We start from the raw sequence: 243,793 nt of genomic DNA on the forward strand, positions 1-243,793 counted from the left end.
CTCCGCCCGGGAGGCCTCTGCAGGAGGCCCCGACCCGCTGGCTCCTGGACCCCTCGCCCTCTGCTCAGCCCAGCCTTTGCCTGTGAAGCTCCCAGAGCGACCCTTTACAGCCACTGCCGATGGGAAGCCCCCTCCCACCCGCCCAGGATTTTTTGGGTTCATGGTGTGCGCCCGGAGCCGCTCCTCACCGCCTGGAGCACTGGACGTTCCCTTCGTCCATTTCCACTTGTGTGTCGTCCGTCTCCCCAAATCCACGAGGCCCACAGCTGCCGAGTGTTTTCTCCACTGTTATCCCAGCACCAAGCACAATGCCGGGCACCTGATGGGTAGTAAATAAGTGTAGCGAGACAGAGAAGGACAGAGGGAGAGACAGGGGAAGGAGGAAGAGAGGGAGGGAGAAACAGAGGAAGGCGGAAGAGAGGGAGGGAGAAACAGAGGAAGGCGGAAGAGAGGGAGGGAGAAACAGAGGAAGGCGGAAGAGAGGGAGGGAGAAACAGAGGAAGGAGGAAGAGAGGGAGGGAGAGAGGAAGAGAGGGAGGGAGAGAGGAAGGAACGGAGGGAGGGATGAAGGCAAGGAGTGGGGAAGGAAACGGGAATTTTAACACTTCTAACATTTAACAATTTGTTGACAATTTATTGCATAAAGATGTGATTTTGGCAACAGGAGCCAGGAAATGCTCAGCGCTTCTTCACCTGCTGAGCCTCTGCCATTGCACATGGCCTTGCTGCCCGGGGCCGACAAGCTGTGTGTGCACGCAAGAGTGCATGTGTGTATGTCCATGAATGCGTGTGAGCGTGTGCATGTGCATGTGTGCTGTGTGCACGTGTACGTGCATGTGAGTGTATGTGCATGTGTGTGAGTGTAGCTGTCTAACCAGCAAGAGCAATAGCCTCATTCGATTCCAAGGCTGTGTGAGTCACCTCCTGCCACAGGTAATTAAAACTGGGGAAAGGCCCATGGCTTTGAATAAGGCAGATAGAATCTAGCCAGATAAAGGAAATGATTGCATCTCCAGGTGGCTGAAGGGGAGGAAGCTGGACTCAGTCCGAGTGTGACTCCAGGTTTTCAAGTGTAAAACATGAGGAGATGTCAGTCGGGTGCCACTGCTAATGAGGCAGCCCGCAACTGGTCTCGACGTGCGTCTATGCCTGTAAAAGATGAAAGTGCGGCACCCTGAGAGAAATCACACATCTTCGCCGTCCGTGCTGCGCAGAGCCCCAGCTACCTGTTCTGCATGTCTGTGGCTGGGCCGTGTGTTCGTAGTAGAATCCACTGTCAAAGCACCTACCCTCAGGGACTCCTGGGGAGGCCCGGTTCGGTCCAGCAGCATGGGAGAGAGAGTGCTGATGAAGAGGACAACACGGGGCTGTTTGCAGGGCACCTGCCACCTGCCAGGCTGTGTCCACAAGCACGGTGGCTGTTCCCACATGACAGAGCTCATGCCGCAGCTCCAGGACAGTCTGATGCCAGAGCCCTGGCTCTCCGCCAGCCCCAGGCCACTGTGCAAGGCCCTCAGTGAAGAGGGGGCCGTGGCTCTGGCTGCAGGATGCACAGGCTCAGGATCAGTTTCAGTCAATCCTTGATTTCTCATCATTGCAGCTTCTCAGAGGAGTCAGTTCACAATGAGCAGAACAGCTTCCTGGAGAATCCTCCACACAGGAGGGAACCATGGAAAAAGTGTCTACATATGGCTCTGATATGAAAAACTAAGCTCTGGACTTAGTGCAGTAGCCCATAAACCAGAGAGGTGAAGTGAAGGGACCCACCTGAGTCTGTGCAGCAGCACCCAGGCCGTCTGTGCCCTCCTCATGCTGAAGACCTTTCCAGAGCTCAAAAAACATTTCTAAAATCTCGTGAATACCATCAAAGAGGTAACAAGCCAGTGAGCACTCCAAGACCCAAGAGAGGACAGAAAGCCAAGAGATGGGCCCAGGGTTTGGAACCACTTTGCTCTGGAGGCATTTGACACCTGCAGGAGGCAGCTAAGCAGCTGAGCTGAGTTGCCCATGACCTGGAGAACAGGAACTGGGGTCTGCCCAACAAAAGTGGGTGCCCCAGGCCGCGCATGGTGGCTCACGCCTGTAATCCCAGCACGGGAGGCCGAGGCGGGCGGATCACGAGGTCAGGAGATCGAGACCATCCTGGCTAACATGGTGAAACCCCGTCTCTACTAAATATACAAAAAATTAGCCGGGCGTGGTGGCGGGTTCCTGTAGTCCCAGCTACTCAGGAGGCTGAGGCCCGAGAATGGTGTGAACCCAAGAGGCGGAGCTTGCAGTGAGCCGAGATTACACCAGTGGACTCCAGCCTGGGTGACAGAGCAAGACTCCGTCTCAAAAAAAAAAAAAAAGGTGGGTGCCCTGGGAAGCACCTCTGCCTCATGCCAGGACCCAGAAGGGTTGCACTCTAGGACCAGGGTGAGCAGAATACAAGTCAGCCTTTGCACAGCCTGCAGCCTGGCTTCTACGCATTCAGGCCAGGAAAACATCAAGCCCAGAAATGATGTTAAGGCAATCTCCAAATAGTGATGCCAGCAGGCACCTAGCAAAAGCAATTTTTAAAATCCTATCTGGAAGAAAATAACACTATCCCAGTCCTCAAACTATTTTTTATGAGTAAGTTTTCAGATAAAACGCCCAGAATATAAAGATGACCAAACATACAAGGATACACAACCACGTGAACAAAAGCCAAAACAGCAGAAAATAGACCCTCAAAGACTCCAGATGGGATACAGATGGAAACAACTGGGCAAGCTTGGAAATTCTGGCAGGAAACTAGAAATTACAAAAAGTGGAATCTGCATGTTTGAAACACTACAAACTGCCACAAACTTAGAGGCTTAAAATAACACAATTTATTCTCACACAGTTCTGGAGGTCAGAAGATCAAAATGAGTCTCCCTGGACTATTCCAACATATTTTTAACTCCAATCCCAGAAGGAAAGGGGAGAGAAAATGGGGAGAAAGGAACATTTGAACAGATACTCGCTGGCAGTTTTCCAAAACTGATAAAATGCATCAATCTGCAGATGTGAGAGACCAAGAGAAATCCAAGCTGGATAGATAAAAGGAAACACACAGCTAGACTCATCATCATGAAACTACAGAAAACTAAAGTCAAAGCATTAAAGCAGCCAAAGAAAACTGCAAATTTCCTTCCGAGGAGGCACAGGAAGCCGCACAGTGGCCGTGGAAGCCGGGAGACAGTGAGGTGGCATTTCCGGTCTCTCCCAACCTACAATCCCCCACCATGCAAATGCCCCTGGATGCAACCTCCATTCTTTGTACGGCAGCTGGGTTGGTAAAACAGAAAATTCAATATCCTGCCACCTGGGGGCACCACTCATTCTCCAAACATTTATGGGGGGACTGTTCTGTGTAATGGGTTAAATGTCCTCTGGGTGACAGAGCAAGGCTGTCTCAAAAAAAAAAAAAAAAAAAAGAATACCATCTTGACCCTCTTTGTAATAATTTCTTTGAGACCACCCCCCAGTAAAAATTCAAATTACTTGTTAATTTGCAAAATGTATTTAAGGGCTGGGCACAATGGCTCACGCCTATCATCTCAGCACTTTGGGAGGCTGACGCAGGAGGACCGCTTCAGCCCAAGAGCTTGACACCAGCCTGGGCAACATGGCAAGACCCCATCTCTACAAAAAATAGAAAAACTGGCCAGGTGTGGTGGTGCATGCCTGTAGTCCCAGCTATTTGGGAGGCTGAGAAGGGAGGACTGCCTGAGCCTGGGAGGTTGAGGCTGAGGTGAGTCATGATTATGCCACCACACTCCAGCCTGGACAAGACAGTGAGACCTTGTCTCACACACACACACACACACACACACACACACAATTTCAGAATGAACAGAACTGGAGTGATGGAGAAGTGGGAGGGTACTCCTACTGAAGTTCAGGAATGTGGGAAGGTTCTAGAAGGTCAATGGCTAGAGCACCAAAGCATGCTGGAGGGGCAGGGAGGTCTGGACACCAGGCATGACCCAGAGGGCCCCAGATCTGCTCAGCAGGGCCGCCAGACCCCACATCGAACCCTGTGGACAAACGTTTCTCCTGAGAGTCACCTGCCGCCGTTTGCCATAGTTATTACAGTTACCATGGCACTGAACGAAGGAGGACAAATGCAGAAATGAAAACTTAAAAGAAACTTTTTTTTTTTTTTTTTTTTTTTTAGACAGAGTCTCGCTCTGTCGCCCAGGCTGGAGTGCAGTGGCCGGATCTCAGCTCACTGCAAGCTCCGCCTCCCAGGTTTACGCCATTCTCCTGCCTCAGCCTCCCGAGTAGCTGGGACTACAGGCGCCCGCCACCTCGCCTGGCTAGTTTTTTGTATTTTTTAGTAGAGACGGGGTTTCACCGTGTTAGCCACGATGGTCTCGATCTCCTGACCTCGTGATCCGCCCGTCTCAGCCTCCCAAAGTGCTGGGATTACAGGCTTGAGCCACCGCGCCCGGCCAAGAAACTGTTTTAAAGAAGAGTTCCGGGGAAGAAGAGGGTTCCTTGCTTCTAGTGAGCTAGGGCCGCCGCCCTGAGCTTCTACAGCCCTTCGTATGCATTAGGTAGAAAGGGCAGGGAGGAGGGGGTGACAACTGGCCGGCTGCTCGATTAATCACAGGGTCACATTATTGCTCACAGGCTTCAGAGGTGCCTCATCACAACAAACACTGGGCTTGAGGCATGACTGCCCTCAGCATTCCTTCCGGGCCACAGACGCAGTTTGTCAGTTTGCCAACATTCTGCATTTATGAGAAGTTTGCTGTTTACTCATACAGCCTCCAGTGGTATACTGAGTTGATCACGACCCTCCTCTTTTGGCCTGCAACACTTGTCTAGCCTTAGCATGCAATGGGGCCTCTGCTTTCCTGCTCCCCTCAACAGCTGTCCAGCCATCTTAAGGACACAGTCAAGAATATGAACAATGACAGCGTCTGCAATGGTTTTCAGGGTAGCAAAGACCTGACTGCCACAGGGAAGACTGATGGGGCCTCTGAGGTGGCTCTGAAGTGGGGGGCCACCCAGAAACCTGAATGCCAACTGGAGGGAATGTGTGTAGAAGCTGAGAAAGGCTGTGAGTCTGGACTCAGGAGATGTGCAAGGCTGAATGCCGCCTGTGCCCTGCAGCCGGTCACTATTGTCCATCTGGGCCCCATCTCGGCGCCAGGGACACCCGTAGGCAGGCAGGATGAAAACGTGCCCACCTGCTTCTGACCAGGCTCCCCCCCCACCCGCCACCTCTGCCATTCCCAGCATCCTGGTACAGAGCACCGTGCTGAGTATTAAAATAGAACACGTGTCCAAAGACAGGGCACAAGACCAGGGCACCAAGAAGCAATTATCATCAGTGCTGATCCAGACGATGGATATATTTTAGCTCCAGCTTTTTGCTAACCTTCCTTTTCTGATTTTTCCAAAATGATCATAAATTGATTTTTCATTGAAAATTAAAAGGATTTTTTCAGTGTTTTGTCTATTTAAGGAGAGGCCACTGCCATGGTCCAGGTAAGAGAGAACAACCTAGAATGCAGGTGGGGTAGTTTTGAGAATTACCAGGACATGAGGCCATGTGTTCAGGCAGGGCCTGACGGGGAAGACACGGGGACCCCGGGACCTGATGGGGCAGCTGGGGGTGGTGACTGGAGCTCCAGCCGCAATGACTGGACCACTCAGACAGTTGGGACGGGGATGGTAGAGGGCGTGCACTGACATTTTCAAGGAAACCATGAGGAGACTGTGGAGGGAGGCGAGTGCTGGAAAGCAGATGCCCAGGTGGAATCCCAGAGGGCCCAGGTGGAAGAGGCCACTGAGGAGGGGCTCCCAAGGGGGAGACTGCACAGTAGAGAGCTGGGGGTGGGGGACGGGGCGGGTCACGAGAGGTGTGCAGGCGGAACCCCAAAGTCCCTGAACGCTGAAAACCAGCACAAGGCTGGGCGAAAAAGAACTCACTAGATTGGCTGGTGACGAGTGTGAGAAGCAAACTGACCTCAAGCCCTAAGGTTTGGGGACCATTTGCTTCTGCAGCATAAGCCAGGCCCACTGTGACTAACAGAAACACGCCCCCATCCGGGACCCCCACAAAACCATACACAGGCCACAGGTTATTGGCCACATGAGTGGCCAGAGCAGCCCCATGTGGTCCACAAACCCCCAGGGCCAGTTCCTGAGGCCCAGATGGTCCTGCAGCCAGGGGGCACCACCTCCCTGGCCTGCGGGGGCTCCCCCCAGTGCCACCCACTCAGCCCTCAGGGGTTGGTGGAAGAGGCCAGCCAGTGTCCGAGGCAAATCCCTCAGGCTGCACTCTCTGCCAGTGCGGAGCTCCAGGCACAATGAGTGACACCCTCAGCCACCAAGGCCCACCTGGGGTGTGAGCCGGCACCCACGGGTGACCTCCTCTACCATCTGCAGGTGGATACACCAGCAGCAGCCTGATGTGGGGGCTGCAGGGACCCCAGCTCCCCCTGCAGGGACGCTCACCTGGTAGCCAAGGCGGGCAAATCAGAGGATTCAAGTGGCTAATTTATTTATGACAAACAAGCTAAATTTAGGTTAATTACTTTGTAATCATTGTCTGGAGGGTACATGGTAATACCAGAGGCAGTCCACACACACTGAGCGCAGGCAAGTGCGCGCTGCCTCATGGGCCTGCTGCCAGTCACCCAGGGCAACAGAGGCTGGAGGTATCTGCCCCACGGCAGGTGCCCCAGGCGTGGGATGAGCCCAGGTGGAGGAACATCAGGCGTCACCTGTCCAGGGCTTGCAAGTTGGTGCCCTGGGCATTCGTGGTGCACACGTGTGTGCATGCAGAGCCTGTCTGCCCCCAGGTCCTGCAGCCCCTCATCCTCCCCTGGAGCTGTGTGCCTTTGTGGTCCCTCATAAATGTGGGGCCCATGGTGATACCTGGGGCGGCCCCTCCTCAGTCACCAGCTGGCCCCTGGGTTTCCGCCGCAGCCTCCTCCTTCCTGGACTCCATCCTTTCCCACACAACAGCACAAGTGAATGTTCCCGAAGGTCAGTCTGGATCCCGGGCTGCAGGGCCCACCATAGCCGTGCCATGCGTCCCTCACATCCCATCCCCAGGCCCAGTCCCCCCAGGCCAGCTCAGGAGCCCCTGCCTCTCCCTAAGCTCCAAAGCTCCACCCTAATTCCAGAACAAGCTACTGCCCTGAGCCCTCCCCACCATGACCTGGCTCCCTCTGCTGAGGCTCCAGCCTTCCCTGAGCCCGCTGAGGTTGAAGCCCCGCTTTGGGGCCACCTCCTTCCAATCAGCCGGCCACTTTGGCTGACAGTGTCTGGTAGGCTTCTCCAGCTCCCACAGCCATGGAAGCGAGGGACTGATCCACCCCTACAGAGGGCTCTGGTCGAGCACATAGCAAACCCTGCCACAGTGGGAGAGCCCGGCCACCAGGCCAGCACGCCCTCCTGCCGGCACTCTGTGATCTGCAACCCAGAAAAAGCCTGGAGCTGAGCGGCCCCTGCTGCCCTGTGGCCCCTCTTCTCCCCTGTGAACACCAGGCCAGCGGTGTTGCCAGATGACCATGGCCCGCCCAGGGGGACTTGCCCTCATGGGGACTTGCCCTCATGGCAGTGGATGGTGTCCTTGCACAAAGCCCACTGACATCCCCCTGTGGCCAGCTCAGGGCACCGACACTGATGGGCAGCGGCCTCTCTGAGATGGGGCTTCTGGCCTTTCCTGCTTGTTTGGATGGGCCTTAGCCAAGGTCTGTCGGAATCTCCAAACCAGGCCTCCAAACACCACGTATGGGCTCAGATGCCCGATGACCAAAGCCAAAATGAGCATCACGTAAGCTCTAAATGCTCTTTAAAGGGTGGCGAGCAGGCGTCGAACAAAACTGAATTTATGTTTGCGTCCCCTCCCTGGAGGTGCGTGGCCCTCACTCTCTCCCTGCAGCAGACTTCACGAGAAAACGCAGAAGATTTGGCTGCGCCCACTCCTGCCCCCAGAGTGCTAAACAAGAACGGTCGGCCTGAGCAGTCGGGCAGAGCTGTGCCTGCAAACGGCAGGCCACAGATTTTATCAACATTCCCATCGCTATTTCACGATTTTCAAATTTTAAAAGTGACACATATTGGCTCTAACAAGGGAATCAATACAAAATAAAGGTGAGAATTCCCTCAAGGTTCTGCCACTGACTAGGATGGGGACCTAGTCCTGGACTAGCACGTCTGCCCTGAACAAACACTGGACGGAACACACAGGCACCTGTCGACAGTCGCGGGTGGGTGAAGGCTGTGATCCGGGGAGAAGGGCACACTGCAGGTGCCACAGCTCCCTTCCCAGGGCAATTTCTACCCAGGCACAGAGGCTAGACTCCAGGCAGAGCCTGGCAGGGCCCCTGAGCCTAGGAGCTGGAGACAGGAGCAGGAGTGCACAGAGGTGGGGCCTAAAATCCATGGTGCCCCAAGGCCTCAGCTGGTGCTGCTGTATTTGCCCGAAGGGAGCACATGGCAACAGACAGAAAAGCTGCCTTGGGCTGAGGGGGGAACAGACAAGAAGTGGAGGGTGCTGGGGACACGGAGCTCTGGCCAGGCCACCATGGGAAGAGCCCCCAGATCCCTCTGAGATCCCCTGGGCATCTAGCCGAGAAACTAGAAAGGCCACAACTGAGAAGTGAGGAGGGACGCCCTCAAGTAAGGTCTACCTAGACCCTGGCCACGCCTAAAGGCAGGCCCTGGCAGGAGCCACAGGGAAGAAGGAGGCTGGACGCGGAGTCCTGCTCAGGTACAGAGACTTGGGAGGCCCCTGTGACATTTCTCAGACCCCACCCAACAAAGCATAAAACCAAACTCAGACCAATTCAGGTGGACCCACCAGTTCTCAACAGCCAAGGGGACCAAGAACAACAGTTCTCTTCTGGAGAACAGGAGAGTCCAGGGCGTCTTCCATGAACGGTTACATTGCTTTTCTCTCCATGCTCATCACTGCCTTGTTCTGAGGTGACCACAGCTGTGCTGAGCCGCACGGAGCAGGGAGACCTTCTTAGAACATTCCAGATTCCAGCTGGAGATGGTGGGGAAGGGGCCCTGGAGCTCCTGGGAAGAGGGCTGGGCAGGGCCTCTCACTCAAGCATGGACTAATGAAAGCTCTCGGCTCCCCAAAGCTGCACACACAGAGAAAAGGCCCATGCCACACAGAAAAGCTCCCAAGAGCTCTGCCGCCACCACCAGAGAGTCTGGAAACATAACATTCAAAATACTCATATAAAATTACTCAACATACAGTGAATTTAAAAATTACAATTCCCAAGAAAAAGATAATCAACAGATGCCAACCCCAAGACGCGGCCGAGGCTGGAACCTTCAGACAAGGCTCTGAGGCAGTTCCGGCAGCATCCTCCGGAGGCGAAGGTGGGCACACCCAGGTTGCGTGAGAAGACAGGCGTTCTCAACAGAGAAACAGAGAGCAGGGAACAAACCCACCCAAAGACTGTAGAACTAAAAAATACAACATACGAAATACGAATTTTACCCCACGGGCGCATAGCAGAATGGAGATGGCGGAAGAGTCAGGGACCCTGAAGATGGATGAATAGAAATGGCGCATTCTGAAGAACAGAGCAAAGGGTGTGAGTGTGTCATTGAGCGGCTGTGTGCCCGGGCATGTGTGGGCGTGGCACTGTGTGGGTGCGCAGGTATGGGGGTCTGGCACGTGATGGTGGTGCAGGGGTGTGGCCAGGTAGCTCCCTGGTCCACTCCCCACCTCACTGCCCTCCAGCACCTGGTGTTCAGCATGTCAAGGGCTCTTCCCTCCTCTGCTTCCCTGTCACCACCCACATCGTTGTCCACGGCAAACCCCGGCCCGAGGTTCCCTAACAGGAGCAGCCCAATGGAAGGTTAGGCTGACTCGGTCCAACTGAGTTCTGGGTTTGAGTCCCTGTTGGGGGGCCCCACCCCAGCCTCTGCCCGCTGGAGGCCAAGAGCACACCGCCCCTCACTGTGACAACCAGAAAGGTCTGCAGATGGAACCCAGTGTGCCCAGGAGGCCAGGCAGCCCCTGGTTAGGAACCCCTGTGGCAAACACAGAAGGGGACTGGGTTGGAGATCACACTCAACTGGAGGTTACGTTTTCACGTTTCTTGCTAGAAGCAGCCAGAATGGACAGGCGTTGGCAAGCCGATTCCAGGACCTCTGGCCAGGAAGCCGGGGCCTGCAGCTCTCTATCCAGCTCCCAGTGTGCTGAGAGTTGACCTTGACCATGCCACAACTGCCAACTTCAACCAGGAAGGGCTGCCACAGCCAGGCCTGCTAGGTACGCTTGCTAGGTAGCTACTCAGTCTCATCAGAGCCACCAGACACAGACTCTCATGACCCCACGTCATCAAGGAGGGTCACATGGCTGGTGGCGGCAGGATGAGGAGCCAACCTGTCTTCCATCCAGAGATGCAGCTCTCAGGCCCAGATGGCTCCACCCAGCCCTGAGGTCTTTGTAGGCAGGCCCAGGATTGGCCAGCTAAGGGCACGTGTTTGTCTTGTCCATGTGCCCATCAGTTCCAGGTATCAGGGTCTTGCCACATCCACCTCTCGTGCTCCAACGCTGGCTGCCAGCAGGGCTGCTCTGGGGCTGGGATGAGTGGCCTTCCCAGGCGCCCACTCTGGGCTGCTCTGGCCGTATCTCTCTCATGTACACCCCTGGAGCAGGCCAAATGCTTTGCTGGAACTGCTCCAAAGATGCCCCCACAGACACACACACTCTCATACATGTGTGTGCACACACACATGCTCGGTGACGTGGAACCTGAGGTCTGGGTGGGATCGGCCCCCCGGGACATTTGGGATTGTGCTGTGGCCCCGTCCTCTGCTTTAGGAGCTCCTTCAGGTGGGAACCAGTCCAGGAGGAGAAACCCATGAGAATCCCCATGTCTCTTCTGCCCTTAAGCTGCAAATGTTTCATGTGGTTCCAACTCATTTAGTATATTATCCAGGATTTCAAAGATCCATTAACAAAGGACAACCTTCCACGTCTCTTGTTTCCATCTGAATTGGTTCCAACGTGAGATGGTCCTCTGCCAGAAAGCCCCACACAGGCACGCAACCCGCGTGCTCGTCTGCTTTCCCGCTGCTCCTCCACCAGCCCTGAGCAAACAGGAGTGCCGCGCACAGAGGCTGGGGACATGGCAAGTGTCCAACGTGCTCCCTGCCCAGCAGGGATGTGCCTGCCATGGGACGTCCAAGAGGCAGGCACCCAGCACACCTGGGGTACCCAACACACCCGGCACACTCAGGGCACCCAGGACACTCAGCACACGACACCCACCACAACTAGTACACCCGGTGCATCCAGCGCACCCAGGGCACCCAGCACACCCGGGCACCCCACACACCTGGGCATCCAGCACATTTGGGCACCCCACACACCCGGGCACCCCACACACCTGGGCATCCAGAACACTTGGGCACCCCGCACACCCGGGCACCCCGTACACCTGGGCATCCAGCACAACCCGCACACTTGGGGCATACCCGGGACACCCAGCACACCCGGGTATCCAGCACAATCGGGCATCCAGCAGAACTGGCACACTGGGGGCACCCAGGACACCCAGCACACCTGGCACACCCAGGGCACCCATATACCCAGGCACCCAGCACACCCAGCACACGCTGCCCCAGGCCCATGGAACTCGTGCTCTGATCTGAAAGTTCTCTTCAGACTCAGACTGGAATGTTGAGGTGGTGGCCGCCTGGTAGGGACCTGGCCCTGCAGTGGAAGGGTGAGCAGCTGGCCCCAGGCCTCTCAGTGGGTAACCTCCTGGAGGGATGCCACCCAGGGTGGGGCTCCATCCACCCCACGTTGGAGGAGTTCTCCTTTGGACAGGCCTGGGCGGGAAGGCATCCAGAAGCCATGTTGCTGACTGCTGCCAAGTCTCAGGTGGCCCCGTGGCTATGCTCTGGAGGTGGCCCCACGTGACCCTTGTGAAGATGATGCCCTCTTCCCTCCTGGCACACATGTGCCCATTGCCACCTGAAGAACTGACCGGGCAAGGGGCACAGCTGAGGACAAGATGTCCTGACCACAGCTCAGATGTGCACTGGGCTGGGAGGGACAGAGACAGGAGATCCTGCCCCAAGAGACGGGCAGGGGCAGCCTCCTGGACACGCCCACCACAGAAAGGGCTGCTGTCTCCGGAGCTACTCCATGTTCTCTGAGCTTTGCACACATGGTCTTTAATCCTCACCACCACTCAGGGCTGGGGCGTGACTGCCATCAAACCCATTCCCAGACCGGAAAACAAAGACCTAGACAGGTTCCCTAGCTCGCCCAGGTCATACAGCTGCTGGGGTCTGAGGCAGGCCAAGCCCCAGCAGGCTGGCCGGAGCCACCTTCAACTGCCAGACCCACAGCTCACCTACAGCCACTGACCAGGCAGCAGTGGGGCTGCCCCATGCCAGCCTCTGCCCATAGGGCAGGACCACAGAACATACCCTGCGCACCACCCCACACCAACTCTGCCCATGCCCACTCGGCAATCCCCAGACAACAGTCCTGGCAATGTCATGAGCAGCTTTCAGGTCTGTGGCCCCCAGCCCAGCCCCACCCACAGTCACACGACAGGGTCCCACTGCAAAGCCTAAACCAGGGGTAGGGCCCTGCATCATCTCCCGACCACAGAGATGGAGCTGAACGCTTCTTGTTTTACACACCTGAAAAACCAGTTCCCATCACTTTGCCACCCTAGCCTCTCATGAAATTGCACTCAAAAAAGAAAGCGACGGCAAAAGCAAGCTACAGTGTGCATTTTTGTTATCCCTACAACAAGCAACTTAGAGCAACAGCGTTGCCAGCTACCACGATGGCCGATTGTCACCCCAGGCCCCAGGGGGTTCTCATAAGGGTGCAGGGGAGTGACTCACCTGACCAGGGCACTACTCAGCTGGGGGCACAGCCGCAGGCGGCTGCAGGGCCACACTTGTGGGAGGCGGACAACATGCGTGGCCACCGCAAGGGGAGGAAAATCTGGAGTCTGGAGCAGAAGGAAAGCGGGTGGGGCGTCCAGAGCACTTCCCTGCTGAGCTGGTGGACAGAGGAACTTACAGGCACGTAAGGGAGGGTGCTGAGGGCCGGGCCCTGGTGTCTCCTGGCCCCGAGAGGAAGGTGAGGCTTTGCCAAGTACAGCAAGTGGGCTAATGAGCCTGATGGTGGGGGGACCTACAGGACCAGACCAGGGTGCGAGAAGGGGCGTGAGGTGGCTGTGTCGCCAAGGCCAGCAGCTGAAGTGGGGGAAGGTGGAGCAGTGGAGGCTGCCCAGCAGGCCCCTGGGTCTAGGTGGACACTGCATAGGAGGCTGCAGTGGGCCTCATGCCACCAAAGCAGACAGGGCTGCTGGCAGCCAGTGCAGATCCCACCGCACCCCATGGAGGCAGAGGGGCCACAGTCCTGGAGGGTGGAGGACTTTGCAGATGCAGTGCTGCATCAGGGCATGGCGAGGACCATTTCTTGGCTAGGGCTTTGGCAAGTGACCTCACCTCCCCCACCTCAACTCCTCAGAACACGTCTTTGGACATCTCATGGCCGGGTTCATAGGGAAGCCTTCAGAGGGGAAGATGCCCGGACGTGTGAGGACTTGCCAACTTCTGGTGTCAGAGCTCAGGTCCTGGAGATCAGGTGTCAGGTTCCACCACAGCCAGCAGCGCTCGCAGTCCAGGCATGGGAACAGGGGCACAGGAGGGGCACAAAGGTGGAGAGCCCTGTCTCCCTGACGCTCCTACGGAATCCCCAAACCAGTGCACCCACCCAGTGGAGGGCAGGGCTGGGACACTCACCGGAGTGAGGCCAAGGGCAGGGGTTACAGCTGCTCACCAGGGGATGACGAAGGGCATGGGCCAGCTGCCTCGGGGGCACCAGACAGTTGACACTGCACGGTGGGTGAGTTCAGTGGGTGTTGAGGCCTGGAAGGTGTGTCCGGGATGGGGAGGGGCTGCAGGCTATGGCTGGCTGAGTGAAGCCGGGGTTTGGGGGAAGAAGCTAGTGTCTCCTGTCTCTGCAGGGGGGTTCACATTGCTTTGTCCCCTCAACAAAGTCAGGCTCTGGTGACAACGGGGCACAACCTGGACAGATCTGAGGAACTGAACACCTCCAGCTTCCACAGGGCTCAGCCAGGACCTGGGCCCAACAGCATTCCTCCCAGATGGGGCCACCGCCCCCCATCAGTACGACAAGACCTCCCCCCAGGATGCCCCCCACAGCCCAGGGTCCAGGACCCAGGCCAGCACTCAGAGTGGTTGGCCTTGTCCACAGCCCCCTGCAACCCCTCCCCACACCCCAACCGGCCCCACGGTCCCCTTCAGGGCAGGGTTTCCAGAATCTACCTGTCCTTGGTGCGTTCACTGCCCCTTGGCAGCCCCAAATCTTTGGACCTGTTCCCTGTCCCCTCCTTGTGTCCAGGTGGCATCCCCAGGGCCCTCGCCTCCAGCACAAATTCCAGCCTGCAGACACCTTGTCAGCTCAGGAGGCCATGGCGCAGGGCACGCCCAGGGGAGGGAAGCTAGGCTGCCCTGGGATGCCTTCCTGTGCAGCTGGAGCAGTTCCGTATCCAGTGAAGAAACTGATACTGAATAGCACTCCTCTCTGAAAAATTAGCAACCTCATCTACACAGAGACCGGACTGGAGAAGCCCCAGGAGGTGCAGCAATCCCAGAAGTAAGTCAGAGCTGTGGACGCTACCTTTGCTGTGGCCCAAGCAGTGAAATGGGGCTGCTAACCCCCAGGAAGGGTGAGAAGCCCAACACCCAGAAAATGAGACCCTAGAGCTTCCCTGGCAACCCCAGCAGACCTCCCCACCCTGGCAGCCCCCCACACCCCGGTGGCCCCCCCACCCCAGCGGACACCCCCACCCCAGCAGCCCTCCCCATCCCAGGAGGCAGAGAGGCGCATGGGGAAATCAAGGACGGCACTGAGCCAGACAGGCAAACAACTGCAGCAAACCAGTGCCAGCAGACGAAAACCCAGAAACACAGAGCAAATGAAATGGTAACAATCACTATCAACCCCCAAGGCTATCTGTGCAGAAAGGGTCCACAGAGTGGGCGGGGACAGCCATCCTGAGGCCCGCTGGCCGGGCTGGCCCTTGGCTGGTGTGTGGGAACTGGGATTTCCGAGGGGCTCCCCCCGCCCCACCTCACTGGGCCTGTGCTGTTTGTACAAGGTGGTTTAGGCAGAACACCCACATCCCCGCTAAGAACCTGGAATTCTGGCGCAGCCCAGGCAGAAGCTGCTCACGTGACCCGTCCCGGGTACATCACGAGGCAGGGCGTCCCAGCTGCTCGCGGGTGGGTGAGGCGCATCCTGCGTGACCCCTGCCCCAGGAGAGGCCTCCAAAGCTGACTGAGCCTGGTGCCCCCGGGCTTGGCCCCAGGAACCTTTCCCTTGGCTGATTTTGCTCGTTGTCCTCTCTGTGGGAAATCACAGCCATGAGTACCACGACCTGCGTGGCCTGTGTCCTGCTAGAGAATCACTGCCCTGGGTGGTCTTAGGGACCCCAACTCAGTATCACATCGGAGTTCTTAGCCATTAAAAAGTATGGTTAGTGAGAACACTGACAGAGGGCAGAAGCGACATGCCTGGGGGCCTGTGCTGAGGCACTCACCCAGTGCTCCCCACCACGAGCAGCCTGGGAACCAGCCCAGGGAACGAGGCGCACCAGCACCTGGGGGAGCCTGGGGACCCTGCCTCACAGGATTACAAAGGAAAGCTGACTGCAAGCTACCAGAACAGAAACAGTAAATCACTGACACAGGAATCTGCCTCTTTATTGACGTGCTAAGTAACAAGATGCAGAGGCAGGTCTGATGGCGACCGACCGTGACCACAGAGGACCACAGAGGAGTGATGACAGAGAGCTGTGCTTCGACGCAACTGCAGGAGGGAAGGGCGGTGGGAACAGCCTGCTGGCTTCTAGTGGTCAAATGTGCCACTCACACGATGGCATCTGCTGAAAAAGCTACAAAATGTCATTTACGGGACAGTGAACACATCCGTCTCACAGACCCCAACTAACCTGAGAACTCCAGAGAAAGACCACAGAATGACGGACGGGAGATCAGAAACAGAGAAGAAAACGTGCCAGAGCAAACCCAGATCTGCAGCAAAGCCCCTGCCGTGAGGAACCCCAGCTGGGATGATCTGGTGTGCTCCCCGGGGGCAGTGGCCACAGGCTCCTCTGTGGCCAGGTGACAACACAGCAAAGGGACACACACGGCAGGGGCGGGGCAAACACAGAACTTTATTTCAACAGAGTGATTAGGTTCCACCACACAACAGGGACACCATGGGATTGGTGTTTTCATTTAATAAATACAAATGAATAAAAATACTTTGTCAAGAGACTGCCTCTCCTCCCTCTCCCCATTTCACAGAAGCCTCCAGGCAATTGTGCGCCTCTCGGGGGCCCGCACCCACAGCCCCCGTCTACTTACACCAACGACTCTCCCTCACAGAGAGGGCTCCCTCTCATTTGCCTGCAAACACTCCTTAGGTACAACACCGCTCCTTTCCGCCATCTCCTTGCAAATACAAGTTCTTGCCCTGCGTTCCCAATTTTCAATGAGTCCCTTAAGAGAAGGAGAGAATCTGCTGCCCACAGAAGCCCAACGGGAAGCTACTTCAACCAGAGACTGTCACCCATGACACTCTGTGTGGGTTCAGTCACACAGACCACGATCCACTATGGAAGGGAGGGAGAAAATGACCACGTCAAATCTACTGTATGCCTCATAGACCATCCCTTATTTCAAAAATAGAAATTCCTACTGAAATGCCGCCTGTGTGCAACAGGCCTGATATTTGCTTCTGCATGTGGCAGATCTGTTATTGCTTTACACTGTGACCTCCTGGCCTGTGCTGCTCAGCGGGCCCTGTGAGAGAACATGGGAACCATCAAAATCCTCAGTCACAAAACAAGGGCTCTGTCCCCAACCTGGACCCGGGGGCCCACAGCCCACCTCCACAGCCCAGTCAAGTGTGGGGATAAGGCACTCCTCTGTGCTCTGGGCTAAAATATGGTAAGAGTCCCTTCTGACTTTGAGTTGCAAAGAATGATTTTGTGCTAATAAATTCCCAGTGCATCCAAAATGTACAAAAACCCTAGAATTTCCAGTTTTTAGATGGGGAAAAAAAAATTTCTGTAGATCCAGAAAAAAACTTCCATTGAAACTTTAAAGACCTCACCTGCACCTGCTCTAGTAATGCACTAGTTACTAATACACAACTGTAAATCTTTGATGAGTATGATCGGGAAAAAACTGTCTGTCCTTGTGATCAGCAATAAATTTCTTTTTTTTTTTTTTTTTTTGAGACTGAGTCTCACTCTGTCGCCCAGACTGGAGTGCAGTGGCGCAACCTCGGCTCACTGCTACCTCTGCCTCCCGGGTTCAAGCAATTCTCCTGCCTCAGCCTCCTGAGTAGCTGAGACTACAGGCGTGCGCCACTACGCCCAGCTAATTTTTTGTAATTTTAGTAGACATGGGGTTTCACCGTGTTAGCCAGGATGGTCTCAATCTCCTGACCTCATGATCCACCTGCCTTGGCCTCCCAAAGTGCTGGGATTACAGGCATGAACCACCGCGACCAGCCTATGAACGATAAATTTCTTTTCTATCTATCCCATTTCTTATTAATTCACACTTAAAGCATTCCCTGGAAGTATTTCTAAGTGTGATGGTTTGTAATATGTAACAAATGAAAAAGATGTAATTAGATTATAAGAAAAGCATCTGCCTGTAGAATATGAAGGAAGAAAGGAAGTAATGGACTCTTCATGGAGCCCACAGGGAACCAGAAGGGACCCAGAAAGGGTGCCAGACCCTTCCCCTGTGCTGTAGCTCCAGGGCCCCATTTCTTCAGAAGGAGCGTTCCGGGTATTCCATCGTCCCCTGGAAGTCTGGCAGGTGCGACCCCCTCAACACTCCAGGGAGGGAGGGAATCCATGGGAAGCCATGAACTGCTGGTTTCAGCGGGGAGAGGTAGTGCTGACAGCTCTGATAATCTACCTGAAGCCCTTTGTGAGGAATACTGTAAAACTGCAGTAAGCTGTCAATATTTGACATTGAGTCATCACTTCAGAAGAGAAGCCTGTTTGAAGTTGGAAAGGTTTAAAAAAAAAAAAAAGATACTGTGGTTCTTGCAAGTCTGTTTGTTTGGTGCCAGCACAGAGTATCACTGTCATTAAGTGCTCCGGAGAATGCTGAGCTGCTTGGCGGTGTGTGCGCCTGTGCGAGGCAAGGTCTCAGAGTCCCAGAGACTTCTGGACGATCTGCTTGGCAATCTTATAGAACTGCTCCCGGTCATCGCGCCACATTTTGGACGCATCCACATTAGCTCCACTTTCGTCATTGGGCTCTGAAAGAAAAGGGAACACCCTCCATGTAAAAGGGAGTCCTATATGTAAGCAGCCTGGCAAGGTCTCCCATTTACTTAAAACACTGGAGGAGGCTTTCAAGAGCTGTGTCTCAGAAACAAACAAGAACCTGAGAACTGCATGGGGCCAGCCCCACTTCCAGAGTGCTGGCCACGCGGGTCTCAAAGAGCCACTCATGACGGCTGTGTTCTGAGTGTCTGAAGACGCCAGGACAAGTTGCCATCTGTCTTGCTGTGAACACGTGACAACCACCTAAGCCCAGGCCCACACGACCTCCCACAGCTGCCTCCTGGGCCACTGCACTTCCGGCACCCGGACAAGCTACATGGGACCCACCTGCGGCTTATTTCACCTTTCTCAAGACACCCTGCAGTGTGGTTTCTCTCTCACAGAGCACCCTCTCAGCAAAACTGCCCCTCACAGCTCCCACCAAGACAATCCCAAGCAAATGTGCAGCCTAAGGTAGACACCTGACCCCAGGACACTTGACCCACCCACTAGCCAACGGCTCTGGCAGTCACTCCAGAACTGCAGTCAGGAGGCACGGAGGGAAGAGCCAGGGCCTGCCGGAAGGCAGAAAGGAGAGAGACCACCAGAAACGGACAACATGTGCTGAAGCAGCAGCTGTGCAGTGTGGCGGCAGTACTGCTCAGAACGCACGTGGGGACCGGTTCAGAGCAGAGCTGATGAGGATAAAATCCACAGCTGACATCTGAAGACAGCCTGAGCCACTGCCTCCCTCCCCACCTCCAATCTCCTGGCCTGGCTCCCTCCACTCAGCACATGAAGGGAGTTCCGCCTCAGTCCTCTCAGGATACACACTCGCATCACAGGCCCTGACCTCACATCCCTCTGGACCCCACTCCACGGCACCCAAGCGCTCTGTAGAGAACAGTTGAGTGGTCTCACTCTGGCATCCATCAACCCCCTGGCCCTCTGCTGGGTCTGCTCCTTCCTTTCAGACTCACCACCTTCCTTTCCCACACCCTTTCTCCTGCCTGCCCTGGAAGACTCCTCCCTGTTCTGCTGTAACCCTCTGTCCTACTCCATCACCTACTGCCTCATCCAGAAATGACCCCACATCTTCACTCCCATGTCTGACCCCCTTTTGTGGATGGAGGCCCCTTGTCCTGCACACCTCAAACAGTTCCCCAAATCCTGCTGTCTCCTGAATCCAGAGCAGCACCTCTGGCACACAAAGAACCAGGAGTTCTAGAGCCCGTACCTTTCAGGTCTCCCAAAACCACCCCCTCCTCTTAGTCCTGGGACCACTCAGCCCTTCTCTTTTCTCTCCAGGCTACTGCAACACCACGAAGTCTCTGTTTGTCTTCCATCACACTACTGGTAACTGCTGCAAGGATGGCCCTTCGAAGGCACAGCTCACAGGACGTCACACCTCCACTCCAATCCCCAGGGTCTGCTAGGGCTCCTCTCCCTGCAGCCTTCGCTCTAGCCTAAATGAGCTGACAGTGCCCCCATCAAGTCAGCCGCCTCCTGCCTCTGGGCCTCAGCCCAGGCTGCTTCCTTTGCCCCAAATGTCGTTCCCTCCCTCCTACCTCATCAACACCTACGTGTCCTAAACATACTCCAGACAGCCCCACCAGGAAGTAGCCCGAGAGTCCCTGCATGTATCTGATCTCAGGGTGCATCCCGCTGGCCTCTAACTGCTAGTAGGCCAGTTCCCTAGAACCATGGGAACATAGAAGTGGGGTCTTTGTCGCACAAAGCTTTATACCCCCAGTCCAGTGGGTGGCATGTAGTAGGTCCTCAATAAACACCTACTGAGGGAAAAAGAGGTTCAAGGACCAGAGACCAGTTAATTATGGCCAACAATACAATATACGACACCAGGCTGCGCTAGAAGGCGCGCTTACAACTGGACAAGTATATGGAGATAACACTAAACAGCAATAGCATGTGTAAACTAACTGCAAATGAGTAAAAGTTCTTTCTAAAGACAAGATGACCCAAGGCAGGAGAACAGCTGCAGCCTGGGTCTCCACAGCAGCTCCTGCCAGGAGGCTGGGGCCTTACCTGCCAGCATGCTCACCACCGACAGCAGGATCTTCTCCACGCTCTGCACGGGGCTCCACCGCTCCGCACTGCTCTCGTAGCCCATGGGGTCGTCGCCTGGCGCGTGGAGGATGGAAATGCAGACTCTCCCATCAGGGTAGACTGCAAGGGTCAGAGGCAGTCAGGTGAGCCCAGGAATGGTGCCCAAGGCGTCACCGCGCTGGGGCAGGCTCCACAGATAATGAGAACAAGGATTACAGACACAGCAACCAAGCTGTTTGCACAGCTGGGGCACAGCCTGGGGCCCTGAGTGTCACACTTCATGTCTGCAGGAATCCCGGTAGGGCCTGCTCACTCACTGACAGGCTCCAGGCTGACCCAGCCAGTTCTAATCAGCTGTAATAATCTAATCCACTTTCATATAAACTTTTTTCAAGCACTATACACAAAAAGAGTAAATGAAAGGTGATATCTGGCAAATATTTTATCAAAATATCTAATGTGATCAGGATTATTTACAATACTTTTCAGAGCTAGTTTCTTAGATATTTCTAATTCTACCATTAAATTCCTGACCTGGTCTGTGTAAAATATACGTTCACATGGCTATGATAAAGGCAACTGGAATTATTTAAATATCTACAAAAAGAAAGACACCAGGATTTCTCTTGGGAGCTTACTCTAATAATAAGTAAATTATCATCAGTACTACCTGGAATGGAGATCAATGTGTCTAAATCAAATCCCTTTCCACCAAATATCATCATTAAAAAGATATGCAAGGTCTGATGAAGAAAAATACATTTTTAATTCACAGCATGTTATCAGTCCTCTTTTACATATAATTGGGAAGAATTCTCAGATGGCTCTGTATATACTCAGACATCCAGTAATCCATCTAGATAGACTCAACTGTAAAATTATAAAGCCATTAAAGTTATAATAATAGAAATAGCAATTTTAAAATACTTTTATTTAACTCACCTGAATTCATGAGTTCTGAATTTCATGAAAATTTGCGAATGTTAATGGTGATCATTTACCTTCAAACAGTCTTGTCTTTCATACCTGGTCCCATGTGTTTCCTTCCACTCATCCATTCTTTCAGTGGTAAATGCTCTCTACTATCCAGGAACTGAACCACAACTTCTCATTCAAGGACAGTGGAAGAAACTAGATGCATACTTACCCTGCACATTAGGCTGTCCACCTAAGATCCACATCCACAAAATCTGGAAGTTTCCCACTTCTGCATCGCCTTCTCCAGGTGGTGGTCCCATAGGGTGACACTGTGCACCCCCAGAAGTACCAAAAGCATCTGTGTCCCTGCTACAGCCTTTCCTTCGCCAAGTCCCAGCAGTGCCACATCCTAAAACTCTCGTGGATCCACCCACATCTCTTCATCTTTAGTGCCCACATTTGGTTCCCAAGCTGCCGGTGTCTCTACCCTAGACCGCTACAGCCGAGGGCCTGCCTGGCTTCCTCCTATCTGTCCTTTGCACTATACCCAGAGCGATCCGTCAGATTATCACTCTGGTCATGCTACTCCCTTGGAACCTTTCAATGGAGTTCTGCCACTCCCAGGAGAATACATCAAAACCTTCAGTAATGACCAAAAGGCCTGAGGTAGTTCGGCCCCTTCCTTCCTCTTCCCTCACTTCCTGCTCTGGGCCTTTGCACATGTGAAGGACCCCTCCTCCCCAAATCACTCAGGTAACTCCTGCTTCACTCCCTACAGATGGTCCATCCAACCACCACCTCTGCAAGGTGCTGCCCGGACCTTCCTGATGTGACTTTGCATTTGTTTGTGTGATTCTCCCATCAATGTCCATCCCTGTCCTTGGACTATATGCTGCTGAAGGTCTGTTGTTATTTGCTCACCACTGTATCCCAGCAACTTGTAGTAAATGTGTTGGATTTTTTTAAAGTACTTACTGACTGTCTAATTTTTATGATATTGGTAGACCTACAGTTCTCAAAGATAATTTTTACAAAATCAAAATAATCCAATTACAGTAAGGCAAAAATTTAAAACTGTATTATCTGAGCATTAAAAATAATTACTAGAACACTAAAAATAATAATCAGACCACCTGTAGTACATAGTCACATAATGTAATCAGTTTATTGGTCATATTTGTCACTAATGCCACATCACAGGTATTGTTCTGAATAATGTATTTATCCTCAATACAATTTTAGTATCTTAATTACCTACAATCCTCTTCACCATTGCATTTTACAGCCAACCAACTTGAAACTGACTACTTCAATTACTCTTACCTATCAATTTTATTTTTTAACTTTTTATTATGGAGAATTCCAAAAACACACTTGAGTAGACAGCGTATGATGAACCTCCATGTTACCATTTAACTCAGGCTCATCATGGCCAGTCTACCTGAAAGAAGGCAGGCTTCTGAGCATCTCCTGTGCACACAAGACTGAAGTAGCTCTGAGACAAGAAAAGAAGTACCAAATGGTCTTTCTCAGACGGCCACCCACTACCTATGTGTACCAATATCTGCAGTAATTGAGAAGTCCTTAATGAGGGTTAGGACAGCAAGTCTAACAGCAGAGGGCATTTCCATGAGGGAAGTGGCAGAGGCGTCGCAGGGGCGGGGGCAGTCCTGAAAACCCCTATGGCAAGGAGGAGTTTGAGTGGGGCTCTGCCTAGACAGGTATAGACAAGGGGAAAGTATACCAAATGGATTCCATTTTAACCCCAGAGAGAAGTCAGAGGCTCAGAAAATTCTATAAATTCTCTCATGCTCTTTGATATGTATACAATAAGAAATTCGTTTCAAATAAATATTTCATTTTTGCAAAACAGGATACTTCATTTGCTTTTCTTCTCTATAGCTATTACGATCGTGATTATCAGCGGCAATAATAATCATTTATAAGAAACACTATTCTAAATAACATCATTGAAAATATAACTTCTATTTCCTTATTAATTCTCTTATGTATAATTCCCAAATGTAAAAGGAAGAAATAAAAACTACAGTCGTTCAGGAATTCCAATTCCTACTACTGGACACATTTTCAAATAAGCTACAGTACAATTCACTTAAATGACCTTATTTTTTTCCTCCTTGTAAAAGTAATATATATTAATTTTAGGGCAAAAAAAGATTTATAAAAAGGAAAAAATAATTTCAATCTGAAAAAAGAATCACTTAACATTTTTGTGCTTACTTTTCCAATTATAGATACATTTACATGTAAATCTATTTTTCAAGAGGAAATTACAACAGTCCTACTGCTTTTCCCAGTCAATATAACACAAATATTATTTTGTATCATTGATTCTTATTTTAGATCATTTTAAAAATCTACATCACATTCTATCTAACATATATGATATGGTTTGGCTGTGTCCCCACCCAAATCTCATCTTGACTTGTAGCTCCCATAATTCCCACGTCATGGGAGCGACCCAGTGGGAAGTACTGAACCTTTCCCGTGCTGTTCTCGTGATAGTGCATAAGTCTCACGAGATCTGATGGTTTTATAAAGAGCAGTTTCCCTGCACACACTCTCCTGCCTGCCACCACTAAGATGTGCCTTTGCTTCTCCTTTGCCTTCTGCCATGATTGTGAGGTCTCCCCAGCCATGTGTAATTCTGAGTCCATTAAATCTCTTTCCTTTATAAATTACCCAGTCTTGAATATGTCTTTATTAACAGCATGAGAACAGACTAATACAATATATAACTTAATTTATTCTTGTGTTAAAAACCCAGGTTAAGTCAAAATTTTCACCATTAAAAATAACACTATGACAAGGATTAGCATAACCCCTTTCTGAGAACACACCCACGCGTAAAATTTCCTCCCCAGTGAAGTAGGGTGGCTGGTCAAATGGCATCCAGTTTTCTTTTATCTACATTAAACTGACCTTCAAAATTGAAATCATGTGTTTAATACCACCATGCTTACCTGGCTGAATTTCAAAACCTAAGAAGTGTTTTCTAAAGATCTACATCACAGACACATAGAATATACCACATTTCAAGTGGTTGATAACATTATCTCTGTACCTATCCTGGTACCACAAAAACTACTTCCAAAAGCACTTACTGTTGGGATGAAACATCTCACAGGTAAATCTCATCTTTGGGGGACTTAACGGGTAATCAAGTGGGAAACTCAGGATGGCAGGAAAAACGCCAAACTCAAAGCACGTGTCTTCTGGGCCCCTAGAAGATATCAAATATGTAGACTGAACTTCAAAGTACATTTTTCGACATCGACCACAATTGAGAAATGGGTTAAGAACATTTTTACCACTTTAAAAATGCACATGAGGCCAGGCGCAGTGGCTCACGCCTGTAATTCCAGCACTTTGGGAGGCTGAGGTGGGCAGATCATCTGAGGTCAGGAGTTCGAGACCAGCCTGGCCAACATGGTGAAACCCGTCTCTACTAAAAATACAAAAATTAGCTGGGTGTGGTGGCGAATGCCTGTAATCCCAGCTACTAGGGAGGCTGAGGCAGGAGAATCGTCTGAGCCCGGGACATGGTGAGCCAAGATTGCGCCACTGCACTCAGGCCTGGGTGACAGAGCGAGACTCTGTCTCAAAAAATAAACAAAAATAAAGATAAATAATAATAAAAATGCACATGAAAAGATTATCTAAATGACAATAAATTGGTACTTTTTTCCTCAATTGAAAGCAATGTCTCAATCTCCTATTTCAATCTGGTCTAAATCTTAAGTACAGGTACAAAGACTGAGTTACAGGCAGTTTTCACATTTATAAAGGTTAAGAGTTGAGCAGCAAAACCTCTTGATAATTAGGGGGTCAGAGAAAACAACTCATGTCAATGCTCTAAGATCTGGGAACTTTTTCTGCAGATGTGGTACAATCACATTTTAGGATAAGGGTATGAATTACGGCACAGGATATAGCAAGATTCCATTGTATTTCAACAGATGAGGGGCTAAGAGTTGCATTTTAAAGGTAATTTTTAAACGTGCCCAAGAAGGCATCTTTACAACCTTCAAGAAGCAGATAAAGAACACATGTGATCACTGCTGCATGCTAGGTGAAAGGCTGGGCACACAGGTACCACCACTCCAGGCTGCACCTGCAGGACCACGTGCCACGCCTCATCCCACTGATGCAACACTGGAACAACTCCCCGTCATGGGCACAGACACAGGCATGTGAGTCTCTCTGGACCTATACTTTCCTCACGAGTAAATGGAAGAAATAGATGAAACCATTTCAGAAATCCTGCTTAAGGTTTAAAACCCAACAAGTATAAATTAACACTATCTTAACCAACAGTTCAAGGCATGATGGCCACAGGAGAAGAAAGGGACAGCCACCATGCCTGTACCTTCACGCCAGGGACGAACTCCTCCTCTCCAGCAAATCACATTAATAAAACACACATTCAAGGAGTTCTAAAAGATCTTGCACCATCTTTCTTTGATAAGAAAGCAGGACTGCTGAATGACAGTGACAGACACTGAAACAGTGGAAACTGCGTTGGGTGTGACTCATCAGATCAATAAATAAGTCAGTAAATCCGTTCTACTTCTATGAACTGAAAGAACAAGTCCCTTCATAAACAGCTTTGCTCCTCTAACAATAACGGCTAAGGCAGAAAGAACCGCTGCGCGAGGGCCAAGGCCTGGATGAGCAGAGGACAGTCCACACAAGACCTACTGCCTTCAGAAAGAATCCAGGATACGGCACAGGAAAAAAATAATTTTAAAAAAAATACATTTTAAATCTTCAGTTAAAAAATAGATTAAAAGTAAAAATCTGTTTTAAAAATCTTAAAATTATCTTGGTTCAGTGAAATTAGTAACAACAGATTTGGAAATATTTACCTCTACAATTAAAAGAAAAAGACAAAAATCAAAAAGAAACTGAACGAAGAGCTTTAGCTTTCACCTGGAGGCAGCACTCAGGGCTGTCGGCAGCAACAGCAGATGCCAGAACGGCTCATGGCCCTGACGGGGCTGATCTGCGGGCAACAGTCAGAAGAGAACAAGGCAGTGTTGCTTCGTGGAGACAAGATTTTTCGATCTAAAAGACAAATTTTGATTCTGAAAACTGTCTTTGCTACCTTTTGGGAAGAAGAGAGTGAATACGGCCACTCTGTTTTGGGGAGCAGGTTACGGTGTGACAGTCCCCAGAGCCTCAGCATGACCAGCACAGGGAACACCACCGAGGGAGGCATGAGCATAAGGTCCTGCTATACTGGTACAACAGCCGCGCTGGAGAGTGCAGTGCCCAGATGAGTACCCCCGGCCCTGCACTGGCCCTCAGCACCCAGCAGCTTGGGGATGCCTCAAGTCTCAAGTCTGGGTTACTCTGCTCCCCCTGCAATGGCCTGAACAAACACGTTCCTGAAGCCCCACCTTCTCAACACAGGGTGGGCACACACCATGTATCAGAGTGACGCGTGGCCACCCCGAGCCTCCTGTCCAGTACAAGAGCTCAGAGCAAACGATAACCGCCACCCATTCACTCTCCACATGCACTCTGATGAAAGGGCACCAAGGACTGTGGTTTTCATTTTACTGTCAAGCAACGCTGGAAAATTCAAGGATGAAATGACTTAGTCAAGGTCCTAGATCAATTTAGTATTAGAGTTAAGAGAACACAGTTCAAACTGTGAAATCAGAAATCAGGTACATAAAGATACTATCTTTAAAAGTAACACTGTTCATATGTCAGGAACGCTCGCCAGCACTCAATATTTCTGGCACCTCTGAGTCTAGAATAAAAAAAAGTCTGGGTAGTGTTTTTGGAATGAGCCAAATGGCATTTGCTCAATACTTTGATAACAGATCTTTGTTTCTCACAATAGGGCTTTCTTTAAAAAAAAATTTTTTTTAATCTACCAGGTCGTTCCTAGCCTCAGAAGCATGACTAAACATTTCCTGAAGTGCGCCCACATCTTAAATATCAAAGTTATTTGCAAATGCTCTGGTTTACTGCTGGTTTGAAACTGGGGTTTCTTTCTCTTTTCTAGAATGCCTGGCGCCCAGACAAGAGGGCAGGTGGGCAGTGGTGTGCAGCAGCATGCCTGACCCTATGGAACATGCCTTCCAGGCAACTCCTGAGCCAGGAGTGGGAGACGCCACAGTGCTGTTTTTGGACAACTTTTATTGCCATACTCCCAGACAACCTCATCTCTCTTTCACCAAAGATGGCCTCACCTGGAAATCTTCAAAAGAAACAACAAGAACAAGGAGGATGCAAATATATCCAAAGCAAATGTAAATTTTTCAAAGCCTACAAATTATGCTGCCTTATTGATTGAAATCATGACCTAAACTGTTTCGGAGCTGAGCTAAAGACAAGCATTAGATTAAGCATCAAAACGACCCTGCACGCTACACAGGAGGCGCACTTGCAACAACAGCTCGGGTTGGTTTGCTGTCTTACAGGTGAATTAGATACAAAAGCAATACTGAAAACACCCACGGCCTACTCCTAACTGACTAGCAATTCTCCCTCCTCACAAAGCACAACTGCCTTGTCACTGTCCTCCCCCAGAGCTGTGACCATTCCTCAGCAACAGTGTGGCTCACTTACAAAGCCAGTGAAAAGCAAAGATCAGCCTCTTCTGTCTTTCCACTCTCAAGGGAGAGACTGTTGTTCTTTGCATTGTCTTTCCAATACTTTTTACTTTCTACGTAACAGAAGCAGCAGGCAGGTCCCAGTGCCTAAGGAGCACCCAGGGCAAGTGGGTGTCCTGAGCCTCGCGGGCAAGGCGTGTTCCGGGAACTGGTGCACTCCGTCACTTCAGCTGCAGGCAGATGTTGGGAAAGCCGACTGCTTTTGCTGCTGTTCTCTTTATCAAGTTTGTCACAGCATACAGACAAAAAGTCTCCAACGCACATGTGATAAAGAATTAAAATCAGAGAATGCAAACTCATCCATCAGTATTTAAAACAATGACTAAGGGACCACGGCCCTCCAAAAGCTGGAGCCAGCTGAGCTGGAGATGGGAACAGCAGACTGCTTCACGGACACCCTCCACTCTGGGGGAAGGATCCCCACCTCCCTTACACCACAGAATCAACAGAGGGCACCCAGCAGGAAGGGCATGAGGGCACCCAGCATCCGAGCATGGGTGCGTCTCCTTCCTTCAGTCCCTGCTCTGCAGTTCAGCAAAAGCTTCTTGCCAATGCTCCCACCCGACTAATGCCCGGGACAGCGGGACCAAGGTGGGCTGCACATACAGCCCCCACACTGGGTACTTTAAAAGCCCAAGGACACCGGCTCTGCTCTGCCACGTTGTGCGTGTTGCTGTGCCAGGCAGTGAGAATTTAAAAAGAAACTGATTCCAATACGCTCATAGCAAGAGGACAAGGCTGTAAGAAGCTATGATTTGGGGGAAGTGCCTTCCTGCACTTTCCTCGGGCACTTGGTCTCCACCGGGATGACATATTCGACCCTCACCCCCACAGCAGGGCCCTGGCTCTGGTTTAAACCCAGAGACCCCCTGTCTTTCCCTTCTGTTTTGTGGTGTTCTAAGCACCCCAGGCGATGCTCAGGTAGAGAATCAATGCTAAGAATTGCTGGGAAGAAAAGGGGGAACATTTCCATTTTATGAAATCGTAGTGGGGCAAATATAGCTTTTGCTCCGTATAATTAATTTCATAGTTAAACCTGTCCAAAGGGCATCTACAGCCATACCCTAATTATTTTTTGCAATATAGATGTTTCTTAAAATTTTTAAATCAAATATATTTGAACTATAAAGTATACTAAATAAGTTCATCAATTATAAGAACTTTATAGTATACTCTAATGTAGACCTTTTACGACATAAACTTTGACCTTATTTAACTAGGAAGATATAAGAATGTTAGAAAATATTCAAATACAGAAGTATATAAAATAAAAAGCAAATACCTCCCTCACTCCCCCTCCCCAAATCACCTCCTTGAGGTAACCAGAGTTAAGTTTGGTTATTGTTCCAGCTTTTCTCTACGTGTGTATAAATTCATATACTCTAATCCACAAAACTGGATTTTAAAAAATGCAAATGTATCATGGCATTATTGAGAATTTTGAAACACCTAAATAAATGGAGCGACAGTCCATGTTCATGGATTAGAGCACTCAGTATTGATAAGATGGCGATATCCCTCAAACTTATCTAAAGATTCAATGTAGTCTCAAAATCTCACCAGGCATTTTGCAGAAATTGACAAGCTGACCCTAAAATGTATACGGAAATGCAATTAAACAATCTTGAAAAAGAACAAAGTTGGAGGACTTAAATTTCCCAATTTTAAAACTTACTATGAAGCCACAGTAGTCAAGACAGAGTAGCACTGGCCTAAGGATAGGCATAGATCAATGGAATGCAATTCAGAGTCCAAAAATAAATCCTTGCATTATAGTCAACTGATTTTTGACAAAGGTGCCAAAATTAAGCAATGGGAAAAGAATTGTCTTTTCAAAAATGGTGCTGAGATAACTGGATAACCACATACCAAAGAATGAAACAGACTCCCCACTAACTCACATGAAACTAACTCAAAATAGATCAAAGGCCTAAATGTAAAAGTGATAAAACACAAAACTTCTACAAGAAAACATAAGAGAAAATCTTCGTAACCTTGGGTTATATACAACACCAAAAGCATGCTCCATGTAAGAAAAAAATGCAAAATCGCACTTCATCAAAATTAACAACTTTTTAGTTTCAAAAGACTCTATTAAAACAAAATGGAGAGTTGCAGATTGGAAGAAAATATTTTAAAATCCTATGTCTAATGAAGGACTTGTATCAAAATATATTTTAAAAACTCTTAGGCCAGGCGCGGTGGCTCAAGCCTGTAATCCCAGCACTTTGGGAGGCCGAGACAGGCGGATCACGAGGTCAGGAGATCGAGACCATCCTGGCTGACACGGTGAAACCCCGTCTCTACTAAAAAATACAAAAAAACTAGCCGGGCGAGGTGGCGGGCGCCTGTAGTCCTAGCTACTCGGGAGGCTGAGGCAGGAGAATGGTGTGAACCCTGGAGGCGGAGCTTGCAGTGAGCTGAGATCGCGCCACTGCACTCCAGCCTGGGCGACAGAGGGAGACTCTGTCTCAAAAAAAAAAAAAAAAAAAAAAAAAAACTCTTATGTCCCACCAACAAAAAAACAACCCAATATAAAAATGGCAAAAAGTTCTGAAGTTCACCAAACAAGATACATGAATGGCCAATAAGTCCATTAAGAGATGCTCAACATCATTAGTCGTCAAGGAAATTCAAGTCAAATGTGTAAGCAGACCGCACTTTACACCCACAAGAACAGCTGTTATCAGACAACAGCAGTGTTGGTGTGGAAGTGGAGAAACTGGAACACTCATACACTGCTAGTGGGAATGCAAAATGGTGAGCTACTCTAGAAGATAGCCTGATAGCTTCTTAAAACATTGAATGCAAATTTACTCCACACCCCAGCAATTCCAGACCTCTATATCTAGAGAAATGAACCCCATGTCCACACAGACAGTGTGACATGACAAGTATTTACAGCAGCATTTGCTCAAAAGAGCCAAAAAGTAGGAAGCCCAAATGTCCATCAGTTGGGGAATGGAAAAGGAAGGAGCTGCTGATACTAGTATAACGTGGATGAATTGCAAACATGTTCTGCCAAGTAAAAGAAGCCAGGCACAGATGATTAGACAGTGAATTCCACACACAGGAAAAGTCAGAAAAGGCAAATCTATAGTCAGAGGAAAGAGTAGGGATTGCCTGTGGGTTGGAATGGGAACTGACTGCAAATAGGCTTAAGGATCTTTCTGGAAATATTCTAAAACTGGATTGTGGTGATGACTGCAAAACTCTAGAAATTTACTAAAACCACTGACTTCTATACTTAATGCAGGTAAAACGTACAGTATGTAAATTATCTCAATAAAGCTGGTTAGGCTGGGTGCCTTGGCTCCTGCCTGTAATCCCAGCACTTTGGGAGGCTAAGGCAGAAGGATCGCTTGAAGCCAGGAGTTTGAGACCAGCCTGGGAAACAGAGCAAGACCAAAGCATTTTAAAAACTAGCTGGGCGTGGTGGTGTGCGCCTGTGGTCCCAGCTACTTGGGGGGCTGAGGTGGGAGGATTGTTTGAGCCTGGGAATTGGAGGCTGCAGTGAGCTGTGATTAGGCCACTGCACTTCAGCCTGGGTGACAGACCTAGACTATGTCTCCATAAGAAAGGGAGGGGTGGGGAGGGAAAAAAGGAGGGGAGAAAGGAAGAGAGATAGGAAGGGAGAGAGGAGAGGAGAGGAAGGAAGGATGGACAGACGGTTCTAGACCTATTACTCTAGAATTTGCCTTTACCATTTATATCGTGTACATCTTTCCATGCCAGGATGAAAATTCCACCTGAACTGTTTTAGAGCTACATGGCATTACTCTATATAGATGCTTCATAAATTATGTGGAAGAGTGATGTTTCCTTTTTTATTAATGCAATGAATGTGGCAATGACTTCTTCATATAGGGAACTTTGTAACACTTTTGTTAAGAAACTGCTATGGTGAGATTACATACAATACAAATTACAAACACCTATTTTATTATCTCGGGTTTATTTCAGCAAGGCATAATACTGTCAAGAGATGCTCTGTGACAGTCTTCAGTCAACAAGAAATCTGGACATAAAGGGAGGCTGCTGTGCCCCTGACACTTGCCCCCAGTGTGAGAAGGGCTCCCGGTAGAAGTGGCAGCATGGGAACCCTCAAGCTGGCTGCCGTGAGCCAGATGGAGAACCTGGGAGCATCCATCCAAACACACCATTCAGTAAAGGAAGGTCCTTCTTATTTTACCACAGCCTCTAGAACCACTGGTCTGGGGAGGTGACAGCAGTCAGGCACGAACCATCAGGAAGGTCACTATGCCAGCTGATCTGAGAATTCTGGGGCAGGACACAGCAGACAGCAAGGGCCAAGGGACTCCATGGCTTGTCTGGCCACTGGGGTTGAACAGCTGTCTAGGGCTCCTTCCATCCTACAGAAGTACATCAGTAAAAGAGGGCACCCACCCTCTCTGCAGCTGCACCCACGTCACCATGGCTTAGTGGCAATGGGGTCACAGGCCACGGACCCCAGAGCTGGGCAAGACCTGTAACCATCTGTCTAGAAGATGCTGATGAACCTCTCTGTTTTGATCCAAAAAAGTGAAAGAGAGGCAAAGTGACTGGGCCAAGAGCAGCAGGCCATGCTAGCAACCACAGCCACAGTGGCCACATCCCCTGGTGTGCCGCCGTCCCAGCCACGCTTGATTTGACTGCAGGCTGAGACTCCTCCATGAGCTCAGCAGGGTCAGCAGAGTTATTTCCGGTGTTTAAAGATGCACCCTGAGGACTCTCATTATTTAGTCCTCTCATTCACTAATCTGTTCCATTCTCTATCCTAATCCCTCAACCCTGATCTTCCAAGGTAAAAATTTCAGTGCATCTTTGACATGTCTGTGTCCTCAGACAAGGGCCCTAATATATAAAAGGCACTTAGTATTTGTTGCTTAGATATCTAAAATGACATTTTCTTCACTGGCCCTTAAGGCAAGCACAACAGCAAAAACCAACAGCCATTAGACTTCCGTGAGGCAACCCCGGGTTTTAGAAAAACTAGGGTAGAGAGGCGGCCCTGGAAGCCATCAAAGAATAAAGAGAAAAAGAAGAAACCTATCACCAAGGAGTAAAGACTTAGCCAGATGTCTGCCAAAACAGCAGGGTGAGACAAACCGAGGGGAGGACAGTTAATTCCCTAATAGGCGTTTTAAGTGCACTTGTAAACGGCCTCTTGTTTGTGAAGGGTCTGGAACAGGACCAAAACCCACAAACTCACCAGGATCTTCAAGCAGGGGAATTCCACACTAATGCAAAAAGCCTTGTTCAAACACAAAAGTGCTCTACCTAAAAATAGTTCTAATTACTTTTTAAGACAGGTTTTCAAAATATTGGTTTAATTTTATACTGTTTATTTAAAATTGGTAATAGTTACCCTAATAGATTTTTAACAATGAACATTTTTTTAAAACCACACTGGAAGGCTCAACTGTTCCTTTAATGAGCTTCCAAATAGGCGTACTGAGGAGCCAACATCCCCCAAATACTGCAGACCTGACAGGCGTCTTTAACCTCTACACAAAAACAGGCCTCCCGCTACTCTGCACCCCTGCAGCAGGCATGCTGCCCCGCTGGCTGAGTGCAGGTGCGCCTGTGTTAACACATGAAACAAGCAGGTTACACATCAGTTCACGTACATGATCTCCTGCTTCTACAGAAATAAAAAGAGCTGCCCCGATACAAGTACACAGCCCCACAGTTCAGTAATAAGGACAGTGCAGGCTGTGGGACTCGCCATTCATCTCATAACTGCCTTGGAGGCCACATTATACACAAACACAGATTCCAGAAACCTTCAGACACAGAAAAAACACATGCCATAGGCCCAAGCAATTAGGATATTACAAATGATCAGGAAATGGCAGGCCTGCCGTACCATCTGAATAGTGTTTGATGATTTTTTAAAAACATTTTGTTTATCCAAAAAACTAATTTTCATATCAATTTAACCTCCACAGACAACACTTAGCTGTGATTTGTTTCTCAGACTAACCCATAGAGCATTAAGAATTAATGTGATCTGGCCAGGCGCGGTGGCTCAAGCCTGTAATCCCAGCACTTTGGGAGGCCGAGACGGGCGGATCATGAGGTCAGGAGATCGAGACCATCCTGGCTAATACGGTGAAACCCCGTCTCTACTAAAAAAATACAAAAACTAGCCGGGCGAGGTGGCGGGCACCTGTAGTCCCAGCTACTCGAGAGGCTGAGGCAGGAGAATGGCGTAAACCCGGGAGGCGGAGCTTGCAGTGAGCTGAGATCTGGCCACTGCACTCCAGTCTGGGCGACAGAGCGAGACTCCGCCTCAAAAAAAAAAAAAAGAATTAATGTGATCCAAGCAACTGGCAAATTCCAAAAGCATAATGGAGTTTAAGGTCACATCAAGCCAGAGCTCATACTTGTTTCACAGCCCTCACTTGCTGGTCCTTGCCCTCTAGAGCACTTCTCAATGCAACAAAATCCAACCCGAAACCTTTCTGCAAATTAAAAGACCTCACTAATGAGAAAACAGAGACTGGGCTTGGCGCTGTGGCTCAAACCTGTTATCCCAGCACTTTGGGAGGCCAAAGCAGGGGGATCACCTGAGGTCAGGAGTTCGAGACCAGTCTGGCCAACATGGGAAATCCCTGTCTCTACTAAAAATACAAAAATTAGCCGGGCATGGTGGTAGGTACCTGTAATCCCAGCTACTAGGGAGGCTGAGGCAGGATAATCGCTTTAACCCAGGGGGCAGAGGTTGCAGTGAGCCGAGGTCACGTCACTGCACTCCAGCCTGGGCACCAACAGTGAAATTACATCTCAAAAAAAAAAAAAAGAAAAAGAAAAAGAAAAGAAAGAAAACAGAGACTGATTACAAATTTCAGCTTCCTAAATTTTACTTAACCTCACTTTGCTGAAAATATACTAAGAATGGCCAAAAATTGCACATCTAAGGTAGAAAGAAGAAAAAGCAAAGTGAGTCAAGGTCATAGAACACTCTAAAATCAGGGGTCCGTGTGTTTCTCTTTCCAAGCAACATCACCCTAAGTTAAATGCCATGAATCCCAGAACCATGCTGCTCACTTACTTGGGTCAGACAGAATGCAAAGCCAATAAATCCAGACGAGGCAACAGAAAAAGGAGAAGCAGTACAGGAAGACATAAACTGGGAGGAAAGGAGAAGAAAAAGAAGTCCTGGCCCAAAGGCACGGCAGGCAAGGCTGCACTAACATGCCTGTTGTGATCAGACACACCTTCGAGGACCCTTTTCTCGTCAAAATTTCAGACCTGTAGGGACCACTTCTGGAAGCCAAAGCCACCTACACCATTTGAAGTTAATTTGATTAAAGTCATTTCTTTTGGATCAACACTCAGGTTCTTCTCTGCTTTCAGACCAGCAGCCTAGAGAAGAGCTGGGCATTATTGGAGAACTCAGTCTTTTTTTCAGGTGACGCTTTTGGGCACAGTCACACTGCTGATGTGATTCTTACATCTGACTTCCAGCAAAGACCTAAAAAGTACACATAAGATTAACTTACATGATCAATGCCTCCCATTCAAAAAAATTCTCTTCATTCATGGGGCCTGTAGGGTGAGAAAAAATTTCACAACATTTTAACTTTGAAGGAACTTTGGCAATTAAAAGTAAATTATAAGGAAGTTAACTTTGGTACCTTACCTGCTACAATTCCTTCTGGAGGATTCAGTGTTAATTCTATAAAATTAACAAGTAAAACCATTACCAAACAGAATAAATGTTACAATGTCATTTTAACAAAACACCTTTACAAAATATATAAGCCTATAAACCATAGAATATGGATATTAACAAGTGAAAATTCTGTTTGCCCAAAGTGAACACCTAGTACAATAACGGTTCTGATAAAGACCACACAAACGGTTTTTTGGTTTTTTTTTGAGACAGAGTCTCACTTACCCTGTTGCCCAGGCTGAAGTGCAGTGGCGTGATCTCGGCTCACTGCAAGCTCTGCTTCCTGGGTTCACGCCATTCTCCTGCCTCAGCCTCCTGAGTAGCTGGGACTACAGGCGCCTGCCACCACGCCCAGCTAATTTTTTGTATTTTTAGTAGAGACGGGGTTTCACCATGTTAGCCAGGATGGTCTAGATCTCCTGACTCAGCCTCCCAAAGTGCTGGGATTACAGGCATGAGCCAGCGCACCGGCCCAAACAGTTCTTTATACCAACAAAATACAGACTTTCATTTTTCTTTTTATTTTTACTAATGCAAAAGCAAACATAAGAGGTACAGTGTCTTTCCAAACTGTTCCGGCTGGTTACTTTGTTGTTTAGTTTTGAAACAGGGTCTCACTCTGGTTGCCCAGGCTGGAGTGCAGTGGGCAGAGTACCGGGGAAAATAATAAAACAGTAAGCAAACATACAGAAAAAAAAAATCAACAAAACCAAAAAGTGGTTCTTTGAAGAGACAGAAAATTAATAAATCCTTGCCAAATAAATATAAGGTATAAGGACTGAAAAAGAAAGAAAACTCATTATTCACAGATGCTACGTCCATATACACAGGAAAGCCCCAAAAAATCTAAAGATAATTAGTAAAAGTGAGTGACTCTAAGTTTCCTGAGGACTCCCTAGCCATGGGGAAGTGAGTCAATTAAACCTCTTTCCTTTATAAATTACCCAGTCTCAGGGAAGTTCTTACAGCAGTGTGAAAACAGACGAATACGGTAAATTGGTACCAGGGTGCTGCTATAAAGACAACCTGAAAATGTAGAAGCAACTTCGGAACTGGGTAGCAGACAGAGGCTGGAACAGTTTGGAGGGCTTAGAAGAAGGAAGATGTGGGAAAGTCTGGAACTTCCCAGAGACTTGCTGAATGCTTTTGACCAAAATGCTGATAGTGACACGGACAATGAAGCCCAGGCTGAGGTGGTCTGAAAAAGAGATGAGGAACTTCTTGGGAACTGGAGCAAAAGTCACTCTTCTTATGTTTTAACAAAGAGAATGGTGAGATTTTGCCCCTGCCCTAGAGATCTGTGGAACTCTGAACTTCAGATGATCTGAAATTGGAACTTGTGTTTAAAGAAAAGCAGGGAGTAAAAGTTTGAAAACTTTGCAGCATGACGACGCAATAAAAAAGAAATACCCAATTTCTGAAGAGAAATTCAAGGCAGCTGCAGAAATTCACATAAGAAGGAGCCAAATATTAATCGCCAAGACAATTGGGAAAATGTCTCCAGAGCATGTCAGAGATCTTGGCAGCAGCCCCTCCCATCACATGCAGGGAGGCCTAGGAGGGAAAAATGGTTTTGTGGGCCTGGGCCAGGCCCAGCCCCGCTGCTACTCTGTGCAGCCTCGGTACTTGGTGCCCTGTGTCCCAGCTTTTCCAGCTCCAGCCATGGCTAAAAAGGGCCAAGGTACAGCTCAGGCTCTTGCTTCATAGGGTGCAAACCCCAAGCCTTGGCAGTTTCCACGTGGTGTTGGGCCTGTGGGTGCAAATAATTCAATAACTGACATTTGGGAACCTTCACCTACATTTCAGAGGATGTATGGAAACGCCTGGATGTCCAGACAGAAATCTGCTGCAGGGGCAGGGCCCTCATGGAGAACCTCTGCTAGGGCACTGAGGAAGGGAAATGTGGGGCTGGAACTCCCAGAGTCCCCACTGGGGCACTGTCTAGTGAAGCTGTGAGAAGGGGACAACCATCCTTCAGACCCCAGAACAGCAGATCCACCAAGAGCTTTGCACTGTGCACCTGGAAAAGCCGAAGACACTCAATGCCCACCATGAAAGTACCCGAAGGGGGTGGGTGCGGGAGGGCTGTCCCCTACAAAGCCACAGGGGCGGGGCTGCCCAAGGCCATGAAAGCCACTCCTTGCATCAGTGTGCCCTGGATGCGAGACATGGGGTCACAAAGGAGGTCATTTTGAGCTTTAAGATTTAATGACTGCCCAACTGGATTTCGGACTTGCATGGGGGTCTGCAGTCCTTTGTTTTGGCCAATTTCTTCCATTGGAAATGGGAATATTTATCCAATGCCTGTATTTCCATTGTATCTTGAAAGTAACTAACTTGCTTTTGATTTGACAGGCTGCTAGACGGAAAGGACTTACCTTGTTGCAGATGAGACTCTGGACTTGGACTTTTGAGTTAATGATGAAATGAGTTAAGACTTGGGGACCTTGCTGGGAAGGCATGATTTGTTTTGAAATGGAATGGAATGGAATGGTTTTGAAACGAACGTGAGATTTGGGAGGGGTCGGGGGAGAAATGATATGGTTTGGCTTTGTGTCCCTACCTATATCTCACCTTGAATTATAATCCCCAAAGTGTTGAGGGAGGAACCTAGTAGGAGGTGACTGGACCATGGGGGCAGTTTCCCTCATGCTGTTCTCATGATAGCGAGTTCTCAGGAGAACTCATAGTTCTCTAAGTGTGTGGCAAGTTCTTCCTTGGTTTGCTCTTCTCTTCTCCTGCTCTTCTCTCTCCCATCCCCTTGACAAGAGGTCTGTTTCCCCTTCTGCCATAATTATAAATTTCCTGAGGCCCCCCAATTATGCAAAACTGTGAGTCAACTAAATCTCTTTCCTTTATAATTACCCAGTCTCAGGTAGTATCTTTATAGCAGTATAAGAATGGGCTAATATATCCGTCAACCGTTTGATGAACCCACATCCTGCTATGAACAGGGCCTACACAAAGAAAAATTATTTCACTCAAAATGCCACTAACACCTGCTGAGAAGCCCTGATCCAGGGAACAGAGGTCCTGAAGAGACCCAAGCGCTGTCACAAGGGTGTGCCAACACCCAGCAGTGAGAAGAGACAGAGTGGTAAGGAGGGGCCAGCAAGGCAGGTCAAAGTCAAGTGCTGGCCCCAAGGGCCAAGTGCATTAAACATTTCAGGGGCGGGTGGGAATTGAATGTGAATGAGATCAAGTACCAAGCAGACTAAGACCTTGGATTTAACAAGACACACCCTGATGGTCTCCCTTTGCGCCTCTTCGTATGGAACAGATCAGGAGAAATAACCACAGAACCCAATTTGCCAGGCTTCCTACACCAAGTCATCTAAAATCTAGTCCCATTCTTGTGTCTCAAGCCAAACCGCCTAATTATAAGAAAAAAAATAACAGATTAAGGCAGACAGACTGTGAACTGCTAAGCAGGTGGGGTGCGGGAGAAACACAATGTCAGTGGGCAACTAAGTAGAGGCCTGGCAGTAGAATACACAAAAGTTTTACAAATCACTTTCGTGGAACTATGAAGAAGAGCTCGTACCAAAGAGAGTTGGCTTTATTCTTCATCTGGAGTTCCCCTTTGGCGCTCCCCTGTGTGACACCCTCCCTTAGGGAGGGGAAAGGGTGGTCTAAAAACTGCAGCTCCAGACCTGCTCCTGGCGATGCAGGCTCTGCACAGAGACCTGCCCCAGGTGTGCGCTGACCTTCCCGCCAGCTTTGTTATTCAACAGTGGCCTCTACTGGTCAATAAAGAATTGCAGCAATAAAGAACTGCAGAGTTCAGAGGCTGGAGAGAATGGTTCTGGACACTTGATTTTTTCCGTTTTGTTTTTTTGCTTCCAAAGCATATACACGCACACACAAAATAATATACAGCTTCGTGTTTACTGATAAGAAACAAGTTCAAAAAAAGATACGAATCTTAGTATCAGGGCAATTTTCAGAGGCCATTCCTTGCCACTTAAAAGAGTGGCTTAACAAATAGCCACCACACAGTGAAATATAAATTTAACCTTTGACCCAGCAATTTCATTTCTAGGAATCCATCCCACAGATAACACTGGTGAAGATAAAAGATGTATACACAGGCTATTCATTTCAGGACTATTTGTAAAAACAAAAAGAAATTAAAAAGGACTCGAGTGTCTTATCAACAGAGGACCAGTCAAATTATGATACATATACCAGTGGGATACTTTGCAGGTATACATACCTCTACATGCTAATACAGAACAAACTCCAGGACATATTACATGAAAAAAACAAGGTGGAGAAAAGTGTGTGACTAGGGCCTTTAATGAAGTAATTAAAATTAATGTGGTCATTAGGGTGGACCTTAATCCAATCTGACTAATGTCCTTATAAGAAGAGATGAGGACACAGGCATAGAGGACAGGCCTCAGAAGAAACCAGCCCTGCCTGCCCTATTCCTTATCTTGGACTACCAGCCTCCAGGACTAAGAGGAAATACATTTCTGTTGTTTAAGCCATGCCCACTTTGTGTAGAGCAACCCTAGCAAACCTAGTGCTGAAACAACTGCACTGCCATTTACAAATAATTTACAAATAAACCTTGGCCTTTATCTCACACCATGTGGAAAACTTTATTATATGGATGCCAGACCTAAATATGAGAGCTGAAACTATAAAACATCTAGAAAAAATCACAGGAGAAAATCCTACTGCCACCTGACGTTTGGCAGCTATTTCTTAAATAGAACACAATAGCAAGAAATATTTTAAAAGTCAATAACTGAATTTCATTGAAATAATAAAAACCCTCCTTTTTTTTTTTGAAATGGAGTCTCTGTCACCCAGGCTGGAGTGCAGTGGCGCGATCTCAGCTCACTGCAAGCTCTGTCTCCTGGGTTCATGCCATTCTCCTGCCTCAGCCTTCTGAGTAGCTGGGACTACAGGTGCCTCACACCACGCTAGGCTAATTTTTTGTAGTTTTAGTAGAGACGGGGGTTTCACTGTGTCAGCCATGATGGTCTTGAACTCCCGACCTCGTGATCCGCCCACCTCAGCCTCCCAAAGTACTGGGATTACAGGCGTGAGCCACTGCGCCCAGCCAAAGAACTCATAAAACTTAAGAAAATTGGCTGGGCGCGGTGGCTCAAGCCTGTAATCCCAGCACTTTGGGAGGCCGAGGCGGGCGGATCACAAGGTCAGGAGATCGAGACCATCCTGGCTAACACGGTGAAACCTCGTCTCTACTAAAAAATACAAAAACAAAACTAGCCAGGCGAGGTGGCAGGCGCCTGTAGTCCCAGCTACTCGGGAGGCTGAGGCAGGAGAATGGCGTAAACCCGGGCGGCGGAGCTAGCAGTGAGCTGAGATCCGGCCACTGCACTCCAGCCTGGGCGACAGAGCGAGACTCCCTCTCAAAAAAAAAAAAAAAAAAAACTTAAGAAAATCAACACAATTTTAAAAGGAGCAAAGACTCAAGTCGCTTCATCAAAAATGACACATGGATGACAAATAAACACATGAAATGATGCTCAACATCATGAGTCTCATGGAAACGCAAATTAAAACCCCAGTAAGGGCCCGGGGCGGTGGTTCATGCCCTTAACCCCAGCACTTTGGGAGGCCAAGGCGAACTCCTGAGGTCAGGAGTTGGAGACCAGCCTAGCCAACACAAGGAAACCCTGTTTCTACTAAAAACACAAAAATTAGCCAGGTGTGGTGGCAAGCACCTGTAGCCCCAGCTACTTGGGAAGCTGAGGCAGGAGAATTACTTGAAGCCAGGAGGCAGATGTTGTAGTGAGCCGAGATCATGCCACTGCACCCCAGCCTGGATGACAGAGCGAGACAGTCTCAAAAAAAAAAAAAAAAAAACCAATAAAACCCCAGTAAGACTGCTATACACCCAATAGAATGGCTAAAATTTTTAAAACTGGATGAGCACAGTGGCTCACAGTTGTAATCCCAACACTTTGGGAGGTCAAGACGGGCAGATTGCTTGGGCCCACAAGTTCAAGACAAGCCTGGGCAACATGGTGAAACGCTATCTCTACCAAAAATACAAAAATTAGCTAAGCGAGGTGGCATGTGACTGTAATCCCAGCTTCTGGGGAGGCTGAGGTGGCAGGACTGCTTGAGCCTGGGAGGCAGAGGCTGCAGTGAGCCATGATTGCACCACTGTACTCTAGCCTGAGTGACAGACAACCTGTCTCAAAAACAAAACAAAACAAAACACAACTGGTCACGCCAAGTGTCAGCGAGGAGGTAGGGCAATGGGATCACTTAATACAGATGCTAGCGAAATGTGAACTGGAGGAAAACAGTTTGGCCATTTCTTTAAAAATTAAACATACACTTCCCATTATAACTCTGGTTATTTACACAGGTGAAATAAAAGCATATATCCACAGAAAGACATGTACACAAATGTTCATAGCAGGTTTATTTCTAATAGCCTAGACCTGGAAACAATCCAAATGTCCATCAACAGGTAAATATATAAATAAATTGTAGTCTATCCATGCAATGGACTACTACTCTGCAATAAAAAAAGAACAAAATACTGACACAGGCAACACCACAGATGAATCTCAATATAATAATGCTGAATGAAGTAAGTCTGATAAAAGTAAAGTACAAAACAACCTACATGGTAAGCGAAAGTAGATGGGTCACCACCTGAGAACTGGGGCAGAAGGGAAGAAGGGAGAGATTAATTAAAAAGGGGGCAGGAGGAAACTTTTGGGGATAATAGACACATTCATCACCTTGACTGTGGTGATAGTTTCATGGGAATACACACATATCACAACTCACCAAATTGTATGCTTCAATATGTCAGTTTACTATACGTCAAGAGTACCTCAAAGCTTTTTTTTTAAGGTGGCTGGGGAAAAAATGACAGCATAAAGGCTAAAAAGATGAAGCACAAACAGGGATAAAATAATCATAGCATATATAACCAACACAAGATTAGGGGTAGAAAAAGGGATGGGATTATATAAAGAACTCCTACAAGTCAATAAGAAAAAGACAATTCATCTAAAATTGGTTTTAAAAAAAATGAACAGACATTTCACAAAGGAAAAAACATGAATGGCCTATCTACATGAAAGGATGCTCAACTTCATTCAGAATCACAGATGTACAAATTAAAACCTCAAGATACCACATCATACTCATCAGATCGCTAAAAACGAAATACAGTACACCACTAAGGTGTCAGCAACCATGATCAGCCCTGGGAATGATCAGCTGCTGCTGAAAGCAATACATACTGGACAACCACACTGAAAAACAGTTTGGCATTACCAAGGAAAGCTGATTATGAGTGTTCTGTGACCCTGTGTTACGACCCAAATGTGTTCAGCAATACACATATTCAAAAACATTCACAGCAGCATTATTTGTAAAAATAAAAAACTGGAAATAACTCAAACGTCCAACGATTGAATGGATGAATTGTGGCTTATTCACAAAATGAACTACTACTCAACAGTGAACATAAACTAAGGCCACAGTTATGCACGACTTAATGCCATTTCAGTAGAGGACAGGCTGCATACACAAAGAGGGCCCCCTAAGATTCTAATGGAGCTGAGAGATTCTGATCACTAATGAAGTGTGTTACGTTTTGCCTGCAGTATTCAGTACAGTCACAGGCTGCACAGGTTTGCAGCCTAGGAGCAACAGGCTCTACCATATAGCCTAAGTGTGTAGTAGGCACTACCATTTGGGTTTGTGTAAGTACACTCTAGGATGTTTATACAATGATGAAATCATCTAACAACACGTTTCTCACTACCCTGGCATTAAGTGACACGACTGTAAATGCTTCAACACACATGAATTTCAAAAACAAGGCTGAGCAAAAGATTTGATTCACAGAACACATATTGTATAATTCCATTTCTACTAAGTTCAAAAACAGGTAAAAGTAAACAATATGTTAAGTGGTATATATAAAGAAAAGAAAGACTTATACAAAATTCAGAAGGGCAGTTAAGCTTTGGTGGTGGTAGGAAGGAGCACAAAGCCTTCCAAGTTGCTGCCACTGTTCCATTGAAACTGGTGCCATGGACACAGACATTCGTTTTATCATTTAATCAGAACATACACCTTTTCTATACTTCTACATATACAATATTCTTCACAACAAAAGTTTTAAAACTGGGCAAGACCCTGTCTCCACAAAAATAAAGTTTTTAAAAACTAAAAAGGGGACATCATGGGGAAACACGACAGTAATAGGAAGGGACAGACTGGGTCTGGTGGTTCAGGGAGGGCTCCTCACTGTAGCAGGGAGGGCACAAGTGATGAAACCAGCCAGGGAAGGAAAGTGTCACTGCACCCAGGAGCCCAGGAGAGGAGCATATCAAGCCCGGAGAGTTAGGGGACAGCAATTAGGCCAGGAGGGCTGGAGGAGAGGGAGCCAGGGGAGAGCATGCAGTCACACGGGGCACTGTGAGGACTCTGGTTCTGCTGCGACAAGGGTCCTGAGCACGGCGGCATGATCACTCTCTGCCACACTGAGGGCAGAAGAAAATGTGTCAAGAGCAGGAGGTAGAGGACCCAGCTGGATTCTAGGAAAGAATCTAGGCTAGAGGTGAGAGGCACTTGGACCAGCAGGGAGCAGCGAGTGAAGGTTGGGATGAAGTCTGAAGGAAGGACACCAGATTACACATGGCTATAAAAGAAAGTGAGGTGTTAAGGACATTCTAAGGATTTTAGCCCAACAATTGGAAGAACAAGGCTGCTGTAAGTGCAGAGGGGGGAAGGTTGTGTGAACAATGACAGTGGAAAACGCAGGAGCTCAGTTTTAGAGCTCAGTTTCATACACGTAAGTTTTGGGTTCTAATCCTATCTAATAGGAATTAAATCCTATCTAACAGGAATTAGATACTGTACTGGGTTAGTGTCCCCTGAAAATTCAGGTACACCCAGGCTCTGTGACTGTAACCTTATTTGGACCAGACTGGGTCTTTGAAGATGTAACTGAGTTAAAATGAGGTCATATCAATTAGGTGGGCCCTAAACCGAATTACTGGTGGTCTTGTAAGAGAGAATATGGGCACCAATGCACACAGCGGGAAGATGGCTATGTGAAGATGGAGGCAGAGGATGGAATTACACTACCTCAACCAAGAGAACACCAATAAACGCCAAGGAAGACCACCAACCACCATTAGCTGGAAGAGGCAAGTAAGGGTTCTCCCCTCGAGCCCTCAAGAGGAAGAATGACCCCATCAACACCTTTATTTCAGATGTCTGGCCTCCAGAACTATGAAAGAATAAATTTCTGTTATGCTAAGCCCTCTATGGGTAGCACTTTGTATGGCAGCCCACTTCTACCTGGGTCTATCTCTGATACTCCTAGGAAAGGCTGGATGATGAATAAAAACAGGACATCAAGACAAGACAGCAGTTTAGAACAATTGAGTTCTTTCCCGGCTCTCCTTTTCCCGTTTGTGAACCTAGGCAAAATCATCTTGTCTGTTGCTCAATTCCACAAAATCTGTAAAATTAGGGGGCCTGAACAGAATCATAGCCAAGGTCCCACCACCTCTAAATTTCTGCAGTTCTATGACTATTCCCAAATACAATAAAGTGGGCCTGAACATCTATCCGAATCTATCTAAACCCCTTCTATGTACAGATTGATTCTGTCAAGTCCACCTTTATACTGGAATGTGCTACCTTAAAATACGTTATGAGGACAAACTAGACGTTAAGACACACAAAAAATAAACACTAAATTTTATCACATTATTAAGATACAGGAAAAACAAAGCCCCCTCAATAACATACTGTATTCATCTTCTGTCACTGCTGTAACACAAACTACCACAAATTTAGTGATTTAAAACAACATTCATTGATGATCTCAGAGTTTCCAAGTGTCAGAAGTCTGGACACAGCATGGGCCAGCTAGTTCTCTGCTCAGTCTCACCAGGGCTGCCACTCCAAGTTCATTGAGGTTGCTGACAGAATTCAGTTCCACAGGGCTGTTGGCCTGGGGTCATTCTCAGCTTCTTGAGGCCGCCCACCTTCCTCAGCTCATGGCTCCTTTCATCTTCACAGCCAGCCACAGAAGGTGGAGATCCTGTCATATGTTGAATCTCTCTGACCGCCCCCATCCTGCCTTCATTGCCTGCGTTTCAGCCTTATGTTATTTGATCCTCCAGGGTAATCCAGAATAATCTCCCTCTCTTTAGATCAGCTGATTAGTAACCTTACTTACATCTCCAAAGGCCCTCCACCGCAGTACTAGAAAGTGCTTGAATAACTAGGGCATGGGAATCTTAGGGAGGTATGTTTAGAGTTCTACCTTCCACACATAGTCCAAACTTCCATGTTAACATGTGAAAACACACAATACACTTCTGTGACAAACCTTTGGAAATCAACTATTATTTAGGTTTTATTACTGCAAACTAATTGACAATTGAAATAACAGATGAAGCTTTTGTCAGGACAGTAAAAGGGAGAACACATCTTTGTTAATGCAAATATCCTTAGAAAATACAAGTTCAACAACACAAAGACTGGCCTGAAGCAGCAGCCTGAACTTAATTTCCTATGCAGGGGTTTAATGATTTTCTTCTCAGTAAAAATGAGAAAATGGCTGCTCACAGTCTAGCCTCACCCTAGAAATAGGACTAAAATAAACCTAAAACAGAGACACAAACACAAACCAGGACACCAAGAAATGGTAGGTGTTTACACATTTGACCCACCAGCCAGGTTTCCCACGAGGACACAGAAGTAACAGTTTACCATATCCAATCCTCTGTTCTAGTATGAACGTTGTCAGAATCAAAATGGAGTCACTTTCGTCAAACCCTGACAACACGGAGGGAGGTCAAGATGAAGACAGAAAAATCAGCCAGGTGTAGGGGCACGTGCCTGTAGTCTCAGCTACTCAGGAGGATTAAGTGAGAGGATAGCTTGAGCCCAGGATGTCAAGGCTTGCAATGAGCTGTCGTTGTGCCACTGCACTCCAGCCTGGGCGACAGAGTAAGACCCTGTCTCAAAAAAAAAAAACAAAAAATTATTTGCCAAAATATGCTTAATTTTTATTGCTAAAAAATGCTAACAATCATTTGAGCCTTCAGCAGATCATAATCTTTTTGCCGGTGCAGTCTTGCCCGGATATTGATGGCTGCTGACTGATCAGGGTGGTAGTTGCTGAAGGCAGGAGTGGCTGTGGTAGTTTCTGAAAATAAGACAATTAAGTTTGCCACAGGGACTGACTCTTTCACCAAAGATTGCTCTGTAGTCTGTGATGTTGTCTGACAGCATTTTACCCATAGTGGAACTTCACTCAGTATTGGAGTCGATACCTTCAAACCCTGCCGCTGCTTTATCAACTAAGTTTATGGAATAGTCTCAATCTTTTCTTGTCATTTCAACAATGTTCGCAGCATTTTCACCAGGAGTAGATTCCATCTCAACAATCACTTCTTTGCTCATCTATAAGACTCAAATCCCCATCTGTTCAAGTTTGATCATGAGATTGTAGCAACGGAGTGACATCTTCATGCTCCACCTCTAACTGCAGTTCCCTTGCTATTTCCACCACATCTGTAGTTGCTTCCTCCCCTTAAAGTCATCCATGAGCATTGAAATCAACTTTTTCAAACGCCTGTTGTTGATACGGTGACCTCCCATGAATCACAGATGTTCTTAATGCCATCTAGAATAATAAATCCTTTCCAGAAGGCTTTTGATTTTCTTTGCCCAGATCCATCAAAGAAATCAACTTTCATGGCAGCTATGGCCTTATGAAATGTATTTGTTAAATAAAAGTCAAAATTGTTCCTGGATCCATGGGCTGCAGAATGGGTGTTGTGTCAGGCATAAAAACATTTATCTCCTTATACATCTCCATCAGAGCTCTTGAGTGACCAGGTGTACTGTCAGCAATAATATTTTGAAAATAATCTTTTTTTTCCTGAGCAGTAGGTCTCAACAGTGGGCTTATATTCAGTAAACCATGCTGTACACAGATGTGCTGTCATCCAGGCTGTTGTACCATCTCTAGAGCTCACAGTAGATTTAGCATAATTTTTAAGGGCCCTAAGATTTTCTGAATGATAAATGAGCACTGGCTTCAACTCAAAGTCAACTTAAAGTGACCGACATTAGCCCCTAACAAGAGTCAGCCTGTCCTTTGAAGCCAGTCACTGACTTCTCTCTAGCTGTTTAAGTTGTATATGGCATCTCTCTTCCCAATACTGCATAAGGCTATTTTACGTACCTTGTAAATCTATTACTTAATTTAGGAGCCACTTTCATCTTGATCTTAGCTAGATCATCTGGAGAACTTGCTGCTTCACCTTGTGCTTTTATGTTATGGAGACAGGTTATTTACTTCAATCTCATGAACCAACCTCTACAAGCTTCCAATTTTTCTTCTGCAGCTTCCTCACTGCTCTCAGCCTTCATAAAACTGAAGAGTTAGGGCCTTGCTCTGGATTAGGCTTTGGCTTAAGGGAATGTTATGAGTGGTGTGATCTTCTATCCAAACCACTAAAACTTTCTTCATATAAGCAGTAAGGCTTTTTCACTTTTTCATTCATTGTGTTCAACAGAGCAGCACTTTTAATTTCCTTCAAGAACTTTTCCTTTGCATTCACAACTTGGCTAACTGGGGCAAGAGACCCAGCTTTCAGCCCATCTTGACTTTCAACATTCTTTCCTCACTAAACTTAATCATTTCTAGCTTTTGATTTGAAGTGGGTGGAGTGCAACTCTTCACTTGTACACTTCAGCCCACTGTACCGTTATTATTGGCCTATTCAATATTGTTTTGTCTCAGGGAAGAGAGAGGCCGGGAGAGAGATGGGGAAACAGCCACTCAGTGAAGCACACATAACATTTATTAGGACTAGCATCTTTTATGGGCATGGTTCGTGATGCCCCAAAATAATTACAATAGTAACATCAAAGATTACTGATCATAGATCACCATAATAGATTAAAATGTGACACAGAGACACGAAGTGCGCAAAAATGGTGCCAACAGACTTGCTCCCATGCAGGGTTGCTTGTAAAAAACTTGTAAACTTGTAAAATACGCAAGATCTGCGAAGTGAAGCTCAATAAAGCAAAGCGCGTGGGAAAGTGAGTGTGCCTCTACGTTCTGCTCTAGCAGACACTAGGTGGCGAGCGTTATTTGAACTTTTACAGCAGGCCGCGTACCTGCTGCTGCACATCCATGGATTCGACCAACCAGGAATGCAAAATATTTGAAAAAAATAACGATTTAAAAATACAAGTAAAAAAAACCAGTATAACTGCGCAGCATTTACACTGCATTAGGTACTAGAAGTAAACCTTGAGATGATTTAAAAGTTATGAGAGGCTATGCATACATTAAACGCAAATACCACGCCACTTTATAGTAGGGACTTGAGCATCTGTATCTGCAGGTGGGCCTGGAACCAATCCCCTCCAGATACCAAGGGATGAATGACCATACGTGAGTGAACCTGCATTTGCAATGTTTTTGCTTGCTTAAGCCAAACATCAACTCTCACTGTGCAGAGTCACCAATACAGCTATACGAAATCAAGCTACATGTATATTCACCACTTATTTTTGTTTTATCACATTCATTATTTTAGCTTATTTTTAACTTTCTTCCAAAATTACCCTCAATCTAATTACAAAAGCAGCGGCTAACTTTATTAAGAGTTTACACATCAGGTTTTTTGCTAAGCACTTCACCTGCAGTATCAACTTTAACCTTTTAAGATAAAGAAACTGCAGAGACTGCGAGAGAGGAACAAGGTCAAAGAGCGAAGGAGTAGAGAGGCCGGGTCTGCATTCAGGCCCTGCTCTTAGTCGGCTACTATCTTGTCTCCGCCGGCGAGTCACGTTTCTGGCGCTTTCAACACAATGGCATTCCAAGACTTCTCGCAGCAGTTCTTCCGAGCGGGAATTCGGGGTCGAACGATGGAATGCCGAGTGCTCCTAGGTTCTCATTCCTCCCTTCGCTCTCCCCAGACATTAGAAATATCTAATGTACCGGGTAGGAAAGCACTCATGAGGGTTTCTCAACACTACCTAGGAGGAGTGACAGGTGGCACTGTTCAAAAGCCCTTTTCCTTCATTAGAGTGAAAGCCAAAATCCGACCTTTCACCTAAAGCTCCACCAACGAGACTTTCCCCTTTTAACGCATACATTTTTCCCCCCAATTCCTCAGCAGCAATTCAGGCCGTCTTCCCCAAGCTCTCACTGCACGTTCTCAAGGCTGCCAAGAAAAGAATTAACAAAAAAGGGGGAAAAAAGGCCCGCAAAGACTCAACCGTGTGTGCTCTCAACTAACACGGCGCCGGCGCTGCCTTTACTGACGCTGGGAAGGCTTCTCCTCACACTTTACGCGTGACGGCGGGCAGCGGGCGCAGAGAGCGGCGCTCCGCCGAACCCACAGCGGGGCTCGCGGTGGAGGCCCCGGGCCCGGCTCCCCCGCCAGGCTCCCTGCCCCAGCCCCGCCGGACGACGTGGGTCCGGGAGCAGGAATGCGGGACGCTGCTGACCGCCCAGGTCCCCGAACTCACGTTTGTACTCGGCCATCAGTCTCTTCAGCGCCGTCCCCGCCATGGCCCCGCAACAGCTGCGCTGAACGACCTCGCCTCAGCCGCGCGCGTCCCTCCTGCCCCGACACCGGGGGCTGCTTCCGGGTCACCGTCACGGGCCCAGGAACTCTTCCGGGGCGTGGTGCGTAGCGCGCGTGCGCAATCGTCGAGGCGCGCTGTCGGGGCGGTGGGAGTTCAACGGGCGGCAGCGGTTACGGTTCTCTCGGCTCTTGCCCCGGCCTTAGTCGCTCTGCGTGGTTGGTTCCGGTCCCGGCACTTACAGAGGCCTCAGGGTCCTGGTCTTATAGAGACTTACTGAACGGTGGCGCCTGTTCTAGTGTGTGCGCTGCCTGTTCTGTGCCAGCCGCGCGCTGCCGAAGGGCGGGAGGACGGCGTTTGTAGGGGGGAGGATGGAGGTTGGGGAGGGAGGGCGGAGACGAGATGGAGGTCACGGGGAGGTCGGGGACTGCGAACAAGGCGCCTGAGGCGCGGGTCCGCAGTGAACGTTCCAACCGCCCGCGGCCGGCCGGGTTTCAGGTTTGAAAAGGTGGGAAGGTTGGCTGTCCTGGCGCGTTTTCTCCACGTGTTGTGCGGCTCCGCTGGGCAGCCTCGACCCCAGGGCACCCCCGGAGGGAGGGCGCGGTTCAGGTCCCTGCCCGAGCCCCTGGGGTGCTGAGAGACTCCCCAGTGACCCGCGTGGGCTCCCGGCCTCTCCACAGTTGAGGATCCTGTAAGGAGCGAGCCATTTTCCCATAATGGCTGTACTGAGTGGGTGTGCTTTCCCGATTGACCCGCTGTGAATAGGTGAGCGATTTGAACCCACATCCTTACTCACTTCACAGTGAGTGCTTCGTGGCTGTCCAGTGCAAGGATGTATATACACACACACCTTTGCAAAAAAAAGTCTGCATCTCTTGCCTGGCTGTTTGTTGCAATAACCTCTTCATCTGTCTTTTCCTTTCCAGCATTGCAGATGATCCCTGTAAAAGAAGTCTGATCACATTCACACGCTGCTCTACCTTGGGCCACCCCGCCTTCCTCCCAGACCCTCCCTCCCTCTCACTCCACTCCAGCTGCCCTGGCCTAGTTCAGAGTCCCTGACTTTTCCCACCCCAGAAACACTTCTGGCGGCTCTTGTCCCCGACTCTTCCCACCCTCTTTCAGTCTGTGCTCAAATGTTGCGTCTTCAGTGTGGCCTAGACCATCACCACCCGGCCTTCACCGCATACCTTTTTCTCTGCATATCCTACCCAACACACCGTACTGTAGAACTTACTAGAATGCTATACATTTATTACCCTTATCTGTTGCTTCTAACCAAAACCGTGTTCCATGAGAGCCAAGGGTCTCTGCCTACTTCTGTCTTGTTTCTGGGGCAGCCTCTGTACCTGGACACCATATACTCTTAATACGGATTTGTCAAATCAAATGAAATTTAACAATGCAAACTTCACAAGTATGCATATTGTAGGAAAATTCCCTAAAATTCAAAATTTCAGTCTACCTCTATCTTTTCAAATGACCACAGTGCTTTATAAAATTGACATCGTTCTTTGAGACTGTTTCAGAGAGTAATTTGTGCAAATGCAATGTGCAAAAAGTCACAATGGAGGTGTTTCCTCCCCCATTCAAGAGCTGTTCTCTCTGTAATCAGACAGCACCCCACACCCCAAGACGTTTCTGTCCAGTGCTACTAAAGGAAAGCAGCTCCCCTTTTCCAGTTATGGGGAATATGGGCAATAAAGCATTACTGTCAATGCCGTGACGCTCACTATAACATCATATGCTTGATATTTTCATAATTTTATCAATCTTCTCCAGACATCTTACTGTAGAACACTGTATGTTCTCCAATTACTGTTTTTCAGAAATGTGGTTTACAGCTTCTATCAGGATTAACTTCGGCTTCAAGTGACAAAAGTCCAAAATATGGGTTGCTGAAATAAGATGGCAGTCTCTCCCTCAACAGCGCTGTTACACCACCTTATCTTCAGAGAACCAGGCTCTCTGCAGCGTTTCTTTTCATGGTCATCGCTCACTTCCTTATGTGAAACTCAAGTTTAGCTGGGCATCCTGTATTTTAATCGGCTAACTCGTGCAACTCTCAACTTGGATCAAGTGGCACTGGAGCCCCAGGGGTTCTGAGCAGCCAGTGTGGAATACTGCATGGCAGCACACCCTAGCGAGGCCAACTGTACAGAATAAAATTAATGCCTTCTATCTTTAGCAACTAAAGTTCTGAAATATAAAAAGGACCTCACAGCTTAACCCATGTTACACGGTGGGGCTTTCCCACGAACATCACGCGTTTCCAGCTGGGCACTCCTGCAGCATGGCTAAGATGACAAGTTTCCTGGGAGTGGGGGTTCCTGGGATGTGAACCTTTCGGTGCAAAAACGAGAAGTTCCCGTTGGAACCCCAGGCATAGATACCAGGATAAATAGGGCATCTCTCCTCCAGGAGCATCAGTTTAACCCAAAGATTCAGTTTCTCATAATGTTCTTGAAAATAGTAATCCCAACAAAGCTATTTTTCCAAATGCACAATTCGCGTAAATCTCAGAGAAAAGACAACCTCAAGAACATGCCTTTGGTGGGCGCCGTGGCTCACGCCTGTAATCTCAACTACTTGAGAGGCTGAGGCAGGAGGATCACTTGAGGCCAGGAGTCTGAGATCAGCTTGGGCAACTAATTTATAGTTTGGATTTGTGTCCATGCCCAAACCTTATGGTTGAATTGTAATCCCCAGTGTTGGAGGAGGGGCCTGGTAGGAGGTGATTGGATCATGGAGGCAGATTTTCCCCTGCTGTTGTTACAGTGAGTTCTCACAAGATGTGCTTGTTTAAAAGTGTGTGGCATCTCCCTCCTGCTCCAACCATGTAAGACGTGCCTCCTTCCTCTTCTGCCATGAGTTTCCTGAGGCCTCCCTAGCCATGCTTCCTGTACAGCCTACAGAACTATGAGTCAATTAAACCTCTTTTCTTTATAAATTACCACAGTCTCAGGCAGTTCTTCATAATAATGTGATGATGCACTAATACAGCAATATAGTGAGACCCCCATCTCTAAAAATTTTTAAAAACATCCTGCTGGTTCTTCTGCTGTGAGGTGTTGTGGATGGAAGTTCAAGCAGCACTGCCCTAATACATCCACATATGCTCCTGGCCATTATTCTCATCTAACCTATGGTGCCTGAGACACATCCCTTTCCTCATGGATTTTGGCAGCCCCTTCGCCTCAGGCTGCCTAGGGAATCTGGTGGATGTCCCTGTCTCTGTAGTGTGCCTTAATCTGTGCACTCTTCCTGGTGCAAGTGAATCACGTATTCCATCTCCACAGATGCCCATTTTTCTTCACCTTGGGTTCACTCAACTGATGGGCTAAAACAGCTCATTTTCAACCTGGGTTTTGTTACACCATTGCGTACTGGGAAATTCTTAAAAGCCAAATCAATGTCAGTTCCATTTCAAAGCAGATAGGTAAGTTGTCCATGGCAGAAGGAAAGCTGACTTACATTCAAACACCAGAAAACGAGAGATGTCCTAGACTAACACCCAAGCTCATCTGCCTCTAAAATCCACCCTTTCTTTACATATGAAACCCAGGAGAGGAAGGGTAACCTGTCACAGTGATGGTGGCTCAGACAGCTGTCAGCCAGGTCTCTGAGGAGAGGCTACATCCCTCAGCAGGAAAAAGGCTGGACTAGCATTGTTGATGTGCCAGGGGAGGGGAAATGAGCCGCTGGGTGAATACTAACCTTCCAGCGGCTAGGTTTTCAATCAAAGTTTCTCCATGCAGTGGCCACGCGGAATGGTCAATTCAAACACTGAACTGTACCGGTACGCCCCAACCTTCAAATGCAGTGTTTAGTAGAAGCCAAGAGACAGAATACCAAACTATATTTACTGTTTACAGTAGTAAAGGACAACAAATAATGTACAAATTGGTGAATAAACACAACAGAACCAACAAACATCCCACCCGAGCCCATACAGCAAACAGGAAATGAGAACATTTCAGCAAGATTTCAAGCAAGCAAGAGATAATGGGTGGTTGTTCAGGTGACTATAAAAAGGCAGAGAATGGCCACCAAGCAGCAATGGAGCCTCAGGGAAGGACGGTAGGCAGAACTATGAAAATGTTTAATTGGTATAGATCCCAAGATATTTCACAGAACTGAAATCACCAGACTAATGCATAAATTCAATACATATTTGGAAAGCAGCACAGCACAAACCCACGAGAAGAACATGAAGTCATCATTCCATGGGTTCATTTGTAACCACACTTGGAAGTAGCTCTTTTACACGACAACGTAACTGCAAATTCAGCAATACTTAATCTTACTTTTTTATGTATAGACCATAATTATTCATCAGAAGCAAATACTGGAAGAAATCTGAGGCCACAACACCATTACCAAATGAGAAATATGGGAATTTCTTCAATATTAAGAGGAAGAGAAAAGCCAATTTTGGCTGTGCCAATCCTTGCTTGTGTACCAACGCCAGGTACTGAGCAGGGAGTGGGGTGGGAGGGGTGGCAGGGGGGTGGGTCCTGGGCCTCAGACCCCGAGATTACATGCTTGAGGGCCAGAGAGCACGTGGGGTCAAATTACCAAAGGACCCAGTTATTTTTTAACCTTTGAAGAAGCATTCCAGTATTTTCCCTTCAACTTTTCCATATACTGACAAAGCATACATTTGCAATATTTAGCATTTTAATCACCTGTGCCTATAACAGCAAGTGACAGTCTATCCTCCCTACCCACCTTGCCCCCGTTACCTGTCCAAGAGCCGCACCCCCACTGCGGGAAGCATCAATTCTCTGTGTGACTGGAGTGAGCGGGGGAGAGGCAGCAACTCAGGAGTCAAATCCCTGGCCAGACTAAAAGCGAACATTCAGGCTATAATTCTGGGGTTAAAAAATGTTTTAGGTGGGGGGAAAAACACAAATGAATACACAAAAAAACCCAAAATACCTTGCAACTCATTTTACCTGAACAAAGATAACAATTCTGATTGGCCCAATTTAAGTTACAGATTCATCCCTGCAGATATAGTTTCGAGTTGCACTTGAAGTACATCAGAGAGAGGAAAATCATTGTGGTGAATGTCCTCGAGTTTCCGCAGACGCCTTTGTGGTCGGCATGGTCATGTGCTCACCATTCAACAGCAATGCAAAGACGGACGGCCTGAGCTGGGGACAGGCCCTCTAGAAACCACGGCCTGCCAGGCTGCTCTCCGGCGCACCTCCTGTCTGCTGCTGGAACACGTCGATGGTGTCCTCGTCCTCCATCTCCAGCTGTCAGGGTTGTCACAGCAGGCACACCGAGAGAGAGGGGAGCTTGTTAGTTTTCATCAGAGAGTGGGAAGATCCCCCCAGCATGAGTGTTCCCTGACACTAGCGACATCACCTGATCCCACCTTGGCTCCTGTCCGTCCCCTCACTGCAGCTCAGCACGCATGGAAGAGGCATTGCTATGTGCTCAGCATAGCCGTTACGGTTCAGCAAGCTTCCCCTAACAAAACTCACAAAAGCAGATTCACAGCTAAAATGTTAACTGAGAGAAAAACTGAGTCTAGAAGATAAACTGAAATGTCTAAAATTCTTACTGAAAAATTACACAAAATCAGATTCTACTTAAGAACATCTGATTAGCAGCACTGAGTCCTAGGACCCGCGGGAGCCATGCGCTTTATACCAAGTGCGGGGGACCATGCCATGAAAGCCAAAGCCCCCAGCTCACAGAAGGGCCCATCAAGTGAGGGTCCACGGCTGGCTTCTCCTGCCCCTCCCCGTTCAAAGCCCAGGCAAGGTGGTGAAGCACCCCTGCTCACTTCTCTCCTCCCGACACAGTGGGCGCAAAACACCCACCCTGATCATCTTCCATCCTCTGAGCAAGAGGAAGCTTCTGCCAGTTCCTATAGAGACTCAGCAAGGCTGGAAGCAGTCATGCTCCCAAATGGAAAGAAGTCCCATCGGGGCTGTCGGCCACCCTCACCCTGCCACCGACACTACCGGCCGGAAGGAGAGCCCCCAGGCAGGGCTCCCTCTGCCTCTTGGTCCACCTGTCCACAGCCTGCCCCCTGACTCCCAGTCAAGTCCTGGAGACTCCACAAGGCCCTCCCTGCTCAGCTGCTCTCAGCAGCCTCTCCCTGGTGAACACTCCCAGAGCTGCCACTTCTTAACAGTGTGTAGATTTCGTAAAGTAGCTAGAAATGGATACTTATTGCAAAGATGTTTTCAATATTTACTAAATACTGAATATTAAATGTTTAAAATACTAAATGTTTTGCAAAAATATTTCCACATAAAACATTCCAGTGGATTCTCACAACTTTGAAAGGGAGAAAAAGCTCCATTTACAGACAGACAAAACTGAGCCTCCACAGGATGAAGTGACTCTTGGTCACAGGGCCATCAGCTGACAAATGACAAGAGCTGCAACTTGAACCAAGTTTTTAAAAAAAGTCTGTTTCAGCCAGGCACAGTGGCTCATGCCTGTAATTCCACCACTTTGGGAGGCCGAGGTGGGCGAGGTCAGGAAATCAAGACCATCCTGGCTAACATGGTGAAACCCCGTCTCTACTAAAAGTACAAAAAAATTAGCCGGGCGCAGTGGCGGGCACCTGTAGTCCTAGCTACTCGGGAGGCTGAGGCAGGAGAATGGCGTGAACCCGGGAGGCAGAGCCTGCAGTGAGCCAAGTTCGCGCCACTGCACTCCAGCCTGGGTGACAGAGCGAGACTCCATCTCAAAAAAAAAAAGTCTGTTTCCAAGTCCAAAGCTCTTTCCACGACAATATGATGCCCTGCGATGTGATATATGAAATCTCATTCATTTCGGCATGTGACAGGTACATGAGAGAAGCAACCTGTGCAGACGGATGATCGGGTGTGATGGCACATTCTGCCCACCCACGTCACTTGTGCAAGTTACTTAAAGGGCACAAGAATCCAGTCGGCCCCTGAGCTGCACACGGGCTACAACTGCAAGTGTCCAGAGGATGGGCAGGAAGGGGCCACTGAGTGGTCCTCACACCCCCGCTTCCCTTACAGTGAGGACGGGCCCAGCACTCACTCCATCTCCAAACAGCAAGAATGATGTCTGGGGCCGGGCGCAGTGGCTCAAGCCTGTAATCCCAGCACTTTGGGAGGCCAAGATGGGCAGATCACGAGGTCAGCAGATTGAGACCATCCTGGCTAACCCAGTGAAACCCCGTCCCTACTAAAAAATACAAAAAAACTAGCCGGGCGAGGTGGTGGGCACCTGTAGTCCCAGCTACTGGGGAGGCTGAGGCAGGAGAATGGCATGAACCCGGGAGGTGGAGCTTGCAGTAAGCCAAGATCCAGCCACTGCACTCCAGCCTGGGCGACAGAGCGAGACTCCATCTCAAAAAAAAAAAAAAAAAAGAATGATGTCTGCAAAGCAGTTTTCTCATTTGAAAATTTAAATCTAAAATTTGAAAAATAAATAATCTAATAATCAATATCATTAAGGAAAAAAAGGAAGGCATTCTGTATGAGCTCCCATCTACGATTCTCAAATAAGCATATCCCAAATGGCAGTTACCCAACGCAAATCGGAAGTCGCCCTGGAACCACGCAAAGCCAGCTCCATACCTGTGCTGGAGTGTCAGTTTCATTAATTGGCTGCCCGTCAAACCTGAATCTAATCTGTCTCATTGACAAACCCTGAAAAGGAAAAGCAGTCGCCATTAAACATGTCCAGATACAGCTTAATTCAAAAATCAAATATTTTAATCCAAGTATCAGCATTCTGATATGCAGATTTATGATCCAGTTCAGTATTAAAAACTCACCAGTGGGCCTACAATCTCTTTCACGCAGTGCCTGACACCACTGCTTTCAGAACCCACTTTTCTACCATCTTCTCTCTGATGGGCTAAAACAGCTCATTTTCATCCCGGGTTTTGTTACACCACTGTATCCTGGGAACTTCTTAAAGCCAACTCAGTGTCAGTTCAGTTTCAAAGCAGATAGCTAAGTTGTCCATGGCAGAAGGAAAGCAGACTTAACATTCAAACACGAGAAAACAAGAGATATCCTAGACTAACATCCAAACTCATCTGCCTCTAAAATCCACTTTCTTAACATACGAAACCCAGGTGAGGAAAGGTAACCTGTCACAGTGATGCTGGCTCAGACAGCTGTCAGCCAGGAGGTCTCTGAAGAGAGGATGCATCCCTCAGCAGGAAAAAAGCTGGACTAGCATTGGTGATGTGCCAGGGGAGGGCAAGTGAGCCACCGGGTGAATACTAATCTTCCAGCGGCTAGCTTTTCAATCAAAGTTTCTCAGTGCAGTGGCTGTGTGAAATGGTCAGTTCAAACACTGAATCTTCTCTGTCCTGGTGCCCTGACCTGTCCTGGGTCATCCCTCCCATTTCCTTCCAGAAGCGGAGTAGAAATTCTACAATGCTGGCACCACCACCTTCCCCCTTTACAAAGTTCTCAGCGAGGAACAGGTTGTGTGCCAATGAGGGACAGATAAGAAGGCTGCGTGAGGCCAGGGAGCAGTCACCACCATGACTTTGGCCTTGTGGAGGGCAGCAGGAAAGAGAGCACACAGCCTTTCTGTGTCCTGAGGGAATGGAGAAACGTGGTCGGGGCAGAAACATTTCCTCAACAAGCAGTTCTGATTTAACTGAAACAGGACAGACGGGGTTAAAATGTGCATCTCTGCTCCCTCCTGAAACCCCACTGAAATGACGTAAATGAGAAAGGCACAAACAGCAAGCAAAAAGAAAATGGGAGCAGGGATGGGCAGAGATGTCAATGCTGGGCTGGGCCAGAGGCTACTGAGGCGTGGACACTGGTGGTCTGATGGACACTGGATTAGGACCCTGGGGCGGAGGGACTGGGCACAATCAGCCTGTGTGGCAGGCAGCTGATTCTGAACAGCTGCCTGGAAGTTGACATGCAGACTTCCAGCAGGACCCCCACAACCCTGTGCCTCCCACGGCAGCACACAGGAGGTCTGCTTTCTGAAGAGGTGGGTGCAGAGCTCCAGGTGTAGGACAAAAACAGGCCCATGGAAGCACATGCCCCCAGCGCTGCGCGCCAAGTCCCCTCTCCCCTCCAGATGTGCCCCCAGGAGGCTGGCCAGAGACTGGAGGACTCAACTCTCAAACTTAGCATCTGGGTGCTTCCAAAACCCACAATCCAGACAGGTCACCCCAGGGACACACAGCCCTGGCAGCACAGCCATTCATGTACATGGCTTCTCAACAGCTTCTCAGTGCTCCATGCTTGCACAGAAGTCAGCCTGCATGACAGCAGTCAGGGTAAGGCTCACTGTGCAGCAGCCCAGAGAGGAGAGGAGGGGAGGAGCACAGAGGAGAACAGACAGGAAGGAGGCAGGAGAACGCTCCCAACACAGGCCCACACATGCACACACACCCACACATACACACACATGCACAAAGACATGGACATACACACCACACACACCTACACTCACAATTCAAGTTCTATGGGAAGTGAAAAATAATACTACCTTCAGAAAACAATCAGTTGCTACTGAGGATGGGGATGGTGGCTCACACCTGTAATCCCAGCACTGTGGGAGACACAAGCAGGAGGATCACTTGAGCCCAGGAATTCGAGACCAACCTGGACCACATAGGGAGACCCCATCTCCACAAAATAAAAAAATTAGCCAGGTGTGGTGGCGTGTACCTGTAGTCCCACCTACTCGGGAGGCTGAGGTGAGTGGATCACTTGAGCCCCGGGGTCAAGGCTGCAGTGAACCATGATCCACACATGAACCACTGTGCTCCAGCTTAGGGGACAGAGCGAGACCGTCTCAAAAAATAAATAAATAAACTGCTATTGAGAAAAAAAGAACACTCAAAGAACAGAAAGAGAAAAGAACTTTTGGAAATTAAAAATCACGACAGAGATAAGAATGTCCACAGAAAGTGGAAAGATAAAGTTGAAATGACCTCCTGGAAAGGAGACCAACAGCAATAATAAAGCCCAAAGCAAAATGGGAGACGAATTATCAAATGTAAACTAGGACAATTAGCAGCAGGAGGAACAGGAACTCCAAAAAGAGGGACCAGAGTGTGGAGAAGGACACAAATTATCAAAGAACTAACATAGGGCATATTTCTTGAATAAAAATAAATGTCCAGACCCGTAAAGTACCCAGCAGCATGCGTGATAAAATCACCCACCTCTGAGGCACATAAGGGAACACTGGAATGCCAGAATATGGTCCCAGATACTTCCAGAGAAAAACTAAGTTACAAACAAAGCACAGAGAATCAGAATCCACTGAACTTCTCACTTTTTTTTTTATTTTTTCCTTTGAGACAGGGTCTTGCTCTGTCACCCAGGCTGCAGCAGTGATACGACCTCAGCTCCCTGCAGCCTCCACCTCCTGGGCTCAAACAATCCTGCCACCTCAGCCTCCTGAGTAGCTGGGACTACAGGCTTGCGCCACCACACCTGGTTAATTTTTTTAATGTTTCGTAGAGACAGGGTCTCCCTGTGTTGCCCAGGCTGGTCTTGAACTCCTGACCTCAGATGATCCTCCCACATCAGCCTCCCAAAGTGCTGGGATTACAGGCATAAACTACCAAGCCTGGCAAACTTTTCACTTTTAACATTGGGAACTATTCTCATGGCTGATCTCTGAAAGAAAAAAAAAAAAAAGAGTTTCAACCAAGAATACTGCGTGCAGCCACATACTGAAGTGTGAAGGTTTATAAAAGCAAAAGTCACGTTCAGCCATGCAGTGTCTCAAAGACGCTACCCTTCTGTGCCTGTTCTGAGAAGACCCTGGAGGATGTACTCCACCACAAAACACAAAAGGGAGGAGGACTAATGCAGGAAACACCAAGAGAGAACCTCTAGGATTTGAACAGGGGGCCCTGGACCATGGCTGAGTAGCCAGCCTCACAAGCAGCAGTGCAGGTGGGGCAGGAGGGGAGCCCTGGAAGAGCAGGGGGAAGGGCAGAGCCCCCGCCACATGTACACGGCCCCACACACCTGCCATCCCGCAGCGCAGGGGAGAATGTGGCCACCAGCCCAGGCAGCACAAACTCCAACAAGGGCCAGGGTCCAGGACCAGGCAGAGGCTGGGTCACGGGGCCTGCATGGCGCCAGGCCACTCACTCTGCTGGGAAGACCGGAGCCTCTGTGTCTGGAAGCTCAGTCTCACCTTTCGCAGGTGAAAATAAGATCTGCCATCAGCAAACACGAAGAAAGGAAGTCAGAGGGTCTGCTTGTCAATGAAGAGTGCAAGGTGGTCGCCAGTGACTGCCCCTATGAGCAGGGTATCCAAAGTGGGAGGGAAAGAGGAGGAAATCTAACTGAAAATCCACAGGCAAAAGAGTAAAATAAAAGGGCAACAAGTTGCTGTATTTTCAGAGCAGCTGAAGAAAAGCAGCCTCTAGGTCCCACTCAGGCAAGCAGGGCTCCCTGGGGAAGAGCACCTGGCTGCAGGGCCGGGTCCCCGACACGCCAGACAGCAGCTGGCGGGCAAAGCCCATAGGAGTGGCTTAGAGAGGGACCCCCTGGCCCAGGGTGAGTCCTCCACAGCATTACCAAGAACAACAGACACACACACACACCAAGTCACACACAGCAGCCAGAAGGCATCCACCCAGCTGGGCACTGCCAGTGAGGCAGCTCATTATCCTGAAACTGAGGAAGCAGGTGAACGAATCATGAGCTTTCTCGCCCCTCCTAACAACATGGAAAACCGCACTGCAGATGAGGGCAGTGTTTCTTCAGGGCCACGCCAGCTCCTACGTGAGGACGGGGTGACAGCAGCATGGGGCACACGCCACCTGCAGCCCCAGAATGGCCAGATCTGAGCAGGGCACCCAAGAGCCTTCAGCGTCACAGACTTCACAGATGTTAGCACCCCAGGGAGAACACAGCACCCTGGGCAGCCGCCTTATCAGGAAGAAAAACGCACCACATTTCTCCGAGCCTCTAGGTCCCTCCACCTCATAAAAGGCCATGGGGGACACAGTCAGCAAGCCCAGCCTAGGCTAGGTTTACAGCACAAGCCCCCGCCTGCCCATCACGAAGAGGGCACCTCAAGCGGCTACATCCGTGCTCTGGGGATGCCTGGCGCACACAGGAGCAGCGCGCACGCGGGGAGGCCCCATGGGGGAGCGAGGCGCCGCACCTGCCTCTCGCAGTACGCCTTCATCAGCTTGCTCAGTGGCGTGTGCCTCTTGATCTTGAACTGCACCACGGAGCCGTCCTGCCCGGCTACCTTCAGGTTGATGTGGTCGTTCTCTGTCTTCACACCCTCCTGCAGAAGACACCGGAGACTGGCCTCAAAACTGTATCTCAAAATAACCACGACTTGAAAGAGCAAGTCTTTAGGTAATTGTTGGCTTTCTACAGTCATTAAAACCAACCTAATTCTTAAAATTCTCCAGCAATTCAGAGTCACTCGTGATGGTTTTATTTTTACACAGAATTTATTTTTAACTTCCACTTGTTAAGCATTCATGTGCAAAACAATGCAAGCCTACGGTCCTCTGACATTGTTAATTCAAAGAAAAAAACCTGTTTAATAAGTCTAGGGAAAAATCAGAGAAAATCCATCTTTTTTTTTTCTTTTTTTTTTTTGACACGGAGTCTCGCTCTGTCACCCAGGCTGGAGTGCAGTGGCCGGATCTCAGCTCACTGCAAGCTCCGCCTCCCGGGTTTACGCCATTCTCCTGCCTCAGCCTCCCGACTACATTAGCTGGGACTACAGGCACCCGCCACCTCGCCCGGCTAGTTTTTTGTATTTTTTAATAGAGATGGGGTTTCACCGTGTTAGCCAGGATGGTCTTGATCTCCTGACCTCGTGATCCGCCCGTCTCAGCCTCCCAAAGTGCTGGGATTACAGGCTTGAGCTACCGCGCCTGGCCTGAAAATCCATCTTTATTTTAAAGTTATTCTTGTAGGCTGGGCACGGTGGCTCACACCTGTTATCCCAGTACTTTGGGAAGCTGACATGAAAGGATGGCTTGAGCCCAGGAGTTTGAGACCAGCCTGGGCAACATAGCAAGACCCCATCTCTTTTTTAAAAAAATTCTTATGAAATCAGTAAAAACACATATCCAAAACTCACACAGCTATATAGCATTAGTGAAAGAAATCAAAATCAGAAGAAAACATTTGTGACTCAGAGAAAACCTGTGGGACATTCAAGTGGTGACTTCTGGAATCCAACTGAGGACGGCCACTTCCCACAGTAGGCAGCCAGCCTCCTTCTCGCTGCCCTGACATCAGCAAATGTGAGGGAAGCCACTTCCGTGTACTTTCTAGTTTCAAACTGTCCCATCTGAGCGGCAGCAGGTGGTACTTTTTATTTTTTAATTCATGCCATGCCTGAAGCTACTCAACAATGGCACAACTGGGATGTCTTGTTGCCTGAAAATGCATTTTGAGTTGTGGCCGGCCTGCATTGCTGGGATAAAGTCGTTTGTGAGTGAAGCAATGAGGCAGGGCCCTCCGGCTCACTCTGAAAGTCAAGTCTGGAGCATCCTGGTACCCTTTCCCCCCATGCTGAGCTGCTGCCCACAGGGAGCACTGTACGTTACATGCCTTTTCTCTCCACTTCTCCTTACCTTCCCTGGCTGGGAGAGGGACAACTGTCCCAGCGATGCCTAAATACAGGGAGTGGGATGTAGAAGGCTCACCTGAGGGTGAACCCGGGGACTGCCCCTATGCTTGGTTCCTGGAGACCCTGGGGAGCTATGGTGCTCTGTCAAGAGAGCTAGAGTGGCCGGCAAGGGGCCCTGGCAGTGAGGGGCTACAGCTGCGAACCTGAAGGTGCGGGTCCTGGGGCGGCACTCACTCCCCAACTCCAGTCTTGGGCCAGACACCCTTGCCCACTCCCGGGACGCCGGTGGCTTGGCGGCAGCCTGAGTGGTGAGCTGGCACATCCCCATCCCCCCATCCCGAATGTGGCCTCCAGCGCAGGGAAAACTGGCCTAGGAGAGAAGAGCATGCAAACAGCTCCAGGCAGGATGGAAGTGGGGACCCCTGCATGAGCCCCCTTCACTTCCCCAAGCATGAGGATGCACTGGCTTCTTTAGGGAAGGAAGATATGAGTGTGTTCAAAGGCACAGATACAGGGCCCACACGTGTCCCCACAGGGTAATGGCTGCAGCCCCGGGAGAGGCTGGGGCAGGGCAGGGTCGGCCACAGTGCCTCTGCTCCAAACAGACAGACACCAGGAATGTCGGTCTGTCCCAGACCCCTGGTAAATTCCTAATAAGCAAGTGAACTTGTGAGTTAAAGAATGAAGCCCTAAAAACATGGGCCTCAGTTTGCTAGTCAATCCTCCGCCTCAGCTATCCAGGGAAGTCAGAACGTTCTCCTGCCTGACCCAAAAGCTCTTCTTTCCAGCACCACTGGGCCCCAGAGTCCACTTCTTCCCCTTCCTCAGAGCTCCAGAGGGTAGAGCTGCTCCCACATGGGCTGAGGGGACCCACCAGGAGCAGGGCCTGTGAGGTGGCAGCCACTCGATCATTCTGGAATTAAACAAGTGTTTTCAACGGAATTGGAGCCTGAGGTTGACCACATGGCAGAGCTAAGTGTAAACACTGCTGAGAAAATGAGTATCACACGTATTTTATTACATGTACTCTTCATTAAGAGGAAGCCACCTATGAAAACATAAAGGACATTTATATCTGGCCTAGTTTTAACAAGTATTTAAATATTTAAACAACCCCTGGGTGGGAGAATGTTGACTTCACTGGAGTCAAAACGTAAAAAGCAAAGGTCACTCCAAATGCCATCTGGATAGGGGAGGTTTCCTTGGAGTCTGACCACAGCAAGCAGAGTGCAGACTTCTACAGAGGCCACAACCATGGTTCCGGACGGTTCCATCCCAGTTTCCGCCAGTGTCTGGCACTGAGCCTCCACCCTCATCTGTAAAGGGAGGGTGGTCACCTCCAGGACCAGGCCAGTATCAGAGACAGCCTCCTTCCAGAGCCTTCAGCTCTAGCCATCTTCCACTAGGATGTAACACAGAGGCCAGGAGTGCACACCAAGGGCTTCGGAAAGGTTCTCTTTTTATGAACACTGGAGACTGCGACTAAGGACCCTCCCAAGAAGGAATAGCCAGTGCACCTGAATGAAGGGTGCATACCCCAGGACTGAGACTGGAAGGATGCACACCCCAGCGTGGCAATGGGGGAAACTAAAGCACACCCAAGGCTGGATAAGGAGGGGTGGGTGCGCATGGCAGGGGAGGCGCAATGGGGAGAGGTGGGTGCACACAGTGGGGCATGATGGGGAGGGGTGGGCACACACCTTAAGGGGAGTGATGGGGAGAGGTGGGCACACACCATAGGGGGCGTGATGGGGAGGGGTGGGCGCACATCGTTGGGGGTGATGGGGAGGGGTGGGCGCACACTGGGGGTGTGATGGAGAGGGGTGGGCGCACACCAGGGGACGCGACGGGGAGGGGTGGAAACACACTGGGGGTGTGATGGGGAGGGGGACGCAATAGGGAGGGGTGGGCGCACACCAAGGACACTGATGGGGAGGAGTGGGCGCACACCGGGGAGCATGATGGGGAGGGGTGGGCGCACACCGGGAGACTGATGGGGAGGCAAGAGCGCACACCGTGGGGCATGATGGGGATGAGTGGGCACACACCATGGGAGGCGTGATGGGGGGGTGGGCGCACACCGGGGTACGCGATGGGGAGGGGTAGGCGCACACCGGGGGACGCGATGGAGAGGCGGTGGGTGCACACAAGGCGCGATGGGATGGGTAGGTGCACACTGGGGGCACGACCGGGGAGACACGAAGGAGAGGGATGGGCGCAGACTGGGGGACGCGATGGCCAGGCGACGTGTGGAGAAGTGGGTGAATACCAGGGGCGTGATGGGCGCCCTGGAAGGACGGCAGCACTGCTCACAGGGGCTAGGCCCCTCAGAGCGCGCCCCTCGGGGGTAATCCCAGACGCTTACTCCTGAGCCAACGCCGTGCACTTGACACAGGTCCCCGCACCCAGGGCGATGCCGGGGGAGAAGGCGACCCCGCCCTGCAATGACTCAGGAGAGGATCACGCAAAGACGCCTCAGGGACACTGCCGAGGCGGGATCCGAGGGCGCCGCGCTCGACAGGAGCAGCGCGGGGCCCGACACCCGGCGGTCTAGGAGGCGCTAGGCGCGCGCCTTCCCTGCTGGGGAGCAGATGGGCGTGGAGCGGGGGCGTGGCCAGGCCCGGCGAGGACTGAGCTCGCGGCACAGCGCGCTTCGGGGCGGGGCCCGTCTTGGGCCGGCCCACTTAGGGGCAGGGCGCTACAGGGGGCGGAGGGGCGGGGCGCTATAGGGGGCAAGGAGGCGGAGTCGGGTTGGGGGCGGAGTCTGGCTGGGGCGGAGTCAGACTGGGGGTGGAGTCGGGCTGGGGGCGGAGCCGGGCTGGAGGCGGGGCGCGCCGCCGAGCGCCGCCGGGCGGGGGAGGGGAGCGGCGCGGCCGGACGGGAGCGGGGGAGGGGCGGGAGCGCGGGAGGCGCCGCAGGCCTGGGCGCGGGTCCCCGTGGAAGCCGCGGTCTTCTAGGGCCGCGAGAGTGGCGCGCGGCAGCGGAGGCGCCCGGGACGCCCGCGATGGCCGCGCGTGCGGGCGGGGGCGCCGCGCTTACCTTGGGCTTCTCCTCGGACATGGCTGCGCGGGCGGCGCGGGCAAGCGGCGCGGGGGAAGCAGCGCGGAGCAGGCGAGTCACGCTCTCGGCCCCGCCGCTCTCCCGCCGCAACTGTGCGCGGGGCCGCGCTTTATCCCCCAAATCCCGGCGCGCCCGTTGGCCGGCACGGGGTCACGTGGCGGCGCGCGTGCACGAGGCGCGCTCCCCGGGGCGTCGGGCGCGCGCTGGCCGGGCCGCGGCTCCGGGCGGTTGGAGATGCGTCACGGGGCGGGTCCCGCGCGACCCCGGCGGGTGCGGACGCCCTAGGGCGGTGTGGTACGCGGGCCAGGAGCGCGTACGGGGACTCCGGGCCTTGGGGACCCCTGCCCGCCTCCCCGCCCGGGCCCCGAGTCCTTTCATGGGGGCCGCGTTCCTGGGGCGCCAGGAAGTGAGGCCGGGGGCGCGGGGACCTGGGGCGGAGGAGGGAAGCCTCTGGGGGTGATGTTCCCTCCCGGGAGCGGCGGACAGAGCGGAGAAGGCGGCCCGCGGGGTCCCGTGCGCGGAGGCCGCGCGAATCGGGCCAGCACCCTAGACGGTTGGGGGCGCCACGCGCTTCCCTGCAGCCGAGGGTTCCTGTCAGCCCCAGGCCGGGCTCCTTTGGCCAACGCTCCTACGGGGATGCCCCGGGCCCTCCACACCCGTCCTAAAGAAGACCCGTTTTTCCTGTGAAGAAACTGAGGCACTGGGAGGTCACAGCACCCCCAGGTCAGCGCTGGTGAGCGGCGCCGAGCTGGGCCAGGCAGTCCCGTCGCCGAGCACGGGCAAACCCAGGCTGGACGCCGCCACTGCCGGCGGAACGGGGACCGCGTGGACGCGGGAAACGCGCTGGAGGGCTGGGCCGGCCTGACGGCCTCCTGGGCCTTGCGGGCGCCATTCCTGGGATGCCCGGCCAGTCCCGGCCTCCTTGTCTGTGATCCCAGGGCCTCGGATGGAACGGACATGAGGGCGGACACCCCTGCGTCCCTCAGAAGTGCCAGGGTGGTGCCAGCCGGGGCGTGGCGGGGGTCTCACCTGAAGGTGAGCCCGGCAGAAGGCGGGGGAGGCCACACCTAACAGGCTCAGCTGGGAAATGGCAGGGCTTGGATTTGAACCTAAGGGTCTGAGCCGTTTCTCTCCTGCCTGGGTAAGGCCCAGCCAACTGAGCAAGGTCACAAAGCCATGGAGACAAGTGTTCATGGACCATAACTTCACAAACCGTCTTCGACTCAAAAATTCACTTTCTTGGCTAGAGCCCCCACTTAGGAGCGGGAAGGCTGCTGAAGCGTCTCAGGGAGAGGGTCAGAGAGTCAGCCCCGGTCCCAGGCAGATCATATGATGTGGTCCCTTCCTTCTGGAACCTGGAGCCCGGGGCCTCAGCAGAAGATGTGGAGGTGGGTGGCCAGCTCAGGCTGTCCTGGGAGGGGGCTCCGCAACCAGCCCCTTACCCGGGGACGCGGGGCCTCGGAGCCCTCAGATTGCTGGCGGGAAGTGCCCTAGGGCAGGCAGGGTTCAGAGAGTTACCGACTCCAAGACACCGTTACCGTTAATCATAAAACAACAGGACGTAGGTTGCACAGGCACACTAAACTCCTGCAGGCTGTGGATGAGGGCAGCCCGCTTCAGTGTTGTAGAAGTGAGAAACACGCAGCTTAGAAATCATGAGACACAGATCCCAAATGTGTTACCACTAGAAATTAAGCTAGGTGCTGTATCACGAAGTGATGCATGACTACAGTCATGGATAAGAGAAAAAGATGCTCAGATGACATTAGGTTTTAAAAAGCCAGGCTATAAAACAATGGTGGTCTGAATTCAATTCATGCTGTATCTGTCTCCCACACTCTGACCTGCCCCGAATCCTTCATGTGACAGCAAAGATGCAAAAAGGCTCCGTCGCAGCTGTGGGGACACAAAGGACACCGCTGGTGGACCGAGTGCCAAGAGGTTTCTGAAGGATACAGCCAAAGGGGATCGAATGGATGGAGGAGCCAGAGCTCAGGAAAAACCAGGGCCTACCACGAGCACAGGGTAAAGAACCCAGATGGCCAGAGCCCCTCTGGAGGGTCATCACACCTGGCAATGGTCCCAACAAGAAGACTCACGAGAAGGCAGGGAACTGGCAAATGAGTAACAGGATTGCTGACATGAAAGCTTGACTCACATGCTGACTAGGAGAGGGGTCCTGGCTGAGGACGCAAAGAACTTCGAGACAAAGTCACAGGACTCTCCCATGACGGAGAAGTTAAGAGAGGGAAGGTCGGGGCTGGGCTCGGTGGCTCACGCCTGTAATCCCAGCACTTTGGGAGGCTGAGGCTGGCAGATCACAAGGTCAGGAGTTCAAGACCAGCCTGATCAACATGGTGAAACCCCGTCTCTACTAAAAATACAAAAATTAGCCGGGTGTGGTTGTGCGTGCCTGTAATTCCAGCTCCTTGGGAGGCTGAGGCTGGAGAATCAGCTTGAACTCAGGAGGCAGAAGCTGCAGTGAGCCAAGGTCATACCACTGTACTCCAGCCTGGGTGACAGGGCAAGACCCTATCTCAAAGAGAAAATAAAAATAAGAAATTTATCTGAAAGAAATATTTGACTCCATAAATGGAAAGGGCCCCTGAGTATCAGATGACTGAGTGAGATAAGACAGACACAGATGCGTGGCATGTGAGGAGAAATCCCTGAGGCGTTCAGAGACATTTCTGCTTACAGTTAGGGAGGACTGGTTGCCTCAGACAAACCCAACAAAAATAGCCCAAAAATCAGTATAAAATATTTTTAAAATCTGTTTAAGGCTATCAGCTACCAAAACAAGTCTTTCTGTGAGGGGCAAAGACCTTCCCCCACCTCAAAAAAAAGGGAAGTGTTTTTTTCCTTTGAGGCACTTGGTGATTAGTATCCTGTATTAGCCTAGACTTCCATAAAAAAATACAGACTTGGGGCCAGATGCGGTGGCAAACTCCTGTAATCCCAGCACTTTGAAAGGCTGAACCAGGCAGATCACCTGAGGTTGGGAGTTCGAGACCAGCCTGAACAACGTGGAGAAACCCCATCTCTATTAAAAATACAAAATCAGCCGGGCGTGGTGGTGCATGCCTGTAATCCCAGCTACTCGGGAGGCTGAGACAGGAGAATCGCTTGAACCTGGGAGGTGGAGGTTGTAGTGAACTGAGATCGCACCATTGCACTCCAGCCTGGGCAACAAAAGTGAAACTCCATCTCAAAAAAAAAAAAAAAATACAGACTGGGCAGCTGAAACCATGGATAGTTATTTCCCAGCCTCCAGACAGTTTTAGAGACTGGAAGCCCAAAATCAGTGAGCCATCAGGGTTGGTGTGGTGAAGCCTCTCCTCCCAGCTTGTATGCCACCAACTTGGCGTGTTCTCACAATGGCCTTTCCACGGTGTGTGCAGAGAGGGAGAGATCTCTGGTGTATCTTCCTCCTTTTACAAGGACACCAGTCCTCTGGGATTAGGGCCCCTCCCTTATCACCTCAGTTAACCTTAATCACCTCTTTAAAGGTCCTGTCTCCAAATGAAATCACATTGGAGGTCAGGGCTTCAACATGTGAATGCTGAGGGGATACAATTCAGTCTCACATATGCAGTGGAAAGAAGTTGACACACTGAGCAGAGCTTTTGCATCTCCTAGGGTTGGGGAGACAATAACTGGTGACAGCCCACAAGATAGGGAGACTCTGATGAGTGACCCAGACCTTCAGCTGAGAGCACTGAGGGCTGCAATAGGGGAGGAAGGCTGAGGGGTGAGTAGATCCTCCCTCTCAAAGTCTGAAACCAAAGCTTCCAAAGGGCTCAATCCCAGACTAAGCTGATCTGCCCTCTTTCCCACAGCCAGCCTGAAGCAAAAGGAAATATGCAGAGGAAAATAGCATCATCCAGGGCCTCAAATTAACTAAAATATTTCCATATACAATATCCAGATTTAAAGTTTACAAAGAAAAGGAGACAAATAATCCAGAACCAAAAAATATATATAAATATAGTAGGAATAATCCCATGGGATTATTATGTTAACAGCATATTGATATTATCATACATAGACTTTAAGGTAATGTGATTAACATGTTTAAGAAAATAGATTATGAGATGGAAATGTTCAGCAGAGCAGTGGGGTGTATAAAAAAGAATTTAATGGAAATTTTAAAATAAATGGGTTTGAAATAGATTAGACACAGTGAAAGAGATGATTAATGAACTGAAAGAAAAGTCAGAAGAAAATATTCAGGTTGGATGTAGTGTAATCCCAGCATTTTGGGAGACCGAGGTGGGTGGATCACCTGAGGTCAGGAGTTCAAGACCAGCCTGGCCAACATGGTGAAACCCCATCTCTACTAAAAATACAAAAAATTAGCCGGGCATGGTGGTGGGCACCTGTAATTGCTTGAACCCAGGAGACAGAAGTTGCAGTGAGCTGAGATCATGCCATTGCACTCCAGCATGGGCAACAGAGCAAGACTTTGTCTCAAAAAAAAAAAAAAGATCAAAGGTACAAAACACAGATTACAAATATACTATCAACCTCAATCAGAATAGATTAGAAAAACAAGTGGTTATATACTAAACCTGCTGAAAACCAAAAACAGAGAGAATAGAAGCTAGACATATAAAGGAGAAACTAAAGGACTTACACCTGACTTTGCGACAAAAACATGGAAGCCAGGTGACAATGGAATTAACATCTTCAAAGTGCTGAAAGAAAACAGCTATCTACATAGAATTTTATACTGAATGAAAACATCATATAAAGGCAGAAGTGAAATAAAGGTATTTCAGAAAAAGCAAATCATAGAGAAATGTGAAAGGCAAATAAAAACTTGGGACCCCAATTCACTCTGCCAAAAGGAAAAAAAATAAGCTGAAAACTGAGTTATGCAAGAAGCTGCCTTTCCTTTGGTTCCTAAGCAGATAGCTAGAGATAAAAGGTTAAACATCTCCACAAGTAGCTGCTCTAAGTTCACCTTATCTTATGGAAAGTGCCAATTTGCTGGGGGTAAGACGAATACACAATTGACTCCTCCCCACCGACCTCTTTTCTCTTGCACCAAGTACATTCAGTCATGTGACTACACCCTTCCTCTTTCCCCTCTAGCCCATTCTTCCTCTTTAAATACTGAAGCCCTCAGAGTCATCTTTGGAGAAAGGCACAGACCACAGACTATTTCTGTGATTCCATGCTTTTTTCTCCCAGGAATTTTTCTTAACCTTGGCAAAATAAACTTCTAAATTGATTGAGACCTGTCTCAGACACTTTTTGGTTTGTAGAATTAACTGCCAGAAAGCATACACTAAAATAAATACTAAAAGGATTTATTCAGCAGAGGGAAAGTGGTCCCAGATGGAAGTATGAAGTACAGGAAGGAATGAAGAACAATTTTAAAAGGCTGCATATCTGGATAAATCTAAATGGACACTGACTGTGTAGAACAACAATAATAATGTCTTCTGGAGTTCTAAATAGATGTGGAATTAGAATAAGTGATAATGATAGCACAAGGCGGGAGGAATTAAAAGTGTTCTCGGGTTCTTGCTGTGTCTAAAAAGCGGTAAAGGGGAGGGCAGACAAGTTTTAAGATATTTTCAGAAATGCAAATACTGGGTTTTCCATCCACGGATCCTCATTGAAAGAATCATCATGGATTCATGGCAGCAAAATGCAAATGGAACTGATGATAGAGACATTCAAGCAGGATCAGTGTGTGCTGTTGAGTGGACTGTGCACTGTACAACTCCAGAAACATCTGGAACCTAACTCCAGGAACATCACTGTCTTTAAACTACAGTGTGATTGATGAGTTCTCTCAGAGTTTCCTGGCTGGAAAAAAAAAAAGTGAGCAAAGAAACCAGCAAAAGTCATTTTTAATACTAAATACTTTGTGCTGCATACTGTAAAAAAAAAAAAAAAAAAAAAATACAGTATCTGGGATTAAAATCCCAGCAGATTGTAACACAACAGATGGAAGGGGTAGATGGAGGACAGGGACACAGGAAGAAGGGAAGTACAAGCATACTACAGTTCTTGTCTGGTTCAAGGTAAAAACATAGATAAAGATATTAATATTTGTTGATAGAATAATGGGAGTTTAAACACATATAAAAATGCTCAAGTTATGTATGCACTTTTCTGTGTGTATGTTTCATTTCAATGAAAAAGTGGTTTATAAAGAAAAAATTTACCACCTAGCCAACATGGTAAAACCTTGTCTCTACTAAAAACACAAAAATTAGCCAGGCATGGTGGCGGGCGTCTGTAATCCCAGCTACTCAGGAGGGTGAGGCAGGAGAATTGCTTGAACCCAGGAGGTGGAGGTTTCAGTGAACCTAGATTGTGCCACTGTACTCCAGCCTGGGCCACCAGAGCAAGACTTTGTCTCAACAACAACAACAACCACAAAATTAGGATAATCTGAAGAAAATTAGAAGTAGCTTTCAAACCACTGGGAGAAAAGCAATACAGCAAAAATCAACCAATGTAACAAATTCATTAAAAGAGATATAAACAATACAAATAATAATGGAAGATAATACATAGCATTTATGTGAAATGCATTCCCCTATACCTTTATATGTATTAATGATAGGAGGTAGCTACTATTACTGTGCCATTTTACAGATGTGGGAGCTGAGGCAAAGTCATACAAGGGTAAGATTCTGCCTAGAATGTAGAAACCTGAGAAGAGCATTGCCACTACCCTGAAAACAGAAATACCGAATGACCTACAAAATCATCACTGTTCTTAAATCTATCAGGGAGCTGAAATTGCAGAGTAATCAACCAGCCTGAAATCCAAGGATAGACAGGGTGATTGGCTCACCCTTTACAAGGAACAGGAGGAAGATGGAGCTGCTGTAAAAGTGGATGAGAAGAATTCAGACAACCTTATTAGAAAATTGCTGAAGACCAAGTATGGGCTTCTGTGCAAATATAGAACCCCAAGAACTGGAGACACAAGGGAGGCTCACCCTGCTTATAGGCTCTTCCACACATCACAGCCTAGGCACTCACAGGAAAGGCTGGAGCAAGTAGGAGGCCAGAGGAAGCAATATGTGATGGCAGAGGCCCTGGGAGGGGAGGAACCACCACTGTGGGTGGGGGGTAGGGGAAAAACCCCACCAGACAGTTCTTCCCTATGGAACAGATGCCTGAAGATGCCAGGGAGAGAGAAGCAGAAAATCCTGTCACCTAGGGACCTATTGTGGCTGGGGAAAACAAGAAAATAATTCCACCTCTAAGGGAGGGGTTGAAACGTGTAGGCTCAGCCCTTCAGAGGTCTTCCATCTCCAGGGAAGGAACAGGATTACAGAAAAAACAACCCACTCTGAAACTTGGCCGGGCACGGTGGCTCAAGCCTGTAATCCCTGCACTTTGGGAGGCCGAGACGGGCGGATCACGAGGTCAGGAGATCGAGACCATCCTGGCTAACACGGTGAAACCCTGTTTCTACTAAAAATACAAAAACTAGCCGGGCGAGGTGGCGGGCGCCTATAGTCCCAGCTACTTGGGAGGCTGAGGCAGGAGAATGGCGTAAACCTGGGAGGTGGAGCTTGCAGTGAGCGGAGATCCAGCCACTGCATTCCAGTCCAGGCGACAGAGCGAGACTCCGCCTCAAAAAAAAAAAAAAAAAAAATCCCACTCTGAAACTCAAGGATGTGAGTCCTGCCTGAGACTGAGCTGGACCAGGGCAGAGAGAAACAAGCAAGAGCAGCCCTCCCAAGTGAGGGGCACCAACAGGCCCTGTCTCAAGGGCAGACATGCAAAGAAGACCTAAGGTAAAGGTGCAGAGCAGGCTCATTGAGAAAAGTCCTGCAGCAAACCATCCTCAACCCTAAGTTCAAGGTCATGCTACCCTCAAGGTGACCACAGCAACAGCAAAACTCAAATCCAGCTCAACTCCTAGCTTGATTGACTCAAACCCCCATAATGACAACTTAATGAGGACTGTCCATTTCCGGATAGAAATACTGTTGTCTATATACAATGTCTGACTTTCAGTAAACAATTATGAGGCACACACACAAAAAAGAAAAGAAAAAAGAAAAGAAAAACCACAACCAGCAGACAAAAATCAGTAGAGCCAGATTCAGATATGACTCAGATGCAGGGATTGTCAGATAGGAATTTATGTTAAAGGTCCTAGTGGAATGGACCTTTAACATGAATGGAAAGGTGAGGAGCTTAAGCACAGAGATTGAAATGCTAAGAAAGAGTCCAGTGAAAATGCTAAAGAGGAAGGCTACCTCCAACAGGCTCATGAGTAGACTCAACACAGCCAAGAAAAGAAGCAGTGAACTTCCAGATAAGTCCACAGAAATTATCCAAGCTAAAAAACATGAGGAAAATGTGGAAAACAAACAAATGAAAACATCAGAAGTAAAAGAGCAAGCAAAAGCCCTGGAGTAATTTCAAATGGTCTAACATATGTGTAATTGGAGTAACAGAAGAAGAAGAGAGAATGAGGGAGGATAAATAAAAAATAATGGCAAAAATTTTTTTAGGAACAATGAAAGACACCACATCACACATCCAAGTTCAGAAAACCATAGCCAGGATTAAAAATCTCTTTTAGAAATAAAACACAATATCCAGCTGCTTAAAACCAAAGATAAAGAAAACATCTTGAAGGCAAATAGAAAAAAAAAAAAAAGACACATTATACCTAGAGGAACAAGGATAAGAAGTACAACACACTTGTTAGTAGAAACTATGCAAGCGAAAAGACAATGAAGTGACATCTTTCAAGACTATAAACCCAGATTTCTATACCCAGTAAAACACTTTTCAAAAATGAAGAAGAGACTTCCAATGCTGGCCAATATGGAGCAAGTCCTCTCCAGCCTGCATTCTTACTGAAGACAATGGAAAGCTCTGGACAACACAAAAAAAACTATCTGAGGACTGGGAAAAGTAAACAGTAGGAAGTAAATTAGGGAATGAGACTGAAACACAAAGAAAAAGTTGGTGAGTGATTTTCCAAGCATTTTTCATCTTTCATCGCCCAGCTTAGACTGCAGGCTGACCTCTGTGTGGAACTGCACAATATGTGTGGACAGAAAAAATTCCAAAAGAAATTCTGGTTTTTTTCTGGCCAGAGGAAAAGAGACCCTGCAAGTCAAAAGCATGTGGATTGAATTCAGATTTTTTGTTTGGTTTGGTTTTTCACTTTTTTAATCTTTCCCAGCCCTCTCCCAAGAGCGTCCCATCATAGCACTGCACTAGGGTGGCAGAACAGACCCCAAACCTGAAGAGAAATACACATCTTCTGGCCACAGACACTAGAAGAAAGGAGCCTTATTATCCAAAGAGCATTGGAGAAGTTCCTGTTATTTTCTCGTCTCTTTTCTTTTTTTTTTTTTTTTTTGAGACGGAGTCTCGCTCTGTCGCCCGGGCTGGAGTGCAGTCTCCAGTTCTCAGCTCACTGCAAGCTCCACCTCCCGGGTTTATGCCATTCTCCTGCCTCAGCCTCCGAGTAGCTGGGACTACAGGCGCCCGCCACCTTGCCCGGCTAGCTTTTTTTTTTTTTTTTTTTTTTTTTTTGAGACGGAGTCTCGCTCTGTCACCCAGGCTGGAGTGCAGTGGCCGGATCTCAGCTCACTGCAAGCTCCGCCTCCCGGGTTTACGCCATTCTCTCGCCTCAGCCTCCCGAGTAGCTGGGACTATAGGTGCCCGCCATCTCGCCCGGCTAATTTTTTGTATTTTTTTAGTAGAGACGGGGTTTCACCGTGTTAGCCAGGATGGTCTCGATCTCCTGACCTCGTGATCCGCCCGTCTCGGCCTCCCAAAGTGCTGGGATTACAGGCGTGAGCCACCGCGTCCGGCCTGTCTCTTTTCTTTTGCTGCTTAGTCCATGGGCAACCCCCCTGAAACTGTGGTGGAGTGTGGGTGGTTAAAGTTCCCAGAGAAATCTCTTCCTTGTAACCAGAGGACTGGTAAAGGGAGCTCTTGGGAGTTGGTGAACGTGGTAGAAATCTCAGCAAGGAGAGAATTGGAGACAGGGGTCCCCTGACTCTGTGAACGAATCAACCCTGAGCTGGGCATGGTGGGGTGATTCAAAGCAACATAGCAACAGCTTTGAGAAAGAACCGAGAGTGAAATCTTGGCCCCTGGGAGGTGGGACAGAGCTTGCATTCTGAAACTCACAGGACAGGATGCTGGACAAAACAAAAAGAAAAAAAATCATCATCCTCCAAAGGATTTTAACAGGACCCAGAGTGTCACAGCATATCAAAGTGGCCAGTGTAAGATTTAGTTACTTGGTATACAAAGAACAAGGAAAATGTGATTAATTCTCAAGGGAAATGACACCAACATATGTCAACCCACAATGACGTGGGTGTTAAGATTACCAGACAAAAACTTTTGCTGGTTGCTCTTTGTTGCTGTTTAATTTTTTTAGAGATGGTGTTACCCGTGGAGGGTGTCCAGGTTCTTGGTGTTTTGAACAATGAATTGGCTGAAGCACACAAAGCAAGGAAAGAATAGAGCAACAAAAGCAGAGATTTATTGCAAATGAAAGGGTGGGAGTCGCCAGAGCACAGGGGCTCAAGATCCCTTACAGAATTCTCAGGGGTTTTGACACCCTCTAGAGATTTCCCATTGGTTACTTGGTGTCCACCCTATGCAAATGAAGTAGTGATCTGCAAACAGTCTGATTGGTTGTGGAAAGCAACCAATCAGAGGCTGAAGTGAAGTTACAACGGTTACATCCTATGCAAGTGTATGGCTGGTTGTGGAAAGCAACTAGTCAGAGGCTAAAGTGAAATTCCAAAGTTACACTTCTATGCTTACAAAGACTTGGCCTGCAATCAGTCTGATTGGTTGCCAGTCAGAGGCTGAAGTGAAGTTACAAAGTTACACTTCTATGCAAATGTCTGATTGGTTACAGGAAGCAACCAAGCAGAGATACCTTCAATTTTCCATCTGCCACACAGAAAAGGGGTGGGGGTGGGGGTGGGGGGTGCGGTGGGAGTGGGGGTGGGGTGAGGTGGGGGGTGCGGTGGGGGTGGGTTGGGGGTGGGGTGTGAGGGTAGGGGTGGGGGTGGGAAGATTTGCAAAGGGAGCCTCCAGTTCTTTTGTTACTTAGGTGTGGAAAGTTGGGGTTTTCCTTTTGATTAAGTTCTAGGAAGTCAGCATGAATCGGCCTTAGGTTCGCTGCTTCCAGACCCTATTCTCCTGCCTCAACGAGGTCTTGCTCCGTGGCCCTGGCTGGAGTGCAGTAGCAAAATCATAGCTCACTGCAGCCTCGAACTCCTGGCCTCAAAGCGATTCTCCCGCCTCAGCCTTCCAAGTCACTGGGACTACAGGCGGGTGCCACCAAGCCCAGCTCTGCTGACTGCTTATTTAAGTAAAAGTTAAACTTTCTTGAAATCGTTAGAAAGATCAAGGTTCTCAGCAGAGAAGTAGAAAATATCTTTTTTAAAGAAACTTAGAATTTAAAAATAATAGTATCAGGAACTTTTTAATCCCCTGGCTGGCCTCAAAAGCAGAATGGAGTTGTCAGAGGAAAGATTCAGTGAACCTGAAGGGGAGTCAGTAGAAATGATCCAATGTGAAGAACAGAAAATATTAAAACTAAACTGAACTGAGCCCCAGACACCTGTAGGGGAAAAACAAAAGATCTAATTTTCATGTCATTTTGGAGTCCCAGAAAGATTGGTAAAGAAAAAATGTTTGAAGAAATACTCAAAAAATAAAAAACCACAAAGTTAATGAAAAGAAAAAAATTTATAGATTCAAGAAGTTCAGCAAACCCCAGAGAAGATAAACTCTAAACCACAATCAGGAACATAACAATCGAAGATAAAGAAAAAAGTCTTGCAGTCGGCCAGAGGAGAACAGTACCTCACCTTCAGGGGAAGCAGTTCGAGCCACCGCATACTCCTCATCAGAAACCACCCAGGCCAGGAGGCAAAAATGACCTTGTGAAAGCGCCGAAGGCACTTCAGTTCAGAATTTAATATCTAGTGAAAATACTCTTCAGGAAAAGCACTGAAAAAGACATTCTCAGATGAAAGAAAAAAAAGAGAATGTAGAGCCAGCAGACTATGTTTTCTTTTTTTTTTTTTTTTTTTTTTTTGAGGCGGAGTCTCGCTCTGTCGCCCGGGCTGGAGTGCAGTGGCCGGATCTCAGCTCACTGCAAGCTCCGCCTCCCGAGTTCACGTCATTCTCCTGCCTCAGCCTCCGGAGTAGCTGGGACTACAGGCGCCGCCACCTCCTCCGGCTAGTTTTTTGTATTTTTAGTAGAGACGGGGTTTCACCGTGTTAGCCAGGATGGTCTCGATCTCCTGACCTCGTGATCCGCCCGTCTCGGCCTCCCAAAGTGCTGGGATTACAGGCTTGAGCCACCGCGCCCGGCCATGCCAGCAGACTATGTTTTAAGAAAGGGCCAGGCGTGGTGGCTCAAGCCTGTAATCCCAGCACTTTGGGAGGCCGAGACGGGCGGATCACGAGGTCAGGAGATCGAGACCATCCTGGCGAACACGGCGAAACCCCGTCTCTACTAAAAAATACAAAAACACTAGCGGGGCGAGGTGGCGGGCGCCTGTAGTCCCAGCTACTCGGGAGGCTGAGGCAGGAGAATGGCGTGAACCCGGGAGGCGGAGCTTGCAGTGAGCTGAGATCCGGCCACTGCGCTCCAGCCCGGGCGTCAGAGCGAGACTCCGTCTCAAAAAAAAAAAAAAAAAGAAATGATAAGGAAGTTCTTGAGGCAGAAGGGTATATGATAACCAGACAAGGAAACGAAGAACCCCAGAATGGTTAAAATTAAATATAAAAAACATTTGTTCCAGATTTTTAATCATGTAAAAGATAATTAACTGTTTAAAACAGGAACCTTCAAACTTCTTCTGCAAAAGAACAGATAGTAAATATGTTATGCTTTCCTAGCCAAAGGCTGGGAGAGTCCTCAACTCTTTAAACAACCGTCATCACAAAAATGGCCCAGCGCAGGGACTCACGCCTGTAATCCCAGCACTTTGGGAGGCCGAGACAGGGGGACCACTTGAGGCCAGGAGTTCAAGACCAACCTGGGCAATATAGTGAGACCCCCATCTCTACAAAGAATTAATATTATTTATTTTATTTTATTTTATTTTACTTTACTTTTGGGGTGGAGTATTGCTCTGTTGCCCAGGCTGGAGTGCAGTGGCGCAATCTCAGCTCACTGTAACCTCTGCCTCCTGGATTCAAGCGATTCTCCTGCCTCAGCCTCCTGAGTAGCTGGGACTACAGGTGTGCGCCACCATGTCTGGCTAATTTTTGTATTTTTAGTAGAGACGGGGTTTCACCATGTTAGCCAGGCTGGTCGTGAACTCCTGACCTCATAATCCACCCACCTCGGCCTCCCAAAGTGCTGGGATTACAGGCGTGAGCCACCGCGCCCGGCCCCTTTTGACATTTTACATTTAAAATGTTTTAAATGTAAAAACCATACTTAGGCCGGGCGCGGTGGCTCAAGCCTGTAATCCCAGCACTTTGGGAGGCCGAGACGGGTGGATCACGAGGTCAGGAGATCGAGACCATCCTGGCTAACACGGTGAAACCCCGTCTCTACTAAAAAAAAAAAATACAAAAAATTAGCCGGCGAGATGGCGGGCGCCTGTAGTCCCAGCTACTCGGGAGGCTGAGGCAGGAGAATGGCGTAAACCCGGAGGCGGAGCTTGCAGTGAGCCGAGATCGCGCCACTGCACTCCAGCCTGGGTGACAGAGCGAGACTCCGTCTCAAAAAAAAGAAAAAAAAAAAAAAAAAAAACCATACTTAGCTCATGGTAGACTGCACTTCATCCATGGGCCATAGTTTGCCAACCCTTGGTCTAAAACGGACAGTTGCCACATAGCGGGTTTACAGCATTTGTAAAAGTCAATCATAACTCAGCATTGTTATGGTGATGACATCGTCATTGGTTATGACATCATCTATAGATTCAGCATAACCCTATCCAAAATCTCAGCAGGACTTTTTGTAGAAATCAACACTCTGATTCTAAAAGTTCTAGGGAAAGGCAAAGGAACTAGAATACTTCAGGGAAATCAAAGGAACTAGAATAGCCAAACAGTTTTGCAAAGAACAGAAACAGAGAACTCACCACACCTGACTTGAAGTCTTAATATAAAGCCACAGTCATCAAATGAGAAGTGACAGGCACACAGATCACTATCACTGAACACTGACAGATCAGAGGTGGACGTATACACAAATGGCCTGCTGATTTTTGACAAAGGTGCAGCGACTGCACTGGAGAGAAGACGCCTTTCCGTGCAGAGAGAGACCTCCACGCCGACATCAGGAAGATGCCTTTCTGTGCACGGAGAGACCTCCATGACGACCTCAGTGGGGAGAATACGCCTTTCCGTGCACAGAGAGACCTCCAAGCCAACATCAGTGGGGAGAAGATGCCTTTCGGTGCATAGAGAGACCTCTACGCCGACATCAGGGAAGAGAAGACGCCTTTCGGTGCATAGAGAGACCTCCACGCTGACATCAGCATGAGTCCCTGATGAGCTGGTCCCTGATGACGCAGGGCCCATTTTCCTCATGATGCACCCCCACCTCCCACTGCTTCCTGACCCCAAACAAGGTCAGATCCCAACACGGAATGCTGCAGGATTGCAAGCCCTCACCGAGGTGTTCGGGCCAGGGTTGGAGAAATCTATCGAGATTCCAAGCCTGGTAGGTGAAGTAAGGCTGATCAGGCCGGAGGCACTGGCCTAGGACGCAGGGATTTTACTGTGTTGCATCAGGCACTTGGAAATCGGTGCCTCGTCTGGCTGATAGACTCTTGGGCTGCACTGTGGCCAATGAGCTTGACACGACAGCCTTCCTGGCATCCTCGTGCGTGGCCGCTGTACCAGCATCACCTACATCACTCAGGGACCGGTTCCAAATGTGGATTCTTGGGCCCCTTCCCAGGCTTGCAGAATCAGAGCCTCAGGGACCTGTTTCCTGGCGAGCCGTCCAAAGGGTTCCCATGCTGTGAGTGTAAGACGCAAATTATGTGTGAATTCTTTAGGAATCCTGCTGACACACAGCTTCTGATCCAGCAGGCCCTGGGTGGGGATGGACACTACGTGCTCCAGGTGCTGCTAGCACTGCTGCTGGAGGGGGTGCCTTCAAGGAGCCTCTGGAGCAGGGTTGTCAGTCCTGGCTAGACATTGGAGTCACCTGGAGAGTAACAAGAAACACTTGTGCCAGGCCCACCAAGGCCCCAGGCCCATGAAATCAGTGCGTTGGTGCAGGGTCTGGCGGTGCAGGTGTAAACACTCCTCGGTGATTCCTCGGTGATTCCAGCTTGCAGCCAAGGTGGAGTCGCTGCCGCAGAGGGTGAGGCGGAAGGCTCACGGAGATAGGCACTGGGGCGGTTTGTGTGAAGCCTGCCTGCTCTCTCCCTGCCTCATCCGGACACTCCCTGCACCAGGTCATTAAGGCGTGGGAAGGCACACAGCGTCCCCGTGGGACTTCTGAGGCCCAAGACATTGCAAGGGAGATGGGCTCCCAGATCTCAGGGGGTACGACTGGAACCCGGCATGCTGGATGCCAGGTGTCAGCACTGAACGTGAGAGACAGTGGGAGTGGGCATCACTGCAAGCCATGGAGGGAGAGGAACTCAGAGCTGCCTGAGCCGCAGCGATGGTGGTGGTGGCAAATGCATCACAAGGAGACAGAGGCACAGCTACCAAGCTGTTGCCTGACATCTACAGACAGGAAAACTCTAGGTCTGTTGGGCAAAAACCCAACTGGAATCACCACAGTGGGGCCTCCTAAGCGTCTTCCCCAGGTGCGTGGGACTGTGAGCGGGGAGCTTCCCATGGGTGTGGGCCCCAGAACAATCCCTGCTCCTTCCAAGGCCCCATGGCCATTTTCAAGGGTCATGGAGTTCCAGGGAAGGGCAGCTAATAACCCTCCAAGGTTATTAGGTGCTGGCTCTGCAGGGCCTGGCCAGCCAGCAAGGTCCCTGGTTGGAGTGGGGCCTCCCCTGAGTCGACCGTACAGTGGACCCAGCGGGAACACACATATTTAGCAACTGGCAGAGTCTCCACTCTTTCCCTGGCCTCAGATGGAAGCTGCCGTTGCAAGAAGGACCAAATGAGACCCCGTGCAGCTGTAGCCCCCACCCCACCCCTGACCCCACCCCAACCCTGCAGCCCCCACCCCACTCCTGAAGCCCTCACCCCACCACTGACCCCACCCCACCGCTAACCCCACCCCACCCCTGCAGCCCCCCACTCCACCCCTACAGCCCCCACCCCACCCCTGTCCCCACTCCTGTCCCAGAAAGAGGGAACTAGAGAGACTGCCACATCCCCAGAGCTGTGGAGGTCAAGGTGCCAGTCAAGGCTTGCACAACACGCAGTGCCCGCGTGCTGAGCAGAATCGTGTCTCCCTGAATTCCAGTGTTGAGATCTGAAGCCCCAGGGCCTCAGCGGGACTGTGTTTGGAGACAGGCTCTCTACAGAGGTGATTATGTTAAAGTAGGTCACTAGGCTGGTCCCTGGCCCCATCTGACTGATGTCCTTGTAAGAGCAGATGAGGACACAGACCACGTGAGGACCGGGGGAGGAGACGCCGTCTGCACACCAAGAAGAGAGGCCTCAGGAGGAACCGGCCCTGCTGCTCCAGGACCTCAGACCTGCCGTTTTCAGGGCTGAGAGGTCGCCAGCTTCTGTGTGAACCGGGACCTCAGATTTGCCGTTTTCAGGGCTGAGAGGTTGCCAGCGTCTGTGTGAGCTGCCCAGCTGTGGCGTTTGTCATGGCAGCTGCAGCACACACACCCCACGGTCCACGAACCCCCTTCACAGCTGCCGCCACAGCCAGGTGGGGCTTGGAGAAGAAGTGGATTGTCACGCACTCAGTCAGGTGGTGATGCCAGTCACGCAAGGCTCCGAGGCAGCGGGTTGCAGGGGCAGAGCCGCGCAGCCCCGGCACCCAGGATGCAGCTCCTGGCCCAGCCTCTGCTTGGCCAGTTGCTTCCAGTCGCTTCCAGTCCTAGCAGCAAAGATCCCAGGGCCTCTGTCCTCATGGGGTGTGGAGCAGAGATCTGGACAGTCCGAGATGACCTCGGCCACATGTCTGGTGTGTAGTGCCGGCCGTGGCTGGGCCCCCATCTCCAGCAGGAGAGCCTGGGCTTCTCCACCCAGCAGCATTACCGGAGGGGAGAGCAGAGACACAAGGCCTCTTGGAGCCCAGGAAAGTCACTGCCACCACATTCTGTTGGTCAAAGTGAGCCACATAGCCAGCCAACCAGCATGGGAGGGGACCAGGAGACGAGATTCCCTGACAGCCATCACACAGTCACCTACCACAGTAATAAAACAGAAAAAAGAGACTCCGTCAGTAGATCCGACTCTGCTCCTGTGAAAAGTGAATAAAATAGAAAAGTTCCCAAGTCTGAAAAAGAAAAAAGGGAAAAAGCAGTAGGAATTGTAAAAGGTGAGACTGGGTGCAGTGGGATTGCTGCACCTGTAATCCCAGCAAGGCAGGAGGATCACTTGAGCCCAGGAGTTCAAGACCAGCCTGGGCAACAGAGTGAGGCCCTATCTCTAAAAAAAAAATTAACCAGGCGTGGTGGTACACACCTGTAGACCCTGCTACTCAGGAGGCTGAAGCAGGAGGATTGCTTGAGCCTGGGAGTTCAAGATCAGAGTGAGCGATGATCCTGCCACTACACTTAGCCTGGGTGATAGAGTAAGACCCTGCCTCTGAAAAAAAAAAAAAAAAAAAAAGATGTTGGCCAGGCGCAGTGGCTCACGCCTGTAATCCCAGCACTTTGGGAGGCGAAGGTGGGCAGATCATGTCGTCAGGAGTTCGAGACCATCCTGGCTAACATGGTGAAACCCTGTCTCTAGTAAAAACACAAAAAAATTAGCTGGGCATGGTGGCAGGTGCCTGAAGTCCCAGCTACTCGAGAGGCTGAGGCAGGAGAATGGCATGAATCCAGGAGGCAGAACTTGTAGTGAGCCAAGATCATACCACTGCACTCCAGTCTGGGCGATAGAGCGAGACTCTGTCTCAAAAAAAAAAAAAAGTTAGACAACCTGAATAGACCAATAACCATGAAACAAACTGAGGCAGTATTAAAATACTCAACTCCCCTAAAAAAGACAGTGCCTCCAGATTCCTTAAAGATCTTCTACAACATAGAAAACCGTGGAAACTTTCAACTACAACTTGAGCACCACCCTGATGTCCAAACCTAGAAGGACAGCACAAAAAAAACAAAACAGATGCCAGCCTCATGACCATAGGATGCAAAACCCTTACATACAAAGTGCAAATCAAATTCACTGAAGTAGCTGGGTGCACTGGCGCGCACCTGTAGTCTCAGCTACTCGGAAGGCAGAGGCGGGAGGATCACTCGAGGCCAGAAGTTCAAGATCCACTTGGCAAACCCATAACAAAACCCATCTCTACAAAACTCTAAAAGAAAAATTACCTATGTATTAAAATAGTTGTTCATTCTGGTGCCTTCACGGCTGCAGCTCAGCAGACTGGCCGAAGGAAGGCTGACGCCCCAACTCCACCTTTTGGCTCTGTCTGGGCCCTCGATAGGTCGGATGATCCCACCCGTGCTGGGCAGAGGGTTGGCTTTCCTGGGTCCACCAAATCCAGTGCTGACCCGTCAGCACCCTCGCAGATGCAGCCAGAAACACATTTAACCAGCTAGCAGGCATCCTGCGGCCCAGTCAGTTGACATATAAAATTAACCATCACTGGGGGGTCCGCTGCACAGGCCTCACGTGGTGACTTCTGGGGGTCTCCATAAAGCAGAGCCTGGGACAAGGCCTTGGAAGTATTCTTTGGGGGGTGGTCTACCGAGGTGGGAGTGTGGGGTGGGGAGTGTGAGTCGGGCCGGGAGGAAGCGTCAGGAAGGGTGAGCACAGAGCTGTGGGCTGCAGGTGGGGCTGGGGCTCATTGCCGCTGGGACCCTCGAGGAACCAGGCCCAGAGGCTGGGACAGCCCCTCCTGTGAGGACTGAGCCCCAAGGCAGAGAGCCCTGGACAGATAGGCCCGGCTGTGGGGCCTTGCCCTGGGCACAGCCGTGGCTGCCTCTGCCGCTGATCCAGCCACAGTTAACGAGATTCCCTTCTCCCAGATGGATGCCTCTCTGAATCCAGTTACCTACAGAGAAACCGGAAGCGGCAGCTCACAGCATCCCCCAGCTGGCCCCATGCAGGGCTTCTGAGAGCTGCGTGGTTCTGTGGGATGGCTCAGGTGTCTCTGGGACAGTGTCCCCTTGCTGGTAACGTCTCCACCTGTCCCCGGCATTGAGATTATGGAGCAAGAAACAATGGCAGGGAGTAAGTACCCCAGGAAGCAGACCTGGGTCCAAGTCTCCAGCCTCCGCCCAGCGACCCTCACAAGGGCGGCAGGCATCAGCAGCGTCAGTGATGTTCTCGTTCTTGGTGCTGTTGCCTGAATTGACCAAGCTCCGATTCCACGTGTTTAATGGGCGTGGCATTCCTCCCGTACTGCTGGTCTGCAAGAGCACCTGGGGATTCAACAAGGTTACGAGTGAGGCCCTGACGTCAGCAGGCAGGCAGTAAGGGATTGCTGCCACTTTGGTTGTGCATGGCATTCCCGCCTTAAAAGTAAAGGGCTGGGGTGAGGGGCAAGAGGGGAGACTGTGGAATCTCCACCAAATTTTCTCCTGTTCCCAGATTGAACGTTTAGTTTGCGGAGGCTGTACATCATTAAACACAGTCACGAGTCGCTTAGGCACGGGGATCGAGGAGTGCAGCACTGGGTGGTTTGGTCCCTGTGCACACGTCACAGAGTGCACGCACACACACCTAGGTGGGAAAGCCTGTGTGCTCAGGGTGCCTGATGGAGGGGATCACTCTGGGCTGCAAATTTTACAGCATGTTACTGTGTGGGAACTGCAGGTAATTGGAACGCAGTAGCCAGGATTTGTGCATATGGACACAGAGAAGGTACTGTATTAGAACCTTATGGAACCACCATTGTGCATGCGGTCAGTCCATTAAAATCTTATGTGGTGCATGACTGTTTACCTCTCTAGATCATTACAGACTAGTTTCTGATTCATTTTTCCACGTGATTAATCCAAAGCCCAAACTGAGGATTTCAGTGGAATTTAATGCGCTTTCCAGATCCCTTGGGAAGCCCGGAACATTTACCGCCCACAGCTTCCCAGGGTGCAGCACAGCTCTGTCTCCCCCACACATCACGTGTAACAGACCCCAGACCTCGTTTCCTGTGTGACCAAACTTGCCCAGCCCAGCAACAGCCCCTCACCCCCGTCACGCCTGCGGTGAAATGCCAACGTCGATTCTCAGAGCAACCTGCAGGCGCCGGCGTCACGGACACAGGTGGCCTGAGAAATGTGGGTGCCTTTTCCCCTCCTGAGGCTCTCCTTTAGGGGCAGGGCCCACTGGACGCTTTTTTTTTTTTTTTTTTTTGACAGACGAGCTCTCACTATGTTGTCCAGGCTGGTCTTGAAGTCCTGGGTTCAAGTGATCCTCCCACCTTGGCCTCCCAAGGCACTAGGATTACAGGCAGGAACTGTTGTGCCAGCATTATCTTGAAAGGCAAACACTCTACTATCTCTGTACAAACCCAGAACAGGGCTGGGCAGGCAGGGGCCCACCTGCTTCTACCTTTCTGCTCTCCTTGCCCTCCATGGGCAATCTGTACCCACAAAGGGGGGCTTTGCTCTCGGTGTCTGCTCTGGGGTTTCCCGGACATTTTATTGGTGGCTTCGTCCTAGGACACGTGCCCTGGAAGCAGGCATGGTCCTGGGAACGAGCCATAGGTCAGCCTGCTCTCCATCATCAATCTGAACAGGTCCCTTCCCAATTCCTGATGGGGGAGTGAAGGAAAAACAAAGCCCTCACCTCCCAGACAGAGGCCAGCCCCACAGAGCCCCACCAGCCTTGTGGGGGAACCCCTCACCACGGCGGGCGGATCACGAGGTCAGGAGATCGAGACCATCCTGGCTAACACGATGAAACCCCATCTCTACTAAAAAAAATACAAAAAACGAGCCGGGCGAGGTGGCGGGCGCCTGTAGTCCCAGCTACTCGGGAGTCTGAGGCAGGAGAATGGCGTAAACCCGGGAGGCAGAGCTTGCAGTGAGCTAAGATCCGGTCACTGAACTCCAGCCTGGGTGACAGAGAGAGACTCCGTCTCAAAAAAAAAAAAAAAAAAAAAATTAGCCGGTGGTGGTAGCAGGCGCCTGAAGTCCCAGCTAATTGGGGGAGGCTGAGGCAGGAGAATGCCATGAACCCAGGAGGCGGAGCTTGCAGTGAGCCGAGATCGTGCCATTGCACTCCAGCCTGGATGACAGAGCGAGACTCTGTCTCAAAAAAAAAAAAAAAAGACAAGGAAACCCCCTCAGCACCCACAGGGCACAGGTGGCCTCCCACCACCGCCATCGAATCAGGCCCAGAGTCTGACCCAGGACCCTCTCCCCTGCAGCCCCTGACCTCCTCTCTGCTTCCCATTCCTCCTCCGCTGAAATCTCAGCCCCTGAACCAAGCCCTGCCTGACTCCTGCCTGGGTCAAACCCTACTCTGGCCTGGGCTCCAAACGCCGGGAGTCCCTCTGAGCACTTCCCGTCTGGAAACATCAGCAGGGTCACACTCATTCCTGGGGCGGGGGATGTACAGCCCCGGACTCTGGGCAGCTCAGTTCTCTGCACACCCCGTGCCCAGCCTGATACACAACCGTTTCTCCTTTACAGATGTGTTACAGGACCCTAACACCCAAAGGCAGTCAGGGTTTCTGCACTACAGTCCCTTCTGCGGTCGCTAGAAATATGTTACAGGAATGAGGTTTGGCTCCAGACCCCAAGAGAGGACTCTTGGCTCTCGTGCAAGAATTCAGGGCAAGTCCACAGCGCAAAGCAATAGCAAATTTATTGCAAAAGTAAAGTAGTGAAAGACTAGGTACTCCATAGAATGGCGTGAACCCGGGAGGCGGAGCTTGCAGTGAGCTGAGATCCGGCCACTGCACTTCAGCTTGGGCGACAGAGCGAGACTCCGTCTCAAAAAAAAAAAAAGAATAGGTACTCCATAGACAGAACAGGGCGTTCCAGAAAGTAAGAGGGGACACGCCCACCGTAGGTCCAACGCTGGTATATATGGGGAGGTGTGCTCGGCTGCAAGTGTTTGTGATACAGGATTAATTTTCTTTTCTTTTCTTTCTTTCTTTTCTTTTTTTTTTTTTTTGAGACAGAGTCTCGCTCTGTCGCCCAGGCTGGAATGCAGTGGTGTGATCTCAGCTCACTGCAACTTCTCTGCCTCCTGGGTTCAAGCGCTTCTGGTGTCTCAGCCTCCCGAGTAGCTGGGAATACAGGCGCCCGCCACCACGCCCAGCTAATTTTTGTATTTTTAGTAGATACGGGGTTTCGCCATGTTGGCCAGGTTGGTCTCAAACTCCTGACCTCAGGTGATCCACCCACCTCGGCCTCCCAAAGTGCTGGGATTACAGGCGTGAGCCACTGCACCCAGCCTATTTTGTTAATTACTATATTTTGAAATAATCGATATTATTGTCTTTAAAGCAAAATTAGGAATGCCTTTATTCTACAGATATCGGGCCACCTGGACACTCCCAAGTCTGAGTCTGTTTAGTAAACATCACTAATCTGTTCCCTTAACTGTAAACATCTAGAGGCCAGGAATGCTGGACTTTCTGAGAATGTGGTCCACCAAGTCCCAGACCCTACTCAAGACGGAGTCGCCCTGGTTCGAACGCCTCTGACAGACAGATGTGTCGAATGCATGGATGAAATTCTGCCAAGATTTTTTGACAAATGTGCAACCTCTCCAACCCCTTTCCTCCTGAGTCTGCATTTCATCCCCATTCTATCTGTCTTCTGTGGACGCAGGAGGGCTGTTCCCGCCTGCTCAGGAGAGAGGCTGGGAGGAGTGGGGGTGGGGAGGGGGGCCCCACCAACGCCTCTCTGGGCTCAGGGTCCCATCTGAGGTCCTCTGCGGTGCATCCAACAAGCGAAAGTGGAAACAACCGCTAGGCGCCACCTCGGGTGAGGGCGGGACCACGGACCCCAAGACTCCTCCCCGCAGAGACTCCGCAGGGTCCGCCTGCTCTTCCACACCCAGCACCCGCAAACGGAGCGGGGGCGGGGCCGGGCTTCCAAAAGTCCCTGTGGCCAGGAAGGAAGGGCGTGTCCTGGGCCGGTGCGCCGTGGCTGGGCCCTGCCTGTGGCCAGGGAGGAAGGGCGTGTCCCGGGCCGGTGCGCCGTGGCTGGGCCCCCGGGATTCTCTGCGTCCAGCAGCACAGCAGGGTTCTCCACAGCCATGCCCCGTGCTCTGGCCCTGGCAGCCCCGTGCTCTGGCCCTGGCAGCCTGCAGGCGGCGGCGGTGGCAGATAAGCTGGCAGGAGGGCAGGCGGGCGTGGCCTGGCCCCGGAGCCCTGAGCGTCCACCCGGCGCCTGCCGCGGCTCCTGCACGTGGACTTGGCCACAAGCACCTGAAGATTCCCTGCGCGTCGGGCCTGCCTGGACCCCACACCTGTCTCCTCCTGCGGCCCCGACCCCGGCCCCGGCCCCTGGTCTGGTCTGCGCCCTCCACGCGGCCAGAGGGAGAGCAGCACCGCCCTCAGCTGGGAACGCGCAGGGTCCCTCCCAGGGGCCTCCCCCGGCCCTCGCTCCTTTCCCGGGTTGGCCTGACTTGCCTGCGGAAGTCTGGAACTCCACCTCCCGGGTTCGAGCGATTCTCCTGCCTCAGCCTCCGGAGTAGCTGGGACTCCAGGCGCCCGCCACGCCCGGCTAATTTTTGTATTTTTAGTAGAGCCGGAGAGTTTCCTCCCGGCCCCGGCAGGGCCTGGTGGTCTGAGCGGGCTCGTGGTGGAGGGGAGGGCGTCCTGGGGTGAGGGGAGCGGGCCGTGTCTCCTGTGTGCAGACGGTGGCAGGCTCCCGAGGATGGCTGTGTCCACGGCCACCCCCACACCCGGCATCGGCACACACGCCCCGCTCTCCTCTGCCCGGGACACCAAGCGCAGGGCCTGGCGGGGGCCTCGCGCCACGTCTGAGAGGCGGACGACCCTTCCCAAGAGCGGCGAGTCTGAATTCCACCGCCCCTAGCGCTGAGGCCGGAGCCGCCTGCAGAGCACAGCGGCAGCTGTAATTCACCAGCACCAGTGAAAACCCTAGGGGGGAAAGACTCAGGTGTAAAGTTAAAATTCCAAAGGCAGGCCGGGCGCGGTGGCTCATGCCTGTAATCCCGGCACTTTGGGAGGCTGAGTCGGGTGGATCACCTGAGGTCAGGAGTTCAAGACCAGCCTGGCCAACATGGTGAAATCCCGTCTCTACCAAAAATACAAAAATTAGCCAGGTGTGGTGGTGGGCGCCTGTAGTCCCAGCTACTTGGGAGACTGAGGCAGGAGAATCGCTTGAAGCTGGGAGACAGAGGTTGCAGTGAGCTGAGATCGACCACTGCACTCTAGCCTGGGCGACAGAGCCTGGGTGACAAAAAAAAAAAAGTATCAATGATAAAGTTATCGATGATGAGAGTATCCACGATGAAATGATCGATGATGGGGGAACCCCAGGAACCCTCCGCCTCCACTGTAAATGCAGCCTCAAGCACAGCCCGGCTGTGTGCAGGACAGTCACACAGTCACAGCCTTTGGAAGAGCCCAGTTCTGGACAGAGCTGCCCGCTCAGGCCAGAGGGAGGCCTGCCTTGCCCCAGGAAGGCACTGGCCCCTGGCTTGGAGTTTTTCTTCGTTGTGAAGAATCATGATGACGAATTAGAATTAGTGAGTTTGGCACGAATGAAATCTTCCTCCAGGACATTACTGGAGGGCGCTGCTAGCTGGCATCCTGGCCTGGTGGCGCTGCCCCTCTCATGCTTCTCGGGAGTGAGTCCTGGCTGAGGACTGCCCCCAGGCAGGACTCCGGGCTTCAGGAGCGAGGTCCTGAGCCGCAAGGGCGTGGTGGCTGGTCTGCAACAGGCTTTCCCTCCGTGGATGTGTGGACACTCCAGAGGCCTGGAATTTCAGCAACGTCAGCCAACGGCCACAGGGACAACCACAGTAAAGCCAGCCTGCTGGGAGAAAAGCAGCAGACTTTGAGCTAAAATCACCTCCGGAACTTCCTGTCTACCTGGACACCTGTCTACAGGGCCTGAAAGAGGAACTGACACTTTCTCCTCCTTCGGGGCCGTGTCAGGAAGGAGCCTCTCTGGCAAGGACTGCCCCGGCCCACGCGGACTCCACTCAGAGCCTGGGCCCTCGGTTCCCGTGAAGCTCTGAGGGCAGGTTGGCAGCCACAGCACTGGGCCAGGACCCAAGATGAGGCAGGCCAGGCCCTCCACCAAGGGCCCAGTCCCTCTATGCAAATGCAGGTAGTGCGTGTGTGTGGCCAGGGGCCCCTGGGAGAATGCAGTGAGGAAGGGCAGGTAGATGTGCTTGGACCGAGACAGAAAGCTCCAGGGTGGCACTTGCCATGAGCCTGGGCACGACCCTCCTCTTCCTCCTTCTCCTCCTCCTCCTCCTCTTTCTTTTCCTTCTCTTCTAGGCGCTTCCCCTGCAGCTGCAGTGGGAGGAGTTTCCAGAGGCTGAAATGTGCTCCTGGGGCAGCAGCCCCCTGCCTGCTGCAGTCTCTCCTGGACTCCGCTGCTGGGCTGTGCACATAGCACCCATTTTAGGGCACAGCCAGTGGGGAGGCCCCAGAGGGGAATCCTCTTGTGGCAGTGGGGATAAAGGTCCTGTCTGCCAGCTGGGGGCAACTCCATCCCATGTGGCCTAAGGCAAAACTTGGAATCCACATTGATTTTGGGATGGTGTTCTGCACCATCCCAAACAGGCACCTCCAGAATTCCCTCCCCAGCAGGCGGGTTACTTTGAGGCTGGAACTCACTCCTGGCTTAAGATTCACTGCAAGATGGACTGCGATTGATTTGTAATCTGGGGGCGACCTGCGATGGCGCGGCCCCTTCACCAGATGTGTTTGTGGTCGAACTTATCCAAGTGACACGGCACCAAAGTGTGTGATCTGTGGCAAATCTGTACAGGTCTGCGGCAACCGCAGTTCTCGCCTCCTCAGAAGAAAGAATTCGACCAAGGAGCAGAAGGCAGAAGGAGAGACTGAGCAAGTTTTATTTATTTATTTATTTATTTATTTATTTATTTATTTTTTTGGATGGCAGGTAACTTCTTTTTATTCTATGAAGCAAAGAGAGCAAGTTTTAGAGCAGGAGTGACATTTAAGAAGCTTCAGAGCAGGAAGGACAGGACACTTGGAAGGGAGCCGAGTGGGTGACTTGAAGGACACGTGTGTAGTTTGACCTTCGACTTGGGTTTACACGTTGGCACGCGTCCGGGGTCTGACATGCCTTCTCCCCTGATTCTTCCCTTGGGCTGGGCTGTCCACATGTGCGGTGGCTGCCAGCACTCGGGAGGAGCACGCGCGGTGTGTTTACTGGAGTTGTGCACCTGCTCACCTGAGGCGTTGTTCCCTTACCTGTCAATGTCCCTAGGAGGCCATAGGCCAGTTACACTCCACAATTTTGCCTTTTAATACACATGCTTGAGCCCACTCACCCAATGCCTGAGGTCTTACAGGGAAGCTGCTGATCACCAGTTTCAGGATTTTTCTGTCTGTTGGGAGACTGCCTTTCCCTGGCGTTGGCTGTGAGCAAGGATTATTTTAGAGAGACAGTTAACAGCCACCCGACCAACCCTGATGGTCGCCTGACATTCCTGGTTGGGAGGGCCCGCTCCTGCCCTGCTCACGTCTGACCAGCTGCCTACTGTAACAGATGGAACAATAACGCAAGCGAAGCCATCAGAGCAGGTCACCTGGCGCCCCTGCCTCTCCTGCGTTCCAGACCCCTCTATGCTTCCCTCTGCAAATTGAAGAGTGGCCATTTTTGGAAAGGATTCTGGCCAATCTCCCCCTTGCTAGCACGGAGAATAAAACTCACTCACTTTCTTTCTTTTTTTTTTTTGAGGCGGAGTCTCACTCTGTCGCCCCGGCTGGAGTGCAGTGGCACGATCTTGGCTCACTGCACGCTCTGCCTCCCGGATTCATGCCATTCTCCTGCCTCAGCCTCCTGAGTAGCTGGGACTACAGGCGTCTGCCACCAGGCACAGCTAAGATTTTTGTATTTTTAGTACAGACGGGGTTTCACCCTGTTAGTCAGGATGGTCTCGGTTGCCTGACCTCGTGATCCACCCGCCTTGGCCTCCCAAAGTGCTGGGATTACAGGCATGAGCCACTGCGCCCAGCAGCTCACTCTTTCTGTCACACCCCACCCTTGTCATCGTGGCTTCTTTTTAAGCAGCGAACAGCCTGACCTTTGCCAGTTACAGCCGCAATCTTCCCTTTCAGAGTTGAGGCACAGCTGGCCAGCCCCGACATGAAAATCGGGATCCTAAGACGGGCGGAACACACTCTGTGTGGCAGTAAGACACCAAATTCCAGCCTGACTCTGGTATAGCATTGCCAGACTCTGAAGGAAATGAGAATGTTTTGCCTCAAAATATATTTCTTTGACATATTTTGAAATGGCCCCCCAGAGCTGTCCTTTCTCAGGGAAATTAGCACCTGTAAAGAATCTCCATGAATGCAGCAGGACTTCCCCTTCTAGGACTTTCCGGACCTAGGAGAGATTAACTAAGAGCCTGACATCTTTAAGGTCTGAAAAGAGACATTTGCCCTCTATTCTCTCTGAGGGATGCAACCTACAAGGCTTCATCTGCAAAACAAGGGCCCAGCAGCTGCAGTGTGACCAGGCCGCTTCCGTAGCAGAGTCCCGGCCACCCTCATGCTGGGACTGGCAGCTGCGGAAAGGCACACGGGACCCGTCTGGAGAACCTGGACACTGTGTCCCCCTTGGGGTCCCCCACATGCTGGTCCCGTCTCACTGCTGGAGGGCCAAGCACCTGGAGCTGTGCCGCCTGGCTCTCCCGATGCCCAGCTCCAAGCTTGTCTATCTACCCTGCCCTGCAAAGCCAGGTGTGCTTGACCAGCTGCTCCCTGCCAGGCAGTGCCCACAGGGGAGAAGGAGAATTCTGGAAGGGACACAGGGGAGAGAAGGGACTGATGGCAGCGGCTGCACCCAGCCTGCCACTTCTCAGATGGGCCCTGCAGCACTTCTCAGACGGGCCCAGCCAGCCACTGCACGCCGCCCTCCTCCCTCCACAGCCCTGGCGACCCGGGCCCCGGGAGTCCGAGCTCCTCCCGGCTCTGAGTGTTAAGCAGGGCAGCCTCTGCCTCTGGGTTCTGCCATTCGGTCGCCGAGTTAGCCCTTTACACCTGGCCAACCCCTCTCTCTGCTGAGTTAGCGATTCTACCAGGTTCTCTCTGCCCAAGTCGCTGGCGGCACTTCCTGCACGACTCAGGCCAGACCTCGGGGCCACACGGGCAGCCGTTCCCCAGCACCCTCCGACTCCAGTGCGTCTGAGGCCGTCTGGGTTACTGGAGATGGCCCGTGGTGCTGGAGCAGAGGGAATGGCAGTGCTGTCCTGAGGCAGGCACAGGTGGGGGCCCTGAGGAACAGAGACGCCCAGTACCCACAGTGTCAGAGGTTCATCTGCTTCACCCACAGCGTCAGAGGTTCATCTGCTTCACCCACAGCGTCAGAGGTTCATCTGCTTCACCCACAGCGTCAGAGGTTCATCTGCTTCACCCACAGCGTCAGAGGTTCATCTGCTTCATCTGGCCAACTGCGGTTCATATACAAAGGAAAACAAGAGGAACAAATCCACACAAACATGCTGGAAATGTGAGAGAAAGCCTCTGGAGAGAGGTGTAGTGATGAAAGCAGTTAAGACAGCTCGAAATACACCGAGAATGCCCATTAAAAAATTCCAGCCACCAACCAGAGAGAAACTGCGGGCCCTGGAGCTGTGGGCAGGGACCCTGAGCACCAGTCTGTTCTGCAGAGAGGGCAGCGGCTCAATGGCGCCCTCTTGGAGAAAATTCCATGAACCAGATGCCTCCGGCCAGGCCAGCCCTGCCTCACACAGGTCCCTGCAGCCTCATCAGCAAAGACCACTCTCAAAAAAATTCTTTTCATTGTTTACTAAGTGCCACTACATGGAAGCTCAGAGAAATAGGATTTGTGGAAGAGAGTACTGAAGAATACTGCTATTGGCTGTATTTTATGATTATCTCTAGTTAGAAATCGTTTCTTGGTACTCAAGGTTTAAAAGAACGAAACATCTGCAGCCTGATGGTGGGTTAAGTAACATTCTGCAGCTTTGGAGAGTGGAAAAGCATCAGACCGAGTAAGTACTGGCTGAGCTGGCAGCTCTGACATTCCTCTGTGACACAGGCTTTTTTCTGCGCCCGCGTCGGGCTCTGCCTATACTGAGAGGTTCCACTGCGTCTTCGTTAAACCGGCTTTGAGGAGGAAGTAGAGATCCTGTTGGAGCGGAGGCATCTCCATGCAGAGACGGCCCCAGAGGTGCCCCCACCCGTGTGGGAGGCGACTGCCCAGGCCCCAGGGGGTGACCAGCTGTTGCCAGTGGAATGGGTTGCGGGGACAGTCACTTCCAGCCGGGGGCTTCTCCCCATCTGCTGGAGGGATGGGCACCAAGAGCCCTGGGGAGGCAGAGCCACAGATGAGGGCCTGGAGTCTGGCTCTGGGATGAGCCACTGTGCGCATCGGAGTCCATGTGTGTGAGCAACTGAGGGTGACAGACGTGCCGCCGAAGCCCATGCAGCTCAGGGGCTGCTTCCATCCTTCCAGACGTGGCCAGCTCTGATCCAAAGGCTGTTTTGTGGGGGCTGTTCCCCAGCGAACGCATGGGACCACAGACTAAGAGGGGCAGCAGGCAGTCCACCCGGGGACCTAGGCTACCCCTGTCAAGCTCAAGCAGACACCTTTGTGTCACAATGAGGGCTCCCCCGGAAGAGGTGGCTGCCCCAGGTCACTCGGGGCTCACAGTGGACGCACGGTGGGCAGCGGCTGCACGACGGCCTTCGTGACGGACTCTGGGGCAGACAGGCTTCTGTAACATGGGCCTCGCAGAGCTGGTCCGGAATGCTGGCGGCATGCTGGTACCTACTGGGACCACCCGTCGAGTGAGCACTGAGGACTGAACTGCCACAGCCACCGCCTGTGGCCTGCACACGGCGCCATCCAGCAGAGTGGGGACTGTAGGCGTGATGCCAGGCTGGCAGTCAGGGGAGCCCCAGGACAACCTGAGCAGGACAAGAGCTGCTCCTCATCCTCCTGCTGCCTTCTTAGAAGCCGTGTCTAGCCCTGGCCCGAAGTCAGTGACAGGATGGAGTCGACATCCTGCCTGCTCTTCTGGCCTCCCTGCTTCACACCCAGGCTCAGACCTTGCCCGGCTGGGCAGGTCCACAGGACAGAGAGACGCCCCAAGACTCTGCTGCTCAGACTAAACCCTGTGTCCCAGAGGACTGAAGTGGCAGGAGCAACACAGAAGGGGGCCGGGGTGCGGGGCACTCCCTAAGAACCCAGCACAGAAGACAACCAGGGAAGGACGGGAGGGGAGCACGGAGCACGGGAGCCTCATGCAGGTGTGTGGGGCCAAGGTCACCCTTCTCGAAGGCAGCCCTGCTTTCTCCCAGCACCTCACACAGTGGGGCCAAGGTCACCCTTCTCGAAGGCAGCCCTGCTTTCTCCCAGCACCTCACACAGCAGGGCCAAGGTCACCCTTCTCGAAGGCAGCCCTGCTTTCTCCCAGCACCTCACACAGCGGGGCCAAGGTCACCCTTCTCGAAGGCAGCCCTGCTTTCTCCCAGCGCCCTCGACACCCAGTGCAAGTGGAGGGCATGCGGTGGGCAGGGCAGCTGTGGAGGGAGGAGACGGCCAAGACCTCCCCTGTGGGGCAGGCCTGTGGGTGGGGAGTTTTAGGACACAGCCTGGTCCGTTGTGACAGCCACAGGCATTTAGTCTGGAGACTGCCCAGGCATCCCGTGGTGGCTCAGAGGCCCACTTTACCCAGAAAAGCTGACTTGCCTCCCAGCATTCCAGGCAGTAATGTCAACACCACTGATAGGAAACACAGAACACACAGCATATTAGACAAATGCAGATATTAAACTGTTTTATTGGAAACTGGTTAAAAATTAAGGCACTCCAAGCTTTATGGTTTCCTTGAGGTTACAGTTTTGTGGCTGCTCTTAGCGTATTTCAGAAAAAATCAGATGGACTAAGACCAACCTTATAGACGTAGTTTCTACACTGAACGCAAGGATTCACCCACTGTGTTTAACAACCAAGCTCTACCTTCAACTCAGCAGCCTACATTCAGGACACTGATTTTGCGTACACACTACTGTATTCATACAAAGTTCGTTCAAGTCTGTTACTAAGTTTCTTTTATGAATAAACAATACAAAGTCCAATTTTGATGGCTGCTATAAAATACTTAGGAAACTCTGCAATACTTTACTACAAATACAAATGCCCAAGAGGTCAGAGAAATCAGCCTGAAGAACTGGGTGCAGGTTCTATTCTTTGTGAAACTTTCAGCATAGGAATGTTATTCCCGGTACAGATGTACACAGTCAAAAAGGCTTATCAAGCTGTTTGATGAGTTCTTAGTGTTGTGGATCACAGTGATCTGCCTGTGAACTTCAGTTCATGCTGAAGACAGTTTTCTCAGTTTTCCTGACTGTGAGGTGTGAACATGGAATGCATCATTTATCTTAGGTGCTGTCGACCTACTTTCCCAAAGCAAAACGTTTTAAAATTCAAGGCAATCTGGAACAGGGACTATTTTCAAACTTCCTTAGGCAGCACTTTTCAGTGACTTACCCGCACGCTGCTCTCCCTGCCATGAAGCGCTTGGTCGACTTACTAAAGCCACGCATCCTGATTTTATAGGAACGTGGGGCAGGTCCAGCAGTGCCACTGGAGAGCTCCCGGGGAGGCCCACTCTGAAGGCAGGGCTCAGAACACCCTCGAGCCAGAGCAGCTGGAAGCTGGACTGGTCCCGTGAGGCAGAAGGAGCACTGGCGCCTGCTGGATGGCGTGAGGAGAGCCCTTAGCTGGCTCTGGACACACCTGCTTCTGGGGCACACGGCCCAGAGCCAGGCCTGTGGATGGGCCTTTCTTTCTTCTTGGGGTGGACCCCGTCCCCACGATCCCTAAATGGCCACCCCCCAGACAGCCCAACAGGCAGGGAGAGGCTTGCAGGCACTGAGGATGCCAACAGGGCTGGAGAAAGCTGCAGCGTCCTGCCCCGTCCTCCCAACAGTGCTGGCACACGAGCAGGCAACCGGTGCTGCAGAGGCAGGCCAAACACCACATTTATAATTCAAGCTTCCAAGGGAAAAAGATTCTCACGTTCTAGTAAAGATACAAATTTTAAAAACTGGCCAAAAAGAGCCTGAATTTTTATATGAAAGTCTTCTGGTAGAATCTTTTAAGTTGGGAGGAAAATCCAATAATTTTTTTTTCTTTTTTTAAAGGTTTAGCTATTCCCCAATGCTATTTAATACAATTGAGGTTAGGAAGTAAGTCCTTATCAGACTGTGTACTGGAGCCCCGTGTCATCAGCAAAAGCCATGTGAGTCAACAGGTGTGAAGACTCGATGCTGTCCGTGGTTTTATGGGGACTGATGAGGGCTGGTCAGTTCTCCTCACGACAAAAGTCAAACCGTCTTCCCTCTGTTGGGTGTGAAGCTAGTTAGCACACAGAGGAAGGCAGGCTTCTGCTGCTGCCCCGGGAGAATGACAGCCACAGTGCTAGGTGCCGTCAGGCGGCTTTGCGTGCAGTTAGCTTCTTACAAACTGAGAAGAGTATAAAAAACCCCAAACCCCAAAGATTTCTTATTTCAAGTGACTAAATCTAGAAACAGAGATGAACAGGGAATAGAAGGTCACCAGTTTGCAGGACGAGAGGAAGACTGTCCTTCAAGGGCAGCTCTCCGGCCACCTGTCCTAGAAGGCTGGCAGGTTCACTGGTCAAGTCAGGAGACCGCGAGGGCCACGTGCTCTCCCGGCTGGGCTGTGCTGCGGAGCGTGCACCTCACAGGAAGCGTGGGGACTGCCTGACGGCTGGAGCGTGTTAGTTGTTTTCAAATCTAGCATATGGGTTTTCTTCTTTAAACAGGCCTGAAAACAAAATCAACCTGAATCATAACTTCATTCATTCAACCAGAAACAAAATCTTAAAAAGCCACCCAGACTGACTAAGTTTCATAAGGAGATTCACCGAGGGTATAGCAACAACGGGTGTTGTAAGCAGGCTCTCATGCTGTGCTGAACCTTTTTTGAAGTCAAACCACTTTAAACTTTGAAAAAAAATTTACTAGAAACAAGAATTCTAACAGATCCTAAGAGATAAGCACTTATTTCCTGATGCTCGGCAAAGAAAAGAAATTTAAGGCAAACATTTCTTTCCACAGCGGTTGGTTAGTTCCACAGTGAATGGCTAGTATTAAACACAATGACCGGCCGGGCGCGGTGGCTCAAGCCTGTAATCCCAGCACTCTGGGAGGCCGAGACGGGTGGATCACGAGGTCAGGAGATCGAGACCATCCTGGCTAACACGGTGAAACCCCGTCTTTACTAAAAAATACAAAAAAAAAGCTAGCCGGGCGAGGTGGCGGGCACATGTAGTTCCAGCTACCCGGGAGGCTGAGGCAGGAGAATGATGTGAACCCGGGAGGCAGAGCTTGCAGTGAGCTGAGATCCGGCCACTGCACTCCACCCTGGGCGACAGAGCGAGACTCCGTCTCAAAAAATAAAAAAATAAAAAAAAATAAACACAATGACCTTACTTTGTGTTTATACTTGCTCTTAAACCTTTCAAATTAAGGCTACAGAAAGAACTAACACGACCCTCAATCTAACTCTCTAAGTACTCTGACAGAACTGGGATAAAATGTGTATTGAACCGTAAGAGTAAACCCGTGGTAGTTACCCGAGGACTAGGAGTTTTCCCTTCACACTGCAGACACACATGCACATACACACACTCTCTCCCTCTTTATTTTTTATTTGAGACGGAGTTTTGCTCTTGTTGCCCAGAATAGAGTGCAATGGTGCAGTCTTGGCTCACTGCAACCTCTGCCTCCTGGGTTCAAGGAACTCTCCTGCCTTAGCTCCCGGGTAGCTGGGATTACAGGCGTCCACCACCACATTTAGCTAATTTTTGTATTTTTAGTAGAGACAGGGTTTCACCATGTTGGTCAGGCTGGTCTCGAACTCCCGACCTCAGGTGATCCACCCATCTCGGTCTCCCTGTAATCCCTCCCTGCAGCTGGGATTAAAGGCGTGAGCCACCGCCCCTGGCCTCTCTTTCCCTTTAAAAATCTGTATTGTACACTAAAATTATCTGTAGTGATTACAACAAAGCTACTCACTGCAGGTATTCTGGGGGCTGGGTGGAAGGGGAGGCAGGGAAGCAGATGGTAAGGAAGGGCCTAGCCACGTTTCCTTCTTGCCTGTCAAGGAGGGCCACAGGCATCAGGCTTTGGGAGATGAGGCTCAAAGTCGGTTTTGGGAAAGAGTTATCAGATACCAGCTGCAAAGAGACTGGTTAAGGTCTTATTGAAAAACCTGCTCCTCAGTCTACTTCCAGTTTAGAGGGAAAAACCAAAGCCAAAAGAAGGGTTTTGCATGCGTGCTGGTATTTTATGTAACTGCACCAGGTTGACTCACATGCCTTCTCCCACTCTCCCATCCAGAATTCCCCAGAATTATTCTACCTAGCCGAGGCTTTCTAAAGCACAGGCCATTCAATGGGCTTTATTACAAACTGGCACAAAAAGCGAATTTCATCAATGCAATTAAAGGGCCAAATGAACCACCAAAATGGCAGGTGCAAGTCAATCAAGGCCCTGACACAGAAGACACCGCTCCACCAAGAACCTGGCCGGCCGCCCACAGCCTCACACCCGCTGGGAGCTGGGGCACAGTAAAGGTCGAGCAACTTTAAACACAGCTTGCACTTGGCGATAGCAGGTGCTGGGCTCTGTGTGTGTGTGTGTGTGTGTGTGTGTGTGTCCCCACCTCATCTTTTATTTACATTAACATTAGTCACTAGGTGCCAAAAAGCTCGTTTTGACTCTTCCATTTCAAGGAAAGCATGCTGCCTTCAGCCAAGGCCTGCACAGACACTGCTGGGCCCACGCTCCACGAACACAGGCATGCGCTCACTGAGGAGGGCGACCCTGGTGCTGCTCCTTGTGACAGTTGCACGCAGGTACCCGGTCACCACCCACTCCAGACACACACCAGGAAACAGGTGACGGAGGGGGTGGGGCAAGGACAAGGCAGTAGCGAACCCAGAAAGTCAGTGCCCAAGCACGAAGCACTCAGGAGACTGATAGGCGGGAACATGTAGGAAAAAGCCTCCATCAGCCGCTGGCCATCTCGGGGCCAGCAGCCAAGGCAGCCTCACACCCCAAAGCCGACACTTCGAGACTGGCAGGACTCACCTGGCCTCAGGTCACAGCACAGTCACAAGGAGGTGACTTTCCAAGGAGGCCAGAACTGACAGGGAGGGGACATCCCGGTCAGTGGGCAGAGCTACCCAGCGTTTACAGCCCAGGGCACCAGCAGCATGGGGCCTCTGCAGCCCCCATGAGAGGGAACCAAGCCTCTGGGGGCTACAACGCCAACCACCCGCGCCTGACAGAGGCGCTGCTCACAGTGGCTGCTGGGCTTTGCAGTCCCGTCCCCTACCTGATGACGGAAACAACTGCAGTGATGTCACCATGCCCCCAGTGGGCGGGATCCTAAAACACCATAAATTTCTGGTATTTCCTAATACAAACAGAAGACTCAAAACATCTGCATTAGTCAGAAAAGGCTCTGAAATTTTCCAATTAGGTTTAGCCTTTAATACACTGCTTCAAGGAAAGCACCATGGGCGCAGGACGACAGATTCCTGCGGCCCACGGCTGCCGTGAACCCAGGACCTCACACCTCACACAGGCGAGGAGTCAGTTCCCACCATGTCCATGACGTCACACAACCACAAACGCAGCGCAGGAGACGCTAGACTCTTTGCGGACTTTAAAATCAGTACAGAATTGGCCGGGCGCAGTGGCTCACGCCTGTAATCCCAGCACTTTGGGAGGCCGAGGTGGGCAGATCATGAGGTCAGGAGATTGAGACCATCCTGGCTAACACAGTGAAACCCCGTCTCTACTAAAAACACAAAAAATTAGTCGGGCATCTGTAGTTCCAGCTACTTGGGTGGCTGAAGCAGGAGAATGGCGTGAACCCGGGAGGCAGAGCTTGCAGTGAGCCAAGATCGCGCCACTGCACTCTAGCCTGGGCAACAGAGCTAGACTCCGTCTCAAAAAAAGAAAAAAAAAAAATCAGTACAGAATCAACGAAGCATGGCTGGGTGATGGTGTTCAGTGTTAAGCAGTGAACATCACGTGATTTGGGGGAGCACAGATAATGTAATGCGTATTTCCAATTCACTCCAACTAAATAAAAGGTTTACACTTGGCAAATACATTCCTTCTGGCTCCTTCAAAGCTCCCCTCCAAAATCTCTCCAGATACAACCAAACGAGAACAGAACCCCCAGGCTGGGCAAGAGGGAGCAGGGCCGCTGCTGGGGAGTGCTTGGAAGGAGCGCCTGCCACACTCAGAAGATGGCAACGAGCCACGCTCCCGCGGATGAGGGGCCGCCCTGGAACGAAGACCAGGAAGCGGCAGCACCTCGGCTGCGTAGCTGCGCCCACGGGGAGCCCAGCACGACAGCAGAACAGCTGCAGACTTCCAGCCCCGAAGCCTTGTGACTCGATAAGCAAAGAGGTATCTGAGAAACCAGACTTCATGAAGACGACTGGCTGAGATAAAAATATTCTTAGGAAAGAGTTCACCACAGCACTGCTGGCGACAACCGCCAGCTGTTCCTCTCTGGAGAGACCTCCTTCTGTTCCGATGGGTGAACCCAGAGCCCAATCTCAGGCCCCACTGGCACTAACGAGGACCGAGACAGCATGCCATCGCCTCCCAACCAGTCCAATGAGGACGCAGACAGCGTGCCATCGCCTCCCAACCAGTCAAAAAGGAGGCGTGACCAGTCCTTACCGTATTTTTTTCTGATTTCATCATGTCTTGTCTTCATCTCTGCTCTCCTAAAACACAGAGGAACATGATGAGCACCAAGCGACAATGTACGGTGGAACTGCTAGGCACGCCCTTCCGTGTCCTTCAGTGGAGGCTCCAGGTTTCTTCTGGTGGCTTCCCTCCAGTTCCCAGAGTGAAACCAGGATGGGGACAAGCGTGGTCATCAGGCCACATACCCACCAGGACAGGCAAGGTGACAACGAACCCAGTCTTTGAACGTTGTTCCAATGTATTATTCTATTCTTTTCAATAAAAGCAATTCAAATGCCCAATATCGTGATTTTTAAAAAGCTTTTTTCATATGAAGAAAACACAGTAAAAATCATATACCAGGTTCTGAATGGTTAGGAAAATGCAATTGTCAGCTTTTACTTAGTAGCATGTGACCTCAAGGTGAGTACATGGAAAATATGTCCCGCGTCCACCCTCACCCGCCACCAACCTGACAGTCGGCCCCTCAGATCCTCTCCCTTGCCAGGTGTGGACGACACCACCTCCTCCCAGGGCTACCCGAGAGCCCCAGCAGACACTCAGGAGAGTGCTGTGTCACCAGGGAAAGGGTGACAGGAGAGCCGACCTGGCCACAGTCAGACGCTGTCCCCTCTGAGCCTCAGCTTGCTCTTGGCAAATGCTGGGCCGGGACGAGCCGCCTTAGCAGCCTTCACACATTGGTGACACCCAGCGCAGACTCAGTCTTATTGCACTGATGGGAGGAGACCAGCGAGGAAGCCCGTGGAAGCAAGGTTCGCAGCCACCGCTAGGTTCCCACCACGGTCTCTCCCTCTCTACCACGACCTAGAAGATCCCCTGGGCACTATACACATTCTTAATTTCTAAAAACTGAGGGAAACTCAGGATGTGTCCACATGATTTCCATGGCCTGGCAGATCTGCATCCCCTCGAAGTGACCTTTTTCCCAGCAGGCATCACTGCGACCTCACCGTTCCTCCTGCCGTATCCGCCTCTCCTCCCGCTCGCGCATGGCCTTCTCCTCGCTCCTGTCTGGCTGCCGGCTCCTCTTCCTCCTGCAGCAGCAGCAGCAGCAGATGGCAATGCCCAGGAGGAGGGCTCCTCCGACCACCGACATGGTGATGATCAACGCCTCAAAGTTCACTGGAGATTCAAGCACCTGGAGTTAGGGCCGCCCCAGACACATAACCGACCCAGCACCGCAGCCTTCCCTTGTCCCTGGGGAACAACCTCGGCACACAGGAGCATAAGTAGGAAAGCCGCCTCGGCCAGGAAGCTGGCTCCTGGGGTGTGGAAAGCCTGTGGCCCTGCCCCCACCCCCCAGGGTCCCGCCCTCTCCGAGTCTCCTTTCAGCCACATGTTCCTATCTGTGGTTTATAATATTAACCACAATGAACTGAAGTGACAGAGTAGTCTGTCTCAGTTGAGTCTGAAAAGGTATTTCAAGCCTGAGAAAAGTTAACTAAACCAAAATTCCAATACTTAGGAGAGTATTCAGATTCTCCTAAGACATTCTAAACTCATAGAAATGGAGGTTAAGCCTGATGCAGCTTTGCTTTTTGTTTAAACCACAGTCAAGAATATTACAATGATTTACAAGAGAAATACTGTAAATTTTTATTTACAATAAATTTATGTAAAGGGCACATACTGGCAGCCAGTTTCATAAGGAATGACCGTGGAGGAGCGGATGAGGCCACGGAACAAGACGGGATCATCTTCAAATCCGAATATTTTGGGGACCTTGGGGTTGAAGAACGGCTGACTAATCAGTCCCAAACCCTGTTACGATTTCCTTAACCAGCCTTCGGAGACACATGCACATTTAAAACAGATCTTACTATTCTTTTAAACATCTTTTCAAGATCTATATATTAAAATCAGCCAAGATTTTTCCATTCAGTTCAAACTAGAGTCAATCAAAAAATACTGTAACACTACTTTTGCAAACATGTTTTCAATCATGCAGTTCAAATAGCCTTCTTGGCTGGACACAGTGGCTCACACCTATAATCCCAGCACTTTGGGAGGCCAAAATGGGAGGATGGCTTGAGTCCAGGAGTTTAACACCCACCTGGCCAACAAAGTGAGACCCACCCCTGCCCATCTCTACAAAAATTTTTTAAAAACTAGCTGGGTGTGGTGCATGCACCTCTGGTCCCAGCGACATGGGAGGCTGAGGTGGGAGGATCGCTTGAGCTCGGGAGGTTGAGGCTGCAGTGAGCTATGCCTGCACTATTGCACTCCAGCTTGGGGAACACAGCAAGACACCATCCTGAAAAAAACAAAAACACCCACCCAGCCTCCTGAAGATGGCTTTATAAGCAAACTCCCCTGGGCAGTAGATGACTGCATGATTCACTGTTTTTAACTACAGTTAATAGCTGTGCCACCACCACAGGTGACAACCTCTGACCTCCAGGGGCTGGGAGTGAACACCTGCTGCACGCCTGGGCCCTGGCAAGGAGGCTGACAGCCAGGCCTCTGGGGCTCCCTCAGCCTCACCCTCCTGCTGCCCTGGACCCTGAGATCCACTTCTAGTGGGTTACTTGTTTAAGAGAATTCATTTCTTAGTTTATTAAAACAGTTTGAAAATCAGGAATAGGAGGTTACATCTGATCAAATGCCTTTTGAACTTTTAATCCTGTGTTTTTTCCTCCTCTGACCTGTTCTGGAAGTATAGAGTTGCAAAAATTATAGTAATAGGGAGAACTACAGAGGGGATCTTCATTGGCAGAAGATGTCATTTTTTGACTGGAGAACTCCAGAAAAATCAACTAAAAAACCCAATGAGATCAACAAGATGGCTGGCCCTAAAACATATCTACCCCTCAGAGAGCTTTTCTGATTAGCAGCTAAAACGAGTTAAAAACCAACAGAAATCCTGTCCCAATGGGAAGCACACTCTGGGCTCCTTCGTGCTGACTCTCCAGGGTGAAACCAAAGGACGCAGGAGGGGCCTGGCAGAGAGAGGCCTCCTGCCTCGGGACCAACGGCCAGCGCCGAGGAAAGGCCTGGCCAACAGAGGCAGCTTTGCCTCTGGACAAACGGCCAGTGCTGTAGACATCTCATTTTCCTCCAAGTGAGCGTGTTTTTCAGGTCATTACAACTAGAGCTCCAAAATAATTTTGCCTAGAACAGGATAAAAATGGTTCTAAGATTATTGGTAAGAATAAACAAGGACCTGGGGTGCGAGACCTAAAACTGGTTATCATGTGCGCCATGGCATCTGGTGAAACCAGGAGGGTCCTAAAAGCCCAGTCACAACTTCTCCTCCCCACTCTGCTCCCGTGGTCAAGGCTGGACAAGGTCTCAGCTCAGACAGCCTCTTCCTCCTTTCAACAGGGACAGGCACACTTCCTGTTTCTCCTGGAGGAGCGGGTGTCAGTTCCCTCTCAGCCTCAGAATTAACCAGACAAGCCCATCGCACCCCACCCTCCTGTCACAACACAGCTGCCTCTCCGAGCCCTGTTCCCCTGCCTGACCCTGTGTGGTGTGCAGTGCCCCCTCCCCGCTGTGACTGTGACTAGTCACCTGCTGTCACTCTTGTGTGCAGGGTGGGCACTGTGTGTCCATCCACTTCTGCAGCCTAATGTGGGAATTTCATTTCACAAGAGAATTGTCAGAAACGCCCACCATTGTAAAGGTGCTCAGCATGACCGGCCAGTCACTGCAGAAATGCAGATGAGAAGCACAAGACACCATGACATAGCCACTAGATGGACTAAACTTAGGGTGGCTGGTGACCCTAAACACTGGGAGGGATGTGGGGAAACCAAGTCCCACATTGCTTGGGGGAGGCCAAATTGGTACAGCCACTCCAAAAATGTTTGGCAGATGTACTAAGGCTAAACACAAATATGCTCTGTGACGCAGCAACTCCACTCCTACGTGCCTCCAGAAGTGAGCACCTGTGCCGGCGCCAACACAAGACCGCTCACAGCAGCACGAGAAGGACTCAGACGTCCCTGAGCGGCAGCACCAGAGGGACCCACACGTCCCTGGGCGGCAGCAAGAGAAGGACGCAGACGTCCCTGGGCGGCAGCGTGGCTGAACAGCTGTAGAACATTGCACGAGACAGACAACTGGTGCAGGCAGCTGACATGAATCTCGGGCACACGCTGAATAAAACGTCCAATACAGCACAGGATTTCCTCCACATAAAGGCTGGAACCAGCGACACTCATCTGTGGTGATGGGAAGTCCAGTCAGTGGCTCCTGTGGGGGTCCTGACAGGAACTGGGCCTTCTGAGAGTCCTGGAAGTCCTACCTACTTTGCTGTGAGTGGTGATAACCTGTATAAGTATGCAAACATGCACTGAATATACGCACGCACACGTGTGTGCACTGTGTAGGCTATAAACCACAGTCCATGCAGAGGGAGACTTGAGATGTGTGCACTTCATCAGAAGCTATGTGCCACTAAAAACACCTCCAGAACAGGTGCTCCAAAGGGCAAGGCTCCCCAGGTCCAGGAGCTATCTCTACAGTGTGGTCATTAAGGGAAGTTCCATGGAAGGGACAAGGCAAGGTGGAGGCAGGCATGACCAGGCCCTGGGCAGACATGACAGGAACACACAAGACCTGATGGGCACATGAATGTTCACACACACACACACACATGCACCACACACAGTACACACATCACACACGAATGTGCACACACACCACCACCTCCCCTGCCAGACATCCCACACTACAGCCACCAACACCACGCAAGCTTCTGAATTCTCTAGGCCTCAACACTGACAACAAGCTGTTTCGGGTGGAGTCTGAGAGATTTTGAAATGGAAATCAATTATAAGAGCGATAAATAAGACGTAAGTTGCAGAGGGACCCAAGATGCAAATAAACAAAAGGAATCATCAAAACGCCTTAAGAAAACACTGCTCCTTTACAAAGCCTGGGAACCCTACGTATTACCCCAAAACCTGAAGCCTAAAGGATGAATAAATTCAACTACATGACAATGAGTTCCAGGTAACAAAACACACCACGGACTGCTTTAAAAGGCAAACTAGGGGGCCAGGCGCAGTGGCTCACGCCTGTCATCCCAGCACTTTGGGAGGCCGAGGTGGGCAGATCACGAGGTCAGGAGATCGAGACCATCCTGGCTAACACGGTGAAACCCCATCTCTACTATAAAATACAAGAAATTAGCCGGGCGTGGTGGCGGGCGCCTGTGGTCCCAGCTACTCAGGAGGCTGAGGCAGGAGAATGGCGTGAACCCGGGAGGCAGAGCTTGCAGTGAGCCAAGATCGTGCCAGTGCACTCCAGTCTGGGTGACACAGCCAGACTCTGTCTCAAAAAAAAAAAGGCAAAAAGGCAAACTAGGAAACAATTTGAATCTTACAAGAGCTGATACCCCTAATTTAAAAATGCCCGCAAAATCAAATATACAAAGATAAGCACACAAAAAAAGAGGGCTGTGTCCACACTAAGCAGGGATTCTCAAGCTGGGAAAACTGCAGATTCTAGAGGAATTCATAGATGAGTTTCGGGGTGACACATGAACAAAACATACTGAGCAGAGAAGTCAGACACACTGCCTTCCAACTCGCCCTTCCCCCACACCTTCTGTAATGTGGTGAGATAGAGCTCAGTGCTGGGTTGACCTTGAAGGAGGTCCTCCAGGTTCCCCAGGGAGCCCCAGGGATATTTTCCCGGTCACCAGATCACCCCTGGCTTCCCAGCCTCTCCCTGGGAGTCACAGAGCTATTGGCATCACATTTTCTAGCAACTTCTGCTAACTGGGCACATAATACCATTTTCTTTTTTTGAGACGGAGTCTCACTCTGTCGCCAGGCTGGAGTGCAGTGGCACAATCTCGGTTCACTGCAACCTCCGCTTCCTGGGTTCAAGCCATTCTCCTGTCTCAGCCTCCCAAGTAGCTGGGATTACAAGTGCGCATCACCATGCCCAGCTAATTTTTGTATTTTTAATAGAGACGGGGCTTCATCATGTTGGCCAGGATGGTCTCAATGTCTTGACCTCATGATCCACCCGCTTCTGTCTCCCAAAGTGCTGGGATTACAGACGTGAGCCACCGCACCCAGCCCATACTACTATTTTCAAAGAAGCATCGATTTTGCAAGAAGCAAATGAAAAAAATGACTTACCCCAACAAACTCCCCAGCGTGCAGAGCTCAATTTACAAAGGGAAGCAGGTGGCAAGATGTTTGTAACTGGGTAGTCCAGACAAGCCTTGTTAGTGTTGCACCAAAGACACTGAAAGAGAACAACATTAAATAAGCGTTAGAAATACAATAGAAAAAACAAAGAAAGAACTGTCCTGGCTCTGCCTACAGCCCACCAGTGCATCTACTCTGTGGATGGCTGTAAAGGCTCAGCCTTCCCCCTCCCACCGTGTCTCTGCCTTCACCCTCACCGCCCTTCAGTCCACACCCAGCACAGCAGCCAGCAGCCCTGTCAGCTCTCCATGGACTCATCAAGGCCCGCGTCATTCACACCTCTTCCACAACTCACCCTACTGAGGCGACGGGGCCTCTGTGCTGCCAACTCCACCTCCTGTTCACAGCCTCAGCTCAGCCTGCCTGTTCTGCCTGGAGTACTCTCCCCACATCTGTGTGGCTCCCCACTGACTGGATGAGCCCTGCCCTGACCAACCACTGGACACAACCACCTGCTTCCACCCCCTCCTCATCTCCTGTGAGGTCTGTAGACCTCTCCTCCCCGCATGCTGGGCACCCACGCACATCACTGGCTGAAGCATCCCAAGAACGCAGGACATAGCCTGGCCCATCACAGGCACTCAATGAGTTTGTGTTGAATGGACTTTGGTGAGCATGGTCACCATTTGTAGAAAGGACCATGCTTCCTACCTCTGACCTTCACAAATGCACTAAGTTGCACAACTTGAAAGATGATGCAACTAAGGCTCAGCCTGCCCTAAACCGAGAGCTGGAGAGAACCTCATGGATGCTCGTCTGAGCCCCTCGAACATCAGGTATGAGGCCGTAGTGGTGTGAAGACAACACCATCACACCCGTATGTGTGTGTAAGAGCCCAGAGCTGGGCCCAGCACATGCCACAGCGGTACACAACAAGGTCCACAAGCGCTCTGTGAGCCAGGCACCAAGCACGACAGGAAATAGCCTAGCACGCAGGCAGGTGGCACAGGAAGGGGTAAAAGAACTGCCATTCAGGCCGGGCACGGTGGCTCACGCCTGTCATCTCAGCACTTCGGGAGGCTGGGTGGGCGGATCATCTGAGGTGGGAAGTTCGAGATCAGCCTGACCAATATGGAGAAACCCCGTCCCCACTAAAAATACAAAATAAGCCGGGTGTGGTGGCGCATGTCCGTAATCCCAGCTACTCCTGAGGCTGAGGCAGGTGAATTGCTTGAGCCCAGGAGGTGGAGGTTGCGGTGAGCCGAGATTGCACCGTTGCACTCCAGCCTGAGCAACAAGAGTGAAACTCTTCTCAAAAGGAAAAAAAAAAGAACTGCCGTTCGGCAGCACCTGATGCGCCAGCCCAAGACCAGACCCAACTCCAGACTGCCTGTTACTTCAAATCTCCACATTAACAGTGTTGCTAACTTTTTAATAGGATATAGGATAGAAAGTCATGACATTTTTGGCCCTGGTTAGGGTGAAAGTCGTTGTCACAAAAAAATATAACAATGTCCCCTGGGCTTTCTTTCCCAGGGCTACTTATACAGTGACCACTTTAGTGTCCTGTTTAAGTGGTTTCCAGTATAACACAACAAGTAACAGTTAAACTCTGTTTATTTTGGTCATTAGGGAGTATCTTAAATTTCAGGGGTTTTGCTTGCGATTAACGATTTTTGGCTAATCCTCCCTTTTCAAATGGCTCAAGTTGTAAATGTCCGATTTTCCATTTTTCCATGACAGTGGTACCATGAGCCACAGGAGCTCATTGGGAGGACATGGCGTTCTCTTTTCTGGTTTTTGTTGCATTGCTTTTCTGATCGATTAAGTAATATGCACATAGCAAGCAGCTCAGGCAGCAGTGCAGAGACACACAGCCCACCACGGCCTCAGCAGCAGACACACAGCCCACCACAGCCTCAGCAGCAGACACACATAACCCATCACGGCCTCAGCAGCACAGACACACAGCCCACCAAGGCCTCAGCAGCACAGACACACAGCCCACCACGGCCTCAGCAGCAGACACACACAACCCATCACGGCCTCAGCAGCACAGACACACAGCCCACCACAGCCTCAGCAGCAGAGACACAGCCCACCACAGCCTCAGCAGCAGAGACACAGCCCACCACAGCCTCAGCAGCATACACACAGCCCACCACAGCCTCAGCAGCACACAGCCCACCACAGCCTCAGCAGCAGACACAGAGCCCACCACAGCCTCAGCAGCAGACACAGAGCCCACCACAGCCTCAGCAGCAGAGACACACACAGCCCACCACAGCCTCAGCAGCAGAGACACACAGCCCACCACAGCCTCAGCAGCAGAGACACACACAGCCCACCACAGCCTCAGCAGCAGAGACACACACAGCCCACCACAGCCTCAGCAGCAGAGACACACAGCCCACCACAGCCTCAGCAGCAGAGACACACACAGCCCACCACAGCCTCAGCAGCAGAGACACACAGCCCACCACAGCCTCAGCAGCAGAGACACACACAGCCCACCACAGCCTCAGCAGCAGACACAGAGCCCACCACAGCCTCAGCAGCACACACACACACAGCCTACTACAGCCTCAGCAGCAGAGACACACAGCCCACCACAGCCTCAGCAGCATGGACACAGCCCACCACAGCCTCTGTTCCAACACGCAGGGTTCTCTTGAGGCCTCCCAGGCACAGACACCTCCTTCCAGAAACCTCCCGTGTGCCCAAGAACACGCCCATGCAGGCCTGGAGCTAGCTGCGAGGCAAGCGGCCCTCTTCACTGCCCTGTCTGGGTTCAGAACTGGAGTCAGGCCTTCAGCCTTCTGGACTGGCCCCATCCACGATGACCTGGGCAAGTCCCTCGACCCCGCCTCATCCACGAGATGGCTGCCATCACCACACCCCGCCCGGGGGTGGTGAGGGTCACACAGGGCACTATGGCAAAAACATGCTCTAGGCTACAAAGCCACATACAATAGTCAGCTGTGTTTAAGGCTGAAATGACTTCCAATAGAAAAACCCAGGGACTAAAAAGCACCATCTAGAAAATGCACCAGGACCAGGGCATTGGAGCAAGTTCAACATCACCAATGTCAAGATCTGAAACTACAGAAACAGCGTCTTTCAATTTTTTTTTTTTTTTTGAGACAGAGTCTCGCTCTGTCGCCCAGGCTGGAGTGCAGTGGTGTGATCTCGGCTCACTGCAAGCTCCGCCTCCCGGGTTCACACCATTCTCCTGCCTCAGCCTCCCGAGTAGCTGGGACTACAGGCACCCGCCACCTCGCCCGGCTAATTTTTTGTATTTTTAGTAGAGACGGGGTTTCACCGTGTTAGCCAGGATGGTCTCGATCTCCTGACCTTGTGATCTGCCCTCCTCGGCCTCCCAAAGTGCTGGGATTACAGGCTTGAGCCACCACGCCCGGACCGTCTTTCAATTTTTAATCAGCAAACGCAAGTATCCAGGTAAGTGCCACAAACTGACAAGATGTGTCTCAAACCTATGCCACTGCCTCGTGCAGGAAGAACTGTTTTTTGAGAACATGGCTCATGCCTTGGAATGGAAATCACCTAATACATCTTTCCCAGCCTCCTCATGTCCTCAAACCTCACTGCTGGGAAAAGGAAGCCTCACCCTGCAGTTCTCAACACTTGCTAAACCCGACTGGAAGGGGCAGGGGGTGCCTCTCAGGAATCCTAAGAAAAAGGCCTCACAGGATGCTGTTTTCTGCCTAACCACTTCCACCCGCCGCAGGCCTTCCCTCAGGTTTCCCACGCTGACTTCATAGTGCTGTGAGGAGACGTGGGTGCTGCTGAACCAAGGGCTGCACAGCAAGGCAAGCCTAACAGGTGCCAGCCAGGCGGGCCTGAGAGCAGGCCACCATGCAGAGAAAGCCAAAGGACCCTGTTCACACGCCTTTAACAAGACCTGCACTGTGGCACTGCTTCCCACCACGGGTGCTCCTTCTCCCACGTGGACATCTGCATCAGACTCCATTGGGAAGGTACCCCAGGGAGTCTTGGGCCCCACCCCACGCCGTGGAGGCTTAGGGAACTTTGCTCTAGACCGCTACCCTCTTGTTGAAGGGCACACAGGTATTTAAAAGGCCCAGGGACAAAATCCAAACCTGAGCCCCAGATCACGACCAGAGAGTGCTATGGACAGCCTGGCCCACCGGCCCAAAGGGCTGGTGCCTTTCTCTCCTTGCTCTGCCCCTTCCAATCCTGTGTGAGGAGCTCAGAAAGCAGCCTCTGCTGCAGCCCCTGACAGCCCGGGAAACACGGGCTCCCAGCCTTAGGGTGCGGCTTTATGGACAGCCCAATTTCTCGCTAGGGGCCTCGTGGGGAAGGCTGACCCGCAGTGCTGACCCGCAGTGTGGCCCCGTGTGCACAGGAGTGAAATCATGGATACTGACCATGCTCAGACAGTAACTGCAGTTTTCAGGAGAAGGTCTGATATGCCTGAAAGGGCTGAAGTAACATTTAGTAACTATTCAAAAAACCATCCCCCAAATCCCGAACAACAGAGCCCTCCACACATCCCGGCGGCTCCCTGGACCTAGAGAAAGCCCGTGTGCCTTTGGACGGTTTGGACGGCACTCTAGTCTCTAGTCCGCGTGCTACTTACGGAGACGTTCTTCAGGCACTCTTCACAGGTTTTGTTTGTGTTCTGAGAACAAGCTGCAGGAAAGAGGCAAGAGACAAGTCAGTCACTGAGACTCAGGCAGTGTAAATACTAGTCCAGAAGGGCAGGGTGGGCACCAGAGAGGGGCGCAGCACCAAGAACCTCTGATCTGGAATTACCAAATGAAGGTCCTCTTCCTGAGCCCTGCTGGTAACAAGCCTTCTTCTAGGCATCTGGAACGAGTGTTCAGGAATCCCACTGCAGGCTGGGCACCAAGGGCATAAACACGTGGCTCCTGTCTGCAAGGGCTCTTCTGGGAGAGAAGAGTCCAACACAGAGCCGTGTTTCTGATCCCTCTGAGAGGAGGTGCGCCCTGTGGTTGTGTAATCACTAGCCACGAACCCGCTGGGACCTTCCGCTCATCAGCACGTATTCTTTTGGGAACCCAGGAGCCTCCATCCAAGGCCACAGCGACGCTAGCAACACTGCCAAGCAGCACACTTGTGTCTTCGGACTCACCTACAGATCTCATGTGACAAAGCAAGGTCTCAGTCCCCTGACAGCCTCACCCCAGACTGGGCTAAGCTCCCTGTACCAAGGGAGAGGCCCGGCGCGCCAGCCTGCTCCAATCATGCAGAACACCCTGGGATTCTGCCCGCTACTCACAGCACTGCTCCTAAGGAAGGGGTCCAACTCCTCGCAGCCAACAGCTCTGGAACTCAAGCCAATCAGAAGCAAGAGTAACGGCATGAATAACTTCCAACACGCAACCAAGTTGACTGCCTACTCCCCCATCCCCCAATCCTGTCACACACACACACACACACACACACTGACTGCCTATTCCCCCAATCCCGTCACACACACACACACACACACACACACACTGACTGCCTATTCCCCCAATCCCGTCACACACACACACACACACGCTGACTGCCTATTCCCCCAATCCCGTCACACACACACACACACACGCTGACTGCCTAGTCCCCCAATCCTGTCACACACAACACACACACACACACGCTGCCTAGTCCCCCAATCCTGTCACACACACACACACACGCTGACTGCCTACTCCCCCAATCCCGTAACACACACACACACACACACTGACTGCTTACTCCCCCAATCCCGTAACACACACACACACACTGACTGCCTACTCCCCCAATTCTGTAACACACACACACACACACACACACGCTGACTGCCTACTCCAATTCCGTAATACACACACACACACACACACACACACACACACATGCTGACTGCCTAACTCCCCCAATCCCGTAACACACACAGACACATGCTGACTGCCTACTCCCCCAATTCCGTAACACACACACACACACACACACGCTGACTGCCTACTCCAATTCTGTAACACACACACACACACACACACGCTGACTGCCTAACTCCCCCAATCCCATAACACACACACACACACACATGCTGACTGCCTACCCCCCCAATTCCGTAACACACACACACACACACACACACGCTGACTGCCTACTCCAATTCCGTAACACACACACACACACACACACACACGCTGACTGCCTAACTCCCCCAATCCCATAACACACACAGACACATGCTGACTGCCTACTCCCCCAATTCCGTAACACACACACACACACACGCTGACTGCCTACTCCAATTCCGTAACACACACACACACGCTGCCTACTCCAATTCCGTAATACACACACACACACATGCTGACTGCCTAACTCCCCCATCCCGTAACACACACAGACACATGCTGACTGCCTACTCCCCCAATTCCGTAACACACACACACACACACACAAGCTGACTGCCTACTCCAATTCCGTAACACACACACACACGCTGCCTACTCCAATTCCGTAACACACACACACACACATGCTGACCGCCTAACTCCCCCAATCCCATAACACACACAGACACATGCTGACTGCCTACTCCCCCAATTCCGTAACACACACACACACACACACACACGATGACTGCCTATTCCAATTCCGTAACACACGCACACACACACACGCTGACTGCCTACTCCAATTCCATAACACACACACACACACACACGCTGACTAACTCCCCCAATCCCGTAACACACACACACACATACCCACTGTGCACACTGAAAAGAGCTCTGTGCTCATCACCAGTCACTAGAGAAATGCAAATTAAAACTCCAACAAGAGATGACTACACACCCACCAGAATGGCTAAAATTAAAGAGAATGACAATAGCAAATGTTGGCAAGGATGCACAGCAACAGAACTCTCACAGTGTTGGAAGTGTAAATGGCTCAATCATTTGCAAAGGTCTGGCAGCTGCTCCTAAACAAACATGCCACCACCTATGACTCAGCAATTCCACTCTTAGTATTTCATCCAGAAGAGAGGGAGCCCGCATCCACAGACGGACCTGCGCAGGAACGCCCTGTGACAGCCCCAAGTGGACACAGCCCAGATGTCACTCTGTAGGAGGGTGGACAGACAGACTGGAACACTCACACAATACCAGCAGGGCATCAAGAATAGCAAACATGCGGCTCCCGGATGAAGGGATCTTTGGAAAAGGCATTCCAAATACAAAAGGCTGATTTCTGTGTCTCTCCTTTAGAGGTGAGCTATGTGGCTGTGCAATCACTAACACTGTTCAGCGATGAAAAGAAATGAACTGGTCTATGTAAAACACGGATGAGTCTGAAGCACATCATGTGAGTGAAAGATGCCTTCCTCAAAAGACCCAACCGTGTAATTTCGTGGCCATGCTGCTCTAGAAAAGGTGAGACTCACCTATGGAGGGAAGGGGACAATGGCTGCCTGGGGGCAGCCATGCATGGGGGAGGCTCGATCTTCCAGATCGAGGGTCTGTCTCGGTCCCGGCTACATGGGTGTAACTCACTGAACAGCACAATTGTTTCCTACATTTCCCTGTATGAAAAATGTATCTCAAAAAAAAAATAAGACAACTCTAAACTCTGGTCCCTGACAGGCACAGTGAAGGCAGAAGAGCACGCTGACATCTGTGACTGAGCTCGCGTTGTGACTGATGCTCACGTTGTGAGTGACGCTCACGTCTGTGACTGACACTCATGTCTGTGCCTGACACTCACGCAGGAGTGGAAGGCTGTGGGGACACCTGGATAAATGCAACACAGCGAAGCGTGGTGACACGCCTGAGGTGGCGGGTACACAAGCGCGCACCACAAAATCCTTCAGCTTTGCTGTACATGTGAAGAGTTTCATGATGAAATGGAGGGAAAAGAGCTTCAGCTTTAAATTACAATTTCACTCATTACGTTTACCAAGAGGGACTAATAACACATCGAGTCCATTGTTGGGATCCTTCTATTTAACAGTGTAATTCTACACTCCACTTTTCTAAATAAATCTCCACTTTATTTGAAATGAAAGCACATTTTGTCACATGTTCTATAGCAATTATCACTAAGTAGTACTTTCCTCAGAGTCTCTAGGGGTGTGCTATTCAGTTTATGTAGAATTTTATTTTAAGCCACTTTAGATACTTGAAACAACAGGTTGTATTCAGCCCCAGGGAGGTAAAGAAAATTGGCAACCAGTGAAAAGCCTTAATTTCTGAAATCACTGCTGAGAGGCAGGGTTACAGAGGACTTTGATAAGAACAGCACTGCTGCCGGGCGCGGTGGCTCACGCCTATAATCCCAGCACTTTGGGAGGCCGAGGCGGGCGGATCACAAGATCAGGAGATCGAGACCACGGTGAAACCCCGTCTCTACTAAAAATACAAAAAATTAGCCAGGCGCAGTGGCGGGGGCCTCAGGAGAATGGCCTGAACCCAGGAGGTGGAGCTTGCAGTGAGCCGAGATCGCGCCACTGCACTCCAGCCTGGGCGACAGAGCGAGCCTCCGTCTCAAAAAAAAAAAAAAAAAAGGGACAGCACTGCTGACATTTCGAAGTCCCCAGTGACTTGGCACTGTGGGAGGAAGGGGCAACGGTGGGCTGATGGTGGGCACAGACCCCCATGGTGCTGCAATGTGACGGGTACCAAGATGAACTCTCAGTTTTAAAATTCAACTCCCAGCTCTGTCCACTGAAAGCGCCGAGAAAGGACAACACTCAGCAGCAGAGGTGGATTCTTGGTGCCCAGGTCTTGGTTTCTAGATGCTGTTCCCCAGCAGCAGGAAGCAGAGCTCCTCGGAGAAACGGCTGATTCCAGAAGTGGGGCAGAAAGTGGACAAGATGAGCCACAGACAGTGTGCAGTGCCTGAGAGTGGCACGGACAGGAATGAATGGCTAGAGGAGCCAGAAGCCAGCCTGGAGGGAGTCTTTCTAGCCAAATCTGAGCCAACTGAGCATCAAAATAAATGATAACAGTCGTGAACTCTAAGCCCTAGAATTCATACTGACATGAAATAAAGAGAAGACCGAGTGGCAAACGCTGAAGAAATGATGAGTTGAGAAGCCTCCATTTTACAATCATCACCGCCAACACTAGCGCCGGCAAGAATTCCCCGAAGATGTCAAGTCCACTGGGTCTGCCTGTGGACTGACAAGACTGTCTCAAAGCACCTCCCCACAGGTGAGTCATTACTCAGGGGGAGAAGGTGGCACCTCCCAAAAGATCAGTTATCCCCACCATAACCCAGAACAACACGATGATGGGACAAAGTGACAGCACGTGCCCCCGACGGAGGACACTGAGAGGACAGAATCACTGCGCCATGCTCCTGCCAAAGCGCACGTGGATCAAATAAAAGGAAACACCGGTAAGACCCACTGAGGGTCCCTCCACAAACCGGCTTTCTGAAAACAAAGAGGAACTCTTCTAGATCAGTGGAGATTAAAGACACACAACGACTAAATGCAACTTGTGGTCCTGGATCTCAGCGGGTAGGAACAGGCCATTGTTGGGGTAACTGGTAAAATTTGTACACGGACTGGAGGTTAAATCAGGTATTCAACGATATCGTATCAATGTTACATGTCTAGGTTTTGATAATTATATAAATTTCAGTTATGTAGAAGAACAAACTCTTGGCCGGGCGCGGTGGCTCAAGCCTGTAATCCCAGCACTTTGGGAGGCCGAGACGGGCGGATCACGAGGTCAGGAGATCGAGACCATCCTGGCTAACACGGTGAAACCCCGTCTCTACTAAAAAATACAAAAAAAATTAGCCGGGCGAGGTGGCGGGCGCCTGTAGTCCCAGCTACTCGGGAGGCTGAGGCAGGAGAATGGCGTGAACCCGGGAGGCGGAGCTTGCAGTGAGCTGAGATCCGGCCACTGCACTCCAGCCTGGGCGGCAGAGCCAGACTCCGTCTCAAAAAAAAAAAAAAAAAGAACAAACTCTGAAGAATGTAGGGATAAAGATCACAATAGTAACTTACTCTCAAATGGTTTGGTCAAAATAACAACAGGCAATACAATTGTGATTTGTCAATTTACAATACATTTTTAAAATATGAGTAGAGATGAGTCTTGTCATGTCACCCAGCCTGGTCTTGAATTCCTGGCCTCCAGCAACCCTCCCACCTCAGCCTCCAAAAGTGCTGGGATTACAGGTGTGAGCGACTGTGCCCAGCTGAACCAATTTTTTTTTTTTTCTTTTTGGAGATGAAGTCTCGCTCTGTCTCCCAGGCTGGAGTGCAGTGGCGCGATCTGGGCTCACTGCAAGCTCCGCCTCCTGGGTTCATGCCATTCTCCTGCCTCAGCCTCCCGAGTAGCTGGGACTACAGGTGCCCGCCACCTCGCCCGGCTAGTTTTTTGTATTTTTAGTAGAGACGGGGTTTCACTGTGTTGGCCAGGATGGTCTCAATCTCCTGACCTAGTGATCCACCCGCCTTGGCCTCCCAAAGTGCTGGGATTACAGGCGTAAGCCACTGCGCCCGGCCTGAACCAATTTTTAAAAATAAAACACAAACAATTTTATTATAAATTTAAAAAATAACAAGGAGATCTAGAGAGAGAGTGCTAAGGCAAACGGAGTCAATGTTGAGAACAGAAGGGCATCCAGGACTTCACTGCACTATTCCTTCAACTTTCTGCACCTCTGAGGTCTTTCTAAACACAGCCTGGGCAAGGAGACACAGGGCATGCCCGACACACCCACTCGAGCCCTTCCTGAAAAGTCATCTACCAGGAAGGGTGCATGTGCTTCCTCTCCTCAGCCCTACAGTGGTGACAAGCGACAGGGATGATGCCGTTCTTGTTCGTGGGGATTTTCATTTTTAAAGCTTCTTTCTGATAACTAGGTCTTGTGTGAACGACAAGAACTGAGCTCCAAAACACACACCATCAACTCCATCTACCCCAGACCTCTGGATTACCGGTCAGTCTGAGTCAGCGGAGAGGCATGAGAGGAAGAGGGAGAGAAAAACCGCCCAACATTCCTCCTGCTCCCAGCAGGCCAAGAACAGGGCGGGCTTTCAATAAGGGGGAAAACACCAATGTTTACAGTCTTTATGAAAATAACATCAGGCCGGGCGCGGTGGCTCAAGCCTGTAATCCCAGCACTTTGGGAGGCCGAGATGGGCGGATCACGAGGTCAGGAGATCGAGACCATCCTGACTAACACGGTGAAACCCCATCTCTACTAAAAAAATACAAAAAAACTAGCCGGGAGAGGTGGCGGGCGCCTGTAGTCCCAGCTACTCGGGAGGCTGAGGCAGGAGAATGGCGTAAACCCGGGAGGCGGAGCTTGCAGTGAGCTGAGATCCAGCCACTGCACTCCAGCCTGGGCGACAGAGCGAGACTCCGTCTCAAAAAAAAAAAAAAAGAAAAAAAAAGAAAATAACATCAAAGATAGGAAAAGGTCATTCTACTCTGTCCTTTGCAAACACAACATCTTGCATAGGAAGAAAAGAAAGGCCAGGTGCAGTGGCTCATGCCTGTAATCCCAGAACTTTTGGAGGCCGAGGTGGGCAGATCACCCGAGGTCAGGAGTTCGAGACTGGCCTGGCCAACACGGCAAAACCCCATCTCTACTAAAAATACGAAAATCAGCCGGGCGTGATGGCACATGCCTGTAATCCCAGCTACTCGGGAGGCTGAGGCAGGAGCATCACTTGAACCTGGGAGGCGGAGGCTGCAGTGACCTGACATCATGCCACTGCACTTCAGCCTGGGCAACAGGGCAACACTCCATCTCAAAAAAAAGAAAGGCATGAATCATTTGTTACGGCTTCAGAGACAAGCACTGTTTATTTCTCTAAGAGATCACCATCTCTTATCGCATCACAAGATACAGAAAAACCATGTGCTAGAAAACCAGAGATAAAAACTGCCCTTGTGTTGCTTGAGTCTAACACTGAATGTGACCGCCCTGACTTCTGAGGTCCTATGACTGCAAGGCTTCAACTTACACTCCATTTATCAATTTTTAAAGACCTTTCAGTCTTATGTGTTTCAAAAATTAAAGGAAAAAAAAAAGTTTTCTTCCGTCAGGATACACCAATCCTCCATGACCCATTTGAGTGCTTTCCTGAAGTCTCAGGTGAGTTAATAAACGCACTAGGCACATAGGAACACACCAGCAAGTGTAAGTATTTCCTCGTCATGCTCCTGTCACACCACAGGCCACAGGCTGCAGTTCTCATCAGAACCAACGGCCACAGAGGCATGGTGCCCACTCTGCACTGGGACAGAGGCATGAAGACCAACTACACTGTCAATTCCAGGTGAGAAAAGAGGGCAGATATGGAGACAAAAAACGTTCTTGCAAATTCCACTATTTCAGAACAAAGAGTTGAAGACTAGCAGTATATATCAACACTGTGAACCCTGTGTACACTGCAGCACTCTGTGAAGTTAGAAAGCCATGCTTCTCAGGGTGATGGGCCGACTACAGATACCCCTTCCACATCAGGAGGCCCCACTGTAAGGAGCGGCTGGGTGGCACCCACCACCTCAAGGACCTGCATGGCCACCAGTGCTCCAGCCCTCAGACAGTAGTCCGAACTCCTTTTCGGGGTTGTCTTTCCTCCAGATGAAGCTCTTGGATTGAGTCTGACCCCATACATAAATAAAGTGGGGTCCAAAAGCCCTATCCAGGTTTCTTTAACTTCAAGAATCTTGCTCCAAAGATCTTCAATACACCATGGGTTCTTAATGTCTCTCCTCCATCAAAACACATAAAAAGATGCTTAAAAGCGCTGATTTGGATTGGTATAATGTATTCTTTAAATTCACACAGTGTCCTTGTAAAGAAGACAAAATGTTTTAAACATTAGTATTGTGGCCACATTCCTGTAACTATGACAAGCAGTAAAAAATCTCACACTAAGCAAGTACTCTGTGGGAAGACGCGAGTTCTCCAAGCTATAAATAGCCCCTCTCTCTAAGGACAAGGGGCGCCTGGGCAGTGAATGCCAACATGACGTGGCACCATTCTTCCTATTTCAAGGGGTCCCCAGTAAGAGAAACAACAGTTCACCCACTGGGACTTGGAGATTAAGTGGAAGCAACCAAGAGCAGTTTCCAAGAGGAGAAGGAAGTGCTTTTCAGCTGACACACCGAATGGCAGTTCCGGATTAACTCCCAAACTGTCCACTCCACTTGTCCACACCCATCTCTGCACCCTTCAGAAGTGCAGAGGAGAAGGAATCACAGTAGTCAAACAAAAACCTCAGGGAGGCTTTCGTAACACTCCCACTTCAACAATGCAAGCAAACACACCCCCAAGCCACTGATAAGAGTTTCAAGTAAATCACACACTCTCCCGGCAAACACCCATTCCGTTTGTGGAAACGTATTCATTGCACATTGGTGCTTAGAACTCAATCTGGGCCAAAAGTTGCCAGTACAGTACCACTGGCCTCCTTGATTAACAAACTTCAAGGCAGCTGCATTGCTAACGACACAAACGCTAAGTACACTTGGAAACAGATAAGAAGAAACACAAATAATCCCGCACTGGAATAAACATTCCATAAGGTCACAAAAAGAAAAAGCGCTCTACTATGCTAAACAGACCCTGACAGAGCCTGGGCTAACATGAGTTGAGAAAAGTATTAGTCCCTCAAGCTGGGCCCAGGTCAACCCTAATTGTAAGGGTCGGGAAACTGAAGTTAAGGTGGCACTATTCGCCACCACTAGTGGTCACCTGGAAACTCCAAACACGGAAACCAGCATGACATTCTGAAACAGGTCCAACCATGACACTCCCCAGCTTAGAACCAGCTGGATTTTCCCGCAGCCCACCAGGTCCTGGAGGCCCAGCCCCACAGGAAGCCACTCTCTAGAAACACTCCCGGTTTCTGGAACTCTTGAGTCTCCTGTCCTGCACTTTCCTCCACTAGCACTCCTCCAGCCCCCGCGCCCTCACTGCTTCTTTCTTGGCCAGCCTCCCGGGGACTCAGCTCCTCTAGGACAGAAGCTATGTCTGTCGGTCGCCACTGTGGCCGCAGGGCCTGGCGCAGATGGGATAAACGAATGAAGAATGCCACCTGCGGGTCTGGACAGCGTAGAACCGCAATCAGCTTGCTTCAAAATCAGATGCTACAGCCTGGTTTTGGAGAAGCCTTCCTTTCTAAGGCATAAAATAAGTGCGAGCGTTCGCTGCTGTGCATGGAACTGCGGCCGGGAGGGAGCGGCGGCGTGAACGCCGGCGACTGCAGAGACACGCCGGCCGCGGCCCCCATCACCCTCCAGGGGCCTGGGGCCGCCATCCCGACCTGCCCCCGACCAGCTTGCGACCTCGAGCACGTCGTGAGCCGCCATCCCGGCTCGGGATCGAACACGAGGAGCGCTGTCTGAGGTCGTAGTGAGGCTAAGGGAGTCCGCAGGTGCCAAGCGTGCCGCCTGCCAGGCGAGGGCCAACCCGCGGCCACGCACGAGGAGAGGCCGCAGAGACCGGACAAAGACAAAGACAAAGGCGGCTCTTCCCCGGCCCGCGCCCCAGCCGCGACGGCAGCTCCCGCGGCCGCCAGACCGGCGTGACCCTCGAGAAGCCGCCGCCTGGGCAGTGCCTGCGACCGTGGGCCTAGGCCGCCCGCCGAGCCCAGCGCCCTGGCCGCGACCCCGACCCCGATCCCGACCCCGACTTGGACCCACCAGCCGCCCCGCCCCCTTCGCGGCCCCGCCCGCCCCGGCGCCCTCACCCGCTCCGGGAGGCTCCTGCGCGGCGGCCACCGGGATGAGCAGCAGGAGTAGCGCGGCGCCACCGAGGGGCAACCTCCAGTACGGCGTCGGCCCGCGGGCCACTCCGGGAGCCATGGTCGGCGGTCGCTCGGTCAGTCAGGGGCTCGTTGTAACTCCGACTGCAGTACAAGCTGTCTCTGCCCGGAAGAGCGGCGGCGCCGGAAGTGGACCTGCGGGGCGGGGCCACGCGAGTGCGCAGCCTCAAAAAGCAGCTCGCTCCGTCCCCTCGCCGTCCGGCCCGCCTCCCGGCGCGGCTGAAGTTCAGTGCGCCTGCGCGATGGAGGAAAGGCACCCGGTAGTGAGGAAGCGACTGAAGCTCAGTGCGCCTCCGCGGCGCGGATGGGCGAGGAGTGACCGAGGGACCGCCGCGGCTCCTGCGCCTGCGCGGCGGGGACGGGCGGCCGGCTGAGTGGACTGGCGGAGCGCGGTGCTTCGGTGGCGGAGGTCACGGCATCCTCCATCCTAAAGGGCTGCGAGCGTCCCGGACTGCGGCCCCAGGCCCTGCTCACGCTGCTCTCAAGCGAGACCTAGACGAGGCGCGGGTGGGCCCTCGTAGTCCGCGCCGGTGCCCGCGCTCCACACCGCGGCTTCCGGTGCTGGGGTCCCGCCGATGTCCGCGTGGGGTGTTTCGGGGATTTATTTATTTTTGTACGTTAACCGCACTGGAAGCGGCCCCAAAATAGGCTGAAACGTGTGGTGCTGAAGCTGCCACCTAAATTCCCGAGAGAAGCGCCGTTTCTTCTCCTTGGCTTCTCGCCGACGCCCTCGCTGTTCGGTTGATGAAAGGACTAAAATAGTGACTGACTTTTTTAAGGCTAGTTAAGAAATGGCAAAAATACATTTAGAGGCGTGAACCTGAACAGTCTGCGCGCTTTAAGCCCCACGAGAGCCGGGGCCGCTCGGTCCCGTGCGCCCGCAGCTCCTTTCTCGGGTCCGGGATTCTCCGGTGCCGGGGACGGAAACCTCCTGCCTTCTTGGTTCATGACCCTTGTAGATGAACTTCCGCTGTTTTCTGCACTGCTTAGACCAGAAGACGGGAAACCATGACTGCCGCACCCTCTGACGGGTTAAATGTACCCTTCCCCGAAACAGGCACTGCCCGTCACCCACCAAACGCTGTGACTGCGCCCACCTCGTAGGAAGGACGCCGCGATCCTGCTAAAAGCCCCTCGGCCTCTACCTGCCCAATGGCACCCTTCCCCTCCCTGCTTCCGAGGGCGGACTCCATTCCTCTGGAGTTGGTGTTTCCGGGTGGGCCAGCCTCCAACCACCTTTGAATAAACCCCCCTTACATTAGATTCTGACCCTGTGTGATTTTAGGTTGGGATTTGGGCGCCTGCAGATGGGCCCGAAGCCAGCCTTCTGTGATCCGAGCCACTTCTCTGGCACTCGGAGCGCTGGCACCCGCGGAGCGGCCTTGGCTCACCCGACCGCCTGGGAACTGATCGGGGTCTCAGGCAACCTCCCGGGGCTGAGGTTCAGACTCTGTTCCGCCTACCCAGGTCCACACCTGATGGGGCTGGAGTGGAAGCTTGGTTTTAAGGCAAAGTCAGCTGTTTGCAGGTGTGTGCTTGCACTGTCTGTCGAGGTTAAGGTTTCGTTCGTCTTGCTAAAGTTTGCAACCTTTTTTCTCCTTCAGATTTGGAGAAGGGGAAAGCAGTTTCTCTTTGAAAAGAAGAAACGAATCGTGGCTTAAGCAAAATTTGTAATCTTTAAAACTGGCCAGGCTCTGGAGCTGAGTTCAAGTGACATGTCTAAACTTTCTTCTTGAGTAACCAGATTTTCCCTTACAGGCTTTTGTCACTTAAGAGAACTCATGTTATAGACAATCGTCCATCCAAAACCAAGTCTTTCTCCTTCAGGAAGGACCCATCTTTGGCAACTGCAGCTGGATTCCTGCGCAGTGCTTATGGCGCCACCTCTTGTCATATTTAGAAAAATGGTCTCACATAACGAGAAAAAACAAAATTTCAGTGACCAAAGCGGGGTACCCTTGGAATACCAAGCTCATTTACTTGTTTGCTCAATTGGAAAACGCTGGCTCTAGGATCACACAGAATCTTTGGGAGAGTTATTTTTTATGGTATTTGGAAGCATCCAAAAGGAGTTCTTATAAAGGTATTTCTTTATGAGAGAAAAACAAAAATTATCTAAAATAATTTCTGAATTTAAAAAGACTACTGAAATTTCTCCCCCTCCTCCCTCAACTCCTTCTCTTTATCCTTTGTTGTCTGAATACACTACCCCGCCCAGACCCACCTTTCTTCCTCTTCCTCCTCCTGTTCTGAGGCCATTTCTCAAACAGCCAGTGTCTGATAGGGGACAACTACGTGCCCCAGTTCATCAGTTATGGTCAAAAGTAGAACTTAAAAGTATAATCAAGGAATTTTTTTTTTTTTTTTTTTTGAGACGGAGTCTCGCTCTGTTGCCTGGGCTGGAGTGCAGTGGCCGGATCTCAGCTCACTGCAAGCTCCGCTTCCCGGGTTTACGCCATTCTGCGGCCTCAGCCTCCCAAGTAGCTGGGACTACAGGCACCTGCCACCTCGTCCGGCTAGTTTTTTTTTTGTATTTTTTAGTAGAGATGGGATTTCACCGTGTTAGCCAGGATGGTCTCGATCTCCTGACCTCGTGATCCGCCTGTCTCGGCCTCCCAAAGTCCTGGGATTACAGGCTTGAGCCACCGCGCCCGGCAATCAAGGAATTTCTTGATGCTCACCAGGACCCTACTGGTTTTTCCAGAGAATTTAAATACCTGAGTGTGTGACCCTGGCTCTACTTTGGGAAAAATAATTTTTTTTTGTTTTTGTTTTTTTGAGACTGAGTCCCACTCTGTTTCCCAGGCTGGAGTGCAATGATACAATCTTGACTTACCGCAACCTCTGCCTCCCAGGTTCAAGGGACTCCTCTGCCTCAGCCTCCCAAGCAGCTGGGACCACAGGCACACACCACTATGCCTGGCTAATTTTTGTATTTTTAGTAGAGACGGGGTTTCACCATATTGCCCAGGCTGGTCTCGAACTCCTGACCTTGTGATCCGCCTGCCTCAGCCTCCCAAAGTGCTGGGATTACAGGCGTGAGCCACTGCGCCAGGCCATAAAAATTATTTTAGATAGTTAACACAAGTTCTCATTGCTGACATAAGCTCTTGCTGATACAGCAGCCGTATTTTCTGTAATAAATTCCACCTTGTTACAAGGTTGCATTCCTTGGAGTCAAAAAAAATTCAAAGGGTAGGTATCACTAATACTCCTGTAATGGCTAGTAAATCTCAGCCTATAACTTTTCAACTAGGTCCTTTACAAGGGACTCACATTTTCCTTCTAGTTCTATCAGCTACCATCCATCTTATAAAAAGAGACTTCTTAGAATTATAATACCCACATTTTTTTCTCCCGAAGGGGGACAACGTATTTAGAATTAGATGAGAAAGCTGAGTTACTAGACATAAAAAAGTTTCAAAATCTAAGCCATTTGCAATCCATGTTGCCCTAGAAGACACTGAAGTATTGAATAATGAAGAATTACAAAACCTACTAAAGGCAGTACTTGATCAAATATGGTCAGAGTCTTCCACTGATACTGGAAGAATCCTCTTGGCTACCCTGATCAAAGTCTTTTACTGTAGTGGACTTTTGTAGCACATCCTTCAGTAGTTCTGTGGATGAAAGTATTGATTTCTCTTTACCTTTACTTGGGAAGGCAGACGATACACACAGACAGCTATGCCCAGGGCCACACTGAGAGCCCAACTGACGCAAAAACTGTTCTTTTAGATGCTGACTTGCTCTTTGTTGTTGTATGGAGTTTCACTCTTGTTGTCCAGGCTAGAGTACAATGGTGCCACCTCGGCTCACTGCAACTTCTGCCTCCTGGGTTCAAGCGATTCTCCTGCTTCAGCCTCCCGAGTAGCTGGGATTACAGGCATGCGCCACCACACCTGGCTAATTTTGTATTTTTAGTGGAGACAGAGTTTCTCCATGTTGGTCAGGCTGGTCTCGAACTCCCTACCCCAGGTGATCCACCCACTTCGGCCTCTCAACTTGTTGGAATTACAGGCCTGAGGCACTGGGCCTGGTCTTTTGACTTGTTCTTAAAAAAATTTTTTTTTATTACAATACATAGGCAGTTTACTCCTCTGCTCAGCAGATAAGCAAGTTTTAATAGAAGATGGGATACATTCATTACAACAGCACTAAGGGCACATAGAATTTCTAAAGAAAAACTTCAGTTTTATAAAAAAACAAAGTACTTGGGCCACTTATCTAAAGAAGGACTTTCTATTAATCTAGATAGACTGAAAGGAATTTTAGCTTTCCACCACCAACCACCAATAAACAAAAGGGTTTGGGAGACTGGCAGGATGTTGTAGAAATTGGATTCTAAACTTTTCTTTAAAGCTCAGTCCTTATATGTGCTCTTAAAACAGGGCATGCCAGGACTTTGCAGTCGGCAGAAGAAAATCCACCAACATTCGAAATGATCAAACGTGACCTTGCTAATGCTCCGCCTTTGGGACGTACAAATTATAACCTTCCATTATTATTTGTATAATACATGAAAGTGGTGGAGATGCTTTAGGGGTTCCTAAAACACTGTTATATGTAAAAATGTTTATTTAGAAACAGAATGCTTGTTCCCCAGTGCTGCAAAGAAACAGCACTCGAACATAAATTTAATCCTCTCAGCAAGGCCATTTTGACTTTCTGCAGAAAGGGTGCTCATCACAGATGGAACAATGGCGAAAGCACACCTGAAAAAATGAGGGAAGCAATTTTTATCCCTGATGTAGTTTGTCCCTGCTGCTGTGTTCTGTCTCCATTGGCTGGAGCCAGACCTCACAATCTAAACTAAAACCTGATTGGCTAACAGTTTAAAACTTTTCTCAGTAGGTAAAAGTAATGGAAAGACAAAAGAGGAAGTTGCTTATGCCAAATAGGGAAGGGGCATAGGCTGCGAGCTGGAGCGTGCCTGTGAACAGGTCCAGCACAGATACCTTGGTTAAGGTTCAGGGACATAGAATGCACTACGTGCCTGTGAGCATGTTTAACAGCCACATAGGACAGGGCTTAAAAAGAGTTATTAGCACAAAGCCAGGAGGCTTGAAGGAAGTTAGTTTTTAAAAGAAGCTATTATTTTTAGCACTTATGATTTATTCTTTAACAAGAAGGGAAACTTTGAAGAGGAACTTTTCACTTTCAACAAACACAAAGATCGAAATAGACAGTCATTGCCACAGTTGCCTAAAATATAATCCAGGAAAACCATTATAAGGACATTTCCCTTCACCTGAGGCCCTTGTGAGGTATGATCATTAGATTCCATGCTGTTGCCACCCTCAGAAACATACAAATAAGTTCTGGTAATGATTTATGTGTTTTTCTCACTGGGCAGAGGCATTTCCATGCAGAAGAGCAGTGGCCTCAGCAGTGAGTAAAATTGCTGTAGAAAAACTATTGCAATCCAGGGAATTCAATAGCAACAGAGGAACTTGTAGCAACAGAGGAACTCACTTCACCGGGTGGATGATTGAATCGGTATGTAAACTTTGGCCTATCCTCCAGCATTTCCATTGCACTTACCACGCCCAGTCATCTGGGTTAGTGAAATGCACCAATGGAATAATCAAAACTCAGTTGGCAAAATTAACCAAGCCTTTTTCAATTCCTTGGTCAGAAGTTCTTCTGTTGGTTCTGCTTAATCTGAGGTCGACATCTTTAGGTAAACACCAGTTATCTCTGTTCGAAATTAGGCAGACCCATGAAATTATCTCCAAGGAATTGTACACCTATGATATTAAAGGGAGACATATTCAGCTATTGCAGTGCCCTTGCAAAATAATTGACAAAAATAATCTTTTCACAGTGAGCTCCTGGGAAACAAAAATTTGAAGAACCACAAACTTCAACCAGGAGATTTTGTCTATTGGAAATGACATTTTTAAAAAAGTCTCTGCAACCAGCTATGGACCTTATCAGGTACTTCTGACCAGCCTTCACTGTAACATTAGAAGATGACTCTTGAATTCACATCTCCCATCTAAAGAAATCTGAGCCTCAGCTGGGCACGGTGGCTCACTCCTGTAATCCTACCACTTTGGGAGGCCAAGGCAGGTGGATCACCTGAGGTAAGGAGTTCAAGACCAGCCTGGCCAACATGGTGAAACCCCATCTCTACTACAAATATAAAAATTAGCCAGGCGTGGTGGTGCACGCCTGTAATCCTAGCTACTCGGGTGGCTGAGGCAGGAGAATTGCTTGAATCCGGGAAGCAGAGGTTGCAGTGAGCCGAGATTGCGCAACTGCACTCCAGCCTAGTGACAGAGTGAGACCCCGTCTCAAAAACAAGAAAGCTGTGCCTCCTAAATGGATTGTTGTACTGGAAGATGATACCCTGGGACAGCTAGGACAGTGTTCTTTGGGTCGTGCCTGGTCACAAGGTCAAATATGTCATACCATTTCACACTCACCAATCTTCCTCATCTATAGTCTTGTCAGATTCATTCTGTATTCCACTGGTATCATCATTTAGCTTCTGATAACTGGGTATCGAAGGTGTTACTTGACATGTGAAGGCCCTCACCAGTTATACACAAAAGGCCTTAAGTTATAGCCAGATGGGTATCTCATTAATAAATGACAAACTTACCTGAGAAAATCTGTATTATAAAATCATGTGGCTTTAGACATACTCACTGCAGCTCGAGGGTAACCTGTGCTATCATAAAACTGAAAGCTGTGTCTATATCCCAGATAAACCAAATGACATCACTAAATTCATGGCTGATAAGAAACCCACATAAACCAACATTTCAGAGCCAAAACCTCCTCTAACCAACTGGCTAAATAGCTGTTTGGGATCTTGGCAAACTTTAGTGACAAAAAATGTTAACTTATTCTAGAAATTACAATCATTTTTTATGTTTGTCCTGTTTGCTTGGGCTCAGCATAAAGGGATAACGTGGCTGCAAAGGGTCCTAGTGACAGCAAACTGTCTTTGACCCATGTCTTCCAGTTTGAAGACTTTACATCTTCATTGGGATCTTCTATTGTATCAAAGATGTTTAAAAATCCATCTGCAGGCCGGGCGTGGTGGCTCATGCTTGTAATCCCAACAGTGCGAGGCCAAGGCAGATGGATCACTTGAGGTCAGGAGACCAGCATGGCCAACATGGTGAAACCCTGTCTCTACTAAAAATCCAAAAATTAGCCGGATTTGGTGGTGCACACGTGTAGTCTCAGCTACTCGGGAGGCCAAGGCAGGAGAATCTCTTGAACCTAGGAGGCAGAGGTTGCAGTGAACTGCAATCACACCACTGCACTCCAGTCTGGGTGACAGAGTGAGACTACGTCTCAAACAAACAAACAAAAAAAATCAATTTGCAGAAACAGAATAAACAAAAATCTAGTTTAGAACTATGCCCCTGAAGCAACCTTTTTTTTTTCCATCCTAACAATACAACCACACAAAGCTAATTTAATGGTATTTGAAGGACATTAAACATGTAAGGACATGTAAACATTAACCGAAACTCAGTGAATACCACCACATTTTAAACAGTGCCATCCACAATGGCATTTTAAAATATAGCTAAGTTTTGGAACAATTTAACAATGCAGAAGTTCAAAAAATACGTGGTATAACCCAAGTTCCTGTTTTAACCACATAGAAGTCAAGATTTAAAAAGAGGAAATGGGGGGCATTGTGTAATTTAACATGTCTGGAATCCAAAGATACATATTCAATTGTCAAAAGCTTCAAGCTCAGAGGAATGACCCAACGGCATATTGTACAGGAAGTACAACCATAATGACTCTTTAGAGAAACAGGATGATTACTTAGAGCAGTCTGGAATTAAAAGTGCATATGTCTTTCCATGAAGAAAGATGGTTACAGAATTAAACTGATAGAATCACAATGGTACCAACTTAGGAGAAATGACAGCTGAGCCCCAGGGCCATGGAAAGGACTGTCCACAGGCATAGACAGCCACAGTGGGCTGGGGCCAGAGAGGGGAAATTCCAGGGCCCCCACCCAATTGTGCATATTGGAGTCACCTGCTGGGGATTTCCACCAGAGTTTTTATTTGGTGGTTAAGTGTCTGTGCTTTTTTGGTCATTATGAGTACATTCCTTAGTGGGTGAAAGAGTTACGTCCAGAGAGGCTGCATAGAAGGAGTGAACCTTCTGGCAGCACGTTAAACCACCAGATGCTTAACAATGGGGAGAACAAGGAGAGCACCCGAAGGTCCCAGACTTGGGACCCACTTTGGAAGGGGCTAGACAGTGTGGAGCCTGGGTCTGTGGGAGCCCTTGGACAGGCAGCAGTCAGCAGGGTCTGGGGTGAGGCATAGAGGGAGGGAGAGAGGGCTGTGCCCACAGGCCAAAGCCCATGTCCCATGACAGGACTAAGCAATGATGCGGAACCTGCACTCCTGGTATGTGGGAGGACTCCTGTAAGGATGCACACGGGGGCAGCTTCATGGCTTCAGAGCTGGTCTGTGCTCTGGTCTGTGCCATGCGGGGTCTCTTGTGCTCAGGAATTTGTCCTTGACCAAGGCACAGACAGTTCCGGTTGCCCATCTCTTGCAAGCAGTTACGATTCTCAAAGCACTTCCTGTGCCAGCCTCTCTGCATCCTCCCAGGGCCAGGCTTTAGTGATCCCTCCACAAGACAAAACACAGCTTGTTCCAGGTCAGGCAGCCAGTAAGAAGGAGAGCTGTACGTGGACTGGGGGCTCACCCTTGGAGTCTGTGCTTCTTCCCCATGTCTCAGGAGCTCCCCTCAGTTCCCTGGAACAAGGTTGGAATGTCAAAAAGACCTGAAAACTGGCAGGAAGATGATGTCAGAAAAACCACAAAGTGGATTGAGGGCATCTGTCTTGCTAGAGGCACATCGGGGGGTGATCCAGGCCCTTGCTGCAATCACCGAGATGGATCTCGAGCAGGGGCACGTGTGTCCTAGGACCCTGGCTCAGGGCCTATTGCCCACTGCACGGTGATATACCAACCCACCGAAACAAAGGGAGTTGCCGCAGAGAAAGTCTAAGACGCCTGGGGCAGCCAAGCGAGGAGATGGGAGAAAACCTCAAACCTGCCTCCTGAGGGGCTTGGGGATGGTGTTTTTCAGGGATCTGGGCAGGTGATGGGTTCTGAAGCATGGGGATCACTGATTGGTGAGTATGAGGGGTGAAATCACGGGATGGGGGATGAAGAAAGCACATTCCTGAGCTGAGTCAGTTCCTTGGTGGGGGCCTTCAGACCGGTTGGCGTCGGCTGTTTTGCTGGAATTTACGGTGTGGAAAACACCGGAAGCAATTCTTCACTTACAAGGTCCATGCTCAGAGATTCCACCTCCAGGAACAACAGGGGAGCAGGTGGTGTGTGTGCCGGGTGACTCTTGTTAAGTTAGGAGCTGCAGTGAGGCAGGTGATGGTGCCTGCCACACCCTGGTCAGTGCCCAGCTCCAATTCTGCCCAAAGCCTGACTTGGAATTATCAGTAACTCTGTGAGGAGGGTTTCGTGCAGGGCTGGTATCTGATCTCGGCCGGACGTGCTCCGGGCCAGGCCCTCTGGTTGCCTGGTCACCGGGGTCACCCTCCCCCATCCCTCCTTCCTGAGAGGGCATCACCACACTGCACACACCCCTGTAGACCATTCCTTGATGTCGACAATTTTTTTTTTTTTTTGAGATGGAATCTAGCTTTGTTGTCCAGGCTGGAGTGCAGTGGCGCAGTCTCAGCTCACCACAACCTCTGCCTCCTGGGTTCAAGCGATTCTCCTGCCTCAGCCTCCCGAGTAGCTGGGATTACAGGCATGTGCCACCACACCCAGCTAATTTTTGTGTTTTTAGTAGAGATGGGGTTTCACCATGTTGGCCAGGGTGGTCTCGATCTCCTGACCTCATGATCTGCTCACCTCGGCCTCCCAAAGTGCTGGAATTACAGGCGTGAGCCACTGCGCCCAGTCAGTGTCAACAATTTGATCTCCATCTCCTAGCTTTGCGCAGTGGTTCTCAATCTACAGTGTACATTGGTATCCCTGGAGGACCCACAAAGCCCATATTGCTGGGCCCACCCGGAGCGCTGCTGACTAGCTGGTCTGGGGTCAGCCTGAGAATGCATCTCTGACAGGCTCCTAGATAAGGCTTGTTCTGCTGCCCAGGCCAGCCTTGGGGAACTGGGGCTCGAGGCCAGTGGGTCTCCAACCTGGCTGCACAGCAGCCTCCCCGAGGAACACTGAACACCAGCCACAGCAGCCCTTCTCTGGCAGGGAAGGGGCATTTAAAGCCCCAGGCGCAGGCTGGGTGGAGGACACCTGAGCTGGGAAGTGGGCAGTGATGGAGCATCTGGTCATTTCTAGCTCCTCGCACCTGCCCAGGTAAAGGCTCCCAGGCATGTATAGTAAAAGATTATCACGCAGTTAGAAGTTTGTTTTTTGTTTGTTTGCTTTTTTTTTTTTTTTTTTTTAAGCTAGGATCTTTCTTTGTCACCCAGGCTAGAGTGCAGTGGTGCAATCACAGGTCACTGCAACCCCCGACTCCCAGGCCTAAGCCGTCCTCCTAACTCAGCCTCCCGAGTAGCTGGAACTATAGGTACGTGCCACCACACTACGAATTTTTTTTAATGTTTAGTAGAGATGAAGTCTCACTGTTCGCAGCTGGGTCACCAGGTGTGCCGTGTGACTCTTGTTAAGTCAGCAGCCGCTAACTTAACAGCCTCAGGTTCCAGGCTGACCTCGAACTGCTAAGCTCAACCAATCCTCCCGCCTTGGCCTCCCAAAGTGCTGGGATTACAGGCGTGAACCACCGTGTCTGGCCACAATTAGAATTTTAAAGTAGGGGACCTAAAGCAGATGCTGACCACATGTGCCCATTTGCAGGTCTGCAGGGGCCCTGGCAGTGTGGCCAGTTGTGTGGCTTGCCCAGACAAACTGAGGGGTTTCCCAGGACAAGGGCCTTCCTGTGCTAACACCGAGACGTTCACCAACTGCAGCCATGGCCGGCAGCCTGCTTGTGTCCAGAGCTCTCAGGCAGGGTCTGTGTGGAGCTTGGTGCTGAATTCTGCTCTGGGGCTGTGAGCAGCTTTAGCACAGCCCAGGGCTGTTTCTATACTTCCCCTAAAGTGATACTGGCTCCCTCCCCTCTGAGTACCCCAGTGGGAGGCAGAGGGGGCTCTGTAGACAGCCAGAGGGGAGGTGTAGACACAGTTGGAGGAGAGGTGTAGACAGCTTGCGGGGGGAGATGTAGACAGCTAGAGGGAAGGAGTAGATGGCTGAAGGGGAGGTGTAGACACGGCTGGAGGGGAGGTGTAGGCAGTCAGAGGGGAGGTGTAGACGGCTGGAGGGGAGGTGTAGACAACTACGGGGAGGTGTAGATGGCTGGAGGGAAGGTGGACAGACAGCTGGAGGGAGGGAAGGTGTAGGCACAGCTGGAGGGGAGGTACAGACATAGCTGTAGGGGAGATGTAGACACAGCCAGAGGGGAGGTGTAGATGGCTGGAGAGGAGGTATAGATGGCTGGAAGGGAGGTGTAGATGGGTGGAGGAGGAGGTGTAGACGGCTGGAGAGGAGGTGTAGACAGCTGGAGGGGAGGCGTAGACGACTGGAGAGGAGGTGTAGACGGCTGGAGGGGAGGTGTAGATGGCTGGAGGAGAGGTGTAGATGGCTGAAGGGGAGGTGTAGACGGCCGGAGGGGAGGTGTAGACCGCTGGAGGGGAGGTATAGATGGCTGAAGGGGAGGTGTAGACGGCCGGAGGGGAGGTGTAGACCGCTGGAGGGGAGGTATAGATGGCTGGAGGGGAGGTGTAGACCGCTGGAGGGGAGGTGTAGACCACTGAAGGGGAGGTGTAGACTGCTGGAAGGGAGGGCAGACAGACACTCACTTTCCTGCTTTGCTTCTGCCCTGGCCAGGCTCTGCCACAGGTGCCTCCTTGGCGGGGCCACCACACCATTTCTGGAAATGCACCTAGGATTTGGGACAGGGGCTCAGGGTGGGGCTCTGTACAGACCAGCAGGTAAGGAAGGAAAAGGGAAAACAGAACCTGCCTACGGTCTGAAGCCAGCCTGTGTGGCCAAGGTCAGCAGGCAGGACAGGGCCCCCGTGCGCCTGGCCACCTTGCCAGTCAGGGGAACACAGCAGACATAGTGGCCAGTTTCCATGGACAGCCTGTGTTGAAGTTTTATTTTTTTTCTATACACGTGATTGATTAACAATTTAATGAATGGGATGTCATTTTATACCCTGACAAGTTTAAATGTAAATAAATTGGCACCACCTTTAACCAGACTGCTGTCCTGACTTGCACAGGAGACATGCTCCTCACCTCAGCAGCCTCAAGCCCTCCCTTCTCATGTCTCCATGCAAGGACTGTGCAGGTCAGAGCAGGGCTGTACCCCCTGATGAGCCCCTAGAAGCACCTGGCTGGCCATGGCTGTCATTTTGAGGGCAGAAAATAACTGGATTTCTGGTTAATTGGTGACATCCTCAAGAGCTGTTGCAAGCCATGTCTCGGCCGCGTGAGGGGGCAGACGTGGTGGGCCCGACGGCCTTGTGCTCAGCAAGTGCTCCTAACTCTCAGCAAACTTAGGGTTCATGACCGTCGTGGTGGCGCTCTTGAAGAGGGGATTATCCTGGTGGGAAATGCAAACAGGCTTGTGAGGGTGGGAGGTTTTCAGAGCAGAATCTTTATCCCTGAAGACACTCCCCGCATGGAAGCCGTCGCTTTGAGGAAGAGCTAGAGGTGGGGCAGCCCTCCCAGGGTCCCAGCACCAGCGGCCAAGTTCACCCATAGCGGCGGACACCCAGAGGACAAGCTGCCCAGGGAGGCTGGGGTGCAGCCACGCGTGGGTGTCCGTGGCCTCCCGCAGCAGGAGGTTGCAGAGTGTGGGACGTACACGCCCCTCTGCGTGGGACCCCCAAGGATGGCCGCTTACGTTGTTCCACTGGGACTTGAGCTTCTCCTTCTCAAAACGCCTGTACTCCCGGAGGTCGCTCAGGTGGGTCAGGGCCTTCCAGATGACCAGCAGGAGGACGCCGATCAGCACGATGCCTGCCACAGTGCCCCCGATGATGGTGGCGATGTTGGGGCCCGCCACGCACTCTAGGCAGAAGCAGCACACGGAGCATCAGTCCCCCATCTCACTGGGCCATGTGTGCCCACAGGTCCGAGGTCACCGCACAACACAGCACTTAGAGAGACGGAGGTTCCCAGGGCCCTGGCTCACCGTCCATCACCACGGCCAGGGGTCAGTGAGAACCTGGCCGAGCCCCTGCCGGATTCAAGGCCAGGCCCCATAGTTCCAAATGAAATCTAAGGGCCATTGCCACCACCTCTGCTCACAGAGAAGAAGGCAGGACCAGGGTACTGGGCAGCCAGGGCAGAGTGCTAATACTGGGAGGTAGGAGACAGTGTGAGGGACCCTGCTGTTCTACATCAGAGTTCAGAATAAGGCTCAGGGTCCCTGCTGGCATTCGCTCCCCCTACTGCGAAGGTGATTTATGGTCGTCAAGGACAGGACCAGATCTGAGCTCAGCAGGTGAGGCCGCTACCAGGATGAGCAGCGTGAGGTCCTGGCTCCCGCAGCAGCTGTGCTCGCCTCCTGAGCATGGGGGCCGTGGCCATAGTGGGCCAGACCCACAGCTGCTGACCCTGGGACAGACAGGCAGTCCCTGGCCTGACCTGGCACCCTCACTCCCCGTGCCCCTTCCTGCCATCTGGACCCACACCCTCACTCCCCGTGCCCCCTCCTGCCATCCTGACCGGCACCCTCACTTCCTGTGCCCCCTCCTGCCATCCTGACCGGCACCCTCACTCCCCGTGCCCCTCCTGCCCTCCTGACCCGCACCCTCACTCCCCGTGCCCCTCCTGCCCTCCTGACCCGCACCCTCACTCCCCGTGCCCCTCCTGCCGTCCTGACCCGCACCCTCACTCCCCGTGCCCCTCCTGCCGTCCTGACCCGCACCCTCACTCCCCGTGCCCCTCCTGCCGTCCTGACCCGCACCCTCACTCCCCGGGCCCCCTCCTGCCATCCTGTCTTTCCTGGGGGGGGCCTGCCTTCCTTCACCTGTCCTCAAAGGTGAAGTGACTTGACTGGGATTGCACAAACCAGACGTGACCCAGGTCTGTCCCTCAAAGTGGCCTGCAGGGGTTCCTGCCCTGGCAGGGGGGGATCTGCAGCCCCAGGCTCACGTGTGGGTTGTGAGCTCCAGGCATGTCACCTACAGGCTCAGAGCACCCCACTGCCTTCCTTGGGTCCCCTCCTGGGGAGGGAGGAGCTCCCAGGTCTCAGTCCTGCAAGAGTTCTGGCTGGCTGCTGGCCGTGCCTGATGGAGTCCGCCAGCGGCCCCCCAGTCCCAGCCCCTCTGCCTCTCGGGAGCCTGTGGAACATGAGACCTGAAAAGACAGGGTCAGTGCCACCAAGGTCACCGTGGGGCTGGGCCTGGTTCCGACTGGAGCCGAATGAGTGACGAGCAGAGAGTGTTGGGGGATGGCAGTGCCTGGTGGCCCTGGGCCCCTCCAGGGCTGAGAGCCGAGCACCAGGATCTCCCAGTCCCCTCAGGGGAGCCTCACTCAGCAGCCTGACCTCAGGCCACCCCTAGGGATCTGCAACTCCAAGCCTTGCCCCATGAGGCATCCAGTGGGAGATGACCCGGCCCCGGCAGTGTGGCATGCTGGTGGGCCTGCCCCGTGTGGAGCAGCGGTGCCCCGGGGAACAGGCCATCTGCTGCCCAGCTTGATGTGGGGTTGGGTGAGGAGGGGATGGAAAAGGGAGGCTGCTCGGGGTAGGGGGGACTGGCCTCTGGCCTCCTTGCAATGCCACCAAGGGCATCCCACATGGCTCACCCACTCTGCTAAGCCCACACCACTGGAGGTGAGACCCTCCTTCCGCACCACCCTCACCTCTGCAGAGACCCCGCAGTCGGAGCTCTGGAGCTGGTCCCCGCTGCACCCCAGTGGCCTCACCTCGGCTCTCATCCACATAGATGATGTAGCGATCCCACCCGTCCTGCTGCTCCAGCATGTACGTCACCCAGCAGCCCTCTGAATCCCTCTCCTTGCAGGTCCTGCCCTTCACAGGGTTGTTTGACAGCTGCAGGTGCTGACACGCTGCGCTGCAGTTCTTCCCTAAAGGGCCTTTGTCAAACTTCAGGCACTCAGCACAGGAGCTGTGGGGAGCCAGGCGTGAGCGTGGGTGCCAGGGCATGAGCGTGGGTGCCAGGGTGTGAGCGTGGGTGCCAGGGCGTGCTGGGGCTCAGGCATCGGGGGCTTGGGCTTAGGTGTGTGTCCACCAGGTGGGGCAGGTGGGGTTGGGGTGTCCTCAGGCCAAGGAGGGGGCCCGAGTGGGGCAGATGCAGGGTGCAGTGGGTGAACTGAGAGCCTGATCCCAGGGCCCATGGCAGGTGTGCACAGGAGGGAGGGGGGCACAGGGGCGCAGCGGCCGCTGAGGGCTCCTCAGTCCAGATGCACCCGCAGAGAACCCCGTGGTGCAGAGGTGCTCACTGGGGTCCCTGAGTGAGCCCGGCTGCTGGGGAGGTGGCCGGAGAGCAGGGATCCCCGCCCACCCTGCCTGCTCCACCTGCACTCACATGTGCTTGCCGTAGGGCGAGGGGCAGCCGGGGCACTCCTGGCACAGAGGCGGCTGGTAATTGTCTTTGCACTCACACACGTTGCAGCGGCACCGGCCACGGCCGCTGCACTCGACGTGCTGTGGGTTCAGGCAGCCCTCGGTGGTCCTCTCGCACTGGCACGCCGAGCCATCGAAGCCCTGGAGGCAGCGGCACTCCCCGCAGGAGCAAAGGCCCCTCCCTGGAAGATGGGGGCCAGCACGGCTAAGCTCCTGCTTGGCCTGGGGACCGAGACCCTTCTGAAACCCCACTGCCATCGCTCCCTCCGGCCCACCTGCCTCCTCCAGCCTGGGGGATGTGCCTGAGCAAAAGGCACCAGGCCACTAGCCAGGCCTTCCTGCCCCGCCAGCCACGTGGCCACCTCCTGGCCAGTCTGGGCCTGCCCCTGCCCTGCTGTGAATGGGACCTCAGTAGGGCTGTGATCGTTCCTCCTATGGGCACCCCCTACAAGGACCCCTTGCCCTCATGGAGACAGAAACTGAGGCAGGGCAGGGTGCAGGGTCATCCAAGTTCCTGCTGACGCCCAGTGGCCGGGCGAGACTTGCGCTGTCTGTCCTCAGGATCCCCCCTTTCTGTTCCACTTGTTGTGTGTTCCAGAATGCACCCCCCAACGCCAAGTCTGTGCCGCAGGGCGGCTGTTGTCCAGCAGGGACCCACGGGCTCACCCGGGCCGCCGCAGACCTGGCCGTTGTAGCGCTCACAGTTGACGTTGTCACATTCGCAGTACTGCCCGTAGATCTGCTTGCCGGGGACGTCGCTGGTGTGGCACAGACGCTGCCCGCAGATGCAGTCCCCCAGCCCTGAGCAGATGACGGAGTTGTTGTCCTTCCGGCAGCTTCCTTCCAGCTCCTGGCTGCTCCGGCCCTGCGTCTGGCACTCCCAGGTTTTCCCAATGTAGCCAGTGTCACACCTGGGGACAGGAGGAGCTCCAAGGTCAGGCTCCCCCCATTGATGTGGGACGGCCGCCCCGTCCTCCAGGCCCCTTGCCCTTGGTGGAGAACACCCCTATGGCACACTGTCTGTGCTTTCCTCGAGGCCTACTGAGGACCTGCCATGTACTAAATGTGCTCAAAGCGTGCGGGGGCCCTGGGCTTCCTCCCCAGGATGTCCTGAGGGGAAAGCAGACACCTGGCCTCGGCCTGAGCATGCAGCAGCTCGGCAGGCTCACTGTGCAGCTGTGTTGCTGCCATGCACATGGCCTGTGCTGCGACACCGGTGCCCTGTGAGTGGCTGGTGTCTGCTCCTGCATGCCCCACATGGTGGCCAGCGGGGACTTGGCACTGCCACCTGCCACAGCCCCGCCCTCTCTCCAGCCAGCTGCCGCCTGCATTTGTGCACTGACCGGCCAGGTTGTGGGAGAACTCAGGGACAAGTGGTTTTGTCAGATGTGGAAGGTGGCACCAAGACGCAGGCAGACAGGAGCCCCTGAGGCATCCTCAAGGATGACCCTGCCATGGGCTCTCTTGCTCCCCAGCGGAGGAAGCCACAGGACCAAGTGTCTGAGTACCTCTGGCAGGGCACCCCGCGACACCTGCCAAGTGTTCTGACTGAGTCACCCCTACAGTCCCGTGAAGAGGCCGCCCCAGGACTGCACACCCAGGATAGTGGGCAGGGTGGGCAGTGAGGCACAGGGACAGCCAGAGACCACCAAGACCACAGAGACCATCACTGTCCTGAGAAATGGGAGGAGGCTGGGGGCAGCAGGGACCTGCAGGTGGGGAAGGGCACTGCCACCAGGGCGTGGACTGGCACAGCAGTCTGGAGAGGGGAGGAGGTGGCCAGAGCAAAGGGGGCAGAGCCCTGCGAGGTCAGCCCAGCAGCTCCGGCCAGGCAGGCAAGGAAAGGGGGAGAGCCATCCAGCCCCAGGGTAAGCTTCCTGGCTGAGTGCTGTGTGAACCTCCTCACTGGGTCCACCTGTCCCCAGCTTCTCCCTGAGGTGGGGTGCCCACGCCTGGCAGGGGGTGTGCACTCCCGAAGGGAGGCCTATGGGGCCCAGGCTGCCAGAAGCAGTCACCTGTCCCAGGAGGCTCTCTGGCCTCTCATGCCCCAGGGCTGCCAGCCTGATGGCCTTGGGTCCCCAAGGACAGAGAGAAGCCAGCTCTGAGGGTCAAGGAGGGTCGGGCAGAGAAAGTGACCCACTCAGGGCCATGGGCACGCCCAGTGGGTACTCCTTGTGCCCCTGACATGGGCCTCTATCCTCTGGTGAGGGGATCCTCCCGCCCACCAGTCCCCTGCCTTGGGTCCTCCATGGCCAGAGAGTGTAGAGTACAGGCTGGCATCACTGGTGCCCTGGCTCAGGAGCATGGGGGAAGGCTTGCCGAGGGGTTCTGGGTTCCAATCCCAAATCTCCCCACCTCCTGCAGAAGGGGGCCCCCAGGACGCCCGATCTGTGGAGTGGGGGAGGGGATGGAGCCACCTGCGCCCACCTCACCTGCAGACACCTGCCCTGTGGGGTGAGGACCAGGGCCCACCTCACCTGCAGACACCTGCCCTGTGGGGTGAGGACCAGGGCCCACCTCACCTGCAGACACCTGCCCTGTGGGGTGGGGCTGGGGGAGGCTTCACGGGGACCTGTGCCCGCCTCACCTGCAGATGCCACACTCCAAGAAGCCCTTGCCATGGCAGAAGCTGCGGTCCCTGCTCTGGTCCCGGCACCGGCACTCACACTGGGGAAGGACCCGTACGGCCACGGTGTCCGTGAAGCCCAGTGCCCGGATGACAAACGACTGCTCCTGGATACACTCCGTGGCCGTGACCTTCACCCGGAAGGTGACCTGCAGGGCAGTGCTGGGCTCAGGTGGGGACCTTCGGCGGCCAGGGTCACAGCCCGGCTTCCAACCCTCGCCTGCTGGCCTCTGCAGGGGTTGTGGGGGGTTCAGTGTGGGGACGAGGGGATGACTGGGAGCAGGGAAGAGCTGATGCTCAGATCCGAGAAGCCGAAGTCAGCTGGCAAGGAGGTGCTCTGCCCGCACTCCCGCTCTGACCAGCACCAGGATCTCCCAGGCCACACATCAGCAGAGACATGTGACACGCAGACAGCAAATCAAGATAAGCTGAGCACACTCCCACTCAGACCACCCAGCATGAGGGAATGTTCTGGTGAGAAGCCACAGGCAGGCCAGGCGCCGGAGCTCACGCCTGTAATCCCAGCACTGTTGTAGCCTAAGGCGGGCAGATCACCTGAGGTCAGGAGTTCGAGACCAGCCTGACCAACATGGCGAAAGTCTGTCTCTACTAAAAATACAAAAATTAGCTGGGCGTGGTGGCGTACGCCTATAGTCCCAGCTACTCGTGCGGCTGAGTCAGGAGAATCACTTGGATTGTAGTGAGCCGAGATGGCGCCACTGCACTCTAGCCTGGGCGACAGAGCGAGACTCCATCTCACAAAAAAAAAAAAAAAATCCATGGGCAACATTTAGGGAGAAACGTGTTTGAAGGAATTCCAAAGTCATATTAAAAAAGTGCAACGAAAGCAAGTGTCTTACTGAATATTAGTTCGCAGCTAGCAAAACAAAAACAAAAACAAAAAACAAATGATTGGATAATAAACTTCAACCTGAAAGATTGGGGAGGGAACTCAGTGTCCTAATCACCTGCGTGGCCCATGCCTTAATGTGTCTGTCAAAAAACAAAATGAAACACGCAGAATATCATGAGAACGAGCCCAACCCGGGTTTGCATTTGTGCCTGTTCTGTGCGTCCGGTGTCTGCCCCCAGGGCCTGCAGCCATCACTCCATCCCTCAGTCTACACTGGCCTGACCCAGGGATTTGGGGTTCCAGGTTGATGAGTAGGACTCTTGGGCCAAGGCGTGTGCGAAGCACCGTCTGGGCACCCTCTCGCTGACATTCATGACACCAGCTCCACAAGGAAAGTGTCTGGCCTCGGCAGAGAGGGGGTGAAGGAAAGAAACAGGGACCTGCCAGTGGATGCCGCCTGCCCCCAGACAGCATCTGATGCCTGTGTGCCCCTCCCTGCCCCCGTCAGAGTGCTGGGATGGGGACCTTGGCTCCTTCTGGCTCTCCCCAGAGCCCCTCAGCCTGCTGAGATGGGGACCCTGGCTCCTTGTGACTGTCCCCAGAGCCCCTCCGCGTGCTGGGATAGGGACTCTGGTGGCCAGGCTCACCGGGACATTGATCTGCACGCCGTCGCAGTCACCTCTGGACTGGTCCCTGAGGGTCACTCCATTGCTGCAGAAGGAGTCATAGGTGACTTTCAGGGTGTCGGGGAGGGCGTTGTGATCCAGGAAGACCCTGGAGGAGAGTTTCTGCGGGCAGAGAGCGGCCACTCTTAGGGGCGAGTCTTTCTGCTGTCCTGGGCCTGCCTGGCCCAGCGGTTTAGACCCGTCTCCACTTCTCCTCTCCCTGCAGGTGACCAGTGTCAGCTAATGACACAGAGGAGAGAACAGCAGGATGTGCCGAGGATGGCGGGGCTGCCAGGGCCACAGTCCTGACCCCAAGACAGCCCGACCACAGGGACCAGCATGGAGCCAGGGTGGGAGCCTCAGGGGTGGGAGCTTCTGCTGCTCCTCAGCCTTGAGTCCCCAGGACCTAGCACAGGGCAGGAGCTGGATAAATTGTTCAAGCAATGAGAGAGACGGAGAGAAACAGAGAGGCAGAGACGGACAGAGATGAGCAGAGCCAGAGACAGAGATAGAGAGATGCAGAAAAACAGAGAGAGGCAGAGACAGAGATAGACAGAGATGGGGCAGAGACAGAGAAAGACAGACAGAGACGAAGACTGAGAGACAGAAGGAAATAGAGAGGAGGCAGAGGTTCAGGTTCATAGGGGCATCAGGTTCATAATGGCCAGGGCGGTGGTGTCACCTGCGTCCTCTGTATAAGGACAGAAATACCTCGGGCAGTGGCTGGCACCCAGGAGGGTCTGCTCTGGGGCTCACAGGAGGCTACAAGAAGCAAATGGCACCTCCTCCACAGGCCTTCAGTTTAATTCAATGATCCAGCGTTTGTCAGAGGCGCTAACGTGTTGGGCTCCCTCAAGCCAGCAGGACCTTTGGCCTAGAAGGATCCAGTCCAGAATTCTGAGAACATCTCTCAGCGGGGGGTGGATTTCCAGAGCAGTCTGGGACCTCTGGTGCTTGGGGCCCTGAGCGGTGCCTAGTGTGCACTTGTGCCTACCTATGCCCACCAGGGCCCCGGGATTCCCCAGGGAGCAGCCCAGGGTGCAGCTGGGCCATGCACCAGGAAGAAATTCAGTGGGTGAGGGCTTCTCTGGGGCTTGCCCAGGACAGGTGTACAGAGCAAGAGGAATTCCACCCCCCAGGGTGTCTTCCCAGGGCCCAAGTCCACCGTGGGGGTTTCCTGTGGCCTCCTCCCGCCCCAGGTGCACTGTCTACCACCAGAGCTGTCCACCCCCCTTCCCCATAGAGACCCACAGAGAAGAGTCTGGCATGAAGAGGGCCTGAGCTTGGGTTTCAAGGAGCATCGCCCACAATATCAACGAGAGAGGACACGGAGCTCCCCATGGAACTGCCAGGCCAGGGTGTCCTGGAGGCTGCAGCCAGCCCACAGGGCAGTGGCTCTCCTCCCAGACCACCCTCCTGCTGACCTGCAGCAGGAGCTGACCTGCAGTGGGGAGATTGCTGGCCACCGCATGGGTCCCAGCTGAGCGGTGTGGGAGACTCACATTGTAAGCGTTCTTAATGAGCTGGACCACATTGCTGGAGTCGTCAGACAGCTCCCCCACCGCTGACTTCGGGATGATCTCAGTGAGTTTCTGTTGGGCAAGAAGACCAGACACGGCATGGCTAGGACCTGTGCCATGGCATCTTCATGCACTGGGCTCACCCCAGGGGCTTCTGCACCTGCAAAATGGCTGGGACGGTCCTCAATGCAGTTTCTCACTTGGTCCCCAGAGTATGTGGTCAGCGATGTGTGGTAAGAGGTTCTTGGGGGTAAAAAGCCCTGAGCTGCCTGCGGCCATGCTTGGAATCCCAGCACTCGGGAGGCCTATGTGGGAAGATCTCTTCCTGCTCCAACTCCAGAGCCCGGGGAACCTATGGCAGGAACCACTGGTCTCACTGTGGTCCCCAACACACCACGAGGTTGAGCTTGTAGCTGGGATACAGACCTGATGATGGACCCCTGTAGCTCAGCAACGTGCACTTTACAAAAGAGGCGGCCCCGGGCATGTTTCTTCCCCAAACCCCGAGTGCGTCTCCTCAGCCTAAGCAGCAGGGCAGGGGCTGTGAGGCTGCCCAGCTGGGCAGAGCCCCGGGCGGGGGGAAGAGGGTGCCCTGGTTTCCTGTGTGCCATTTTGAAGAAGATGGTGGTGATGGCCTTGGAATGGCCAGCAGGTCGGTCACTGTCCAGATGAGGATAATCAGGCCCTTTAGGGCGGCTGCTCTGTGAATTCCCTGAGCGGGTGAGCTCAGTACCCACGATGCTCTGCCGACCGGGCACCACTGCCCCTTTCACAGATGAGGAAACTGAGGGCTTGCAGTAAGGAAGGGCCTGGGGTGTCCTGTGGTAAGTAACAGAGCTGGGTGTGAGGTGAGCCGCCCAGGGCCCTGTCCACCCTGAAGAACTGGGCACGTGGCTGTGTAAAGTTCAATGACAACCATCTCGTTCCTCCAACTCCACCCTGAAGAACTGGGCACATGGCTGCATAAAGTACGATGACAACCACCTCCTTCCTCCAGCTCAGTCCTTCTGTCCCTGTGGCCTCGGGGCCACACACCGTGCAGGCTGCCATGGGCGGAGGCTCCTTTCAGGAGGGTGTGCGGCGTTTCCGTCCTTCTAGCCTGGCTGGTGCCGACAGGCCAGAACAACACTCATAGGCAGAGGGGGCTGCAGGGTGCCACCCTGACCACCGGATCATCATCTCCCTGTTTGGTCCTTCCTCTGTTCCACACTGTGTAGTGCTGTTGGATCCAACTGCTGCTCTCCTCAGAGACACATGGAGGGAGGGGGAGGCCCTCTGCTCCATGGGCTGAGGGCTGAGGGTCCCTGATGATGGGAGTCAGACCGTGCTTTCCTCCCAGAGGCCATGGCCTCCACATCGGTGCAGTGGAGATGAGCTCCCTGGCCTGGGGGGTTGGGGAAGTCAGGCCTGGTTCTAACTGCACTTTCCATGCCCAAAGCATAGGTCACAGTTGTGCGAGGAGGGTTGTCCTTCTCCAGGTGGGGTGGACAGACAGGAGGCTATGTCCTTCTCGGGTGGGACAGATCGGGCTCTGCAGACCAGGGGGCTGTGTCCTGCTCCAGGTAGGATGGGCGTGGCTGTTTCAAAGCCAGTGCTGAATCCCAGGGCTCCATTCGTTTGGTTTGGTTCCTGCCATTTGAGGCATTTATGGAAGGCTTTTCTCCGCCAACACGTGGCAGAAGGGTGTGTTCTCCGTGTGCACAAGCGGTGGTTTCCCTCAGGAGGTGGCCTGGTTTCTCTCCTGTGCACCTTTGACCTTTAGTGACTTGTCTGTATCCTCCCACCTCGGGCAGCGGCTGGCACCCAGGAGGGTTTGCTTTGCAATAAACCGTAACTGTGAGTTTACTGGTTTCTGAGCTCTGCAAGTCCTTCCAGCAAATCACTGATCCTGAGGGTGGTCTTGGGAACCCCGACAGCACCTGAGCGACTTGAACGCACGAACCTGCTCAGGCCAGGCTGAACACATGGCACGAGCGGTGGAAATTCAGGATGAACGTATTTCATTGGGAGCCTCTGCTTCTAGGAGCAGAGCTGGTTATCGGCTGTGCTTCCTTTGTAAAACTCATCCCACTCCATGCTCCAAGCTTGTGAACATTTTTGTGTAATTTTATCTTCGTGGAGAGTGTTGATATTCAAATGTATGTGAGCATAAAATAAGCATGTTTCCATAAAATAAAGAATTGTGCTATATTCCAGAAAAGAACAGAAAATATCACCAATGCCAAGACACGCTGTTAACACAGCTGAGTTTCAGGGACAGGGAGGAATTCCTCCTCCTATCGACACGCAGGTGTCCTGTCCTGGACAGGAAGCCTCAGGCTCCTCACCCACGGGCATCTGTGACCCGGGCCGGCTGGCCCTCGCGTGCCCAGCATGTGGGGGTGGCACTCAGACCTGCAGTGGCGCTGGGTCTGGCCTGCGGCTGAAACGTGCCCCTGCCCGAGAGATGCTCAGGACCCAACAGCACTCACCTCGTAGGTCTTCACCATCTTCCTGGTCACCGCGAAGATGGGCTGGATGTTGTTCTCGGCCAGCTTGTGCGCCAGCTGGCCCACCGATGGGTAGTCCTGGAGAAAGGAGGTCCTGCTCAGCTGGCCCCGAGTCTGAGACAAGCCTTCCAGGTGCCCACCCCTGTCTGCCCCACTCAGCCTTAGCCCTGCCTGTGCTTCGGACCCTCTCGGGGGAAGGCTGGAGAGGCAGAGGCTGCCGCGCAGGAGTGCAGTGCAGACAGCCGCCATGGCCTCTGGGCAGCGTGTGCATAGACCTGGGCTTTCAGAGTCCAGGCATGAGCAGTATTTGAGGCGTCTCACCGTAGGACTGGGAATGTCCACGGGGCAGAATCCCAGCCTGCCCCACACGGTGGACCTGCTTTCGCACTGAGGGGCGCTTAGTTTCAGCAGAGGCCATGAGGGTCAGGTGCCGCTCTCCCTACCCAAATTCCAGGACCCGACGGCCGTCCCTCCCCTGTCTGTGGCTCCAGCAGAGGACCTGAGTTTTGCATCTCTAAAGTCCTTTGCCGCCCCCAGAGCCTATGATGTCAGGCTGCAAGAGCATTGCACCATGGTCAGCGAGGACAAGCCCCTGTGACCGGTGGTGGCCTCTGGGCCCACGGCTGATCCCAGCCAGGGGTCCTGGCCCCTCCGAGCCATTGAGATGCCTCTGCAGAGAGAGGCTCGTCCTAACCCTGTGCATCCTGGGTCCCTTCTTGTCTCTGTCCCTCCCCACATTTTCCTCATGGTCCCTGCAGTCCTTCACCCAGCTCAGGCGCTGGGGGCAGGGAGGGTCCACACTGGAGGAGGCGGACTCAGGGGCAGCAGGGAAACCACAGAGGAGGCCAGGAGGAGGAGGAGGCGGATGCTCTGGGATGGGACCCTGGCCAGCAGCGGGGACAACAGGGCGCGGCTGTAGCCTGGGGGTGGTTACTGTACCTCCACAGCCGCTGACAGCCCAGGTGCAGGGGCAGTGGGGCTGGAGACCAACAGGGCCTGGGAGTGCCACAAGGGCGAGGCCGGGGCTCAGACTGGCTGCCCCCACCAACCCCACCCTCCCCTGGCCTGAGGCTAGTCCTGGGAGACCCCACACTGCCACTTGGGGCTTCCAGAAGTTTCCTCAGGAATCTGCTCCTTGGGTTGGAAGGAGGCTCTGTAAGGTGGAGACCCCGCCTCGTTCCCTCCATCAGTGGTGTCCTGCCAGGCGGTGCCCAGGTGGTGCCTGGGGTGGGCACTTACGAACTCGTTGCTCCTCTTGTACATGTTGTCCTCCAGGTGACAGCGGCCATCATTGGGGGTCAGGATGGCACCCAGCTTCCCGTCGCCCGCGAAGTGGAAGCCGTCATCAGTGGCGAACACCAGCAGCCGTGTGACGTTGCGCCAGCCGATTTCCTCCTGAGAGGAAAGCGTGGAGGGCGGGGTTACCTGCCTGGGTTTCCCAAACCTGGCCCTCTGGAGCAGAGGAGACAACGCAGAGCTGGTGGGGTAGCCCGGAGGCTGGCGCTGGTGCCCCTTTCCCTTGGGTCTCAGGGACCCAGCCATGTTCCCCCAGATGCCACGCCCAGGAGGAGACAACGGCCCTCAAACACCCCCTGCGTGTGTGAGGCGCAGGGAGCGCAGGCACGCGTGGAAAGGCAAGGAGAGACACATGGTTGTGGTCCCTGCACTTCAGAGCTGGGAACAAACCCTCAGGAAACCATCCCCAAGGGGGAAAACCCTCGTAGACACGTGAACCACATGCAGAACCAGCGCAAGCAACACAGAGGAAGATGAGCCCGAGGGGGCCCGGCAGGCCTTGAGCCCACCATGGACAGCCTCTGGCAGGCGCGTCTGTGGGCTGTGCATGTCCTAGGCCGTGACCTGACACCCGTGAGCAGTGTGTCTACGCTGGGCCTGCAGGGAAGCTGGAGAGCTAAGGTGGGTTGTGAGGCGAGGACGGGGCGCAGCCTCAACACAGCCGAGGGACTGTGGCTGCTCCGTTAGGCTCACAGTCACAGACGGGGTGGGCAGGACGTGGAGAGAGACATGCACTGGGCAGCCGGGGCCCACCCAGCCTGGAGGGAGGAGGGCAGTTCCACCCCAGGAACCACGGGACCAGCTGCCTAGCGGCCCTGTTCTACCCTTGGCCACTCGCAAAATGTTTAGGCTTCAAAAGATTTGCCCAGGGTTACAAATTTAATTCACAGCAAACAATGAAATCTGCGCATGGTTTTCAAGCCCCCGTGGCCACTCCCGTCCTCCTGCCCTTTCCTGCATGGGCAGCAGCAGGGTGAGGGGCTGCCCTCCCCAGGCCCAGGCTGGAGTCCCTTAGATGACCTGCCAGCCAGGGTACCCCACTGCTCCCCCACAGTGCCTGACAGAGCCCCCAACACTGGGGGAAGCCAGGGACCCAAGCAGGGGCAGTGGCCTCACCGGACAGGCGGCGACCTGCATCATGGCGTCCAGCCCACCCTCAGGTGCATCCAGGTTTCCTGAAATCAGCTGCTTCCCGACCTCCTCTGAAACTGGTTGGAGTTGCTGGTCAACTTCAGCACGTGCCTGAAGGCAAACGGGGCCTGGCACTCTTTCTCCTTGTCAGGACACGGGTTTCGCAGCTTATCAGGGTGTGTGTTCACGAATGGCAGCACGGTCTTGTCTACGAAGGACCCGAAGCCTGCAGGGCACATGGAGGGGCTGGGGAGGCGGCAGGCTGGCCCCAGGTAGGAGGGCCAGCTTCAAAGGGGCACGAGGGCGAGCCTGTTTCCTCTGTCCTAGCAGGGAAGGGGAGAAAGCAAGATGGCACATGTGGAGTGTGTGTGAGCATGTGTGTTATGCAAGCGTGCATGTGAATGTCTGTGGGTATGTGCAATCATGTACATGTGTGAGCACAAGTGTATGCATGTGTGTTCCTGCATGTATGTGTGTGACCAGGTATAAGTGTGGGCATGTGGACATGTGCGTATGCATATCTGTGCGTGTGCAGCCATCTGCATATGTGAACATGAGTGTGTACATGTGTAGCACAACTGTGTGTGCACATATTACTGTATGCATGTGAGCATGTTCAGGTGTGGACACACCTGGTTCACATAGGTGACCAGGTACATATGTGGACATGTGTGTTTGCATATGATTTGTACATGTGAGTGAAGACATACATGGGTGATCAGGAGTACGCATGTGAGCATGTCTGTGTGTGCATGTGTGTGCACATGCAAGTGTGTGAGCATGCATATTTGCATGTGTGAGTGTGCATTTGTACGTGAGCATACGTTCGCGTGTGTAAGCATGCAATGGCGTGTAATCATACATTCCTGTGTACGCATACATTCACATGTGAGAGCATGCATTTGTGTGAGCATGCATTTGTGTGAGCATGCATTCACATGTGTGAGCATCCATTTGTGCGTGTGAGGATACATTCATGTGCGAGTGTGCATTTGCATGTGTGGGCGTGCATTTGCGTGTTTGAGCATGCGTTTGTGTGTGCATTCACATGCGTGAGCATGCATTTGCAAGTGTGAACATGCATTTGTGTGAGCGTGCATTTGTGTGTGTGCATTGCATGTGTGAGCATGCAGTCACGTGCGAGCGTGCATTTGTGTGTGAGCATGCATTTGCGTGTGTGCATGTGTGTGTGTGTAAGTATGCGTGTGTGCATCCCTGCATGTAGGGAAGTTGGCAGAGTGCTGATGGGAGGAGCCATGCCTGGCGGGGAAGACATGTGCTGTGACTGACACACACGTGTGCTGGACACTTGCTCTGTGGCGAGGCAGTGCTGGTGGAGAGCGGAGCCCTTGGCCCAGCAGAGCTTGCTGTGTGGTTTCTTCAGTGGTGCTGTTGCTGTACCATCTATGTGCGTTATGGTCTTTAATGTCTAATAATTGGCACTGTCAGACTTTTGTCTTTTAAACATACCAAGAAATAAATAAAGGAAGTAGAAGGTGGAAGGGGAAGTGGAGGACTGGACGATGTCTACAAGTCTTGGGGAGCCAGGGACTGGGTGTGGCCCCTGGCAGGGAGGAAGGCCGACTGCAGCTCTGTGGATGCCCTGGGGGGACCTGCATCTGGGGCCCCCCGATCTGCCCTGGGGACCTGTGCATGAAGAGGTGTGTGGGCCACAGGCAGGAGTGGCCAGGGTCTAGGAAAGGACTGGGTCTCATCCTGCAGCGCCTGGGCCTCACCAATGCGGCCGGACTCGGTGATCTCGTTGAGGGCCTGGAGCAGGTCGCCACCCAGCTTCTTGACATTCCTGAGGTCGTCGAGCATGGAGTAGGAGAGGTCCATCAGGTAGTACAGGTCGATGGGGTAGCCCTTGGCCCGCCGGAAGGTCACGGTGAACTCTGCTGCCTGGCCTGCCGGTAGGGACAGAACACCATGAGCCACACCTCACGTCTCACACAGGGTGTCTGGGGACATGTGGCCCCAAGTGGGCTGTGAACTGGCGCCCTCTTCTCCAGCCCCTAAATCCTCCTGACCGCTCCTCTCCCCACCTGGCAGGAGAGCTGAGGACCAGACACAGGACACCCAGGCAGGCTGGAGTTTCAGAGGAAGGACATGACTCTAGGACGCAGGCATGTGCCACGCAGTGACACTGAAACCCTTGCCTGGGCTGCATAGAGTTGACGCCAGTGACATCGGGGACACCGTTCATTGAGAGTGCCAGTGGCTCACCTGGGCTTACACGTAACCCGGCCCCATGCCGGCAGTCCCACGGGCACCCTCATCAGCAGCCACGTAGACAGCCATCACACAAACCTGGCACTTTCCAGCAAGGCCCACGCAGGCTGTCCCCAGGATGGCCCTTTCTCCATCCCAGCCCTGGACTTCCACTCGCCTGCATCTCAGTCACACCTGCGGTTGTGTTTACGTGTCACCGCAACCAGCCTGTGTCCCTGCCTCCCAGAACCGTGCCTGGCACAAGTCAGCTTTCCATAAACACACATCACGTTAATAATTGAGCAAGGAGGGAGGGTGACCAGACCAGTCCCCTCTGTCCAACCCTCCAGCCTTCAGCCCTGGGACAAGTGCAGAGCCTACCCCATCCCCAACATACCTGCTACCACACCCTGAGAGAAAGGGTATGTGTGCCCCCCCACACACAAACACACACACACCCCTACACATAAATACACCACATGCACACACAGTCACACATGGCATACACACCCACATACATGCACACAGACAATACACACAAATATACCTCATGCACACACAGTCACACATAGCACACACACACACACACATAGCACCCGCACACAACAAACACACCACAAATATGCATACATACACCACAAATACCAAACACCACACATGCACACATACACACACCCCACACACTCATACACAACACCAGACACATAGCACACATACTACATGTACGTGCTCATATACACAAATACACCACATGCACACACACGCATTCACACACACATACACCAAACACACACACATGCACTCACACACACATGCATGCCACACATACACACACCACACACAGGCACTCACACACACATGCACTCACACCCATACACACATGCCACACATATACACACACACTCCACTCAGAATGCTAAACACATACACACAACACACACCATTCATATACACACATCACACACACACATGCACTCACACACATACACACACACACACCCACATTCACACCCGGCGATCCTGGCCCTGGCCCTGGCCCTGGCCCTGCTGTGCCTTTTAGCCCTCAGAGGCTTCACTTGGCCTCTGGGCCAAGGACCAGCAAACACTTTCTGTGAAGGGCCACACAGTAAATGTGTTCAGCTTCAGGGGCCTTGCGGCGTCTGCAGCAACATGGAGGAGGCAGCCAAGACCATGCGCCCACGAGCGTTGTGGCTGCTGCAGTCAAAGGGCACAGACATAGGCCTTTGGTGGCTGACCAAGGGGCCCCGTCCCTTCCCTTTCAGAGTGCCAGGCTCAGCGAAGGGCCAGCGGGCTGTGGGTTAGGGCCGGGACCCCGTGAGAGGACGTTCCCCTACCAGATCCTACCACCTTGCTCTGGGAGCCTGTGGCCCTGGGGTGCTGTAGGATCTCTCCCTGGTGCTCACCTGAGCTTGCCTACGCTCACCTGTGCCCACCTGAGCTCACCTGTGCCCCCCCAGAGGCGACAGCATTTGCCCCCTGCACAGTGGAGATGCATGCCAGGCCACGGTCAGCCACTCCCTGACCCTTCCCCATGGCACAAGGATGCCCCCGTTCAGGCGCACCCCCACCCTCCAGGACGATCCTTCCTGACACCTCCAGCACCACAGAGCTGCACAAACTCTGGCCACAGGCAACACCTCTGCCAGCCTGTTTCCTCACTGTGAAGTGGGACATGGGGAAAATACATCAGAGCTGCCTCCAGGGGCCACAGGGCCAGGCCCTCGAGTTTGAGGTCAGAGGTGGAGGTTCCAGGGCGAAGAGGCTTGTGCCTGCTCACGGGGCAATGAGGGGCTGGCCTGATCCCCCCACCAAGGTGGGGTTTTGTCCACTGCTGCCCCCAGGGACACCTGGCCCCTGCTCGCGTAGGACCTCCCCACTGGTTTGGCCCCGTCCCTCACTGTCTCCCAGGCACCTCTCGCCCGGCTGCTGCTGGCTCTCACCTGGCCACCTGCACCCTGGGCCACTCTGCCCCAAGGCTAACTCAGTGGCTGCTGACCTGGGCTTCCCCTGAGGGCAGAGCTCTGAGTTTCAGCCTGTCCAACACCAGTTGGTTCCTCTAAAGTCACCCCGGCTCCGTCTGCACCCCCTCCCTGGGAGATGGCTTCCCCTTCCTTCCCTGGCCTCACTGTTGCCTGGGAGGTCACAGGTCGGTGGCCACACCAGGCCTTCTTCTCCCGTCTGCTGCACCACCACACACCCGCCTTCCTGGAGCAAGGAGGGCACTCCTCTCCCCTTCCCCTTTCCTCCTTCCTTCCTTTTAATTTTGAGACACAGTCTCGCCCTGTCGCCCAGGCTAAAGTGCAGTAGCACAATCTTGGCTCACTGCAACCTCTGCCTCCCGGGTTCAAGTGATTCTCCTGCCAGCTGAGATTACAAGTGCGCATCACCATGCCCGGCTCATCTTTTTTTTTTTTTTGTATTTTTAGTAGATGGGGTTTCACCATGTTGGCCAGACTGGTCTTGAACACCCAACCTCAAATGATCCGCTGCCTTGGCCTCCCAAAGTGCTGGAATTGCAGATGTGAGCCACTGATAAGGAGGACGTTTCTCAAAGTGCTGACAGGGGACTGTGTTCTGAAACTGTGCTCTGGTCAAGTCAGTTTGGACAACACTGGTTTAAACAGTGACTCAGGTCTCTTAGCTGCAAGACTTATCAGACCCTTTACTCTTCTAAGAGTACCGTGGCCTTCTGAGTATATAATGGAATAGTGTTTTCCAAATGGCTTGGTCTCCCTTAAAAAAAAAAAAAAAAGATGCAGAATGTCGGGCTGTGAAAGAGCCGATGGTGAGGGCTGGGGCAGCTCCACCTGGGGACAGAGCGGAAGGGCGCTGAGGAGCTCAGCTTTCCAGCAGCCTTGGGGCTTCACTGGCCCACCCAGCCATCCAACCTGGACACATGCCCCTTCTGGGCAGCCCTGACACCCCAGAGCAGGGCCAGGCTCCTAGCCAGAGCCAATAACCAGCACAGAGGGTGCCTGGCACCGCCACCGAGGCCAAGCCTACCTGGTCGCAGGTAAAGAGTCACTTTTTGTGGGGACAGCTGCTTCTGGCCCCCATCGTGGTCTTCCTGGGTTTCGGCGAGGCTCCTGGGGTCCATGATGTCGTCTGCGGGACAGCCCCTCCTGGGCAGCTGTGGCCGGGTGTCACAGCAAATGGAGTCAGGATCCCCTGGCCCTGTGAAGTTCTGGGGAGGGGGAGTCAGAGGTCAGGAGGGGGTCACACTGCAGGACCTGCAGGAGGCTGACTGGCCGTCAGGGACTGAGGACCCACCCTGTCCCCTCCTCCTCTGTACCTGGAATTTGGGACAGAAGTCCCTGTGGACAGAGACAGGGAGCTCCTCCAGCCTCCCAGACAGCGCCTCCCTGAAGGCTCCCGGCCACGGCAGAGCCCTGGGGGGCGGGGTATCCCCTCCTTCTCTGCCTCTAACAGCAGAAAGGACTCAGGACCCGCTCTCCAGCCCAAGGCTGACCCGAGAGGAGAGGCCTCAGCGTCCTCTAGCAGCTGGCCCAGGGGCTCCAAGCCCTTCATCAGCAGAACCTTTGTCCAAGGGAGTTGTTCTGTCCCAAAGGAATGTGGCAGTCCCTAGGCCCCCAAGGAACCCAGAACATGGGCAGGGTTCTGGGCCAAGCCCCTCGAAGTTTAGAAGAACGGAAGCTGGAGGGGAGCCTGGGAGGCCTGGGCACAGGGTGCTTTCCTCTTGGCCACCTTGTCCCTGCAAAGGCCCTGGATTCTGAGGAGGGCTGTGTTTGGTGGGTCCCGTCACTGGCCCCGAGCCTGCTGCCTCTACGGGAAAGCGTGCTGGCGATGCGGGGCCGGAAGCGCACGTGTTTCTCTACTTGCTTTCGCAGAGGGAAGCTCAGGAGGATAAGCCCGCCTCCCCCCCACAGGCTGGTGAGTCCTGCGGGCAGGGGGGCAGGTGGGAGGGGAGGGCGACAGTCCCCAGGGTGCCTCTTTGTACGGCTCTGACTTTTGAAACCACAGAAGTTTTAAAGTCCTCCAGAAATTAAACTACATCAGCAAGCATCCCCGCAAGAAGGAAAAGAAAGCCTAAATGTAATCCACACAGAAACAAACAAATCTCACTGGAAGGTATTTATTTCAGATGAGCTGAAAAGCTCCGGAAGGGGAGGGAGAAAAACCCAACCTGAGCAAGGTGGTTCCACCTGGGGCCCGGCTGCCCTGCTCAGTCCGAGGACAGACAGGAGCCACCCAGCTTCTCATCCGCGGGCTGCTTGCCGCGGTGGCGTGGGCTGGAGGCCCCAAAGCCACTCCCCATGGGCCGCAAACTTGAGAAACGAGGAAGCCACTGACGGTAAGAAATGAGACACCACGGCTGGGCGCGGTGGCTCGGGCCTGTGGTCCCAGCACTTTGGGAGGCCGAGACGGGCGGATCATGAGGTCAGGAGATCGAGACCATCCTGGCTAACACGGTGAAACTCCGTCTCTACTAAAAATGCAGAGAACTAGCCGGGCGATGTGGTGGGCGCCTGTAGTCCCAGCTACTCGGGAGGCTGAGGCAGGAGAATGGCGTAAACCCGGGAGGCGGAGCTTGCAGTGAGCCGAGATCCAGCCACTGTACTCCAGCCCGGGCGATAGAGCGAGACTCCGTCTCAAAAAAAAAAAAAAAGAAATGAGACACCACTTCTCCTGCTGCCCTTCCCTTCTTCTCCTCCCGCTCCCCTTCCCTAGTTTATAAGACAGGAGAGATGGGAGAAAGCAAAAAGTTGGAAAGAAACAGGAGTAAGATAAACAGCCAGACGACCTTGGCGCCACCTCCTGGCCCTGGTGGTTAAAATAATAATAATAATATTAACCCCTGACCGAAACTACTTGTGTTATCTGTAAATTCCAGACATTGCATGAAAAAGCATTGTAAAACTTTCTGTTCTGTCAGCTGATGCGTGTAGCCCCCAGTCACGTTCCCCACGCTTGCTTGATTTATCACGACCCTTTCACGTGAACCCCTTAGAGCTGTAAACCCTTAAAGGGCCAGGAATTTCTTTTCTGGGGAACTTGGCTCTTAAGACGCAAGTCTGCCGACGTGCCTGGCCAAATAAAGCCCTTCCTTCTTTAACCGGGTGTCTGAGGAATTCTGCCTGTGGCTTGTCCTGCTACAACAGGGCTGGAACCCGGACTCGCAGGGAAAAGAACCAGAGCCCTCAGAAAAACATCCGATTCCAGGCTGGGGCAAGGGACATGAAGATGGGCCTGCGGTGTCATGTTGCTCCAGAAAGCAAGAAAGTGTTCAGAAAAATAGGGTGTTGACTCATGGACAGGACACGGAGCCAAACCCAGTGGATTTGGGCATCTTGGGGAAGAAAGGACAGTCACAGATGATGCACTGCTGAACAAAATAAAACTGCGGGTCACGCTGATGAGAGAGAGGCTGTGGAGAAGGAGAAACCCTTCCTCAGGTTGGCAGCCATGAGAGGCAGGCACGGACCAGTGCTGCACCCAGCTGCAGCCATCGTAGTGATGGCAGCTTCAGGTGGGGACCTCTGCGGATGCCGAGCCTTCCCGTGTGATTTGATGGGAGCAGAATGTCACCAGTCCACAGTGGACTGTGCAGCAGGGTGGGGAGGCTGGGCGGATGCCATCTCAGCAGAGCCATCCACACTGACCTCATCAGGACTGGGACAGGGCAACAGCAGAGCCTCTCACGGGCATTTAGGACACCGTCACTGAGGGGCTCCTGCCAAAGCACACCTGAGTCCAGGAGGAGGAAACTCCAGACAAGACCCCGAGTCATGCTACAAAGCTGTCCCCGAACTCCTCGGAAATGCCCAAGGACAGGAAAGACAAAGAAAGCTGAGGACTGGTGCAGATTCAAGAAGCCCAAGGAAACGGCTGAGTGCAGGGTGAGCCTGGGTTAGGAGGTTCGGGGCCTGAGACGGCTGAGCGCAGGGTGAGCCTGGGTTAGGAGGTTCGGGGCCTGAGACGGCTGAGCGCAGGGTGAGCCTGGGTTAGGAGGGTCAGGGCCTGAGACGGGTGAGCGCAGGGTGAGCCTGGGTTAGGAGGGTCGGGGCCTGAGACGGCTGAGCGCAGGGTAGGCCTGGGTTAGGGGGGTCGGGGCCTGAGACAGCTGAGCACAGGGTGAGCCTGGGTTACAAGATCCACCAGGAAAATATGCTCACGAAGACATCACTGGGACAATCAATAAAATATGTGTACAGTGTGTATGTTTGATCATAATGAGATACCAGTGCTGAATTTCCTGGTTTTGATACATGTATTTATCAAATATAGATATACATGTATCAAAATACATTCACACATTTACATCCAAATACATTTCCTCTCGGCCACCTTGTCCCTGCAAAGCCCCTGGATTCTGAGGAGGGCTGTTTGGTGGGTCCCGTCCGTCGCTGGCCCTGAGCCTACTACCTCTACGGGAAAGCGTGCTGGTGATGCCAGCCAGAAGCGCGTGTGTTTCTGCACTTGCTTACATGGTTTTGTAAGTGAAAACCCGGTTCTTAAGAAAGACCTCCCTTGCAGTACTACAAAACAAAGGGCTCCATGGCTACAACCTACTCTGAAATGGCTGAGAAAACTAAAAGTGTGTGTTCTGTGTGTTTCCAAATAGACCACACATCAGAACTTCAGGGGCCCCTTGAGGGGAGGGTAAGGCCAGGGTCTGGGGACTCCCCAAGAGGAATGGAGTTGTTGGTCCTCTGGGTGCCACTGGCTTCAGGGGCAGGAAAGGGCCCCCACCCAGGAGCTGGGCAGGTGGGGAGGGGCCCAGGAGGTACTTACCAGCTTCTGGCACCAGGTGCAGCCAGGCCCAGACTCAATGCACTCCTGGCAGCTGCTGACCTTGAACTTCGTGCACTCCTGAGAGAGGACTGAGGGACGAGGCCAGCAGGTGAGTGGGTGCTCTGGGCCGCCCTGGCCCACACCCAAGGGGGCCTGTGAGTGACCACAGGCCCACACCCAAGGGGGAGTAGAGCAGGAGGGTCAGAGGAGGCCCAGAAAGACAGGGAGGCAGCCTCCAGGAGACCCCGCATCAACCACCTCCCCCAGGTGCAGAGAGGGGCCCTGGGGAAACAGCACAGCCGCAGCTTCCTGGCACGTGGGGAGATGAGGCCTGAGTCCCCGACCTGCCCCCAGGGGCATGATCCTTCCCCAGCCTCCCGGGAACTTCTGTCTGTGGGAACATGAGGGCAGACCCTGTTCTCCCTGACCGGAATGTGATGCGTGGAAGTCCCCTCCGTGGAACACAGAACTCACCGCACCCAAGGGAGAGCAGCCCCACCAGGGCAAGCAGAGGGGGGCGCAGGCCCAGCATGTCCTGTGGAGGGAAGGGGTCTTGGTGACGGTCTCAGGCCCAGCCCCTGGGGCTGACCACCCACAAAGCCCCCCTCCAGCTGGCCTGGGACAAGAAGCTGGGTCCCTGTCCCTCCTGCAGGGGGTGGGATAGAGTCAGGCCAGCACAGCTGCACTGGGCCCAGCTTTCAATAGCCAGGGAGGGAGGGAGGCCGGGCCCAGCAGTGCGGGCAGCACACCTGCATAGCAGCCAGGCACCCAGGACAGCTGCAGTGGGTCCCTGCAGAGACACACAACACAGGCACACACACATGCAGACAATACACACACCACACCACACATGCACACGCATACAGATGCATGCCTGACCACATGTACACACCACGTGCACGCACACACCACACATACACAGGCATGTATCACACCACACATGTGTACACACAGAGATGTATACACCCCTTACCCACACCATACTCCCCACAAGACACTACACACCACACACAAATATACATGCACATGTACACACATGCACACACCACACAGGCACACACACCACACACACATACCATACACACGTGCAAATGTACATGCACATACACATCACAACCCCACACACCCGGTGTGTGCACTCTGCCCCTGTGCACCCCAAGTCCTCCATGTGCCGAGCCTGTGCTTGGAGCAGAGCCGGGCTTGGTCCTGTCTCTCTGGCAGAAACAGGGCCAGGAAGAGAAAGCTGGCTTGATGCCTGCGAGTGCCAGGCTGTGTGCAAGGCCTGCCCAGGAGCCCTGTGGTCCCTGCCAGGTGGGGAAAAAAGTCACCTGACTTGCCCAAGCCACCAGCTGCCGGGGTCCTGCCCTTTTGTTTCCAGATACACACCCACCCCGTCCTTAACCCAGTCATCCATAGCCAGGGGCAGCTCTGTGGTCACTCACAGGCCCTCGGCCCCAGAGGCAAAATGATGGACCAGGCCTCAGCCTGGTGCTGGAGGCTGGCAGCACCTCCTAACGGGCGGCAGGGCCGTTCCACCCCTGGGCTCCCTTCCCTCCATCCTGGAGGTGCCCAAAGCAGCCCTAGGTCGGCTCCTTGGGGGTCTTAGGGCTTCCTAGGTGGGGTGGGCCTCTGGGTCTGACCTCCAGGACCTGAGAACGTTGGGTCCTGGCTGGGACCCTTTTATCTGGCACCAAGAGGTGGAGAGGTACTGAGAAGGGGTACCCAGGAACCTGCCTGCAATAGTGGGCAGAAAGACACTTCTGTTACCCTGGGGCTGTTATCAGAAGCAAAGATTAACACACCTCCCCCAGCAAATGCTGGTTCCTCTCATGGCCTCCAGGCTCCTGGGGCGTTTCTGTCCCACTCACTGCCCTCAGGTGGTGCTGGCAGGGTCACCCAAGGTTCAGTGGGCAGACCCAAGCCAGCAGAACCCCAAACTAGGGCCTGCTCACTTTGAAGACAGTGCTGGGTGCTATGCTGTGGCCGGGGAGGCTCGGGTGCCCTCAGCCACAGGCCCTGGCTCCCCTCCATCCCCCAAAACCCCTGCACCTGTGCCGGGGGCTCTGAGGCCGACGGAACACCCACCCGGGCCCATCTGAGCATCCCACAGCTTAGAGGCCCCAACCAGCCCCAAGGTCCTGTCGTTTTGGAGGTGACCTTGTTTCCTGGTTCCCAGCAAAATTACAATCAGAATTCCAAAATGTCAAAAGGGAACCCTTGATCCTTCCTGTTCTGGGGTCAAAAACAGAACATGCACCGTGCTGTAACTTCCTGGAGGAGGTGGTTTGGGTTCACACGGGGCCCACCCTGTGTCTGAAAGGCCCTGTGTCTCTGATCGTTGGGGGTTGTGGTTCAGGCCAAGGCCAGTTCCAGCTCTCTGTCTGCACCCCCTCAAAGTCCCATGCCTGGACGGACCTCGGTGCCACGAGTGCCCACCAGCCCTTCAGCTGACCGGAAGCCCTGTGCATGCTGGAGCCACCCCAGGGTGCAGGGTCCAGCCGGCCTCAGGACACCCCCAGGTCGCAGTGCCAGCCCCAGCCAGGCTGGTAAGGACCCACACGCCAGCTCCACGCTCTCCCTGGGGCCGCAGACTTGACGTCTCTGCCCCTAACACAATCATAACCAGCGGCATGCAAACACTTCGTACCCTCAAATGGGGAAACTGAGGCCCCCAGCAGCAGCAAGATATGGACCTGGAGCCCAGTTACCCTGAGCACCTCCCCTGCCCCTAGGGAGAGGGGGGTGCACCTTGATTCCAGCAGGATTGGCTCAGAGACCACAGCGCCCCGACCATGACCATAGCAAGGGGGCGGGTGGGAAGCCACACTCTCCCCACTGTTGCTCCTCCATGAACAGCCCTGGGGGGCTGGGAGCTGGGGGCACAAGAGAATCCAGGCCCTGCCCCACCCCCCAATGCCAGTGGCTGAGCCCAGACAAACAGCTGGGGATGAAGGTCGACTCCAGGAGGTAAGGCAGTACACTGAGCCTGGCAGCCGGCCTCCCTTCTGTGGGAGAACAGGGCAGGGCAGCCCCTCCGCCCAGCAGCCAGGATGGCCCACGGAGGTCCAGGGCCTCACCTGAGGCCTGAGAGACCAAGACCCCATCTGACCTCTCTGCATCCGTTTCCTCCGTGTGCCTGGAGGTGGTCGAAGGGCCTGTGCCAGCTCCCTGAGGGATGGGAATGGGTAAGGCACAGATGTAGGGCAGCATTCGGGCAAACAGGCAGGTACCTGGCCACTGTCACCTCTGGTGCCCTGAAGCTAAGTCGGCAGAGCTGCAGGGCAAGCAGGGAAGAAGAGCACAGACCTCCCCTCCTGCACCCCGGCCCCTGAGCTGGCCCCAGAGCTCCGGCCTGGAGCCTGATCACCCGCCCTCCCTGCTGCCCCACACTGGGGGCGGGCGCCCTCCTCGTCCTCCAGCTCCTGGACTTCCTCCGTCTAAGGGCAGGCGGGTCTCCTTACCAAGACCTAAGGTGCAAAACCCAAAGCTGAGGCTGCTTCGGAATCCACAGCCCCGCAGGCCTCTCAGAACCTTGCATCAGAGTCGCCCTTGACCTCAACCCTGCCCAGGAGGGAAGTGCTGGTGCAACCCCAGCCCAGCTGCAGGAAGTGGTATCTGTCACCAAGTCCCCTGCACAGGGGAAGCGGGGGGCTGAAGGGCAGGACCAGGGGGATGGGGTCATCTTTCCCCGGAGAACCCTCGGGTTCCCTTCCCTCCCAGACACCAGATGAACCCCACTTCACGGTGAGCAAAGCTCTGAACATTCAGGCTCTGAGACACGAAAGTGGCGTCAGAAGAGACCTGCAGCAGATCCGCACCAAATCACACGCACCCTTTCACAGAATCAAAGACAGGAGAACAGGAGCAAACACGGGAAACGAACAGGCCGGCGTGGTGGCTGACACCTGCAATCCCAGTGTTTTGGGAGGCCGAGGCAGGAGGATCACTTGAGGCCAGGAGTTTGAGAGCAGCCTGGGCAACATAGTGAGACCCCTATCTCTACAAAATAAAAATAGAAAATAAGCTAGCCATACATGGTGGTGTGCATCTCTAGTCCTAGCTACTCAGGAGGCTGAGGCGGGAGGATCACTGGAGCCCAGGAGGGGGAGGCTGCAGTGAGCCTTAATGGCACTACTGAACTCCAGCTTGGGTGACAGAAGGAGGCTCTGTCTGAAAAAAAAAAAAAAAAAAAAAAAGGAAAGAAAGGAAACTTTAAAGTGAGACAGCAGAGAGAGGGCAGAGCCTATGCTGGGAGAGGAATCAGCGGGGTCAGGCTCCTTTTTGCAAGCCGGTAAAACTCTAAGGTGAGACTGCCTGAGAAGCCAGAGGCCCCACAGACCCATTAGAACTTTGCGTCAGAGCTTGCTCCTGCCTATGCTGGGGCCAGGGAATAAAACCCACCTTACGCTTCTTAGAGGACACACACTCACATCAAAGTGACTCGGAGGTGCCCGGGAAGCGATGGACAACGCCGGTGGGGGACGAGGTTGGAAGGAAGAGGAGGTGGGAGGGAACGGAAGACTCGAGGGATGATTATAAACTAGGCATCCACCTTTTAAGCCAAAAGCCAGAGCATCAAGATGGACTCATTTCTGCTTCGTGGGAACATGATAAAGAACTGGAGAGAAGTGCCATTCAGGTGGGGGCTGCAAGGCTGTTCTTGGATCACAGAGGCTCCAGGAAATCCAGGGACAAAAACAGGTCAAATCAAATTGGAACAAGTTGGAGCGGAGAGGATGCAGGAACACCCAGCCCGTGTCTCCTCTGAACCTCCAACCCTGCAAAAGTGTATTTCCCCAAGCGTCAGGGAGACGTGTTCCTACCGTTCGTTTTACTATCTGTGAAGTTTGATAGCACAATTTTTTTTTTTTTTTTTTTTTTTTGAGACGGAATCTCGCTCTGTTGCCCAGGCTGGAGTGCAGTGGTGTCATCTCAGCTCACTGCAACCTCCGCCTCCCAGGTTCAAGCAATTCTTCTACCTCAGCCTCCTGAGTAGCTGGGACTATAAGTGCGCACCACTAGGCCCAGCTAATTTCTGTATCTTTAGTAGAGACGGAGTTTCACCATATCGGCCAGGCTGGTCTTGAACTCCTGACCTCGTGATCCACCCGCCTCGGCCTCCCAAAGTGCTGGGATTACAGGCATGAGCCACTGCACCCGGCCTGATAGCACAACTTTTAAAGGCCACAATTTCTGGCCAAATGAAATAAAACAAGACACCCCATCCCGCACACACACACATATTAATAAGGAATGCTAAAGTACTCTGCTAAATACCTCAAGTCAAAGGGAAATCCAATGATATTTACAGCATTTTAGACCAGGGGACACCACTCTTCCGTCTAACGTGAAGGAGACTGTCTGTTCCCAGGTGGCGACGTGAGGCTGAGGCCCTGGACGCTCTTGTTGTGGACATAAAAGAATGGCCACAAATGTGTAGGACTTCGGTTTTAGGGAATAAAACAATAAAGGAAATAGAAGAATAGGTATCTAAGAGTAAGGGAACTTCAGCATGAAAGCTAAGGGGAGGCCAGGCGTGGTGGCTCACACCTGTAATCCCAGCACTTTGGGAGGCTGAGGCAGGTGGATCACCTGAGGTCAGGAGTTTGAGACCAGCCTGGGCAACATAGTGAAACCCCGTCTCTATTAAAAATACAAAAATTAGCTAGGCCTGATGGCGGGCGCCTGTAATCCCAGCTACTCGGGAGGCTGAGGCAGGAGAATCACTTGAGCCTGGGAGGTGGAGGGTGCGGTGAGCTGAGATCACACCTCTGTACGCCAGCCTGGGCAGCAAGAGTGAAACTCTGTCTCAAAAGAAAAAAAAGAAAAGAAAAGCTAAGGGGGAAAATAGCAAGAAGACAGACTCTGAAAATGACACATGTTGTACATAACAAATTGCATAGAGAAAATACCTAATATCTCTCTAGTGCAAAAGGTAACTGGTAATCTTCCCCTCTAAAGATGTCTTAGAAATTAATAACAAAAAGGTAAATATTCCATTCAAGGATGTTTCAAGGCTGTGGCACCCTGAACAGGTAATTCACAAAAGAAGAAAGAAAACTGAAGAAAGAAAACTGGCTAAGAAACATACAAGTCACGCTAGGAAAGAACCAGGGATTTCAGCCAAAATATCTTGATTCCCTGTGTAGCCGTCAACCTGGAAGACGCTTTGACAGTTTTGATGCCTGCACTGTGGAGTCCCACACAGCAACAAAAACATGCGAATGGCTGCTCAGGGCAGCCACACAGCAACAAAAACATGTGAACGGCTACTTAGGGCAGCTTGGCTTTGTGGTAAAAGTGAATTTGTGGGAAAGAGGAAGAGAGACAGTACCAAAATATTCTGTGTTTCTCTGGGTGGTAGCACTATGAGTATTTTCAATTTTCATTATTCCTGTTTGTATTTTCCACCCTTTCTGTGATAAATGAATAAAGGACATTTTAAAAACTGAATTTCATGGTGGCCAATGAATTGTGCTGAAATTGCTCCTCCAGATTCCAAAGCCACTGGCTTTCTTGTTCCCACCGCGACGTTGCTGAGGACACTGCTTCACGGCGGTGGGACCTCCCTGCTGGCATGGGCTTGTCGCCACTGTCACTCACCCATTCACCCATCCATGGGACGGGCTTGCCAGCCTCTCCTCTGGGCACGGCACATGAGCTCCGAGCTGTGCTCCAGGACTCCTGGACTCTGCCCTCTGCTAAGGCTCTCAGCACCTCTTTCCCCCCAACCTCTATCCCGAGTTTCCATCACTCACAGAAACCTCCACCACTCCCAACACCAACACGTGTTCCCAGCAAGGCTGTTTACCAATCAGCTGGGCAGGAAGCTTTCCCCTGCGGCTACCTCTTCTGCACTCTCGGTCCCTGGATGGCCAGAGAGAACACGCAGCCCCGGGTGGGCAGGGGGTCGGGGGGAGCCTCTGCTCAGGATAGCACCAGGGCCCTCTGTGCTCGCTCAGGGCCTGGGTTCCACACACATGGGCTCAGAGTCGAGGAGTGCAACCACCTAATCAATGCCCCATGTTAGTGCCAGTTTGTGCCAAGTAGGATGTGAGGGATCATTGCTGGCACCAGGTCCGGCTTGGGGTGGGTGTCACCCACATCACCATAACTGCCAGGCACCCACTGCAGAGCCCCCTGAGTTGGGGCTTCCCAGTGACCTGGTCTGTACCCGCTGGTGAACGCCTGTGTTACTGACCCCTGTGGCTGCTGGCATTCTCCTCCGGGAACAGGAGCCAGCCTCAGGTGACGTGGCCTCAGGTGGAACCACGGTTCTCTAACACAGGACAGGAGTGCAGCAAGGGGGCCACACAGGACCTGTTCCATGGAACGGCCACAGGCAGCACGCTGCTCCATCCACAGAGGCAAATGCCCCACAGCCCTGGTACCTGGTGGGGCCTGGCCTGGGCCGGAGTGGACAGAGCTGGGCCTGGCAGGAGCCCTGGGGAAGTGAGTTCAAATTACACGATTGACTATACAGACAACTGGAGTGTGCACAATTGGCCAGACCACCCCTCCTGTTTCACAGATGGGGAAACTGAGTCCCAGGGGACCAAATAGCCTGCTCATCCCACGTCCCTTCCAGACAGGGTGCAGACAGGGTCCCTCCCATCTCCTGGGTGGCGATGGCCCCTTCATGGGCACCTCGCAGTCTGGGGGCCTCTTCCCCAGGGAGTCCCCCAGTGGTGACTGTATTGCTTCAGGCTCACTGTGCACTAGGCAGGTCAGGTCGATGCAGCCTGGGAGAGGCAGGGGTTACCACTCTGTGGTTCAGGTGAGAAGCCTGAGGCCCAGGTGAGGAGTGTCCAGCTGCCCGTGCAGTGTTTGGATTTCATGCCATCCCCTGCCTGGAGGCCCAGCTTCTCCAGCCCAGCCCATGCCCACCAGCAAATGCCCGGATTTATTCCCCTGGGGCAAAGGCCCTTGGGTGGCTGAGCGTCTCCTCTCCCAGCACTCGGAGGCGCCTTTGGTTGCTCGTCTGTTCATTTACTGCTGGGAATGGAAACTCATACTCTGAGAGGCAGTGACACTGCGGAGCTGACACCAAGCCCCACAGCCCGCCCGGTCACCTGCTTCACCAAGAGCCACAGGCCCCCCGGGGTCAGGCGGCCACAGGGGTCCTGGCCGCGTGGGGAATCTGTCCTGTGGCCCTGCTCAGGATGGCACACCCAGTGGGGACTGGCCCTGGGGCCAAGGCTCAGCCACCGCCTGCAGGGGCCCAGCTAGGGACCTCTTCCCGGCAAAGGGACTCCCCTACTCATCCCCGAATACCAAGGGGAACACTGGGTGCCAGGCCAGCAGGGACCCAGGGATTCTGCAGTCAACTGGGTGGGGCGGGAGTTCCTTCCTAAAATGTGGAGTCTGGAGGCCACTCTCAGTGAGGCGCTGGCCCCAGGGATTCTGCAGTGAGCTGGGCGTGGAGTTGCAAAGCCGCTCATGGTAAAGCGCTACAGTGACGGTGGACAGCCCAGAGCTTCTAGCAGCTCATTTCTGAGAAGCCTCCAGAATCCAGCCTCAGCCCCCAAACCCGTGGGCGTCGCGCCACCGTCACGGGGAAGTTGAGTGACAGTGAGTGTCCCCTATGCCCCCACAGCTTGCTCCCAGGCTGTGCTCTCAGGCCATCCCCTGCTTCCTCATTGCAGCCGTGCCACCCCTCCTTCTCCCCACCCAGGAACTGACAGAGGAGAGGGGCCCCAGATGGACAGACAGGGACAGCAGGGCAGGATCTCAGCCCCCAGATCCGGGGGAGAGGAGATTGTGTGTGGGTGCGGTGGTGCAAGGGGTGCCAGGGCAGAGGATGCATGGGGAGGGCTGGCCCCAAGAGCGCAGTGTTGGGAGAAGGGGACCAGGTGGGCCCGGGACCCAGGGGCATGGCTTCAATCCCCCTCCCACCAGGACCTTGGGAACGGCCTCCAGGAGCCTGTCGTGGGGAGGCCAGGGTCATCAGCTGAAACATCTGGACCAGAATTGCACAGCAGCGCCCGCTCCCCTACAGCAAGACCTCACCCAGGGGTCCCCACAGAGGAGGCAGGGAAGCTTTAGGGTCCCAGAGGAGCATGGAGCATGCGCCACACCACACCATGCTACACTACACACATGTGCATCACACATGTACATACAACAGACACCACACCACATCACACACACACTCCCACACCATACACACACACACACACACCACACTATACTATGCTACACACAAGAACCACACATGAACACACGTACATGCACACCATGCCACACTACACACCACACACCACACACCACAAACCACACCACACACTGCGAGTTGATCTGGAGATGGACTCACTGTAGCCAGGCGGGGCGGCATGCAGACAGGAGGGCCTAACACAGGCAGGCGCAGCAGATTCACAGAGGAGGCCCCAGGAACCCTCCTCCTGCCCAGCCCGGAGCGCCAGGACCCCCCAGCCACCCCCTAGGCGCTCAAGGGCCCAGCCGTCTCCTGGCCTTGCCGGCCTTACAGTCCCTTGTCCTCCCACGCCGGCGCCATCCTCAGTCACAATCGCTCCCAGCACCCCGTGTGACTCTGCGCGTGGTGGCAGGCACTTCCCCTTGCTGGGTCTCAAAGGGGACCCTGCAGCAGATGGTCTGGAGACCCCTTCCTGCCAGACACCCCTGGGCCGGGGCCATGAGCAGGGTCACCAGGGTCACTCCAGGCCAGGGCAGGCGAGTGCTTCCCTCCAAAAATCACCGTGGACATGGCGGGGCCTCTGCACACTCACCCTTGGTGCGCTGGAGGCCTCAGCGGTGCTCCCGGCTGGTGTGGGGGCTTCACTACCAGTCTGCCCTGGATCACGTCTAAAAACCTCAGCTGGAGGGGTGGGTCCTAAAGTACCGACACTTCCTGTTCCTCTCAGCTCCTCGCTGGAGGAAGTGGTGGGTTGCACCACCGTCGCCCTTCACCCCTGCCCCTCTCTGCTCTACAGCCGCTCCGAGGTCAGAGAACAACCCCTCGAGACAGGTGGGACATGTCATTTCTCACGAGGTCCTGGCAAGAAGGACCTGCCTTCATCAGATTTGCACTTGGGAGAGGGGCCCAGCCTCCAGGAGCGCCAGGCAGAGGAGAGGGCACCCATCAGGAAGAAGAACACAGAGACCATGGGAGTGAAAAGTTTGATGACGGAAAGAAACAGTAACACATTCTGCTAAAGAGCAGAACGAAAAACCCTGGAGAGCAAATTCCTGAGCCAGAGAACAGAGTGGAGGAACCAGCCAAGGAGGATAAAGAGATGGGAACAGGCAAGAAAACGTGGCTGCGTGCACGCACTGACATCCACCTGCACCCGCGGGCGGGAGGGGAGGGAACAGGGACAGTGAGGAGGAGACGCTCAGGTCACAGGAGGAAGGCTGCAGATCTGGGTGGGGACGTGGATTGCGAGGCCACTGAATCCCCCAGGGATGGATCAATGAGGTCCCGTAACTAGGAACATGAGGATGATACCACAGAACACAAAAGGTAAAATACTACAGGCTCAGAGAGAGAGAGAAGGGAGAGGAGGAGGAAGAGGAAGAGGAGGGAAAGAGATTATACCTAGAAAAAAATCCAAATCAGACATCTTCAGAGCAAGGACTCAGACACATTACTACCCTCAACTGTGTTTTATTTATGAATTTATTTTTTGTTTTCAATTTTTTTTGAGACGGAGTTTTGCTCTTGTCACCCAGGCTGGAGTGCAGCAGCGTGATCTCGGCTCACTGCAACCTCCACCTCCCGGGTTCAAGCAATTCTCCTGCCTCAGCCTCCCAAGTAGCTGGGATTACAGGCACGTGCACCACGATGCCCAGCTAATTTTTGTATTCTTAGTAGAGACAGGGTTTCACCATGTTGGCCAGGCTGGTCTCGAACTTCTGGCCTCAAGTGATCCATCCACCTCTGCTTTCCAAAGTGCTGGGATTACGGGCATGAGCCACGGCGCCCGGCCCCTAAACTCTGTTTTAAAGATGTCTTGCAGAAATAGACATGAAGAAATCCATGAGAAATACAAGAGCAGATGATACAAAGTTGGGCAAAGAAATAAGTAAAAATTATGATGTCATAACCCATTGATTTAAAAATAGTGGTAAAAATATTAACACTATGAAACAAAACGCCCAGAGGGCTGGGTTGGAAGGGGCCAGGGAGCACACTGTCATTCCATCCTATCTGGGGAGGAATACAGATGCTCGTCAGTGGGCATTTTGCTAAAAAAAAAATCTAAGTATATATGATAACAATTCAAGAGTGTCCTTAGGAATAAAAATAGAATGTATATACCTGAAAAAATATGACAAATCTTTATTTTGGTCGTGGTGGCTCACACCTGTAATCCCAGCACTTTGGGAGGCCAAGGTGGGAGGATCGCTTGAGCCCGGGAGTTCGAGACCAGCCTAGGCAACATTTGGAGACCCAGACCCTCATCTCTACAAAAAAATGCTCTGAAAATTAGCTAGACATGGTGGCACGCAATATGGTCCCAGGGAGGCTGAGGTGGGAGAATCTCTTGAACCCAAGAGGTTGAGGGTACAGTGAACCATGATTGCACCACTGCACTCCAGCCTGGGCAACTGAGCACACACACACACACACACAAAGACAAATCCTTTAAAAGAAAAAAGTAAGGGAAAATAGAACAAATAAGAAAGGTAAATAAAAACCAAACAGTAAGACATTGGGAATAATTTCAAACCCACCAGGAATCACAGCACCTGTGAATGGGTTACATTTTCTCGTTTTAAATCAACAAGGTCTTGCATTGGGTTTTAGAAATAAAGAGACAAAACAAGCTCCAATTAAATGCTCTCTGTCAAGGGCATCTTCTCATTACAGACTTAGTCTAGACAATAATGAAGAAGGACAGAAAGAGAGTATCATTCGACTACACCCGCTGATGACTTCAAGTCGTCAATGACCATTGCTGGGAACATCACAGATGCACCAGACGTTATGCACACACCTTTAATGAGTTGGTCTTAATGAAATAACAATAGAAATTAAGAGAAATAGAAAGAACAATGGTTACTATTGAGGCTGTCAGGTCGAGGCTTTTAGATCTACAAAGAAGCGTCAGAGGGATGTGTGAGATGACATCATAGGGATGCAGTTTGCAAAATCCAAGCTGAAGAAATCCCCACGAGGCAAACGGCAAAGTACAAGAGGAGAGAGGAAGGGAGAGAGACCCTTTGAATTAGGAGATTTAATCTCAATATGAACCAATTGCAATGCAAGGAGCATTCAAAATAATTTTGAAATTATTGTTAATTGTTTTAAGTGTGACAATGGTTTGTGGTTATTTTAAAAGTCCTCATCTTTTAGAGTTACATGTTGAAATATTTGCAGATGGTGCAGTAGGATGTTTCAGATTTATTTCCAAATAAAGAGCGGTGGGTTGGGTGCGGGGAGAGAGGTGTTGACACAACAAGGTTACCTGTGAGTTGATTATTATTGAAGCCACTGTTGGGGACATGGGGCTTCACTAAACTGTTCTCTCTACGTTTGTAGATGTGTGAAATTTTTTGTAGTAAGATTAAAAAAACATTTCAAGGAAGTGCAAAATTATTATTTCACGGGTATAAAGTTTCCGTTTTGTAAGACGAAATGGTTTTGGAGACAGTTGGTGGTGATGGTCGCACAGTAATAAGTGTCCTTAACGCCACAGAAATGCATACTTCTAATGGTTAAAATGGTGAATTTTATATTATGTACATTTTATCCCAATTAAAAAGTAAAAAGTTTAAAAAAGGCTCTCTATCAGATACACGGTTAAAAGAGAACAACACTGAAGGCTGAAAATAAACAGAAAATACACATATGTGCTAGAAAATACTAACGAAGATATCAAAAAACGTCGAAAAGACATAAATCAAAGCAAAATGCATCAAATGAACAAAGGAAGATGTAACGAATGAGAGTTACAATCCACAAAGACAGTTCAGCAGTCATAAACCTTTATGTACCGAACTTCAAAATATATAAAACAAAGACTGACAAATATATGAGCAAACCAACACAGCCCCAAATGGCAAATATCTTTAACACATCTCTCTCAGAAATAAACACATCAGGCCAGTCGCGGAGGCTCACACCTGCAATCCCAGCACTTTGGGAGGCTGAGGTGGGTGGATCACCTCAGGTCAGGAGTTTGAGACCAGCCTGGCCAACATGGCAAAACCCTGTCTCTACTAAAAATACAAAAATGAGCTGGGCATGGTGGTGGGTGCCTGTGATCCCAGCTACTTGGGAGGCTGAGGCAGGAGAATCACTTGAACCTGGGAGGTGGAGGTTGCAGTGAGCCGAGATCGTGCCACTGCATTCCAGCCTGGGTGACAAGAATGAAACTCTGTCTCCAGAACAAAAAACAAACAAACAAACAAAAATAAATAAATAAATAAACAAGAAAAAAATCAAATAGAAATGCATATTTGGCAGGTAGAGGATTTGAGGAATGTAACCCTTCATCTCCAACTTAAACACAATTATGTTACAATGCGGGACAACGATAAACACATAATTCCTTGACCACGAAGGAAGTAATCACACATTCTAAAGCACAAAGATCATAAGGAGGTCAAATTCACGGGCACAACTGAATGAAATTAGATGCTGGCCAAAGGATGGCATGAAAGAAAAAAAAACAGCACTCCTGAATAGGGGACCCAAATATAGCCTAGATCGCGTATGTCTGTGGTGCCACACTCATGCTACAGGGTAATGAATAAGAGCCCTTGAAGTGCTGGTCTGAAGCCTTGTGACCCACAGATCCGTAACACTGAGATTCTTCTGAAAAGCAAAATGCAGAAGGAGGCATTGCAGACCCACACACCCCTCGAGCAGGACGGTGGTTACCTCTGAAGACAGAGAAGGTGATGGGCCTGGGAGATGGAAGCAGAGGGCTTCAGTGTTCTTTTTTTTTTTTTTTTTGAGACGGAGTCTCACTCAGTTGCCCAGGCTGGAGTGCAGTGGCGCGATCTTGGTTCACTGCAAGCTCCACCTCCCGGGTTCACACCATTCTCCTGCCTCAGCCTCCCCAGTAGCTGGGACTACAGGTGCCCACCACCGCGCCTGGCTAATTTTTTGTATTTTTAGTAGAGACAGGGTTTCACTGTGGTCTCGATCTCCTGACATTGTGATCCGCCCACCTCGGCCTCCCAAAGTGCTGGGATTACAGGCGTGAGCCACTGCACCCGGCCCAGTGTTCTATTAAAGAGTTTTCTTTACTAAAAAGGAAGAAAAAGTTATGGGCAAAGTCAGGCAACACATTAAGATTTGATAAGATGAGAGATAGGAGTCTAGGGATTGGTACTAGTGCGCTCCATGCTTTTCTATATTCTTAAAATAGTTTATATCTTTTTTTTTTTTAAAGGAACTAGAAGGAAGTGACTGCAAATGAGCAGAAGGATCTTTTAGGGGGTGGAGATGCTCTGAAATTAGATTGTGGTGATGATTGCACAACTCCATAAATTTTCTTTTTGTTGTTGTCTCTTTCTCTCTTTTTTTAACAGAGACTAGGTCTCGCTATGTTGCCCAGGCTGAGCTCAAACAATCCTTTCCCCTGAGCCTCCCAAAGTGCTGGGATTATAGGCATGAGCCACTACCCCCAGCCCATAGCTCTGCAAATTTTCTAAAAATCATCATAAAATTGTACACTGAAAAAGAGTGAGTATTGGCATGTAAATTCTACTTTGATGATGCTGTTAAAAAATAAAATTAAATTCAAGACATTTAGAAGAACAAAAAGCTCCAGTAGCTTCTAGTCCCAGCTAAGACAGAGTAAGTGGAGTGCACTCTATGTCTGTCACCGAGCACAGCTAAGACACCACACAGAATAAAATAACAGCAGACAGACTGGAGAGAAATCGAAATGTGAGGCCAGACTGACAGCGTGGTCATGGTCAGTGTCCTGTCTCTTGCCCTTCCCTGTCTCCTGGCTTTGATGTGCAGCAGTCTGAACCTCAAAGTAGCACAGTGAGTATGGCCAAGAGAAACCCTCCTTTCTGGTCAGTGGCCTGGAAAGGGGTTGCCCCGGAGGATGAAGAGAGTCGGGGGATATGTGCTGTTTTCCTTCTCCTGCTCTTGTCCAAGAAGCAAACCCCTGTCCTGAAACTGCACTCCCAAAGTAGTGATAGCAGCAGCCACAGCAGCAGGAGCAACTGCAGGAGCCAGCAGGAAGCATATGGCAGTGTCCAGAGGAAGCATGTGACATGCCCAGAGGAAGCATATGACATGCCTGGAGGCGAGGACCAGGAAAGGGGGCTCCTGGAAAGCCACAGAGTATGAGAAACCAATAAGGAGGAGCTCAAGAGAGGCATCCCATAAAGCTGTGTACAAAGTTCCAGACTCAGCCCTGAACCGAACCTGTGTGGAAATGACCCCAAAGAGCAAGTCGAAGGCTTTGAGAATTGAACCATGGGGTAGACCACTGACTGCCAAGGTCGCAGACTGGCCTCGGGGATGCGAGTGTGAGCTGGATGCAAATATGACACACAGACTTTGAAAACTGAACTCATGGCTCACGCCCGTAACTCAACACTTTGGGAGGCTGAGGTGGGCAGATTGCTTGAGCTCAGGAGTTCAAGACCAGCCTGGATAACATGGCAAAATCCCATCTCTACAAAAAATACAAAAATTAGTCAGGTGTGGTGGTGCATGCCTGTGGTCCCAGCTACTCAGGAGGCTGATGTGAGAGGATCACTTGAGCTCAGGAGTTCAAGGGTATGGTAAGCCAAGATCACACCACTGCACTCCAGCCTGGGTGACAGAGTAAGATCCTGTCAGAAAGAAAGAAAGAGAGAGACAGAAGGAAGGAAGGAAGGAGGGAGGGAGGGAGGAAGGGAGGGAGGGAGGAAGGAAGGAAGGAAGGAAGGAGGGAAGGAAGGAAGGAAGGAAAAATAAAAAAATAAAAACTGAACTCACATGGGAACCACAGCCCATAAGAGGCAGGTCTGGACTTGTGGTCTAACCCTAACCAGACTGACTGCTAGCAAAACAAAATGATCATTGCTGTCCAGAGGATTTTAGTAGAATCCAGAGTCTTATTAAATAATATTCAAAATGTCCACGATACAACCCAAAAGTACTCAAACAGCAACAAAGAAAACCTTGAGAACTTGTAAGAGAAAAAATAACTAACAGATGCCAACTCTGAGATAATCCCAACGCTGAAATGATCACATGGAGCATCTAAAACAGCTGTTATAAACATGTTCCATGAAGTAAAGGCAACAACTCTTAAAACAAATGCAAAGGTAAAAATGTTTAGTAAAAATATAGAAGTTACAAAAAATGAAAAATGATAAATGCAATAACAGAAACAAAAAAAAAATTCAGTGAATGGGATGGGCTCAATAGGAGAATGGTGAAGACAGAGGAAAGGGTGAGCGAACTTGAAGACCAATAGAAATTATTCAATATACATGACAGGGAGGGAAAAAATAGACAAACAAACAAGAACAGCGCCTTAGAGACCTGTGGAATCGTATCAAAGGTATAACATTTGTTCGCTGGAGTCCCAGAAGAGGAGGAGTAAAAGATTGGCCCAGAAAGAAGTATTCGAAGAAATAATGACCGAAAACGTCCCAAATTTGGTAAAAACATGAATTTATGGATTCAAGACACTCAGTGAATTTCCAAAAGATAAACTCAAAATAAACCAAGCCTATATGCATCATGTTAAAACTGCTGAAAACCAAAAGTAAAACACCTGAAAAGCTTCAACCAAAGATATTCCATAGAGAGAAACACCCATTCGAACTGCACATTTCCCATCAGAAACCATGGTGGCCAGAAGACAATAGAACAACATTTGAAAGTGCTTAAGGATAAGAAATGTCCACCCAGAATTCTACACCCAGTGAAACTGTTCCTCATGAATTAAGGAAAAATAAAGACGTTCTCAAATGAAGAGAAACTAAGAACATTAGACCTCAGCAAACGTGCTCTAAAAGGAATCTGAGGCAGAAGGGAAATAACACCAGAGGGCAACTTGGAAATTCAGAAATGAAGAAAGAGCAACAGAAATGGTAAATATCTGGGTAAATAGAACAGACTACTTTTCTCCTCTTGTGTTCTTTTTTTTTTTTTTGAGATGGAGTCTCGCTCTGCTGCCCAGGCTGGAGTGCTGTGGCCAGATCTCAGCTCACTGCAAGCTCCGCCTCCCGGGTCCACGCCATTCTCCTGCCTCAGCCTCCAGAGTAGCTGGGACTACAGGCGCCCGCCACCTCGCCCGGCCAATTTTTTGTATTTTTTAGTAGAGACGGGGTTTCACCGTGTGAGCCAGGATGGTCTCGATCTCCTGACCTCGTGATCCGCCCGTCTCGGCCTCCCAAAGTGCTGGGATTACAGGCTTGAGCCACCGCGCCCGGCCTTGTGTTCTTTAAAATATGTTGAGAACAAAAATTATATCATTGGTGGGGTTTTCAACGTATATAAATGCAAAATATGTGACAGCTACAGCAGAAAGCAATGGCGGTTGAAATTACTACAGTTGTAATGTTTCTCTACATTTTACTTGGAGTGGTAAAATACTAATTTTATTATAAGTAGACAATGAAGTGTTTCATATGTCTATTGTAATTCCTAGAGCAATCGCTGAAGCCCTATATAAAAAGAGGCCAGTGGAGGGAGGCCGGGCACGGTGGCTCATGCCTGTAATCCCAGCGCTTGGGAGGCCGAGGTGGGCGGATCATGAGGTCAGGAGTTCAAGACCATCCTGGCTAATGCAGTGAAACCCTGTCTCTACTAAAAATACAACAACAACAAAAAAATAAGTAAAAATTAATAAGTAAGTAAAAATAAATAAGTAAAAAAATAAGTAAACATAAATAAGTAAAAATAAATAAGTAAAAAAAAAAAAGGTGTCAGTAGTCCCAGCTACTCCGAAGGCTGAGGCAGGAGAATGGCGTGAACCCGGGAGGAGGAGCTTGCAGTGAGCCGAGATGGCACCACTGCACCCCATCCTGGGTGACAGAGCTCACTCCATCTCAAAATATAATAAATAAATAAATAAATGAAAAGAGGCTGGTGGAGGGAGTGGAGGGGAGGGGAGGGGTAGGGACTCTGGGGCTTCCCAGAACAGTGACCTTGCTGTGGGAGGACCAGGCCTCCATTCCAGGGACTCAGCACTCCTCTCCCTGTCACCCATGTGATGTGCCTAAGGCTGGAAGTCAGAGGCTGTGCACGTTCTTCTTTGTGGACACAAGGAAGTAATTGGTGCATTTAGTGTAAAAATATCAGGTGTGGCTGCAAGGAGTGAAAATTACAGGTGCGGTGGCTCAAGCCTGTAATTCCAGCACTTTGGGAGGCTGAGACGGGCGGATCATGAGGTCAGGAGATCAAGACCATCCTGGCTAACACAGTGAAACCCCGTCTCTACTAAAAAATACAAAAAACTAGCCAGGTGTGGTGGCGGGCGCCTGTAGTCCCAGCTACTCGGGAGGCTGAGGCAGGAGAATGGCGTAAACCTGGGAGGCAGAGCTTGCAGTGAGCTGAGATCCGGCCAGTGCACTCCAGCCTGGGCGACAGAGTGACACTCCGTCTCAAAAAAGAAAAAAAAAAAAAAAGAAAATCACAGGCTCCAAGGAGCTGGGAGGCCTGCTGCCCTGCCCTCTTGCTTTGATGAGGAAATGGCGACCGCAGAAGGAAGCATAGCAGCACCGGCACCCGTGGGGCCATGCCGGGCTGCTTCCCAGGGCTCTGCCAGCTCAGCGGCTGCAGGAAAGGGTGGATGTTGATCCCAAGCTAGGAATGAGGAGTCCAGCCCTAAGGGCCGAGGGAGTCAGGTGGGTGAAACTAGCCACATGTCTGGGTACAACTGCTCAGGGTTTCTCATCTGCTCAACCACTGAACGAGGTTCTGAAGCCGGGCGTGAGTGAGCAGAACTGGAGCAGGATTCTGGGAACAATCTTTTCCCTCAAGTCAGCCCAGAAATTCCATTTGCAGTCACTTTCACTTACATCTTCCAGAAAACCACCTGATGTCATCAGGGGTTGGTTGAGCCTTTCCCTGTGCTGGCCTGGCAGAGCTGCATGCTCTGAGGCTGCCCAACCCTGCACTCCAGAACAGTCCATTGAGTTCAGGAGACAAGCACGTCAGCCATGACACCGGGTGGATGAGAGGGACCTCCAGTGTCCACGCGTGGAGGCAGCGGGGGCAGCTGGCAAGCACAGGCGGGGAAGGAGATTGAGAACCTGAGGGCTGCTCTCCTGCCCTCCCATCCTGGACGCTGGCCTGGCCCCCCAGCTTCCATCCCCATAACACGTAGCCCCAGAGCTTGGGAAGGAGGTCTCTCTGTGACAGGTGGGATTCTGGAAGTTTCCACAGAGGAGATCCCATAGGAGCAGGGTTTGAAGGTTAAGAAAGATGCTAAGGGCTGGGCGAGGTGGCTCAAGCCTGTAATCCCAGCACTTTGGGAAGCCGAGGCGGGCGAATCACGAGGTCAGGAGATTGAGACCATCCTGGCGAACACGGTGAAACCCCGTCTCTACTAAAAATACAAAAAACTAGCTGGGCGAGGTGGCGGGCGCCTGTAGTCCCAGCTACTCGGGTGGCTGAGGCAGGAGAATGGCGTAAACCTAGGAGGCGGAGCTTGCAGTGAGCCAAGATTGTGCCACTGCACTCCAGCCTGGGTGACAGAGCAAGACTCCATCTCAAAAAAAAAAAGAAAGATGCTAAGGATGGAGAGGGCCAGTGCGGAGGGGGTGGTTCCAGGCTCACTTCACAGTGGTGCTTGGGGAGCTGCAGTATTTTGACAACATCGAGGGAAGAGAGTCAGGTCAGTGGGGTTCATAACTGAGATGATGAGAATGGGGTCTACATCAGCCGCGGAGACCCCTGGGGTCTGGCCCCAGCAGGAGATGTCCAAGTGGCAGAAAGCCCCTTCCTGCCTGGAGAGCACCCCCGTGAGGACTCTGGGCACCACCGGGCCACAGCTGCTCCCTCCCAGTCACTCACCACACTTCTCTCTCCCGCCCACCCTCCAACCTGCCTGCAAATTCCCCTGCAACCCAACTCTGGTCTCCTCCCAACCCTGCCCCCACGTAGGCCTATTTTTTCTTTTTCACTTCTTCCCCCCAGTGACTTCCTTCTACAGGGTTCATTCAGCTCCCCTTGCAGGCGAGTGAGGCCCTTTGCAGGCGGGGGCGGGGGTGGGGGAGAGGGCTGCAGGCAGTGCTGGTGGAGGGGAGGAGGTGACACACACTCCCTAGAGGCGAGTGGGGAGGGCATGGGGCAGGAAATGGAGTTGGGTGCCCCAGGTGGGCTGCTCCAACGAGCTCTTTCTCATGGGATCCTCCACAGATTCATACAACAGGCTGAACACCAGGGCTGGTCTCAGGCCACCTGACAGGGTTCACTGCAGAAATGGAGATCTGCCCTGGGCAGCCAGGTGAGTGTAGGAAGGAGGCAGGGGCGGGAGAAGCTGGGGGCAGCCTCCATCCCCCTGTGGCCTGGGTGGGCCTGTGCTCCCCCCGACGCAGCTTCCCACGCTGGGAGCACAGTTCCTCCCTCCTCTGCCTTCCTCTGCGTGGCGTGGCTCCTCCTTGAGAGAGGGAGATGAGGATGTGGCATTCTTGCTTCCCTGACTCACCCAAAGGAAGATTTCACAGCCCCTGGCAAGGGCTGCCAGACAGGCTCACCTGTCATCCCCTGCCCAGGGACAGACTGATTGGTAGCCTTGGCTGGGGGGGAGGTGGAGTGAATGCTGGGAAGGGCCTTCCAGGCCCCCTGGGGGTGGGAAGATGCTCATTGTTCAAAGGAGACAGAGCAAGGAAAATAGTTAAGCAATGATGGACTCCAGGGGAAAACCAGAGGAGAAGAAACTGTAATTCCAGTCCGTCCACATGGCCTAGCAGTGAACAACAGTTCCACGGTCAGAGCAAAAGCACCAAGCCGATTGAAAGCAGCTCGAATGTGGTGGGGCAATGGGAGGTAATGCCCTCATCTACCAAAACGAGGTCTGCCACCTTCACAGACCACTAAACCTCATTCCTCCACCCACCTCCCCACCCCACGAAGGCTGGTTGACCAGAGAGCAGGGCTCCCGAGTGTCGGGCTGGGTCAGATCGGGTGGGTGCCCTTTACCCCAACCGAGGCTCTGTCCCGGACTGGGGGTCCACTTGCCCTCAAAGCATGCCAGTCTTCTTTCTGATACTTGACATTTTTCCTTTCCTGTTCAATTCATGGTTTCCACCAGAATGGAGCCACGAGAGGACGCCTTTGGGGATGTGTCTCCCAGAAAAGTCTGGGCAGCCTTCATCATCCTGGATTCCTGTGACTTGGTTTCCATGGGGGCTTTCTAAGCTCAGGGACCCCAAGCCTCCATCCAATCTAATGACCCGCCCTGTCTCTGAACACATCTGTGTTGTCTCTGAGCCCCTTACCAACTCCCTCCGCAACCCCGCCCACACATTTCCCATCCTGAAGGGTCCAGTCCTTAGGCCGGCCCATGCGTTCCCTTCACCCCTGCTTCGTCCCTACCTGGGGGGGAGCTGTCCCTTCTGGGCCCTAGTGTGGCACTTCACACACCAATGTGTCCCGTGGGTGGTATCTGGGGCCTCCCCCTGCAGTGAGGGGGATGACCTATGCACAGAGCTCACTGGGCCTGGGTATGGGCCTGGGTGGCACAGAACACAGAGAAAGTGCTCCGTAAAAGTGAGCTGAGATGCCCCCACTAGGGAGGAGCTGGGCAAGCTCTTCCCTGGAGGAGGAAGAGCTCTCAACCCAGAGGGATCTGACCAGAAAAGTTCACTCGCCTCCACCCAGGAAGCCCCTGCAGACAGTATGTGTTTTAGGCTTCGCTGGCCAAATGGTCTCTGCCACGACTTCTCAGCTCTGCCATTGTGGCTGCAGAGTGGCCATAGACCTTCTGAAAGTGAATGAGTATGACTGTTTTCCAATAAAACTTCATTGACAAAAACAGGTGGAGGGCCAGTCTAAGGGCCCAAGTTTGTAGGTCTCTATTCTAGACCAGTGATTTTCTGGAGAGGAATGGGGCATGGGGAGTGGAGACAGTGTGTGGGAGAAGGGGTGGGACACAGGCACATGGGAATGGTGTGGACATGGAGGACACTGGAGGCAGGGAAGAGCCAGAGAACCTAAACACTGATGCTGGACCCTGGGCGACCCTCCCGAGTGGGTGTTCCAGCCTCTGCCCCACCAGGCCCCGCTGGAAGGCAGCACCGCCAGGCAGGGACCTTTCCTCCCTGCCCCTCCCTCCTCCAGTTCTGGGTCCTGGCCCAGAGATGACCTCTCAACCCAGAGGGACCTGACCAGAAAGGTCTGGCCCCTTCCACCCAGGAAGTCCCTGCAGGCTGGAGGGCAGCCCTCCCTCCTCCCCCCTCCCTCCCCCTGTGAGTTTTTCTTTCTGATAGAAACAGCAGCAACTCTCTCCACTGGGCCCCAGGGGCCCAGCTGGCTTCTCATACACAGAGGAGCTGGGCAGGCAAGTGGCCCGCATGGCTGGGCTCTAGAAAGCCTGGGGTGCAGCCCAAGGCACCTGCTAGGCAGGGGGCTGCACAGCGTCAGGTCAGTTCCTGAAAGGCACCTTTTTCCATTTGTAAATGGGGTGACAGGTCTGCCTCCCAGGGAGGAGCAGACAAAGGGTTGGGACTGCAGAACTTGGGTACATAGAGTGGCAGTGGGGACCGGGGCCCAGAGGTTGCTGAGTGAGGGAAGCCGTACAGGCAGTGAGGCTGGTGAATGCGGCAGGGGCAGAGGGTGGGGTAGGGGAACATGCCCAGCAAGGCTGGTGAATGTGGCACCGCAGGGGTGGGGTGGGCGGATGCAATGATGAGCATTTCCTCCCTGAGGCCAGCAGAGCAGGGGTGAGGTTGAGTGGGTCTATTACTCAGATTTGGGTGCGACCCCATGCAGTTACACGTGGGGGACGCAAGGCTGACAGCCTTGCCTGACCCTTTCACGCTTTAGCCATAGCAATGCCAAGCCCAGAAAGGCTGCAAGGCCCCAGGGAGAACAGAGGCCCCTGGAAGGGGTGGCCGGCTGGGCTTCACTGCAGTCCCCACAAGACAGGATCCAGGAGATTTTAACGTGTTAACTTGTTTTCTGACTTTTCCAAATTGCTTATGGTAGCCATGCATTAATTTTATAATCAGAAAAGCATGTTATTATAAATCAAGTTAAATGGCTCCAAAACGAAAGCACCCAGACCCCAGAAGCCTGCCTCTCTCTAACTGGAGAGAGGGACGAAGTGTAAGGAACAGGAAGGGAAAGCTGAAAGGACCTCCGGGCTCTGGAATCCGACCCAAGGGTGATGCCGCCAGGGCTATCAGGAAGCGGCTCCGTGCTGGGCGCAGCCGGTCTCCCACCCACCCCAGCACAGCGCTTGCCGAAATCTAGACTTGGCAACCTCAGCCCCCAGCCGCTTCCTCCCGCCCCTCCCCCGCCCTCACCACTTCCTCTCAATGGTCCCTGGGGATTACAGCAAGGTTACTTTTTTTTTTTTTTTTTTTTTTTTTTTTTTTTTTGAGGCGGAGTCTCGCTCTGTCACCCGGACTGGAGTGCAGTGGCCAGATCTCAGCTCACTGCAAGCTCCGCCTCCCGGGTTTACGCCATTCTCCTGCCTCAGCCTCCCGAGTAGCTGGGACTACAGGCGCCCGCCACCTCGCCCGCTAGTTTTTGTATTTTTAGTAGAGACGGGGTTTCACCGTGTTAGCCAGGATGGTCTCGATCTCCTGACCTCGTGATCCGCCCGTCTCGGCCTCCCAAAGTGCTGGGATTACAGGCTTGAGCCACCGCGCCCGGCCTAAGGTTACTTTTATTGCAAGAGTTTCCCAATGCGGGAACTCCACAGCCCCAAAGAGTTTGCATCTGAGCTTCCTGCAGCATCCTGGGGCACGGACAGGCGGAACCGGGCCATCCGCCGTCCCTAGGCACAGAGGTACACAGGTGGGGTGCGGCCTCGCCGTCCCAGTTCTTGGTAAGGGTTCTTGGAAACTCATCATGGGAATGTGCGGGTTCTGGAGATGCTCAGACCGCGAACAGTACTGCAGGAAGCCAAACGATCATTTGTAACCGCAGACGTCCCTGAACCAAAGCCAAAGTCTGCAGGTCACTGGGGCAGAGGCCGCCCGAAACCAGCCGTCCCCTCCCGCCTAGGCGCGCCAGGTCCCTGCCCAGCCGGGGCGATCCCTTGGTTGGACGGTGAGGTTGGGAGCCAACCGTACCCAAGTGCCACCGCGTCCACCCGGTGCAGGCGACCCCCGACGCCCGACGGGCAGCCGCTCACCTTCTCCTGGCCCCGGGCTTCAGGAAACCTGCCCGGAGGTGGCCGGGGTCTCAGGCCTGGCAGAGGCTGGGCAGTGGGCTTCGCGCCTGCTACAGTCTCCCAATCCGTGGCCCGGGGGATGGAGCCCGTTGCGTGCAGAGGCTGCGGCAGGTCCCAGCCGGGTGCCCTGGAGCATGGCGCCTCCTTCCCTGAGGTGCCCCCCCCCCCCAGGCACGAGGGTGAGTCTCCAAGGAGGAAGCCACCTCCCCTCCCCCGCTGCCCGGAGCTGCTCGGCTGGTGCTCGGAGCCTCCTCCGCCGCGGACACTACTGCAATCCTTCCCCCACGCTGACCCCCACCCCGACCCCGGCCGTATTCCGTTGCATTTGCTCCTTGCCAGCTCCGGGGCCACCACTGAGCAAGTGCTGTGAGTAGGCGCTTCCTGGAGCTTTCCCTGTGGGTCCTCAGAAAAACCCCCACGGCGTCCCCATTGTAGAGAAGGGGAAACTGAGGCTCAGGAAGGCCAGAGCTGGCCCAAAACCTGCGGCCCGCGGCGGGCAGGGTTTCCACGCTCCGAGCCTGGCCACTCCCTGGGGCGCGCGAAGGGAGCTTTCCTTCCCCGGAAAGGCCGGGGCCAGAGACCCGCACTCAGACCCGTCGGGGGTTGCGGGGGAGAGCGGGCTGGGGAAGGCTGGGAGGGCGTCAGGGCCGGGTCCTCCAGGCTGGGGGCCGCGAGCTCCGGGAAGGCAGTCCTGGCCTGTGGATGGGGCCGCGCGTGGGACCTGGCTGGGCGGCCTCGGAAGGCGTCCAGGCTGCGCGAGCCGGAGGAGCGGCCGTGCGGGCGAGGTCGCCGTCCCTCCTAAGGGGCAGCCGGTGCGTTTGGTACCCGGGAGCAGAGCCCGCGCCTCCCCGGGGTCTCACTGGGTCTCCCGGCCGCGGAGTCTGAGGCCCTGGCTCCGCAGAAACCAGGGGCGGCCGCGGGGAAGCAGCGCCCTCAGGCGACTCGAGAAAGGGTCTGAGGAGCCCCGAGAAGGACCTCGCGCATCCCCGCTGGGCTCCGATCGCCTGGGTTTGGTGCGGGAGGGCCCAGGCCGCCAGGACCCCCACGCACAGCTCAGTCTGCGGGACGCGACCCAGAGGCCAGCAGCAGAGGACGGGGCCGGGGCCGGGGGAGGACGGAGAGGGAGGGGAGGGCGCTCAGGGGAGATCAAGACCACGGCTAGCCTTTCAGGGTCATGGCCTGGCCCCCCATCCCAGGGGAAGCGAGGGGGGGCTCTGTGAGCAGAGGCGCCCGGGTGGAGAAGGCGCTGATAGCCAGGGGCGGGGCAGGAGCCCAGGTGGGGACTTGGGGGTGGCTGAAGGGACCCTTGGGCTGCAGGGGTAGGAAGGGGAGCTAGGAGCGTGGCTTGGGCAGGTGCTGGGGGACCGTGGGCGCCCTTTATTCTGAAGGGGAATGTGCTGCCCGAGTCCCCAGGGACCTAGAAATCCATTTCAAGATTTTCAAGATTTTCAGGTGGAGACAAAGGCCAGGCCCAGGTGAAAATGTGGCAGTGACAGAGTGTGGGGAGAGAACCACGGAGAGAGGAGGTCCCTGAGGAGGATGATGGGACAGAGAGAGGGGTCCAGGATTTTTAAAAACGCACCTGAGATGCGTTTGGCAGCCTCAGCCTTGTTCTTCTTTCAAGGAGAAAGTGTGGGCAGAAGCCAGCTCTAAAGCCCAGGCTGCCCAGCCTGCACTGGCGGAGCTGAGGGAAGGAAGGCCGGGGCAGAGCCTTCCCTCCCTGTCGAAGAGGTGAGCATGGGAGATCTGGAAGGAGGCAGATGTGCCCGCAAAGTTGAGCCACCCGGACGCCAGGGCCCCCAGGTGCGCCTTTGAGCCTGGAATCTTTGCCAGTGCTGGCACTTGGCAGTTGCACGACTGACACCGCAATGCCTCACAGGTGACGACTGCCTTCTGGAGGCCTGGCTGGCTGACACTTTGCATGGCTCCTGGAGAAGAGGGATTGAGTGGAGTCCATGGGTCATGGCCACGTCCTGGGTGCCGCCTCTGAGGCAGGGCCAGGCTGGGGTGAGGAGGGGCTAGAGACAGGCTCCTGCCAGTTCAGCCTCTCATCGGTGGTCTTCATGCCTAGGAACCCACTGGAGGATTGTGAAACCACAGGTGGCTGAGTCCTGCCATGGGGTCTTTCACTGAGCAGGTCTGGGTGGGGCCGCAGACTGTACCCCATGCAGGGTCCCAGGTGAGGCGGATGTGGCCTGGCGCTCTGTGGCTCTGGACCTAGTACTCAGGCTCGGGCCGGAACCCAGGGCCTGGGCTTGAGTCAGAGCTGTGACACAGGCAGGCCATTCACCATTACATCTTCCTAGCTGAGAATACGCAGGCAGCCAGGGTTGTTACCCACATTCCTCCTCCATGTTCTTCTTTTTGAGAACTTTCACCAGGTATGTCAGGAGCTGGGCTCCACCAGGGAGGCTCAAGTGGAAAGCCCTCATCCTTGTCCTCCAGGATACAGGAAAACCTGTGGTTATCATTCCAGTGAGAAGAGCGAGCATGTGAGCTATGGCAAGTCTCACTGTTCAACTGGAGAAATCAGACACAGCTTCCTGGAGGCAGTGACACCTGGACAGCTTCTCCACAGAAGGGAAGCGAGTGGGAGGAGCCAAGTGGGACAGAGCCATCACATAGGGGAACAGTGTGTCAGAACACACAACCACCCCCACCCTAGGCCTGGAGCTCAGGAAGAGAGCCCGGCCTCTCGGGGGTGACTACATAGTTCCCTGCTAGATCCTAGGTCTTGCTCCTGGGCAGCTCTGCTGAGACCTCTACGCCTGTCCCAGGCTGCACCAAGGTTTTCTGACTATTGACCCTTGACTCCGAGTTGGGAGTTGCTGTATTTTTACTAAGGGATGGAGGGGCACAGCCCCCAACCCCCAGGGAACTGGGCTGGCTCTCCCATGGCTCAGCCCACAGCCCCAGTCCCAGGGATATCCAGAGAATCAGAAAACCCCCTCCCTCCTTCAAAGCAGCCATCGGCAGAGTCTGTGGAGCTCTTGGGGGCCGGGAGACAGGCAGGGAGCCCACCTGGCAGGCAAGGGCCCATGGGGGAGGGTTGATCTTTGATCTTCCTCTGATGGCCTAACGGGAACTGTGAGCACGCAGCCGCTCTCTGGGACGTCTCGGGGCAGGGAAAGGGCTGAAACTGATGCAGCCACAGCAGCATCCCCTCTTGTAGAAGTGGTCCTGAAACAGAGATGTGGTCGGGGCGGCAAGCTGAAAGCCATTTCTGAATGACGCCTCCTACTGACCTACAGCCAGCACACACCACTCCAGGGGCAGAGAGGAGAGAGCAGGAGACAGTCCAGGGCAGAGGCAGGAGACAGTCCAGGACGGAGGCAGGCTCGGAGTCCATGGAGACCCTCCCTGGGGCACCCCCTGCATCTGCAGGGTCCAAGCCCAGCACTGGCTCTGTAAGGATTCGGCCACTCATACTGTGCCCCTCCAGCATGGGGCATCTGTGGGTCTCCCTGAAGGTGGGCACCTGGGCAGCCTTCCTGAGGGGTCCGAGCATCCCTGCAGGCGTCAGTGATTCCCTCTGTCCCTTTCACCACTGGCCATGGCTGGGGCAAAGCAGCACCGTGTGGTTTGGTTCTGGACAGCCGTGAGGCACCACGAGGCCCAGCATGTCTGCAGGGGCCTCTCCTAGCCCCCTCTCTGCATGCTGAGGCTTCACCTGTTGATCAGAAAGAGGCAGCAGAATCCAGAATGAGAGTGCAACGTGTCACCTACCAGCCCCAGCCCCTGGGGTCAGAGTGTGGACTCGGAGTTTCTGTCCAGCAGAGGCCCCTGATGTTCAGCTGCACCGGGACAGCCGGGCAGGGTGTCACCTGCAAGGTCAGCTGCAAGACTGGGGCTGGGGTTTGTAATCGCTGTCGTCTCTTGGCCCGCAGGGTCCTCGCACATGCCGCTTTGGTCCTGATGGGCAGGACCCAGGTCTTTCATGAGACCAGTGTTTCCCCCCATGAGGCCCGGAGAGAAGCCTTCTGGCCACTCCTGGGTACAACAGGAAGGGAGCAGCAGGCCTGAGCTTTTTATATACACCAACTGCCAAACATTTCACCATGAATTTCCTGAGACTTCTCTCTTTGGAAAGCTTCTGTTTGTATGTATTAGGCAATGCGCATGCCAGCATGTCAGTTACAGCAGGAGACAGGGAACAAGCCACATGGGAACTGATGGAGCCACGGCCATATCCAGTGTCCTCTGCAGCCACTATGGAGTGCCAGGGGGAGTGAGGGGCAAACAGTAAGATCTTCATGATGTGAGAGAAGCCAGGTGTGGATCAGGGAAGTCGGTTTAATTGGTGTGAAGAACAGGATCACTGAAAAATATTTTCTCATAGATAAAACTCTCTTTGTATAAAAGTCTCTAGAATGGCGACAGGAAACCTGTAATCATGGTTTCAAGTGGGCAGGGAACTAGGGTCTGGGGTCAGGAGAGGAAGGGAAACTGTTCACTGTAAACAGCTTTTAGGACGTTTCCATTGGGATCGAAGGGTGGCTGACTCTGTGACTTTGACGTGAGAATCACTTCTACTTAAGGCACTTGAAAGACGGCACCTGCAAGAGCATCACTGAATCTCTCCTTTTCTTCCTGAAGACAGGAGATAAAAATGCCCATGTGTAGGACTTCATGTCTAAAACACCAAAAGCAACGGCAGCAAAAGCCAAAACTGACAAATGGGATCTAATTAAACTAAAAAGCTTCTGCACAGCAAAAGAAACTACCATCAGAGTGAACAGGCAACCTACAGAATGGGAAAAAATTTTTGCAATCTACTCATCTGACAAAGGGCTAATATCCAGAACCTACAAGGAACTCAAACAAATTTACAAGAAAAAAAACAAACAACCCCATCAAAAAGTGGGCAAAGGATGTGAACAGACATTTCTCAAAAGAAGACATTCATACAGCCAACAGACACATGAAAAAATGCTCATCATCACTGGCCATCAGAGAAATGCAAATCAAGACCACAATGAGATACCATCTCACACCAGTTAGAATGGCAATCATTAAAAAGTCAGGAAACAACAGGTGCTGGAGAGGATGCGGAGAAATAGGAAGACTTTTACACTGTTGGTGGGATTGTAAACTAGTTCAACCATTATGGAAAACAGTATGGCGATTCCTCAAGGATCTAGAACTAGATGTACCATATGACCCAGCCATCCCATTACTGATATATACCCAAAGGATCATAAATCATGCTGCTATAAAGACACATGCACACGTATGTTTATTGCAGCACTATTCACAATAGCAAAGACTTGGAATCAACCCAAATGTCCATCAGTGACAGACTGAATTAAGAAAATGTGGCACATATACACCATGGAATACTATGCAGCCATAAAAAAGGATGAGTTTGTGTCCTTTGTAGGGACATGGATGCAGCTGGAAACCATCATTCTTAGCAAACTATCACAAGAACAGAAAACCAAACACCGCATGTTCTCACTCACAGGTGGGAACTGAACAATAAGATCCTTGGACTCGGGAAGGGGAACATCACACACTGGGGCCTATCATGGGGAGGGGGGAGGGGGGAGGGATTGCATTGGGAGTTATACCTGATGTAAATGACGAGTTGATGGGTGCTGACGAGTTGATGGGTGCAGCACACCAACATGGCACAAGTATACATATGTAACAAACCTGCACGTTATGCACATGTACGCTAGAACTTAAAGTATAATAATAATTGAAAAAAAAAAATGCCCATGTGAAAGATGCCTTCCCGGCCGGGTGCAGTGGCTCACGCCTATAATCCCAGCACTTTGGGAGACTGAGGCGGGTGGATCATGAGGTCATGAGTTCAAGACCAGCCTGACCAATATGGTGAAACCCTGTCTCTACTAAAAATACAAAAATTAGCCAAGCGTGGTGGCAGGTGCCTGTAATCTCAGCTACTGAGATTCTCCTGAGGCACGAGAATCGCTTGAACCTGGGCAGCAGAGGTTGCAGTGAGCCGAGATCGCGTCACTGCACTCAAGCCTGGGTGACAGAGACTGTCTTAAAAAAAAAAAAAGAAAGAAAGAAAAGAAAGATGCCTTCCCTGTACCGGTCAAAGAAATATTCCTTTACAGGGAAGCACATCATAGCCGACAGAATTCTGTACAGACATTGAAGTAATTAAAGTAATTCCTGTTGTTCTTAAGCCTCCCCACACGGTTTACTTTTCCATAACTGCCTCTTTGTTCAACCTCCTGCAAAAACACATAGGTTTCGTCACTTCTTTGGGTCTTTGCTTCCTTAGCAGGGTCCTGTGTCACATGAAGGTGACATTAAATTTGTATACATTTCTCCTGTTTAATCCATCTGCTTTCAACTTAGTTCCCAGGCCCAGCCAGGACCCTAAGAGGAGGAAGGTGGATATTTGCCTCCCCTACAGTATCATACACATATACTGCTTTTTTAAAAAAGAAAATCTGGGGCCAGATGCAGTGGCTCACGCCTGTCATCTCAGCATTTTGGGAGGCTGAAGTGGGAGGACTGCTTGAGCCCAGGAGTTTAAGACCAGCCTGGGCAACACAGGGAGATTGTCTCTGCAATAATAATAATAATAATAATAAGTAAATAAATAAACAAATAAACTAGCCAGGTGTGGTGGCACATGCCTGTGTTCCCAGCTATTCAGGAGGCTGAGGTGGGAGGATCACTTGAGCCCAGGAGGTCACCGTTAGTGAGCTATGATTGCACCACTGTTCCAGCCTGGGCAACAGAGTGAGGCCCTGTCTCTTAAATTTTTTTTTTTTAATTAATTAGTTACCTGATTAACACAGTTCCTTACTGGTGAGGGATTCTCTACTGTGGTCTTTCTGCAGCACCACCCCATACATGAATGGCTTCTTTTGAAGCTTCCACCTTGGTGCAGGTGAGTATCTTTGTCTCTGTCTTACTCTGCTTTGTGCTGCTATAACAGAATACCACAGACTAGGTAATTTATATAATGAACAGAAATGTATTGGCTCATGGTTCTGGAGACTGGGAAGTCCAAGACTGAAGGGCTGGCAACTGGCAAGGGCCTTCTTGCTGTGTCATCCCACGGTGGAACAGCAAAGAGAGGGCAAGAGTGTGCCAAAAGGGGGACAGACTAGTCCTTTTATAAAAAATACTTTAATAACAAACCCACTCCCATGATAACAACATTAACCCATTCCTGACGGTAGGGTCCTCGTGGCCTAATCACCTCTTAAAGGTGCTACATCTTAATATGGGAGTGGTATGACGGCAATTAAATTTCAACATGAGTTTCAGAGGGTACTGGCATTCAAACCATAGCAAATACTGGGCTTGCCGTGGAAGAGGAGGCTGATCTTTAAATCATATAGATTTTTTCTTTTTTCTTTTTGAGACGGAGTTTTGCTCTTGTTGCCCAGGGCAGAGTGCAATGGCGCAATCTCGGGTCACCACAATCTCTGCCTTCCGGGTTCAAGTGACTCTCCTGCCTCAGTCTCCGAGTAGCTGGGATTACAGGCATGCGCCACCACACCTGACTAATTTTGCATTTTTAATACAGACGGGGTTTCTCCACATTGGTCAGGCTGGTCTCAGACTCCCGACCTCAGGTGATCTGCCCGCCTCGGCCTCCCAAAGTGCTGGGATTACAGGCGTGAGCCACCACGCCTGGCCAGAATGTTCTTTAAAAACAGGGACAATCCCATGAAGTAAACTCACATTGGAATGGTTAACAGGTAAAGTGATCCAGGTGGCTAAAACAATAGACATTCACTGGCATCCAAAAGTACATAAAGATGAGTACTTTGAGATCATGCCACTGCACTCCAGCCCGGGCGACAGAGTGAGACTGTCTCACAAAAAAAAAAAAAAAAAAAGATGAGCACTTTCACCTCAAGAGTTGCTGGGCTCAGATGCTGAAGGCACCCTGACGGAACTCTAAAGACACCAGCCTCTGGAGTTTTCATCTCCGGAGTTTTCACAGCCAACAGCATTCCTAGGTAGACTGGCTGTGAACACATCCAGTTGGAGGGTAAAAAGAACGATTTGTGAATGCTCCATAGGTCTTCGAATATGTTAGTAGACACGACTTCAAGCCAGTTGCACAGCCTTGAATATATCCTAGTCTATAACCTTGGGCTGCGAGTGGCTTGTGTGGTCATCTGTCCATCTCTCAGTTGGGTGAGAAACTTGAGGTCCTTTCTGAGAGGTGGCCCTGGCTCTGCCTGGGACCCGCTACTCTTCTTCAAAGTGCATTTTGTATGGGTGGGTTTTCACTGCGGGTCCTGGGCAGGCAAGTGCTAGAGCCCAGTGTTGGGGAGCAGGGTAGAGGTGTGGCCGCTACCCGGCTGGGCCCGGACTTGGCAGCCTTCCTTCATGGCCCCCAACCACAGTCCGTTCCATAGTTTGTTCTTGATGTGTCAGCTTTGTGTCCCCGTGAGAACAATGGGCTCCTTGAGGACAGGCATTGCATCTTCGGGTCTCTTCTCTAATGCACCCCAGGGCGCCCAGCATAGACAGCAGGGGGTGCAAGCAGTCAGACAAGCAGGGCTCCCATTACCAGCACAGGACCCAGCCCGTTACCCGGAGGCTATGTTTCCCATGTAAACTGAGTAATACACAATTCTAAGGAACTGTTCTGAGGACTAAATTGAATAGTAAAAATAAATTTAAATTTATTTTTAAATAATTTTAAATATAGATAGTAAATTATTTTTATATTAATATATAATATAATATATATAATTAAATGTATAAATAATTAAAAATAAAAATAAATTTAGTAAAAATAAATAAATCGAAAAGTAAAAAATAAATTGACGTGAAGTGAAGGTCAATCAAAATGGACTAGCTTGGCCAGGCGCAGTGTGGCTCATGCTCTCAATCCCAGCGCTTTGGGGGCCGAGGAGGGAGGATTGCTGAAGTCCAGGAGTTCAAGACCAGTCTGGGCTACACAGCAAGATCCTGGCTCTAGCAAAACATTAATAAAAATTAGCCGGGCGTGGCGGTGCCCACCGGTGGTCTCACCTTCTCGAGAGGCTGAGGCGGGAGGATCGCTCGAGTCTTGGAGGTCGAGGCTGCAGTGAGTCGATTTCGCGCCATTGCGCTCCAGCCTGGGCGACAGCGGGAGACTCCTCAAACATAGAATTTTTAAAAGGCCAGCTCGACTGCCGCGGGGGTCGCGTCCTCTCCATCCCCGACCTCGGACCCACCCCCCTGGGTACCCCACGATCTAGACAGAAACTCACTGTTTCTCGCGCTCCGCGCCATCCCCGTCCTCCGGTCTGTTTCTCCCCGGGGCGTCGGTGAAAGGCACAGCGCTGCAACCCTACATCCCCGACCCTGCGCCCGCCCGAGCTGCTTCCGGGTACTTCCGGCGCCCGCGCGGATCCCGGCAGCCGCCGCTCCTGTTTCCGTCGGGCGGCGAGAGCGCAGGACCAGCTTCCGGGAGACGCTCCGCGCGTTCGCCGATCTCTGCCGGGAAGATGGGGAAAGTGAGGGGGCTGCGCGCCAGAGTGCACCAGGCTGCCATGAGGCCCAAGGGGGAGGCCGCCCCCGGCCCCGCGCCCCCTGCTCCGGAGGCGGCCCCTTCGCCGGCCTCGGCCGCGGGGAAGGTGAGTGGGGGAGGCGCGGGCCGGGGGCCGCCGCGTGGGTCCGAGGGCGGGTGAGCTGCGGGGCTTCGCCTCCGGCAGGGGTCTCGGGCTCTACCAGCGTTTGCTGCGCGACAGACGCGACTTTCTTGCTTCGCGAAGCGTGGCGAACTCCGAGGCTCCGCTCTGCTCTGCAGTCCTGGGCACACGGACTGACGCCGCTCCTGGGGCGGGGAGAGAGCCAGGAACGTCCCGCTGCGGTCCAGGGTTGCCACGCGCACCCCAGAGGTTCCTGAATCGCACTGAGCTCCCAGGAAAGGAAAAGACGTTCCCAGGATTAGAGAAGGGCGGAGAGCAAACTCAGGAGAGACCCCGCTCTCTTTAGCAGGCAGCTGCCTGTCTCCCCATCCCACTCAGCCCTAGGCAAGCACGAATCTACCTTCTGTTTTTGTTCCAGACACTGCACGTGAAAGGAATTACTGCTTTCAGGATTTTTTTCTTAACTTTTGCCTTAAATATTTTGACCGATGTGTCTTGGTGTAGATCTCTTTGTATTTATTTTGCGTGGAGTTTACTGAGCTTCTTGCATGTGTACGTTAATGTTTTTCATTACATTGGCAAGTTTTCAACCATTATTTCCTTGAGAATTTTTTCTGCCCTTTTCTGTCACTCCTCTCTTTCAGATACTTCCATTATAAAGATGTACGTCGTGCTTGATGGTGTCCCACAGAGCTCTAAGGCGCTGTTCATTCAGTTTTTCTCTTTTCTTCAGATGGCATAATCTCTCTCTTAATTCAAGTTTACATGTTCTCCCAGCCCAGAGCTACTTTTGAACCCCTCCAGTGAAATTTTTCATTTTTTTGACCCCAGAATTGACTTTATTTCTCTCCTCCTGTTCCTCCTCCTTTTAAAAATAATTTCTCTTGACTGATGTTTTCTTTTTGATGTGAGAATGTCATTATACCTTCTTTTAGTTCTTTAGACGATGGTCTCTGTTAGTCCTCGGAAGTATTTGTAAAGGCTACTCTGAATTCTTTATATGTGGGCCCCTCAAAGCAGTTTCTGTTACTTGGCTCATGCTTTCCTAGTTCTTTGAATGTATCACTTTTTGTGGAAAATTGGGCGTTTTGGATAGTCCTGTAGCAACCAGGGATTAGTATTTGCTTGATTACTTTATTGATTTGGCACTGAACTGTGTGACCTCTCTCCTCGTCCCCTTCCAGCTGTGTGTAGCCTCTGATGTGCCCCCTTGTTGTTGTTGGTTTTTTTTTTTTTTTCTCCTTCCTCTGTTTATCTTTTAGCCTGGCTACTTGGATCTACTTAAGCTCTTTACTGGTCAGCAATTGTTCTTAACACCTCCTTGGCCGGTGGGTTTTTGCCCTTTACCACTGGATACCTCTGGCTTGGAGGTGGCTGTCAGGTTCAGCGTGTTCCTATTTTTGACCTCCCTTCTGTCCTCAGAGAGGCACAGCCAAGACTAGTAGCTTACAGAGTCCCTCTTCTCACTCCTGGGAGGGCGCATCCGTGAACACGCGCACAGCCTCAAGACTGCCAGGGATGCGACTTCCTGGGAGTTGTTCCTGGGTCAGAGGGGCTTACCGTCTACCCAGGAGCCTTGGGCACCCTGCCCTCTGCACCCGTCACCACCCAGAGCTCCTTCCTGGTCAACAACACCCTTAGGCGTGAGAGCCCTCACAGGAGCTGCAGACGAAGTGAGTCCCCTGTGGCAGAGCTGTGGAGTTCTTTTTTGCAGTCCGCCTTTCCTGGGCGGGAGCTCCATATCAGGACACCAGAGATGGGGCAGGAGCAGCTTCAGCTTCTCAGGTGACATCTTTCTCTACTAGCAGGAGAGGGGTGTGCCCCTAGTCGTCTTGGCCCTGCGCCGTGCTGGTGGCTGAGGTGGGGCTGAGCGGGACCCAGTGTTCTGATGTCCCTGCCTGGGGTGGAAATTAGAAAATAGAATTGTCAGACAGAAACTAAAAAATAAGTGTGTCTGAAAATGGGAAAGACATAATTCAGGAATCATAGAAAGGAACAGGGCTGTTAAAAAGACTTGGCAAATTTGAAGATAAAAGCAACAGATAGAACTTGTATATATGGAAAATATAGTCATTGAACTTGAATATGGAATAGACAGGTAAAAAGGATTTCTAGTGTCTAATCAGACAATGACATTGTAATCCTTGAAAGACATTCAAATGATGTAACAGCGTTTTTTATATTAAGCTCCAGAAATATGCATTAATGAGGTATAAAGTGCCACCATGGAGAATGTCCCAGGTACGGTGGGAAAAGCAGTCGTATGCCATATACCAACGTACATTCATGATCTGGAAGGCTGCACGCTCCACCCCTTGTCCCCACCTGGGCCCTGTTTGCCTGTGAGGCCTCAGCCTACCTGTGCTGCCTCAGCTACCTGCCCACCCATTTGAAGGCTGCCCTGGTCTCCAGCACTGTTGCTCTTCGAGTCTGATATTTTCCCATGTACCGACTTTTTTGTCCCTGCCACGTAACCCCCCAAGACCGAGGGTTTTTCCCTCAGGTGCTGTGGATGAGGGCGCCTGGGGAGCTGCAGTCCAGCCTGGCACCTCTTGGTGCCCTAGCTGCCTTCTGCCTCACCTGCACCCTGTCTCCTCTGTAATGTGAGGGAGGCCACATTTTACCTCTACCTTCAGGGTTTTCAGATTGGGCCTGAGATTTAGACTCACGTAAAACAGATAAACAGGAGAAAAGCATACACATTTGTTGAAGTTTTATGTGACATGGGAGCCTCATAGGGAAATGAAGACAAGGAAGTGGAAGACCTTTGTGCTTCTGTGAGAGGGTAAGAGGTTGAATGGAGGTGATTGTGGAAAACTAAACCGCTCGGGGAGGCAGGCTGCAGGAGGGGAGGGGTTGTGTTCACCAGGTGTGTCTGTACAGGGTGCTTTTGGTTCCTCTCGTCTGTCCCTGATGATAAGAATGTCACTTTCCTTCTGGTGTAAGAGGGCATCTTCCATATGGGGATTTTATCTTCTTTCAGGAAAAACAGGGAGGGGGTTAATGTGCCCTCTTGGTACCTGCTATATTTTTAAGTGCCTTTAGCTCAAAATAATTCTTTTGCCAAAGTGACATGTTTTGGGGTGGCGTATTCTGACACCCCTCAGAAACCTCTGTTGAGGTTGATGCTGCCTTCCCTGCCAAGGTCAGCGAGGCCTGCACGTGAATGGGCCAGGCAGCATGGGGGTCAGGGACTGGGGGTTCTGTCTTACAGTGTGGTCGACAGCTGACTTGGAGGAGCTGTAATCTTCATGTAGGGATGAGTGTGGCTCAGAAGCAGACCTGGCAGAGGGGCCGCTGAGATGACTGGTTCTGATGGGGTGTGGTCATTGTGAGCTGAAGGGGCCGGCAGGCTGGGAGCTGCCTCTCCTTTATCTGCTCAGCTGCAGGTTTCTTCTGCGGCACAGGAGGATGTTGTAGAAACAGTAAGACGAAACAGTTGGGCAAGAAATTGGGTTCTTGAGATACTGATCCTGACTCCTAAAGCCCATCTGGTGATTTCAGGCAGGGGGCAGGTGGGCCTGGGCCCTGCGCGTCTGCCCTGGAGCTCTGGGACCGGCGGCTCCTGCTCTGGGAGGTGAGGCTTGTTCCCCTCAGGTCCTCCCAGGCAGAGAAGCTAGGGAATCCGGGTTCTTGTCCTCCGTCTTCTCCTCACCTTTAACTTCCCTCTGAAACCACAGAACAAGTCTCACACCTTTCTTTTCCTTCCTTTTTTGTTGGGGACATTAGGACTGGGCATTGATCAACACCAACATCTTTGCCAGGACCAAGATAGACCCCAGCGCCTTGGTGCAGAAGCTGGACCTGGACGTGAGGAGTGTCACTTCCGTCAGGAGAGGTGAGGCAGTCTTGAGTGCGTGGGTTGCCATGCTGATGCCCAGCAGATCTGGGATCACTCACTCACACACCCGAGGTCTCAGCAGCTTTCCAGCTAACCTGTACCTGACAATGTCCTTGAGCAAGGGATGCCCCTGGCTGTTTGTTGGGGCGATTCCCCAGAGTAGATTGCAGCTGTGGTTTTGCCCCTGGGCTGCATCTTGTCCCCTGAGCTACGCAGGGACTGCCCTGCATCCTGGCAGCAGCGCTAAAGCCACAGGAACTTGGGCTTCTTTGGTGACCAACAGGGTTTGAACTATTTTCTCCGTGTGTGCTGATTCTCTCATGATCTGTCTCTATGTTTGGGGCAGTTTTGATCCCTTTTCTTTTTTTTTTTTTTTGAGAAGGAGTCTCGCTCTGTCGCCCGGGCCAGAGTGCAGTGGCCGGATCTCAGCTCACTGCAAGCTCCGCCTCCCGGTTTACGCCATTCTCCTGCCTCAGCCTCCCGAGTAGCTGGGACTACAGGCGCCAGCCACCTCGCCCGGCTAGCTTTTTTTGTATTTGTTTAGTAGAGACGGGGTTTCACCGTGTTAGCCAGAATGGTCTCGAACTCCTGACCTCGTGATCTGCCCGTCTCGGCCTCCCAAAGTGCTGGGATTACAGGCTTGAGCCACCGTGCCCGGCCGATCCCTTTTCTTAAACAAGTGCTTTATGTGTTGCAGAGGTTAGCTGTTTATCATTTTGTACAAATAACTCATTAGGGTTTAGATCCTGAAGCCCAAGTGGGGTCCTGTCAGTTTCATCAGAGCCATGCGCCGCCCTTCCCTGTCTCCTGGTTGTGCTCCTTGCAGTCCTGCAGCACAGACGTCAGCCTGGCCAGGGAGAGGGCCCGGGAATTCGCGCTCACTCCAGTGTCTGGAGCTTAGCACGGAATGCAGTCCCCTGCACCTCCTACTGAGCCTGAGGTGTCCTAGAGAGTTCCAGGCCACCATGCTCAACGCCAGGAGTGTTGACTTTCTGGCTGGAGGATGGTGACACAGTGTCACTCCCAGGGATAAATCCAGGAAAGAGCTTCCTTCACTCATCTAAGGGAGTCCATGAGGGGCACAAGGAATACTTTTTACATCTTGACAGCCTCGGAGAGCCCACGGGTTGGGGAGGGAGAGGGCCTGGCTGTGGGTGCAGAGCTCGGGGCACCAGTGTGACAGTGAAGACTGCACTTGACTTCACAGTCCGCAGAGCTGGGAGTGTCAGGACAGGGCACGAGCCAGGTCTGGGACCTGTAGGCAGCCTGTTGAGAGCGTGGGCTCTGGGCCTCTGCTCCTCACCGCCTGGTAGCCTCTGGCTGCGCACTTGATCACTCTGGGCCTGGGTTTTGCATCTGTCAAAGGTGGTAACAATATTTATCTCCTAAGTTCTGGCAGTTTTGAGGTTGAGATGAGTTAGTTGGTGTGAAACGTTTAAAACAGTGCAGTGAAGGCTGTGGAGGTGTCCACTCTGCATCTGTTGAATGAGGCTGGTCTGGCGGCAAGGCTGGGGATGAGTAGGTTTTGCAGCTGCCCAGAGGTGGCCAGCCTTAATTCCTTGGGTGCAAGTCATGTGATTGTGGGTGCTCTCTGACCCTCAGCTCCATTGTCCACAAAGCGGCGACAGACATAGCTCATAGGTGCTGAGGGCTTCACTGTGCCTCTAGAAAGATCCAGGTACATTTAACCAGTGCTGGTTTCCTGCGTCTTCTCTCCGAGGAGGACCTGGTGATGTGACCAGGCCAGGTAACTCCAGAGAGAAGCTGTGCCTTCCAGCCAGAAGCTTCGATGTTGTGGGTGGTCTGCCCGAGCTGTGCGCTCCCTCATTGCTGACGAGGCCACTGAGGCTGTCCCCAAGGGGAGGGGAGTCATGGGTCTCACTGACCCGGCTCTGGCCTGAGCTTCTCAGAGAAAGCTTCTCTTTCACACAGCGGCCTCTTTCCTCTGCCTTTTCTTGGCCCTCTCCCTTCAACCCCTGTGGCTCATCTGGTCCCCAAGGCCACCTGCTGCACTGACCCTCACGTCCCCTCTTCCCCTCCTAGTTGAGGGAGGCGTCACGCTCACGACCCCTCTTGCCTACCAGGGAAACTCCTCGTTAGCAACATCTGGCCTCGCAGTGTTCTTGGGCTGAGGTCACGCCCAGCAGCCCTGTGACCTCTCCTTTGAGCCACCCTGGATCTTCTGGTTTTGTTTGTTTGTTTGTTTGTTTGGAGATGGAGTTTTGCTCTGTCACCAGGCTGGAGTGCAGTGGCGTGATCTTGGCTCACTGCAACCTCCGCCTCCTGGGTTCAAGTGATTCCCCTGCCTCAGCCTCCCGAGTAGCTGGGACTACAGGCACATGCCACCACGCCCAGCTAATTTTTGCATTTTTAGTAGAGATGGGGTTGCACCACGTTGGCCGGGATGGTCTCGATCTCTTGACCTCGTGATGTGCCTGCCTTGGCCTCTAGGTGCTGGGATTACAGGCATGAGCCACCACGCCTGGCCAGGTCTTTGTTTTCTATAAACTCAAACCTCATTAGTTTAGAGTAACTGGTGGGAGAGGGTAGAAGCTTGAACTTTATGGTGTCAAAGGTTGATTTCAAATTTCAGAACCACGTTATGAGAGTAGAGCATAGAAATGTTTTCTTGAAGTAATTGAACAATAAGTTGGAAAAATTTGAAGATTCTATTGATTGCGAGTCCATTGGGTAATTGATTTTTTTCTTAATTCATATACCTTTATTTGTGCGTAAAAACCTTAAAGCTTGTGCCGAGTGTAGCGTGGCCCATTCTGCGCTCCCCAGCTCTGAGCTCGTGCAGTTTGGACTGTAGCTTGGCCCATGCTGGCACTTCCTGCTTGTATGCAGTGTTTCCCATAGCTCGCCTGGAGGGGCACAAGGATGGGAATTATTTGAGCTGTGTGGCAGGGTCAGGGTTTTGGGTGTTGGGGCCTTGGCCTGGGGATGAACTTAGTGGCTCTGGCCTGGAGCCGGTGGCTTCGGGCACTGCCCATGGCTGTGATTTCTGCCTCGGTGCCCCAGGGGGATTCAGGAGAAGGTCCAAAATGGTCCCTTGGAGGTTGTCCCTGAGGTGCGTTCCAGATGGCCGTCCTGTGGAGGGGGTGTTCTGAGCTCATTGCCGTGGGCCCCCGTCACAGCCGTCCTGGAGCGAGGCCTCTGGCCAGCCATCTTTGTCTGTGGCTCTCGGCCCAGGGTTCTGGTGCATGTTCCTTCCACCGCCTGCTGTGGGTTCTCTGCACTGAAGAGTCCTGGGCTGGATAAAGGGGACCATTGGACCTCACAGAGGGCTCAGACGCAGGGACAAGCCTCCACTTCCCCTGGGATTTGAAGCGCCAGCTTGGCAGGGTGGCAGGGGTGCCCCATGGGTGGGGCCCACAGACCCTCAGAGGAGCAGCCCCACAGGCGGAGGGGCTTGCCCTGGTCTGGGGGCCCCAGCCCCTTCGGGCTTCCGAGGTATCCAGGCGCCTCACTGGGCTCCTTTGCATCTTGGCTGCTCCTCACCATGTTCCTCCCTCTCTCCAGGAACAGTTCTGTTTTTCTGGTGTGGTCTCCTCGGCTCCTGATTGGCTGGTGCTCTGGGTCCCTACCCGCCAAACCCTGGGCTTGTGCTGGGGCCTGGGCCCAGGGCAGGCCCATGTCATGCAGATACTGCATCCCGTGACTTGGCCGCCACCCCTCAGTGACCCGCCTGGCTATGGAAGTGAGGTGGCAGCCTGTGGGTGCCTGTCTGCCTGGATTAGTGCAACATCAACTTCCCAAGATGTGTCTCATCGTCCTTGCCCTGGCCTGAGTCAGAAATAGCACTGCATGCCACATCTCTGGCCAAGGAGCCGGGTGGCCCAGGGGAGGGATCTAGGCTGTGGCCCATCACTTGGTGGACATCCATGTGCCCATCTGCGCCCTTCTATGTTTTTTTGAAGCTCTTGGGATCCCAGCTCGCCCAGAAGCCACATCTGCCCCCAGTTCCCTTCCTGTGCCCTGGGGCCTGCCTTACCATTACAGGTGGGCCCTGCATCCTGGGAGGGACCCTCTGAGCTCTGCAGCCTCCTGCCATGGGAGGAGGAGGGCATGGGTGCAAGGCTGAGGCTGGCCCAGAGTCCCCTCCCGCCCCAGCTCTCTAAGACCCTCTGCACCTCCCCAGCAGGACTCCGCTTTGCCTGTAGGCTGGGTTGTGCATGCAGGGGCTTTGTGGCAGCCTCTGGACCCCATATCGAGGCTACAGCTCCTCCGTGTCTGCTTTGAGGGTGGCGAGGAACCTGTGGCAGAGCTAGGTTGAGCACCCGTCTCCTGAGCCTCCCCCCACACAGTGCCACCTGCTGTGCGTGCTGTGCAGCCCACTCTAGCTGGCGCAGTGAGCTTGTGCAACACCAGAGCCTGGCAGCCGGCCGGGTGTCCAGTGGTGGCTGCATCCTCCACCCTTGGGCACGGCGCCAATCCTTGGCATCAGGCAGTCCGGGGAGCTGGTCGTGCAGCCTTGGGCATGGTGCCAATCCTTGGCATCAGGTGGTCCGGGGGAGCTGGTCATGCAGCATCATGTGGTCCAGGGAGCTTGTCCTGGAGCATGCTTAGAATTGGATTTCTAGTTCTGTGTTCCTTCATACCAGAAAATGAACCCACCTGTTTTCAAACAGGCACTCGGGACTCAAGCCCAGAGACACAGGCAGGGCGGGGCGAGGCCTGGCGTGGACTCAGAGCCGGGTGGGGCTGGGGGCCCCTTGAGCAGAGGGTGGAGGGAGGCCTGTCACCATTGCTGGAGAGGGAGCTCACAGCACGGTGGGTGGCTTTTGGGGGCGTGGGGACCATGAGAGGCGCCGGTGGGGTTATAGGATTTTGGAGGTGTTGCTTTTCTGGCCAGATACCTGTGGCCGGTGGCACCTTTGCTCGAGTTTTGCCCAGGGCCGCTGGGCTCGTTTCACCCACTTGGCCTGGCAGGCTGTGCTAAGCTTGTGCTACTGCTACTGGCCTGGATCCCATGGCTCCAAGGGAGACTGGAGTCGGGCGTGGAGTGGCGAAGGGTGTGTGTGAGCAAGCGTAGGGTCCGGCCGTTGCAGGCCAGCGCCAAGCCACCCGCAGCCCCTGCCTTGGCTTCCTCCCAGAGCTTGTTGGTGCCCAAGGTCCAGAGGGGCCCGAGGTGGCAGGGCCTGGGTGTGTGCACATCTGGCCGGGCCGTGACAGCGCCTAGGCTCGGCCCCAACACCACTTTGAGATTGGAGTGGGTGTTGGAAGCAGGGAGAGGCCAGGCGGCAGGAGCAGGCATCTCTGAGCCTGCAAGAGTGAGAGTGCAGAGAGGCTGGGTCCCCAGCCCTGAGGTGGGCTGCTGCTTGCTCCTGCTCCTGCTGGCTCTGGAGCATGCAGCTGTGGCTCCCCTCGCACAGCCTGTGGCCCTGCCCGGGGCTGCTCCTGATCTGGGAGTGGATTGTGGGCCATGGGCCGTGGGCCCTGGACCTAGCTGTCAGGAGTGTCAGGCCTGGCAGTCACCCCAATATGGGGTGGACCCTAGGGACACAGCCCAGGCGGTCCTGCACATAGGCTCCTCCAGAGGAACCCGGCACCCTTGGCCGGGTGGACACACTGCTGTCCGGGTCCCCAAAGCGTGGCGCCAGCCCCACCTATTCCCCAGAGCCCTCTGTGCAGCAGCAGCAGGCCAGAGCGCACCGCGGGGCCAGACCTGAAGCCGCAGAGGCCTGCTCTTAGATGCTGGGCACGGGACACCCACCACCACCATTGCTGCTCTGACAGCCACTCCTGCCGCCTCCGCCTGCGCCTCCCCGCTGTGTACAACCTGCTACTGTTCAGTGGAACACATCTGCAGGCGTGTTGGACTGGGTGACGAGGCCACCAGGCTGTGGTGCAAGGACACCCGGAGCTCCTGCACCCGGCCCTCGGGCAGGGCTGGCTCTCCCAGTCAGCACAGGGCGATGCCCAGGTGATTGTACCTGCTTAGACGCCACTCCACCCCCAGGCACCTGCGGTGGAGGGAGCCACCTTGGCTTCCTGGGCGTCCCTCTGCACGGGTGATCTGCCCAGCAGAGGGCAGCAGAGCTGTGTCCTTTTCAGGTCAGCCCAGGAGGTGTGGGGCAGTCCCGGGATAGAGATGCAGGCTCTCCCTCCTGCCTTGCACAGTGGAGACTTGGGAAGTCCCGGCTCCTCATCAGACAGTACAGAATGCCTTAGACTCTGGGCTTACACGGTTGTCTTCAGGGATTTTGTTTTTTTAAGAAAACTGGAAAATGGCGGAAAATGAACCTTGCCCCACCCTGCCTATGTCTCTGAGCTTGAGTCCCAGGTGCCTGTCTGGAAACAGAATGGGCTCATTTTCTGCTATTTTCCAGTATCTCAAAAAAAAAATTCCTTTTTTTAAGACCTTTTTCTACAATTGTGAAGTCAAGGATATGACAGAAACCATGCAGAACACACTTGTTACTTATATCTACTCCCAAGTTAAAATAAGAACAAACCGCGGGAAGTTACGTTGGAGATGGCTCCGTGGAAGTGAGGCTTGGGGTCAGATGGCCTCGGCTCGGCCGCAGCTCCCTGTGTGTCGTCTGCCTTGGCTGCGTGGTGCAGTGGCTGGGAGTGGGGTGCCTTCTTACCTGCACTCCTGTGGAGGGTGTGGCCGTGCTGACCGGTATGTTGGGAGCCCAGTGACTTGTTTCTTAGGCCGGACATCCTCATGAGCCATGTGTTGCTGAGATGCTAGACCAGGGGTCAGAGGCGTGGCCCACGCCAGTCCATCCGGGAGCGTGGCCCTGTTGGTGGCGCTTCTCAGGCCCACGGTCACGTAGTCCCATGGTGCCACGCTGAGGCATTTGACGTGGACCAGACAGAGTGCTGTTTCCTCCCATCTCTGGGAGTCAGGAGCCAGCCAGGGCCTTGGGGGTTCTAGCCTCCTGCGCCTCGTTGCCGGTGTCCTCAGGGTTTCTGCGATCAGCTCCTTCACCTGCGGAAGGAGGGAGTTGGGGACTGCTGTAGAACTGCGATGGGTTTATCCTCGTAGAACTTGGGGCACAGAGACTGGCCCAGGCAAGTGTGGCCGGCACCTGCCTGAGGATCACAGGGACTCCAGCTGGTGCCTGTCCTGGAGCACGTGATGGCGACTGGGCACACATGTCGTGGGCACAGTGCAGCCGGTTAAGCCTTCGTCGGATTAAAGTTGCCAGTTGGATTTAAAGGCCTTAAAAATGGTTCAAACACACAGCAGCAGCAGAACACACAGGAGAAGATTCCCCTGGGCTCGATCAGTCTCTCTTGTGCCTGTGTCTCGTGGCCTGGCTCCTGTTCACTCAGCTTGAGATGAAACCACGGCCGCTGCCATACTGGGCGCAGAGGAGCTCCCATTGCCTGGTGGCGCTGAAGCTCACAGCCATCCACAGGGCCAGCACCTCATGGCATCGCGCAGGGAGACAGGAGAGAGGCAGGGAGAGTGGGCATGGGTGGCCCTAGCTTGCCGCACAGCCCCGGAAGAAGCAAAGGGACAGGCTGTGGATGTGGCCCCTTGCCCATCCTGTTCAAGTCCCGGCTCTACCATCTGGATCCAGGGGCTGAGTCCTCAACGCACAGGGTGAACAGCCATGTCCTTGCCCACCGTGCCCCACTCACCGTCATGCCTGTGGCTGAGATTTGAAGGTTAGAGATCAACCTTTATCTAGAATTACTTTTGTAGAAAATAACCTTTCATAATTGAAAAAGTAGCGCATACGCACACATTGCAGAATAGGCAAATATGCACCATTGGGAGATAGAAGCCAGGCCCTGCCCCTAGAGCCGCCCGAGCGCGCCGTGTGGGCACCATCTCTCGCTGCCTGAGGGCACTGTGTGGGCACCGTCTCTGGACCACACGTGTTCTTGCCCAGGCCTGCTGCCCGTGCTGATCACTAACTGGGGCGGGACGTCTCAGGAAAGGCCCTTGCCTTAGCTAGCAGCATCTTCAGGAGCCCTTGCTGCTCCGTGTCTAAGCAGGGTTCGCCAGCCGTGTGTGGCCGTTGTGGGCCGGGCCCGTCTGGATCTCACTGACTCACTGAGGTCCCTAGGCCGCCGTCTTGGGCTTGCGCTGCTCGCCACCCGGGAAGCTCGGCCACTGCCTTTTTCTGTTTGCCAGACAGCAATCGGCAGCTTCCCTGGCCGCTCAGGGAGTGACTCCTCTCATCAGAGCTGTCTGCTGTCAGGGCTAATGTTTAAGTTGTTTCTGGAACTTTCACATCAGAGTATGTGACCCAATCACCTTGGACCTGGCCTGGGGGTTCCCAGGAGCCGCCTTCCGTCACTAGAAGGTTGGCCCCAGGGCCCTCCTTCTCCCCTGCAGATCTGGCCCCAGCTGCTTCAGGACCGCCCTCCCAGGACCGCCCTCCCAGGGGGCATGCTGTGCCCAGCAGAGGTCTTTTGTCTTGGTGGACAGTTGGGGTTATGTGGCCCCGCGAGACCTTCCCTCGTTTGGGGTGCTGCTATGTGGGTGTCCGTGTCATGTGCTCTGGGCGCCCTCCTGCCTAGGAGACGGCGGGGTGGTGTCTGAGCATGTGGGTTGCTATTTCTAAACCTGGCACTTGGAGCTTGGTGGCTGGAGCTATTTAAGGCTCTTGACATGTTCTGTTGGTGGGGCCTGGCTGGTAGCATCCTGCTGAGGCATCCTGCACGTCACTGTCCTCCTCGACAGCTGGGGTGGGAGGGCAGCTGAGTGTTTTCAAATGGAAACAGGAGTGAGCAGGGACGGGCTGGGGCCCTGGATGCCACTGTATTCTGGGCATGGCACTCATTCTGTCTTGCAGGCACTGTCCTGAGGCTAGGAGGTCCCCAGGGCCCTGCCTCTGGCAGCCTCCCCCTTGGTACCCCACCTGGTGTGTTTTCCAAACCCCACCTGGGAAGGCCCAAGCCGAGCCTGTGCAGCAGGCTCTCTTGGTTCACTCCTCAGACCCTACTCCTAATGGGAGGTGGCAGTGAATGCCCTCCTGGCTACAGGGCTCTCCCTTCCCCTTTGGGCGTGTGGCCGGCCTGTCACGGTCAGGGGCCCTGTGCAGCTGTGGGTAGGACCCGTGGGCAGCCGAGGCCTGAGCACTGTGATTTTCTGATGTGCTTGTCCGAGGAGTAGGCAGGTCGTGGAGGCTCTTGTGAGATTCCCTGGGGAGCCCCCCAAACCAACTGAACCCACCAAGTGCTGCGCGTGGCTGTACCTCTTGGGGCAGGACACCTCTAGGTGAACAGCCACTCCTTCGGGCCCCATCCCCGGCGGTGGGGCCCTGTGTCCAGGCATCGGGAGCCTGTCCTGTGTTGACTTAGGACTGAAGCAGTCCTCGGGGGCTCCCTCCTTTCCAGGTAGGACGGGTAGTTTGGGCAGATGCCGAGGACACAGGCCAGGTGTGTGGGCAGGAGGCCAAGAGAGCCCTCTGGCCCCGCAGCCTGGGTTCCTCGGTGCAGTCGCGTGACCTTGGCACTCTGCGTTTCAGTGTCCCTGGGTAGCGCCACCCCTCAGGGAACTCTTGGCCGTGACTGCTCTTCCCTGCGGCGCTGTTGGTACTTTCCTCGCTGCAAACCTCAGCCGCACCCCAAGGCCTTGCTGAAGCCCTCAGTCCCAGTAGCTGTGGATCCTTTGGCATTTTCTGCATCACCACCGTGCCATGTATGGGGATGGTGGTGGTTCTGTCTCTGGCTTTTCCGTTCTTAGGCCTTTGACATGTTTCTCTTGCCTGGTTACCCTGGCTGGGAGCTCACAAGACAGCAAGAAGCCGCACTGCCCAGAGTACCGCATCCACCGCTGGCTGCGCTGCCCGTGGGGGTTCTGGAGGGTCCTTGTGGGGTGAGCTGACATTGGGGGTGGGTATGGAGTGTGCAGGGAGCCTGCTGCCGTGTCTGTGGAGAGAATCCTGTGGGGTTTGGAGCCCACGTTTCTTATTTGTATTAGCTCTGTGACACTTGCAAGACCAGATCCCGTGGACTCCACATCTTCTGGTCGGTGGGTTGCTGACAGGATCAGAGGGGCCGAGCGTTCTGCGGGCGCCGTGCACAGGCTGTCTCCGGTGCTCCTGGGGACCCTTCTCTCAGAGGCCCTGTCTCCCAGGCCACCTTCTCTCGGGGGGAGTGTGGAGCCCCTGGCTGGGGTGGATGGTGGTGGCTGGAGGGTGGGGACTGCCCGACATGGTACTTGGGGAACTCTGGCCATCGACAGATTTCTCTGTGATTTTGAATGCCCACCCTCAGGTCCTGGGAGAAGGGAGTTGAGGTGAGCCATTTCCCTTTCCTCAGAACAGCAGAGGTGGGCACAGGGACTGGCGGTGGAAACATCCTCCGGCCCTGCAGCCTGGGTTCCTCAGTGCAGCAGCATGACCTTGGCGCTGTGCGTTTCAGTGTCCATGGGTAGCGCCACCCCCCAGGCGCTCTTGGCTGTGACTGCTCTTCCCTGCTGTGCTGCCGTTACTTTCCTCGCTGCAAACCTCGGCTGGGGGTGTCTGCCGATGCGGACCCTGGATGGCAGTGCCTGATTTGTTCCAGTTTTGTTCCAGGATGCTGTCTTTGACCAAGACAATTTGTCACCAATATTTAAAAAAGGTCTTTGAGTATTTCTTTAAAATGGACACCTGATGACAAACATGTAGTATAAAGAAGGAAGAGGCTGGGGACCGTGGCTCACACCTGTAATCCCAGCACTTTGGGAGGCAGAGACAGGTGGATCACTTGAGGTCAGGGATTCGAGACCAGCCTGGCCAACATCATGAAAAACCCCATCTCTAGTAAAAATACAGAAATTATCTGGGTGTGGTGGTGCGTGCCTGTAATTCCAGCTGCTCCGGAGGCTGAGGCAGGAGAATGGCTTGAACCTGGGAGGCGGAGATTTGCAAGATTGTGCCACTGCCCTCCAGCCTGGGCGACAGAGTGAGACTTCGTCTCAAAAAAAAAAAAAGGAAGAAAGCTTGGAAAACAGAGAGGCAGGGGAACCTGGCCCTCCCACTGCCCCGCTCCCAGTCCCCTGTGCTCCTGCCGCTTCTCCCCTTGGATGCTCGCCCACCAGTGCTCCCAGGGAAAGCTGTGCTTTCTCCAGCGTATTCCGGCAGCACCGCCTCTTCGTGAAGTTGTGCAAAGTGGCAAATGATAGATATTGTGAAAAACTCAATGCACGCTACCCTTGAGTGACAGCCTCCCCGCTGCAGACGTCTTGGTCTGTCTGCTCCTCTCCTTTTTTTTTTTTTTCTTTTCAGAGGCGGGGGTCAGTGTCTTGCTCTGTGGTGCAATCTGGGCTCACTACAGCTTGGACCTGCTGGGCTCAGGCAGTCCTCCCCACCACTTCAGCCTCCTGAGCCGCTGAGACCACAGGCACACGCTGCTGCTCCCAACCCCCTATGTTTTTACAAGTGGGGGTGTGTCTGCCCCTGCTGCTTCCCTGGGCTGTGTTCTGGGGCAGCCTCACGTCACGGCTGCTGGGGTTTTGTTGTCCGGCGCACCCAGCTCTATAGGGAGTGTGGGCCGTCCTTGTGAATTAAAGACATTTGTAGACCAGACCGCAGTGGTGAAGTTGCTGATCCAGCTTGATGTACATCTGACACTTCACAGGTGTTGCCAGGCTGCCTACTGCAGACACCGCCGGGAGCAGCACCCAAGTCGGCCTCCACCTGCAGCCGGTACCTGTGGAGGATACGGACGAGGTGTCTGCCGATGCCTGCCTCGTAGAATGTGCGGCTCTTCGTCAGCAAGGCTCCATTCAGCCTTCATTGCTGTGAGCTGTCTGTATGTGCCTTTTCCTGTTTTTCTTTTCGGCTGTTGATTGGTTTGAGAAAGCTATGTAGGAAGGAAGCAATCTCTTTTGTTAACTGCAGATGTCTCCCCCTCGTTGGTAGTTCTTTTGAATTTGTTCATGTTATTTTTTTCTCTGCAGAGGTTTAAAGTTTCTCTGTAGCAAATTCTGTGTTTTGTGGCCCCTTTGTGTTCTCTGCAGTGCTTTTGTAGTGCCTTTTTAATGTATTTAGTCCATCAGGACTTTATTTTTGTGTATAGAGTGAGACGGATGATTCCCACTTCATTTTTCCCCAAACGGCCTGTCTCGCAATGCATTTCAGCTTGCATTCACCCAGAAGGCGTGGTGAGGAGAACCTCAGCACCGTGAGATGCTGCTGGCATGTGCTGCTTCCTCTCGTGACCTGGGTGGTGGTGGCAGCATCTGAGCGGCTCTGTAGGCCACAGCGTCTCCCGGCACCCGAGCCCGAGATGAAGCAGCACATGCCAACAGAGTTGCGTCTTGTGTTCTGTGCCTGAGCCTCATGCAGATCTTTGTGGGGTGAGAATCATGGCTTGTTGATGGCGTGCACGGAAAAGCCAGTCTCGTGCTGATTTTCCTTAGGGTCCGTCAGAACACGTGCCCCGTGAACCGCGTCACCCTGCAGCCCAACTCTGGTGAGCCTGGTTCTGTGTCTGCTGACCTGGTGAGGGCCGGGAACCAGGTGAGCTGCCTGCAGCGCACAGGCTTGCTGTGTGGCTGCCACATGTGGTGTCCTCTACTGTGCCTGGTTTACTGCATCTGTTCCCAGGACCCCTTTGTTAGATCAGAGAGCCCAGGCAGCACCGTGGCAGCTGAGAAGGCCGTGGTTCTGGCGGGGCAGTTGGCTTGCCCAGGGTCCCCAGAATTGCACTTCCAGAGCACGTGCCCTGGCTCCTGCGTGGCAGCATCTCACCTTCACTTTTCTTGTCATGGGTTTTTAGGCAGCCTGTACCTGAGTGTGTGCCCATCCCTCCCTGTGCGGAGCCATTCAACTCATGCTGCAGATTTCTGCTGGGTCGGCTGGCATTCCAGGGACCAAAGCCACCCCCAGGGCTCCGTGGCGAGTCAGCTCAGGGCTGGTTTCTAGTCACTCCCCGAGGGCAGGGCCGAGGCGGGATCTTCCAGAGTCAAGGGTTAGAGAGGCTGTTCCTCGAATGGCCCTCGAGTCCTCCTCAGAGTGCCTCCCACTGGACTGGATGGGCTGTCCCACACGGTCCATCCCCACACGCTGCGTGTGAGCCGGGCGCCTCTTTGCAGGTCACCTCCGTGGCAGCTGCATCCTGGGCTTCTGAAGACTCAGGCGAGGGCATGGCTTCTCATCCTCCTCGTCTTCATCTCCACCATCCATCTGCCCTGTGCCTTGCAGTCCACCTCAGGTACAGGCGCTGTGGCAGCCAGGAGCACCCTGGGTACCACTGGGTGGCCCCAGGACCCAGATTGCAGGAGCCACCCCGTGGCTTTCACCCTTTGGGCTTATTCACTGCCAGTAGCAACAGGTGACCCCAGAGGGTTCCACCGAGTGTGAGGAGGAGTGGATGGCACCTGCAGCATATTTCCCCACAGGGAGGCTCTGTCTTGGGGGGATCCTGTCTCGGCTTTGGGGGGGAATGAGGATTTGAGCACCTCCTCTAGCCTTGCCTCGGGGGGGTCCTGTCTCAGTTTTTGGGGGAATGAGGGTGTGAGCACCTCCTCTAGCCTTGCCTCAGCCACTGGCTGGAGTTCTTTAAGGTTCAGTTTAATGGGGACTTGCCCGTCTCCCCTGACGCCTTTGAGTCATGGACTGAGCGGGCCAGAAGGAGTGGCAGTGTCTGAGCCGCCTGTGCAGCAGGTGGCCTAGTGTGTGAAGCAGACAGGGCACAGGGCGCGGAGGAAGAAGCCTCTCTGCCCAGAGCGGGAAGCCGAGGTCACAGCCCTTCCAAGTGTGCACCCTTCTGCAGCCTCAGCTCGGCTGACTGGTCGATTCTGTGACATCGTGTTTTTACCATCAGCTCTGGCTTGGTATTCCTGGTGCCCACTCGGACTGCTAGGCCCCATGTGAGAAGCTCAGGCTGGGATGACGTGCCTCAGGGGTGGCCCCTGCTGCTGTCATTTTGTCACTAATCAGACATGTTTGGTGACCTTCCCCTCCGCATAGCCACTGGGGCTGTAGTGCTGGCGCTGCTGGGATCTGGGTTTGGGACGAGGCACAGGACAGCGGCGGCTCTAGACACCCTTGCTTGGGGCCCAGCATCTGCACTCCCAGCCCAGCCCTCCGAGCTGGCATTTCTGCTGCACCCACAGGACACTCCTGTGCTTCTGCAGACCTGTGGGAGCTGTGTTGTGCTGGCCTTGTTGTGGGTAAATTTAGAAACCAGAGCAGCTCGAGCTGACTTCACACTGTCCCCTTCACAGGTGGGGGTGCACCCACCTGCCCTGTCCCTGTGGCCCTGGGCCCACGGAGGAGAGAGAAGCAGAACCCGCAGGGCGAGCCCCCTCTGTAGCTCGTGAACACCCGTCAGCCCATCCAGAGGCTGGAAGGGGAGGAGGCATGAACCTGTGCCAGGGCACTTCAGCGAGGGCGCCTTGGGCCCAGAAAGCAGTGGGAGCTGGGGGTCGTGGGGCCACTGCCAGCAGTTCCAGACAGCCTCTGCTCTAGCTGCAGCATTCCAGGCCCTCTCCTCCTGCAGGAGTAGCGTGTTTGGTTCCTGTTTTCCTGGTGCCATGGCAATGGGGCTGGGGAGCTCCCTGGGGCCAGAGCCGGGAAGGGTCACTGTGCTGCGTTCCTGACCCGGCCTCTGCGCCCAGCCTCGTTTTCTTCATTCCGACACGACACAGGTCACTGTCCGGGTCAGTTTCCACTGGTCTTAGATTCATTTTTCTTTTGAAACAATTTCAGAGCTCCAGAAAAGCTGCAGAATCAGCCCCTCCCCTTTGTGGTCGGGAGCGAGAGGTCGGGGATGCAGTGGAGGAAAGTAGGTCAGCCCAGGCACACCGGGAAGCCGTGGGAGGGGATCAGATCCTGCAGGAAGGAGCCCTGGGCCTTGGAGGTTTCACACCAGCTCCCGAAGTGAAGTCTGAAATGCTGAGCGCAGCGACTGCCTTTCTCCGGGCAGGGCTTGCTTCTGCTTTGTTTTTCATTAGACGTGTTGGATTTGTTGGACAAGCCAGGAAGGTCTGCATGCATTAAAAGAGAAATTGGGAGATGTGTTCTGGGGAGAATGCGGCAGAGGCTGAACTGTCTTGGAAATAGTTCAGGCCGAGGAAACGGGAATGCCCTTGAGTCCCCTCTATTTTAGAGCAGACTAGAGTCAGAGACGCAGCGCCCAGTGCCCTCTCCTGCTGTCCCCACCTGCATGGCCCTGCAGGCTCATCCCGCCCCTGCCCCATTCCCTGAGCAAATGAGGCTCCTTTCCCCGCCTGCTGGGCAGGTGTCTGAGCTCCATGTGGACCAAGCACAGGGGCACCTGTGGAGTTCACTTTTGGGGACTCCCTGAGAGGGCCGCTTTGTGGGATCCAGGGATGGAGCCTCTGGTCCACTGAGCACGTCATCGGGCCTGGCAGGGGGCAGGGAGCAGGTACATCGCTGGGCCTCACGTGACCGTGCAGGATCTTGGGGATGTCCCCGTAGAGGCCTCTGCCCTGTTCGTGGCGCCCTTCATGAGCCGTTGGGTGTTCCTGCATGGCTTTGCTGTGGCCTGCCCTGACAGTCATTCGGGGCATGGGTGGGGAGGAGGCCTCCGTGTTGGGACACCTGCTTTCCGGGGCAGGTCAGGAGTAAGTGGCCAGGCCATCACTGCGGGGGGCCGCTGCTGAGAGAGCCTCCCAAGGCCGGGTCGAGGCATGCTGCAGGTGCCCCTGGTGCTGCCCAGAGCCGTGGAGCCTGAGAGGCCGGCACAGGCCAGACTAGTTGCAGTTACTGCGGTGGCTCCACCGTCAGAACCCGCCCCAGCCCGTTCTCAGGTCATGGGGGTGCCACCTGGACACGTTTTCTCACTCCCATGTTCTCTTTCCTCAGGTGCAGAGGCCAAGACCGTTTTGCCCAAGAAGGAGAAAATGAAGCTGAGGCGTGAGCAGTGGTTGCAGAGTAAGTCCATGCCTGCATCTCGAGGCAGCTGCCGGCCCAGGTCCCATCCCGTGGGCCCTCCTGTTCCCACAGCCACACGGTCTGGCCTTCTACACCAGCCACACTCCCTGCAGGGTGCCCAAGGGGATCTCCCAAGACCCTTTAGAGGCGGCTGTGGGGGCCAAAGGACAGTGGAGGCACAGAGAGAGTGCCATGGAGACTTGGCAGCACGGCCGAGCCGGTCTGGCCTGTTACGGGTGGCACTGTCACCCCATCCCTGTGGGTACCTGCAGAGCTGGGCTGCCTCCCTTTGGAGGACGGCCTTGGGAAGCTGCTGCTCTCGGCTCCTTGTTTGTAAAAATTACCTATTTTTGTTCCCCACTGTGAAATTTTTTATTATGGAAGTAACCTGTGCTTGTGGAGTCTGTGGTTCAGAAGTGCCTGCAGTGGTGTGTGAAATCCTTTCGGGCCTTGCCCGTGGTGAAAACACAGTGTCTGCGCATAGCGATGTGGGTGTGGGCAGGGCTCCTGGGGTCCCCAGACCCTTTCAGGCCCGTGGCTCCCTCTTTTCTGAGGCTCCACGTAGGAGGTCGGCCTTGCCACGTGCTCGCAGCCGCACATCTCCGAGGGCTGAAAGCCACACTTCCCACTCAGGTTGTTTTGGAGTATCTCCTTATTTTTCATGATGCTGGATATTTGCCAGTGTTGTTCTAAGATTGTTTCTCGTCAAAATTATCTTGTATTTTTTGGTTATCTTTTTAGTGTGATTCTGCTGACTTTGTGAAATTAATTTGAAATATTTTCTTTTTTATGTTCTCACACGTTAGAGTATGATCTGCTTTATTTTTTCTTTGGAGGTTATGTTTTTCAGAGGTAGGACGTAGAAAACTTTGTCGGTTAATTTCATGATTATTAGTTTTATGGTTTCTATCCCTTTTTGGATATTTCTCAGGGAAATGATTCATTCCTCCATTTTCTTTTTCACAGTTCCTAGTATAGCTGTGAAAGTGGGTTTGGACGGACTCCTGGACTGTGGCCATTTGGACCCTGATTTTCTAGGCCATAATTCTTTGATGATGTGTAAATTTTATTCCACAGCTCTTGGTCCTTTTTTTTCTTTTTTCACGACTTGAGTCAATTTTGGCCACTCATGAAATGATCGAATTTGTCTGGGGATGGTGCCTCATGCCTGTAATCCCAGCACGTTGGGAGGTTGAGGTGGAAGGATCACCTACACCCAGGAGTTTCAGACTAGCCTGGGCAACATAGCGAGACCTTGTCTCTACAAAAAATGTAAAAATTAGCCAGATTAGGTGGTGTGTGCCTCTGAGCCTCTAGTCCTAGTGACTTAGGAGGCTGAGGTGGGAGGGATCGCTTGAGCCCAGGAGTTTGAGGCTACAGGGAGCCATAATTGCACTAGTGTACTCCAGCCTGGGCAGCAGAGTGGGTCCCTGTCTCTAAGTAATATTAATAATCAAATGTAGTCAGAGCTCAGTCTTTATGTGTTAGTTGCTTTCTTATTAAATATTCTATTTTCTTTATCGTTCTTTATTTGTATCCCCCTTTCATTTCTGATTAAGAAGTTTTGTCTCTTCCATTTAATAATTAATGTTTAATGATCAGTTCTACTCTTTTGTCTTCAAAATTATTTGCTTTTATTTTGATCATTCTCCCATTCTAGCTTTTTTTTGGGTTTCGTTGCTCTGCTCATCTGTTTATATATGTTTTGTTCAGGAGTGAAAGGCTGTAAGTTGTCTCTAAATACAGCTTTAGCTACATTTCCCAAGTTACTTTTACTTTGTATTTTATTATGAAAAATTTTATTTAGGAAAGTGGGAAGAATTTTATAGCGAATACCCTATACCCACCATACAGATTTTATAATCTTTATTACATAACTGTTCATCTAGCAGTTTCTGTCCACCTACCAACATGGGTTTTTTAAAATGCATTTCAAAGTAAATTGCAGACATCAGTACACTCCGCCCCAAATAATTCTGCTAGAATTTATGGTGCTTTTTTTTCTTTTGAAGATTGTATTTACATAAAATGAAATGCACATCGTAAGTGTGCCATTCAATGATTTCTGACAAATGTTGTAGACACCTGTGCAGCTGAAATCCCATTCAGGTTACGGACCGTCACCACCATTCCCTGGCAGTCCCGCGCCCCTCCCAGTCAGTTACCTCTTCCACCTGCCCCAGAGGTAATAACCACTGTGTCATCCTTTCTCGTCCACAGTTGAGCTTTTCTTGCCTTAGACTTCGTATAAATGGAATCATGTAGGATGCACTCTTTCTGGGTCTGGCTGCTTTTGCTCAGCGTAATGGTTTTGAAAGCCATCCAGGCTGCATGGAGCAGCAGTCCATGCCTTTTGATTGCTGAGAAGTATTTCATTGTGTGAATACACCATTGGTTATTCACTTTCCTACTGATGGGCACCTGGGCTTTCTTCCATTTTTAGCTACTATGAGTAAGGCTGCTCTGAACATTCTTTACAAGTCTCTTTGTGGACGTGTTTTCGTTTCTGTTGGGTAAATGCTGAGGAATGGAATGCTGGGTCATAGGGTAGGTGTATGTTTAGTTTCATAAGCCGCTGCCAGACGCTTTTCTAGAGTGATTGTACGTTCATGCTCCCACCAGAAGCCTGTGAGCGTCCTTGCCCTGCAGCTTTGCCAACACGTGGCGTGCCGTCTCCTCAGCCTCGGCTGCCTGGTGACCGTGAAACGGTGTCTCACGGTGGTCCTCATTTTCACTGCCACCAAAAGCGCATTTTCATGTACTTACTGCCCGTTTGTGTTTCAGCATCAGTGAAATTCATTTTTCATGAGGCTTTTTGCCTTTTTATTATTGAGCTCTAAGAATTCTTTGTGCTAGAGTCCAGTCTTTGGTTGGATATGTGTTTTACAGATGTTTTCTCCCAGACTGTGACTGTGACTTGCCTGTTCATTTTCTTAACTTTTTTTTTTTTTTTAAGACAGAGTCTTGCTCTGTCGCCAGGCTGGAGTGCAGTGGTGCGATCTCAGCTCACTGCAACCTCTGCCTCCCGGGTTCAAGAGATTCTCCTGCGTCAGCCTCCTGAGTAGCTGGGACTACAGGCGCCCACCACCGCGCCTGGCTTTTTTTTTTGTATTTTTAGTAGAGATGGGGTTTCACTGTGTTAGCCAGGATGGTCTCGATCTCTTGACCTCGTGATCTGCCCACCTCAGCCTCCCTAAGTGCTGGGATTACAGGCGTGAGAACTTTTTTAATAAACGGGGGTTTAATTTTGAGAAGTTTAATTTGTATTAGTTATTGTGTGTGTATGTATGTGTATGTGTGTCCTGTTTGAGAAAACTGCCTAATCCCAAGTCATGAAGATATTATTCCTTTTCTAAAAACTTTATACTTTGAACTTTCATATTTAGGGTTTTTTTTTTTTTTTTTTCTATCTTGAATTGCTCGTCTGTGTGATGTTAGTGGTTAAGTTCCTTTTCTTCCCCTAATGTGGATATTCAGTTGTTCCAGCACCATATGTTATAAATACCTTTTTTCCTTATTGGATTGTTTTGGTGCCTTTTTGAAAAATCAAAAAGTCTCATAAGTGTGGATCTGTTTCCAGGCTGTCTTCTGTTCCATTGATCTATTTGTTGTACCTTAGCAAACACCAAACTATCTTGATTACTATAGCTTTAGCATTAGTCTGGAAGTCAGATAACACAAGTCCTTTTTGTTGGTTTGTCTGTCTTAAGGTTGCTTTGGATATTCTAGGTCCTTGGCATTTCCATATAAATTATTATTAGCTTGTCTATTTCTTTAAAAACAACAGAAACCTAGTGGGGCTATGATTGGGATTTCATTGAATGTATAGATCAGTTCAGAATTACCATCTTAGCAAAGCAAATCTTCAGATTCATGAACGTGGTATATCTCACCGTTTAATGTTCATCATCAGTGTTACATAGTTTTAGTGTAGAGGTCTTACATCTTGTAATAAGCTTATTGCTAAGTATTTTTATAGTTTTTTATGCTATCATAAATGCAGTTTTTTCTCAGCTCTCTGCTAGTATATTAAAAAACCAACACAATTGGTTTTTTAAAATACTGATCTTGTATCCTATGAATTTGTTAATATCATGATTAGGTCTGGTAGTCATTTGGTAGATTCCTTAGGATCTTTAGAAATGCATAGTTTCTGTGTGTGTGGATTTTTTCATTCAATTTGCTTTTTTTCCCCAACATATGTTGAAATTTTTGCTGTGGATCTGCACGCACCGCCTCCCCTCGTCTTTGTGAGGACAAGCTCGCAAACTTTGTCCTTGCTGTTCCTCCCCTTTGCAGGGCCCTCCCATTCCTGGAGGCCTCCCCTAGTCACTCTCTATCCCTTGCTTTGTTTTGTCTTGTCCACACACCTGCCCAGTGCCCAGGTAGTGCCTCCACACTCTACCACACAGCCTGTGCCCCAACCATGCCACAGGCAGTGGCTCCCCACGTCCCGTGGGTGGGAGAGTGGGTAGTTGGAATCACACGCATATCCCAGTTGACTTTCCCAACCCTCAGTTGTCCTCCTAGATGGCCTCATTTGCTTTACTATCCGATAGCCCTACTTTCTTATTGCTTGTTCTTTTTAAAAAATGTCTTTTCTATTCTTATGCATTTAATTGTTTTTAAAAAATAAAATTTAGAATTAGCTGCACAGGTTTGACTAGAAATCCTGTTGAAATTTTAATTGAGGCAGCATCAGATTTTTCTGGAGTAACTGACAGAGAAGAACTGCACTCTCCCGTGGGTTCTCCTGGCTGCGTGGAAGCTGGTGTTTGTGTGGGGCCTCCCCCAGGTGCCGCAGATGAGAGCAGTGCTCGGTGTTCCCAGGGCGTGGGTCCCGCCCGCCACTGCCTGGCTCCCTCCCTCCCCTCTCAGAATGGAGTGGGCCAGGTGGGATTGTCGATATTGTGGTCATCTTTTCCTTGCTCTGATTTATCATTGAGTGTCTAATGTTTTGTTCTGAAATGCGATACTCACTGTGGGTTTCTAGCGGCTCATCTCTGTCAAGGAGCTTCCTTCCGTTTGTGGTTTCATTGTGATTTTTCTCATTCGTGGGCAGTGAATTGTGCAGAATCCTCTGGACACTGGTGGTGGTGACCATAGGCTTTCTCGCCTCTTGAGTGGCCACTGTGGAGGGTCACCCTAAGGCATTTCCCAGGAGAACCATCCTTGCATGCCTGAGGCTCACCCTGCTTGGGCACAAGTATCATTCTTTTGAAAGGCTTCTGGCTTTGACTTGCTGAGGTGCAGGCCTTTGTGTCTGTCCTCATGGGAGCCACACGCATTGCATCCTGGCCTGGGTCTGCAGCCTGTGAAGGAGCCACCTGGCCTGGCCCGCCCCTCCCTACCCCCGTTTTCCAGGGTGCCCTGGCTCTCTTTTGGATGAGGTGCTGTGTAACGTGTCTACCACAGTCCGGGCAGGATTGAGAAAGTGCTGGGTTCTTACCTTATGTTTATGGTTTCCGAGGCTGTGGAGAGCTGGTGTACACCTTCCAAGCTCTCAAGCTGCACTGGGGGCTGAGGACCCAGAGGAAGGGTCGTCTTTGTCCCAGGTTCTTGTTGGTGATTTGGAGCCAGGTAAACACTCCCTGCTACAGGGACCCAGGGCAGGGGGGCATCCCTGACTTTGGGTTGGTCAAGGTGGGCCCTTCAGTCCTTGCTCTGTGAGTCACCTGCCCTGGGGGCTGAGAGGGACGCCGCCGTCCCAGACAGCGGGATTGGAGAGGAGCTGGCTGTTGGCACCTCTGGAAACCTGGGCACTCCTCCTGGGGGGCACAGGTGCTGCCATGCCTGGGCCTGTATCACGAGCTGGCAGTGTTTGAGCTGCAGGCCTGTCCCACTGGGTTGCCCTGAAGAGAGCAGGCTTTGTCCGCACTCCACAGCCTCCAGGAGTCACATGCAGCGAGCAGCATGTCCGAGCATGTGTTCTCTTAGCAATTTTGAAATAAATACATTTTTAAATGAAATCAAATCCCAAGGCCATGCCCCTTCTCTCCAGACCCTGCCCAAATCCCTTCTCTAGTGTGGAGGCCTCAGCCCTGCCTGCCACCCCCCATGGCCCCAAGCCCTCAGGTCTGTCCTGGGGCTCCTCCCCTTCCCTCTGGGGAGCCCTCTTCCTCCTGGGAACAAAGCTGAGCCTCCCAGGCTGTGACTCGCCATCTTAAGTTGAGGACCCTTTTCCTCATTTCCCCTCTGCTCGGTAACTGTGTGCACTCCCCCATGCGTGCTCCGGCTTCGGTTGCCAGCATCCCTTTGCAGGAGAAATCCTCAGTGGCTGCAACTCCACCTCATTGTCAGCCCTGCGATTAAAAAGCACAGCTCTGTCATTAAGGGGAAAAAAAATAACTCAAGCCTGCCCACCCCGCAGGTTCCCGGGGCGGAATGGGGGCGACAGCGGGAAGGAGAGAGGCAGTGGGGCTGGGCACCCCGCCGGGTCTGTCGTGGGCCGGGGCTCTGGGCCTGGGCTCCTCCTCCGCCTCTGGCTTGCCTCTAACGCCGTTTCTCCTTCCTTAGAAATCGAAGCCATAAAACTGGCTGAGCAGAAGCACAGGGAGGAGCGGAGGCGGAGGGCGACGGTGGTGGTGGGGGACCTGCACCCGCTCAGGGACGCCCTGCCCGAGCTGCTGGGGCTCGAGGCTAGCAGCCGGTGCCAAGCCCGCAGGTGAGTGTCTGGGAGTGGTGGCCTTGTCTGAGCTGTGGGGCTGACCCGGGTCCAAAGGTGGAGGGATATGAGCCGGACCTGTGGGCCACGGTGGCTCATGACCCTGCAGAGGCCAGGAGCTGGGGCTTCAGCTGGTGCTCCACGCAGGTATCCCGTTCCCAGGCCGTGAGTTCATGAGGCTGGCGGGGGCTGTGGGGGACGTTTCGGGGGCACCCAGGCCCACCCTCGTGAGGAGTCTGGTGACTCTGCTGATGCGGAGCTCCCTCGTGTGCCCCTCCCCTCACATTGGCTACAGCTCCTGCCAGGTCCCACTGGGGGTCCCCGCAACTCCCTGTTCTGCCACAGCCTCCGTCCTACAGAAACCCTGCTGTGCTCAGCCGAGGCCCCTGAGCACCTACCATGCTCTTCCCGTGCCTCTAACGGGGGCTCCAGTCTCCCCTCCGGAGTGGACCTTTCCCTGACGCCCGCCTAATGCTGCACACCCTACCCTGCCCCTTACTCCGTCCCACAGAGGGTGGCCCGTGGGGATGGCTCAGGCCTGCTGTCAGGCATGTTGAGGGTGTGGGACCCACACATGCAGGCCCCTGGGACACACATCCGGAGCTTGTCCCCTTGGAATGGGAGCTGCCTCGTGCATCCTCCCCAGGAGGGACGGGGCCTGGTGTGAGTGCGGCTGCTCTCCCGAGCTGTCACCTACCTGTGTGGGAGGCACATGCCACCCAGCCTCACCATGGGTCTGGATGTGGTTTGTTCTTCAGGGAAGAAGCAGGCCCCTGCCCCACCCTTGGCTGCTGGCATCACAGTGCCCCTCCCCTGCTCCCTGCTGAGAGCTGGGGTGGTGGATTCTGGACCCTTAGTGCGTGAACGGCCGAGCCAGCAGGCCTGGGCCTCAGTGAGGCCCCTCTGCCCTCCTGCCCTGGGCAAGGCCTGGTCCCCAGCATGAGCCCTCCTGACACACTGAGATGCTCCCTCCAGAACCCTGTCACCCAGTGAGCCATTTGCCAGTGGCAGGTTCCTTGTGCCCTGGCAATGTCGATGTGGCCCTGCCAGCCTGCTGTGGTGTGTGCGACCCAGGATGGCTCAGCCAGGAGGGCGGTGGCTGCATGACCCTCGCTGTCACCTTGCAGGGGCTGCAGCCTGCCGATAAGCTGCTGCCTGTGGCGCCTCTCTCCCGGCAGCTTTTCTTTCCGGCTCTTTGTGCCTGGGTGACATGCCCACGAAAGGAGAGCAGCCTCTGCCCTTCCCCAGGGGCTGGGAGGCACCGCCCGGGTGTGGGTGCTGAGGCTGTGGGCTCAGGCAGGAGCTTCGTAGCCACTGCCCAACTTTCGGAGCTGGCTGGAAAGAGGCAGGGCTGCTCTGTTCTGTCTCAGCTTCCGGGCCTTCCTCATTCATTTGTGCATCTCTAATTTTGCCTTTTCTTTCTTCCTTTTTTTTTTTTTTTGAGACAGAGTCTTGCTTTTTTGCCCAGGCTGGAGTGTAGTGGCTCGATCTCGGCTCACTGCAAGCTCCACCTCCTGGGTTCACGCCATTCTCCCGCTTCAGCCTCCCAAGTAGCTGGGACTACAGGCGCCCACCACCACGCCCGGCTAATTTTTTGTATTTTTAGTAGAGATGGGGTTTCACAGTGTTAGCCAGGATGGTCTCGATCTCTTGACCTTATGATCTGCCTGCCTCGGCCTCCCAAAGTGCTGGGATTACAGGTGTGAGCCCCCGCACCTGGCCTTATTTTGCCTTTTTAAAAATAATTTTCTTTCTCCTACTAACTTTCCATCTGAGAAGAAAGCAGGGGCTGTGTGCAATGTCAAAGCTGGGGTCCATCCTTTCATGGCCCAGCTGCCCAGGCCCGGGGTGGCAGGTCATGCGCTGCAGGCCCAGGCAGCTCCAGGCCGGCATCCCACAGTGGAGCACTGGGTCCAGACTAGGAGCGGCCGCCCGAAGTGGTGATGTGACGACCGAACATTCCTGGTTCTTGGACAAAAATGTGACCCTGGTCAAGTATCGTTTCCCTGTTTTCAGTTTTCTCATCTGAAAAATGTGCTTGGGGCTCCCAGAAGGGAGAGAGCTGTGTAAACACCCAGCCCCCAGGTCGAGGAGGATGTGCCCCTGCCTCAGGGCTGCCTGCCCCTCTGTGCGGGGCTCTGGGCTAGGGGCTCTGGGCCGGGAAGGCCCATCTGCTCTCAGCCCTGAGAGCCTCCTGTCGCTGGAAGTCCCCGTCCCTCCTCGGATGCGGCTGAGGAGGCAGTGCCTCCTGACCCTGGTGGAGCTCTGGGAATGGGACCTATTTTAGACAGGCTTTAGATTCATAGAAAAATGGCAAAGGTGGTACCGAGAACTCCATGGAGCTCCGCCATCCCCGCGTGCTGTTCCTCTGACATGAGTGTGGTGTGTTTGTCACATAAGGAACCAGTATCAAAAGAGAAATAGTGAGCTGTAAGTAATTAATAGTTAACTAAAGCCCATACCTTAGGTTTCCTTCATTTTTCCCTAACGACCCCTTTCTGCCTCAGGATCCGTCCAGGATCCCGGGTGACAGCCAGACGTCACGGCTCCTAGGCCCCTCTTGGCTGTGAGTTTCTCAGACTCTTCTTGGTTTTGGTGACCTTGACTGTTCTGAGGAAGTTGTCCCTCAGCTGAGATCTGTCTGATGTTTCTCTCATGGTACAGGAAGGGACTGAGTGTGGGGGTGAAGCCCCCAGAGGTGGAGGCCCACTGTCACTCCACTGTATCGGGCACACCCTGTCACCGTGACTGACCACTGTGAGGCTGAGCTGACCCCTGCTGGGTTGAGGCCCCCCCCCCATGCTGTCCCCTTTGGAAGGAAGTTGCTCTGCAGCCCTGGCTTGGGGTGGGGGTTGTGCTCCACCTCCTGGAAGACACAGCAGTGTCAAAAGATTGTTTGGAATTCTGCTGGGAAAGGAGCGTTGTCTGTCCTCCCCGTATATATATCGGTCATGCCTTGGTGTTGGTCTGGACAGATGGATGTTTAGTTTACACTTGAGGTTGTCATCCAGCACTACTTGATTTTGGTGCTGAAACTGTTCCAGCGTTGGCCACTGGGAGTTCTTGCAGTTGCCTCTGGCTCCCTTTGGCCCCATTGAGGTGGAGATCATGTTTTTAGCTCTTTTCCACTGCCCAGCACCCACAGGTGCCCCAGGTGCATCTTGGACATCTCCTGCCAGTCCTGCTGTTTCTCTAGGGAGCTCTGACCCTGGTATTGCAGGAGGTATGAGACCCTGGGATCTGGGGCTCGGCGTGCCTGGGCAGTGAGCCATGTCTCTGGGAACTGCACCTAGGTCCCAGCAGGCAGGTCTCTGCTCCACTGACCACCACTCATGGACTCTGCTGTGCTCTGGGCTTGAGGGGTCAGCTGGCGAGCACCAGTGGCCTGGGAGGCTGGAGGGTGGACAGCCCTTCCTTCCCAGCCTGGAGCCCTGTCTCCCGCTTCTCCCCTTCCCACCTAGCGGGGAGAATGTCTGGCTTGGACTGGCAGAGCCATCCTTGTGGAACCCAAGCATTGGGTCCTTGCCCCACGGCCCCTCCCAACCCTCAGTCCCCTCAATCCCCTGTCCTGGCCCCCTTCCCTGAGGGCCTCATGCTCCTGGGGTGCGGGGTGCAGAGCTGGAATCTCAGAGTCCAGGGCAGGGCCCGTGTTTGGGGATCACGTCGCTCCTGGCTGGGAAGCAGACATCGAGCGACATTTGACCCCGGTGACCCCCCCCAAGCTCTGGACCTCGGCCTCCTGTGTGCGCTTTGTGGGCGATTGTCAGGAGGGGGGTGGTGGTGACGTCGCTGCTCCTGCCTGGAGGGAGTGCCGTGGGGACTGGCGAGGGTCCACACTGGGCAGAGCTAGGCTTGGATTCCTCCACGGCTTCCTGCTGTTAGGCCTCTCGGAGTCGTATCACTGCCGGTGCTGCCCTACGGGTCACCTTGGCCCGTGACAGTGACTGCCCAGCACTCTGTTCCCAGGACCCTGAACTCGGGAAACCCCCCTGGGAGGCTGTGCGTCCCGCCTGGGAGGATGGGGTGTGGGACGTGTGGGTGGGGGGTGGTCCCTGCAGTGGGGAGAAGGAGGTGCTGCGCCTGGCCCTGTGGGCACTGCAGCCACCCTGGGTGCAGCTCCTCAGCTTTGCGACCTTGGGAGGCATTGGTCCTGCCCCCACTGCTATTTCATCTCTTAAAGTGAGGGTGCAGCTCCGGGGCCCAAGGTTTCCCCAACCAGGAAGGCTGCCCTGGGCCCAAGCTCAGGTCTCCTGATGCCAGCACATGGCTGCCCCCACTGAGGGCTCTGCCCTGGCACCAGGGGTGCACCTAGAGGAGGGGGCCACACGCTGACGGCTTCTGCAAGGGCGGGGACCCAGGACAGCTCTGGGCAGTTGCTGAGGGAGCTGTTGCTCAGGGGTGGACTCAGGGAGGGGGTCAGCTGGCCAGAGGGGCAGAGCTTCTGCATCGGGGCAAGGCTGGCCCAGGAGAGGCCTCGGGGAGATGTCATCAGCCCTGGCAGAGCCCCTGGAATGAATGGAGCTGTGGCTTTGAGCGGGCGGAGGGGATGGGAGACGTGAGGGGCTGTCATCTGCCGGTGTGAGCAGGAAGGGATGGGGACTGAGTCCTTCCCCAAGTCAGCACAGAGCCAGGGTTAAAAGAAAGTGGACGCTGAGGGCTATTTTGGGCAGACACAAAATGTCTGTCATTCATATTTTAAGAGATCCATGAATAAAAGATCAAGTCTTCTGGCCTGAGGACTCCGCGGCTCCACCTTCCTGCCGTCCTCTGGGTCCCACCTCACTGTGTGGACGGCAGGTCTGGGAAGGCACCTGGTGTGGCCCTGAAGGTTTTCTCTTCCTTTCAAGGCCCAGGTCGCTGTCCCATCTGAACATTCGGCCAGGTGGGCAGCTGCCTTGGCCGGCTGACCACAGGGAGTGCAGGTGAGCTCCCAGAGAGTCCCACAGTTACCTGAGGGTGAGAATTTCTGCGGGGAGCCAGAGCCTACCTGGGGTGGACGTCAGAGATGAGAGTGTCCTGGCCCGCCTGTGCCCTGAGTCAAGGCCCAGCTTGGTGGTTTGGAGATCCCAGGACTAAAGGGAATAACCAGCAGCATTCAGGAAACCTCCTCAATTCCCCATGTGTCCATGGGGGACCGCAGCGCTTGCTGGTACCCCCCTCCCCACAGGTGCAGGCAGGGCAGAATCTACGGGAGGTCCGCGCCCCTGTCCCCAACTTCAGTCATCAGGAGGGCAGGTGCAGCTCCCCACTGTAGAGTAGCATGCGCCTGCTTCTAGAGAGAGGACTTGGGGACATGTAGACATGGGTGGGTGACTCAGCCTTCCTGGGAAGTGGCGTGTGCTTCGGGAGTGGGACCGGCTCTGCCTGCCAGGGTCATTTGGCCCGAAGCGTGAGGTGTCTGTGCAGCCTGCCCTGGCCAGGCAGGTGGGGTGAAGATGCTGTGTGTCGTGAGACGTGTTCCTGACTGAGCACTCCCTCCATGCCCCACGGAGCCAGGAGGAGCTGCAGGAGTCACCAGGTTCCATGCGCAGCAGCTTGGGGCCAGCGGTCACAGGACTGTCAGGCAGTTGTACTGCTTGTCCGGGTCCAGCCTCCACGGTCACAGTGCAGCATGGAACTTGTGGTTCTGCAGCGGTTTGGTCACCTCCAGCCACCACGATGTCTGCTCCAGGAAGGGAGGAGCCAACCTCTGCCCACGGGAAGGTGTTCGGGGGATGCTGGATGTTGACTAACGTGGCTTCTCTGTGTCCACAGCAGGGAAAGGGAGAGCAGCAAGTCCCGGCCCTCAGAGCTCAGCCGGATGAGCACAGCCCAGAGACAACAGCTTCTGTGAGTGTCCCCAACCCACCCACCTCCCTGGAGTTCAGCTCCTGAGTGCCCCTACCCCACCCACCTCCCCACCCACCTCTCTGGGAGTTCAGCTCCTGAGTGCCCACCTCCCCACCCACCTCCGCAGGGAGTTCAGCTCCTGAGTGCCCCTACCCCATCCTCCTCACCGCTCACCTCCCCGGGGTTCAGCTCCTGAGTGCCCCCACCCTGCCCACCCTCTCCAGGGCTCCTGAATGCCTTCGGCCTGCCCTCTCGGGGGTTCAGCAGCTGAGAACCCCGCCCCCGTCCCCCCAGTCCGCTCCACGCTGCTCCGTTAGCTCCTGCCTATCCACTCCAGGGGGGCTCTGCAGTGCAGTCAGGTCCTGTGGCCCTGGGGCAAGGCCCGCCTCCCAGGAAGGCTTCCAAGGGGAGTCATGGATCTAAAATGATGGGCGGACGCAGCCCCCTCTCCGCCCCTCCCCTCCCCTGGCTGGTTGAAATCCGGATGATCATGTTTGGTTCTGTGGCTGTGTGTACTGCGGCCCCCAGTTAGCAGGGCTAGGACACTGTGATTTGCAGAAATTTGTACTCAGTTGTCCTCTTGGGTACAGAAATCTGCAGACCACGCTCTCTTGCTTCTTTGTAGACTCAGCTCCAGTTTCCACTGAGGGACATTGTTACGCCCTTATAAGATGGTTTTAGTTAAGCTACTGGAATGATTTTTTTCTTTGTTTTTGAAATGACTTTGCTAAGATATTTCTCAGTAGGGAACATTCCGTGTCAGTGTCTACTGAGGCCCATTGTGCCATTCCAGTGTAGAATCTCCAGTGTAGAATCTGAAGTCTGTTTCGTGAGTACGATTGTGTTTAGCAGCTGGTGTCGAATGGTAGCTCCAAAGATTTCTTTATTGTCTTGGCTTTTCTTCAGGGGCACCAATTACGCATTTACTACATCTCTCTGATCTGTCTTCCGTCTCGTGTTCTCTGATCCATTTTTACTCTAGACACTTTGTCGTGTCTAGAGTCAAGTATAGATAGTATAGTAAACTGTTTTTTTTAGTTTTTTAAAGTGTTTTTGTTTTTATTTTTTAGAGACAGTTCCTTGCTCTGTGGCCCAGGCTGGAGCGCAGAGGTGTGATCAAGGCTCACTGAAGCCTCCGCCTCCTGGGCTGCAGTGATCCTCCTGCCTCGGCCTCCTCAGGAGCGGGGTCTTCCTGTAGATCTTTATGTTTGTCCTCTTTGGTTTCTGCTTCTCTGTGAACTGAGTTCTTCCCAGGTCAGTCTTGTCTGGAGACAGTTTGGAAACGGCAGAGCCCTCTCCATGTGGCCATCCTCCTGCCTGGCCTCCCTCTCCGCCTCTCCCCAGTGTACAGCCTGGTCCAGGGAGCCCCTCCCTGCCTGGACAGGACAACGGGTTTTCCTCTCACAGACTCTCTGTGGCCCGCACCCCTTGGTGCCCCCACGTCCTTGGAGTCGCTGCATTTCGAAGCAGCTCAGGTTAACAGGTCTCCTGGTTTCATGAGAGATTGAGTTTGGTTTCTTGTTGCTTCTGAGAGGAGAGCGGGAGGCCCCTTGTTCACTCCGTGTTCTGTGTGCGTGGTGCTTTCTGGCATGTGGGGACAGGGCTCAGATGTTTGAGTGGCTTTGGATCCTTCAATCCCAAGATCCCAGTGGGAAGCAAGAGTGGCCCCTCCCCGGGTCATGCTCCCCTGGGGGCTCCGTGTTGGACGTGAGCCTTGGAGCTCCTGGGGCTGGTGGTCTGTGCCCCACGGCTGCTCCCATGTGTACCAAACCAAGGAAAGGGCTGTTCTCTCAGGTGGGAGGGCCCTCTCTATGAGTCTCTGTTTACAGTTGTCCAGGATGGCACCTGGAGGCCTGGCCCCACATGGGAGTCACACAGTGCCAGGGGCTCTGAGCCCGTGTCCCATACCGTGTCCAAACTTGGGCGCAGGCCCAGGCTCGCCCTGCAACCCCTCCCCATGCAGCTTCGCTTCCAAGCGTCACTGTCACGGCTCCTTTCCTCCCCAGCTCTGACCCAGGCCTCTGCCGGATGGACCATAGTGCTAAGAACCTGGCCTGGGCCTGCCCTGGGCTCGGCTCCTCGTTTGCCCCTGGTGGGGCCTTGTTGGGTCCTGATAGCCCCAGAGCTCACTAGTGATGTCCAGGCTGTGACTGAGGCATTTCACCCTGACTTTACGGGGAGCGTCCCAGCTGCCATGCTGGGGCCAGGGTGGCAGTGGCAGGAGGAGGTGGTGGTCAGTGACTAGCAGAGCCTGACCGCCTCCTGCTGTGGAGATGGCCCCAGCCCCGCTGTCCTCGGTGGCTCTGGTGTGTGAGCAGCCTGCCCAGGTGGTCATCCAGTGGGGTGTGAAGGAGCCTTGTTAGCTGCCCCCGAGGCTTCTGTGCCTGAGATGGGACCCATGTCACCTTTGTGTTCCACAGGGCACCTCTCTGGGATGCCGGCAGCTGCTCTGGGTTTAGAGCAGGAGCTGAGTGGCCGCCAGGCTGGGTGGCGGCTGGGGTGAGCTGGTGCTGTGCTGGGTCATCGCCGTGGCACCCATCTGGGGCTGCCGTGCCCCCCTCTGCTGCAGGCCTGTGCCAGCTCAGGCTCTCCGGCTCTCAGCTCTCCTTCATGTGCGTCTATTTTGGTCGCCCGTGGAGGGAGTCGTCTCTTATGTAAGGTGTGGTCTGCAGGGCTTGTGAGTTGCCGCCCCGTTTCTCAGCCTTCGCAGCAGCCCCATCAGCCCCAGACTTGCTGCCGGGGCCGGGTGACACTTCCACGGCACACCCCACAGTGGGCACTGCCAGGGCTCTCGGACGCATATGGCCCTGCGGGCCCGGGGCAGCCTCTCCCCTCCTGCTGGAGTTTCCAAGGCCCCGACATTCAGTCCAGTGGTGGCCCCAGGCCTCTGTCATTCATTCCGGTGTCCGACGTGCCTGGATATTGAGGGGCTGAGCTGTGTCGGATCCTGGGGGTGCTGAGGGGCCTGGGGGTTCCTGCCTGCTGATCTGTGGTCTCCATTTTTTCAGTGAGGAAGAACGGACCCGGTTTCGGGAGCTGCTGGCCAGTCCGGCCTACAGAGCCAGACCCCTGGTGGCCATCGGGCAGACGCTGGCCCGGCAGATGCAGCTGGAAGGTGGTGGCCAGCTCTGACCAGGACAGTGGGCGTGCCCCAACTCTTCAGGACACACGTGTGGGCCAGGTAGAAAGCGCCAGCCCCTCGAGGACCATGATCTGAGCCTGGTGGACGCCCTTCCCTCTGGTCGGTTGTGGGACTCAATAAAGGGCTCTGTGGACTTCCCCTGCACCCCCAGGGCCGTTCCCATGAGCTGCTCCCCGATTCACAGGGCTGGGCCCAACCTGGGACAGCTGCCCCTGCTCTGCTCAGGACGACAAGCCACATCCCTCCGCTGGCGGCCGCAGCCCCCACGCCGAGTCAGGGCGGGCTGTGCACAGGGTTTGTGGGGACTATAGTTGTGGAGGCCCTAAATCCGTCCCTGAACAGGCACCGGTGCCCCCAAGATAGCCTCCTGGCTGTGCTGGGAAGGAATTGTGCCTGGGTGTGGCCCCAGCTGTGCCACCAGCCACCCTGATTTGCTTCAGCCTTGGTTCCTGCTGCGGCCCTGGTGGGATCCAGGAGCCCTGAGGCCTGCAGGGGCTGCCATGGGGGCTGGCTTGGGGCCCTCCCCACCCGGGGGTCTGTTTCCCTTCCAGTCTCCCTTACCACCCTCAGTGACCAGGGACACAGATGGCCCTGGCAAGGCCCCAGCCTGCTCCTCGCCTGTTGTATGCACCCCCTGGGCTGTGCCCCCTAACCCCAACCATTGCCCCCGCCCTTCCCAGCTGCTCCAAACCCAGGCGCCCACTGCCTTGCTCTGGGGGCGGAGAGCAGAGGTTCTGCAGGGAGGAGACGCGGAGTGGGCCCCGCCCTGAAGCTCTTGCTGACCCAGAAGCAGGAGAGGGCCTCCTTTGTTGCTGGAAGCCCTGGTATTTGGGGGTTTGTTGGACTGTGAATCAGTGACTGATCAGTCCTTGTTTTCAGGGTGTGGAAAGCAAGGGGGTGGTGCGTCCCCAGGCCCCTGAGGCCCAGCTGGGCTCCCCCTGCCCCTGCTCCCGCCACCCCAGTGCTGTGTGGGACCTCGCTGGCCCATGTCCTGCAGCAGGGCTGGGCAGGCTGGGCGTGGTGGTGCACCCCACTCGGGGTGTCTGGGAAGTACAGAGCAGGACCACTCTCAGCTCCCAGGCAGGGGCCCAGCACCTTTAGCCTTCCCAGGCTGCCTGGGGTAGGGGTAGTCCCAGGGGCTCCACGGCCTTCTGGCTCCAGGGCATGTGGGTGGCCCCTGTGTGCACGGCCCCTCTTGTCGTGAGCGCCCGTGGTCCAACCTCCCCTGGCCCTGCCGCCTGCTCAGGGTTCAGAGCCCCAGCAGCCCCACCAAGGCTTCCTGGCGAGTGGGTGGCCCAGATGACTAGGAGCCTGCATCCCTTCTGTTCAGTGTCCTGGCCCTTCCCTGACACGAGCAGACACGGCATCCACAGAGACAGCCTGGACACCCTCCAAGGCCCCGATGATGGGACAGACGGGCCTACAGGAGCTACAGGCAGCAGATCCCACACTCCCTCGGGTGGGGCCGGCTTGGCTGCCCAGCCCCAGCTCCTTAGAGAACGGACTTCTCGCTTCAGAGGAGCTAGTCACAAATCAGTGCTTGCAACAAAACCGTTTTTGTGGTAGAACGAGTGTTGGGAACAACATCTGTGGGATGCACGCAGGGCAGCGTGGTGGGGAGGCGGGCCGGGGGCAGCTTCCACTTTCTCCAACATCCTCATCCCACGGTCTGGGTTTCTTGTGAAAAACCTGGCCAGGCACAGTGACATACACCTGCAGTCCCAGCACTTTGGGAGGCCAAGGCAGGTGTATCACTTGAGGCCAGTAGTTCAAGACCAGCCAACATAGTGAGACCCCATCTCGACAAAAAAAATACAAAAAGTAGCCAGGTGTGGTGGTGCGTGCCTGTAGTTCTAGCTACTGGGGAGGCTGAGGTGGGAGGATTGCTTGAGTCTAAGAAGCCATGGCTGTAGTGAGCCAAGATTGCACCACGGCACTCCAGCCTGGGTGACAGAGCGATCTCTGTCTTTAAAAAATAAAAATTTAAAAACCTTGCTTCCTGGTTTTGAAATGACTCCTGTCTGGTTGTGGCTCGCAGCTCCTCTTCTAGGGATCCTTGCGGGCTCAGGGGCGTCTGACTCCTCCCTGGGCGAGCAGCCCCTGGTGGTGCCTGAGAGTCACGTGGAAGAGGGTGCTGTGGAAGGACAGTGACGGGCAGGAGTGGCAGCAGGTGTCCCATCGGCTGAGATGGACGCAGATTGTCCCAGGAAAGTAGCCCTTGATAGTATCCGCGGGAGTGCCACCCCAGCATTCTTTGCAGGTGCAGAGAGCCCTACCCTCAGCCATGGCGGCAGCTGGGAAGGGGTCGTCCCGTGACAGAAGAGCGTCCAAGTGTGGGGTTCGTCGTGGCTGTCAGCTGAGTTCTCCCGGCCACCATTGAGAGGGAGGCTCGAGGCAGAGGACGGGGCGTGTGCGTTCTCTGGACAGACACCTGGGGTAGAGCCGCTGCACCAGCAGGTCAGAGAGGATGACTGTAGGAGCTTCAGGAGAAGGAGCATGAATCCCCCAGTCATCGATTTAAACAAGTTCTACAGTTAACTGGGCTTTCATGCCTTTTAGACCCTGGGCCCCTCAGTGCATTTTTCAGAGTTAAAGGGTTAACACAGCAGGTCAAAGCCTCCTGGGGCCTGGAGGTGCCTGACGGTGGACGCCAGGCTCGAGGCCCACAGACCCGGCCTGGGCACATCCTGGGTGCCTCAGCCCCAAACCCAGTGTTGGCATATGGGGGGCTGCGGGGCACAGTGGGAGACAGGAGAGGCAGTGGGAGGAGCCCCACCCCCCGCCAGTCCCGCAGGAAGGGCAGTGTCTGGTTGCAGGGGGTGTGGGGTGTTGGCCAAAGGAACAGCACACGCCAGGCCCAGAGTGAAGGACTCCTGGCTGGGACAGCAACAGGCCCTGGGGGGCCACCCTCCCTCAGCCCAGGGCAGGCCTGGGTCTTCCTTCTAGGCGCCCGCGATCTCCTTTGTCCCTGGCTGTCCTCAGTCAGCCCCGAGCAGGCCCAAGTCCTCCTTCCAGGCGCTCAGGGTCTCCTTTGTCCCTGGCCGCCCTCAGTCTGCACTTAGTGTGGCCACTCCAAGGGGGGCTGAGGAAACCACCTCGCAGCACCCACCAGGCTTCTGCAAGGCCCACACCCAGCAGCTGTTGGACCCGCCTTTCCCCAAGAAAGCCCCCGGCCCTCCTTCCCTTCCTCTCGGGCCCCTCACCGAGTAAGCAATCCCTGTTCCCAGGAGCTGTGTGTGTGTCACCAGCTGCCACCCTGGTCCTCATGCAAGCAGGGACCGTCCCCACCGCTCCGGGCCAGGCCCCCCACACCCTGGCCAGCCTCGCTGGCTGAGCGGTTCCTTTCCTGGAGCTGCCGTGACAAACTGGCGCACAGTGGGGGCATCAGACAACAGCACGTTGTCTGTGTCCCGGAGGCCGGTGGTCTGCACTCAGGGTATCGAGAGCTGCGCTCCCTCAGTCTGCAGGGCAGGGTCCTCTTTGCCTGTCCGGCTGCTGGTGATTACTTGTGTTTCTGATTCCAGACACTGCCTCCTGGTGCCACAAATGCCAGCAGCCCTTGGCGTCCTGGCTTGTGGCCACGTCGCTCCCATCCTTGTGTCTGTGACGTCCTTTAAGGACACCGGCCACGTTGGGCTAGGGCCCTCTCTACTCCATTGTGGCCTTGTCTTGACTGGTTCCAAATACTCTGAGGTTCTGGGGGACGTGAGTTTTGGAAAATCTCCCATCTAGGGGGTGGACTAAACCCTCGGGCACCAGAGTTTTAGATGCCCCTGCTGCAGGTGGGAGGGGGCCTGCAGTTGGAGCTGAGCACCGTGGGCGTGATGGGGGCTGCAGAGGCGGTGTGGGCCTCATGGCCAGAATCTGGGGCCTGGGTGGCCGTAGGGTGGCTGCTGATGGTCACGAGTGCGCTGAGGCTGGGAGGTGACGATGAGGGAAGGAAGGTGGAGGCTGTTCAGGGCCCTTGGGGGCGTCCACGCCGGCTCCACTTGCCCAGCCGGACCTCTGGCCCCTTCTCAGGGTCTGATCTCCCAGTTCAAACAGAAGCACCCAGCCCCTGCCTTTCTTTGTCCACACCCTCCTGGCCTGGCCACGATGCTCCTGGACACTCTGGGGCCCTGGTTTTCCTTCTTTCCTTGTCGGAAGGAAAGCTGAGAGCAGGGTCTTTGCTCTGTGCGGTGTGGTCAGCACCAGGACTGTGCACAGATGAGTGTCACCGAACGAATGGGAGGCAGGAGACAGCGGGGCCTGGACGGGCCCTGCACACAGAGCCTGCGTGTGGTGTCCACAGGAGAAAGCAGGGCCTGGACGGGCCCTGCACACAGAGCCTGCGTGTGGTGTCCACAGGAGACAGCGGGGCCTGGACGGGCCCTGCACACAGAGCCTGCGTGTGGTGTCCACAGGAGACAGCGGGGCCTGGGCGGGCCCTGCACACAGAGCCTGCGTGTGGTGTCCACAGGAGACAGCGGGGCCTGGGCGGGCCCTGCACACAGAGCCTGCGTGTGGTGTCCACAGGAGAAAGCCGGGCCTGGACGGGCCCTGCACACAGAGCCGACTCCAGCGTGCCGGTGGACCTCTCCCTGAACTGTCCATCTCAGCCTGCCCATTCCACCTTCCCCTGCGGGGAAGAGCGATGGGGTCCACCCGGATCACCCCAGACGTGTGGGTGGGTCAGCTCCTGGCAAGGGGTGTGTTCCGTGCGGCATTGCTGTGGGAGGCGGCGGGACCCTGTGCTGGCCCTGAGGGCTGGCTTGCGTTCGGATCCTTTGCTCCACTGCCTGGATCGCTGGGCTCTGAGAGCGTCCCACACAAGGGGTTTGTCTAGGTGAGGCCTGCACCTGGCTTGTCCAGGCCCCACAGTGCCCCTGTGCCAGCCTGAGTTTGTCCATGAAGGTTACATCAGGTCTTCGACCTTCGTCTTGCATGGGGAGGGAGGGCGGTGGCTGGGGCCGCATCGGGCAGAGGCAAGGCACAGCCGCAGCCCCCAAGCTGGTGAGTCAGGGTTCTGTGCTGCTTGGAAGCCAAGTGTTGTACAAACACCAGGCATGTTGTGTTGCTTCTGGAATGTTCCCTGTGTGGCGATAAAGCCAGTGACGGCAGCCACGGTCATTGCTCCGAGACGCTGGTGGGTGCTGGCTGCCGCCCAGGCCTTGTCTGCCTGCAGCCCCTGGCAGCCCCTCCAGCCTGGTGGGTTCTCAGCTGCCGCCGTGACCAGGTTTTCCAGGGGCGCTACTATCAGCGAGTGCTTCCAGGATGCCAGGGTGGCTGCTGCCAGGCGGATGCTGGTCTTGCCTCTTTCCCCTTTGAAGTTGCCGTCCCGGGGCTTCCATGCCAGGGCCTGGCTCCTGGCGCTGAGACCCTCGGGTCTGTACGGAAAGCTCCGTTTTTTTAAAGTCAAACAGACCCAATTAAAGTGTTTTTTCCAGAGATGTTAAAATAATGTGGGCCAGGATGATAATGACAGACCTCTTCCTGGATTGTTTCAGTCTTCCTGAAGATTAAGGAGTTCTCATTTAAAAATTTTTGGTGGGGTATTACTTAGAGAAAACCGGTGATGACATGTTTTCTGATTCCAAATACTTCTTCCCGGTGACACAGATGCAGAGGCGCCTGGGGCCTCAGAGTCCCTGCAAGGCCATGGAGCAGAGGCCTGATCTCCCGGCCACTTAGGACAAAAGGCCCTGAAGCCCTGAGTGGGGAAACTGAGGCCTGAGAGGAGAGAGCCTCCCTCCCCAGCCAGCCAGGTGATGGGCGCTGACATTCAGGAGCATGGAGCTTCCGGCTGTCCCCTCCATTCTCAAGGTCAGCATCCACCCCAGACCCCGTCTTAATTGCTGAACCTCCCACCGTGCTCCGGTCTGTGTGAGGGGGACTGTGGCACACACTCCGGTGTCCTGGGAGGAGCGGCACCCCAGGTGTCACGGGGCCGGAGGCAGAGTCCGAGACAGGATCTGTTTTCCATTTGAGCCCCTCCCTCCCGAACTCCAAGTTCAGGGGTGGGATTCGCACACTCACACCCCCCTTCACACACCGCACACATCCCCCCACACACCCCTCACACCCCCCCACACGCCCCTCCCCACACCCCCCATACCCCTCCCTACACCCCCCCACACCACACCCCCCATACACCCCACATACACCCCTATACACACCCCCATACCCCTCACACACCCCACACACGCTCCTCCCCACACCCGCCACACAAACCCCTCCCCACACCCCCCACACACCCCACACACACCCCATACACCCCACATACACCCCTACACACACCCCCGTACCCCACACACACCCCACACACACCCCTCCATACACCCTGACACACACACACACCCCACACACATACTCACACATCCCCCCACACACCCCACACACCCCACACACCCCACACTCGCCCGCCCTCCACATACACATCCCACACATGCTCCACACCTCACATGCCCTCCCACACATACCCCCACGGCCCCCCACACTCCACACACCCCCTCAAACACCCCACCCTGCTGTCTCAGGAGAAGCCGCCATGCTGAGCCCGTGGCCTCTTGGGCTCTGGCATCCCCCACCGGCCCTGATGCTGGCGGTGACCACACACAGTCGTGAGGACGGGTGGCTTGAGGGCCCCGCTGAGCCGAATGTGACCTGTGTGTGCTCCGGCCCAGAGCTGGCGTGGCCGGAGCACCCCCCATGGGTGGCTGAGTCCTGGCTTTCCCGCCTTCCCAGTGGGCAGCATGCTCCCCGCTTCCCCCAACGTTAGCTCTGGATTTCGTGGCACAGCCGTGATTACTCCATCTCGGTCCCCTCCCTTGGGCCCGGAAGACTCTAATTAACCCTGATGTTTAATTGGAGAAGGCGGCCGGCCCTGTGTCTGTGCAGCTCCTGCGGGATGGGGGCAGCCTCCTGTCTCTCTCCTCTGGGACTCTGCATGGCTCCTGGGTGGCCTGGGGTTTGACTGGACCTGGCCTTTGCCCCATGACCCCTCCATCCCCGGTGAAACTGCCCCCGCCCACACAGGGCCTGGCTCCCGCTTCCTGAAGCCTGTCCCTGGCAGGGCCCACGAGCTCTGTCTCGTTTGTGCAACAGCCATGATCCCTGCTCCAGCCCACCCCCTCGGAGCTCAGCCACGGAGGCATAGGACGGCCACAGGAAGTTCTGTCCTTCAGGGCCCTTGGGCGGGCCCTGAAGTCTCCCAGGAGGGAAAGGGGCACCTATGGGAGGTGGGAGAGTTCCAAGTGGAGGGTGGTCAGGCCTGGGCCCTGGAGAGACAGCCCTAATGGGGACTGAGGAGGGTGGAGGCCAGGCTGGGCAGGCAGCAGGCAGCTTCTGGCCAGGAGGTGCTCGGGGACCAGGCTTCCCACTCCTGACTCTGCTGCTTTAGGACGAGCTCTGCCAGGTGGGGCCCAGGGGTAGGCAGAACTCAGGCCCACGTGGAACAGGCGGGGACGGGCTCGCCGGTCCTGGGAATGAGCAGGGCCTGCTGGCCTCCTAGTCTCATGGCAGGCTGCTTGTTAAGAAAAGACCCAAGTCCTGGCAGGTTATGTTTAAAACGCGGTGGGCCTTTCCGTCTCAAAGTGAGAAGTCTGGGCACAGGCAGTCCCAGCCTCTGCGATGCCATCGGTAGCCCAGGGGCCACCACCCTTCCCTTGTTCTCATGCCAAAGCAGCTGCCAGAGCCCCAGCTATCATGTCTGCATCCCAGTCTCCCAGGTGAGGCTGTGGGCCCCAGAAGGCTGGCGCTTTTGCTTACAGCTACTGAGCGTGGGGTCAGCAGGGAAGCTGGCAGGAAGCTCCCTGCTCTCCGAGGAAGGTATCTGTCCCCTGTTGCCCAGGCTACAGACAGGGACAGGAAATCAGCTTGCAAATCCTCTGGGGCTGGCTGGGCTCTGGCAGGGGCCCCATGTCACAAACGTGCCCAGCCCTGCAGGTAGCAGCTCTCGTTTTCCAGAGAGAGAGAAAGTCCAGAATGGTGGGGGGTGAAAGGCGTACCAGGGCTGATCCTATGTCAGGCCCTTGTGGTCTGGTGTTGCTGGAGCACTCTAGGGGGAGAGGGTGCCTGTCCCAAGGAGCAGGGATGGTGCCCTGTTTACTGCAGAAACATAGGCACACCCTGGTGTCTGTTAGAAGACAGCCGCGGCCGGGCGCGGTGGCTCAAGCCTGTAATCCCAGCACTTTGGGAGGCCGAGACGGGCGGATCACGATGTCAGGAGATCGAGACCATCCTGGCTAATATGGTGAAACCCCGTCTCTACTAAAAAATACAAAAAACTAGCCGGGCGAGGTGGCGGGCGCCTGTAGTCCCAGCTACTCGGGAGGCTGAGGCAGGAGAATGGCGTAAACCCGGGAGGCGGAGCTTGCAGTGAGCTGAGATCCGGCCACAGCACTCCAGCCTGGACGACAGAGCCAGACTCCGTCTCAAAAAAAAAAAAAAAAGTAGAAGACAGCCGCTCACCTGCACCCCACTGTGCCCCTGGGAGATGCCCCCACCCCTCTGGGAGAGAGTGGGCACCTCAGTCAGGGGCCCAGGCCAGCCTGGGCAGGGGTGGCCAAAACTCATGCCAGCAGGACATCCCTGGCCTCTGGGGAGACCATTGAAGCCTCAGGAAGGCCTGGACTCAGGGGAGCCCTCCACAGAGCTGGGAGGGAGCCCCAGGACCTCTCTGTTCCCGTTGGCAGCTCTGCAGCCTGCGGTCCTGGGTTCCTGTGTCCGCTGACCACATGCCACGATCGCAGCCTGCTGGAGAGCAGGACCCAGGGCGAGGTCTCTGCCCCCAGCACGAGGCCCAGTGAGTGATTTGCTCTTGGCTTGGCCTCAGACCTGGTGGCTGAGGCTTTGGGGAGGTCGTGCTCCCTCTGTGGGCCTCAGTCGACCCTCCATAAGCCAGGGGAGCTGGAGTGGACCCCTGAGCCCTTCCTGGCAGCTCTGTTCTGGGGCTCCTGTGCTCCTGTAATGCATGGGCTGCCTTGGCCCCACCCCCCACCTTTGGCGGCTGCTGCTCCCCACCTGTTTCCACTGGACCCTTCCGCTGCCAGCCAGCCTGGGCCTCCCTGCCCTGGGCAGTGGACCCATGGCCAAGCCCAGCCAGACTGACCCTCAGGGCACTGCTGAAAGTGCCACCAGGAGGTGTCTATGCATGGGTGTCTCGAAAACCCAAAATCCTTTCCAACAGGCATTGCTGCTGGTCAGTGTCAGCCAACTTCTGTGACCTGGTGTGCGGGGAGGGTTGGGGCTCCAGGCCTGCAGCCACGAGGCAGCGCCCGCCTCTGCTCTGGGTGGAACAGAGCTCTGGGATCCCTAGGACCCAGCCCGTGGACCCCAGGCTCCGGGGCCCCATGCTGGGTCACATTCCTCCTCCCCAGAAGCATCCTGGCTGCCCTGGGCTCAGTGAGAAGTGGCCAAGGACTCAGGCCAGGGGACAGCTGAGCCCAGTGGGCACTTGGGTCCACTCAGACAAGGCCCTGCCTGGGGGTGATGCCAGGGGCCGGGGCAGTGACCATGCTGACCACTGGCTGCTCAGGCCGGGGGTCCCCATACTTCCCACTCAAGCTTCGGGGGGTGGGGTGGCATCCAGGTTTAGATGAGGCAGGTGGGACCCAGGGGAGTCACTGCAGCTGCAGAGGATGCGCACACGCCACTGACCCCTGCCGAGGGGGCACCCGAGGGGCCCAGTCCTTCCTGCAGCCCAAGGGAGGAAGCCCCAGGGTGTCCTAAAGTCCTCGGGAAAGCCTGCTGACAAGCACCATTGCACCTGGAAAGTCAAGACACACGGCCTCGCCCTGGCTCTCCGGGGCGGAGCTGGGGGCGTGTGTGCGCGCACTTGAGCGTGTGCACACATGTGTGTGTGTGTGTGTGTGTGTGGTTTTAGGGGCAAACCCAAGCATTCGCAACAAGTACGTAGGCATTTGCTTTTATACGCTCATTTGTATCAAGTAGGAATGAAACCTGTCATTGCAACACTTTTATCAGGAGCTTTTACTGACTTCCCTCTCGGTGCCCTTTGAGAAAACTGGGTGTTTTGTTTTTCCTGCGGGCAGGTGTGCCACACAGCCTTGTGTTTCTGTTTCTGAAGTCCGAGCTCAGGCATGGGAATTCCTGGGCCGGGCTGTATTTTGCCTGCCAGGGCCTCATTTTGGAGTTGTCCTCTGCCTATGAGTGAACTGGCCCGTAACCTTCTGTTCCAATTTCATATTTCAGGGCAGCAGAGGTTTCCTCCTGGCTGGTCTCCAGCCTGGCTGAGCAGAGGCCTGTCCTGCAGGTCGTGTCTCTGAGGCCTTGGGGTTGCAGATTTTCAGCAGCGTCACCCAAGCTGCAGCTGGTAGGGAGGGGGACGTGCTTGCCGGCCACCTCCCTGCCCCTGCCTCACCCTTGGCAGGTGGTCCTCCAAGGTGGGACCCCACCCTGCCTGCCCTGCTGCTCCCCGACCTGGTGCCGCATAGAGGTCAAGACCCCTAACTTCTCCCCTCCCCGTGGCTGCAAACCTTGCTGGGGGCTCAGAGCCAGGCAGCCCAGGCCTGAGGGAGGCCTGTCTGAGAGCAAGGCTTCTGTGTGGCTTCTCAGGACTGACCAGGTGTCCTGTCTGTCCTTGTCCCCACCCGGAACTGCCCCCTGGGTGGGGGTCCTGGGGTTCTTTGAGGCTGCTGCCCACTACTACCTGCTACTCCCGGGAGTCCCAGCACTGGTCTGGCCGTTAGATGTCCTGATATTCAGGCCACTGTCCTGCTCCTGATGTTCCAGGATGAGCCCAGTCCCTGTGCTCTCTGGGTTTGTGGGCCTCTGGCAAGGTTGTTCCCTTGAGTTTCTCACTAGACAGGCCCCTCCCATCCTACCGTGGGGTCTACTCGTGTCTCCTTGTCACTGTTTGATGAAACCCTATTCGTGGGATTCCACGCCCTGGTGGGTGAGCATGCAGCCGAGGTTGGCCCCCCGCGAATGGCGCACTGCAGCTGCGATATGCACATGTGAGACACCCCCAGGCACGCAGGAAGGCTGGAAATAGACCGCACTGAGGTGAGAGGTGCTTGGACACTCACCCGATGCCCTCCAGAGCCGCTGTGAGGTCAGAGAGGAGCTGATGCTGCTGTGGCTTCCAGAAGGTGGCCGGAAACGCACAGACTGGGAGGAAAACTTCTCATCTAAAATGTTTTTATTATAAACGAGAGAATACAAAATAGATGAGCTAAACATTCAGTTCCAGACAGTAGAAAAGAAAACCACGATAAGCCCAGAGCCCCAGGAAGCAGAGGGTTGTGTGATGGGGGATGAAAGCTGGGCTTGGCCTGGCAGATGGAAAACAGCTGCCGTGATCAACCCAAGGCCGAAAACTGTCCCCGGGGAGCGGCTCGCATGGCACCTGGGTGGCCTGGCAGCTTTCTGACCTGGAGGCACCGTCCGGAAGGTGATTCATCCTGTCTCTGCCCGGAGGATCCGTCCCAGGAGGGTCAGGAGCAGCCCTGGGGCCGGGTGACCCTGGCATCCCCGGACCGTTCTCTGGAGCTGGCAGCCCGGGGCAAGGCACGTGGCCTCTCTGTGCAGCACCTGTCCCTTGTGCAACACTGATGGTGGCAGGCTCTGCACGGAGGAGGCTGGAGAGGCCTGAAGTGCCCATGCTGCTGTGTACGTAGGACAGTGAGGCCCGGCCTGCACCCCGCGAGCAGGAGCTGAGCCCTGGGCTTGCGGGTTCCTTGGTGTGTGGGTGCAGTGCTCAGCATCAGCCGTGACGGTCACACTGGCACTCGCTGTCTGTCACACATTCGCATCCACTGTCAGCGCGTCACAGCGGCGTTTGCGGTGAGGATAGGGCCTTGCTCTTGGCCGGTGTCTGGGAGCACTGGCTGTTGGGCTGGTCTCCCCGGGCTCACTGCTGGCCTCACCATTCACGTCCTTTCCATCCTGCACCGGCCTTTGCTGTTTTCTCGGCACGGGTGTTAGGGACACTGGCTGAGAGGTGGAGCGTCTGCCCTCCTGCAGCTCGGGCTGTGCTCTGGAGGAGCGAGGGCAACATGAGCTGAGCGCCTGGGGACTTGAGGCCTCTGCTGCACTTTCCCTAAGGCCGAGGTCCCTGGGGACCACTGACCCACCCTGTGGGCCCTCACAGCGCTGCTGGTGCCGGAGGGCAGAGCTCAGAGCCGACTCTTGCCTCATCTGCCCTCTGTTCTGAAGAGAACCTTCCGGACTGGGCCACAGGGAGTCCAGCTGAGGGGCAGAGGGTAGTCAGGGCCCCGGCTGCCCCAAGGGGGTGCTTCTCAGAGCTTTTAGAAGACACCGGAGCCCAAGGGTCTTGATGGCCGTGGCTGAGCCGGGCCTGAGAGGCCAAGGCCAGGAGGGCGTCACATACACCCATGTCAGGGCCAGCTGGGGTGGGAGCCTGAGGCCGGGGTGGGTGTCTGGTGTGCCCTCCATGGCTGTGCTGGGGTGAGTCTGGGGATATCACCTCCTCAGCCCTGTCCAGGAGTGTGGACCCCAGATATCAATTGTCCAGGGGCCTGGGCATCCACGGGCCACACGGTAGTGCTGAAAACACAGGTCCCTTGCCCCCGGGGCAGACCTCAGCACCGTCGGAGACTTCGCTCTTACCCTCCTTGCACTCGGCCCGAGAGCTAAAGCTTGCTTAGCTCAGCCCCAGGAGGAAGCAGAGCCACAGGCTCCAGTATGTTGGGGTGACCGCATCACTAAGAGTCCCCGGCCCAAGGCCAACGTGTGTCTTCCAGGGGAGGAGTGACCTCTGGAGCCCCCATCCCAGCCTCAGCCGCAGGCACTCCAGGGGCCGGGAGCTGAAACTCAGCAGCTGCTGGGTGTGCAGGGAAAGTTGTTTAGATAAAATCCAAACAAGCACCTCATATATTACGGGATGCTGTAAAACAAACTTAGCCTTGTGCTAATATTTTGGTTTTGTTCCACTATCCACACCTAGAAGAATGTGAGCGCCATCCCAGCCCGGCGGTCAGTAACATTCCAGGAGCTTTGGAGAGCGTCTCCGTTGCCAGTCAAGAGCCAGGCTCCACGCACCTCAGTCCAGAAGGACCGCTCAGCCTTGGGCTAAAAAAGGGAAAAACTGCAAGCAGACAGCGTCCGCAGCCGCGTCTCCAGGCCACGGCAGGCAGCAAGGCAGCTGTGAATGGGAAGGGCAGAGGCGGCCAAAAGCTCATGCCCTCACTGGCTGTGCTTTCCAGAAATTATCCCACTCAGCTCCCTGCGTCCCACGGATCAGGCGTCCTTAGCCTGCTGTGCGGGCGGTGGGGGAGACTGAGACACAGAAGGCCAGGCCCCCCAGGCACCGAGCACGGCCCACGACCCAGAGCCGTGGAGTCACCCAGGCTGCACAGCTGGCGAGAGCAGCCCCAGATGTGGCGGAGCCTCTGGATTCAAGGCCAGAGTTCCTGCTGCACCCCCGACCCTGGGCCTGCCACGGAAGGTGTCAGGAGTCGTGCTCCCTGGGCTCCTCTTCCCCACAAAGCCCTTCGTGTATTCGTGCGTGTGTGTGTGTGCACGTTTCCCTGCCTGAGCACTCAGCACACCTCCGCACAGGCATCTGCTGCCACCACTACATGGTCTCCCAGCGGCCAGTATGAGGAGGGCAGAGGCCACCGTCTCTGGCCCAGCAGGATGAGGGCGCCATGACCCCTGAGGGGTGAGCAGAGCGGGGTCTGTGTGCCTCGTGGCCCCTGGGGAATGGGCAGAGCAGGGTCTGCGTACAGGGTTCCTTGCTGGGCACGTGGCCAGCACTGCAGGAGCCGGCATTGTGGCAGCTCGGACGCCCTGACCCCGGGTAGATGTTTTTGGTGCAGCCCCGCCCACGTGGCCTTAGGGTAACCCGTGTGACCACAGCCCACAGCAGGCACAAGGGAGGCCACTTCCAGACCTAGGGGGTTAGACTGTGGTCTGGCACCTGGAGGAGACTTGGCAGCCTGGGGGTGCCACGTGGTCAGGGGCTGAGGCCTCCCCACAGCCCCGTGAGCCCCGTCCTGGACATGGGACTGCCTGTGGCTGCCACCTGAGCCGCACCCACCAGCCACGCTGCCCCAGAGATGGGGGAGCTAACACGTGGAGGCCTTTTTAAACTGCTAAGTTTTGGGGTTATTTGCTACATGGCTGTAGATGTCTGATACGCCGTGGGGTGTGCCCTGGATGTGGGGTCTGGTTGGCCCTAAGTTAGTGTCAAGCTTTGGGCAGCCTGGGCGCCAAAGCCCCCACCCCTGCCAACTGTGGCCGTGCACCTGCAGGACCATTCCACTGCTGTGTGGGCCTCGCCTCTGGACACGGGCCCCGGGACCCCGCCACTGAGGCTGGCCTGGCTCCGTGTCCTCCCACCCACTCCCGTTCAGTGCTGCCAGGCGCCGTGCCATCTGCTGCCCACCAGGACCTGGCTCCTGGCAGGCCTTAGCCCCCTCCCCATCTCCCTTCCCCCTCCCTGATCGCCCCTGGGCCCATGGGCCCAGCCTGCTGAGGGTGACTTCTTCACACCCAGACTCTGGGCTCCAGTTCCTCACCCCGTCCCTGAGACTTCCTCCTGGTCACACCTTCCTTCCAGCAGTGCTCCCAACACACATGGCCATTCCTGGGGAGTCTTCCAGGCAGCCCTGCCCACCATCTCCACCCACCTCCTTCCCACCTGCTCACCAGAAGGTCCTGTTCCCAGCATACGGCCCTGCTGCTGGCCTGGGAGGAGACCTGACGCCTCCAGGGCCACTGTCAGCCTCCCCGGGACACACT

The 243,793-nt window shown here is 53.2% G+C and overlaps 6 protein-coding genes, 5 long non-coding RNA genes and 1 pseudogene across 26 annotated transcripts; 4 read left to right on the top strand and 8 right to left on the bottom strand.

Moving 5' to 3' along the window:
• Positions 1–16,227: 16,227 nt before the first annotated feature.
• On the bottom strand, positions 16,228–50,536 carry UBE2G2 (ubiquitin conjugating enzyme E2 G2). 2 transcript variants are annotated; one of them, XM_033232953.1, is made up of 6 exons: positions 50,220–50,536; positions 35,652–35,687; positions 35,512–35,557; positions 24,479–24,597; positions 20,415–20,555; positions 16,228–18,361 (listed from the first exon to the last, which is right to left on the bottom strand). In XM_033232953.1, the coding sequence occupies exons 1-6, from the start codon at positions 50,260–50,262 to the stop codon at positions 18,249–18,251; spliced, it is 498 nt and encodes a 165-aa protein (XP_033088844.1). In that variant the 5' UTR covers positions 50,263–50,536; the 3' UTR covers positions 16,228–18,248. The 2 variants fall into 2 exon arrangements, with proteins under 2 accessions (XP_033088844.1, XP_033088923.1); XM_033233032.1 differs by lacking the exon at positions 50,220–50,536 and adding an exon at positions 46,391–46,591.
• On the top strand, positions 50,400–52,927 carry LOC117096134. The gene is made up of 3 exons (XR_004442364.1): positions 50,400–50,494; positions 50,957–51,041; positions 52,106–52,927. It is a non-coding gene; the product is annotated as an uncharacterized LOC117096134 (long non-coding RNA).
• Positions 52,928–54,118: 1,191 nt separating this feature from the next.
• Positions 54,119–67,066, bottom strand: SUMO3 (small ubiquitin like modifier 3). Its single transcript, XM_033233337.1, has 4 exons — positions 66,879–67,066; positions 62,403–62,531; positions 57,860–57,931; positions 54,119–55,540 (listed from the first exon to the last, which is right to left on the bottom strand). The coding sequence occupies exons 1-4, from the start codon at positions 66,897–66,899 to the stop codon at positions 55,451–55,453; spliced, it is 312 nt and encodes a 103-aa protein (XP_033089228.1). The 5' UTR covers positions 66,900–67,066; the 3' UTR covers positions 54,119–55,450.
• A 30,816-nt stretch (positions 67,067–97,882) lies between these two features.
• PTTG1IP (PTTG1 interacting protein) lies at positions 97,883–125,100 on the bottom strand. The gene is made up of 6 exons (XM_033233477.1): positions 124,720–125,100; positions 114,628–114,680; positions 109,995–110,103; positions 104,847–105,018; positions 103,867–103,913; positions 97,883–99,922 (listed from the first exon to the last, which is right to left on the bottom strand). Exons 1-6 carry the CDS (start codon positions 124,832–124,834, stop codon positions 99,876–99,878), a joined length of 543 nt encoding a protein of 180 aa, XP_033089368.1. The 5' UTR covers positions 124,835–125,100; the 3' UTR covers positions 97,883–99,875.
• On the top strand, positions 125,093–130,932 carry LOC117096305. 2 transcript variants are annotated; one of them, XR_004442450.1, is made up of 3 exons: positions 125,093–126,877; positions 130,151–130,293; positions 130,622–130,932. It is a non-coding gene; the product is annotated as an uncharacterized LOC117096305 (long non-coding RNA). The 2 variants fall into 2 exon arrangements; XR_004442458.1 differs by lacking the exon at positions 130,622–130,932 and having other exon boundaries at positions 125,093–126,590; positions 126,626–126,877; positions 130,151–130,411.
• Positions 130,933–135,187: 4,255 nt separating this feature from the next.
• LOC117092700 (extensin-2-like) lies at positions 135,188–136,705 on the bottom strand. The gene is made up of 2 exons (XM_033226729.1): positions 136,182–136,705; positions 135,188–136,113 (listed from the first exon to the last, which is right to left on the bottom strand). Exons 1-2 carry the CDS (start codon positions 136,703–136,705, stop codon positions 135,873–135,875), a joined length of 765 nt encoding a protein of 254 aa, XP_033082620.1. The 3' UTR covers positions 135,188–135,872.
• A 201-nt stretch (positions 136,706–136,906) lies between these two features.
• On the bottom strand, positions 136,907–169,292 carry ITGB2 (integrin subunit beta 2). Its single transcript, XM_033233722.1, is given in 17 exon segments — positions 136,907–137,384; positions 137,688–137,854; positions 139,718–139,920; positions 140,341–140,560; positions 141,045–141,289; positions 142,966–143,153; positions 144,505–144,645; positions 146,025–146,114; positions 148,514–148,609; positions 149,771–149,926; positions 150,944–151,029; positions 151,032–151,184; positions 152,695–152,865; positions 156,194–156,374; positions 159,944–160,032; positions 160,418–160,478; positions 169,257–169,292. Coding segments are annotated over 17 exon segments (2,331 nt in total). The 5' UTR covers positions 169,278–169,292; the 3' UTR covers positions 136,907–137,321.
• A 10,830-nt stretch (positions 169,293–180,122) lies between these two features.
• On the top strand, positions 180,123–181,854 carry LOC117097133. Its single transcript, XR_004442832.1, has 2 exons — positions 180,123–180,324; positions 180,532–181,854. It is a non-coding gene; the product is annotated as an uncharacterized LOC117097133 (long non-coding RNA).
• Positions 181,855–182,064: 210 nt separating this feature from the next.
• Positions 182,065–184,342, bottom strand: LOC117097167. Its single transcript, XR_004442851.1, has 3 exons — positions 184,183–184,342; positions 183,710–183,980; positions 182,065–183,386 (listed from the first exon to the last, which is right to left on the bottom strand). It is a non-coding gene; the product is annotated as an uncharacterized LOC117097167 (long non-coding RNA).
• Positions 183,747–243,364, top strand: FAM207A (family with sequence similarity 207 member A). Of its 13 annotated transcripts, XR_004442557.1 has the most exons (9): positions 193,610–193,793; positions 197,538–197,646; positions 213,384–213,452; positions 219,969–220,116; positions 225,871–225,945; positions 228,954–229,126; positions 231,126–231,544; positions 234,686–234,889; positions 241,995–243,364. XR_004442557.1 is itself a non-coding variant. In XM_033234125.1 (7 exons), the coding sequence occupies exons 1-6, from the start codon at positions 193,665–193,667 to the stop codon at positions 229,075–229,077; spliced, it is 654 nt and encodes a 217-aa protein (XP_033090016.1). In that variant the 5' UTR covers positions 193,610–193,664; the 3' UTR covers positions 229,078–229,126; positions 241,995–243,364. The 13 variants fall into 13 exon arrangements, 9 of the variants coding, with proteins under 9 accessions (XP_033090139.1, XP_033090065.1, XP_033090039.1 ...); XR_004442510.1 differs by lacking the exon at positions 231,126–231,544 and having other exon boundaries at positions 228,954–229,186; XR_004442525.1 differs by lacking the exon at positions 231,126–231,544.
• LOC117097021 lies at positions 186,715–191,666 on the bottom strand (annotated as a pseudogene).
• LOC117097073 lies at positions 191,734–193,969 on the bottom strand. 2 transcript variants are annotated; one of them, XR_004442817.1, is made up of 4 exons: positions 193,888–193,969; positions 193,428–193,653; positions 193,207–193,292; positions 191,734–192,824 (listed from the first exon to the last, which is right to left on the bottom strand). It is a non-coding gene; the product is annotated as an uncharacterized LOC117097073 (long non-coding RNA). The 2 variants fall into 2 exon arrangements; XR_004442805.1 differs by lacking the exon at positions 191,734–192,824 and having other exon boundaries at positions 192,874–193,292.
• Positions 243,365–243,793: the final 429 nt, after the last annotated feature.

Source organism: Trachypithecus francoisi, unplaced genomic scaffold (genome assembly GCF_009764315.1).
Source record: "Trachypithecus francoisi isolate TF-2019V2 unplaced genomic scaffold, Tfra_2.0 Contig00090, whole genome shotgun sequence".
Taxonomy (NCBI): domain Eukaryota; kingdom Metazoa; phylum Chordata; class Mammalia; order Primates; family Cercopithecidae; genus Trachypithecus; species Trachypithecus francoisi.

What these genes read in the sequence shown, in the direction of transcription:
- UBE2G2 (XM_033232953.1), bottom strand. Translation starts at nt 50,262, where the DNA reads ATGGCGGGGACGGCGCTGAAGAGACTGATGGCCGAGTACAAAC. An exon ending in TCCAGAAGGAATTGTAGCAG is followed by an intron (nt 35,558 to 35,651) that starts GTAAGGTACCAA and finishes CTCACCCTACAG; the next exon opens with GCCCCATGAATGAAGAGAAT. An exon ending in TGAGATGTTTCATCCCAACA is followed by an intron (nt 20,556 to 24,478) that starts GTAAGTGCTTTT and finishes TGACCCTTGCAG; the next exon opens with TCTACCCTGATGGGAGAGTC.
- LOC117092700 (XM_033226729.1), bottom strand. Translation starts at nt 136,705, where the DNA reads ATGGTGTGGTGGCCCCGCCAAGGAGGCACCTGTGGCAGAGCCTGGCCA. An exon ending in TCTGTACCTCCCCTCCAGCT is followed by an intron (nt 136,114 to 136,181) that starts GTGCCTACACCT and finishes ACCTCCCCGTAG; the next exon opens with TTGTCTACACCTCCCCTCCA.
- FAM207A (XM_033233839.1), top strand. Translation starts at nt 193,665, where the DNA reads ATGGGGAAAGTGAGGGGGCTGCGCGCCAGAGTGCACCAGGCTGCCATG. An exon ending in TGTCACTTCCGTCAGGAGAG is followed by an intron (nt 197,647 to 213,383) that starts GTGAGGCAGTCT and finishes CTCTTTCCTCAG; the next exon opens with GTGCAGAGGCCAAGACCGTT. An exon ending in GCCCAGAGACAACAGCTTCT is followed by an intron (nt 225,946 to 228,953) that starts GTGAGTGTCCCC and finishes CCATTTTTTCAG; the next exon opens with TGAGGAAGAACGGACCCGGT.
- PTTG1IP (XM_033233477.1), bottom strand. Translation starts at nt 124,834, where the DNA reads ATGGCTCCCGGAGTGGCCCGCGGGCCGACGCCGTACTGGAGGTTGCCC. An exon ending in ACGCTGGGGAGTTTGTTGGG is followed by an intron (nt 105,019 to 109,994) that starts GTAAGTCATTTT and finishes TTGAATCTCCAG; the next exon opens with TGAACTTTGAGGCGTTGATC. An exon ending in CGGATACGGCAGGAGGAACG is followed by an intron (nt 103,914 to 104,846) that starts GTGAGGTCGCAG and finishes TCTGTGTTTTAG; the next exon opens with GAGAGCAGAGATGAAGACAA.
- SUMO3 (XM_033233337.1), bottom strand. Translation starts at nt 66,899, where the DNA reads ATGTCCGAGGAGAAGCCCAAG. An exon ending in TGTCCGAGGAGAAGCCCAAG is followed by an intron (nt 62,532 to 66,878) that starts GTAAGCGCGGCG and finishes TGTCTTCTGCAG; the next exon opens with GAGGGTGTGAAGACAGAGAA. An exon ending in AGGCGTACTGCGAGAGGCAG is followed by an intron (nt 57,932 to 62,402) that starts GTGCGGCGCCTC and finishes TTTCCTTTTCAG; the next exon opens with GGTTTGTCAATGAGACAGAT.